At 42.1% G+C, this 273,755-nt stretch overlaps 9 protein-coding genes and 1 pseudogene across 12 annotated transcripts; 5 read left to right on the top strand and 5 right to left on the bottom strand.

Annotated features, from left to right (window-relative positions):
- The first annotated feature begins 6,408 nt into the window (after positions 1-6,408).
- On the top strand, positions 6,409-12,502 carry LOC139468169 (SPRY domain-containing SOCS box protein 3-like). Of its 2 annotated transcripts, none has more exons than XM_071249968.1 (5): positions 6,409-7,088; positions 10,097-10,155; positions 10,274-10,426; positions 10,588-10,737; positions 11,677-12,502. In XM_071249968.1, the coding sequence occupies exons 2-5, from the start codon at positions 10,152-10,154 to the stop codon at positions 12,060-12,062; spliced, it is 693 nt and encodes a 230-aa protein (XP_071106069.1). In that variant the 5' UTR covers positions 6,409-7,088; positions 10,097-10,151; the 3' UTR covers positions 12,063-12,502. The 2 variants fall into 2 exon arrangements, with proteins under 2 accessions (XP_071106069.1, XP_071106068.1); XM_071249967.1 differs by having other exon boundaries at positions 6,411-7,088; positions 10,271-10,426.
- Positions 12,503-17,752: 5,250 nt separating this feature from the next.
- Positions 17,753-30,159, bottom strand: LOC139469205 (L-threonine 3-dehydrogenase-like). The gene is made up of 5 exons (XM_071251338.1): positions 29,583-30,159; positions 28,115-28,265; positions 21,736-21,832; positions 21,403-21,571; positions 17,753-18,382 (listed from the first exon to the last, which is right to left on the bottom strand). The coding sequence occupies exons 1-5, from the start codon at positions 30,028-30,030 to the stop codon at positions 18,180-18,182; spliced, it is 1,068 nt and encodes a 355-aa protein (XP_071107439.1). The 5' UTR covers positions 30,031-30,159; the 3' UTR covers positions 17,753-18,179.
- Positions 30,160-48,129: 17,970 nt separating this feature from the next.
- On the bottom strand, positions 48,130-49,145 carry LOC139467639 (uncharacterized; annotated as a pseudogene).
- A 740-nt stretch (positions 49,146-49,885) lies between these two features.
- On the bottom strand, positions 49,886-51,658 carry LOC139467640 (uncharacterized). The gene is made up of 2 exons (XM_071249163.1): positions 50,860-51,658; positions 49,886-50,697 (listed from the first exon to the last, which is right to left on the bottom strand). Exons 1-2 carry the CDS (start codon positions 51,656-51,658, stop codon positions 49,886-49,888), a joined length of 1,611 nt encoding a protein of 536 aa, XP_071105264.1.
- Positions 51,659-62,930: 11,272 nt separating this feature from the next.
- Positions 62,931-63,602, top strand: LOC139467641 (putative proline-rich protein 21). The gene has a single exon (XM_071249164.1). It carries the CDS (start codon positions 62,931-62,933, stop codon positions 63,600-63,602), a length of 672 nt encoding a protein of 223 aa, XP_071105265.1.
- Positions 63,603-63,820: 218 nt separating this feature from the next.
- LOC139469206 (FMRFamide receptor-like) lies at positions 63,821-164,096 on the bottom strand. Of its 3 annotated transcripts, none has more exons than XM_071251339.1 (3): positions 163,603-164,096; positions 108,451-108,549; positions 63,821-66,026 (listed from the first exon to the last, which is right to left on the bottom strand). In XM_071251339.1, exon 3 carries the CDS (start codon positions 65,981-65,983, stop codon positions 64,832-64,834), a length of 1,152 nt encoding a protein of 383 aa, XP_071107440.1. In that variant the 5' UTR covers positions 65,984-66,026; positions 108,451-108,549; positions 163,603-164,096; the 3' UTR covers positions 63,821-64,831. The 3 variants fall into 3 exon arrangements, with proteins under 3 accessions (XP_071107440.1, XP_071107441.1, XP_071107442.1); XM_071251340.1 differs by lacking the exon at positions 163,603-164,096 and adding an exon at positions 161,606-161,657; XM_071251341.1 differs by lacking the exon at positions 108,451-108,549.
- Positions 164,097-175,524: 11,428 nt separating this feature from the next.
- On the bottom strand, positions 175,525-178,828 carry LOC139467642 (uncharacterized). Its single transcript, XM_071249166.1, has 2 exons — positions 178,689-178,828; positions 175,525-178,162 (listed from the first exon to the last, which is right to left on the bottom strand). Exons 1-2 carry the CDS (start codon positions 178,826-178,828, stop codon positions 175,525-175,527), a joined length of 2,778 nt encoding a protein of 925 aa, XP_071105267.1.
- A 3,038-nt stretch (positions 178,829-181,866) lies between these two features.
- LOC139467643 (putative zinc carboxypeptidase) lies at positions 181,867-182,250 on the top strand. Its single transcript, XM_071249167.1, has one exon. It carries the CDS (start codon positions 181,867-181,869, stop codon positions 182,248-182,250), a length of 384 nt encoding a protein of 127 aa, XP_071105268.1.
- Positions 182,251-183,104: 854 nt separating this feature from the next.
- Positions 183,105-184,355, top strand: LOC139467644 (DNA-directed RNA polymerase subunit beta''-like). Its single transcript, XM_071249168.1, has one exon. It carries the CDS (start codon positions 183,105-183,107, stop codon positions 184,353-184,355), a length of 1,251 nt encoding a protein of 416 aa, XP_071105269.1.
- Positions 184,356-256,377: 72,022 nt separating this feature from the next.
- On the top strand, positions 256,378-267,295 carry LOC139467645 (platelet binding protein GspB-like). Its single transcript, XM_071249169.1, has 6 exons — positions 256,378-256,526; positions 260,971-261,087; positions 261,282-263,941; positions 264,047-265,603; positions 266,715-266,761; positions 267,245-267,295. Exons 1-6 carry the CDS (start codon positions 256,378-256,380, stop codon positions 267,293-267,295), a joined length of 4,581 nt encoding a protein of 1,526 aa, XP_071105270.1.
- The last annotated feature ends 6,460 nt before the right edge of the window (positions 267,296-273,755 follow it).

Raw genomic sequence — 273,755 nt, forward strand, 5'->3', positions numbered from 1 at the left:
CCACTTTTAACAGTATCCCAGTTATATCACCATGAGTAACAATGTGTCTGTCACCCTTGTTTATTAATAATCATTTCAAATCTTCCATTTTAAGAGGCCATATCATACAAGTCACTCTGTTGTATCCTAGGGCAAGATCCTTGTCCCACTGTGATATGACTGAAACAGTTGAAAGGATGTCGTATGGCGTAGTGTACGCCATTCAAATTGCCATTAACAATTATGAGTTGTGTTCTCCCACGAGTTGTGATGCATACCATACCATTACACTTGCACCCACAAACTGATGACGTTGAGTAACGGAAGCGTCAGTAAAACGTTCATATAAATAATGAACAGATGGTAATCGCTTGTTCAAAACTGCCACACATCATTGTCATTGACCCAGGCTCCATATGCCACACACGGAAAAGTAGCTTTTCAAGGTGAAGGTAATCTGTGCTCGATATCCTGCATGGCCATCATCAGAGTTCAAAACTGTCTGGCATCGTCGTCTAATGGAATCAATCAGTTCCCGAATTGGGGAATGGGGAATGTTCCTGCAGTGCTTGTGCCAAATGTCGGGGGTTGTGGTTGTTGCTCGCATTCGTTGATCCAGTGCATCCCATAAATGTCCTATTTGGTTTAAATCTGGAGACCTGGAGGGCCATGGCAGGACCTGGATGGATGTTTTGGTCCTGAAAAGGTCTTGTCGTGTGAGGTCGGGCGTTCTCTGTTGGAAAATGACGTTTTTGCATAATGGGACGTGTGGCCGAAGAATCTAATCCGTGTAACGTTGAACCGTTAAAACCCATTGAACTTGCGCCAAGCCTATTCTACTAGTATAGGAGATGGCTGCCCACCTCAAAACTCTACCACCAACACATCTATCCACTTCCTGAATGTAGTTTCGCGCATAACGTCCCGCGCGATACCTGTAAGCTGGAAGCATAACACGTGACTCATCATAAAACCAAATTTGTATCAATCGCAGTTGTGGTCATATCTTGTGATCTTGACATCATCGACCCCTCGAGCTGGTCGTCTGGCGTGAATACTTTCAGCGCGTAAACGGTTCCTCACTGTCTGGGCTGATGTCCTACGCCATCCTGGTATTGTCGTAGTTGTAGGGGTGGCCGTGGTGGTTCGTTTACGTAAGTGACGTAGCCGTATGAATCTGCCCTGTGCTACGGTAGTGACACGTGGTCGACCGGATCTGTGAAGGTCACGTGTTGTCCAGTTTGTCTAATAACGGTTCCACAGTCTTGTAATGGTACTTGGTGCTACGTGGAAAACCTGGCTAAAGCCGAAGATGATTCACCTGTATGAAGTCGGCTTCTGCCAGTCGTTGTATGTTGTCACTGTTCACTTGCTATAAGATTGTGATGGCATGAATGAAACCCCAACAAGTGATGTCGGGTGTTTCGGCGCAAGGCTCTCACGTGGTTGTGTTTTTGCATTTTTTTATTCTTTTCACCAAATTTTTGCAGTACCTCATTTTCTCCCCAGAAATGATAAATTCAATTTTGTATGGATATCGGCAACTGTCTGTCAGATATTTACGATTTCACTACTTTTGCGTTTCTTTTTTTGAATGAATATTTACAATGTGCAAACAGATTTCCATAACTTATATATTAAAGCAAAAAGAAAGATGAAGTTAGAAGTTAAATCCTTATAGTAAAACCGTATTGTCTTGCACAGTTGGGGCACTGACGTCACACAATAAAAGTTTCATTATATAATTAGGAGTCACAGCTTGACTTGTCCGTCATTTGTAATTGAGGACTGGCGACAGCGTCAGGCCACCTGTCATGCAGTGCAAGTCTCCGCTTCATTATAGAATAGGTAAGCATAAATATCAATCAAGTAAAGTAAAAATTTGTTCATTTTCATTCAAATGAAAATGTATAATATTCAGTGCATGTATTGTCCATTGAGAACGCAGCATTTTATGTTCTAACGATAGCCGATCATTAGCGTATTTCTGTTGATGTAATTCTTATCATGTATATAAACAGCGTGTCGACCTGAGTTAGTTGTCACGCTCTTGGTCGACGCCTACCAGTGTCCGTGGGCTCTACATACTATAAGACTTATGTTTTATGTTCGATCCCATATTTCAGTCAGTCTGTGACCTTTTTACGCCATTACGTCCTACTACAGGTAGGATAAGTACGTGGCATCAGTAACCCGACCATGAGAGCTGTCCAAGTGAAACCTGGACTAATCTGTGCATGTTATACTGCCCCAGTCTTGTCTTGTGAACGTCAGATGCTGTCTCCACCAAGCTAGGCGTGCCTGTCGGTGACGTGGAAGCAGATTAGGCGTACCTCTGGACGTCGGTGCCGGTTGTGGTGCTCTCTCAACTGGTTTCGTAAGGTTCTGTCACCTTATTGGTCGCATCCCAGCAATGTGTCAGTTTGGTATCGATTCCGTAAATGCACAAATGACACGTGGACGACCGGTTTCATTTCTACCCGTCATTCAGAAAGGAATCGGTTCTGTTTTCAAAGTTGGAAAATGAACCCAAACTGCTGAATAATGACCCTTATCATTGAAAACTGAACCGGCTTATTTTCCTACTCTTATAGTGCCTTCGGGGTATTAATTCAACACTGAATAATGAACCTAGAATAACAACTGTGAAATCTAATCATGGCCTACATCACACTTCAACACTAGCATGTGGTCGTCCTACAATTCAGCGCTGAAAGAAATATCCATAATTAAACGTTGTTCATACTTTCTGCACTCATTCTTCTTTGCTACTTGGGGGCGTGATAGCACTTCTGCCAGTGGACTCTGCGAGTGACCCTTCCGTACAACAGATCATGTCATTCCCCACTGTTAATACTGACCCTTTAAGTACAACAGATCATTTCACACCCCACTGTTAAAAATGACCCTTCCGGACAACAGATCATGTCATTCCCCACTGTTAATACTGACTCCTTCCGTACAACAGATAATGTCATTCCCCACTGTTAATACTGACCCTTCGGTACAACAGATCATGTCTTTCCCCACTGTTAATACTGACCCCTTCCGTACAACAGATCATGTTATTCCCCACTGTTAATACTGACTCCTTCCGTACAACAGATAATGTCATTCCCCACTGTTAATACTGACCCTTCGGTACAACAGATCATGTCATTCCCCACTGTTAATACTGACCCTTCCGTAGAACAGATCATAACATTCTCAACGGTTAATACTTACCCTTCGGTACAACAGATCATGTCAATCTCCACTGTTAATACTGACCCTTACGTACAACAGACCATGTCATTCTCTATTGTTAATACTGACCTCCCTCCGTACAACAGATCATGTCATTCTCTACTGTTAATACTGACCCCTTCCGTAAAACAGATCATGTCATTCCCCACTATTAATACTGACCCTACCGTACAACAGATCATGTTATTCCTCACTGTTAACACTGACCCCTTCCGTACAACAGATCATGTCATTCCCCACTATTAATACTGACCCTTCCGTACAACAGATCATGTTATTCCTCACTGTTAATACTGACCCCTTTCGTTAAAGAGATCATGTCATTTCCCGCTGTTAATACTGACCCTTCCGTACAACAGATCATGTCATTCCCCACTGTTAATACTGACCCTTCCGTACAACAGATCATGTCATTCTCTATTGTTAATACTGACCCCTTTCGTACAACAGATCATGTCATTCTCCAATGTTAATACTGACCCCCCTCCGTACAACAGATCATGTCATTCCCCACTGTTAATACTGTCCCTTCCGTACAACAGATCATGTCATTCTCCGCTGTTAATTCTGCCCCCTTCAGTAAAACAGATCATGTTATTTCCACTGTTAACACTGATCCCATCCGTTTAAGAAATCATGTCATTCCCCACTGTTAATACTGACCCTTTCGGACAACAGATCGTGCCATTCCCCAGTGTTAATACTGACCCCTTGCGTACAACAGATCATGTCATTCTCCACTGTTAATGCTGACCCCTTCCGTACAAGAGATCATGTCACTCCCCACTGTTAAAACTGACCCTTCCGTACAACAGATCATGTCATTCTCCACTGTTAATACTGACCCCTTCCGTACCACACATCATGTCATCCCCCACTGTTAATACTGACCCCTTCCGTACAACAGATCATGTCGTTTCCACTGTTATAACTGACCCCTTCCATACAACAGACGATATCATTCTCCGCTGTTAATACTGACCCCTTCCGTACAACAGATCACATCATTCCCCAGTGTTAATACTGACCCTTCCGTACAACAGATCATGTCATTCCCCACTGTTAATACTGACCCCTTCTGTACCACAGATCATGTCATCCCCCACTGTTAATACTGACCCCTTCCGTACAACAGACCATGTCATTCTCCACTGTTAACACTGACCCCTTCCGTACCACACATCATGTCATCCCCCACTGTTAATACTGACCCCTTCCGTACAACAGATCATGTCGTTTCCACTGTTATAACTGACCCCTTCCATACAACAGACGATATCATTCTCCGCTGTTAATACTGACCCCTTCCGTACAACAGATCACATCATTCCCCAGTGTTAATACTGACCCTTCCGTACAACAGATCATGTCATTCCCCACTGTTAATACTGACCCCTTCTGTACCACAGATCATGTCATCCCCCACTGTTAATACTGACCCCTTCCGTACAACAGACCATGTCATTCTCCACTGTTAACACTGACCCCCCCCCCCCCTCGGTACAACAGATCATATCATTCTCCGCTGTTAATACTGACCCCTTCCGTACAACAGATCATGTTTTTCCCCACTGTTAATACTGACCCCTTCCGTACAACAGATCATGTCGTTTCCACTGTTATAACTGACCCCTTCCATACAACAGACGATATCATTCTCCGCTGTTAATACTGACCCCTTCCGTACAACAGATCACATCATTCCCCAGTGTTAATACTGACCCTTCCGTACAACAGATCATGTCATTCCCCACTGTTAATACTGACCCCTTCTGTACCACAGATCATGTCATCCCCCACTGTTAATACTGACCCCTTCCGTACAACAGACCATGTCATTCTCCACTGTTAACACTGACCCCCCCCCCCCCCCCCCCCCCCCCCCTCGGTACAACAGATCATATCATTCTCCGCTGTTAATACTGACCCCTTCCGTACAACAGATCATGTTTTTCCCCACTGTTAATACTGACCCCTTCCGTACAACAGACGATATCATTCTCCGTTGTTAATACTGACCCCTTCCGTACAACAGATCATGTTATTCTCCACTGTTAATACTGACCCTTCCGTACAACAGATCATGCCATCCTCTACTGTTAATACTGACCCCTTCCGTACAACAGATCATGCCATTCTCTACTGTTACTACTGACCCGTTCCGTACAATAGATCATGCCATCCTCTACTGTTACTACTGACCCGTTCCGTACAATAGATCATGTCGTTTTCAGTGTTAATACTGACCCCTTCCGTACAACAGACAATATCATTCTCCGCTGTTAATACTGACCCCTTCGGTACAACAGAGCATGTCATTCCCCACTGTTAATACTGACCTTTCCGTACCATAGATCATGTCATTCCCCAGTGTTAATACTGACCCCTTCCGTATCACAGATCATGTCATCCCCCACTGTTAATACTGACCCCTTCCGTACAACAGATCATGTCGTTTCCACTGTTAATACTGACCCCTTCCATACAACAGACGATATCATTCTCCGCTGTTAATACTGACCCCTTCCGTACAACAGATCACATCATTCCCCAGTGTTAATACTGACCCTTCCGTACAACAGGTCATGTCATTCCCCACTGTTAATACTGACCCTTCCGTACAACAGATCATGTCGTTTCCACTGTTAATACTGACCCCTTCCGTACAACAGACGAAATCATTCTCCGCTGTTAATACTGACCCCCCCCCCCCCCGGTACAACAGACATTGTCATTCTCCGCTGTTAATACTGACCCCCCCTCGGTACAACAGACCATGTCATTCTCCGCTGTTAATACTGACCCCCTTGTACTTCATTATGTACAGCAGTTGGGTATATGATAGACATGGAAACTTGATCTTTTCATTGCATCCTCCCTCCACATGGACTGCAGGCAACGACAACTGGCACGTGATCATGACAGTGTCTCTGACAAACCCACTGCCCTGCAATGGAGCTGAACTGTGGGAGCTGACCGACTTATTTCCGGTATTCAATACTGGATATCGTTCAAGGTCGAAAACATAATATTTACAGCGTGTGAGATTTGAGGAGGTGTGTTCCCCTCAGCCAATCAGGTCAACAGAAAGCAAAATACGCCACTCCCACTGTACTACGCTATTCCATCTTCCACCCTCACGTTGTAGTTGGAGGAAGACCACGCTCAGGACGCCTACTATAACATGTAAAATATCATCATTAAGTTCATTGTCAATACATTATTATCTGACTAACTGGTGATGAGATGTGTAAGACGACGCGAAGTCACACAGAGTGTAAATTAATGTAACTGCAGCAAACACATTTCGTTCAAGAATGCTGGCGATGTGGTCTGTCCTCCAGTGTATGTATCAAGTCGGTCACGTCATGTGTCTCTCTGAACACTGACACGTTTACCGCTATCACGTTGCATACTGAAGTCGGTATTAAGCTTTTATCTCTGGTATCCCGGCCATATCAACAGGCTGTTTATCCCACACGTGCCCAAATATTACCGTCTACATTCAAATAGCCTCCGATTCTTAAAGCTGAAATGCCAAACTGTTTTGTACAAAACGCACTCTCATTTGTTTGCAACGACATAAGTGTCACGAGGCAAGCGGGGTAAGATAAGCGTAGGGTGCACGTACTAAGCTGAAACATAGAGAGTTGCCGAATATCTGTGACACGGTGTTTACAGGGTGTACTACGACCTTATTATCAACTTGTTAACTCGATTCCCGCTCAAGCAGTCCACCTGAAACCAGCTGCGTCCAGTTTGTTGTTGACAGCACAAGAACGTGGGCTGTAGTCAGCTGGTCTCCTCGTCTTGTGATACTGCCCAAAACATCTATATTGCTGCTACCAGGAAGGCTACCACAGGTATGTAGACCTAGGGCGTCTTTAATAGGATGGAATTCTAAACTGGAAAGTAACGTTTCATATTATCTTGCTTTCTCCTGTTGTGATGTGATCATGTAAAACACGGCATAGGAACGACACAAGATACATGTTGTAATGAATCATGTTAAACTGGGCAGATGAACGACACAGGACACATGTTGTAATGAATCATGTTTACCTGGGCAGATGAACAACACAAGACACATGTTGTAATGAATCATGTTTACCTGGGCAGACGAACGACACAAGACACATGTTGTAATGAATCATGTTAAGCTGGGCAGACGAACGACACAAGACACATGTTGTAATGAATCATGTTTACCTGGGCAGACGAACAGCACAAGACACATGTTGTAATGAATCATGTTTACCTGGGCAGACGAACAACACAAGACACATGTTGTAATGAATCATGTTTACCTGGGCATATGAACTACACAGGACACATGTTGTAATGAATCATGTTTACCTGGGCAGATGAACTACACAAGACACATGTTGTAATGAATCATGTTTACCTGGGCAGATGAACTACACAGGACACATGTTGTAATGAATCATGTTTACCTGGGCAGATGAACTACACAGGACACATGTTGTAATGAATCATGTTTACCTGGGCAGACGAACAACACAAGACACTTGTTGTAATGAATCATGTTTACCTGGGCAGATGAACAACACAGGACACATGTTGTAATGAATCATGTTTACCTGGGCAGATGAACGACACTGGACACATGTTGTAATGAATCATGTTTACCTGGGCAGACGAACAACACAAGACACATGTTGTAATGAATCATGTTTACCTGGGCAGATGAACTACACAGGACACATGTTGTAATGAATCATGTTTACCTGGGCAGACGAACAACACAAGACACTTGTTGTAATGAATCATGTTTACCTGGGCATAGGAACGACACAAGACACATGTTGTAATGAATCATGTTTACCTGGGCAGATGAACGACACAGGACACACGTTGTAATGAATCATGTTAAACTGGGCAGATGAACGACACAAGACACAAGACACATGTTGTAATGAATCATGTTTACCTGGGCAGACGAACAGCACAAGACACATGTTGTAATGAATCATGTTTACCTGGGCAGACGAACGACACAAGACACATGTTGTAATGAATCATGTTAAGCTGGGCAGACGAACGACACAAGACACATGTTGTAATGAATCATGTTTACCTGGGCAGATGAACGACACAGGACACATGTTGTAATGAATCATGTTAAGCTGGGCAGACGAACAACACAGGACACATGTTGTAATGAATCATGTTTACCTGGGCAGACGAACAACACAAGACACATGTTGTAATGAATCATGTTTACCTGGGCAGATGAACAACACAGGACACATGTTGTAATGAATCATGTTTACCTGGGCAGACGAACAACACAGGACACTTGTTGTAATGAATCATGTTTACCTGGGCAGACGAACAACACAGGACACATGTTGTAATGAATCATGTTTACCTGGGCAGACGAACTACACAGGACACATGTTGTAATGAATCATGTTTACCTGGGCAGACGAACAACACAGGACACTTGTTGTAATGAATCATGTTTACCTGGGCAGACGAACAACACAGGACACATGTTGTAATGAATCATGTTTACCTGGGCAGACGAACTACACAGGACACATGTTGTAATGAATCATGTTTACCTGGGCAGACGAACAACACAGGACACATGTTGTAATGAATCATGTTTACCTGGGCAGATGAACAACACTGGAAACATGTTGTAATGAATCATGTTTACCTGGGCAGACGAACAACACAAGACACATGTTGTAATGAATCATGTTTACCTGGGCAGATGAACAACACAGGACACATGTTGTAATGAATCATGTTTACCTGGGCAGATGAACGACACAGGACACATGTTGTAATGAATCATGTTTACCTGGGCAGACGAACAACACAAGACACATGTTGTAATGAATCATGTTAAGCTGGGCAGACGAACAACACAAGACACATGTTGTAATGAATCATGTTTACCTGGGCAGACGAACAACACAGGACACATGTTGTAATGAATCATGTTTACCTGGGCAGATGAACGACACAGGACACATGTTGTAATGAATCATGTTTACCTGGGCAGACGAACGACACAAGATACATGTTGTAATGAATCATGTTAAGCGGGGCAGACGAACAACACAGGACACATGTTGTAATGGATCATGTTTACCTGGGCAGATGAACGACACAGGACACATGTTGTAATGAATCATGTTTACCTGGGCAGATGAACGACACAGGACACTTGTTGTAATGAATCATGTTTACCTGGGCAGACGAACAACACAAGACACATGTTGTAATGAATCATGTTTACCTGGGCAGACGGACAACACAGGACACATGTTGTAATGAATCATGTTTACCTGGGCAGATGAACGACACAGGACACATGTTGTAATGAATCATGTTTACCTGGGCAGATGAACGACACAGGACATATGTTGTAATGAATCATGTTTACCTGGGCAGATGAACTACACAGGACTCATGTTGTAATGAATCATGTTTACCTGGGCAGACGAACAACACAAGACACATGTTGTAATGAATCATGTTTACCTGGGCAGAGGAACTACACAAGACACTTGTTGTAATGAATCATGTTAAACTAGGCAGATGAACGACACTGGACACATGTTGTAATGAATCATGTTAAGCTGGGCAGATGAACGGCACAAGACACATGTTGTAATGAATCATGTTTACCTGGGCAGATGAACGACAAGACACAAAATACAAGACCGAAGACATGTGTTTTAATTTGATTATAAGAGGCACGGCAGACACACACATGTTGTGTTCTAATCATTTGGACCAGGGCGGTCAGAAGACCAACAAACAAAAGCTGTATTGATTATTGTACATCCACAGGCAACGAACGAGTATATGCACTGGTTTCCTTGCATTTCAGGTGACTTTGACGAACACATATCCGAAACTGGTGTAGAAGTGACTCCCATAGATACATGGGTAGGTACTTACTGACTGAATGTGTTTTGTAAACGTTATTGTCAGAGTGTTGTTATTATCAGACATGTTGCATCTTGTCATTTTATGATGATGGTGGTGTCGTCTGTTTGTGCAGCAGCAACTCTCTGGCCGGTATGTGTGCAGCGCGAGTATCTCAATGACAACTGGGTGTGGGACTATCACACCAAACCCCCCGAAGTCTTGCTGTCACCTGACCTTGAGGACGCCTACTTTCACACAGATCCGGTCGACCAGAGCACAGGAACAGCCGGTAAGCATAACAACAGCTCCCCCTAGATACACTCGCAGGAAGCTAACATCTATTTCAGTTTGAAGCAGTTTCGTGGTAGTGTCCCCCGTTGCCATGTTAAAGCTGTCTCTGTGTTGTACCTTGTGTTTTTTGGTATACATATACCGTTATTATTCCTACAGGCGTCCGCGGCAGCAAGGGTTTCCTAGATGGGGAACATTTCTGGGAGATCATTTTCCTGGAGCCGCCAGCAGGCACTTCCGTGATGGTGGGAGTCGGGACCAAGAAGGCCCTGCTTCACACCAACAACTACCAGTATGTGGATCTCATAGGTACGACTGCTTTCTATATGGACATACCTACTATTGTATGTGATGTTTTCCCTACCATGTTGTTCACAAACATACGTAACGAGGAACACATAAAACCAAATTACCCCGAGTGATAATACTACAGCGAATTATCCTGCAGGACATATATTAATTGACCTAAGTCAAAGAAATAAAACAAACTCAAAATTGATAGAAACCATCTGTTCGTCTGAGCTGAAGTTAACTTGTGACATTTCATGCAACGCTCATTGACTCGAAAAAAGGTATTTATTCTCCCGCTCGGAAATCCAGGCGCAGCCTGTCTTCTTCGTTGCGGAGTAGGAGGGATTTGTTCCGCTCAGAAATTTATTTCCCTTCAAGGCGGGATCTATGATTATCATAGTATTTTATCAAGATTACGTAAACCAATTAGATATGATTCTGATATGGAGGTGTGATAATAATATATTTTAGAATATACAAGAACATACTTTGACACATTCAATGATTATAGACAGATGTATTTCCCCTGTAAACAGAAGGGGCCGCCTCCGTGGTCTAGTGGTAAAGCGTCCGCCCGGAGGTGACGGTCCGGGGTGCGATCCCCGGCCGCGTCAAACAAAAGACGTTAAGAGATGGTACTTGTTGTTACCCTGTCTAGCACTCGACATTAAGGGGCTAAAACAAGGAATGGTCGGCTCGGAGTCAGTATAGTGTGTCTGAGTGGGGTATTTATGTTAAACTGCGGCATAGTATCTCAGTGAGCTAGCACTATAAATCGGCATCAGTCCGGACTAGTACAAGCAGACACACACACACACGCACGCACGCGCGCACGCGCGCGCGCTATTTTAGTGCAATTACCTTGGACGCGACGTTAAACTCCATTTCACCTCACCTTTAACAAAAGGAGAATGGCACATTTAACAATGTATGTATACTGTATACTTGCTTCTACAGGTATGGATGGGGAGAGCTGGGGCCTATCCCACAAAGGGAGGGTGTGGCACCGTGGTGTCCCACGAATGTACTGTGACCCAATATATGACCGCACTACTGTTATCGGATGCTATCTCAACCTATACAAAGGTACTCTCAGCTTCTACAAAAACGGCATGGACCTAGGGGTAGCTTTTAGCGGCCTTGACACTGTGAGAGAGCCCCTGTACCCACTTATCTCCTCCACAGCAACAGAGACTGAGCTTGGTCTGGGGGTGAGGTCATGCCGCTACCTCTCTCTACAAGAGAAGTGCTGTGCAATCATCAAGAACAATCTCGTGTGTGCGGACTCAGTTGAAAACCTGCCTCTGCCAAATGCGATCAAAAACCACATCCGGCAATTCTAACTTTTTTCTTATCACCAGGTAGAGTGTTTTAATGATGACGGGGGTGCCCTTGATGTCATGCTATAAATCATGTCAAGCGTGTGAATGTGCGTGATCAGGATTTTGTGTAGGTGCGTATGGGTGTACTTGAACATGTTCGTGTTGTTGTGCCTTGGCAGCTGCGTGATTACCTCAGATATGACCAATTTGTGGAGTGAATGTATACAGTTTACACATGACTGATCGTATCCGGTGACATTCAGGTTGTGTAAAGTGACATGATCCCGCCGTCATATAGCTGTAATATTGCTGCGGGCGGCTTTAAACAACAAACAAACAAAATATGATCCCAGTGTCAGATTGTTCATTATTTATTACTCATATATGACTGATTTTGTTATTACCTCATACCCTCGAGGATTATTTTTTTGCTGAGGTTTTGTAATAAATATTTACACACCTACGTGTTTGTTCGATCAGCTCGCTGACATGACAATGAAATGAAAAAAATCGTTTTAATTTGCAATATTGTCTGTAATATGGAGAACTGCCCACGCTCGAAGAGAAGAAGACACTGATGGTTCCTACTCGACACTAAACCTGGCTGTATTTGTGTAGCATCGATCCCGAACCATAATCCGGTTGTCTCAGCGTAGCACTGTACCCAACTCAAAACCTTGTTGTCTCAGCGTAGCATCGTATTCCGCCCATAACCTGATCGTCATAGTACCCGAACCTAGGGCTGGATATTTTATCGGAACACGGTACCCTAATCATGACTAGACTGTCTTAATGTACAATCGTATCCAAAGCCTGAAGTGGCTGTATCATTGTAGTAATATCGCCTACCACAGTGTAGCATAGTACTCGAACCATCCCCTGGCTGTCTTAGTACAGCATTGTTCCCGATCAGTTGCCTAGTAGTGTAGCCTTCTACTCAAACCATGTCCCGATTGCACCCGAATTATGATCTGGCGGTCTTAGTGTAGCAACATATCTGAAGTATGTCCTCATTTGCATATGCAAACATTGAACTCGCTGTCATTGTGCAGTACTAAGCCTGAAACGAGGCCCGACTATGTTATGATTGTGACCGAACTACGTGCTGGATATGTGACAAAACCCTTTCCATATTCATAAGAAATATATGCCAAGAAACGATTGTACGATTTCGACTGTATCATGAGCATGTGTTTATGAATCACTATCAAATAGTCGCGAAAAGGTGAGCCTATACCTCTCAACTGATGGCACCTGTCATAAACACATACAAAGGCAAGTCAATTGTTCACCTGAAATAAAAACCACGGAAACATATGGTACGAGTCAAAATAGGGAATTGCATCGGACATCATTTTGTCAGTGATGCGTCAGATTTGGAAATGTCCTCCACATGTCTACAATAAAACATTTTGAAAGCTTCACTGAGGCCTTTACTGTTGAAACCTTGATCAAACAACTTCTAAACAAGAGTTATCTGACGTTCTTTGAAATCTTGGTAGAATGCTCGATTATACCTCAAAAGTTGTGAAATGTAGACACCATGGTCTGGAGCTTCGGGAATATTGCTCGAAATAAAGGTTTCTAAAATTTAGCATTACCTTGTCCGGAAGAATGAAACTTGATGATAAAAAACCAAAGCAGATGACAATAAAACCGATCGCCCAAACGCATCACGGCAACGGCCATGGTAACCCGATGCACGTGAGTTCCGTGCAAATTGAAATGCACATGCGTTCCCCAATTTCTTGCCCTATAAAAATCCACCCAGATCGGATAACATTCATTTGTTGTTGAATTTCTACCACATGCCAAGATTGACAAGAAATCAGCGACACCAAGCCCTTTTGACGATTGCAAGCTGGACAAACCGCCTGGCAGGTAGCCAATGCATTTTAAAGTCCATGTAAGGGCTATATACAGGCTCCAGCAACGGTACCAGACCATAAACACTACATATGACCGACCACGTAGTGGAAGACCAAGGGTCACCACCCGACGTCAGGACCGTCAGATAGTGCGACAGCATCTTCAAGATAGCTTTGTTACTGCTGCGGAAACTACTCGACAGACACATGGTGACACACCAGCGACACATTAGTGCGGACACCGTGCGTCGACGATTGACGAGCAGACACCTCCACTGTCACAGGCCTCACCGAGGACATATTCTGACACCACGTCAACGCCGGGACCGTCTTCAGTGGGCACCACAGCACCAGCATTGGCGCTACCAGCAGGGGAGAAGAAGAAGGGGTGGTGGTGGGGGGTCCAAACATCATGGTGTGGGGTGGAATTGGTCTTGCACAGAGGGTCGGCCCTGTGGTCTTCCAGAACATCGGTCCAGAGAGAGGCAATGGTGTCACAGCAGCTCGGTACATCTTGAGACCACACTCCATACCTTATTTGGCACGTCGCCGCAACCACGTGTTTCAGCATTATAACGCCCGTTTGAGCACCTGTGGGACGAGATTCATAGACGGCTGAATGACGTCCGACCAAGGCCGACAACTGCAGCTGAACTGCGTCAAGCGTTCCTCAGAGTGTGGGCTCAAGTGCCTATGGCCTTCATCAACCGCCTCATCCATTCCATGTACCGAAGTTGCACGGCAGTCATCAAAGCTCATGGCGGACTCACGAGTTACTTTACCTTGATGATCAGTTTTGCCAAGTTTCATCTTTTTAATATGTCTCAAAGTATGTTTCCAGTGTTTGGACAAATAAGGTCATATATCTATCCATGGTGACGTTTCTTTTGCGGTTCAGTATACATAGATCTAAATATGAAACATATCAAGCGGTCTCAGTGGCCGCTTTTGTTTCTAGTTCAGATGGGTGAATCAGTGGAAGGGAATTGGCTATTTGATGGTTATTGGACGAAATCAGATCATCGATATATCTGAAGCTTAAGTTAAACTTTTTAACCAAATTACCTTGTTTTGACTTTGCCGATCTGAACAGAAATTCTGATTTATAAATACACATGCACAAAAGTTAACCGCCACCATATTCATAGTCTCTTGATTTCACGTGTGGGAATCAGAAATACGAAATATGATGATGTATGACTGAATTAGGCTTCCATAGTTTCATGAACCCAAATTTGTCCAGATACCACAAGGAAAGCGTGCTTTACGAGTTGCTGCAGTTCCCTTACCCTATAAATAGTGAAATTCAAGTTTCAGACACGTGGCTGCATTTTGCTCCTGTGTGAGATTCCCCACCCAATAGAGGTTGAAAATCAGCCATGTTGAGGAGAAAGTTAACGAACGCTGAAAGATGGCAAGTGATAGGCAAGAAAAATGCTTGCATGTCATGCAGGGCCATTGCAAGACAAATGGGTCGTCGTCATAGTGTTATCACTCGTTTGATTGTCAAACATGGTCAAACTAATGATGTCAATGACAGGCATAGGTCTGGTAGGCCTCGAAAGACCTCTAACAGAGAGGATAGACGTCTTTTCAGGATAGTCAGACGAAATCCATTTGCCACTTCAACAGATTTAAGACTGCAGTGGATTACCCATCAGAGACTCTCGACGATGACCGTAAGGCGTCGCCTCAGAGCGGCTGGTCATAACGCCAGAAGACCAGTAAAACGTCCTCAACTGACTGAGAGGCACATGCGGAATCGTCTGATATGGTGTCGTGCCCGTAGTCGATGGAACTTGGCCAACTGGAGAAGGATCCATTGGTCTGACGAGTGTCGAATGCTGCAAAGAACTGTTGATGGTCGAATACGTGTTTGGAGGCAACGTAACACTCGTTTTGCACGAAGGAACATCCAAAAGACCATAGCATGTGTCGGGGGGGGGGGGGGGGGTCTGTCATGATATGGGGTTGTGTTCCTTCGGCTGCAAACTTCCGCTGGTGACAATTCGTGGAAACCTGAATGGCCAACAATACCAAGGTGCCGTTCTTCGTCCAGTGGTAGTCCCTCATTTTGACAACCATCCTCTTCATACAAGACCTGTTTACATGGACGACAATGCTAGACCACACAGATCTCGGGAAGTTTGGGCTTATTTGCGTCAAGAAGCTATTGCCACTCTTCCTTGGCCGGCCTGTAGTCCGGATCTTAATCCGATTGAGCATCTCTGGGACATTCTTGGCCGGAAAATCAGACATCGTGATCCCCCAGTTCAAAGTCTCGCTGGACTTGAAGCCGCACTTCATGAAGAATGGATCCGTTTGCCTCAGAGAAGCATTCAACTTGTAATGAGTATGAGGCGTAGGGTTGAAGTTGTGGTCAATGTCCGTGGATCATACACACGTTACTGGCGTTTCTGTCTTGCAATAGAGGTATGTCTATGTGACACCTGATATGGTCTGCTGATATCATGACAGTTACATGACAAAAAAAGTTTTTCAATGTTTTCTAATCCTTCAATTTCTGTAAAATTCCTTTCTGCTCATATTCTTTTGGAACACAATATAAATTTGCTTTGGGACAACTTTTGCATCACATTAGGTTTACATATACGGCTTATAACAATCGTCCATCTCGTTATAATAGTCATCATTAAGTGCCAAAAGTAACAGCTCACAAATATGGTGGGTGGCGCTTAACTTGTACTAGTCCGGACTGATGCCGATTTATAGTGCTTGCTCACTGAGACACCATGCCGCAGTTGTAACCTGAATATCCCACTTAATACCGAGCGCCAGACAGGATAAAAACAAGTACCAGCTTTTAACGTCTTTTGGTATGACGCGGCCGGGGATCGAACCCCGGACCTCCGCTCTCCGGGCGGACGCTCTACCACTACACCACGGAGGCGGTCTGCACACCATAGAAACATATAGAAAAGTATGTACGTTAAGTGATGTTTCCAATGTGTACCAATAACTGGTACACTAACAAGCAGTCAAGTGTCTTTATTGTTATCACGATATGCTGCACATGATTTCCAAACTTTACACGCGAATCCTGCACGAGACAAATGGTGCATCCTGTTTCATGGCCAATGACATCACATGTGATGCGTTCATGAGCGTTGGTTCACACATCATACCAGTACGTTCGTTTGTGCGTCTAACCAATCTAATATCTCTTGTAAATGAGTAGTTCTTCATATATTAACCAACATGTATGGTATTCGCGTTTCTTTTTGCGGTGAATATAAATATGTTCCCGTGTTCTTTTCAGGTGAACAATACGTGTTTGTGACTACTACTCATAAATATGGAAACGGTTTTGTCGCTTGTATTTGTATGACCCGACTTGCGTCCATCTACTTGCCTGGTGCGGACGGGATGCCTATCGGAAAACACCGACTTTTCTGCCTGTGGGGCAAGAACGGAGCACGTGCTTCTTTCAAGTTATTCAACTGTCACATATACAGGATATTCTTGAAATAGGACCTTACATCTATATATATTGCTGCAGCCACGTATGTTTACCAATCGTATTGCCTCTTATGAAAGTAAACCCCTTATCTTGTGTATTTCAATAGACCATGTTGATTGTTCATAGATGTTGTGTGGTTATTTACCGATTTCACAATTTAGTTCTGTTTTGTACCAATTCTGGGTCTAGCTTCGTGTATCGATCTGGGAATCAACACATGTTGCACATGTCCTTCCCTACCGGTATCCACGCCGCTCATGCTGATGGCTTAGTCGGAATCGTACAATGGACTCTTCTTTCATAATACTTTTAGCAGAGATTGCTTATTATTATGGAAATGACTGTGACACTTTTATTGAAGGGAAATATGATATCGTTACAGATATCTGTAGGTTCTTTTGGCCGAGCGCAGCTGAGTCAGCTCGTTGCCTCGCCTGCAGATACCACTTCTTGCTTTTTTCTAAAACATTGACTTTGAACTCATCTCATTTCAGGGAAAGCAAAAAAAGTGTTAGTTTTAAATTATCGAAAAAAACATAAACTGTTTTTTCTCTCATCGGCTTTGTGCCAACTTTCCTCGCAATCTGCATCGAAGAATTCTGTCAGGTTCCTAACTATTATGAAAGTCACTCAACACATCTTAAAATAATTGTATTAATTTTTATCAGCAATAATTGATTTTTTTTTTTTGTTATCTAGGTTATTTCAATATGAAGTCAGCACAGGTGGTATTTCTCTTTCTTGTGAGACGGTAACGCCACGCAGTGAGACAGATTTGGCAACTCAGAATCAGTTGCTGGGGTCAATGACGATTTTGCACGCTTTACCACTAAACAGGGCCGTGAAGGCCTCTTCATATTTGGACATTGGAAATCTATGAGAGATAATCTTGTTGACATCGATCTTGCCGTCTGCAACTAAGTTCTCTATCTCGCCCCAGGTATGATAGATCATACGCCCGTGCACAGTCTTCAGTGTGAGCGACTTGAATACTGCAACCAAAAGTCACGTTCAGAATATCACAGGAAGGGCCGAACATTTGTTTATATGAGTGACTATTTTCGACCCTTTTATAAAATCCTTGACTGATTTTTTTCAATTTGTATTTCATTTAAGGAGTAACATTTGTACAGTGACAAAGTGCGCCGGGTGTTCCAAGTTATCAAAACCAAATGAGGTGCCCGTATAATAGCCTACATAAAATTCACCACGTACATATATTCCTGATGTGATCCTGCAGAACATTCTCCACGTGGAGCTATATATATAGTGACATTGCCTTCCTATATCTTGCAGTATATTCTCCTTGTGAAACCATACATAGTGGCATTGCCTACCTATATCCTGTAGTACACTCTCGAATTGGAGCTATATATAGTGGTATTACCTACCAATATCCTGTTGTACATTCTCCACGTGGAGCTATACATAGTGGCATTGCCTACCTATATCCTGTAGTACATTCTCCACGTGGAGCTATATATAGTGACATTGCCTACCTATATCCTGTAGTACACTCTCGACTTGGAGCTATATATAGTGGTATTACCTACCTATATCCTGTAGTACATTCTCCACGTGGAGCTATACATAATGGCATTGCCTACCTATATCCTGTAGTACACTCTCGACTTGGAGCTATATATGGTGGTATTACCTACCAATATCCTGTTGTACATTCTCCACGTGGAGCTATATATAGTGCTATTGCCTACCTATATCCCGTTGTACATTCTCCATGTGGAGCTATATATAGTGGCATTACCTACCTATATCCTGTAGTACATTGTCCATGTGGTGAGGTGAGGTGAAATTGGGTTTAACGTCGCGTCCAAGATTATTGCACTTCTATAGCGACGTGCATGCACGTGTATGTGTGGCTGCTTGTACTGGTCCGGACGAATGCCAATTTATAGTGCTAGCTCACTGAGATACCATGCCGCAGTTGAACATGTATACCCCACTCAGACACAGTATACTGACTCCGAGCCGACCAGTCCTTGTTTTAGCCCCTTTACGCCGAGCGCCAGACAGGGTAACAACAAGTACCATCTTTTAACGTCTTTTGGAATGACGCGACCGGGGATCGAACCCCGTACCTTCCGCTCTACGGGCGGATGCTCTACCACTAGATCACGGAGGCGGTCCTTCTCCACGTGGAGCTATATATAGTGGCATTACCTACCTATATCCTGTTGTACATTCTCCACGTGGAGCTATACATAGTGGCATTGCCTACCTATATCCTGTTGTACATTCTCCACGTGGAGCTATATATAGTGGCATTGCCTGCCTATATCCTGTAGTACATTCTCCACGTGGAGCTATAGATAGTTGTGTTGCCTGCCTATATCCTGTAGTACATTCTCCACGTGGAGCTATATATAGTGGCATTGCCTGGCTATATCCTGTAGTACATTCTCCACGTGGAGCTAAAGAGTGGTGGTGTTGCCTACCTTTATCCTGTTGTACATTCTCCACGTGGAGCTATATATAGTGCCATTGCCTACCTATATCCCGTTGTACATTCTCCATGTGGAGCTATATATAGTGGCATTACCTACCTATATCCTGTAGTACATTGTCCATGTGGTGAGGTGAGGTGAAATTGGGTTTAACGTCGCGTCCAAGATTATTGCACTTCTATAGCGACGTGCATGCACGTGTATGTGTGGCTGCTTGTACTGGTCCGGACGAATGCCAATTTATAGTGCTAGCTCACTGAGATACCATGCCGCAGTTGAACATGTATACCCCACTCAGACACAGTATACTGACTCCGAGCCGACCAGTCCTTGTTTTAGCCCCTTTACGCCGAGCGCCAGACAGGGTAACAACAAGTACCATCTTTTAACGTCTTTTGGTATGACGCGACCGGGGATCGAACCCCGTACCTTCCGCTCTACGGGCGGATGCTCTACCACTAGATCACGGAGGCGGTCCTTCTCCACGTGGAGCTATATATAGTGGTATTACCTACCTATATCCTGTTGTACATTCTCCACGTGGAGCTATACATAGTGGCATTGCCTGCCTATATCCTGTAGTACATTCTCCACGTGGAGCTATATATAGTTGTGTTGCCTGCCTATATCCTGTAGTACATTCTCCACGTGGAGCTATATATAGTGGCATTGCCTGGCTATATCCTGTAGTACATTCTCCACGTGGAGCTAAAGAGTGGTGGTGTTGCCTACCTTTATCCTGTTGTACATTCTCCACGTGGAGCTATATTTAGTGGCATTGCCTACCTATTTCCTGTAGTACATTCTCCACGTGGAGCTATATATAGTGGCATTGCCTACCTATATCCTCTAGTCCATTCTCCACATGGAGCTATATATAGTGGCATTGCCTACCTATATCCTCTAGTACATTCTCCACGTGGAGCTATATATAGTGGCATTACCTACCTATATCCTGTAGTACATTCTCTACGTGGAGCTAAAGATGGTGGTGTTGCCTACCTTTATCCTGTAGTACATTCTCCACGTGGAGCTATATATAGTGGCATTACCTCCCTTTATCCTGTAGTATATTCTCCACGTGGAGCTATATATAGTGGCATTACCTCCCTTTATCCTGTAGTATATTCTCCACGTGGAGCTATATAAAGTGGCATTACCTCCCTTTATCCTGTAGTACATTCTCCACGTGGAGCTATATATAGTGGCATTACCTCCCTTTATCCTGTAGTACATTCTCCACGTGGAGCTATGTATAGTGGCATTACCTACCTATATCCTGTTTTACATTCTCCACGTGGAGCTATATATAGTGGCATTACCTACCTATATCCTGTTGTAATTCTCCACGTGGAGCTATATATAGTGGCATTACCTACCTACATGTATATCCTGTTGTACATTCTCCACGTGGAGCTATATACAGTGACATTGCCTACCTATATCCTGTTGTACATTCTCCACGTGGAGCTATAGACAGTGTTATTGCCTACCTATATCCTGTAGTACATTCTCCACGTGGAGCTATAGATAGTTGTGTTGCCTACCTATATCCTGCAGTACATTCTCCACGTGGAGAGGCTGTTTGGGCAGACCAACCATCACAATACGACCGCCCTTCCTCAGCAGAGAGAAGCTGATGTTGACCATAGGTGGCGCCCCACTACATTCACACACTCGCCCTATGCCCAAGCCGTCAGTGAAGCTCTCTATAAACTGATAAAAGGATTACGCTAGTTCATAGAAATATATGTTGCACTTGTTATAACTGCAAACTAACTAATTAAATAGGAGTAAACTGCACACTGAATAATTTCAATGTATTATGTGTCATTGACGTTAAACACGTTCCAGTCAGTCCAGCTGTATAACGTGCTTACCTGTTTGATAGACTTGTTGAGGGTGTTGACGGTGACCTCGGCTCCCATCTTTTTAGCTAGTTCTAGTCTGGAGTCGTCAATATCAGCCCCAATCACCCTAATGATATAACGAATCATTAGTATAAGCAAACTATGAAACATAACATGAGGTACAGAGACAGAGTGCGATCGGATGCACTACCACATCAATCAACCAACCAACCAACCAACCAATCAATCAATCTTTATTTCTAAATACTGAGAAGGCATGAGTGAGTGAGTATGATTTTACGCCGCTTTGAGCACTAATCCAGCAATATCACGGTGGGGGACACCAGAAATGAGCTTCACACATTGTACCCACGTGGGGAATCCAACCCGAATCTTCGGCGTGACGAGCGAACGCATTAACCACTAGGTTACCCCACCGCCCCTGCGAAGGTCAGAGGCCTATAGTACATTATACAAAGTAGTTGAGGGTACATTTATACAATAGAATATATATCCATACCCATGAAAAGTTAAAATATATTATGTCGTTGAGTAGGTGCATGCTTACTAAGATTCATGGCATGGAAATGAACATTGACAGACTTTTAAGTGTGACAGTATTTTTACACAAGTGAAGATTCTTGCTTGAAAAAATTATCATTAATGAATTGGTTATTAATGTCCACATAAAATGGACAAATAAGTAAAAATGATATTCATCTTCTCAATTATTATAACTACACAGTTGACAGATTATGTTTTCTCTTTGAATGCTGCAGTGTCTACCTGCTTCAGTAAGGAGATCGTGCGAGCTGCATCTAAATCGGGCTAACGTCACTCGGAATTTCCTTCAATCTATTTCAAATACACAGTGCTCTTTACTTAGGTTTATTTTGATATTCAAATAGTGATGTAATTCATTGGACAAAAGTAGAGAAGATAACCATTTTTGGAAGTACATGCTTTTTAAAGTCTGTGAAAGGTCAATAATAAATCGCTCTGGCAGACACATTTTTTTCAGTCCACACAAAAATTTGAATTTGGCAAATTTAATAATGTTAACCATAATTTATTATCCTTTATATGTACCGTCTATGTACAATGGGTATCTCCCACATTCACCATCTATATTTGGAGTGCTAGGTTTAAGAGCGTGACGGTTCTTACAAGCTTATAACTGAATCTTTTCAATAGCATTTATATTTCTGAATCTCCACATTCCGGCTCCATACACTAAAATTGGGCTACTTTTAGTGTCAAAGATTTTGAAAAAATGTATTACATTAACAAGTTGCTAAAGGTTTTGAAAAATGTCACTTCTTAGCTTGTAAAGCAGCCTTATTAACATGCACAGAGCATGACAATATGTTAGTAAATCAACATCTGTGCAATTTTCCTTGATTTGCTCTGATAATTCATTTATAAAGAAAGAAAAGAGAAAAGTACTTAAAATACACGTTTGGCTAACACCCCTATTACAACCAAACGTATCTGAAACAGTATTGTTATTACACACACTTTTCATTGTGATAGATACAGCACAATGATTTCCCCATTTTGCGACTAAGTCCATGCGTTCTAACTAGCTCCCAGAGTTTATCTCTATGACAGAGTCAAATGCTTTCGCAAAATCTACAAATAAGGCATATAATTTGCCACCCTATGTTGTTAGATATCTTTGTATCATTGACAGTAAAATAGAAACGTTATCGTGCTATATTCTTGTCAAAACCCAGATTGTCTGCCCAAAGCATCACACTGTATTTATGATATATGTAAAAACTTTATTGAATACACTAAGAATCACAATTCCTCAAAAGTTATTTGTATCAGTCACAGTTACTTGATAGTGAAGCCGAAGCCGAATAATAAAGCCAAGTGACCAATTTACAGGAAAGTAATAATTCTCTAATATAAAATTGAAGATCAGTTTAAGATAAAGAACCAATATGTCTGATGAAGATTTTATGTTTTTGGAAATATCTTTATCCGCACCTGATGCCTTAGTATTCTTTAAGTGATTAATATTTCTTTCTTGGTGATTGGAGAATAGAAAAATGTCTGTCGTTAGAATGATTATCATCGAAATTAAACATCCCCAAATCGTCTTTGTTTCTATCATTAGGATTAGAGAATAATTCTTGAAAATGTAAGAAAATGTAAAAAAACCGATTTTAAGCTTGTTCTGAGGCTGAGATTTTTTACAGTAGACCAAAACTCCAGAATATCTCGTTTACGTTTGTAATATTCCTCTTTCTATTCCTACACATACCATGGTATTCGTTCCTGGCATACCTGCGAAACTTAGTCAAACATCTACATCGTTCTTTCTTCAGGAATTGGCATTCACTATCAAGCCATTACTGATGTGAGTTTTTGTTTGCAATTACTGTTTTCCATACATGAAGCAGCAGTACATAACGCAGCTGTGATATATCTAATACTATCATCAATGTTATCATATATTGTGTCAACTCCCTTTTCCAGTATATCTTTGACAGTGTTAGAAAATATGTTATCTCTACATTGGTCACCCTTATTCTCTATCCAAACACATTTGAATGAAGTGTTGCTGTTTGAAATGTGATAACTCGTTGAGTTTCACAATTCATGCGTCTCGAACGTTTCATTGATTGGTGCTGCAGAGGGCAGGACATTATTTTAGGGCGATAGTTACACTGGACGCCATCACTGTATGTGGGGAGGGTGATTGTACGAGGACGCTATTACTGTGTGTTGAGGAGAGTGATAGTAACACTGGACGCCATCACTGTGTGTTGAGGAGAGCGATAGTACGAGGACGCTATTACAGGGTGTGAGGAGAGTGATAGTAACACTGGACGCCATCAATGTGTGTGAGGAGGGTGATAGTAGGAGGACGCTATTACTGTGTGTTGAGGAGAGTGATAGTAACACTGGACGCCATCACTGTGTGTTGAGGAGAGTGATAGTAACACTGGATGCCATCACTGGGTGTGAGGGCGGCGATAGTAACACTGGACGCCATCACTGTGTGTGAGGAGGGTGATAGTAGGAGGACGCTATTACTGTGTGTTGAGGAGAGTGATAGTAACACTGGATGCCATCACTGGGTGTGAGGGCGGCGATAGTAACACTGGACGCCATAACTGTGTGTGAGGAGGGTGATAGTAGGAGGACGCTATTACTGTGTGTTGAGGAGAGTAATAGTAACACTGGACGCCATCACTGTGTGTGAGGAGGGTGATAGTAGGAGGACGCTATTACTGTGTGTTGAGGAGAGTAATAGTAACACTGGACGCCATCACTGGGTGTGAGGAGGGCGATAGTACGGGGACGCTATTATTGGGTGTGAGGAGAGTGATAGTAACACTGGACGCCATCAATGTGTGTTGAGGAGAGTGATAGTAGGAGGACGCTATTATTGGGTGTGAGGAGAGTGATAGTAACACTGGACGCCATCACTGGGTGTGAGGAGGGCGATAGTACGGGGACGCTATTATTGGGTGTGAGGAGAGTGATAGTAACACTGGACGCCATCACTGTGTGTGAGGAGGGTGATAGTAGGAGGACGCTATTACTGTGTGTTGAGGAGAGTGATAGTAACACTGGACGCCATCAATGTGTGTTGAGGAGAGTAATAGTAACGCTGGACGCCATCACTGGGTGTGAGGAGGGCGATAGTACGGGGACGCTATTATTGGGTGTGAGGAGAGTGATAGTAACACTGGACGCCATCACTGTGTGTGAGGAGGGTGATAGTAGGAGGACGCTATTACTGTGTGTTGAGGAGAGTGATAGTAACACTGGACGCCATCAATGTGTGTTGAGGAGAGCGATAGTAACACTGGACGCCATCACTGTGTGTTGAGGAGAGTAATAGTAACACTGGACGCCATCACTGAGTGTGAGGAGAGCGATAGTACGAGGACGCTATTATTGGGTGTGAGGAGAGTGATAGTAACACTGGACACCATCACTGGGTGTTGAGGAGGGCGTTAGTAACACCGAACACCATCACTGGGTGTGAGGAGAGTGATAGTAACACCGAACGCCATCACTGGGTGTTGAGGAGGGCGATAGTAACACCGAACGCCATCACTGGGTGTTGAGGAGGGCGATAGTAACACTGGACACCATCACTGGGTGTTGAGGAGGGCGATAGTAACACCGAACACCATCACTGGGTGTGAGGAGAGTGATAGTAACACCGAACGCCATCACTGGGTGTTGAGGAGGGCGATAGTAACACCGAACGCCATCACTGGGTGTTGAGAAGGGCGATAGTAACACTGGACACCATCACTGGGTGTTGAGGAGGGCGATAGTAACACCGAACACCATCACTGGGTGTGAGGAGAGTGATAGTAACACCGAACGCCATCACTGGGTGTTGAGGAGGGCGATAGTAACACCGAACGCCATCACTGGGTGTTGAGGAGGGGGATAGTAACACCGAACGCCATCACTGGGTGTGAGGAGAGTGACAGTAACACTGGACGCCATCACTGGTTGTGAGGAGAGTGATAGTAACACTGGACGCCATCACTGTGTGTTGAGGAGAGCAATAGTAACACTGGACGCCATCACTGTGTGTTGAGGAGAGCGATAGTAACACTGGACGCTATTACTGTGTGTTGAGGAGAGCGATGGTAGGAGGACGCTATTACAGGGTGTGAGGAGAGTGATAGTAACACCAGACGCCATCACAGGGTGTGAGGAGAGCGATAGTATGAGGACGCTATTGCAGGGTGTGAGGAGAGATAGTAACACCGGACGCCATCACTGGGTGTGAGGATAGCGATTGTACGAGGACGCTATTACAGGGTGTGAGGAGAGTGATAGTAACACCGAACGCCATCACTGGGTGTTGAGGAGGGGGATAGTAACACCGAACGCCATCACTGGGTGTGAGGAGAGTGACAGTAACACTGGACGCCATCACTGGTTGTGAGGAGAGTGATAGTAACACTGGACGCCATCACTGTGTGTTGAGGAGAGCAATAGTAACACTGGACGCCATCACTGTGTGTTGAGGAGAGCGATAGTAACACTGGACGCCATCACTGTGTGTTGAGGAGAGCAATAGTAACACTGGACGCCATCACTGTGTGTTGAGGAGAGCAATAGTAACACTGGACGCCATCACTGTGTGTTGAGGAGAGCGATTGTAACACTGGACGCCATTACTGTGTATGAGGAGGGTGATAGTAACACCGAACGCCATCACTGGGTGTGAGGAGGGTGATAGTACGAGGACGCTATTACTGTGTGTTGAGGAGAGCGATGGTAGGAGGACGCTATTACAGGGTGTGAGGAGAGTGATAGTAACACCGGACGCCATCACAGGGTGTGAGGAGAGCGATAGTATGAGGACGCTATTACAGGGTGTGAGGAGAGTGATAGTAACACCGGACGCCATCACAGGGTGTGAGGAGAGTGATAGTAACACCGGACGCCATCACTGGGTGTGAGGATAGCGATTGTACGAGGACGCTATTACAGGGTGTGAGGAGAGCAATAGTAACACTGGACGCCATCACTGTGTGTTGAGGAGAGCAATAGTAACACTGGACGCCATCACTGTGTGTTGAGGAGAGCGATTGTAACACTGGACGCCATTACTGTGTATGAGGAGGGTGATAGTAACACCGAACGCCATCACTGGGTGTGAGGAGGGTGATAGTACGAGGACGCTATTACTGTGTGTTGAGGAGAGCGATGGTAGGAGGACGCTATTACAGGGTGTGAGGAGAGTGATAGTAACACCGGACGCCATCACAGGGTGTGAGGAGAGCGATAGTATGAGGACGCTATTACAGGGTGTGAGGAGAGTGATAGTAGCACCGGACGCCATCACAGGGTGTGAGGAGAGCGATGGTAGGAGGACGCTATTACAGGGTGTGAGGAGAGTGATAGTAACACTGGACGCCATCACTGGGTGTGAGGATAGCGATTGTACGAGGACGCTATTACAGGGTGTGAGGAGAGCGATAGTACGAGGACGCTATTACAGGGTGTGAGGAGAGTGATAGTACGAGGACGCTATTACAGGGTGTGAGGAGAGTGATAGTACGAGGACGCTATTACAGGGTGTGAGGGGAGAGATAGTAACACCGGACGCCATCACTGAGTGTGAGGAGAGCGATAGTACGAGGACGCAATTACAGGGTGTGAGGAGAGCGATAGTACGAGGACGCCATCACTGGGTGTGAGGAGAGTGATAGTACGAGGACGCTATTACAGGGTGTGAGGGGAGTGATAGGAAGACCGGACGCCATCACTGAGTGTGAGGAGAGCGATAGTACGAGGACGCTATTACAGGGTGTGAGGAGAGTGATAGTACGAGGACGCTATTACAGGGTGTGAGGAGGGCCATGGTAACACTGGACGCCACTGTGTGTGAGGGGGCGATATGCGTTTATGTCACCTGTTAGCACCAAGAGCCTTGGCTGAAGCAATAGCAAGGAGTCCGACAGGCCCACAGCCAATGACGAGTACATCTTCTCCTTTCACCTCCAGCTTCTCTATTGCATTATGGGATACGCCTAAGGGTTCCAGCAGGGCGATCTCATCAGCAGCTGGTTTAAAGAAACAAAAAGACACCAAGTCACTTGACTGCTAAAATGTTTAGAAAACGGTTTCATGTCAATCAAAGGCTTTCCGGGAATCGAGTACTATTTGCTCTTCGTCTTTACACTTGCTAAATCAGTATTATACATGTTATTTTGTATCTGTATGTGACAGAATAAGTAAAACAGATTGTTTCAGGCACAATTTAGTATTGCAGTCAATAACCTTGAGTTGACTCCATTTCATATATTGATGTGAATTATACACAGCATCCTTACTATAACCCTGAATATATTACAATGATAGTTTGTATAAATTGACCAGAAAATTATGATACACTCAACAGCTAAAGAAACACAAGTTGCATTTAAATACTTGAAACCACAAGACATAAAAATATCCATACATTTTAATTTCTTTTTCTGACATGTCAAACAGTTGTGAGGGCGTGTGTTTGATTACCACATGAATGTTTACTATAAATCGTCACGCTCAAAAAGTACCCCTTGGTGTCATATCTGGTGACAGAGAATGCCATTTTGTAGAAACTCCATGGGAACTCTATCTGTGTGGGGCGAACCTGGCGTAAGACTTGGACCTGAGGCTGAACATTACTGATACACATTGACAACCTAGTCACGTGACATACTGACGTTCATCGGGAAATGAACGACAGTCAGCTTGGTAGTGTTCACCTAGGCGAGGTCACCCGCTACTGTCAATATTGCAAATTATATATTTTATCAACCATAATCTACACTGGCGTTTCTTTTGTTGTTCATTATATATTGACAATAGATTGATATCATTTGAGATTTCAGCTATATCGGCGGCATCCTTGGATTTTCTACCACCTGAGGGATGTGCTATGCTGGATCCATAACCAGAACTGTTCGGTGCTTTGGACCAGAAGTGTACTAGTTTCATCTTAACCTTCCCGGCCACTATATAGGCGTCCTGAGAGGTCAATGTTTTCTTAACATTTTCATAACACAGTCAAAGTGTCAATATAGTCAACAACATTTGATAGTATAAAAGAGTCATTTGACCCTTATTTGAATCTTATTTGAATGTTTAAAAACAATAGATCTATCTATTCTCGAGTTTAAGTTTATTCGATATTAAAAGACAACCACTAAAATATCTACATGATTTTGCCATTGAATAGAGTCTTCTTCTACTTCCAAACTAAGTTTGTCGATTAAACGAGATCATCTTTTACACGCATAGCGCTACAACAATCAAACGGATGATTTCTGCAAAAATCATTTTCGGACATTCACAAGATTAGAACAGACGGAGTTACCCCCCCTTGGACTACTCACGCAGATTTCTTTTCAAGACGTACAGGTAGCGGGCTGGCACAATCGTGTACTCAGAGCACCCCCCATGCTGGGTCTGTTTGCCGTGGCCGAACTGGCCCATATTCCTGCATATCGCCCTGTTGTCATACTTGCACTGGTGACATGACCCGCAGTAGTAGTGATTCTCCACTCCGACTTTGGCCCCAACTGTGAGCTGGGCTTCAGGTCCGCACTTGACCACAGTCCCTGCACACTCGTGACCTGGGACAAAGGGAATGGTGGCGATCACACGTGCCACGTCATTCCATTTGTACAGGTTGATGTCGGAGCCACAGATTGCCACAGAATCTACTTTGATGAGCACCTCATCTCCCGTTGGCTCGGGCACAGGAATGCTTTCATAGACATACGACTCTTCTTCGTTCTTCTTGACAAGTGCCTTCATGGTTTTAGGGATGTTGGAAGCCATGTTTCCGCTGGTGCAACTAGCAATGTGTTACTGGGCTGAGAGGAGAGCATGTACTGCCTTCGTGACAGACGGGTGGACGCTGGAAGATAAGAGTCGAAACCTCACCTGCTCAATGCCGAGCAAAGTAGAATAAGGTCGTTTCCTATGGTAGACTGAAAGGGACAAAATCGCTATAAATTATAAGAGGCGCCGTTTTACTCTTTATTCCCACTTTTGTTATATCAATACGCCATTTATTTATATAACAAGTTCGATTATTAAATGTCAATAGAAATGATGTAATTTTAGATATAATAAATGGAACAAGCGACACCGTAAAATGAACTATCGATATCACGAATAGGACTTTTAGACATCACTAAATTATTTTTAGACAAATTCGAAGCCTATCTATTGACATCTAAAACTTGTGGTAAAAGTAATTCACTTCTTGGTTCATGAAATTAATGAATGCTCCTTTAAAGTAGCAGTAAATAAGCTATACGTTAATATTGTCTGTCACGTTGTAACTCTGTAACTGGTAATTTATGCATTTTATTTCGTGAATTATTCGCGCTAGGTTTCAAAACTGTTTGCTATGCCATTTAACCCCCTAGTGCCCACAACCTGATCCAAGTGTCTAAACATAAAATACTTGTTTATGTTAATGCTTTCTGTTATATTTGAACATCTCAGGTGAAATGTTGGTGACATTTTGAAAAGTAACCGAGAAAACAAATGTAGCATTTGTGCTGCATAATCATATAATGAACTCAAACAAAGTGTTTTCTTCTATTAAACTATTACTATTCAATAACAAAATTCAATAATAATTCAACATTGCAGAGAACAAGACTGTAGCAAGTCAAAATCGCTCAAGATAAAATTCATCCACATCTATCCAAGTTTTGGACGGAATTGAAGACTGTCAGTGGTTGGATTGTTCAGATATGGAATGTAAGGAAGCATTAAGCATTCGATGAATGTGAAGCCACTGCATTTCGCAAACTTCCACCTCAGGTGAGTTGTATCCAAGACGTAATTTCTTCTAGGACGTAAGCTCATTTTGCGAAAAAAAGGCTTTCCAAAACATTTTATTGCAAAGTAAATTTAAGTTTTACTTCAATAAATTATTTAAAGATTATTTTACTGATAATTTAACACAAAATAACGTTTCTTTTAATTAAAAACAAACAAACAAATAAAACACTTGAGAGTTATCTCCCCTTTTCATTTCTTATGCTACATTGGGATTTAACGCCAAATTACAAAAGATCAAAATGCATTGACACCACACACTCATCACAACATGCTGTGTATATATCCAATGAAGATGAAGAAACGTATTGCGAAACGAGTTGTTTCCCGAAAGAATGTATACTACTCTGGCATTACACTGCTGAAGAGAAGCAAATCTTCTACAAGGAGGCCGCCATCTTTGATGATCTAGGGGATCGTCACATACTGAGTCGACAATTAGTATGAAACTACACGATGACTTGCGAAATGTAGAAATTTATGGTCATTGGGGGGAGACAACTCCTAAAGACTTACAGTATACATGTACATCCCCACTGGTTAAAGTGTTATGTAACATAAACGCCACAGTGGGCTCCAGAGGGCCAAGATGCTAAGATGACATTCTGCAAATAACCTTAGCTCTTCAGACTCCTAATCCTCACAGTCAAGGGAGCAGTTATTATCAAAATGTTGAAAAATGAAACTATATACAGACAACATTTTCAGTAACAGGACACTACATTATTGATATAGCGTACTACATCACGCCATCTGGAGTTATGTATATAAAAGATCATTCATGAAAAAAATGTATGTACATGTAGGTATTTGTTAATACTATTAACATGGGGTAAATGGACAAAGTTTTACAAATGTTTTATCAAGTTACATGCAACACATTAAGAATTGGAAATTGTGAAATAAGAAATTATTACAACTAACTGACCACGTTCCATTATCTTTAGACTGCCAAGGGTCAACCCGACAACGCATGTCAGACAGGACCGCATCTCTCATTGTGCTTGTCAGATAGAGTTAGGCAAACAAATGTAAGACGTTAATACCTTTATCTGTAGTTGCAGCTGTTTATCATCCACCCTTATCAAATCACAAGCACCACGTATACATTCGTTGTATACTGGCAACTGGTAAGCTATTATACTTACTGAACTTCACACATAAACACCTATATCAGCAATATCTCGGTCAAACTAAATTATACAGAAAGACGACATAAAAACTACAGCTATTTGTGCATTCCATGTGGGTTTTGAATCAGTGATTGTGCCCAGATATTTATGCCTGTCTACAACTTCTATTACCTCTTTATCAATACCAACTTGATTAAAACATGAGTTATTTCTTAAGTGCTGTGACCATTTCCTGTGTTACTATCGTCCGCCTCACATCCAGGCTGTATGGTATTGAAAGCGGATGCAAATTCGAAGAACACTATCCTTACATGCAATTTACCGTTATTTGTTGATGGCTTTAAATGTTATGCTAGAAATAGTATGTTTTAACTGATGTAAATATGTCACTATGTCCAACATAATGGGTGAGAGTCAAGATGAAGAAGTGTGCACAAATATTTTCATACAGACAGACTGCAGATGGAGTCTACCACACATGCCAAGTAAAATACCATTAGGTGTATTCTTCGAGATACGAAGATACGTTTACAGAAGGATATTTGAACATTTTCAATTTCTGTACGATGTTCACCAAACCTCAGCTCTATAACACAAGATCGCAACGACAACACTGTCAAATGTTTTAAAGGCGAAGTGGAATGACGGTTATCAATTATTCTTTTGATAGTATTTGATAGAAAACTGATTGATTGGTTTTTCTTTAGCTAAAAGACCACGACGGAATGTTTTGCTCCTCGACAACTTTGGAGAGAAAACCGTTCCCAAAAATTTATAAAAATTCACAGCTTCAATTTCTTTCTTTTTTGAAATACCATTCTTCGTAGCTTTTTAATCTCCAGTGTTGTCGAAACACAATAATTTCAGTTTTATTTAAATTTACTTCAATTCCACTGGATTTACAGACATTTTCAAGAACGTATGTTTTCTTTTGCTGCTGTAAAACACTGTTCGCAACAGAAAATACATCGTCTGCGTACAATAATGCAAATAGATTTGGTATCTCTAAACAAATAAATATGCCTTGACCACCATTTTGTTCCAACATCACTGGTAGTTGATTTGAAAAGATAATGATAATGGACTGAAAACACATCCCTTACCATAGAATGATCATCCTCTATATCTCCACAACACGCTTTTCGGTAACCCACACTAACCCCTGGAATCACTCTCGTAGTCCTCTCGATATCAAATTACCCGTCCTGCAAGGTAGGCAAGGGAATCCCGATCAGCTGTACCCAGGGTTTTCAATGTAGCGCCCAGCACCATCACAAGGCTATGGAATCAGTTTCAACAGCATGGGTCAACACGTGATCAGCCAAGGTGGGGACGACTGAAAATAGCAACCCCCGCCCAAGATCGCTACATCCGACTGCGCCACCTACGTTAAAGGACTAACACAGCCACCTCAACTGCTTCCGAAATACCCGGACTGCGCAGAATCTCTGACCAGATCGTACGAAAGCGTTTAAGAGCAGCAGGTCTACGAGCAAGACGTCCTGTTCGACGCGTCATATTGAGTCGACAACATCGCCAACAATGACTAGTATCGTCAACACAGGGTAGGCCTCAACTGCGATGGAGACATGTCAGGTTCAGCGACGAATCAAGATTTCTCCTCCGTCGAGGAGATGGAAGAGCGCGGGTCGTTACATTAGTTACGCCGGAAACTGCATACAGGAAGTGAACAGGTTTGGTGGGGGTAGCGTTATGATGTAGGCGAATATCTCTCATCATGGCAGGACAGGTTTGGTCCATATCCAGGGCAATCTTACTGCCCAACGATACATCAACGAAATTCTCCAACCACACGTCCTCCCAATTGTAACCAACGGCAACGGTGTTTTCAAGCAGGACAACGTTAGACCGCATACAGCAGAGCCTGTCTACAGAGCAACAACGTTGATGTTCTCCCCTGGCCCGCCAGATTCCCGGATGTGATCCCGATAGAGCACCTCTGGGAGGAATTGGGTAGATGGCTACGCCGACGTCATCTACAACCCCAGCAGTTGGCGTTTGCGTTGCAGGCCGAGTGGGCTACTATTCCGCAGGATGTGATTCGCATGCTCGTCTCTTCCATGGGCAGGAGATGTCAGGCCGCTATCGATTCCAAAGAGGGACATACGCGTTTTTCATAGTAGCTGACCTTCACCTTGGACTTTTCCTATGTACCGATAACTGAGATGACTACAATCGCCAAGTGTTCTCGCCACAACATTTTGGCTCAATACCTTGTACGGTTCCTCGTATAAATCTATTTTCCTACCTCACACAAATCTGGCTTTGCGTTTCTTTTTTTTTAAGACTATATTTATGATATATCAATTGTTTCACTGATAGATAAAACATAAATATTCCTCTAAATATGTCACCGATAATGAAACAACAAAAAGATTTTTAAAAATTGAATGTTATTTATCAATATTGAAAGAATCGGTGTAATCGGTGACAAATACTAATATTTGTTTTTTTGCCTTATATTTGATAAAACAAGACGCAAATTGTCAACTCATATCTTCATCAACCAAAGTTCTGTTCTGCTAGAGCAGCTGACTTCTAATTGACGTCATTTCTGCTGTCCCCCGCCGTGATATTGCTGGAATATTGCTAAAAGCGGCGTAAAACCATACTCACTCACTCTAACTGACGCAATATGCCATACATAATGGCTGCATTAACGTGAACGCAACGGAAAATAAATTCACAATAGTTTATTATTATATATTTAGTGAATATAAAACTTACATTCGTGTTTTGTTTGTTGTAAATTAGAGTGTCTGGCGAATTATTCTTATGTAACAGTTCTCTTAACTGAACAAAAAATAACAACGGGATTATACTCTTTCCATCTATATGCTCAGTTTTTTTGGTACCGCAAGTCAAGTCGAATTTTTTCTACAGCTACATGTATTTACCAAGAGTAAGAATCTACGTCTGTACTTCATAAGACATTAACGTATTCATCATTTCCGTTCGAATTAAAACAACTGAACAAAAAAAGCTGAGGATATAAGAACATTTATGATATCGCCTTAATACAATAATTTAACAATTTGTGTGTGTTCATGTCGTCTATAACACAGTATAATAAGCGACCACGTAGTTCTCATATGTTAATTATCTTAACAGACAACATTCAATTTTGAAATAAGGTACGGTGATACCCCGCCGATTCGTCTTGTCCACATGCAGACCCATGTGAAGATGTTTTCAGAACTGATGCTTACATCAGTCATGATTGTTCAATTGTGTCATCCGTAATAGTATAAAGGACAAATTATGCATTCTTATGTTAGTTATCTTGTTACATTAAAAGAACACCAAGATATTCAGATTAAATATTTTAATATTATTAACCTGGTTAGATTAGTTTTGATACCTATATATGGTTTTCGATATGAGTGAGTGAGTGAGTTAATGCTTTACGTCACATCGGCAATATTATTATTTCAGCAATTTCGTAACGATTTTCGATATGAATAGCACCTTATATTACAAAAAAGATAACACAATAACATGATGTCATAGATCCATATCTGAACAACAGTATTATTGATATATCATGTTCTTTCATTACCTCCTTCCAATGTCCCACCCGCCGCTGCTTTGAGGCAATTAACTAAGATGTACATTTGTGAAAACACTGGTCATAGTTCGTTCCACAAGAGGCTGTAATCTATCCAAGTAAGAGGTTGGACCTTGTCATAAAACGTTCTGATTCTAAGCAATGATGATAAAAACAATGTAATTATTGGACAGAGACAAGATAACTATTTTTACAAAATTTACATCAATGGGGACTACTAGTATTTAAATGGATAAAACAGTGCAAACTTTCATTCTGTCCTTAGTTTATTAATTAACTGTAACTGTGAAGTGTTCCGCCGTAGGCCTAACGGCCTTTCTACGAATAAATTACTTGTCTGTATGATACGAATATACATCAATATAAAAGGAATGATATGAAACTTTAGCTAACTAACTACTTCTCTACAATGTGATTGTAGTCGTCTGTGGGAATGTTGAGTATCTAGCCGGTGCCCACTAACTATAGTGATATAGTTAAAACAATGGTGCTGTGTCCAAATCTATATTTTGCACTCAACCCTCACACTCTCACATTCTTTTACACCCTGTAACACCCCACCTCTCTCTCTCTCTCTCTCTCTCTCTCTCTCTCTCTCTCTCTCTCTCTGTTATCGTCCCCGATTTATTATTATATATTATCTCGATCGCAGCATCTACCTGTATATTGGGGCATTAAAAGAAGCTGCTGCACAAAGTCAGACACCTTAAGTATCCGTACAAAATACAGTTATACGAGAAAACAGTTTTTGTCCACAATATGGAGTACACTCCGACAACAGACTTTTCAGAGAATACAGCACTGTGCTCTCTTACAGACGTGTCTGGTGCAGTCGTATTATAACTGATGTTATTTTCAAAATATTAAGGATATAATTACATCTAAAAAAACTGAGATGGGTACAAAGAGTAAATGATGGACAACCAGAGTGGATTTGTTTGCTATCAAATAGTGAGGCGAATTCGAAGTTATTATGGCTTGCAGATAGTTCATACATTAATGAAACTAGAACTCCATCATTAACAAAAAATGTTTTGAAAAGATGTGCTTAAAGCTTGGACAGACTTTATTGTGATAAGAAAAACTCAATACGTAACAGAAGCAGAACTGCAAGCTCAGTGTTTACAGAACAATGAATTGACAAGAAACCAATTATATATAGTATCTGGTGTGATAAAGGTGTTATTGTTGTTAACGATCTTACGCACCAGGAAGGTAGATTCTTGACTTCACCACAACATATTCTTTAGCAACCAATTTTTTAACTTACGAAGGTGTTAAACGGAATAAGGAATATGTTAAAGGAATATGCACATCAATTAAATCTAATAAAATTTAAGTATGTCTTATGTAACCCTGTATATCCTTTTTATCTTAGACACATTAACAATATCTTGGGAAGCAAACATTTGTACAATCACTTTCTAAATTCCGAATTTGTAAAATTACCTTGCAATACCAAATGAGAATAAATACTTGGTTGTCACTATATTGAAAGCGACTGGACAATTTTAAATATAATTTCAAATGAGTGCACCCAAAGTATTAATCTGAACTGGCTGCAGTGTATTAGAATAATACATAACATACTACCAGTTAGAAATTATTTATTTAAAACAGGATATATTGATTCACCTTTATGCCAATTCTGTCAAAAAGAAGATGGAAGTGTAGATCATTTATTCTGTAACTGAGAAATTGTTTCTAATATATGATTCTCCTAATACAAGTACCAAAACAATTTTAAATAAAAATATCATATTAGGCATAAAAGGTGAAAACAACAATCCTATTAATGCAATCATATTATTGGTTAAGAAAATTATTTATAGATGTAGCCATAACAAGAATATACCAAATGTTGAACACATAAAGAAAGAGATCATGAAATATTATGGCCTTACTAAATTTATTCATTTTTCTAGTGGAGAAAAAGTTCTTTTCCTTTTGGTCATCTCTTCACTTACTGTTTAAAGTTAAATAAAACCTGTTTCAACGATCCATAATGTTTCCAAATCAAATCAAAACCTATACTCGTTGTATATTGTGATGTACTTATTAGCTATCATTTTATTTGTACATGTTTATGAATATAGTATGCATCAATATATACACAGCTGGCTTGTATAGTTTTCCATGACAATTTCAGCAATATGTAATGATGCATAGTAAATGTATTTGTTTATATTAAGTCAAATATATTATGCGTACTGTAACAATAATGTAACATTTGTTGCTTGCCTGTACCTGAAAATATGGAAATAAAACAACACAAACAAAACTGCAATATTAGGAGCAGCTTCTATGTTGAAGACACGAGTGAGAGATAACTACAGACGTTCACCTTGGTACGATGATGTATGTCTCTGTAAAAAACATGAACGGTGCCATTATTTAAATGGGTTCAGAAAAACTAAAGATAATTCATACCTTATTAAGTATAACGAAGCTTGCAATATATACAGATCACTATGTAGAATCAAGAAGGACCAGTATGCACAATGTAAAAGGAGTGACCCAGAAAATGCATCAGCGGGAGACTCAAACGTTTCTGGGGTATGCGTATCAGAACGACCGCAACGCGCCGACTATTTCTCGTCGCTTTATTCTGAACAGATGGGTGTTCAGGTTGTCGTGGTGAGGTCGAGGACATAGTGACATGTCCAGGTTATGTGCAAGAACTGACAATTGACATATTAGATTTGCCGATCACCAGATATGAACTTTTTGAAAGCACCAGTGCCTTGAAAAATAATAAATCAGCGGGTCTTGACGACATTCTTAGTGAATATCTAAAATATTCGTCTGCTGTTACAATATCTTATTTAGAAATCATATTTAACAGCATTTATCAAAATGGTGTTTTCCCTGAAATCTGGGCTACTGGGATGAAGGGGGCGCCTCTGCTCCTGATAATTTTTGGGATATCAAAAGACACGAGGGTGAGATTTTATTTATCATCCAACATCATTCTTCCAACTTTTTCAATTTGTAGACAGTAATTAGCAGGGTCTTCAGTGTAAAAAGTACTGCTATCAGCTTCAGTAGCAGAGCCATTAGTGATGTCATTTGATTGTGACGTCATGTAACCAGTGACGTCACAATGGTCTGCAAAGCATTGTGATGTAATTTCATTGCAGCGATATCTACAGTGTACATATCGCTTAATCTAATCCAAGCGATATCGCCTGTGGGAACCAGTTTTAGATGATAAAATATCTTATTTAGAAATCATATTTAACAGCATTTATCAGAATGGTGTTTTCCCTGAAATCAGGGCTACTGGGATGAAGGGGGCGCCTCTGCTCCTGATAATTTTTGGGCTATAAGCCTCTTGAGTATCCTTAGTAAAGTTTTACATCTTTTTTAAACAAAAGACAACTGGTATATTTAGCTGTAACACTTGACAAAATATCTGAATGTCAGTCGGGGTTTCGAAAAGGTTATTAAACTATTGATAACTGTTTTGTTTTAAATTCAGCGTTATCTTTCACGTAAAGAAGGTAGACTTTAAGTAGCATTTATTGATTTCTCTAAAGCATTCGACTCCATTCAGCGTCATCTTCTATGGAAGCTTTTGTACAAAGCTGGTTTAAGTGCTAAAATGGGTAAAATGCTACAATCCTTCTATAGTAATGTAAAGGCTTGTGTTCGTTCAAACAACAGAGCATCTGTTGCATTTGATTGCTTAATGGGTGTCAGACAAGGCTGTTTGCTTAGTCCCTTTTTTGTTTTTTTATAAACGAATTGGTTACAGAAATGGAACAAAATTGTCGTCTTGGTTAGATCCGGAAGTTATTCATATTTTTCTATTTCTGATGACCTTACTGTCAACAACTTACAAATGAAGTTAAATATCTTGAATGATCACTGTTATAAATTGGAAATCAGTGATTCTATCGAAAACAAAAATGTTGGAGGTTTATCCCACCAATAAGGGGCTGAAATTTGGGGTTTAGAGACATAGAACCATTAGAAAAAGTTCAGTTGTATCCTTGTAAACGTCTTTAAATGTAAAATTATCTACTTCAAATAATGGGGTGTTCGGCGAGAGTGGAAGATATTCTATTCAGTCGCTTGCTGTTTTGGAATGTGTCAAATGTTGGCTGTTTACCCAAAACATTTTGCGGTTGTACGATGAGCAAGGTCACGTAAATTGTGTAACAAAACTTTAAACTGTTATCTTTAGATTAGGATTAGGTGATGTCTGGCACTTTTAAACCTATGGTAATGGAACCTTTTTTAAATATGTTACGTCAGCGGTTAAAAGACAACTTATTTTCAGGTTTGGTATACTGATTTTTCCGAAAGCCCCGAAATGGCTGATTATGCACGGTTCAAAACATCCATTTTATGTCAGAACTATTTAAGTAGTATTACTGAAAATACATTCAGGACCACATTGACTGTTTTCGGTTTAGTTCTCACAATTTAGAAATTGAACGTGGGCGACATTAATATTCCTCGTAAATTTAGAAAATGAAAAGTTTGTAACTTACACCATTTCGAAAATGAATATAACTTTTGGTTAATTTGTCTAAGGTACATACAATCTTAATTTTAGATCTTTCCAAATATTCTGACGTTTAATACACTACTGTCATCGCAAGAACCGATTATCAATATGAATACAGCAAAGTAGTTGTTTTAATGCAATGCTGTTAAAACTGATTTTGTTTAAAAAAATGCAAAGACACGTGTTGTATTTTATACAAAATTGCACCTAAATTGTATTTCGTTTGTACAGAAAAGCCCTTGGCCTACAAGTAGTGAAAATGTGAAGAGGAACGTGGATACAAATCCACGTTAACAACTTACAAACACACCGAAAACTCAGTTGCTGACATGGATTACCTTTCGTATATTTGGCTAACAAATCTTTGTATCCTCACAAAATATCTGTGATGTATCATATTCATTATTTTGGAAACAACATCTAGTGAAATACGTCTTGTTCTCTTCATAGTATTCTGTTGATGATAAACTTGTTAATTTACATGATAACGTGGCTCTAACAGCGGCTGACATTCAGAAACTTAAAACTGAGTTTCAGTATAATTTCAGTCACAGACCGTTGAAAGTTTGAAGCAAATGAAATGTGCTGTTTCTTACTCAAAATTGGACTATTTGCAAGATCTACTTTGCGCGGAGGTCTCACGCATTGAGCGTAGAACTATGCTGATTAAGCTAGCCAAGTCATCAGATTGGGAGGTTGGGAGACGGTCCGCCAATATGATTGTAATGATCTTGCTGATGATTCTGGAGATGATGTCTAGAGCGAAACCGGAGCTATCAAGAAAATGGCAAGAAGATATGCCCCCATACAAGTTTTCAAGACCTACAGCAACTGTCACACAAGCTGCGGTTGGGGGCGGGGCTTATCTCATGCAAAGTAAATACCTGGGCGAGTGACACAGGGGAAGCCATATTGTATGTTTGTTGTTTATCTGGCTTGACAAGGTTTTGGAAGAAAACACCTCTTGCTCCCTACTGTATAACCCTTCCCCATGCCTGACAGGATACATATATTTCAGTCTCCTTCATTTATAGCCAGAACATAGACTTGTACGTAAGAAATGTCTGTGATGTTGTTTGAAATTGCATTAGTTTAACTATTTGCGCACATATAAGTTGACGACGTTTCATATTTTGACATACAATGGGGAAGATGGTAAACATTTTGTCAAAAACGAGCAGAATTATTTTCTTTGAATTCAGGAGTAGGCATTCCACTGTTGGTGATTTACAATTGATGATTACTTGTTACCAGACGGCCCTTGCTGGGCTAGCAGACGACACACTATTCTAAGATGAATAAAGAGCTATTGAAATCTTACATATAAGCATGGGGACTACACATTTTATTATCACTTTTATAAAGTCTCTGCAACCATTTCAAAATAATACAGATTTAATAATATAAACTAAATTTAAATATGTGCATGTTGTAATATCCTCCAGAATTAAGAATTGTATTAACAATTCCAATGTTAGAAAGAATCTCCATATAACCCCATACTACTATCTATCATTAATATGAAATGATTATCAAACTGTTTTTTTGTAATAATCTGAAGGTATACTAAATGACAGTTATATCATAATTAAAAGGGTATTACTAATCCTAAACTGAACAAGTCATCTATATTATACATTACGAAACCTAGGAACATATTAAGTATTTAACATACTATCATGTCCTCATCAATATTGTGCAACCATTTCCGGAAACAGTGGAACATCAAGTACATCACAATGATATCTACTTGGGACACGATACACAAGCAAAACAAGAACACTTGTCACTACTTCCAGCTGAGGGATGAATCACCTTAAAGACTAGTCAAAGTGTCACATAGGCAAGAGCATTTCCATTCAATGCATGAACATGTTGCTCTTTCATGTTATATTTCAGAAAAGATGAGGATACATTTTTGCTGCTTTTAAATTTCATAGGAGTTAGATCAATATCTGAAGTTAAGTTTCCGAAGATAGCAAATAAACTTCTATCAGCCAATATCACATCTTGGAAGACTAAGTCTTCGTTTGTTCATTAGTTTTTACAGTTTAGAGGCAGGGATAATCTGCTTAATCCTATGACGCATTTTAGGTCAGCAGTCTCAACTCGAATTAATTTCGTGACAAATGTCAACAGTAACATTATTCGTGAAGAATATTTAATGTGGGACCAACAGCATGAGCAGCAGAGCAGAAGGGGTCGTTGTCGTCACGGGTACTACAGATATGTACCCCAGGTACCTTTCAATATACAGAATTGTACCTTAGCCAAAACCAGAGCCTTCAGCGAGTGTAGAGGGAATTATGAGCATAGGCTTGCAAAGTATTTATTTTTATATTCATGACAGATCAAAAGAAACTTTGATTTATTTTTGTAGTATCCCCCCAAAAAGTAGGATTCAACTGATTTGTTAAGATGACATAAAACTGAATTATATTTGCTGTTTACATATCAGAGTTTGCTCCATTGTTAAAAATATGCTTAAAGCCGCAGCAAGGCTACTCATTCTCTACATGCCAGGCACAATATAACTGGACATAGGGGACCTTCCCTTCGCTCATCAGTTAACAGTAATCATATATTATAGTCCCTTATTGCGAGGACAGGCTTGGCATGGATGGTAGGAGAACTGTAGGAGGCTGAGGGCATTAAGTTGATAAGACAGATAAAAGAGATCATTTTACAACTGAAAGCCCATATTCCCCAAAGTAGACATACATCACTGTGACTTGCAGTTCACACAGAAATATTATTCCAGATATGATTCTTAAATGCTTGCTACACGAACATGTAGCGGTAGAAACATCTGTACACAAGTTGCCCTTCAGGGGCCAAAGCATATCAGTTCCGCTCTTTTCAGAGACAGCTGGTGTTACTCGTTAACCAAGGATTGTCTCCGTGTATATGGTCTTCATATGACCACGTGAGATTTATCTATTGTGGCCTGATTAGCCAAAGTCTGTACAGTATATTGATGTGGTCGTCCCACTTTATAGGACAACATACTTAAAGAAACTGTTAAAAGGTATATGAGCTAAAATGGCGCTCCAGTTGTTTCTGGTCATACTGAGGTCAGTAAGACCCCAGCAAGGATATTCCTTACAGCACATGTCTCACATCGCCTTGAAGGTTACATAATGTCCTGACCTATATGTGTTGATGTTAGTCTCTGTGCGGGACGGAGACTACTGTTTCCATTCGACCACAATCAGTGAAACATAGTGATTCGTGGAACGACATAAAAAGGATAAGCAAGCTTTCATTATATTAATATATGTTGTATCGTTTATTTCTACAACTTGGAGTACATAAAACAATCCTGATAAACCAAATTGTTTGTACAGACTTGGGGGGCAGAAGTGAACGATCGCGTATGTGGTCGTGATCATTATCCTTTACTTGGAATTGACAATGTGAAGAAAACAACTGTTTGAGTATATAAACGATTATTGATACAAAGAATGTGCCTGCCTATTTGACATATAATGAATGTACATAATGTAGAATTTTAATATTGACGTATGCGTCTTCTTGGTGCCCGCTGTATGGGCGGATTGTTTGTAGATTTTAATCTCAGAATGTATATATTTGAGATCTGCTGCCACTGGTCCTGTAAGAACAAGAATGGTTTAACTGTCATATGGCGTAATAACGAATCAATGATACAGTTTCCAAGCCACATCCCGCTATGTCGATCATGTCTTCTAGATAACCTAGATAACACAACATTTCTGACACCTAGAATGTGTCTGGCTGTAAGCTTAAAACCGTGTACAGTGGCTAACCAAAACAGTTCCCGATTATACTTCATAAACACAGGATTTGTTGACGTGTCCCTTTTGATGCAGTAACGGTATTGTCCTATAAGCATGATGAGAGATATCTGCCAACATCATAGCGCTATCCCCACCAAAACTGTCCACTTCCTGTATGCAGTTTCCGGCGTAACGTCTGTAGACCCGTGCTCTTCCATCTTGATTCGTTGCTGAACCAGACATGTCTCCATCGCAGTTTAGGCCTACCCTGTGTTGACGACACCAATGCAGTCGATGTTGACGATGTTGTCGACTCAATATGACGCGTCGAACAGGACGTCTTGCTCGTAGACCTGCTGCTCCTAAACGGTTTCGTACGATCTGGTCAGAGATTCTGCGCAGATGCGGGTGAGGTGGCTGTGGTAGTCCTTAAACGTAGGTGGCGCAGTCTTGTATTGGACATAGGGATCTTGGGCGGGGGTGATTATTCTTAGTCGTCCCGACCTTGGCCGATCACACGATAACCCATGCTCTTGAAACCGATATTATAGCCTTGTAATAGTGCTAGGCGCTACATTGAAAACTCTGGCTACAGCTGAATCGGGATTCCCTGCATGCGGCCTATGACGTCGTTTTTTCTTTGCAATTCCGTTAATCTTGGCATGTTGTTGAACTGTCACTGTTCGATTGACGCAGATGCCAGACAATAAAAAATCCTGCACTTTAATACCGTCCCTAGTGCCGCTGCACGTGCAGTACGTGCAGCTCCATATTTTTTTGTTAATGGACTGGGTGCGTTTTCCCTACATATATGGTTTGCATTTCCTTGTTGTGATCATTTTGATCCGGGAAATTTGTCACTGACACTATAACACATTAAACCTCTTCATTTTGCACCTCTTGGTCCGCAAATTTTGCTTTTATGGCCCAAAATGTCCGAATTGCGTTTCTCTGTTTGAAGAGTATATATAACACAATCATTTACACCTGTTTCTTTGTTGTTAAACGCCACACTCAGTAATATTCAAACTATACGACGGCAATGTGTAAATAATCGAGTCTGGACTGACATCATGCGCATTGATCATTAACGACATCAATAGCTAAATTATGTTTGTTCTTAGTCTTTATGAGATGAGATGTTGATTCAGAGGCATTTCTGAGCATTGGAGAGCTGAAACTAGAATAGTAAACCTGTATTTTTCTCAAAATCTTTGCTTTAATGCTCTCAAGGTTCGGCTCGTGGTAAACGCGGGATGCCTAAAAGCACATGTACTCCTCGTGATACTTCTACGAATTATATTAATGCGACTGGTACTAATAATTTTTGACCTGTGAATCTATCTATTCCTGGAATATGTGTACCACAGCTAGAACGGTTAGCACATTGCGTTGAAACACAGTACGTTCCAAATTTCAATATTTCAATAATTTATTTAGTAAACATCACCATCTCCGTTTCTTCGTTCAGATGGAATATGTTACTAACAGAGATAATATTCTATCCAATTTGCTTTTTTAAACTTTCCATTTGGGAATATGCAGATTAGATGTGCAGATCACTATGAAGGGATCACTATCTAAATCATCGTCTTGGAACACCCTAGTAATATTAATGGTAATAGCACCTTAAGGTCCAAGGGAGAAAACACCCATCTCCCCAAATACATTTGGGTAAGTTTACCACCATTTACAATGAGGTCTGATTCATCTAAAACATTTTCAACAACTGTTCCCGCCGCTTCCGTGTCCGGTGGTGCGCGCACCTTCAAGAGGGCGTCGCCTCCGTTTTGTTTTCCCTGGGAGGAGCAGGAGGAGGAGGGGAAGGGGTAAAAAAAAACAGAAAAGCGGTCGTAAAAGGTGAACAAGATCGCCAGTGTTGGTGTGGGTGTGGTGGTTCTAAACATAGACAAGGCTGCGGTGGTGAAGGGAGGAGGGAGGGTGGTGGTGGTGGTAAAGGGAGGGAGGGAGGGAGCGAGGAGGAGGCGGGTTCACGGTTTGGGTTTGAGGGTCGTCAAAGCAAAGGATGAAAGTTGTCTTTTGGGTGAGATGGGTGGCCCTCAAAAGGGCCGTTGGAAAACAAACTTGAAACTGGAAATTGGAAACGGCAGGAAACGGTAGGAACAATGGAACACTGGAACACTGGAAAAACTGGAAACGATGGGACACTGGAAAAAACGGTGGAGCAGCATGTCCTCCCATGCGTTAGTCACTTTGCTCAGATGATCTATCTTCTTCATCCTCTACCTCCATCTCATCCTCGGACTGAAGGTGTCGTCGGCGCTTTGAAGCGTGTTTTCTTGAGAGGCTTCTGTCCCGTTTTCTTTTCTCTACACGAGGTGTGATGCCCGGAGTTGTGTGATGCATTCTTTTAGGTCGAGGACATCGACGTGCATGGCTTCTATGAGATGAGGCACTTGTGTCACGGGTGTCATGGATGTCGACGCGGACGGGACTGCTGGCGTTTTCTTTCGACTGGGTTCTGGGCAATCTGCAGCGAAATAGCCCACGACTTGGCAGTTGTAACAGGGGTCCTGAGGAGTCTCCTTTCGACTGGGTTCTGGGCAATCTGCAGCGAAATGACCCACGACTTGACAATTGTAACATGGGCCCTGCTTCTGCTTCTGCTTCTCTTGACTGCTTATCTTTGGACAGACATAGTGACGGTGGCCTTGAGCGTGACACTCGAGACGTCACTTCAGGACACTACAGGTAACTGTGACTGTTGGTCTGGCACTTCATACAACTGTATTGAGGTAACATGGTTGGTTTCATAGAATGCAGTGTGTGAGTGACTTCGCTCTCGTTTTTGTTTTTATAGGAGAGCCACTGACACCCTGCTTCCTGATTGGTTCCTTCCGGTGCCTGGCCTGCACCTCGGTTTTCCAAAACGGACCGACCCCTGTGTTTCTTTTCCATAGGAAATGGATTTTACCATGGGAGAGAAAGCACAACCCCGGTACGGCCAATCAGAGTCCAGCATGACCCGAGCGCGGCCTCTGATTGACAACCCACGAGGGTATGAACTTCTGTACACTTTGAAAAAAAGAAACTTATTATTATGTATTTTTCGTTCACTTCCCCATCAGGACAAAACACACACAAGTATTCGCAGGGGACTTTGGCGTGCTTCAGATGTTCTTTCCAGGGTTTGTCTGTGGCTTCCCATTGGCAGAGTGTCACACCGCAGCAATTACAGGTAACGCGATCACCTCGTCCTGAATAGGGTCTGGGTCATCTGTTTAGGCCACGTTTTAAAAGACCTCAGACGTTCTTGAAATGAATCATAGTGAGGATGAGAAGGATGACACAAGGTGTAAAAAGGAAAAGGTCCCTCCAGAATGTCACTGAGTCGCCATGTGTCGTCCATCAAGAAGGTGTCGTCCATAAAGAGTGGACGTTTTCTCGCTTCTTGTTCTCCCGCCTTTTCAGACACCCACTCGGAATCGGGGACAACATCCCGGGAGGATGACATGGCATTCATAGACCGTCTTTGCTTCATGATGACTGTGACTTCACTGAAAGAAGGTCTGAGGGTTCGCCTGATTTTATGAAAGTCTCCTCCCTACTTCCCTTCAACGGAAGGTCATGACCTCCACCTCCTCCTCCTTCACCTCATCACGTGGCGTCATCCTGTGTTTGGGTTGACTGACACACGGCATGATACATGACACATGATATGACACACGGTGAGTGTGGTGATGTGACCTGGAATGACTGACACCAGGCAGCTGATCTTTCAAGCATGACCTTTGTCATTTATCTATTTTTATTTTAATTTTACACTTTGGTGTGCACTGACATGACAGACGCACAGACAGACAGACAGACAACGTAGACGACATCTCAATTCAACCTCTACCCTCGGTTCGGCACTCTATTGGAGTTGAGATCAGTCAAGACACAAAGAGTCAGTTCAATCAATCACTGTTTAATAATGAAAAAAACCCAATCACAACCAGATACATTGGAAATACGAAAAGACAATGGAGGAGGGAGTGCTTTGCATGTCCCTACAACAACAACAACGCGACAACGTTTTCCTCTTTCCTCTTCAAGCTCTTCCGTCTTCAAGCTCTTCTATCTTCAAGCCCATAAGATGTGGTCCTCCATCAAACATGTGAGAGGCCCATCAGTAAAACAAGTACAGTCTATGGCCTCCCTGAAACAGACATGACACATCACTTGCCCGCTGTTGCAGCTTATGTATCTTAACATGTTGTTGTGTCTGCAAACACTACATTCACGTTGTAGGGGAGTGAGTTGAGCCATAAGGATCCTGGTCAACGTTGTCATCGTCGCAAACCATGGGCATACCCTAGCAGAAGACATCTTCCGGTGATGCTGGTGACCAATAAGCATCAAGCAGGGGGAGCGTATCCAGATCCATGGAAGGGAGGGTGGCCAGCTTGAGCGCTTCATGATCATCACTGTCACCCGTCGTCATCGTCACAGGTGCATTCGGTGAATAGGTTGGCTCCCGAGGGGTTTGTTCCCACCACTGTTCTAGCACGGACTGGGCTGAACTGACAACTGGGGTCCTGTCAATCGTAGGACAGAGTCAATCCTATGAATTGTCATATTCATCATCAACATCAACATCAACATCACATCAAGAATGACTGAGACAAAGAAGAGCATGGTACTTACAGTTGTTCTTGATGAGAGATCTTCAGAGATAATTTCTTCCGTGATCGTCTTTTTGCAGGTGTTGCAGGTGTTGCAGGTTTCAAAAAGGATGTCCCTTTCATTTCGGTGTCTGCCGCTGCTGCTGCTGTTGTTACTGGGGTGTTGGTGTTGGTGGGTGTTGCTGCTGCTGTGGTGACAACAGCTGCCGTGGTGGTGGTGGTTGATGCTGCTGCTGCTGCTGTTGGTTTGCTTGTTTTTTTTTCTGGGTCTTCTTTATAGTCTACTTTCTTGGGTTCAGTCAGTTTCCGCATCTTTGAACGTAACTTGACGTATGCGTCGTCAGCCATTATCTTGGCACACATCATGTCGTACACATCACCCCACAGGTCAGCAGTCATGTCACCATTCTCATCTCCCCTGCTTCTTTTACCACCCATGTCGCTCCGTGTCTTGGCATTCAACCATGTCGACATAATGTTGTCCGGATTTTCTGTTCGTTGTTTCTTTCCAAGTCTTCACAGATGTGCAACACTTGATGGTACTCTCTCCAAACACGTGTTTCTTCCGGATAAAACGTCAACAACCAACACAACGTGTGGAACATCAATCAGAGGGACGATGTTGTTGCTTGGTCCGTTCAGTGAAAAGTGATGACCGGAGAGCGTTGGGCGTATTAAAAGGCACTGAGGTCCTGCTTTCTGATTGGTCCATTCTGGTGTCTGGTCTGAGCTTCAATTTTTCCAAACTGGACCGACCCTTGTGTTTCTTTTCCATAGGGTTAGGCTTGTAGCGTGAGAGAGAAAGCACAACCTCGACCAATCAGAGCCCTGATGGGTCGACAACCCAGACTTCTGATTGGTCAGATTTCGATCCGTTTTATTCTGTAGGGGTCCATGTCGATTCAGTTTCGATCCGTTGTCATGAAAATTGTTATTTATAGAAAGTCATCTCTGTACCCAAAGGGGAGCGTGTCTACAGGCAGCCCTGTGGTTTCGTCGTAGACGAGATGTGGCTTGTCGTACACGGTACGATAGTCTTTTCGGGTGGTTCAGGTCACAACAGCGTTTTCGTGCCGAGGTCCTTTTTGAATGATCTGATGAAGGTAATCCAAACTGATTTTCTCCCCCTCTTTCCCAGGCCGTTGTCCCAGTATTAGTCCTTTCATGGTGTCAAAGTTGAGATGTTGTTGGTTTCGGTAATTCAAAGTGAACCCTCACACTTCCATCGTTCCATCAGGTCTGGGGTTCATTAACTCATAGCCATAGTTTTTGGGGCCTCCTGACACAAACGTCTTGATGGTGTTTCCATCCAGTTCATCTGTAAACTCACCCAACGAATGGCCCGGCTCTGGATTCGCGTCGTGGGGCCGATGAATGTAAATGACGCTGTCCGTGTCAAAGTACAAGACCCTGCGACCCACCAGAGCAAGGATCTCGTACAGCTTGAGACGTGCTTGGGCGGTGACCCACGCAGTAATGGCGACATTGAAATGAGAATGAGGGGTTTGGAGTTCTTTCTTCTGGGTATAGGTCACTTCCACCGTGTGTTCGTTGACAACGGTAACATCCTCGATGGTATTGCGTTCATTCCTCCACAAGGCAAGGTACTGTACAGGATCGTTCATATAGATGATCTGACTGTAGTCTAACCGTTGTCCAAACTTGCCCCAGAGCGAATTCAGTTGCATCTTGGCAATCGTGCGACGTCCTGGATTTTTTTCGATGCAGTCCTTGTCCAATCCAATGCCTTCTTTGTCGTAGATCTCCCGGATGTCAGCATCGTGATCCGTGCATCCCTCGGGGTATCCGCTGGCTTCAAGCTTCTCCTTGAAATGTCGATCAATGTAAGTGTCAAAGAGTCCCACTTGCTGGGTGTCGGGGTCATGCTGTGCAAAGGTGTCAAAATGCCAAACGTCGTAGATCTGAAGCACCTGGTAGTCATACTTCTTCACGGCTTCCTGGAGTTCTATGGTGGCGTACGTCCCCGCCCATGACCTCTCTTCATCCGTGTGCTTGCAGGGGGAGTCTGACCGGGTGTTGGCACACGTAAGGCACAAAGGACAGAGCAGTTTGCCACCCGATCCGTTTCACCTCAGGGTGTTGATTCAAGAGACTCAGGCGGTACGGTAGCGGGTGTCGGTATAACGGGCTCCCAACGACGTGCCCAGGACGGGATGAGGTTCCCCACGCTCGGTCTTGTGACAGGCCTGGCACCCATGCCAGAAACAGCCCAGGAATTCGTAGATGGTGCCTGTCGCTGGATCGTAGCCATCCACACTGTACCGATGTTGACCCTCTCCACACGTGAATTCTTTTTCACCTCCATTCCTGGCGTGCTGGAGGTGCAGATGGGGGTCCGTTTCCATCAGATAATGGGGCCAGTGCATACAGGCTTGGGAATAGTTTCTCTTGGGTTGGTAGCCTTGAGGTGGAAGAATGGCGATGGTATTGGGTTTCAGGTCGTGTTTTCGGAAGGATTTCATGGTGAACGCTGCAGCTGTTATCACTTCTACAAAGGGATCCATGTCCACCGAGTTGATGGCGTTCTGTCGGAAGTCAGCGCATCCCCGTCTCAAAATGTCCACATCGCTCTGACAGTAGGCTAAAAGTTCTCCTTGAAAGTCAAACAAGGCTCCTTCTTGCACTTTTTGGGTATGCCATTGGAGGAAGGCTGTGCGTTCCGCGAGAGACATGCCATCGGGATCGTACATGACGGCTGGTGGATAGGGACCTCTGTAGGTCTGGTTGGCTTCGGTATTGAAAAAGTGCGGAAAGTACCCTTTCTTCAGTTCTTTCAGCCCAAAGCTCTTTGGAAAGGCTTTCACGGGGTAAGGGATGAAATTTAAGCTGTCTTCGAAACACAGTCGTCTCAGGGTCATCTGCAAAATTTGTTGGCCATTTCGAATCTTGGTGGGGAGTGTCACCAGGAGGGGGGTCAGACCCTTCAGGATTAAGTGTAAATCATAGGATCGTGCATTGTGAGCCATCACATAAATGCGATCCTCCTTCTGGACTGTCGTGGTGGTGGCAGTGGTGTTCTTGTTCTTTGGCTACTTTGGCTTCTTTGGCTTCTTTGTTTTCTCCACTTCCATGGCCTCTTCCCCCTCCACCTCTTCCACCTCCTCCTGCTGGGGTGATGCATGTCATTGACGTTTGGAACAGTGATTTCTTGAGGGGGTTCCATCCCGTTTTCTTTTTTTCCCCAGGTGTACTGTTGTCCCCTTGCGTGTGCTGCCCTCCTCTTCCTCTTGGTCCTTGTTCTTCTTGGGTTTTTCAGCCAGCATGGTCAACCACATACACACATCATGTGGGGCCTCGAAACACGATCTCACGGCTGGGACCATACCCTTCTTCTCTCCATGGACAGTGTTCGCACAAGTCCTTGCTCACTTCACTGATGCATCGTCCACATCCCAACTGCACCAAGCACAAATATGCATGCGGTGACTGGAGATGTTGAGTGTAACACTGTTGATTGGGGAACCAACGTTGACATGACAAGCAAGGGACCCCGTGCTCTTCCGTTGGTCCGCAATAGCTAGAGTGGAGGCAGCGTTGGCAGCGGTATTGCTTGTTGCAGGGATGGTGATCGGGATGGTCGTAACGTTGGTCGCAGCATTCGCAGTAATGGTTAGACGCGTAAAAAGCGGGCATGGAAGTTATGACATCGTAGAGCTGATCATGATGATAATGCAGCACAGTGGCGTGGAGTGGAGCCTCATCACACCTGTCTCTGGTCCACCTCTGACTGTAGACTTTCAGTTGATAATTCAGGTGGGCCAAGGCGCGTCCCACGCGTGCGAGGTCGTCCAGGCCCTGACAGGGACCTTCAGGCAGGCCAAGGCGGCAAAACAAGTCCCGTGCCTGTATGCCTTGAACGTCGACGCGATCCGTTCTCGTCAGTCTTTTTCCCTGGGCGGACCATTCTTGGGTCAGAGGGTGGGGCTTCTGGGCATAATGCTGTGCCATCACCAGGGCCCGTGCCAAACAGGATTGATCTTCGTTCTTGATCCGCACAATGCCCTGTTTGTGTGTTAAAAAGGCTTCGAGTCCAATCACGTTTTTCATTTGATGACGGCCACTGCCTGATCCTAGCACGTCGGGATCTGCGACGTGTACTAAAGTCACAACCATGGTGGAATCGATGTTCAGGGCTTTGTTGGACTGTTGGACTTTTTCCATGGCATGCAAAATATCTAACCTATGGAGATCTTCAAAGCGACGAAAGGGAATCCGTATGGGAGTGTTCAAAGCGGGATGATCGATACCTAGACCAATACGATCTCCCTTCTGGCCTGACATCTGTTGATAAAAGTCAACGATCACTCTGTCAAATAAAGCTGGCAGTTCCATGGGAACGCGGTCCGGTGGTACGGTGTCCAAGTAGTCTGGGTTGAAAGTCAAACGATAGGTATGGTTAGCAGTTCCTAACCGCCTGGAGCGGGTGGTGTCTTTCCTCTCCAAACGATAGGGCGTACTTTGTTTGCTCGTCATGATAGCGGTGCGTGTCTGATGAACGTCTGTACTCTAAGATGGACTGAACGTCTGATTTATGGACAACCCTTCCTCAAAACAGGATCGACATCTGACCAATCCGAAGCCTGGATTGTCGGCCAATCAGAAGACAGCACCGACCAATCAGAAGACAGCACCCGAGCCGAGTTGTGCTTTCTCTCCCATGGTAAAATCCATTTCCTATGGAAAAGAAACACAAGGGTCGTGTCGTTTTGGAAAACCGAGGTGCAGGCCAGGCACCGGAACGGATCAATCAGTGCGCTGCGTTTTGGACCAACCAGGAAGCAGCGATTTTCGATCCGGCTCTTCTCCTATAAAACAAGAGTGGATTCGAGTGGGTCAGTGTCACTTGTAAAATTTATTTGATAAAATCAAGAATGCCTGAGACAAAGGAGAGTTGTACGACGACACGTGACGAGACGTGGTGACGGATAGTGTAGATACTCGTGGATGTTGGAGTAAGAGTATGGATGCTGAGGATGAGATGTCACCGCTCAGTAGCACGCCATCGCCCTATTATCTACGGTTTGAAAGAAGGCTCGCTTCGTTTGAGACGTGGCCAACGCAAATGAATCAGACTGCTGAAGAGATGGCCCATGTGGGGTTTGCCTACACAGGGGGTGCCGGTGGCGTGTACTGTTTCCAATGTGGCGTGCGGCTGAGACGATGGGGGCCCCACGACGATCCTTGGGTGGAACACCACAGGTGATCCCCACACTGTGACTACCTCAGACTAACCGGCCTGGTGAAACATAAAAAAGAAGCTACAGAATGGCGTAGCACGGCCGGATGCCTAGGAGGACGACGTTTCCAGTTTCCTGTGTTCCTGTTCAAGTTCCCAGTTCAAGTTCCCGTTCCAGTTCCCGTTCAAGTTCCCGTTTGTCTACTGCTGTTGTTGTGGATGGTTCAGTCTGTTTCCGCTTCCTGTTTCCAACAAGCTTTTCTTTGTTGGACCCACAAGTGGTGCCACGTAGGGCACCCCGATGACATACCCAGATGGTATACCCAGATGACAGCAAGTACCGCTTCGACGATCCTTGTCTTGTCATAAGCTTGGACATGATGATTCTTCTTGGACAGCAGCAGAAAAGTTTTCTTCTTTCCCAAAACGGTCCTTTTCACCCAAAAGACAACTTTCATCCTTTGCTTTGCCAACCCAACAATCCAAAACAAAGAACCCACACCCTCCCCTAGACCTCTTGGAGGTACACGCCTACGGGTGACACCACCATGGTACGTCTCAAAATACTATAATCAATATATATAAATAAAGACACACAGTACACCACGTGTGCATGGAGACACGAGTCAAACATCACGTGTGCATGAAAACACGTGTCACAGTACGTCTGTCGACCTACACGATTGTCAACACCTCGGTATCATAATGATAATGATCCTATGGATCAACGTCTGTTTGAGAGACACACACGCATGACACTACGTTTGAAACACGACGTTCACATCGCGACAAGAAGTACATCACGTGTGCAAACGTAACGTATGTGCATCGATCTTTCTCTATCCATTTCAATACTACATCAATGGTTGTAGTCACACACACACACACACACACACACACACACACACACACACACACACACACACACACACACATACACAGGACATCACGTTTTGCCTGGCAACACGCATGAAACACCACGTGTGCCTGGCAACACGAATGACAGTACACCTGTCAACCTACACGAGTGTCATCGCCTCGGTATCATTCATAATAATAATAATCATCCTATGGATCAACATCAACGTCTGTTTGAAGACATACACAGGACATCCCGATTTGCATGGGAGTGACACGAAGTACATCACGTAGGCAAATACCTACATCACGTTCATGTCTACCTTTGACGGTCCACCTTTAGCATTCAGACGACCGTCTACCTAAAAAAATACCAAGGCTACCCAAGAAAAAAACCCGGATCGAAATCTGACCAATCCGAAGCCTGAGTTGTCGACCAATCAGAGGCCGCGCTTGGGCTATGGTGGGCTCTGATTGGTCGAACCGAGGTTGTGCTTTCTCTCCCATGGTAAAATCCATTTCCTGTGGAATAGAAACACAGGGATCGGTCCGTTTTGGAAAACCGAGGTGCTGGCCAGGTACCAAAACGAACCAATCGGAGCTGCGGCCTGGGGAACCAACCAGGAAGCAGGGTGTCAGTGGCTCTCCTATAAAACAAGAGTGGATTCGAGTGAATCAGTGTCACTTGTAAAATGAGAGAAAATTATCAACAGCAACAACAACATGTCTGAAAACTGGGATCTGGAGCTCGTCTCAGTGGTGCACCCTTTGCCACTGTGCAAAGGGTGCAGCTCGGACTTGGAGAAGAAAGAAGCAGTAGCACCATTGCCATATCCATCGTTACCTCCATGGCAATGCGACAGGTGCCAAGGGTGTCTACCTGTGTACGCCCTTGGCACAAGGGCACGGGATGGGACATTTCAATGTCTTTATTGTAAGACCATCCTCAAGGACACCTACGTGCGGCGGTTAACGCACACAAGTAGGTGTCCTGAAAGACCAAAGATGAAAGCCCACCCGTGCCTTTGCAGCACACCCCCTTTGTGGGTGAAGAAGTAATATTCTTCAAAACGGCCCTTTTCAGGGCCACCCATCTCTCCCGAAAGAACGCTTTCATCCTTTGCTTTGACGACCCTCAAACCCACACCATGAACCCGTCTCCTCCTTTCCTCCCTCCCTCCCTCCCTTCACCACCACCACCACCCCCCTCCTCCCTTCACCACCGCCGCCTTGTCTATGTTCAGAACCACCACACCCACACCGACACTGGCGATCTTGTTCACCTTTTACGACCGCTTCTCTGGTTTTTTTACCCCTTCCCCTCCTCCTCCTGCTCCTACCCCGGAAAGGAAAACGGAGGCGACGCCCTCTTGGAGGTGCGCGCGCGACCGGAAAACGGAGGCGACGCCATCTTGGAGGCGCACGACACCGGAAACGGTTGAGACGCCATCTTGGAGGCGCACGACGCCGGAAACGGATGCGACGCAGGTCGCATGCGCAGGTCACATGACCGGATGTGACGTCACAGAGGTCACGTGATCCTCTCGACCAATCAGAAGCCAGGAGCGGTCCCAGTGCGCTGCCCCCAACTACTTCCATTCATATATATATCTGGATTGCTCACTAGTCTCTCCTGGCGGAAACTGACGTAAACCTTGTATTTAAAAATGCCCTCCGGCCATATTAATATCTCTCACAGGTAAGGTCTTGAAGCTTGGGATTTGATATGATATTGTTTAAGATTATCACCATGGGCTACCCAACTTTGAACATTCCAGTGCAAAATTGTAAAGAAAACAAGCGTTTTATAAATATTTTTTCCCCAAATAACTTCGGAGTTGGCCTTGTGTATGTATGATGGACAAGAGAACAGGTAATGGAGATGTCCTTGTGAGAAAAGGAGAGCAGACGTCCTTGTATGAGGTGTGATGGACATGAGAACAGGGAAAGGAGACGACCTTGTGTTGGTGTGATGGACAGGAAAACAGGGAAAGGAGACGACCTCGTGTTGGTGTGATGGACAGGAGAACAAGGAGAGGAGACGTCCTTGTGTCGGTGTGATGGACAGGAGAACAAGGAGAGGAGATGTCCTTGTGTCAGGTGTGATGGAAAGGAGAACAAGGAAAGGATACGTCCTTGTGTTGGTGTGATGGACAGGAGAACAAGGAGAGGAGACGTCCTTGTATCAGGTATGATGGACAGGAGAACAAGGAGAGGAGACGTCCTTGAGTCAGGTATGATGGACAGGAGAACAAGGAGAGGAGACGACCTTCTATCAGGTTTGATGGACAGAAGAACAAGGAGATGAGATATCCTTTTGTTGGTGTGATGGACAGGAGAACAAGGAGAGGGGACGTCCTTGTGTCGGTGTGACGGGCAGGAGAACAGGGAAAGGAGACGTCCTTGTTTTGGTGTGATGGACAGGAGAACAAGGAGAGGAGACGTTCTTGTGTTGGTGTAATGGACAGGAGAACAGGTAGAGGAGACGTCCTTGTATCAGGTGTGATGGACAGGAGAAGAAGAAGAAGAGATATCCTTTTGTTGGTGTGATGGACAGGAGAACAAGGAGAGGAGACGTCCTTGTATCAGGTATGATGGACAGGAGAACAGGGAAAGGAGGCGACGTTGTTTTGGTGTGATGGACAGGAAAACAGGGAAAGGAGACGACCTTGTGTCGGTGTGATTGACAGGAGAAAAAGGGGAGGAGACGTCCTTGTGTCAGGTATGAATGACAGGAGAACAAGGAGATGAGATGTCCTTGTGTTGGTGTGATTGACAGGAGAACAAGGAGATGAGATGTCCTTGTATCAGGTGTGATGGACAGGAAAACAAGGAAAGGAGACGTCCTTGTGTCGGTGTGACGGGCAGGAGAACAGGGAAAGGAGACGACCTTGTGTCGGTGTGATGGACTGGAGAACAAGGAAAGGAGACGTCCTTGTGTTGGTGTGATGGACAGGAGAACAAGGAGAGAAATCGTCATGGTGTTGGTTTGATGGACAGGAGAACAAGGAAAGGAGACGCCCTTGTGTTGGTGTGATGGACAGGAGAACAAGGAAAGGAGATGTCATTGTGTCAGGTGTGATGGACAGGAGAACAAGGAGAGGAATCGTCATGGTGTTGGAGTGATGGACAGGAGAACAGGTAAAGGAGACGTCCTTGTGTCGGTGTGATGGACAGGAGAACAAGGATAGGAGACGTCCTTGTATCAGGTTGGATGGACAGGAGAACAAGGAGAGGAGACGTCCTTATGTCGGTGTGATGGACAGGAGAACAGGGAGAGCAGGGTATGTGTAGTGAACACATGGAGAGAATCTAAATCCCTTTGTTACTGTATCATGCGCCTGTAAAATATCTATTATGTAGCCGAGGTACTGCTCGCAAGCTTCCATATCACAGGTGAAGTGAAAGATAAAAGGCGCCTGCACGATTTCTGTTATTATTGAAGAAATGAGGGAGAGGGAATGTCTTTATTCCGTCTCGTGTTTTTTTTTTGAACCAAATTCGAGGTGAAGTGTTTTTTTCAAACTTATAAACCGTCTAAATGCAAGAAATACCATAACGAATGATGAAACACAGGGATAGCTGACAGTCAAACAATAGCGCAGTGACTTTATAAAACCAATTCGATGACAGAACGAAATAGAGATCAAGTGCAGCATGCAGACAAGTGAAGTCAGTTAGTGTAAGATTGGACATACTTACATCATCGATCGCATAGTATGTGCCCAACACACTTTCTATGAAGCAAAAAAAAAGGTTTGCTGGGGGGCATGTACTTGAAAATATTTTTTTTTATTCTTTTTGTTTTTTTTGCCTCTCTCTAGTCTAGTGGCTCCCACAAAAGGCTATACGCACGAAGATTCGATCACACTGATCGATAAGTAGCATTTGTCGTTACATAATTCCACACTTTTGCTTAGGTTATAAATTTAATGTAAGAGCAGTGTAGTGCCATGCATATAGAATAGCAGCGGCATAGCACTATTAGCTTTATTTGGAAATGTTTTAATTCAGCAATATGCCTCTGTGTGTGTGTATGTGCGTGTCTATGTGCGCGTGTGTGAGTGCGTGCGTGGGTGCGTGCGTGCGTGCCTGCGTGCCTGCGAAGAAGCAGTATTGCGATTAAAGAAAACTCAAGATCTTTAATATCTACGCTGTGGATCTGGACTATCTATAACGTGCACCTTGAATATCCATGTTCTGCATTTTGAATATCTTCGGTGTGTATCTTGAATATCTACGTTGTGCATCTTGAATATCTACGTCGAAAATGTTTAATTTCTACGTTGGCCTGATAGAACATCTACGGTGTGCATCTCGAATATCTACATTGTGCATCTTGAATATCTATGATGTATATCTTGAATATCTACATGTACGTTGTATTTCTTGAATATCTACGTTGTGCATCTTGAATATCTATGATGTATATCTTGAATATCTACGTTGTATTTCTAGAATATCTACGACGTGCGTTGAATATCTATGATACACAATCAAGAATAATGCACATTTCATGCTGGTAGAAATTGTTTTTACTTTTTCAGATGATTCTTGCAAGGAAATTGCTTAGCATAGCCGTGGCCTCCGGGAAGCTGACCTTTCTTGTAGTTGACTAGAAGAAGCAGTAGGTCATCTGAAGATGAGAAGCGGATAACATATTGGGAGAGAAGGTCGCCGCCACAGCGGATACAGATAAAGATCGATGCTCCCGCTAAAGGGATGCATCGCCATATCTGAAAGAAAGTATACACAAAATTTGATTTGACCAAACAATTAAAAATGTTATCAAAACGTTAATAGGTTGAACTCCGTCAGCGTAACACGGCAAACGTAACATCCAAAAGACAACCATGATAACCGTGTCAAATACATAACCATCGAATAACCGTACATAGGTTATATGTGGCTGTATATATGCAAGGTATACGTGTGCGTGCGCGTGTGCGTGTGCGTGTGCGTGGTTTTGACAATTTAAGTCATTGTTTCCCGTAGGATACAGTTCGCCAGAATATGTTATTTACAATGAATCATTTGTTATGTGTTTTATCGCAACCATTGTTTGAGACAAATGATATAAAACAAATGATAAAAGTCAGGTTCTGACTTAAATTTTAATGCCGAGTCTAAATCACATCAACTTCTATATTATATTACTATTGTAAAGAGTATCACAAAGTATTATGCAGAGTGAACAAGTCTATATCAAAGGCTTCTGGGTTGGTTCCTGAGGAATATAGGCAAAGATTTAGGCATACGGATAACAGGGCTCGTTTGGATGAACGCAAGGTAGATCAGTCACACCAGGCTTCAGCCAGGGCAGATAATTCGGTTACCCATAAAAGTAATGTTAGGCAGTGTGGTTACTCTCTCTGGAATTGTCAGTGAAATTTAGGACACCTCCATCATGTAATTCAGGCCATGAAATGTTAGCTGCATCTGTTCAGTTCATTCCCTGGAAAAATAGCTATCCAATTGCAAGCTGCTACCAAACAGGATTCGGGTTTGTCGTCATGTGTCAGATATATATATAACCACAAGCCAGGTCATTTGACTTCGGATTGTCGTATACTCAAGGCCAAACTGTCACAAACCTCACCCCATGCTCAATGTCAATCTCTTATGTCATTATCACTGACGATGAATACTTATATGTGTGGCGTTCAGCGTATATTTTAAACGCTTTTGTGTCAGTCATTTGTGATGCATACGCATTCCGACCGACTATTCTGAGGACACAGGCGCACACCAGCTTTTGCTGTTAGAGGGCGTCAGTTTTGGAAATGTCAGGTTTAGTGAAAGTTGGTGTCAAGAAAACTTTTACCTGCTTGATGATACTGATTTTGCAGGGTCAAATATTTTGACTGATCCATGTGTTAGTAGTGAGCTAGAGAGAACTGAAATTCTCAAGGAATAAATTTGTGGTATATTTCCTTCATATGCTAGGACTCGTTCTCTGGCCAAGAAGAACTCCCAGGAGACCCCAAGAAGAATTGAGAGCTTCTTGGTTCTTCAATGGATAATTCTCTTCAGGCTACCTTTTCCTTATACTAGAGCAATGACCCTGTACTCTCTCGGACGAAGCTCATTTCCTTGAAGGATGACGATTATGAAATCCTAGTACTTGCTGAGGCTCCCAACGTCCCTGTTTGTTCCCACCTCCAAGACAGTTGTTTGATGACAAAAATGGAGACCCCTAGAAGTTTCTCCTCAAGATCAGATTGGGTTGCAGAGAGATGATTTTGGCCAACCATACCCCTATGATATTCTGGTGTGGGTGTGGATGTGTGGGTCGGGGCAAACACCTAATACATTACTCTACAATTGAGAAAGAAAACTCTTTCTTTATATTTGTCATTGCAACATTTTCAGTTGGATTGGAAACTACGATGCATCGCATTGAAATGTCATTGATAGCATTTCGCTGAATTTTGAAGAGCACAACCAGAGATCGATGAGGTTGAGTTGAAGAATTTTAACTTGAAATCAAACATATCAAGGGCTAATGCGGGTACTCTTTCTAGAGTCAGTTGATTGGATCAGTACACAGATGCACTTTTGCTAATTATACAGGTGGCATGCATTACTATTTTCTTTTAACAGAGTGTGTTAGGTAAACTTGAAGATATCCATTGTAAAGAAGGTTTTAATGCATTCAAACTTTCATCTGTTGAAGGGGGTACGGGTAGCCCAGTCGTCTAAGGCGCCGCGATTGGTTGTGCAGAATTGCTTCCTTTGGGCACGCCAGAAGCCTTTGATTGTGGATTCGAATCCCGGGTCGCCCCGTTTTTGTTTCTAGGTTTGTCAGCACCATACCCATGCTCGTGGGTTTCACCCAAGTGGCAAACATCTGAGACCTGCATCACTTCGGGCTTTCTCCCACATTAAGCTGACACGCCGTGGTATAACTGTAATACTGTTAAAAGCAGCATTAAACCAAACTCACTCACTTACTCTTCTGTTGAAGGGGAGGAGCGTTATGGAGTACCATGGTGGTTGTGAATTTATTTGTAGTAATTGTCAGTGGCAGCAGATGATTGCAGTGCTAGCAAAAGGTCGAGAGTTATCGCTCAGGAGTTTTAGTCACCAACATGATTCGAGAAGTTTCGGGATGGGTTTGAATGTTCGAGAAATTTCGGGATGGTAAAGCTGAGTGTACATGTATATAAAATCGACACGAGGGCGTCTTTCGAGGCCTTTGTCTACCTGACTAGCGTCTTACATACCTGCCAAGTGGGGAAAGAATACCTAGTTGTAAACATCGAAATCCCGGAAGCTTCCAACAATATTCCGGAAGTGCTGTGCGAGCATACTCCTAAGTTAACCTTTGCGTTTCGATTTTGAAAACCCTTCACAACAGTACATATACGAATGTACCACAGGTACATTTTGTGGAATACACGCAAATTTTGAGAAAATTTACCTTTATTTGACTTGTTTCCATAAAATTGTTGTTTGGGAGTCCGAGGGTTTGACTAAACCAAAGAAATCACCTCTGTTACTTTCAAATACTCCTCTCTTTTTATATATACATACCCTATAAATAGATTGGCGTGGTTGGTAGAAAAACATGACACACAATTTCATTATTGTATTTAGACTGCATAGTCAAAGAAAAGAGAAATCAATGTCTTGCTTGTAATGACGAGAATACTAATATTTATTAGTTCATAACCGATAGACAGGATTTAGAAGTCTGTCAAGAAAAAACAGTTTGCGTTACAATAACTCCAGCGAATATGAACAAAACATTCGAAAGGACAAATGAGTGACTTTCATAAGTCGTGACAACTATCAACATCGCGCTGTACTCACTGAGCGTGACAACTATCAACATCGCGCTGTACTCACTGAGCGTGACAACTATCAACATTGCGCTGTACTCACTGAGCGTGACAACTATCAACATCGCGCTGTACTCACTGAGCGTGACAACTATCAACATCGCGCTGTACTCACTGAGCGTGACAACTATCAACATCGCGCTGTACTTACTGAGCGTGACAACATGGGTTCTCATCGGTGACAATGGCGAAGGGTGGAACATATACGATCCACTAACCATGATGGCAGTACACCCCCTCCCCTCCCACCATGACAGTACACACCCTCCCCTCCCATCATGGCAGTACACCCCTCCCCACCCATCATAGCAGTACACCCCCTCCCTTCACATCATAGCAGTACACCCCTCCCCTCCCACCATGACAGTACACCCTCTCCCATCATGGCTGTACACCCCCTCCCTTAATATCATAGCAGTACAACCCCTCCCCTCCCACCATGACAGTACACCCCCTCCCATCACAGCAGTAAACCCCTCCCTTCCCTCCATCATGGCAGTACACCCCATCCCCAACCATCATAGCAGTACACCCCCTCCCCTCCCATCATGGCAGTACACCCCATCCCTCCATCATAGTAGTACACCCCCTCCCTTCCCATCTTTGCAGTACACCCCCTCCCTTCCCATCTTGGCAGTACATCCCCTCCCCTCCCATCTTGGCAGTACACCCCCTCCCTTCCCATCTTGGCAGTACATCCCCTCCCCTCCCATCTTGGCAGTACATCCCCTCCCCTCCCATCTAGGCAGTACACCCCCTCCCCCCATCATAGCAGTACACCCCCTCCCCTCCCACCATGACAGTACACCTCCTCCCTTCCCATCGTATCAGTACACCCTCTCCCTTCCCATCATGACGGTACACCCCTCCCCTACCATTATAGCCGTTCATCCCCTCCCCTCCCATCATAGCAGTACACCCCCCTCCCTTCCGATCATGGCAGTACACCCTCGACTCCCATCACAGCAGTACACCCTCTCCCCTCCCATCATACCAGTACATCCCCTCCCTTCCAAAGATGGCGGGCCATAACCTCCTATCATAGCAGTACACCCCCTCCCCTCCCATCTAGGCAGTACACACGCCCCCCCCCCCCCCAAATCATGACAGTCCACCCTCTCCCCTCCCATCTAGGCAGTACACCCCTTCCCCTCCCATTTAGGCAGTACACCCCCTCCCGTCCCATCATGGCGGTACACCCCTTCCCCTCCCATCTAGGTAGTACACCCCCTCCCGTCCCATCATGGCGGTACACCCCTCCCCTACCATTATAGCAGTTCATCCCCTCTCCGTCAAAGAGGTTGGGCTACTACATTCTCTCCAGAGATGGCAGAACACCCCAGGCGTCCCATGATAGTAGTACACAAACTTCCCTCCATAGATTCACTAGATGGCGGAGCACAACCTCCCTTCCTTTAGGTCCAAGTGACCAATGATAAAAACTGATACGTCCGCACAGACTACACAATTACACAATGGACATATTTATGCTAGCGTGTTTAGAGTAGACAATTTCATCACCGAGAGCACACCTAGGCTGGAATGTCGAATTTGAATATTTCCACTCTCTCATTTAATGAAAATATACCAGAAACATATCGCAAGTGTAAACCACAGTTTCTAAATACCCACTTCATTGACCACATTGTGGCAGTGTCCTACATCTGCAATACTGCTACAGATGCAGCTGCATGATAACACATTTGACACTATGTGGTTGTGCCAGATACAGGGTGACGCCACTTCGTGCCTTGTCCCTGCTCGCGTTACTCCCAGTGATATACTCTGGCGATCTAGGGGCAGGTCAATTGCAGGCTCACAGGGCCACAGAGATAAAACAAAATAAACAGATATATGTGGATAAGACACCAGAAACAACACCCTAAACATAATCATATGGCACTATTTACGTCGTGTTAGAACCTTAATCAAACAACATTCATTTCATAAACGGCGTGATAGATCTCACAATAAATTCTTTGAGACAGATGCAATACCTGTAAATATCCAAGGTGGCCACAAAAGCAAAAGAATAGTGATGTAATCTCCATAGGAAAGGAAATTAACGTGATACATATTGCTTGAGGAACGTTAAGGAGTCAGGCTGGGACTACCAACACACTGTTGTCCCACCACGGCTCGAAACTATATGCTTCCGTTGTGTCCTGTACACAGCCGCTGTACACTCCTCTCAAACAGTCGGGCATGGGCTGGCGGCACTCACTTTCACAGACTAACTCTATAGAATACCCATGCCCCAACTATTTGTCGTAGTATGTCTCCAAGGTTGTTTGCTCGTGGTTCAGGTCGTTGACGTTGGTCAGCTCGTAGCCGTTACTGGTGACTGCAGTTCTGCTGATGCTCATAGAACGAGAGTGTTTGTAAAGCTTGTGGAATATACGCAGCAGCACCTTGCGGAACTTTCGACCGAACGCAGTGTAGATGAGAAAGTTGACAGCAGAGTTCAGGACAAACAGAAAGTTGCTCACAGCCAGCCATTTATGAAACAGATGAACTTCAAAGATATCGAATTGCGCTAGGAGGCCTGGTGTCTGACAGAAAATAAACACCACAACTATCAACACCAGCACCAGACTAAGATTAGCCTCGTTATCCTCTTGGTTATTTGCGCCTGAGCGCCTTTGCTGCATCCTCATCAGTTCCTGTATGATGAATACATTGAGGATGAACAATACCCCAAGCGGCACCACATAGATGATGATACAGAACATGATGTAGCCGTACACTGTCTTGTAGGACCAAGTCTTCCCCAGATCCGTGTCCGCCAGGTAGAAGCAGGCTTTGCCGTGACTTTTCTCAGCCTCTGAACACTCTCTTGCGTGAGTAGCAAATATACGGGGGATGTTATAGCCGATGGAGACGATGACAATAACGATTATGACAACGAGCGCTTTTTTCTTCGTGCAGATTCGAGCCGCTCTGAATGGATGGCAGATGGCAATATATCGCTCCACCGATACTGACACCGTTACCCACACATTGACGGCCTGCAGCGACATCATGATGAAGTTGAGAGGAGTATGGATGGGCGGGTAGATCACCTCCCGGTAGTACACCAGAGACTCCGACTCCAGGTAGTTGGAGCAGGCGAAGGGCGTCAGAGCGATGACGGACATGAGCAGGATTCCGGTGTCGGATACTACAAGGGCCCGTAGATAGTAGATTGTAGGGGACTGCATTTCCCGCCTCCATAACACAACCATGGTAAGAATGTTCCCAACGATACCCGATAAGGCAACTAGGGGAAGCAGGATACCCCAGAATATAAACTGCCACAGGAACGGCTCCTGTGACCCTCCCTCGTCCTGGATGTACGACCCCCCGCCATAGGACAGATTGATCCTCAGGTTGATTTCACCCAGCGACATTGTGAAGGACGGGCTCACGTGCATGCAGCGGAGAGCATCCCTGTAGACAGCATGGTGGCGCCTTCACCTGAATAACACATAACATGACAGTGGTGAGATAGGAATATCACAAATATACAATGAATTGTCTAACATAAAGATATGCAATAAAGCACGACATTACCGTCGTGGTGCCGGGTGAAGCAGTCGGAGGTCTACCCGTGTTCTTCTTACAGTGGATCTGTACAAGCAGATCGGACAGGCTTGGAGTAACCCATCGTTTGTAAATTTAACCAGTGCTTGACAATATCGATCCTTAAATCAGATGATTAACCAATATATGTTCTGTCATACACATTCATGCTGACACAGATGGCCTGGCATGCACAACGCGCTCAGGTTGCTAAGGTCCGTGGCGGTGCGGTTAAGCTGGTTAAGGAGTAGGTACATGGGGGTGATTAATGACCGAATGGGGAAATATTTTCATTTATGAAGGCCTGTTTAATAAGATGAAGAATACCCACTGACACCAAATCCATACACTATGCAACACTAGCCACGGGCGACGAAATGTTGAATATCACATAACACTCTGAGGATACAATGATATCAAAGGTTCAGGTTTATATAGCGCCTATAAATCCGAGATATTTTGTAATTCAGAATTAATGCGTATCTCACGGACGGTCTACGGTGATGAAATGTGAGATGGTGTAAAGGCAGACAGTGATGAGATGTGAGATGGTCTAAAGGAGGATTGACTCTCGACAGTGATGAGATGTGAGATGAACTGAAGGAAGACGGACTCGCTTCTGCGATGAGATGTGAGATGGTCTAAGGGAGGGTGGACGCTCTACAGTGATGAGATGTGAGATGGTCTAAGGGAGGGTGGACGCTCTACAGTGATGAGATGTGAGATGGTCTAAGGGAGGGTGGACGCTCTACAGTGATAAGATGTGAGATGGTCTAAGGGAGGGTGGACGCTCTACAGTGATGAGATGTGAGATGGTCTAAGGGAGGGTGGACGCTCTACAGTGATGAGATGTGATATGGTCTAAGTGAGGGTGGACGCTCTACAGTGATGAGATGTGAGATGGTCTAAGGGAGGGTGGACGCTCTACAGTGATGAGATGTGAGATGGTCTAAGGGAGGGTGGACGCTCTACAGTGATGAGATGTGATATGGTCTAAGTGAGGGTGGACGCTCTACAGTGATGAGATGTGAGATGGTCTAAGGGAGGGTGGACGCTCTACAGTGATAAGATGTGAGATGGTCTAAGGGAGGGTGGACGCTCTACAGTGATGAGATGTGAGATGGTCTAAGTGAGGGTGGACGCTCTACAGTGATGAGATGTGAGATGGTCTAAGGGAGGGTGGACGCTCTACAGTGATGAGATGTGAGATGGTCTAAGGGAGGGTGGACGCTCTACAGTGATGAGATGTGAGATGGTCTAAGGGAGGGTGGACGCTCTACAGTGATGAGATGTGAGATGGTCTAAGGGAGGGTGGACGCTCTACAGTGATAAGATGTGAGATGGTCTAAGGTAGGGTGGACGCTCTACAGTGATGAGATGTGAGATGGTCTAAGTGAGGGTGGACGCTCTACAGTGATGAGATGTGAGATGGTCTAAGGGAGGGTGGACGCTCTACAGTCCTGAGATGAACTGAAGGAAGACGGACTCGCTTCTGCGATGAGATGTGAGATGGTCTAAGGGAGGGTGGACGCTCCACAGTGCTGATATGTGAGATGATCCGAAGGAAGACAGACACTCTACAGTGAGATGAGATGTGATATGATGTGATTTAACTCTGTGTGATGTGAGAATCAAGCTTTATGTGATGTTATAAATAAGCGTGATGTGGTGTGATAAATAAGCGTGATGTGATGTGATGTGAAGATCAAGCTGTATGTGATGTGATAAATAAGCGTGATGTGGTATGATAAATAAGCGTGATGTGATGTGAACATCAATCTTTATGTGATGTGATAAATAAGCGTGATGTGGTGTGATAAATATGCGTGATGTGATGTGATGTGATGTGAACATCAAGCTTTATGTGATGTGATAAATAAGCGTGATATGGAGTGATCAATAAGCGTGATGTGGAGTGATGTCAACATTTAGGGAACAAACAAGGACAAAACAAGATATCCATTTTAACCTGCGTCATGGTATCTCAGAAGGCTAGCACTGTCAACTCAGCATAAGACCGGACTAGTAGCCCAAATACATGCATGCACGTCGCTATAAAAGTGCAATAAACGTCATCGTGACGTTAAATCCCACTTCTGCTGACCTCAAACGTCGATCAAACTAACAGGTTTTCGACAATAGTTACTTTGCAATTACATACCCCTTCTACACTACTGTCTGCTGTAAACATGTGTGATACCCCTTCTACACTACTGTCTGCTGTAAACATATGTGATACCCCTTCTACACTACTGTCTGCTGTAAACATGTGTGATACCCCTTCTACACTACTGTCTGCTGTAAACATGTGTGATACCCCTTCTACACTACTGTCTTCTGTAAACGTGTGATATCCCTTCTACACTACTGTCTTCTGTAAACATGTGTGATACCCCTTTTGCACTACTGTCTTCTGTAAACATGTGTGATACCCCTTCTACACTACTGTCTTCTGTAAACATGTGTGATACCCCTTCTACACTACTGTCTTCTGTAAACATGTGTGATAACCCTTCTACACTACTGTCTTCTGTAAACATGTGTGATACCCCTTCTGCACTACTGTCTTCTGTAAACATGTGTGATACCCCTTCTACACTACTGTCTTCTGTAAACATGTGTGATATAATATAAGAAATAAACTGTACATGTCAAATAAATTTTCACTCCTTTACGGGGGCGCTTATAAGGATTGCTTGCATAATGGTTTCTAAATTGGCCAGAGCGCACTGAAGGGAACAGGGCTCTTAATACGTGCAACATTATTCATACGCAGTGAACTACAAGAATTCCGTGGTCCAAAACCTTATTTGACAACATTTTTAAACCATCCAGATTGCAGCACAGACTGCCATTTGTTTTACATTCACTAGTACTCATTGATCATAATGTACACATATCACTAGAATGTGCTTGCTTTACTATAAAAGGACCAATGAGTTGGATATTCTCCAGGGACCCCAGTGATATTATGATATTCTCAATCCATCCAGTATATTAATCTATATGATATCATTTATTTCATATTAATTCCTTCGTTACAAAATTCCCCGGAAGCCCGTCGATTTATCTTTGTCATATCCTTTTAACAGACACAAGTCACTCACAGGCCTCTTGCGACACAACGCTCTGTTCATCTTTGGGGTTCTGCGAGAAGCATTATGATCAGTGTCTCCAGTACGAACACCTTGAAGTGAACACGTGTGCGTATGTAGTACTGTCCATTGGGGACAAGTGATTGCCTTGAGAGTAGTCTGCTTTAGCAACCTCTGCTGTAAACGTGCTATCTCCGCAAAGTGACCAGTGGCTATCTATCTGCACGTGTATTTATAATGGGAATAATTGTGGATTGAGTCTATTTTGTGCCTACTACATGTTGCAAATGATAATGAATATACGATAGAAAGATCGGACATAGTTCCCATACTCAAACTCTGACGTCGGAAATGACTTTATTCCAGATAAATTGTGCTCAAACACTCATGTAACATCTCATTCCTCAAGTCATAATTGTAACAGTGGCTTGTTGCACTGGGATCCCAATACACATGAGCTAAACGTGTGGTCCCATTATTGACAATAACCAATCGCCTAAAGGCCCTTGTAGTCATGTCCAGACTGGGTTGAAATATTATTAATGCAATCAGAAAAACCAAAAGAGGTGAAGCAACCCGTTTAGCTATGTATAAATATTTACATTGACAATTGCTCGAGGCTTCAATTCACAGTTGTCGCCTCATTCGAGCTTCGGTCCGCCATCTTCTAAGATGGCTGCCGGCAGACTGACGTCTCGAAAGGAACAATTTACAAGAAAATACAGATAATATCACGCTTGGCTTGAAGTTACCAAGACGGCTGGGTGTTTACTAAATAGTACATTTGCCCATCAAGGAATGTTTCATGTGAAAATGGATGTACCTATAAGGATGTCTTAATTCATTAAAGTATTTTGACAAGGCGAGCGGACTGTGTAGCGCATACATGGATCGATTGAAGCACTGAACGTAATATGTTGTAATCAATCATGAATTGTTAATACAAAGATTACGGGAAAATGGCACTTCAAGCTAGTGGCATGTTTAATTCTGGCCTGTACTTTGATTTAGCATGTCTCTAGGAAAATAGTTTCATGAAACATTGATAGTTTGTACAACACTTCAATCACAATGCGACCTAATGCAAACGTGATTAATTATTCCACTGGTTCCAACAAGATAAATTATTCCTCCGCTCGTGCGTGCTAGGTGGGAGTGGCTAACGACATACACCGTCACACGTCACATTCAGGCCATACCGACGTCCCTCAGAACCTGACTGGCGGTAATCACACCGTCACACGCCACATCAGGCCATACCGACGTCCCTCAGTACCGCAATAACACCGTCACACGCCACATCAGGCCATACCAACGTCCTTCAGTACCGCAATCACACCGTCACACGTCACATCAGGCCATACCGACGTCCCTCAGTACCGCAATCACACCATCACACGTCACATCAGGCCATACCGACGTCCCTCAGTACCTCAATCACACCGTCACACGCCACATCAGGCCATACCAACGTCCTTCAGTACCGCAATCACACCGTCACACGTCACATCAGGCCATACCGACGTCCCTCAGTACCGCAATCACACCGTCACACGTCACATCAGGCCATACCGACGTCCCTCAGTACCGCAATCACACCGTCACACGTCACATCAGGCCATACCGACGTCCCTCAGTACCTCAGTACCTGACCGTTATCTGGCAGAACAAGTAAAACAAGGTCATGACGACGTCCCTCAAATTAAAAACCTGGTGGTATCGCCGTTAGACGTCATATAAGGTCATGACGCCGCCCCTCAGTGCGTGATTGGTGTCATACACCGTCACACATCACATGTGGCCATGACGACGCTCTTCAATACGTGACCCGCGTTATACACCGTCACACGTCATGTACCAGGCCTTGACGACACCCCTCGGCACGGTTGTGCTCCCATGAAGCCCAAGCTGTGTGGCGAGTTGATATTGACTGCTGTCACACTGTAACTTTACCTCGAAATATGACACTTTCACATATCGATCTTCGAATTGTTATCTGTTCATGGCTCACCTTTTTTTTAAACAGATGGGGTCATACTACGTGTAACATAACATGTATATGTTATACATCCATTTTTCAGCTGGTACTTGACGAATGTGAAGCGTCAGTTTGTCTCAGTGGAACTGGTTAGAAAACATGGCAAAAGTAAAAGCTTAATGGTCTCGACTTCATCCTTGATACGCTCTCCTCCAGTATGGGATCAAGTGTCTGCCCCAGTGTCATTCACCTTTATGCAACAGACTGAATGGCGAGTAGAGGTTCTGAGAGATTATGTTACTCACCACAAATTTATTATTAATCAGATTTCTGTTTCTTCATGGACATTATAGATAGTTTGATATATCTATCAAGGACGTTATTGAGACAGGTAATAAAATGTGCACCACCCAAAACACTGGTCCGTTTTGTTTCCTTCGTCAGAGCGTACTACTGAGTAGTGTCAGAGCCTTTCTCTGTCTGCTCTCGCCAGGAGCGGCCTCAACTTAAAATAACTTCTCATCATCAGGCTTTTCATGGCAGGCGCCTGTGCTGCCCTCAGTCGGTGGTAATTGGTCAGACTTTATTGTGGCCTCTGGTTCTCTGGCTTCATATGTTAAATCAGAGGAAAGTAATCTGCCATGAAAGTCAAATGATTTCCCCCCTTAAAATTCCCTGTCCTTAGGCCTGCTAGTTGACGTGATTGTTGGTAGATTCTGCTTTGACTTATCTGCACAGAGAAACATTCGTTTACGGGCACGTAACGACATACACCTACCGTCAGTAGTACTTCACAGAAGTAGTTGCTGACTTACCTGCCCAACTTTCCCGTCTATATCATCAATGTGACCTACCAACTGAATCGCTTGATGACATGGATGACTAGTGACTCTCCTAACTGATTGAACAACCGACAATGCCCTTTCTATAATCGTGTGTTGGTAATAGTCTACAGTACATGGCTGGGAGTGCGGTTATAAGTGTACATGGCTGGGAGTCTGGATAGTAGTGTTCATGGGTTGGAGTGTGGGTGGTATTGTACAATACATGGCCTGGAGTGTCGGTGGTAGTTTACATGGCCTGGAGTGTGGGTGGTATTGTACAATACATGGCCTGGAGTGTGGGTGGTATTGTACAATACATGGCCTGGAGTGTCGGTGGTATTGTACAATACATGGCCTGGAGTGTGGGTGGTATCGTACAATACATGGCCTGGAGTGTGGGTGGTATCGTACAATACATGGCCTGGAGTGTGGGTGGTATCGTACAATACATGGCCTGGAGTGTGGGTGGTATTGTACAATACATGGCCTGGAGTGTGGGTGGTATTGTACAATACATGGCCTGGAGTGTGGGTGGTATTGTACAATACATGGCCTGGAGTGTGGGTGGTATTGTACAATACATGGCCTGGAGTGTGGGTGATATTGTACAATACATGGCCTGGAGTGTGGGTGGTATTGTACAATACATGGCCTAGAGTGTGGGTGGTATTGTACAATACATGGCCTGGAGTGTGGGTGGTATTGTACAATACATGGCCTGGAGTGTGGGTGGTATTGTACAATACATGGCCTGGAGTGTGGGTGGTATCGTACAATACATGGCCTGGAGTGTGGGTGGTATCGTACAATACATGGCCTGGAGTGTGGGTGGTATCGTACAATACATGGCCTGGAGTGTGGGTGGTATTGTACAGTCCATAGAGGAGTGATGACTTGTATGTGTCTACACATCTCCCAGGTTATCTCCATGGATGAGTGATGACCTGTATGTGTCTTAACCTCTCCCAGGTTATCTCCATGGAGGAGTGATGACCTGTATGTGTCTTCACCTCTCCCAGGTTATCTCCATGGATGAGTGATGACCTGTATGTGTCTTCACGTCTCCCAGGTTATCTACATGGATGAGTGATGACCTGTATGTGTCTACACATCTCCCAGGTTATCTCCATGGATGAGTGATGACCTGTATGTGTCTTAACCTCTGCCAGGTTATCTCCATGGATGAGTGATGACTTGTATGTGTCTTAAACTCTCCCAGGTTATCTCCATGGAGGAGTGATGACATGTATGTTGCTACCCCCGTCTCAGGTTAACTACATGGATGAGTGATGACCTGTATGTGTCTTCACATCTCTCAGATTATCTCCATGGAGGAGTGATGACCTGTATGTGTCTTCACGTCTCCCAGGTTATCTCCATGGATGAGTGATGACCTGTATGTGTCTGCACCTCTCCCAGGTTATCTCCATGGAGGAGTGATGACCTGTATGTGTCTTAACCTCTGCCAGGTTATCTCCATGGAGGAGTGATGACCTGTATGTGTCTTCACCTCTCCCAGGTTATCTCCATGGAGGAGTGATGACCTGTATGTGTCTTCACGTCTCCCAGGTTATCTACATGGATGAGTGATGACCTGTATGTGTCTACACATCTCCCAGGTTATCTCCATGGATGAGTGATGACCTGTATGTGTCTTAACCTCTGCCAGGTTATCTCCATGGATGAGTGATGACTTGTATGTGTCTTAAACTCTCCCAGGTTATCTCCATGGAGGAGTGATGACATGTATGTTGCTACCCCCGTCTCAGGTTAACTACATGGATGAGTGATGACCTGTATGTGTCTTCACATCTCTCAGATTATTTCCATGGAGGAGTGATGACCTGTATGTGTCTTCACGTCTCCCAGGTTATCTCCATGGATGAGTGATGACCTGTATGTGTCTTAACCTCTCCCAGGTTATCTCCATGGAGCAGTGATGACCTGTATGTGTCTTAACCTCTGCCAGGTTATCTCCATGGAGGAGTGATGACCTGTATGTGTCTTCACCTCTCCCAGGTTATCTCCATGGAGGAGTGATGACATGTATGTGTCTACACATCTCCATAGGTTATCTCCATGGAGGAGTGATGACCTGTATGTGTCTGCACCTCTCCCAGGTTATCTCCATGGAGGAGTGATGACCTGTATGTGTCTTAACCTCTGCCAGGTTATCTCCATGGAGGAGTGATGACCTGTATGTATCTTAACCTCTCCCAGGTTATCTCCATGGAGGAGTGATGACCTATATGTGTCTACACATCTCCCAGGTTATCTCCATGGATGAGTGATGACCTGTATGTGTCTGCACGTCTCCCAGGTTATCTCCATGGAGGAGTGATGACCTGTATGTGTCTACACATCTCCCAGGTTATCTCCATGGATGAGTGATGACCTGTATGTGTCTACACCTCTCCTAGGTTATCTCCATGGAGGAGTGATGACCTGTATGTGTCTTCACCTCTCCCAGGTTATCTCCATGGAGGAGTGATGACATGTATGTGTCTACACATCTCCATAGGTTATCTCCATGGAGGAGTGATGACCTGTATGTGTCTGCACCTCTCCCAGGTTATCTCCATGGAGGAGTGATGACCTGTATGTGTCTTAACCTCTGCCAGGTTATCTCCATGGAGGAGTGATGACCTGTATGTATCTTAACCTCTCCCAGGTTATCTCCATGGAGGAGTGATGACCTATATGTGTCTACACATCTCCCAGGTTATCTCCATGGATGAGTGATGACCTGTATGTGTCTGCACGTCTCCCAGGTTATCTCCATGGAGGAGTGATGACCTGTATGTGTCTACACATCTCCCAGGTTATCTCCATGGATGAGTGATGACCTGTATGTGTCTACACCTCTCCTAGGTTATCTCCATGGAGGAGTGATGACCGGTATGTGTCTTCACCTCTCCCAGGTTATCTCCATGGAGAAGTGATGACCGGTATGTGTCTTCACCCGTCTCAGGTTATCTCCATGGAGGAGTGATGACCTGTATGTGTCTTCACGTCTCCCAGGTTATCTCCATTGATGAGTGATGACCTGTACGTGTCTACACATCTCCCAGGTTATCTCCATGGAGGAGTGATGACCTGTATGTGTCTTAACCTCTCCCAGGTTATCTCCATGGAGGAGTGATGACCTATATGTGTCTACACATCTCCCAGGTTATCTCCATGGATGAGTGATGACCTGTATGTGTCTTCACCTCTCCCAGGTTATCTCCATGGATGAGTGATGACCTGTATGTGTCTTCACCTCTCCCAGGTTATCTCCATGGATGAGTGATGACCTGTATGTGTTTACACATCTCCCAGGTTATCTCCATGGATGAGTGATGACCTGTATGTGTCTTAACCTCTGCCAGGTTATCTCCATGGATGAGTGATGACTTGTATGTGTCTTAAACTCTCCCAGGTTATCTCCATGGAGGAGTGATGACTTGTATGTGTCTTAAACTCTCCCAGGTTATCTCCATGGAGGAGTGATGACATGTATGTTGCTACCCCCGTCTCAGGTTAACTACATGGATGAGTGATGACTTGTATGTGTCTTCACATCTCTCAGATTATCTCCATGGAGGAGTAATGACCTGTATGTGTCTTCACGTCTTCCAGGTTATCTCCATGGATGAGTGATGACCTGTATGTGTCTGCACATCTCCCAGGTTATCTCCATGGAGGAGTGATGACCTGTATGTGTCTTAACCTCTGCCAGGTTATCTCCATGGAGGAGTGATGACCTGTATGTGTCTTCACCTCTCCCAATTTATCTCCATGGAGGAGTGATGACCTGTATGTGTCTACACATCTCCCAGGTTATCTCCATGGAGGAGTGATGACCTGTATGTGTCTGCACCTCTCCCAGGTTATCTCCATGGATGAGTGATGACCTGTATGTGTCTACACATCTCCCAGGTTATGTCCATGGAGGAGTTATGACCTGTATGTGTCTTCACGTCTCCCAGGTTATCTCCATTGATGAGTGATGACCTGTATGTGTCTACATATCTCCCATGTTATCTCCATGGATGAGTGATGACCTGTATGTGTCTTAACCTCTCCCAGGTTATCTCCATGGAGGAGTGATGACCGGTATGTGTCTTCACCCGTCTCAGGTTATCTCCATGGAGAAGTGATGACCGGTATGTGTCTTCACCCGTCTCAGGTTATCTCCATGGAGGAGTGATGACCTGTATGTGTCCATACGTCTCCCAGGTTATCTCCATTGATGAGTGATGGCCTGTATGTGTCTACACATCTCCCAGGTTATCTCCATGGATGAGTGATGACCTGTATGTGTCTTAACCTCTCCCAGGTTATCTCCATGGAGGAGTGATGACCGGTATGTGTCTTCACCCGTCTCAGGTTATCTCCATGGTGGAGTGATGACCTGTATGTGTCTTCACGTCTCCCTTTTTATTTCCATTGATGAGTGATGACCTGTATGTGTCTACACATCTCCCAGGTTTTCTCCATGGAGGAGTGATGACCTGTTTGTGTCTACACCTCTCCCAGGTTATCTCCATGGAGGAGTAATGACCTGTATGTGTATTCACCCGTCTCAGGTTATCTCCATGGAGGAGTGGTGACATGTATGTGTCTACACCTCTCCTAGGTTATCTCCATGGATGAGTGATGACTTGTATGTGTCTTACCCTCTCCCAGGTAATCTCCATGGAGAAGTGATGACCTGTATGTGTCTACACCTCTCCTAGGTTATCTCCATGGAGGAGTAATGACATGTATGTTTCTACACCCGTCTCAGGTTATCTCCATGGAGGAGTAATGACCTGTATGTGTCTTAACCTCTCCCAGGTTATCTCCACGGAGGAGTAATGACCTGTATGTGTCTTCACCTCTCCCAGGTTATCTCCACGGAGGTGTGATGACCTGTATGTGTCTTCACCTCTCTCGGGTTATTTCCAAGAATGAACGGTTGCATGTGTTCAGACAATTGCAGCTTTCCTCTTTGCACATGTATTGGGTCGCAGGCTAAACATCTCTCTCACACACCAATCGCACCGTTCTTGTTGCGTAATCGTGACTTGACATTATGTAGGAAGGAATGGAGGCCATAACTCTCGAAAATGAAAATTTACGGCACCAATTCTCGAACTCAGTCTTGACAAGTATCCCTTTCGTTCATGCAACTTCAGTAGTTCCTGAGAAAACTTGTCCCAATTGCACACGCTTTGCACCAAGTTGAAAAGCACGGAGCAAGGGCCATAACTCTGTAAAACAATAACAGACTGGACCAATTTTCAAACTCAGTCTTGACAAGTATCTCTTAGATAAACATACACAATTTCATTCATGCAACTTCAGTAGTTTCTAAGAAAACTTGTCCCCTTTCACGCAGAATGCACCGAGTTCCAAAGCACGAAGCGAGGGACATAACTCTGTAAAAAACACTAATTGACCGGGCCAATTTTCGAACTCATTTGAGATCATTACCAGTAACAATAGTGTGTAAAATGCCATTTCTCTAACTTAAATAGTTTTTGAGAAAGGTTGTCCCATTTGAGAAGCAGACGGAGGGACGGACGAACTCCGTTCCTATTTTCCCCGCTCCACTTCGTAGAGGGGAACAAAAATGTAAGACATATTTGTTACGACCTTACGTAAAGTAGATAGTTGGACAGGGTAATGTACGAGTTACCCCAACAACCCATCCAACCCAACCCTACCGTCAGTCTGTTGCAACACTGATATATCAGTATCTGTTATCAGTATTGAGATTATTATCACATCGTGTGTTCAAAGCGTCGATAGTAACAAGGGCCGGTAAATGAAGGGCTCCCTGTTGTCACATGTGTGTTGTTGGGAGATTACCAGGATATTCCTCGCTAGACTTTCCGGACGTGTGGCGGCTGTCGTTCGCCATTGTCGATTCAGTATGGTATCTATCAGGCGGCTTATCTGAATAGCCACAGACTAACGGCATTGTCAGATACTCCTGGTGAGGCTTAGCGGGAATCATAAGACAAAGGTCTTCATGTGGAAACCTGTTCCAGCCGTGACTCGCCCACCACATACCTTTGCTAAGATTCTCGTAAATGTTCAGGGCTAATATCTGTGAAATTGGAAATTGACAAATTCGAGAGGTCTAGTATCACTGCAATAGAGTCATATGAAATATTCTGACGAGGGGGACCGTGGACAAACGAATTAAATACAATTTTGTAGGATCATAAGCAAATAGGGATTTTGTAGATGTCATAATACTCTGGTAAATTCGTGGTGCGTGGAGAGGAATATGTGCTTGATACTGCAGTTGCTTTACTAGCCACAGACTATCTCTTGGCTAAAGGCAGGCGACATTACTCCTGGTGAATCTTAAGTTGTCGAGAAATTTCCATCCACTCATTCTCGATGCCAATCTCAGTTCCTTGTATGTATCAATGTGATATGTACAAATATTGATCCCTGGGCACGCATAGCTTGGCCTCCCCTTGAGAGGGGAATTTGGTGACTGGTTACAGCGACCCCCATAACACGCCATTCCTTGTCCACACACACAACATTCAACGGACAACCCAGGGTTTGCTTTGTCATATTCATAAATATCCAGTGCTGAACTATTGAGATGAAGCATGCGTGTGACGTGGCATTGTATTTATGTCACATTTGGCGGCGTTTACGTAATGTGTATACGTTGTATTTGTGAAATTACTCGAGTTGTAATAAAAACGGTATCTAACATGGAATAGGAATATGTTTATAACTCGCTTAAACGTAATACTATTGAAATTCAGTGTTGAAAGAAGACGTTGCTGGTAAACGGGGGGCGTATGAATACACCAGGTAGCTGATTACCATAGACTGTTCTCTCATGATGCAATACCGCAATACAGCAGTGGGAGTCGGGAAACTCTCAACTTAAACAATATTTGTTTGCGAGTCAAGTGAGAGTTCATAGGTAACTACTTATCATAGACTTGACCCATCAAAGTAATATAGGTCAATACTAGTTTTCAGATTCGTAATGTGTCAGTGTGTATGACGTTTTATGAAAAGTAGTAGCCTCAGTTGGGAGTAGATTATACGTCTAGGAACACATTATACGTTACAGAGTACAGTTGCGCAGTGCTACCGACTCCCCCATTGGAATAACTAGCTTATGCCCCAAATCGTAACTTCGGCACATGATGTTATGAAACACTGTTTAACGGGTGAGTAATAAATCAACATCAATGAAACATGGCGTTGTAGTTTGTCATGCATGGGGCCACGGGTGGCTAAGATAGTATAAAGGTGCCTCAGTTCTCTTAATATGTTTATCTGGTTTGTCAGCACTATACCCGTGCTCGTGGTTTTCATGAAAATGGTAAACGTCTGTGACCTGCACTCACTTCGGGCTTTCCTCCTTTATCAAGCAGACACCCCGTGATATCACAGGAATACTGTTCAAAACCGCTCTAATCCCAACTCACTCACTCCCTTATATCACATATAGGAACATGTAATGTGGCGATGTATCAATGTCATTCACACCAACATGTTTGTAACGTTGCGTTGTATTTATGCCATAAAGACTAACATCTGTGTCATGTGGCGGTGTATTTATGGCTTATATACCAACATCCATGTAACATGATGGCGTATTTATGTCCTATATATCATAATCTATGTAATAAGGCGGTATATTTATGTCATATAAACCAACATCCATGTAATGGGGCGGTGTATTTATGTCCTATATACCAACATCCATGTAACTTGGTGGTGTATTTATATCATATCTCTCTCTCTCTCTCTCTCTCTCTCTCTCTCTCTCTATATATATATATATATATATATACATATATATATACATATATATATATCTATATATATCTATATATATGTAACATGTATATATACCAATATATATGTAACATGGCGGTGTATTTATGTCCTCTATACCAACATCCATGTAACATGGCGGTGTATTTATATCATATATATATATATATATATATATATATATATATATATATATATATATATATATATATATACCAATATCTATATAACATGGCGGTGTATTTATGTCCTATATATATACCAACGCCCATGTAACATGGCGGTGTATTTATATCCTACATGTATATATATATATACAATATCTATGTAACATGGCGGTGTATTTATGTCCTATATATATACCAATATCTATGTAACATGGTGATGTATTTATGTCCTATTTACTAACATCTATGTAACATGCTGGTGTATTTATGTCACATATATACCAACATCTATGTAACATGGTAGTGTATTTATGTCACATATACCAACATGAATGTATCATGGCGATGTATTTATGTCCTATATACTAACACCTATGTAACAAAGCGGTGTATTTATGTCACATATATACCAACATTCATGTAACATGGCACATATATACCAACATTCATGTAACATGGCGGTGTATTTATATCCTATACATATATATATATATATACATATCTATGTAACATGGCGGTGTATTTATGTCCTATACATATACCAACGTCCATGTAACAAGGCGGTGTATTTATATCCTATATCTATGTAACATGGCGGTGTATTTATGTCCTATATACCAATATCTATGTAACATGGGGGTGTATTTATGTCCTATATACCAACATCTATGTAACATGCTGATGTATATATGTCCTATATACCAACATCTATATAACATACCGGTGTATTTATGTCCTATATACCAACATCTATATAACACGGCGGTGTATTTATGTCCTTTATACCAACATCTACGTAACATGGTAGTGTATTTGTGTCCTATTTATATACCAATATCTATGTAACATGGCGGTGTATTTATGTCCTATAGTAAGCATGTTTTTATTTTATCTTATATTTGTCAATAGCTGCCTTCAATTTCGTAGTTTTGTTACCAGAGACCAACAATAGTTAGTTTTTCTATTTATACCTGACATGTTCCTAAGAAATTGCCATTGATACTATCTGCAAGCTGACATGTAAGATTGATTAATACCGATTAAACCCGGGATGGCGCTACACAATACCAGTTTTCCGTTGGTATCGTTAGTTGCATAATCTAACACATATGTTAGGCAATATCAGTTTATTTAAGTTATATTGGACAATTTAATCTCTATATTTTTACGAATTGTTTTGATTATTACATGATACTTGTATTACTTTGCTGGGGAGATATAGAGCTAAATCTTGGACCAACGACATATGCAGACATCAAGGTAATCCATGTTATGTAATCTTAAAGACAAAACAGAGATAATTGCACCTGAGTTATCAAAACATGATGTGATATGTTTATAACGTGGCTGGATGCGAATTACCCGGCTTCCAAATACTATTTAGATGTGACAGACAAGGGAACTACATCTGTTAAAAACTGTCAATCTGCTGCAAGAGCTGATGATCTAGTACCAGTTGGTCTCGAGGCAGTTTGAAATTACAGTGTCCTCACAGCCAGCACGTGCCGAGCATGGAAGCAGGGATCATTTCAGTATGATAGAAGAATGTATTGGTAATGCTGTGACCTTAATATGGTCACGATAATTACAGTTGATTTTAATATTGATTATCTTTGAAATCATAAGGCAGATGTATTAAATTTGGAGGACACACATGTCCTATGGAAGATAATTACAAACATACGAGACTCACCCCCGATTCAAGCACATTAATCGATTTAATTTTGTGAAGTCTGGAGTCATTATAAGATCAAAAGATCAACCATGGATGAATAGTCAAATACGTTCCGATAGTGTGCGAAAGTGAACTCGACAACATAAGGTAGTTAAAAACTCTTAACGTACCAAGTCATTGGCACAGGTTTAGACAACACAGAAATCGGGTTATATCAATGAAAAGAAAATCAAAAGTTGATCACACAAGTCCATGAGACAACAGACTAGTTTACGGGGACGTACATGGTGGCATTGGTTTATGAATTACCTTGAGCGTAAGATGTTGGCTTCTTCTTTTTCACCAAAAAATGTTAATGACACTGTTTATGATAAAGACATTGAAATGGCCAGTTTTTTATAATTATTATTATTGCGAACAGGTACAGTTTAACAAACCTCTGCTTTGACGGAATATAATCTAAAACATGATCAAAATGGTCGGCAATAGTTTATTACCAGCTATTTAATTTTTCTATCCGAAATGTTGTATTGCCTGACATGTGGAAAGAAGCAAACGTGACATCTATTCACAAAAATGTGATTTTGATAATTGTACCAACTACAGATCAGTTGCTTTAACGACATGCTTAGCAAAGACATTCGAGTAGTGTGTCTTCAAATATGTCTTTAAGTTTCTCAGAGATAATGATATTTTGTCAAAATTGCAGTCGGGTTATATACCTAGAGATTTCACCAATGTCAACTCCTGTAACCATAATGTGATATAGTTACTGCTTTATATAATGGTAAGGACGTAATGTTCTGCGATGCCAATGGATTGGTTCGAAAGCTATTTATCCACTAGATTGCAGAGAGTAGTAAACTAGGTCAGGCATCTAACGCCAAACACTTGACAGCCGGTGTACCTCGTCGACCTGTATTTGTCCCTCTGCTTTTTCTTATTGATATAAACGACATTATCGATAGTACGCAATCCAATATAGGAATGTTTGCTGATGATACTTCACTCCATGAGGTAGTTGAGTCATAGAGAACTTCTGTCCATGAAAGTAAGAACTGGTAGTGAGTCAGCATCCCATGACAATTTAGCAGTAGTATTATTAAGATTTATTATTATACCTAGAGATTGCATGCAGACATTACAGCTGCCATACAGCTGATGACTATGCAATACCTATAGCTGACAGACAGCTGAACCCCTGCGTGTTATGCTATGGATTAACATTGTGTGCTAGCGATCAGTAACAATTGACTAATATATGATTAATTATCTGATTTCATACAATGCGCCCAACTACAATGCGACTTTGATCGCTTGAACACATTTACATTGTCACACTTTTGTATCTATTATATCGTTGATAAATGCACATGAATGATGAATAATATTGAATTATTGTGGTGGCGGTCAGATAGCAGAGGTCCCGTGTTGTAGTCACTGATGATAATATTGATTACACTGCATATGATATGTACATACATCACTGGCACCAACTCAATATCACCACACACACACACAGAGAGAGAGAGAGAGAGAGAGAGAGAGAGAGAGAGAGAGAGAGAGAGAGAGAGAGAGAGAGAGAGAGAGAGAGAGAGAGAGAGAGAGAGAGAGAGAGAGAGAGAGAGAGAGAGAGTTGAGTGCAAAATATAGAACATAGACTTGGGTGAGAAGTGGGAGAGGGCGTCATAGTGATAGAGTGGGCAAAATAATGGTAAACCGAATCAGATATTAACTTAGTTCCTGTAGCCCAAGTAGTTGCCCCCTTGGAACATTGCATTTGATTTTTCAGTTGTGGTTGTAAACTACTTTGAATCCGGAGCAAGTCGTTTAGTTAGCACTGTTCCACACCTTAATAAGCAATATCCAAAATAGAAGCGATCTAAATTCTTTCTCCGTCATTCCCGTAAGAATGTCCAACACGTCATGTTGTGAACACTATAGAATTTGATGGGCCCTCTGTCTCGTTGCATCCAACTCGATCAATCATCTAATGAAATGGAAGGTAATTATGGTTTGTGCAAATGTTGTCAGGGAAAATTAGACAGGAGATTGGTTTTTATTCTGTCAGGGAGCATTAGATACCCTTGCATGGTAGTGTAAGGTAGAGAAGACTGGAGATTGGTTTGTATTCTGTCGGGGAGCATAAGATACCCTTGCATGGTAATGTAAGGTAGATTAGACTGGTATATTGGATTGTATTCCGTCAGGGAGTATGATACACCCTTGCATGGTGATGTAAGGTAGAGAAGACTGGTATATTGGTTTGTATTCTGTCAGGGAGCATAAGATACTCCTACATGGTGATGTAAGGTAGAGAAGACTGGAGATTGGTTTGTATTCTGTCGGGGAGCATTAGATACCCTTGCATGGTGATGTAAGGTAGAGAAGACTGGAGATTGGTTTGTATTCTGTCGGGGAGCATAAGATACCCCTGCATGGTAATGTAAGGTAGATTAGACTGGTATATTGGATTGTATTCCGTCAGGGAGTATGATACACCCTTGCATGGTGGTGTAAGGTAGGGGAGACTGGTATATTGGTTTGTATTCTGTCAGGGAGCGTAAGACACCCTTGCATGGTAGTGTAAGGTAGAGAAGACTAGAGATTGGTTTGTATTCTGTCGGGGAGCATTAGATACCCTTGCATGGTGATGTAAGGTAGAGAAGGCTGGAGATTGGTTTGTATTCTGTCGGGGAGCATTAGATAACCCTGCATGGTGGTGTAAGGTAGGGAAGACTGGTATATTGGTTTGTATTCTGTCAGGGAGCATAAGACACCCTTGCATGGTAGTGTAAGGTAGAGAAGACTGGTATATTGGTTTGTATTCTGTCAGGGAGCATTAGACACCCTTGCATGGTAGTGTAAGGTAGAGCAGACTGGAGATTGGTTTGTATTCTGTCACGGAGCATTAGATACCCCTGCATGGTGGTGTAAGGTAGAGAAGACTAGAGATTGGTTTGTATTCTGTCAGGGAGCATAAGATACCCCTGCATAGTAATGTAAGGTAGAGAAGACTGGAGATTGGTTTGTATTCTGTCAGGGAGCATTAGATACCCTTGCATGGTGATGTAAGGTAGAGAAGAGGGTGTATTGGTTTGTATTCTGTCAGGGAGCATTATATACCCCTTCATGGTAATGGAATATAGAGAAGACTGGTATATTGGTTTGTATTCTGTCAGGGAGCATAAGATACTCCTGCATGGTGATGTAAGGAAGAGAAGATGGTGTATTGATTCGTATTCTGTCGGGGAGCATTAAATACCCCTGCATGGTAATGTAAGGTAGAGAAGACTGGAGACTGGTTTGTATTCTATCAGGGAGCATTAGATACCCCGGCATGATAATGTAAGGTAGAGAAGACTGGTACATTGGCTTGTATTCTGTCACGGAGCATAAGATACCCCTGCATGGTAATGCAAGGTAGAGAAGACTGGTATATTGGTTTGTATTCTGTCAGGGAGCATTAGATAACCCTGCATGGCGATGTAAGGTAGAGAAGAGGGTGTATTGGTTTGTATTCTATCAGGGAGCATTTGATAACCCTGCATAATGATGTAAGGTAGAGAAGACTGGTACATTGGTTTGTATTCTGTCAGGGAGCATAAGACACCCTTGCATGGTAGTGTAAGGTAGAGAAGACTAGAGATTGGTTTGTATTCTGTCACGGAGCATTAGATACCCCTGCATGGTGGTGTAAGGTAGAGAAGACTAGAGATTGGTTTGTATTCTGTCAGGGAGCATAAGATACCCCTGCATAGTAATGTAAGGTAGAGAAGACTGGAGATTGGTTTGTATTCTGTCAGGGAGCATTAGATACCCTTGCATGGTGATGTAAGGTAGAGAAGAGGGTGTATTGGTTTGTATTCTGTCAGGGAGCATTATATACCCCTTCATGGTAATGGAATATAGAGAAGACTGGTATATTGGTTTGTATTCTGTCAGGGAGCATAAGATACTCCTGCATGGTGATGTAAGGAAGAGAAGATGGTGTATTGATTCGTATTCTGTCGGGGAGCATTAAATACCCCTGCATGGTAATGTAAGGTAGAGAAGACTGGAGACTGGTTTGTATTCTATCAGGGAGCATTAGATACCCCGGCATGATAATGTAAGGTAGAGAAGACTGGTACATTGGCTTGTATTCTGTCACGGAGCATAAGATACCCCTGCATGGTAATGTAAGGTAGAGAATACTGGTATATTGGTTTGTATTCTGTCAGGGAGCATTAGATAACCCTGCATGGCGATGTAAGGTAGAGAAGAGGGTGTATTGGTTTGTATTCTATCAGGGAGCATTAGATAACCCTGCATAATGATGTAACGTAGAGAAGACTGGTACATTGGTTTGTATTCTATCAGGGAGCATTAGATACCCCTGCATGGTAATGGAAGGTAGAGAAGACTGGTATATTACACACACCCTCTAAGTTATCCTGTTACTCTGACTCTGCCCTTCCACACACCCTCAAAGTTATCCCGTTACGCTGACTCTGCCCTTCCACACACCCACAAAGTTATCCCGTTACGCTGACTCTGCCCTTCCACACACCCACAAAGTTATCCCGTTACGCTGACACTGCCCTTCCACACACCCACAAAGTTATCCCGTTACCCTGACTCTGCCCTTCCACACACTCTCAAAGTTATCCCGTTACGCTGACTCTGCCCTTCCACACACTCTCAAAGTTATCCCGTTACGCTGACTCTGCCCTTCCACACACTCTCAAAGTTATCCCGTTACCCTCACTCTGCCCTTCCACACACTCTCAAAGTTATCACGTTACGCTGACTCTGCCCTTCCACACACTCTCAAAGTTATCCCGTTACGCTGACTCTGCCCTTCCACACTCTCTCAAAGTTATCACGTTACGCTGACTCTGTCCTTCCACACACCCTCATAGTTATCCCGCTATGCTGACTCTGCCCTTCCACACACCCTCAAAGTTATCCCGTTACGCTGACTCTACCCTTCCACACACTCTCAAAGTTATCCCGCTGTGCTGACTCTGCCCTTCCACACACCCTCAAAGTTATCCCGTTACGCTGACTCTGTCCTTCCACACACCCTCAAAGTTATCCCGTTACGCTGACTCTGTCCTTCCACACACTCTCAAAGTTATCCCGTTACGCTGACTCTGTCCTTCCACACACTCTCAAAGTTATCCCGTTACGCTGACTCTGCCCTTCCACACACTCTCAAAGTTATCCCGTTACGCTAACTCCCCCCCCCCCCCCCCTCCCCCAACACACACACACACACACACACACACACCAAGCAATCAGTATGACCATATATTTCTTCATCGCTCAAACATGTGGTACATTTAGTCTATTTTGGTTTAACGGCCTTAACATCTGCCATTGTCATAAAAAAAAGTTGTAACTGAATTTTGACATTGTATTTCAGTTCACAGTAACATACTATTCTGGATTGTAAGATTCTGTATTCTGATAGTATTCGTGTTCACCTATGTCTCCACCAGATAGATATGTACAAAATATTTATGAAAAGTGGTCGTGGCCTTATTTTGATGTTATGAATAAATGACAAGCTGTACATCTGGCAGGATACATGCCGTGCCCTGCCCCCGTAAACCCACGCCCTGTGTAGGAGCCAGGCGTCATCCACAGTACTACTTCAGCACTGGCAAGTACAGGAGTGTCCTCATCCTGTCACGCCTGACTGAGTTACACACATGAATACACTTTCGCCGCAGGACCCAACTATCAATACTGTTGATTATCCTTTCCATACAAATGTACAGTCAACACTTACTCACTTACTCCCATTTCATCTCCAACATACAAGGCATTTTCAACTAACTCCCATGGCATCTCCAACTTACTCCCATGACATCTTCAACTTACTCCAATGTCATCTCCAACTAACTCCCATGTCATCTCCAACTAACTCCCATGTCATCTCCAACTAACTCCCATGTCATCTTCAACAAACTCCTATGTCATCTCCAACTTACTCCCATGTCATCTCCAACTTACTCAAATGACATCTCCAACTTACTCCCATGTCATCTCCAACTTACTCACTTGTCATCTCCAACTTACTCCCATGACATCTCCAGCTTACTCCCACAACATCTTTAACTTACTCCAATGGCATCTTCAACTAACTCCCATGTCATCTTCAACTTACTCCTATGTCATCTTCAACTAACTCCCATGTGATCTCCAACTAACTCACATGACATCTTCAACTAACTCCAATGTCTTCTCCAAATAACCCATGACATCTCTAACTTACTCACATGACATCTCCAAATTATTCCCATGTATTCTTCAACTAACTCCACTGGCATCTCCAACTTACTTCCATGTCATCTCCAACTTGCTCCTATGTCATCTCACACTTACACCCATGACATCTCCAACTTACTCCCATGCCATCTCCAACTTACTTTAATGGCATCTCCAACTTACTCCCATGTCACCTCCAACTTGCTCCCATGTCATCTCCAACTTACTCCCATGACATCTTCAACTTACTCCAATGGCATCTCCAACTTATTCCCATGTCATCTTCAACTAATTCCAATGACATCTTCAACTTACTCCAATGTCATATTCAACTAACTCCCATGTCATCTCCAACTTACTCCCATGTCTTCTCCAACTAACTCCCATGTCATCTCCAACTTACTCCCATGTCATCTCCAACTTACTCACATGACATCTCCAGCTTACTCCCATGTCATCTTCAACTAACTTCAATGACATCGTCAACTTACTCCAATGGCATCTTCAACTAACTCCCATGTCATCTCCAACTTACTCCCATGTCTTCTCCAACTAACTCCCATGGCATCTTCACTAACTCCAATGTCATCTCCAACTTACTCCCATGTCAACTCCAACTTACTCCCATGACACCTTCAACTTACTCACATGACATCTCAAATTTACTCCCATGACATCTCCAACTTACTCCAATGGCATCTTCAACTATATCCCATGTCATCTCCAACTAACTCCCATGTGATCTCCAACTTACTCCCATGTCATCTCCAACTTCCTCCCATGTCATCTACAAATTACTCCCATATCATCTTCAATTTACTCCCATGTCATCTTCATCTAACTCCCTAATCATCTCCAACTTACTCCCATGTCATCTCCAACTTCCTCACATGACATCTCCAACTTACTCTTATGTCAACTCCAACTTACTCACATGACATCTTCAACTAACTCCAATAGCATCTCCAACAAACTCTCATGTCATCTCCAACTTACTCCCATGACATCTCCAACTTACTCCCATGTCATCTCCAACTTCCTCCCATATCATCTTCAACTTACTCCCATGTCATCTTCAACTAACTCCCATATCATCTCCAACTTACTCCCATGACATCTCCAACTTACTCACATGACATCTCCAACTTACTCCCATGCCATCTCCAACTTACTCACATGACATCTCCAACTTATTCCCATATCATCTTCAACTAATTCCAATGACATCGTCAACTTACTCCAATGGCATCTTCAACTTACTCCAATGTCATCTCCAACTTACTCCCATGACATCTTCAACTTACTCCAATGGCATCTCCAACTTATTCCCATGTCATCTCCAACTAATGCACATGACATCTTCAACTAGCTCCCATGTCTTCTACAACTAAATCCCATGACATCTCCAAATTAGTCCCATGTCTTCTCCAACTAACTCCCATGGCATCTTCAACTTACTTCCATGGCATCTCCAAGTTAATATCATGGCATCTCCAACTAAATACTATTGCGTCTCAAACTAACTCCCATGTCATCTCCAACTTACTCCCATGTCATCTCCAACTTACTCCCATGTCATCTCAAACTTACTCCAATGACATCTCCAACTTACTCACATGACATCTCCAACTTATTCCCATGTCATCTTCAAATAATTCCAAAGACATCCTCAACTTACTTCCATGGCATCTCCAAGTTAATATCATGGCATCTCAAACTAAATACTATGGCGTCTCCAACTAACTCCCATGTCATCTCCAACTTACTCGTATGTCATCTCCAACTTACTCCAATGGCATTTTCAAATAACTCCCATGTCATCTCCAACTTACTCCCATGTCACCTCCAACTAACTCTCATGTTATCTCCAACTTACTCCAATGTCATCTTCAACTAACTTCAATGTCATCTCCAACTAGCTCCCATGTCATCTTCAACTAACTCCAAAATCATCTCCAACTTACTCCCATGTGATCTCCAACTTACTCACATGACATCTCCAACTTACTCCCATGTCAACTCAAACTTACTCATATGACATCTTAAACTAACTCCCATGTCATCTCCAACTTACTCCTATGTCATCTCCAACTTACTCCCATTTCAACTCCAACTTACTCACATGACATCTTCAAGTAACTCCCATGTCATCTCCAACTTACTCCCATGTCATCTTCAACTTACTCCCATGTCATCTTCAACTAACTCCAATGTCATCTCCAACTTACTCCAATGACATCTTCAACTTACTCCCGTGACATCTCCAACTTACTCCCATGTCATCAACAACTGACTCGTATGTCATCTCCAACTTACTCCAATGGAATCTTCAAATAACTCCCATGTCATCTCCAACTTAGTCCCATGTCATCTCCAACTTACTCACATGACATCTCCAACTTACTCCCATGTCAACTCCAGCTTACTTCCATGTTATCTCCAACTTACTCACAGGACATCTACAATTTACTCCCATGACATCTCCAACTTACTCCAATGTCATCTTCAACTATCTCCCATGTCATGTCCAACTTATTCCCATGTCTTCTCCAACTAACTCCCATGGCATCTTCAACTTACTTCCATGGCATCTCCAAGTTAATATCATGGCATATCCAACTAAATACTATGGCGTATCCAACTAACTCCCATGTCATCTCCAACTTACTCGTATGTCATCTCCAACTTACTCCAATGGCATCTTCAAATAACTCCCATGTCATCTCCAACTTACTCCTATGTCATCTCCAACTAACTCTCATGTCATCTCCAACTTACTCCAATGTCATCTTCAACTAACTCCCATATCATCTCTAACTAACTCCCATGTCATCTTCAACTAACTCCCATGTCATCTTCAACTAACTCCCATATCATCTCTAACTAACTGCCATGTGATCTTCAACTAACTCCCATATCATCTCCAACTTACTCCAATGTCATCTCCAACTTACTCACATGACATCTCCAACTTACTCCCATGTCATCTCCAACTAACTCCAATGTCATCTCCAACTTACTCACATGACATCTCCAACTTATTCCCATGTCATCTTCAACTAATTCCAATGACATCCTCAACTTACTCCAATGGCATCTTCAACTTACTCCCATGTCATCTCCAACTTACTTCCATGTCTTCTCCAACTAACTCCAATGTCATCTCCAACTTACTCCCATGTCTTCTCCAACTAACTCCATTGGCATCTTCAACTTACTTCCATGGCATCTCCAAGTTAATATCATGGCATCTCCAACTAAATACTATGGCGTCTCCAACTAACTCCCATGTCATCTCCAACTTACTCGTATGTCATCTCCAACTTACTCCAATGGCATCTTCAAATAACTCCCATGTCATCTCCAACTTACTCCTATGTCATCTCCAACTAACTCTCATGTTATCTCCAACTTACTCCAATATCATCTTCAACTAACTTCAATGTCATCTCCAACTAGCTCCCATGTCATCTTCAACTAACTCCCATATCATCTCCAACTTACTCCCATGTGATCTCCAACTTACTCACATGACATCTCCAACTTACTCCCATGTCATCTCCAACTTACTCCCATGTCATCTTCAACTTACTCCCATGTCATCTTCAACTAACTCCAATGTCATCTCCAACTTACTCCAATGACATCTTCAACTTACTCCCGTGATATCTCCAACTTACTCACATGACATCTCCAACTAACTCCAATGTCATCTCCAACTTACTCACATGACATCTCCAACTTATTCCCATGTCATCTTCAACTAATTCCAATGACATCCTCAACTTACTCCAATGGCATCTTCAACTTACTCCCATGTCATCTCCAACTTACTTCCATGTCTTCTCCAACTAACTCCAATGTCATCTCCAACTTACTCCCATGTCTTCTCCAACTAACTCCATTGGCATCTTCAACTTACTTCCATGGCATCTCCAAGTTAATATCATGGCATCTCCAACTAAACACTATGGCGTCTCCAACTAACTCCCATGTCATCTCCAACTTACTCGTATGTCATCTCCAACTTACTCCAATGGCATCTTCAAATAACTCCCATGTCATCTCCAACTTACTCCCATGTCACCTCCAACTAACTCTCATGTTATCTCCAACTTACTCCAATGTCATCTTCAACTAACTTCAATGTCATCTCCAACTAGCTCCCATGTCATCTTCAACTAACTCCAAAATCATCTCCAACTTACTCCCATGTGATCTCCAACTTACTCACATGACATCTCCAACTTACTCCCATGTCAACTCAAACTTACTCATATGACATCTTAAACTAACTCCCATGTCATCTCCAACTTACTCCTATGTCATCTCCAACTTACTCCCATTTCAACTCCAACTTACTCACATGACATCTTCAAGTAACTCCCATGTCATCTCCAACTTACTCCCATGTCATCTTCAACTTACTCCCATGTCATCTTCAACTAACTCCAATGTCATCTCCAACTTACTCCAATGACATCTTCAACTTACTCCCGTGACATCTCCAACTTACTCCCATGTCATCAACAACTGACTCGTATGTCATCTCCAACTTACTCCAATGGAATCTTCAAATAACTCCCATGTCATCTCCAACTTAGTCCCATGTCATCTCCAACTTACTCACATGACATCTCCAACTTACTCCCATGTCAACTCCAGCTTACTTCCATGTTATCTCCAACTTACTCACAGGACATCTACAATTTACTCCCATGACATCTCCAACTTACTCCAATGTCATCTTCAACTATCTCCCATGTCATGTCCAACTTATTCCCATGTCTTCTCCAACTAACTCCCATGGCATCTTCAACTTACTTCCATGGCATCTCCAAGTTAATATCATGGCATATCCAACTAAATACTATGGCGTATCCAACTAACTCCCATGTCATCTCCAACTTACTCGTATGTCATCTCCAACTTACTCCAATGGCATCTTCAAATAACTCCCATGTCATCTCCAACTTACTCCTATGTCATCTCCAACTAACTCTCATGTCATCTCCAACTTACTCCAATGTCATCTTCAACTAACTCCCATATCATCTCTAACTAACTCCCATGTCATCTTCAACTAACTCCCATGTCATCTTCAACTAACTCCCATATCATCTCTAACTAACTGCCATGTGATCTTCAACTAACTCCCATATCATCTCCAACTTACTCCAATGTCATCTCCAACTTTCTCACATGACATCTCCAACTTACTCCCATGTCATCTCCAACTAACTCCAATGTCATCTCCAACTTACTCACATGACATCTCCAACTTATTCCCATGTCATCTTCAACTAATTCCAATGACATCCTCAACTTACTCCAATGGCATCTTCAACTTACTCCCATGTCATCTCCAACTTACTTCCATGTCTTCTCCAACTAACTCCAATGTCATCTCCAACTTACTCCCATGTCTTCTCCAACTAACTCCATTGGCATCTTCAACTTACTTCCATGGCATCTCCAAGTTAATATCATGGCATCTCCAACTAAATACTATGGCGTCTCCAACTAACTCCCATGTCATCTCCAACTTACTCGTATGTCATCTCCAACTTACTCCAATGGCATCTTCAAATAACTCCCATGTCATCTCCAACTTACTCCTATGTCATCTCCAACTAACTCTCATGTTATCTCCAACTTACTCCAATATCATCTTCAACTAACTTCAATGTCATCTCCAACTAGCTCCCATGTCATCTTCAACTAACTCCCATATCATCTCCAACTTACTCCCATGTGATCTCCAACTTACTCACATGACATCTCCAACTTACTCCCATGTCATCTCCAACTTACTCCCATGTCATCTTCAACTTACTCCCATGTCATCTTCAACTAACTCCAATGTCATCTCCAACTTACTCCAATGACATCTTCAACTTACTCCCGTGATATCTCCAACTTCCTCACATGACATCTCCAACTAACTCCAATGTCATCTCCAACTTACTCACATGACATCTCCAACTTATTCCCATGTCATCTTCAACTAATTCCAATGACATCCTCAACTTACTCCAATGGCATCTTCAACTTACTCCCATGTCATCTCCAACTTACTTCCATGTCTTCTCCAACTAACTCCAATGTCATCTCCAACTTACTCCCATGTCTTCTCCAACTAACTCCATTGGCATCTTCAACTTACTTCCATGGCATCTCCAAGTTAATATCATGGCATCTCCAACTAAACACTATGGCGTCTCCAACTAACTCCCATGTCATCTCCAACTTACTCGTATGTCATCTCCAACTTACTCCAATGGCATCTTCAAATAACTCCCATGTCATCTCCAACTTACTCCTATGTCATCTCCAACTAACTCTCATGTTATCTCCAACTTACTCCAATATCATCTTCAACTAACTTCAATGTCATCTCCAACTAGCTCCCATGTCATCTTCAACTAACTCCCATATCATCTCCAACTTACTCCCATGTAATCTCCAACTTACTCACATGACATCTCCAACTTACTCCCATGTCATCTCCAACTTACTCCCATGTCATCTTCAACTTACTCCCATGTCATCTTCAACTAACTCCAATGTCATCTCCAACTTACTCCAATGACATCTTCAACTTACTCCCGTGATATCTCCAACTTACTCACATGTCATCAACAACTGACTCGTATGTCATCTCCAACTTACTCCAATGGCATCTTCAAATAACTCCCATGTCATCTCCAACTTAGTCCCATGTCATCTCCAACTTACTCACACGACATCTCCAACTAACTCCCATGTCAACTCCAGCTTACTCACATGACATCTTCACCTAACTCCAATAGCATCTCCAACTAACTCCCATGTCATCTCCAACTTACTCCCGTGACATCTCCAACTTACTCCAATGTCATCTCCAACTTACCCCAATGACATCTCCAACTTACTCACATGACATCTCCAACTTATTCCCATGTCATCTTCAACTAATTCCAATGACATCGTCAACTTACTCCAATGGCATCTTCAACTTACTCCGATGTCATTTCCAACTTACTCCCATGTCTTCTCCAACTAACTCCCATGGCATCTTCAACTTACTTCCATGGCATCTCCAAGTTAATATCATGGCATATCCAACTAAATACTATGGCGTCTCCAACTAACTCCCATGTCATCTCCAACTTACTCGTATGTCATCTCCAACTTACTCCAATGGCATCTTCAAATAACTCCCATGTCATCTCCAACTTACTCCTATGTCATCTCCAACTAACTCTCATGTCATCTCCAACTTACTCCAATGTCATCTTCAACTAACTCCCATGTCATCTCTAACTAACTCCCATGTCATCTTCAACTAACTCCCATGTTATCTTCAACTAACTCCCATATCATCTCTAACTAACTCCCATGTCATCTTCAACTAACTCCCATATCATCTCCAACTTACTCCAATGTCATCTCCAACTTACTCACATGACATCTCCAAATTACTCCCATGTCATCTCAAACTAACTCCAATGTAATCTCCAACTTACTCCCATGACATCTCCATCTTACTCACATGACATCTCCAACTTATTCCCATGTCATCTTCAATTAATTCCAATGACATCCTCAACTTACTCCAATGGCATCTTCAACTTACTCCCATGTCATCTCCAACTTACTCCCATGTCTTCTCCAACTAACTCCAATGTCATCTCCAACTTACTCCCATGTCTTCTCCAACTAACTCCAATGGCATCTTCAACTTACTTCCATGGCATCTCCAAGTTAATATCATGGCATCTCCAACTAAATACTATGGCGTCTCCAACTAACTCCCATGTCATCTCCAACTTACTCGTATGTCATCTCCAACTTACTCCAAAGGCATCTTCAAATAACTCCCATGTCATCTCCAACTTACTCCAATGTCATCTTCAACTAACTCCAATGTCATCTCCAACTAACTGCCATGTCATCTTCAACTAACACCCATATCATCTCCAACTTACTCCCATGTGATCTCCAACTTACTCACATGACATCTCCAACTTACTCATATGACATCTTAAACTAACTCCCATGTCATCTCCAATTTACTCCCATGACATCTCCAAATTACTCCCATGTCATAACCAACTTACTCCCATGTCATCTACAATTTACTCCCATGATATCTTCAAATTACTCCCATGTCAGCTCCTACTTACTCCCATGACATCTTCAACTTACTCCCATGTCATCTGCCAACTTACTCACATGACATCTCCAACTTACTCCCATGACATCTTCAACTTACTCCAATGGCATCACCAACTTATTCCCATGTCATCTCCAACTAATGCACGTGACATCTTCAACTAACTCCCATGTCTTCTACAACTAAATCCCATGACATCTCCAACTTACTCACATGACATCTCCAAATTATTCCCATGTCATCTTCAACTAACTTCAATGGCATCTCAAAATAACTCCCATGTCATCTCCAACTTACTCCCATGTCATCTCCAACTTACTCCCATGACATCTTCAACTTACTCCAATGGCATCTCCAACTTATTCCCATGTCATCTCCAACTAATGCACGTGACATCTTCAACTAACTCCCATGTCTTCTACAACTAAATCCCATGACATCTCCAACTTACTCACATGACATCTCCAAATTATTCCCATGTCATTTTCAACTAATTCCAATGACATCTTCAACTTACTCCAATGGCATCTTCAAATAACTCCCATGTCATCTCCAACTTACTCCTATGTCATCTCCAACTAACTCTTATGTCATCTCCAACTTACTCCAATGTCATTTTCAACTAACTCCCATGTCATCTCTAACTAACTCCCATGTCATCTTCAACTAACTCCCATGTCATCTTCAACTAACTCCCATATCATCTCTAACTTACTCCAATGTCATCTCCAACTTACTCACATGTTATCTCCAACTTACTCCCATGTCATCTCCAACTAACTCCAATGTCATCTCCAACTTACTCCCATGACATCTCCAACTTACTCACATGACATCTCCAACTTATTCCCATGTCATCTTCAACTAATTCCAATGACATCGTCAACTTACTCATATGACATCTTAAACTAACTCCCATGTCATCTCCAATTTACTCCCATGACATCTCCAAATTACTCCCATGTCATATCCAACTTACTCCCATGTCATGTACAATTTACTCCCATGTAATCTTCAACTTACTCCCATGTCAGCTCCTACTTACTCCCATGACATCTTCAACTTACTCCCATGTCATCTGCCAACTTACTCACATGACATCTCCAACTTACTCCCATGACATCTTCAACTTACTCCAATGGCATCTCCAACTTATTCCCATGTCATCTCCAACTAATGCACATGACATCTTCAACTAACTCCCATGTCTTCTACAACTAAATCCCATGACATCTCCAACTTACTCACATGACATCTCCAAATTATTCCCATGTCATCTTCAACTAACTTCAATGGCATCTCAAAATAACTCCCATGTCATCTCCAACTTACTCCCATGTCATCTCCAACTTACTCCCATGACATCTTCAACTTACTCCAATGGCATCTCCAACTTATTCCCATGTCATCTCCAACTAATGCACGTGACATCTTCAACTAACTCCCATGTCTTCTACAACTAAATCCCATGACATCTCCAACTTACTCACATGACATCTCCAAATTATTCCCATGTCATCTTCAACTAATTCCAATGACATCTTCAACTTACTCCAATGGCATCTTCAAATAACTCCCATGTCATCTCCAACTTACTCCTATGTCATCTCCAACTAACTCTTATGTCATCTCCAACTTACTCCAATGTCATTTTCAACTAACTCCCATGTCATCTCTAACTAACTCCCATGTCATCTTCAACTAACTCCCATGTCATCTTCAACTAACTCCCATATCATCTCTAACTTACTCCAATGTCATCTCCAACTTACTCACATGTTATCTCCAACTTACTCCCATGTCATCTCCAACTAACTCCAATGTCATCTCCAACTTATTCCCATGACATCTCCAACTTACTCACATGACATCTCCAACTTATTCCCATGTCATCTTCAACTTACTCCAATGACATCGTCAACTTACTCCAATGGCATCTTCAACTTACTCCCATGTCATCTCCAACTTACTTCCATGTCTTCTCCAACTAACTCCAATGGCATCTTCAACTTACTTCCATGGCATCTCCAAGTTAATATCATGGCATCTCCAACTAAATACTATGGCGTCTCCAACTAACTCCCATGTCATCTCCAACTTACTCGTATGTCATCTCCAACTTACTCCAATGGCATCTTCAAATAACTCCCATGTCATCTCCAACTTACTCCAATGTCATCTTCAACTAACTCCAATGTCATCTCCAACTAACTCCCATGTCATCTTCAACTAACTCCCATATCATCTCCAACTTACTCCCATGTGATCTCCAACTTACTCACATGACATCTCCAACTTACTCCTATGTCAACTCCAACTTACTCATATGACATCTTAAACTAACTCCCATGTCATCTCCAATTTACTCCCATGACATCTCCAAATTACTCCCATGTCATCTCCAACTTACTCCCATGTCATCTCCAATTTACTCCCATGACATCTTCAACTTACTCCCATGTCATCTGCCAACTTACTCACGTGACATCTTCAACTAACTTCAATGGCATCTCAAAATAACTCCCATGTCATCTCCAACTTACTCCCATGTCATCTCCAACTTACTCCCATGACATCTTCAACTTACTCCAATGGCATCTCCAACTTATTCCCATGTCATCTCCAACTAATGCACATGACATCTTCAACTAACTCCCATGTCTTCTACAACTAAATCCCATGACATCTCCAACTTACTCACATGACATCTCCAAATTATTCCCATGTCATCTTCAACTAACTCCCATGTTATCTCCAACTAACTCACATGACATCTTCAACTAACTCCCATGGCATCTGCAAGTTAATATCATGGTATCTCCAACTAAATGCTATGGCGTCTGCGACTTACTCCCATGTCATCTCCAACTTACTCCCATGTTATCTCCAACTAACTCACATGACATCTTCAACTAACTCCCATGGCATCTCCAAGTTAATACCATGGCATCTCCAACTCGATACTATGACATCTCCATGGGCCAACTTACTCCCGTGGCATCTCCAACTTGATACCATGACATCTCCAACTATCTCCCAAGGCATCTCCAACTTATTCCCATGAGATCTTCAACTATCTCCCATGACATCTCCAACTTACTCTCATGGCATCTTCAACTAACTCCCATAACATCTCCAACTGACTCCCTTGGCATCTGAAACTCTCTCCAACGACATCTCCAGCATACATGACATCTCGAACTTACTCATTTGCTATATTCCACCTGCAAACTTTGCACATCACACTCGCAAACAAGATACATACAACTAACATGACATATATCCAATCTACTCATGTGACATATCTAACTTACAAACATGACATATCGACATATAGTATCACATTTACACGAGGATAACATGACATACCGACATATAGTATCACACTTACGCGAGGATAATAATCCCTTAATCTGTCATCCTTAAAAAAATGGATGTTCACTGTTAAGTTGTTTTAGAAACATCGGCTAACTACAGTGTTTGGTTGAACCGCCCAGGTTATCATATACATGCAGTCAATTTTGTCTACAGAAACACATTAAGAAACCAAACCCTAGGTCCTGCTAGGTAACTTCATTTGCAGATTTAACAGATTGGTTTATCGCATCGATAATACTAGCCATCACTTGATCAAATATCTCAGCAACACACCAATCGAAGTAAGTGAACGGGTAGACTACTACATATGCATATGCACTAATATAAAAGATACCATGCTACGTGAACGTCGGTGTAGGTGCTGTTGCATAAGCGATCAGTTCTACATGGAATAACTTCCATCCGCAACAAACATTGCCAGTGTGAATGTATCATGGCAACAGTGTCCTTGTAAAACCTGTTCCATGGGAATAATTCAACAAGAGATAAATAATACAAAGGAAAATGTCACTACAGGAACAGACACTCATTGACATGTATATACTAAGTTAACTCACAACATCAGCAGGTGTGGCGCTTACTCCTACAGCAGGTCATACAATCCCTCCTCCTCACAATGGCTGTCAGCCTATAGTCAACATTCACTGCGAGAAACGGTAATTTTACTTGCAAACCTCTTTGATCAAAGGGATATTTACTGAAGCGAAATGATTATTTATTAATATACGTGATGCGTTGTGATCAAAGGCGAAGTTGATTGTGTATATACGGGGAGGATAATTTGCCTGTTGATAACTAAACAAAGGCGCCGTATTGTAACTGCAGACAGGCAGACCAGGTAATGAATCCGCCACGCGACCTGACACGCGTGCTTCCACACACCATCACTTCTATATGTGACATATCCCACTGGATCATCAAATGTTTCCAAATATCAATACCTATAGCTCGCTCACTTTGAGTCTTGCTCTGCAAAGTAACCCCCGCTCACCCTACCCCTAGTAGCATCAGGAATGTACTGACCTGTGTGACGTACAAAGCGATCGTAACTCCCATACCTTAAAATGGACTCACGACAGTCGTAGGGCTAAGGTTGTTTTGTGTGGCACGGCACCTTCATCACAACTTTATCATCCAAGGATAACACTACAGTAAGTCCCAGGAGGTAGTGAACTCACGTCATGCAGCATTCCAATCGAATGAACGTTGTTTGAGGTAATGTTCAAGTGGACGTTCAGCCTTCACGGCGTTTGAAGTGGGACATGTCAGGATGTAGAGATGTATACAATGGACCTATAATATGTTTGCTGTATGGTCACAGGCAATTACACGCCCATAAAATAATTGACAAAACCAGTCAGTTAAGCGGTGTGATTGATTACACGCACAAGGTGAGACATATGACTTTGATCTTTTTGGAAAGTAATTGAGATAGTTTGGAGTGAGGCGGTATATAGGACAGTGGTCAGGGGTATAGAGGGGGTGACCGAGAGCCATGGTCAGTGTTGTAGGTTTGGATGTGGTGGTTTTGGGGAACACATGTTTCTCAGAAGGTAAAGGGATGACTGAAAGCGGCGGGTAATTGTGCAGGTGTGGTTATACCACCACACCTCTTTGGCTTTCTTGTAAAAAATGCGGCACGTAAACAAAATAAACAGTGGATAGAGAAACTAATGAGAACCCCATGAGGGTTATCCCAAATATTTATATACTTTCTGACCTTCAAACTAGTGACCGAATCACGTGGCCACACGACTACAGACCGAATGCTTAATCTTTTATTGATATCACAGTCCGTCATCCCGCTAGCTTCCGGAAATTATCGGAAAATGACCAGCTGGGTGTTGGCGAGACAGTGCACGGTTCTCGCTTATAGCAGTAATTTCTACTTACATAAGAAGTCTAGCCCTCGCAACATCAAAGTCAACTGACATTTGAACAACTACACGAACACCAGAAAGAATTTAGGTTTGTGTGTTACTGGCATCATCTAGGTCCTCGAGAGATCGAGAGAGAGATACAGAATATGTAGATCAACACCAGCATGTCTCTAGACATAGAATATGTAGATCAACACCTACATGTCTCTAGACATAGAATATGTAGATCAACACCAGCACGTCTCTAGACATAGAATATGTAGATCAACACCAGCATGTCTCCAGACATAGAATATGTAGATCAACACCTACATGTCTCTAGACATAGAATATGTAGATCAACACCAGCACGTCTCTAGACATAGAATATGTAGATCAACACCAGCATGTCTCTAGACATAGAATATGTAGATCAACACCAACATGTCTCTAGACATAGAATATGTAGATCAACACCAGCATGTCTCTAGACATAGAATATGTAAATCAACACCTACATGTCTCTAGACATAGAATATGTAGATCAACATCAGCATGTCTCTAGACATAGAATATGCAGATCAACACCTACATGTCTCTAGACATAGAATATGTAGATCAACACCAGCACGTCTCTAGACAGAATATGTAGATCAACACCAGCATGTCTCCAGACATAGAATATGTAGATCAACACCAGCATGTCTCTAGATATAGAATATGTAGATCAACACCAGCATGTCTCTAGACATAGAATATGTAGATCAACACCAGCATGTCTCCAGACATAGAATATGTAAATCAACACCTAAGGAACAAGGCTGGTACAGCTGTATCTGGTCTGACTTCAGTTGACTAAGGAACAAGGATGTTACCGCTGCATCTGACCTGCTTTCAGTTGAGTAAGGAACAATACTGGTGCAGCTTTATCTGGCCTGCCTTCAGTTGACTAAGGAACAAGGCTGGTACAGCTTTATCTGGCCTGCCTTCAGTTGACTAAGGAACAAGGCTGGTACAGCTGTATCTGGCCTGCCTTCAGTTGACTAAGGAACAAGGCTGGTACAGCTGCATCAGGCCTGCCTTCAGTTGACTAAGGAACAAGACTGGTACAGCTCTATCTGGCCTGCCTTCAGGTGACTAAGGAACAATACTGGTACAGCTGTATCTGGCCTGCCTTCGGGTGACTAAGGAACAAGGCTGGTACAGCTGTATCTGGCCTGCCTTCGGGTGACTAAGGAACAAGGCTGGTACAGCTGTATCTGGCCTGCCTTCAGGTGACTAAGGAACAAGGCTGGTACAGCTGTGTCTGCCCTGTCTTCAGTTGACTAAGGAACAAGGTTGGTACAGTTGTTTCTGTCCTGCCTTCAGCTCATTGAGGAACAAGGATGGTACAGTTGTATCTGCTCGGCCTCAAGAAAGACGAGCTTAAAGCCAGGTATTGAGCTAGAACATAACACCGTCGGGAGGGTTATTGAGCTAGAACATAACACCCGTCGGGATGGTTATTGAGCTAGAACATAACACCGTCGGGAGGGTTATTGAGCTAGAACATAACACCCATCTGGCGGGTTATTGGGCTAGAACATAACACCCGTAGGGAGGGTTATTGAGCTAGAACATAACACCCGTCTGGCGGGTTATTTGGCTAGAACATAACACCCGTCGGGAGGGTTATTGGGCTAGATCATAACAGCCGCCGGGAGGGTTATTGAGCTTCAACATAGCACCCGTCTGGCGGGATATTTGGCTAGAACATAACACCCGTCGGGAGGGTTATTGAGCTAGAACATAACACCCGCCTGGCGGGTTATTGGGCTAGAACATAACAAGGCACCCGTCGGGCGGGTCATTGAGTTACAGCGTGGCACCCGTCGGGAGGGTTATTGAGCTAGAACATAACACCCGTCTGGCGGGTTATTGAGATAGAACATAACACCCGTCAGGATGGTTATTGAGCTGGAACATAACACCCGTCGGGAGGGTTATTGAGATAGAACATAACACCCATCGGGAGGGTTATTGAGATAGAACATAACACCCGTCGGGAGGGTTATTGAGCTAGAACATAACACCTGTCGGGAGGGTTATTGAGCTAGAACATAACACCCATCTGGCGGGTTATTGGGCTAGAACATAACACCCGTCGGGAGGGTTATTCAGATAGAACATAACACCTGTCGGGAGGGTTATTGAGCTGGAACATAACACCCGTCGGGAGGGTTATTGAGCTAGTACATAACACCCGTCGGGAGGGTTATTGAGCTGGAACATAACACCCATCTGGCGGGTTATTGGGCTAGAACATAACACCCGTCGGAAGGGTTATTGAGCTACAACATAACACCCGAATGGCGGGTTATTTAGCTAGAACAATACACCCGTCGGGAGGGTTACTGAGCTACAACATAACACCCGAATGGCGGGTTATTGGGCTAGAACATAACACCCGTCGGGAGGGTTATTGGGCTAAAACATAACACCCGTCTGGCGGGTTATTGGGCTAGAGCATAACACCCGTCGGGAGGGTTATTGGGCTAGATCACAACATCCGTCGGGAGGGTTATTGGGCTAGAACATAACACCCGCCTGGCGGGTTATTGGGCTAGAACATAACAAGGCACCCGTCGGGCGGGTCATTGAGTTACAGCGTGGCACCCGTCGGGAGGGTTATTGAGCTAGAACATAACACCCGTCTGGCGGGTTATTGAGCTAGAACATAACACCCGTCGGGAGGGTTATTGAGCTAGAACATAACACCAATCGGGAGGGTTATTGAGCTAGAACATAACACCCGTCGGGAGGGTTATTGAGATAGAACATAACACCCGTCGGGAGGGTTATTGAGCTGGAACATAACACCCATCTGGCGGGTTATTGAGCTAGAACATAACACCCGTCGGGAGGGTTATTGAGATAGAACATAACACCCGTCGGGAGGGTTATTGAGATAGAACATAACACCTGTCGTGAGGGTTATTGAGCTGGAACATAACACCCATCTGGCAGGTTATTGGGCTAGAACATAACACCCGTCGGGAGGGTTATTGAGATAGAACATAACACCTGTCGGGAGGGTTATTGAGCTAGAACATAACACCTGTCGGGAGGGTTATTGAGCTAGAACATAACACCTGTCGGGAGGGTTATTGAGCTGGAACATAACACCTGTCTGGCGGTTTATTAGGCTAGAACATGACACCCGTCTGGCGGGTCATTGGGCTAGATAATAACACCCGTCGGAAGGGTTATTGAGCTAGAACATAACACCCGAATGGCGGGTTATTTAGCTAGAACATAACACCTGTCGGGAGGGTTATTGAGCTACAACATAACACCCGTCGGGAGGGTTATTGAGCTAGAACATAACACCCGTCTGGCGGGTTATTGGGCTGGAACATAACACCCGTCGGGAGGGTTATTGAGCTAGAACATAACACCCGTCGGGAGGGTTATTGAGATAGAACATAACACCAATCGGGAGGGTTATTGAGCTAGAACATAACACCCGTTGGGAGGGTTATTGAGATAGAACATAACACCAATCGGGAGGGTTATTGAGCTAGAACATAACACCCGTCGGGAGGGTTATTGAGATAGAACATAACACCCGTCGGGAGGGTTATTGAGCTGGAACATAACACCCATCTGGCGGGTTATTGAGCTAGAACATAACACCCGTCGGGAGGGTTATTGAGATAGAACATAACACCCGTCGGGGGGGTTATTGAGCTAGAACATAACACCTGTCGTGAGGGTTATTGAGCTGGAACATAACACCTATCTGGCGGGTTATTGGGCTAGAACATAACACCCGTCGGGAGGGTTATTGAGATAGAACATAACACCCGTCGGGAGGGTTATTGAGCTAGAACATAACACCTGTCGGGAGGGTTATTGAGCTAGAACATAACACCTGTCGGGAGGGTTATTGAGCTGGAACATAACATCTGTCTGGCGGTTTATTAGGCTAGAACATGACACCCGTCTGGCGGGTCATTGGGCTAGATCATAACACCCGTCGGAAGGGTTATTGAGCTACAACATAACACCCGAATGGCGGGTTATTTAGCTAGAACATAACACCTGTCGGGAGGGTTATTGAGCTATAACATAACACCCGTCGGGAGGGTTATTGAGCTAGAACATAACACCCGTCTGGCGGGTTATTGGGCTAGAACATAACACCCGTCGGGAGGGTTACTGGGCTACAACATAACACCCGTCTGGCGGGTTATTGGGCTAGAGCATAACACCCGTCGGGAGGGTTATTGGGCAAGATCACAACATCCGGCGGGAGGGTTATTGGGCTAGAACATAACACCCGTCTGGCGGGTTATTGGGCTAGAACATAACACCCGTCGGGAGGGTTATTGAGCTACAACATAACACCCATATGGCGGGTTATTTGGCGAGAACATAACACCAATCGGGAGGGTTATTGAGCTGGAACATAACACCCGTCGGGAGGGCACCTGTCAGGCGGATTAATGAGCAACAACACGGTCCTCGCCGGGCATGTTATGCAGACACATCCCTGTCGCAAGGATTCTCATGACGCGTCTTGGACCCTGTCTGGTGGATTATGAAGACATCATTGCCCTTGTCGGATGGATTATCGACATACATCATGACACACCAGGACTCCTGTCCTGGATACAGTTATCCTTCCTCCTGTCATGTTAACAACCAGCAGAAATTATGTTGCCTCCTGCTGTCTTTGGTAACTACTGAGCGGACTATCTTGTCCTTGTATCTTGTATCTCTTTTGTATCAACGCTTATTTAAATTCTGTGTGGACTTATGTTTACTTAATAGATATGTTTACTTAGAATGAATAATTTATTACGACGTGTTCTCTGGTATGCAAATATCCGTCATTAAAGTCGCTGAATTGGTTTGATGACACAAAACAAACTGTATACAGTGCATGTCTGCGTATCACAACCATGATTCTATGGAAGAGATATATAGCGCCGTCACCGTACACCCTCCCTGTCACTGGTGGCAGCTGGTGTATCGATACAATGTTGATTCCAATCATATTACATATTGCAGGATCCTTTACGAGCGTGACAAGCGAGTGTTATTGCATTACTTACATTTGATGCCGTACCACCCAACTTCAACATCAATATTCCAGAATTTTACATAAGCCCAATTACACAACATATATGACACGGACATGGTGAGCGGAAATCCCTGCCGTACATTCACAAATCACACATATATGAGTGGAGTTCCAACTCCGATACAAATTAGGTGAGCGGAGCTGGTAGCCTATACATTCGGGTGCTTCCTGTCAGCAGCACATACTGGTCGCTCACTGTCGCCGACATTCCAGGCAGGGGCCAAACACGAAGCCAATCATTTTCTAGTCAAACATTAGAGTAAATCGCAGACATAAACATATCAATTGCTCGTCGTATGGATTCAGATAGAGAAGATGAATGGCTGGAGATGAAGCAGAAGATATTGAATACTGAAGGCGGAATACGACCAGAGTACAGCTGTGCCAACCTTCATTTCTCCATTATTGGCTGTAAAATGTTAATCGGTAGAATAACGGTTCATGTTCATCTACTACACCTGACTGTACCTGGCACACAGCATTATTCCCATCACGGTACATGTTCATCTACTACACCTGACTGTACCTGGCACACAGCAATATTCCCATCACGGTACATGTTCATCTACTACACCTGACTGTACCTGGCACACAGCAATATTCCCATCACGGTACATGTTCATCTACTGCACCTGACTGTACCTGGCACACAGCAATATTCCCATCACGGTACATGTTCATCTACTACACCTGACTGTACCTGGCACACAGCAATATTCCGATCACGGTACATGTTCATCTACTACACCTGACTGTACCTGGCACACAGCAATATTCCCATCACGGTACATGTTCATCTACTACACCTGACTGTACCTGGCACACAGCAATATTCCCATCACGGTACATGTTCATCTACTGCACCTGACTGTACCTGGCGAACAGCAATATTCCCATCACAGTACATGTTCATCTACTCCACCTGACTGTACCTGGCACACAGCAATATTCCCATCACGGTACATGTTCATCTACTACACCTGACTGTACCTGGCACACAGCAATATTTCCATCACGGTACATGTTCATCTACTACACCTGACTGTACCTGGCACACAGCAATATTCCCATCACAGTACATGTTCATATAATACACCTGACTGTACCTGGCACACAACAATATTCCCATCACGGTACATGTTCATCTACTACACCTGACTGTACCTGGCACACAGCAATATTCCCATCACAGTACATGTTCATCTACTACACCTGACTGTACCTGGCACACAGCAATATTCCCATCACGGTACATGTGCTTGGCACACAGCAATATTCCCATCACGGTACATGTGCCTGGCACACAGCAATATTCCCATCACGGTACATGTGCCTGGCACACAACAATATTCCCATCACGGTACATGTGCCTGGCACACAGCAATATTCCCATCACGGTACATGTGCCTGGCACACAGCAATATTCCCATCACGGTACATGTGCCTGGCACACAGCAATATTCCCATCACGGTACATGTGCCTGGCACACAACAATATTCCTATCACGGTACACGTTCATCTGTTACACCTGCCTCTACCTGGCACACATTAATATTCCCATCATGGTATGGTCAGGTCATCTGCATGTTAGACGCTCCATGGTAAAACGTGAGACTACATACAGGTGTATCATCAATTGATAAGTGTGTGGCAGGGCTACTGAAAATGTTATGTCAATTGAAGTGAAAGAGTGAAGTAGTAAGTGAAACAAATGAAGTAATTAGCAACAAGTACGAATACCGATCAATATGAAATCACAATGAGAACGACAGTATTATGTCTCCACTATTACACTACATACGTGGAAGAGTTTGCCCGACCCTTTACAAAACTTAAGTAGCATGTGAGTATCATTTAGGTAATTTTTTTATATTATATGACTCGACCGATTACAACACCCTCCATACCATTCTGCTTGGTGTCAGCTCGACCCTTGAAGTTAGCTTTCTCTGTCAGAAAGATATGATGCTAACATCCGTGTGTGTAAAACGTTTTGTATGTACTCACCTGTGAGCGTGTACCCGCACTCCTTCTACCCCAGATAGCTCTGCTCACTCACAATAATAATCCTCAATCGCAGTCAACCGATGCCGATTCAGACGAAATCTGTCAACAAAGTGCAGTTAATAACGTCGTATACTTGACCGATCTTCGCATCACTACATCCTACTACACTGCCTCCGCACACGGCCCCTGACACTCACCTGGTCGGCGCGACTGCGGCACAGCTGGGATGTTACATGTTTGACGACACTACCCAATTTAGGGTCGACCTAGACACCAATGTGGTGAGACTGTAACGCGGTGTTACCTAACATCTGACAGTGTGACTTATGTTCGCCAGGTCACATACATGAAAAGAGATTGTGTTTGTGTGATGACACTGTTTACAACATTGGAGAGAGTTTTGATGTCAGTTCCAAGTACCCCCTTAGATTGTTCTATCTATTTGTCTGTATGGTTCATTTTCCAGGGTCCAGGAAAGGGTAAGACACAACAGTAAATTGTTACAGTCGCGATAGACAAGCAGTTTCTAATAGTGGTAGCATCATACAGTGATTGTTACAGTCGCGATAGACAAGCAGTTTCTAATAGTGGTAGCATCATACAGTGATTGTTACAGTCGCGATAGACAAGCAGTTTCTAATAGTGGTAGCATCATACAGTGATTGTTACAGTCACGATAGAGCAGCAGTTTCTAATAGTGGTTGCAACATATAACGATTGTTACGGTTACGATACAAGCAGTTTCTAATAGTGGTAGCATCATACAGTGATTGTTACGGTCGCGATAGCGCAGCAGTTTCTAATAGTGGTTGCAACATATAACGATTGTTACGGTTACGATACAAGCAGTTTCTAATAGTGGTAGCATCATACAGTGATTGTTACGGTCGCGATAGCGCAGCAGTTTCTAATAGTGGTTGCAACATATAACGATTGTTACGGTTACGATACAAGCAGTTTCTAATAGTGGTAGCATCATACAGTGATTGTTACGGTCGCGATAGAGCAGCAGTTTCTAATAGTGGTTGCAACATATAACGATTGTTACGGTTACGATACAAGCATTTTCTAATAGTGGTAGCATCATACAGTGATTGTTACGGTCGCGATAGAGCAGCAGTTTCTAATAGTGGTAGCATCATACAGTGATTGTTACGGTCGCGATAGAGCAGCATTTTCTAATAGTGGTAGCATCATACAGTGATTGTTACGTTCGCGATAGAGCAGCAGTTTCTAATAGTGGTAGCATCATACAGTGATTGTTACGGTCGCGATAGAGCAGCAGTTTCTAATAGTGGTTGCAACATATAACGATTGTTACGGTTACGATACAAGCATTATCTAATAGTGGTAGCATCATACAGTGATTGTTACGGTCGCGATAGCGCAGTAGTTTCTAATAGTGGTTGCACCATATAACGATTGTTACGGTTACGATACAAGCAGTTTCTTATAGTGGTAGCATCATACAGTGATTGTTACAGTCGCGATAGAGCAGCAGTTTCTTATAATGGTAGCATCATACAGTGATTGTTACAGTCACGATAGAGCAGCAGTTTCTAATAGTGGTAGCATCATACAGTGATTGTTACAGTCGCGATAGAGCAGCAGTTTCTTATAGTGGTATCGTCATACAACGATTGTTACAGTCACGATAGAGCAGCAGTTTCTTATAGTGGTAGCGTCATACAACGATTGTTACAGTCACGATAGAGCAGCAGTTTCTTATAGTGGTAGCATCATACAGTGATTGTTACAGTCGCGATAAAGCAGCAGTTTCTAATAGTGGTAGCGTCATACAACGATTGTTACAGTCACGATAGAGCAGCAGTTTCTTATAGTTGTAGCATCATACAGTGATTGTTACAGTCGCGATAGAGCAGCAGTTTCTAATAGTGGTTGCAACATATAACGATTGTTACGGTTACGATACAAGCAGTTTCTAATAGTGGTAGCATCATACAGTGATTGTTACGGTCGCGATAGCGCAGCAGTTTCTAATAGTGGTTGCAACATATAACGATTGTTACGGTTACGATACAAGCAGTTTCTAATAGTGGTAGCATCATACAGTGATTGTTACGGTCGCGATAGCGCAGCAGTTTCTAATAGTGGTTGCAACATATAACGATTGTTACGGTTACGATACAAGCAGTTTCTAATAGTGGTAGCATCATACAGTGATTGTTACGGTCGCGATAGAGCAGCAGTTTCTAATAGTGGTTGCAACATATAACGATTGTTACGGTTACGATACAAGCATTTTCTAATAGTGGTAGCATCATACAGTGATTGTTACGGTCGTGATAGAGCAGCAGTTTCTAATAGTGGTAGCATCATACAGTGATTGTTACGGTCGCGATAGAGCAGCATTTTCTAATAGTGGTAGCATCATACAGTGATTGTTACGTTCGCGATAGAGCAGCAGTTTCTAATAGTGGTAGCATCATACAGTGATTGTTACGGTCGCGATAGAGCAGCAGTTTCTAATAGTGGTTGCAACATATAACGATTGTTACGGTTACGATACAAGCATTATCTAATAGTGGTAGCATCATACAGTGATTGTTACGGTCGCGATAGCGCAGTAGTTTCTAATAGTGGTTGCACCATATAACGATTGTTACGGTTACGATACAAGCAGTTTCTTATAGTGGTAGCATCATACAGTGATTGTTACAGTCGCGATAGAGCAGCAGTTTCTTATAATGGTAGCATCATACAGTGATTGTTACAGTCACGATAGAGCAGCAGTTTCTAATAGTGGTAGCATCATACAGTGATTGTTACAGTCGCGATAGAGCAGCAGTTTCTTATAGTGGTATCGTCATACAACGATTGTTACAGTCACGATAGAGCAGCAGTTTCTTATAGTGGTAGCGTCATACAACGATTGTTACAGTCACGATAGAGCAGCAGTTTCTTATAGTGGTAGCATCATACAGTGATTGTTACAGTCGCGATAAAGCAGCAGTTTCTAATAGTGGTAGCGTCATACAACGATTGTTACAGTCACGATAGAGCAGCAGTTTCTTATAGTTGTAGCATCATACAGTGATTGTTACAGTCGCGATAGAGCAGCAGTTTCTTATAGTGGTAGCGTCATACAACGATTGTTACAGTCACGATAGAGCAGCAGTTTCTAATAGTGGTAGCATCATACAGTGATTGTTACAGTCACGATAGAGCAGCAGTTTCTTATAATGGTAGCATCATACAGTGATTGTTACAGTCACGATAGAGCAGCAGTTTCTTATAGTGGTACCATCATACAGTGATTGTTACAGTCGCGATAGAGCAGCAGTTTCTTATAGTGGTATCGTCATACAACGATTGTTACAGTCACGATAGAGCAGCAGTTTCTTATAGTGGTATCGTCATACAACGATTGTTACAGTCACGATAGAGCAGCAGTTTCTTATAGTGGTAGCATCATACAGTGATTGTTACAGTCGCGATAAAGCAGCAGTTTCTAATAGTGGTAGCGTCATACAACGATTGTTACAGTCACGATAGAGCAGCAGTTTCTTATAGTGGTAGCATCATACAGTGATTGTTACAGTCGCGATAGAGCAGCAGTTTTTTATAGTGGTATCGTCATACAACGATTGTTACAGTCACGATAGAGCAGCAGTTTCTAATAGTGGTAGCATCATACAGGGATTGTTACAGTCGCGATAGAGCAGCAGTTTCTAATAGTGGTAGCGTCATACAACGATTGTTACAGTCACGATAGAGCAGCAGTATCTAATTGTGGTATCAGTATACAGTGATTGGCACAGTCACGATAGAATGATAGTGTCTAATAGTTATAGCATCATACAGCGCTTGTTACAGTCGCGATAGAGCAGCAGTTTCTAATAGTGGTGGCACCATATAACGATTGTTACGGTTACGATACAAGTAGTTTCTTATAGTGGTAGCATCATACAACGATTTGTACAGTCACGATAGAAAAGCAGTTTCTAATAGGGGTATCAGTATACAGTGATTGTTACAGTCACGATAGAACAGCAGTTTCTTGTAGTGTATTCAGTATACTGCGATTGTTACAGTCGCGATAGAGCAGCGGTGTCTAATAGTGGTATAAGTACAGAGTGATTGTTACAGTCACGATAGAGCAGCAGTTTCTAATAGTGGTTGCACCATATAACGATTGTTACGGTCACGATAGAGCAGCAGTTTCTAATAGTGGTAGCATCATACAGTGATTGTTACAGTCGCGATCTTGCAACAGCCTCTAATAGTGGTAGCATCATACAAGGACTGTTAAAGTCACGATATAGCAGCAGTTTCTAATAGTGGTATCAGTATACCGTGATTGTTACTGTCACGATAGAACAGCAGTTTCTTGTAGTGTATTCAGTATACAGCGATTGTTACAGTCGCGATAGAGCAGCAGTGTATAAGAGTAGTAGCGTCATATAACGATTGTAACAGTCACGATAGAGCAGCAGCATCTAATAGTGGTAGCATCATACCATTGTTTCAGTCACGATAAAACAGCAGTTTCTCATAGTGGTAGCATCATACCATTGTTTCAGTCACGATAAAACAGCAGTTTCTCATAGTGGTAGCATCATACCATTGTTACAGTCACGATAGAGCAGCAGGTTCCTGTAGTGTAATCAGTATACAGCGATTGTTACAGTCACGATAGTGCAGCAGTTTCTCATAGTGGTAGCATCATACCATTGTTACAGTCACGATAGAGCAGCAGTTTCTCATAGTGGTAGCATCATACCATTGTTTCAGTCACGATAGAACAGCAGTTTCCTGTAGTGTAATCAGTACACAGTGATTGTTACTGTCACGATAAAACAGCAGTTTGTGTGTGTGTGTGTGTGTGTGTGTGTGTGTGTGTGTGTGTGTGTGTGTGTGTGTGTGTGTGTGTGTGTGCACTGATTCCTCCGCGAATAGTCTGCAACTTGGAGATTCTGCCCCTTGTCAACATTTAGCATCCGACCAAGCAAGCACACAGTAGTAAATATTTTGATGTGCGTTGGGTGTGTAGTTAAATGGAAGGACCACGTCATGGGCTTAATTTCTCCAGGGAGTTCATCCTATTTCATAATGGAAAATGCTAGTCTCAGCTGACTGGTCCAGATAGGAATTATAACCACGGTTGCCCGCTACAACCTCGAACTAACTCCAGCCTCTTCTGTATTGCCGTGCGTCATGCCATAACTGCATGCGTGGCCGGGCCTGCAGGAGATGTGGGTGTGGCCAGGCACCGGCATAACTGGATCCCCCTTAATGATAATGCAGATTGGTTGTAGTTTGCTGTAGAAATGTAGCAAGGCTGTGGAAACGCATATGCCAGTAAGTGCCAATGACACGAGAGCTGTTCTTGCATTCGGCAGCCACTGACATTCACCTCGCACATGCCCATGCACCACCATAAGAGCGAGAGTGAGGGTCCACCGACAACGAAAAAGGGACCTCTCTTGACGGTGTATCCCACTCCTCATTCAACACATTAATCATTGTGCCGGGAATTAAACACCAAATTATTCCCGTTTTACAAATGCGACAGTGATGCACTGAGAAACATAAAAGAAAGTGACATACATATCTTAATGTGCATCACTGTCAAACCTACACTCAAGTGCAACGCATGTATTAATGTGTCGTCACTGTCAGTCCTACACTCAAGTTTCATACATGTCATGATGCGCCGTCACTGTCAAAGCTACACTCAAGTGTCAAACATCTCAGAATGTATCGTCACTGTCAAACCTACACTCAAGGGTCAAACATTTCAGAATGTATCGTCACTGCCAAAGTTACATTCTAGTGTCAAACATGTCAGAATGTATCGTCACTGCCAAACCTACACTCAAGTGTCAAACAAAACATGTCACAATGTATCGTCACTGTCAAACCTTCACTCAAGGGTCAAACATGTCAGAATGTATCGTCACTGCCAAAGCTACACTCAAGTGTCAAACAAAACATGTCAGAATGTATCGTCACTGTCAAACCTACACTCAAGGGTGAAACATGTCAGAATGTATCGTCACTGCCAAAGCTTCACTCAGGTGTCATGTCATAATGGGATGTTACTGACAGAGAAATAGTTAAAAAAAAGCACGGGCTGTATCGACATACGACGTCTCCGGTGAGGTTTGTAACCAGATGTATTTTACAATTGTCAATGATACATATCTCATGTTGATTACTTTATAACAGGAACTGAAATCATCAGGCAGCCCTCAATAGCAGCGAGATGTCTCCGCGTGTCAATCAAATTGTACATTTCAGTAAAGCTGCCAGTACTTTTATTGTCCTTCCAGTCATTCCAATCAAGCCTTAAACACACACAAAGACAACATGGTGACAAAACAATTATAATCCACATTTCGCACTGATCCCATGCTGAAGCTGTACAAATCAGACAGTAACGAAAGAATCCCCGTTATTAACTTCAACAACTGCCTTGGAAAACTAGAGCTTGAATGTTGTGCATGACAGACAAAATGCGAAACTGGCACTGTTTAGACGAATAAATAATGTAATTTAACACCACACTGTTAGATGAAATTGGTGTTCAATATCTAACACAATTAGCCAACATTAGCCACCTACCGAGAGAAAAATAATTGCAAATTTCTTGACTGATTTCTTCCTCAGCACAAACTGCAACACGTAGGAGAACACCTCGTGTCGTTGGATTATTTTGTGAATTTAGTTATATATGTGCAGTCGTGCAGAAAGTCAGGAGGGAAACTGTGGCATGGTCTGTAGTAGAAGTAGATCAGAAGGAAACTGTGGCATGGTCTGTGGTAGAAGTAGATCAGAAGGAAACCGTGGCACGGTCTGTGGTAGAAGTAGATCAGAAGGAAACTGTGGCATGGTCTGTGGTAGAAGTAGATCAGAAGGAAACCGTGGCACGGTCTGTGATATAAGTAGATCAGAAGGAAACTGTGGCATGGTCTGTGGTTGAAGTAGATCAGAAGGAAACCGTGGCACGGTCTGTGATATAAGTAGATCAGAAGGAAACTGTGGCATGGTCTGTAGTAGAAGAAGGTCAGGAGGGAAAGTGTGGCATGGTCTGTGGTAGAAGTAGATCAGAAGGAAACTGTGGCACGATCTGTGGTAGAAGGAGGTCACGAGGGAAACTGTGGCACAGTCTGTGGTAGAAGTAGATCAGAAGGAAACTGTGGGTCGGTCTGTGGTAGAAGGAGGTCAGTAGGGAAACTGTGGCACAGTCTGTGGTAGAGGTAGATCAGAAGGAAACTGTGGCATGATCTGTGGTAGAAGGAGTTCAGGAGGGAAACTGTTGTATGGTCTGTGGTAGAAGGAGTTCAGTAGGGAAACTGTGGCATGGTCTGTGGTAGAAGTAGTTCAGGAGGGAAACTGTGGCATGGTCTGTGGTAGAAGGAGGTCAGGAGGAAACTGTGGCATGGTCTGTGGTAGAAGTAGTTCAGGAGGGAAACTGTTGTATGGTCTGTGGTATAAGGAGGTCAGGAAGAAACTGTGGCATGGTCTGTGGTAGAAGGAGGCCTGGAGGAAACTGTGGCATGGTCTGTGGTAGAAGTAGATCAGAAGGAAACTGTGGCACGGTCTGTGGTAGAAGGAGGTCAGGAGGGAAAGTGTGGCATGGTCTGTGGTAGAAGTAGATCAGAAGGAAACTGTGGCACAGTCTGTGGTAGAAGGAGGTCACGAGGGAAACTGTGGCACGGTCTGTGGTAGAAGTAGATCAGAAGGAAACTGTGGCACGGTCTGTGGTAGAAGTAGATCAGAAGGAAACTGTGGGTCGGTCTGTGGTAGAAGGAGGTCAGTAGGGAAACTGTGGCACAGTCTGTGGTAGAGGTAGATTAGAAGGAAACTGTGGCATGGTCTGTGGTAGAAGGAGTTCAGGAGGGAAACTGTTGTATGGTCTGTGGTAGAAGGAGCTCAGGAGGGAAACTGTGGCATGGTCTGTGGTAGAAGTAGTTCAGGAGGGAAACTGTGGCATCGTCTGTGGTAGAAGGAGGTCAGGAGGAAACTGTGGCATGGTCTGTGGTAGAAGTAGTTCAGGAGGGAAACTGTTGTATGGTCTGTGGTAGAAGGAGGTCAGGAGGAAACTGTGGCATGGTCTGTGGTAGAAGGAGGCCTGGGGGAAACTGTGGCACGGTCTGTGGTAGAGGGAGGTCAGGAGGGAAACTGTGGCACGGTCTGTGGTAGAAGGAGGTCACGAGGGAAACTGTGGCACGGTCTGTGGTAGAAGGAGGTCACGAGTGAAACTGTGGCATGGCCTGTGGTAGAAGGTGGTCAGGAGGGAAACTGTGGCACGGTCTGTGGTAGAAGTAGGACAGACTGGTTCAGGCGGGGAGCTGTGACATGTTATGATAGATGTAGATAAAGACGCCTGTCTTCAAGGGTAAGCCATCGCATCCGTGATACGGGGAGTCTGATGTGTGTTTTAAACGAGATTGACATATGTTTATACCATCAGAGAAGAAATAAGATACTCAACTTTCTCAAACACATAATCATCACTCTTATTGGGAATAACTTCTGAGATCACTAGCCGTGTTAGTTTGATTGCACAAGACAAAGCTAGCCCCAACCTCCCATGGGCGCGACCAAGGGAGCATATTATACTATGATGGATGTAGAGATGGGCTTATGCGATCAGAAGGCTATTTCCATCTATTCTCAGAGGACCAGACATGATCTGAAATAGTTGTTTTTGTGACCGTGTCATCCTTTCCTACAGTCGTTGTCCCAAAAAGTGTGATTTAGGAAGATTAATCCAGCATTTGAAGTCTTAAGTCAGACAGGCTGTTGGTATCATAACTAACCGCACATGATGAAGCACAGGGGAGATAACCCTACGGACTTGATCATAAGAATGACTCTCCCGTGTGCATTTGCAGTTATATTTGTAGGATCATTGCAAGCCTTCAAAACATGGGTTTGTAACACAAATTAGGGCCGTGCTTTTGTGATCATATAACTCCTTCGCGCAACGCCGGGTGAAAATAGGCTTTAAAGTTGTTGACAAAGTCTTTGATAATGGTTTCTAGGGGAGAGTGAACATACCCATCATATCCGCTTCGTGCTGAGACAGAAATCAAACGATAATCACAACTGGGTTCCGGCACTTTGTCTCTTCATCGTATGTGTTACAGTTATGACTTAGTTCGGGGCATTGGACGCTAGCTGATGTTACCGGGGATTATATATGTGATTGACTGCGTGTTCCCATGTTATAGCTTCAATTATAGATGAGAACTTCGTCAATTTGTACTACAAGCTATATTGCAACATATATATTAACGTTGGAGCAATGAAGTGTCTTGAAAATTTCTTATTTCATCAAACGTTTAATGTTTAGACTTCCCTGGATTAATATTCTCACAACAACTTCATAAATGTATGAAAAATGCTAATGAGTGACACTAATTGACTTCAGACATGAAGACATCATGTGATGTTAAGATGAAGGATATCGTACCCTTCGATTTAGCAGCATATAGCTATACTACCTGGGAGGTGGTAGGCATACGGCTGACATGGAGTGGTTATCGGTTTATATCTGCAATGAATGAAGATGGAAAACATTTTGGCCGACATCTTCACCCCATTTCTCACTCAGACTGCATGGAGAATGCATGCCTTATTAATGTGAGTTAAAACACTAAAAGGCGTGTTAGACACGTTGAAAACTGTATGCCCCTGGTGATAACTTGTAGTAGGGATCAACAGGTTGTGTTTCCTTGGCATCGGGGTGCATTAGAGTACAAATAGAGGAAATATTCAAAACTTACATTTGTCTGGTAAACAACTACGGCATTGACTGTTCCTTACGCTTGAACAACAGTCTATCAATCATCGCACGTGTCACGTCATACACGTAACGTAACGAGCTGAAGCTTCTTGAGCGATACCCTATGGGACTTAATGACACTTTATAAACCTGTTGTATGATATGCACCCACTTCTTCTGCATCCACTGCTTCTACACCCACTACTTCCACACCCACTGCTTCTCATGCTTCTACACCCACTGCTTCTTGGCGTTGACTGGACTATGGTATTCTGGGATTGCACGTCACAAGAAAGCATGTTCCATCTCGTAAATTCAGGCTCACGGTAGCCGTGGTGCAGGAGGAAAGCTCTAGAGAACAGACGGTGGCACTCAGTTGTGTCATAACTATTACAGTGACGTTATCTCTAACCATGTACTGGCTTGAAAAATTAGTATGTTTCAAAACATACTTGGGGAAAGACAACACGTGCACACTAACTATGCGTGCATACAGTGTAGCTATTTATGAATTTCACATTTTACATCTTGCTATTTGTTTACTTAAGATTAATACCCTAAAACTGCAGGTTAGTGAATGAGTGAGTTGGTTTAACGTCGTGTCAGCTTGATGTGTGAGAAGCCCCAAGTAGTACAAGTCTTAGACGTATACCACTTCAGTGAAAACCATAAAGGGGGTGCTGTCAAACCTAGAGGTGAGGTGAACCGGGGTTTAACGTCGCGTCCAAGGCTGTTGCACTTATAGCGACATGCATGCATGTGTGTGTGTGTGTGTGTGTGTGTGTGTGTGTGTGTGTGTGCTTGTACTAGTCCTGTCTAATGCCGATTTTATTGTGCTAGCCCACTGAGATACCATGCCGCACTGTCACATGACTACACCACAGACACTCCGAGCCGACCAGTACTTGTTTAACCCCTTAATGCCGACCACCAGGCAGGATAACAACAAGTACTATCTTTTAACGTCATTTGGTGTGACGCGACCTTCCCACTCCGGGCGGTCACTCTCCCTTTAGACCACGGAGGCTGTCTGACAAACCTAGATGCATAAACTGTATGATGCAGGTATGTTTATCATGGTGAAAAATGCAATCTTGTTGAAATTGGGTTTTGTGGGAACAGTTCAATGATGACACCTTCAGTGAAACCATGACGAGTGTCCACTACAACAAAACCATACCATCTGCACCACTTATCATCTATGTATGCAAGATGACACCACTCCAACTGTCAGCAACGTCCTTACTGACGAGTGTCCACCACAACACAACCATACCATCTGTGCCAACTGTCATCTATGTATGCAAACTGACACCACTCCAACTGTCAGCAACGGCCTAATTGACGAGTGTCCATCTCCACGTAATCATACCATCTGTGCCAACTGTCATCTATGTATGCAAGATGACACCACTCCAACTGTCAGCAACGGCCTAATGGACGAATGTCCATCTCCACGTAATCTTACCATCTGTGCCAACTGTCATCTATGTATGCAAGATGACACCACTCCAACTGTCAGCAACGGCCTAATGGACGAGTGTCCATCTCCACGTAATCTTACCATCTGTGCCAACTGTCATCTATGTATGCAAGATGACACCACTCCAACTGTCAGCAACGGCCTAATGGACGAATGTCCATCTCCACGTAATCTTACCATCTGTGCCAACTGTCATCTATGTATGCAAGATGACACCACTCCAACTGTCAGCAACGGCCTAATTGACGAGTGTCCATCTCCACGTAATCACACCATCTGTGCCAACTGTCATCTATGTATGCAAGATGACAACACTCCAACTGTCAGCAACGGCCTAATTGACGAGTGTCCATCTCCACGTAATCATACCATCTGTGCCAACTGTCATCTATGTATGCAAGATGACAACACTCCAACTGTCAGCAACGGCCTAATTGACGAATGTCCATCTCCACGTAATCATACCATTTGTGCCAACTGTCATCTAAGCATGCAAGGTGACACCACGCCAACTGTCAGCAACGGCCTAACTGACGAGTGTCCACAACAACACAACCATACCATCTGTGACAACTGTCATCTATGCATGCAAGCTGACACGACCCCAACTGTCAGCAACGGCCTAATGGACGAGTGTCCATCTCCTTGCAATCTTACCACTGTACATAAGGGACACATGTCAGAGAGTGTGCATGTTATTGATGTATACCCTGATAGATTTAAGCACGATTGCAGGAGATATATGTCCTTACATTCGACCATTTGGTAAGATAAATGAAGCAATCCCATGAGGCAGGAACTGCAGAAATGAGCGTCGCTTTCTCCCCAAATAATCGAATTAGTTTTTTGATGTATGATGGCGGGCAGGGCAATCACTCCGGACGTAGCAGCCTAGTCCCTTGCACATGCCCACCACAAGGAAAGTGATCGAACTATTTACTGCGCTGATCACTAACTTAATGACAGCGTTTAGAGCAAGGCTTTCAGCACTTCCGTTGCGGATAGAATAATTTGATGCTGGAGACGTCCATGGTGCTGACTAGGTTTTACACGGAGAGGCAGAAGAGAGGGTGCAGGGAGGGAGTATGGGGTGGGTGTTCCTTCATTCAATGCCCTAATTCCCGCACACTTGATATATTGATGACACTGATGGACGCTGAACTCAGACTATCAAGGGCATCGGGTTACAGAAAGGAGCCTCGATGCACTTTTCACTCAGTGCATACTAGGTACAGCATGACATAGAGGTTGTAAACACAATCATCTGAGAGGATGACAGCAATGGATTATATCACATGAACTTCAATAAGACATAACAATATGTGTGATCGTTTCCTATTCCAATCTTATGATTTATGTTTAATGGTTGTGCATTATCCATTCAGCTGAAACTTGTGAGAGATGAGCCCCTAAGAAATACCATGAAGACACTAGGGAGGCCTGTACTCCTGTACTGTAGACACCAGAGGGCCACTTTGTCTGGTGCTCCCAGTCCTGTACTGTAGGCACAAGAGGGCAACTGTGTCTGGTGCACCCAACCCTGTACTGTAGACACAAGAGGGCAACTGTGTCTGGTGCACCCAGCCCTGTACTGTAGACACAAGAGGGCAACTGTGTCTGGTGTTCCCAGTCCTGTACTGTAGACACAAGAGGGCAACTGTGTCTGGTGCTCCCAGTCCTGTACTGTAGACACAAGAGGGCAACTGTGTCTGGTGCTCCCAGTCCTGTACTGTAGACACAAGAGGGCAACTGTGTCTGGTGCTCCCAGTCCTCTACTGTAGACACAAGAGGGCAACTGTGTCTGGTGCTCCCAGTCCTGTACTGTAGACACAAGAGGGCAACTGTGTCTGGTGCTCCCAGTCCTCTACTGTAGACACTAAAGGGGCCGATGTACCTCTTTATCCCAGCAATACACTATATACACGATACACAGAAGCACTATGCATGAAGTGGACCCAGGTGTGTGGCTGGGCAACTACCATATGAGGACTGTAATTAATTTGTTCTTAAACAATCTAATGCCATTATCTTACGTCCCCTAAGTCTTATGCCCTGGAAGTGATAAAGACTTTTGACAGTTGTTGAGGATAAGTAGTCGCACTGGAATTACCTGCTATTTATAAGTAATGAATTTAAATGCAGATACATTCATCAGCCGCGTTCATTTCGCTTGAACTCTTTCAACCAGTTGTCTGTTCTTGTGTTGATCGTTACAGACATGTCTGAAGTATCAAAACTTCCGTTAACTGACACCTGAGACAATTTATCATTCCCTTACTGTAATGATATATGTTGTATCCTCAAAGTTAAACTGAATAAGTAATGCACTTTTGGACGATATTAACACAATTAATTTATGTCACTTTCGATTGTTTGTATCAAGCATGATTTACATGTCACAGTTTCTCATCATCCGCGAACGAGCCTGTCAGCGACCTACTGACTTCAATGTATTAGTAGTTCCCTGCTTGACAGGGCTCTGCCAACTATGCTGAAATCCTAGCACAAATAAGTTTGATTAAATGTTAACCAGGAAAAATCCAATAGGACCTAATAGGATTAGTGTGTAGAGAGGGATCGGGCAGGAGATATCGACATATGGTCAGCTGTCCACTGTGCAGACTAGATATATTGATAACAATAGTAATTGACCGACCTACTAGTAATCAGGTCGTGAGGGAAGACCTTAGGTGTAGAACGATGACTGGTACATGATAAACAACACTGCTTGGCCAAGTAGAATCTGAACGTCACCCTGCCGGCGGGGTCTAGGATATAGGATTTACGACCATATTAAACTGGATGGCATCACTAATGCGCTTGATAATTCCATTGCGTGAGCCTGATTTCATTTTGAAATCGTCTATTGTTGTATAATCCCTGAGCAAATACCCTGCTTCGTGGGAATATCTGGCGGGGGATGACTGGATCACTGGATTGCGGGCTCCATACATGACATGAACAAGTAGAGGAGACAGCGAGTCAGCAGCTGTTAGCCGATCACACTTTTTACACTATAATGTCAAGAGACATAACATGCTGCCTTCAAAAAGACGAGCCTGACCAGAACATTGTTTTAAAAATGTATGTGATCCTATCTCGTTGCATAATACCACATAAAGCCGGTCTTTACCAAAGCCCTGGCGTCTCTCACCGTCTCCTCCACGTAAAAACATAAACGTGCAAGGAAGCTAGATCACGAGAAAACATGTACCGACAGCAACATTTAAGTTTTCGAGCACACGGGATCTAAAGGGACTAAATGTTAACATAATACATCGAGCAGGACACCGGGGATTAGTAGGGACCAACTGTTAACATTACAATACGTCGAGCTGGACACCGGGGATCCGTATAGAGACAAAATGTTAACATTACAATACGTCGAGCTGGACACCGGGGATCCGTATAGAGACAAAATGTTAACATTATAATACGTCGAGCAGGACACCGGGGATTAGTAGGGACCAAATGTTAACATTACAATACGTCGAGCTAGACACCGGGGATCCATATAGAGACAAAATGTTTAATGTTACAATACGTCGAGCTGGACACCGGGGATCCGTATAGAGACAAAATGTTTAACGTTACAATGGTCGAGCTGAACACCGTAAATCCATATAGAGACAAAATGTTAACATTACAATACGTCGAGCTGGACACCGGAGATCTGTATAGAGACAAAATGTTAACATTATAATACGTCGAGCAGGACACCGGAGATTAGTAGGGACCAAATGTTAACGTAACAGCGCGCCTAGCAGAAAACCGAGGATCCGTAGGAACAGAATGTTAACGTTACAATACGTCGAGCAGAACACCGGGGATCCGTAGGGACTGAATGTTAACGTTACAATGAGCAGAACACTGGGGGTTAATAGGAACCAAATATTAACGTGACGCTATTGTTGACATGTCCATTACACTAACAGACATCTTGTACAAGGCATTCATATACACTCTTCAAAAAAGAAACGCCCAGGTAAATGTTTAGTAAATTTCTTGTCGATAAAGTCGATATATCTAATCTAATATCATAGATACAAATATGAAATTTTGGAGCTCGATAGTCACATGTTGTCGTTGTACAAAGGCATTGAAAACTGTTCATTGTCATGTCACATAAGGCCACAAGGTTGCGCGGAACTCGGTTATCTCGTGTGACCGCCCTTTGCAGCAATCACGGCTCTGCATCACCTCGACACTGACCGGATAAGTGTAAGGATTCTGTCCTGTGGAATTCTGCAACATTCTGCTTGTGCAACGTTGGCCAGTTGTGGGAGTGTCTGCGACACGTCGATCGAGTTCATCCCAGAGGTGTTCGATTGGGTTGAGATCTTGATATCAGGCAAGTCGTTGATGTTGGCATTATGAAGGGAGTCTACCGTGACACGAGTTGTGTGCGGCGGAGCGTTGTCCTGCTGAAACAGCTCCCTCTGGCAGTAAATAATTGGATGAAGGTGAGGTTTTAGAATTAGATTCTTGTAGCGATTTGCTGTCACATTTCCTTGAACCACAAACCAAGTCAGATCTCGTGGTGTAGGATATGGTCCCGACACCATGACACTATCGCCACCGAAATTGTCGAATTCACGTACAAAATGTGGGGCAAAACTCTCATTTCGACGACGATAACGACGTTGTCTTCCATCTCTCCGGTGAAGAAGACTCCAGTTTCTCAAATTCCAAGGCTGTAAGGTATGGCACCAACGCAAGCGCTGCTGTCGATGGATCTGTTGCAAAACAGGGACGATAACTGGTCTTCTGGGTCGGATTCTAGCCTCTCGAAGATGGCTCCTGTCAGTCTGGTCCGATATCCTCCTCAAACCAGGGATGCTTCCTGCAGTTTCCGTAGCTGCACAATCGAATGTAGCGATCCTGTGCAGTGATGGTAACTCTTGGTCGGACGGTTCTCGGACAGTCTGCAGTGGAATTGAACTGTGTTTATTGGTCACAAAGGCGGCAAATGGTGCTGTGGCGGACGTTGAAGTGGCGTACAACAGATTCCCCTCTTTGGATACGTCCTATGGCGATGTTCCGATCGGCAGCGCTGAGTCTCGGCATTTTCGAAATTGAAAAATGTTGACAATTGAATGACAAATTATTGGCTTATGCATGCCTTTCTATAGTCACTACTACGAGTTACGAATGCTATAACTAGCACGTGTATTTTGTTTTACTGTTTTCCTGCATGACATTTTTTAACAAGTGTGAAAACTATGCTGCTTAAGACATTACAAATCGAGGATGGCTGCGTTTTGACGTACCGTTTGTCGAATATCACGCTAACGACATTTTCCAATAACATATATCCAATTTATATACCGGATTTTTTGTCTAGTCAGGTTGAATGAACTACATACTGCCTGTGCGTTTCTTTTTTTGAAGAATGTATATCACATCTTCCAAGTGAGTCTCATTGTGTAATGTGCAGGGATGAATATTATCGTATTTTCAACATTAACTTTAGAACAGATTCCCAACGGTCCTGTCTTTTTAAAACAAAACTGAAACTGTGTCGAAATACAGTCGTAAAGCAATGCTTCTCATGTTTATCGTCTAGCTGAAAGTTCGTCGTCTCTTGGCTAATTATGATTTAGACAAATGGGAGCCAGCCTGCCGTCCTGGATATGCGTTTATCAGCCAGACAGTGCACGGCACATAGCAGCATAGGGGGAAATGAATGCATGGACTGATTTTAAGGGATACTCACATGGGGCTTTCAATCAAATGCTTAGTGTGGATTTCCCACTAATGATGTTGAGAAGGTTTATCTTAATGAACTGTTATCCCGTCAGCTACAGTTACTGACGAAGATATTCCAGGGTAAAAAGGGAGGGTGTGTCTCCTCCAAGGAGGAGAAGCCACCAGAAATACGTCTTGTCATCATCACAAACACAAATGTCGAAGGTTTGCCAAACAAACCATCAGCGTTTGTAATTAAAGTAAGTGCTTCAAAATAGGTTCAAATCTAAGAATGACAATTGAACAAATTTCTGCACATATGGATTGTAATGGCAATCGATATAAACACCTGACAAGACTACAAACGTCCCTGAACCCCTCGACACAACATCATGACTGCAACAGATCACCAGAAAATGCATGTGCAGCTAACTGTGAACATGTACCGCAACTCCCTTGATATTAACATGTGGTCTATACACAAAGTTAGTGCGCTGCAATACATTATAGAATGTTGTGTTTTTGTTGTGACTCTTCAGTCTGTCTGTTAACGAGCGTAGTTTATGTTCACAAAGTGTCATGTTATGTAACTATTTATCACTTGAGGAAACGAAATTGGTTAGTGATTAATTTCCGGCAGAAATAAATCAACGTTTTTTCCTTGAGGAGAGCTTCTGCGAGTGCACAGGACAGGTTATAAGGAAATGGCATGGTGCTGGGATGGCCTTTGTCTTAACAAACAATCTCCTGCAGATAAATGTAGCGAATTAAAACAAACGGGTACTTGAGGTTGGCGCACACGAACTGTCGTACTCCCTGCGGGGAGATGTTCAATAAACGTTTATAGTGTGACCCAATCACAAGACAAGAATAGTCAAAACAGGGAATGGCTTCCGGAGAAGGTTATCACGTGGTTAAAAACAGGCGTTGAGATAATTACGAATTGTCAGATATCATTCTCTCTTTATTTGATGTTTTGCTTATGGACGCAATATGGGCCGAGTAGCCTATTACGCCTGAGGCTTGTTCCATATCTCGCAATTTGTGGACGGAAACAGGATATGGGGGCTTTAAAAGGGTTGTATTTTGATGAACGTCGATTGCTTCACATTTTATATCACAACAAATAACACTGTCTATACAGGGTTTCTTTCATCTCATAAATTCCACACATTGACTGAAGTGATTTAGAAACGACAGTGTTAGAAACTCCTTCTATGCAATGAGGTTTATTTTCACACTTTCAACGTGCTTTTCTCCAGTTAAGTCATCTCCTTGAAATCAAGGATTGAGAAGGGCGGAAAAAACTTCAGATTAAAATGAAATTATTCGATAAATATTCTTCATCTTGAATTAAGAAAACATCAATAAACATGTACATAAATAACTATTTTTAGAATCCGATGGAGTTCACTGCTATAACGTCAATTGGTGATACACCATTGTTAAAACAACATTGTGTTGTGTTTCCAGAAGGAAACAAAGTAACGTTCTCACCCAAAGATCTCTTTAAGATCCCTGAATACAACTTCCATACGCGAGATCCTTGATCGCAACTTCCCATCACATAGATCCCTGATCACCACTTCCCATCACAGAGATCCCTGATCACCACTTCCCATCACAGAGATCCCTGATCACAACCTCCCATCACAGAGATCCTAGATCACAACTTCCCATCACAGAGATCCCTGATCACCACTTCCCATCACAGAGATCCCTGATCACCACTTCCCATCACAGAGATCCCTGATCACCACTTCCCATCACATAGATCCCTGATCACAACCTCCCATCACAGAGATCCCTGATCACAACTTCCCATCACATAGATCCCTGATCACCACTTCCCATCACAGAGATCCCTGATCACCACTTCCCATCACAGAGATCCCTGATCACCACTTCCCATCACAGAGATCCCTGATCACCACTTCCCATCACAGAGATCCCTGATCACAACTTCCCATCACATAGATCCCTGATCACCACTTCCCATCACAGAGATCCCTGATCACCACTTCCCATCACATAGATCCCTGATCACAACCTCCCATCACAGAGATCCCTGATCACAACTTCCCATCACATAGATCCCTGATCACCACTTCCCATCACAGAGATCCCTGATCACCACTTCCCATCACAGAGATCCCTGATCACCACTTCCCATCACAGAGATCCCTGATCACCACTTCCCATCACAGAGATCCCTGATCACAACTTCCCATCACATAGATCCCTGATCACCACTTCCCATCACAGAGATCCCTGATCACCACTTCCCATCACAGAGATCCCTGATCACAGCTTCCCATCACATAGATCCCTGATCACCACTTCCCATCACAGAGATCCCTGATCACCACTTCCCATCACAGAGATCCCTGAACACAACTTCCCATCACATAGATCCCTGATCACCACTTCCCATCACATAGATCCCTGATCACCACTTCCCATCACAGAGATCCCTGATCACCACTTCCCATCACAGAGATCCCTGATCACCACTTCCCATCACAGAGATCCCTGATCACCACTTCCCATCACATAGATCCCTGATCACCACTTCCCATCACAGAGATCCCTGATCACCACTTCCCATCACAGAGATCCCTGATCACCACTTCCCATCACAGAGATCCCTGATCACCACTTCCCATCACAGAGATCCCTAATCACAACTTCCCATCACAGAGATCCCTGATCACCACTTCCCATCACAGAGATCCCTGATTACCACTTCCCATCACATAGATCCCTGATTACCACTTCCCATCACAGAGATCCCTGATTACCACTTCCCATCACAGAGATCCCTGATCACCACTTCCCATCACAGAGATCCCTGATTACCACTTCCCATCATAGAGATCCCTGATCACCACTTCCCATCACAGAGATCCCTGATTACCACTTCCCATCACAGAGATCCCTGATTACCACTTCCCATCACAGAGATCCCTGATCACCACTTCCCATCACAGAGATCCCGGATTATAACTTCCCATCACAGAGATCCCTGATCACCACTTCCCATCTCCAAAATCCCCGATCACAGTTTCCCATCTCCGAGATCCCCAGTCATAGTTTCCCATCTCCGAGATCCATGATCACAACTTCCCGTCTCCGGGATACCCTATCACAACTTCTCGTCTTCGCGATACCTGATCACAACTTCTTGTCTCCGAGATCCCTAATCACAACTTCCTGTCTCCGGGATACATGATCACAACTTCCTGTCTCCGGGATACCCGACCACAACTTCTCGTCTTCGAGATACCTGATCACAACTTCTTGTCTCCGAGATCCCTGATCACAACTTCCTGTCTCCGAGATACCTGATCACAACTTTCCGCCTCCGAGATCCCCGATCACAGTTTCCCATCTCGAAGATCCCCGATCACAGTTTCCCATCTCGAAGATCCCCGATCACAGTTTCCCATCTCGAAGATCCCTGATCACAGTTTCCCATCTCGAAGATCCCCGATCACAGTTTCCCATCTCGAAGATCCCTGATCACAGTGTCCCATCTCAGTGATCACTTTGATGTTAAATCACAATCCTTCATCTCTGAGATATCAGATCACTATTTTTGAGATTCCATTACATAATACTTCATCTTTGAGATGTCTGATCATGACACCCAATCTCCTCGACATATAACATTATATCATCTCACCGATGATCATCCACAATTCTGCATGGTCTAGTAGATCCATGTCCACAAGTTTTTCATACGACCTCATAATTCATTATGACCATCAACAGTGTTGAAAGGAACTAAGAAAGCATTTACGACACAGTCAGTCGACATGCAAACCTCATTAGTATCCTGTTTTGATAACCCTAATGCCTGATAACTTAAGAGGATAAATATTAGCGATTGCATGTCAGTTCCTGCGTGTTAAGCTAAGAATCGACAGTGAATGAATGGTCTAACAATGAGCACGGTGCGTCAGCGCTTGGAGGTGACACATGTTCAAGTGACAGGTCATTTCGCCCACCGTCTTTCCACAATCTAGGATCATCGGGCACTAAACATATGTGAGTCGCGGTCAGATAAACGTGCAACATTCAGAATATTTATTTATTCATGTAACTTATGAGCCAGCGACAACTGCAGACATGTATTTAAGATGAAACATACCACGATAGAAATTTGTAACATTGGGCGGGACATACCACGACAGAGATATTTAACATTGGCGGGACATACCCGGACAGAGATATGTTATATTGGGCGAAACATACCACGACAGAGATATGTAATATTGAGCGAAGCATACCACGACAGAGATATGTAATATTAAGTGAAACACACCATGATAGAGATAAGTAATATTGGGCAAAACATACGACGTCAGAGATATGTAATATCAAGAGAAACATACCATGATAGAGATATGTAATATTGGGCAAAACATACCACGACAGAGATATGTAACATTGGGCGAAACATACCACGTCAGAGATATGTATTATTGGGCGAAACATTCCAGGACAGACATATGTAATACTGGGCGAAACATTCCAGGTCAGAGATATTTAATATTGGGGGAAGCATACCACGACAGAGATATTTAACATTGGGCGAAACATACCACGACAGAGATATGTAACATTGGGCGAAACATACCACGATAGTGATATGTAACATTGGGCGAAACATTCCAGGTCAGAGATATTTAATATTGGGGGAAGCATACCACGACAGAGATATGTAACATTGGGCGAAACATACCACGATAGAGATATGTAACATTGGGCGAAACATACCAGGTCAGAGATATTTAATATTGGGGGAAACACCACGACAGAGATATGTTATATTGAGAGAAAAATACCACGACAGAGATATGTAACATTGGGCGAAACATACCACGTCATAGATATGTAATATTGGGCGAAACATACCACGACAGAGATATGTGATATTTGGCTAAACATACCACGACAGAGATATGTAATATTGGGCGAAGCATACCACGACAGAGATATGTAATATTAAGTGAAACATACCATGATAGAGATAAGTAATATTGGGCAAAACATACAACGATAGTGATATGTAATATTAAGCGAAACATACCATGATAGACATATGTAATACTGGGCGAAACATTCCAGGTCAGAGATACGTAATATTGGGCTAAGCATACCACGACAGAGATATGATATATTGGGCGAAACATACAACGATAGTGATATGTAATATTAAGCGAAACATACCATGATAGAGATATGTAATATTGGGCGAAACATACCACGATAGAGATATGTAATATTGAGCGAAGCATACCACGACAGAGATATGTAATATTAAGTGAAACACACCATGATAGAGATAAGTAATATTGGGCAAAACATACCACGATAGAGATATGTAATATTGAGCAAAACATACCATGACAGAGATATGTAACATTGGGCAAAACATACCACGACAGAGATATGATATATTGGGCGAAACATACAACGATAGTGATATGTAATATTGGGCGAAACATACGACGTCAGAGATATGTAATATCAAGAGAAACATACCATGATAGAGATATGTAATATTGGGCAAAACATACCACGACAGAGATATGTAACATTGGGCGAAACATACCACGTCAGAGATATGTATTATTGGGCGAAACATTCCAGGACAGACATATGTAATACTGGGCGAAACATTCCAGGTCAGAGATATTTAATATTGGGGGAAGCATACCACGACAGAGATATGTAACATTGGGCGAAACATACCACGACAGAGATATGTAACATTGGGCGAAACATACCAGGTCAGAGATATTTAATATTGGGGGAAGCATACCACGACAGAGATATGTTATATTGAGAGAAAAATACCACGACAGAGATATGTAACATTGGGCGAAACATACCACGTCAAAGATATGTAATATTGGGCGAAACATACCACGACAGAGATATGTGATATTTGGCTAAACATACCACGACAGAGATATGTAATATTGGGCGAAGCATACCACGACAGAGATATGTAATATTAAGTGAAACATACCATGATAGAGATAAGTAATATTGGGCAAAACATACCACGATAGAGATATGTAATATTGGGCTAAGCATACCACGACAGAGATATGATATATTGGGCGAAACATACAACGATAGTGATATGTAATATTAAGCGAAACATACCATGATAGACATATGTAATACTGGGCGAAACATTCCAGGTCAGAGATACGTAATATTGGGCTAAGCATACCACGACAGAGATATGATATATTTAGCGAAACATACAACGATAGTGATATGTAATATCAAGCGAAACATACCATGATAGACATATGTAATACTGGGCGAAACATTCCAGGTCAGCGATACGTAATATTGGGCGAAGCATACCACGACAGAGATATAATATATTTAGCGAAACATACCACGATAGAGATATGTAATATCAAGCGAAACATACCATGATAGAGATATGTAATATTGGGCGAAACATTCCAGGACAGACATATGTAATACTGGGCGAAACATTCCAGGTCAGAGATATTTAATATTGGGGGAAACACCACGACAGAGATATGATATATTGAGAGAAAAATACCACGACAGAGATATGTAACATTTGGCGAAACATACCAAGTCATAGATATGTAATATTGGGCGAAACATACCACGACAGAGATGTGTAATATTGGGCGTACCATACCACGACAGAGATATGATATATTTAGCGAAACATACCACGATAGAGATATGTAATATTAAGCGAAACATACCATGATAGAGATATGTAATATTGGGCGAAACATACTACGACAGAAATATGTAATATTGAGCGAAACATACGACGTCAGAGATATGTAATATTGAGCGAACATACTATGATAAAGATACGTAATATTTGGCGAAACATAATATGTCAGTGATATGTAATATTGGGCGAAACATACCACAGCAGAGATATGTAATATTGAGCGAAAGATACCACAGCAGAGATATGTAATTTTGAGCGAAACATACTACGTCAGAGACATGTAATATTGAGCGAAACATACTACGTCAGAGATATGTAATATTGAGCGAAACATACCATGATAGGGATATGTAATTTGGGCGAAACATATCACGACAGAGATATGTAATATTGAGCGAAACATACTACGTCAGAGATATGTAATATTGGGCGAAACATACTACGTCAGAGATATGTAATATTGGGCGAAACATTCCATGATAGATATATGGAATCTCTTGCGAAACATACTGTGACATATGCGGAGACGCATACCATGACAGAGCTTTATAATCTCAAGTGGCACATTCTTTGATGGAAATATGTAGGCTGGACAAAGTATGTAACCTGCAGATGTAGAGTGACGCAGGTTATAAGACAGCTAGGATCTGCTAGTTTATGACTGACACAGCTTGATGCGGAGTCTGGACTGGACTCGCACAATCGTCCGTGCCATGTGATGGTTATATCATGCAATATTTGTCAGAGCGCATCGTTATACGCCTAAAAAGCTTGTTTACGATGATAATAAGCATATTCTGGACCACTAAACAAACACGATATATATTCAACTAAGATCATAAGATCAAAGAGAATGGTGTGACATGCCTCAACAGGCATGTCGGTGTCGGGTCTCTTCTGAGTGGTAAAGACGGGCTTACACATCAAGTCTTTAATCATTTTAGGAACCCAATCCAGTCATTGTTCCACTTGATATCTACCTTTTAATTCTTTATTTGATCGCGGTGAATTTCCAAAAGATTGGAGTATAGGACGTAGAAAAAGGTGATGCTATACATCCTGACAATAACAAACAAATTCTGATTGAGAAATGTCTTTGGTAAAATGTTCAAATCAATTCTAGAACTGAGGATACGAAATTGGATTGAAGTTAACAACATGTTACATGAAGCGCAAGCTGGTTTCAGGATTGCTTTTCTAAAACTGTTCAATTCTTTGTACTACAATCTCTTTGTCAGAAATATCTCTAAGATCTAACAATAGATTCTAGATTATATTCTTGTTTTATTGATTTCATTAAAGCTATTAGTTATCAAATGTTCTACGTAACAGAGGTATTCATGGTTAGATGTTTGCTATTGTTACACCTATGTATTAAAATATCAACGCATGTTTGCGCGCGGAAAATATAACAAAACAAGTCTATTTAATAAATTGATCATGGAATGAAGAACCGTAGGTTTAGAGGTATATTGGTGAAAGAACGTTGGGATGAATCATGTTACTACTGGTCGCTTTTGGTGTCCCTTTGATTGTGACAGTGTAATTGAAGGTGATTGTGTAATTAATGATTGATTGTGTATTTGATGGTGACAGTGTAATTAATGATTGATAATGTAATTAATGATTGATAGTGTAATTATTGATTGATAGTGTAATTATTGATTGATAGTGTAATTAATGATTGATAGGGTAATCAATTATTGATAGTTTATTTAATGGACAGTGTAATTGATGGTGATAGTGTAATTACTGATTGATAGTGTAATTACTGATTGATAGTGTAATTGATGATTGATATTGTATTTGATGGTGATAGTGTAATTGATGATTGATGGTGTAATTAATGATTGATAGTGTAATTAATGATTGATACTGTAATTGATGATTGATAGTGTAATAAATGATTGATAGTGTAACTGAAGATTGATAGTGTAATTAATGGTTGATAGTGTAATTAATGATTAATAGTGTAATTGATGATTGATAGTGTAATTTATGATTGATAGTGTAATTGATGATCGCAGGGTAATTGATGATTGACAGTGTAATTGATAATTGAAAATGTAATTAATTATTGATAGTGAAATTGATGATTGATAGTGTATTTGATGGTGATAGTGTAATTGAAGATAGAAAGTAATTAATGATTGATAGTGTAATTAATAATTTATAGTGTAATTGATGATTGATAGTGTAATTGATGATTGTGACTCGAAACAAAATAAGGTGATTTTGAATCACACTATAACAAATAGGCCTTGAAGGAAATTTGGATAACACAAAGGTAACAGTTTCTAGAAGTGGTGGTTACTTATGAAATTCAGAAACAATGGTTTCATAAAGGTTCAAAAATTGAGGTTATTTATTATTTTCTCAGTTAAGATTACTATTATTTAAAACTGGTTATCACAAGATTGTGGCGATTTGAATAGTTTCATGTCTTTATCTTAACGAGGCTGCGGTGATTCTGAACTTCAAGACTTTCAGAAATAGAAAATGAGTGCAATTTCCTGTTCAGTTGTCTATATTACAAACAATAAATAAAATAATGCATCTCTAAATATTATTATGTACAATCATCCTTTCACGAATTTATCAGTGTGAATCTATCACTAAGGAACCTATAATAATAAAAAAAAATGTCTTTATATTTGAAACGAAATCTTCCAATGAAAGTTTGACTGTTTGTACATATTTAGTGTATGTGCACATTTTGTGACATCAAGCATATAAATAAACTCCAAAATAAGATCACATACATATTAAGTATACCTACGTATATAGCCAAACCCATATGTAAGAAGTCATTGGTTATTATAGTCAGCATTGATACAATTAGTACCACTTCACTGACTGCATCGAGTCACGTCCACAGATCAAGTGACACTGATAGGCCATAAACTTACACAATGCCTTTTGAACCTAACTATGGCATTGCCCATTCACAACAACCAGGATTAATGCCTGCGTAATTTAAAATAAGTGTGATCGAGCTAAATGAACATTTTGCAAGTGTATTGTAACTAGTTAACATTAAAACCGCTCTCAAATATAATAAGACATTAGCCAAGCAATGCGTGTCCTGTGTTATAATGTGGCGCGACACAGCAACCCCAACGACTAGACACCGCATGGGTTTATTATAAAACATTGCGCCCCCCCCCCCCCCCCCCCCCCCACACACACACACACACACACACGTAGATACATTACATTACCCCCCGGACTAGACACATGTATGAGTGTTGATTAAAGAAGTTCTGAGTCTCCCATAGAAGGAATTGTATAGTAGTGAAATCTTTTGCCCTGGACATTCCATGATGTCACAGAGGTATATCCACAACAACTTGAGTCAACTTAACCAATTGTTTCGTTGTGACTAGTCAGTAAAATAAGCAGGGGTCTGTGATCTTGGAAAATGGACAGACTGAGGAAATATATGATGACATATGCATGATGATATATACATGATGACATATACTGGCGAGTATTAACTGACTGAACTGACATGTGGCTAGTCGGACGCAAATGCATACTGCATGGATTTAACTGCCTGGGGTGTACTAGTGAACAGTCCCACGGTGCCTAACGGTGCCTCAATTGTTATGTTAGAAATGGTCCATCGACCGAAGAGGGGTTCATTGCTGCATCATTTGCTACCATGGTCGTCATTCACGACTGCAACGTGTCATGTTTTATTGCCACAGACACACTATACATGTTAAAGGTTTAGCAATTCAACAGGATAACTTTTGACGCTTATTTTATTGCCTGCTCAGCTTATGACTGTTATAATTCATTAATCACTATGTGTTTGTCAGTGGCTATTCTGGCCTTGTGCCAGACCTCGTTTAGACCCTTGATAACGTTATGCCTTGCAAATATATCGGACAGTCTTAGTGAAGTGCTGAGTAGGTTCCATGTTCCAACTTGACTCGGTGTGAGGGCTTGGCTGGTGGTGGTAACATTATATAACGTAGCCAGGCAATTCCACGTACTGTCTCATTATATGACGTTCGATGTACCGTACAATAAACCAATGTCACGTTTACTGTATTCACTATTTTGTATCACGCACTGGGTATGATGTCATAGAGCGCTGAGGGATATAGCATGAACACCAATCAGCACAGTAGGACATAACGCAAGCAATAGTTAGCACAGCAGGATATAACATGATCCCCAGTCAGTACAGTAGGATATAACATGTTTGTCAGTCAACACAAACGGATGTAACAATTTATCATATAATGGGTAGGTTTTTCGGCAGGATAAAACCAACGGATAAAAACGATATCCGCTGGGGTCATATGCGGATAGAGATGCAAATATCAAAGGTCAAGTAGGGACTACTTTCAGTGTTTATAAACAAACATGGCGTCGCCCTTGCCATTCGGCGATCGAGTCAGAATTAACCATCGGGAATCTGGATAAACTAAAGGGATAATTCTATCATTATCAAAAGAACAGTCTAATATACTGAAAATCAGTGTCTAACTGTGACGTAGCTAAGGCATTTTTATAAGTTTTGGCAACTTTGGAGATAAAAATTTCGAAACAATTTTGCGAGGGCACCAGGTCTAGCCAAGCGGGATCAGTAGCCATATCTGTGCTTGAAATCTTTTCCACAAATTAAAATGGTTGGATTTGGAAGAAATATTTTTGAATTGTTACCTTGTTTCGTTTTGTCGCTGTGTGTACGTCTGACTGCACTTAACGTTATGACAGGACAGACCGACTGTCAACAACGTACGTCTGACCGTGGCCGTGACGTCTCATTGACTAGGGTTAGAGTAGCTTCCCTTTGACAAAGGGCAGTTACTCGAGCGGACAGACCGGTGGGTTGCCGCGAAAGGCAAGTAAAAACAATTGTTGTTTTGTGTATATGTTGCTCCGCCACTGTATAAGAAACAAATTTTAGTTGGAATAATATTGGCTACTGTCACTGTCCGACTGACGCATCACTTACCCTGTGACGTAATAAATATTAATGAGCGCATTCCAGGAAAACTCGCAATGTTTAGATAATGTTTGTGAGTGAGGGGAAGCGATTTTCAAGCACAAAATTGAAGAATGACATTATATGATATAGAGGTTATCATGCTTGTATGTTTAGGGATGGTAAATATCCTGTATTAGGAATAAACACTACGTATTTAGCTCGCCAAGGCTCGCTAAATACAATGTTTATTCCTAATGCAGGATATGTATCATTCCCAAACACACTTGCGTGATAACCTCTATATTCTCAGTCAGCACAGGATATAACATAAGCACCGAACAGCCCAGCAGGATATGACATTATTCCCAGTCAGCATAGAAGGACATAACATGATCCCCAGTCAGCACAGACGGATGTAACATGATCCCCAGTCAGCACAGAAGGATATATCATGAGCACCAATCTGCACAGAAGGATATATCATGAGTACCAATCAGCACAGAAGGATATATCATGAGCACCAATCAGCACAGAAGGATATATTATGACAACCAATCAGCACAGAAGCATATATCATGAGAACCAATCAGCACAGAAGGATATATCATGAGAACCAATCAGCACAGAAGGATATATTATGAGAAATAATCAGCACAGAAGCATATATCATGAGAACCAATCAGCACAGAAGGATATATCATGAGCACCAATCAGCACAGAAGGATATATTATGACAACCAATCAGCACAGAAGCATATATCATGAGAACCAATCAGCACAGAAGGATATATCATGAGAACCAATCAGCACAGAAGGATACACCATGAGCACAGTTGTATGAGAGCTTGATACTTATCTGCTAAAAAACAGACATTCTGGTATGTCTATCTCAACTTTAATAAGGTTGTAACTGAACTTGTATGTCGAGATGTGCGTTTGAAACTATTACTAGTTAAAAATAATTTCTTTTATCAAATTACTTGGAAGACATACATTCATTATGAGCAATCATCACAGCTGAGGGATCGCAGGTTAAACACAGCAATTTACTCTGGGAGACTCCACATACCTAATATGTGGGTCACCTGTGTATTAGGTGATATTAATATCGGATCCCTCTATACACAACTGGATTGACAAGGCAATCCTTCACTCTTGGACGGTTGACCGAGGCGCTTGATCGACCCGTCCCCTCTGCAAGCAGCCGGTTTGTACATGATATGCCAGCATATACCGCATGATGTATATGTACGTGTTTGCCAACCAGACAACAAAAAGGGAACGACGACAGTACGTGTATGATGACATGAGCCTGTAACTAAACCGATATAAGGTAGCCATGGTGCGACTGAGGTCACCGACAGTTGTTATACATAACCTCAGTCTGTTTAGCTTCTGAATGGCGATGCACGGGAAGACCAAAATGTTGATTGGTGTTGCAGGATTGAGTGGTTATAGGATCAGTTATATTGGGTAGGGTGGTGTCTTTACTTCCCAAGTATTGCAATATTCTGAGCCGAAACGAAATTATGCTGCCACGTCATGACAAAAACTGGAAATGGAGTGACTTGTTTGCAGTTTATCTGACTTATTGTCACTTAATGACCAAACTTAAAATACAATAACCCATCGAAAGCGTCAAAAGTCAGTAGATAGTCACACTCGTAGACAACTGCTCAGCAGATACCCACACATACACATACCAAACATCTTCGCTGTGTTGGTTACTGTAAAACACCGGGTGGAGGAAATCACGAGTGATGTTCAGTTTGAACTTGCACAATACGAGACATGTCTTTATATGACCAAGCGTGCTAAGACAAGCCATTGTAAACAACACTACAGCCATTTGAATAATGACAGCTAGCACAATTATAAGAACTACATATGATCATATGGAGACATTCACAGTAATTTACGTAAACATATTTTGCACACGTTAATGGCAAAACTAATTGGAACCAAAACTGGTTCCTGCCTACCTGCCAGCCTGCCTGCCTGCATGTATGTCTCTGTATGTCTCTCTGTATGTCTCTCTGTATGTATGTATGATTCAATACTGTGTTGATTAGAATTGTTTAATGATTTTATGAAGTGTTTAAGAGATACTGCAAAGATATTGGAATTGGTCTTGTCAAAGTTGGCCTTGTACAACAAATTATTTTATTTCTTGAGAGCACATCCCGCTTCTAAATCGATACCAGAGGAATAAAGGTCTCGGTTATTTATGTGATAGTAGTCTCCTTACAACTTTATGTAAATGTAAGCTGCGATACATCACTTAGTGCATGTACGAAATGTAACCTTTGAGAAAAAGAAAATGACTATCACTTCCTGTTAAATAAGCAGGGAAATATTGATCCTGAATGTTATCATATAGAACCATTCTTCCATAAATTAGCAATGTTCAACCACCAAGGAATCTGTTCATATACTTGCATCAAAAAAAGAAATGCACCCATGGAATTACAAATGTAAACACAGAAATCTTTGTAAAATATGCGTATAGACTGCATCATAAAGAGAAAATACGTATAGACTGCATCATAAAGAGAATAAAAGTATATACTGCATCATAAAGATGATATATGTATATACTGCATCATGTGTGTAGAACGATGCATGTGCCTAGTACCGCTATGGAGAGTGCAGAACGATGCATGTGCCAAGTACCGCTGTGGAGCTTGTAGAAGGATGCATGTGACAAGTGCCGCTATGGGGTGTGTAGAACAATGGATGTGACAAGTACCGCTGTGGAGTGTGTAGAATGATGCATGTGACGAGTACCGCTATGGAGTATGTAGAACGATGCATGTGACAAGTACCGCTATGGAGTATGTACAACGATGCATGTGAAAAGTGCCGCTATGGAGTGTGTAGAACGTTGGATGTGACAAGTACCGCTATGGAGTGTGTAGAATGATGCATGTGACGAGTACCGCTGTGGAGTGTGTAGAACGATGGATGTTACAAGTACCGCTGTGGAGTGTGTAGAATGATGCATGTGACGAGTACCGCTGTGGAGTGTGTAGAATAATGCATGTGACAAGTACCGCTATGGAGTGTGTAGAACGATGCATGTGACAAGTGCCGCTATGGAGTGTGTAGAACGATGGATGTGACAAGTACTGCTGTGGAGTGTGTAGAACGATGCATGTGACAAGTGTCGCTATGGAGTGTGTAGAACGATGCATGTGACAAGTGCCGCTATGGAGTGTGTAGAACGATGCATATGACAAGTGCCGCTATGGAGTGTGTAGAACGATGCATGTGACAAGTGCCGCTATGGAGTGTGTAGAACGATGCATATGACAAGTGCCGCTATGGAGTGTGTAGAATGATGCATGTGACAAGTACTGCTGTGGAGTGTGTAGAACGATGCATATGACAAGTGCCGCTATGGAGTGTGTAGAACGATGCATGTGACAAGTACCGCTGTGGAGTGTGTAGAACGATGCATATGACAAGTGCCGCTATGGAGTGTGTAGAATGATGCATGTGACAAGTACTGCTGTGGAGTGTGTAGAACGATGCATATGACAAGTGCCGCTATGGAGTGTGTAGAACGATGCATGTGACAAGTACCGCTGTGGAGTGTGTAGAACGATGCATATGACAAGTGCCGCTATGGAGTGTGTAGAACGATGCATGTGACAAGTACCGCTGTGGAGTGTGTAGAACGATGCATGTGACAAGTGCCGCTATGGAGTGTGTAGAACGATGCATGTGACAAGTACCGCTGTGGAGTGTGTAGAACGATGCATGTGACAAGTGCCGCTATGGAGTGTGTAGAACGATGCATATGACAAGTACCGCTTTGGAGAGTGTAGAGCAATGAATGCGACAAGTACCGCTATGGAGTGTGTAGAACGATGCATGTGACAAGTACCGCGTTGGAGAGTGTAGAGCGATGCATATGACAAGTGCCGCTATGGAGTGTGTAGAACGATGCATGTGACAAGTACCGCTTTGGAGAGTGTAGAGCAATGAATGCGACAAGTACCGCTATGGAGTGTGTAGAACGATGCATGTGACAAGTACCGCGTTGGAGAGTGTAGAGCGATGCATATGACAAGTGCCGCTATGGAGTGTGTAGAACGATGCATGTGACAAGTACCCGCGTTGGAGAGTGTAGAGCGATGCATATGACAAGTGCCGCTATGGAGTGTGTAGAACGATGCATGTGACAAGTACCGCTTTGGAGAGTGTAGAGCAATGAATGCGACAAGTACCGCTATGGAGTGTGTAGAACGATGCATGTGACAAGTACCCGCGTTGGAGAGTGTAGAGCGATGCATATGACAAGTGCCGCTATGGAGTGTGTAGAACGATGCATATGACAAGTACCGCTTTGGAGAGTGTAGAGCAATGAATGCGACAAGTACCGCTATGGAGTGTGTAGAACGATGCATGTGACAAGTACCGCGTTGGAGAGTGTAGAGCAATGAATGCGACAAGTACCGCTATGGAGCGTGGAGAGCAATGAATGTGGCTAGCTCTTGGGCCACCATGGTACAACCAGTGGCACCCGTCACAAACACGTTACCCTAATAAGTCTGATTATACATTATCGTATTTAAGACACGCTCTCGACGCGGAGTATCAAGTGAGCAACAGTTATCCATGAAAATGATTGCAGTCGAATAATGACTCTCATATCGGTTATCTGATAAATGTAAATGTATGTCAATTTAATGATGATAATGTATGGACAACAGATTGCCTGCAGTGATACCGACGGTGCTTGTTCTTTTGTTCAGGTGGAAAGTCGGTCAGGCGGACATTTCCCAAGAACTGCTCGTCCACATACATGTGGTGACGGAGATTTGTAGCAACGGTGCAGTCGGGCAAATGACCAGCTGACACCAGGAACACGTGGCCAGACCGCACATGGGGCAATCAGAGATCGATACATGGTCCCTTAAACAACTCCACCAGGGACAATGGGTCACATAGAAAATGCCATACAAAGTACTCTACATAATACAAGGCATATTGATATACCAATAGAAATGCATATATCATCAGCTCTGTGTATGGCTGGTAGAGTCTGGACAGAATATGTGATGGCAAGATAAAGATACATAATAATATATGGTTCGCCTAACTGGTGAGTTTAGCAATATGCCGGTTTACGACGGATGGCAGACAATACGCCAGGACGTAGCTAGATTCACTTCATCTTTCAGTTCAGGTGCGCTAAAACTGATAATTGCTTATATGAATACAACGAAGGTTGTCCACACACACACCGAATGCTGCTTTAGGTGCATTACGTGAGTCTAGAGACCAGTAATCAAAGTAATCAACATCTTGTCAAATCACTTTAGCACAAGTCTTCATAAGTGACTACCACTCGCTCAGATCACTGACTGATATGCAGTACAGAGCATTGATGAAGGGAGATAAGGGAGACAAATCGCCCCAGCTGGGCTGCTTCTCCAACTAGCATCCCTGGTATACTGCACAAGTGTCTTTGTCAAACACAACTTAAGATTTGCAGTGCCATCCGAATGTGATCAAACGCTTTTATTTAGTAAAGTTGGAATGTCAATCAATATGTTTGAACCGACACATTGTGAACTAAAGGACATTCTTCAGACTGTTCAAAAATACATATAGTGCCTTTGACGGCGTTAAGAACATAGCAGACCTGTTAGAAATGTGTATTAACTGTTTCTTTAGGTACAGTTTATAGTCTAATCATAGGCGGGCGCTGTAATACAATTCAGCCGGTCGACCGTTGTGTAGAGCTTATCGAGATCAAAGCTGGTTGATTTGTCAACGGATTTCAAATTAAGAAGACAATAGTTCAATCTCAGATGTTAATGCGTGACTGAGCGATACATCACAGCAAGACTGTGCATTATCTGTCGGACAGTCCATGATAAAGTCCAGAAATGGATGGTCACTCTCTGCACAGTGGTCGCAAGAAATGAGGATCACATGAAACTAGGTAAGTTTACTATGCAGGTTTGTTAATTAATTCATTCGCAAGGTTTCGAAGATATCGTATGTATGTTTGCATAATGTCGTACGTCAAAGTTTAATGACTCACACTGACGTATATATCATATTTAACCTTATGCATATCATACGATAAAATCCTCCAGACTGTTATTATCGATATCAGTGAATTCATAATAAAAACAATGACATTTGCCCGGGGTTGTTATGCTACCCTGTCAGGAGTATAAACAGTTCAACGTCACACATGATGATTCTCAATTTACCACGTGTATCGGAACCAACGTTGAGACAGCCCACCCGACGTGATCAGCTTGCAATAGAGGCTTGTGTGTAGTTGCACGCCAGTGAGTTGCACACAGTCGGAGATGTCACTGGTAATATTAATACAGCTGGCAATAGTTATCCCAAGGATTATAACCCTTTCCGACTATTACAATAATCCTCATTTCAAAATGTAATACGTTGTGGAATATGTGTTATAACATAATATATCAGGAATATCACTCCATGACGAGGGAGAACATGATCACCCTGCGACGATGACAAACATCAATACTGCACCAATCTAAATATAACCCCCTTGCCAATGTCTACTCCGTTCACGTCTTAAACATCCCCTTGTCTATGCAGATCCCCTTTAAGGAACATGTCTTCTACCAGTATCCTAAAATGTTTCCTCATGGCCGCATACCATCTACCCATGTCAAACATATCCACCATCTACACACGTACCATCTACTATTGTCAAATCTGTGCACCATCTACACACGTACCATCTACCCATGTCAAGTATGTCCACCATCAATACACGTACCATCTACCCATGTCAACTCTGTCCTCCATCTACACACGTACCATCTAATATTGTCAAATCTGTCCACCATCTACACACGTACCATCTACCCATGTCAACCCTCTGCAGCATCTACACACGTACCATCTACCTATGTCAAGTATGTCCACCATCAATACACGTACCATCTACCCATGTCAACCCTGTCCTCCATCTACACACGTACCATCTACTATTATCAAATCTGTCCACCATCTACACACGTACCATCTACCCATGTCAACCCTGTGCACCATCTACACACGTACCATCTACCCATGTCAACCCTGTGCACCATCTACACACGTATCATCTACCCATGTCAAGCATGTCCACCATCTACACACGTACCATCTACCCATGTCAATCCTGTCCACCATCTACACACGTACCATCTACCCATGTCAACCCTGTGCACCATCTACACAGGTACCATCTACCCAAGTCAATCCTGTCGACCATCTACACACGAACCATCTACCCATGTCAAACATGTCCACCATCTACACACGTACCATCTAACCATGTCAACCCTGTGCACAATATACACACGTACCATCTTCCCAAGTCAAACATATCCACCATCTACACACGTACCATTTACCCATGTCAAACATGTCCACTATCAACACATGTACCATCTAGCCATGTCAAGCATGTTCACTATCTACACACGTACCATCTAGCCATGTCAAGTATGTCCACCATCTACACACGTATCATCTACCTATGTCCACCCTGCCCACCATCAACACGCGTAATATCTACTCATGTCAAGCATGTCCACTATCTGAAAAAGGTACCATCTACCCATGTCAACCCTGTGCACCATCTACACACGTACCATCTGCCCATGTCAATCCTGTCCACCATCTACACAGGTACCATCTACCAATGTCAAGTATGTCCACCATCTACACACGTACCATCTACCTATGTCAAGTATGTCCACCATCTACACACGTACCATCTACCTATGTCCACCCTGTCCACCATCAACACGCGTAACATCTACTTATGTCAAGCATGTCCACTATCTGAAAAGGTACCATCTACCCATGTCAACCCTGTGCACCATCTACACAGGTACCATCTACCCATGTCAATCCTGTCTACCATCTACACACGTACCATCTAGCTATGTCAAATATATCCACCATCTACACAGGTACCATCTTCCCATGTCAAACCTGTGCACCATCTACACACGTACCATCTACCCATGTCAAGTATGTCCACCATCTACACACGTACCATCTACCCATGTCCACCATCTACACACGTACCATCTACCATTGTCAATCCTATCCACCATCTACACAGGTACCATCTTCCCATGTCAAGCATGTCCACCATCTACACACGTACCATCTAGCCATGTTAAGTATGTCCACCATCAACACACGTACCATCTATTCCTGTTATAACTGTCCACCATTTAGACACATGCCATCTATCTATATCAAGACGTACCATATATCCATGTCAAACCTGCCCATCATCTTAACATCAACAACCCACCTGTGTCAAAACTGTTCACCGTCTGAACACGTATCATCTTCTCCGCGTCAAACTTTTCCACCATCTAAACATATACCATCCACCAGGGGCAAATCTGTCCACTATCTAACCACGTACCATCTGCCCATGTCAAAGTGTCCATCAACTAAACATGTTTTATGAATATGATTATGATTAAAATAAAACAAATGCTGCAAAAAGGGTTTGGATGATCCTGGCACAATCGGGATGGTTAGGCTCATCATCAGCTCAGGGCCCTTGCCCCCTCTACAAGAACAGCGTATGCGACTTCTCCCAGGAAGTGCTGCCTAGTCAAACCCACCCAGAACGTTTAGGAGAAATTGAAGATTCCCCAACACTGCAGCCTTATGCATTACCCAGATTGTCAAAAGGGCTGTATTCCTGGTAGCAAACCCGGGTACTCTCCCAATGTCAGTCAACAGATTAGGAGGTACCAAACCTAAGGCACTGAGAACAATGGGGTGTCGGACAACTTTGTACTTGAGATACAAGCATGACATTTCGAAATCGAGGTCTGTATATTTGCCCTGTTTTTCCTCAATCCTGTCATTCACATTAGTGTCAAAATGGACAGAAAATTCAATAAAATATATGATTTCATTGGATTTATCAAAAAGAACAAGGTCAGGTTTGTTGGCCTGGATTCGCCTGAGGCTGTATACGGGCCTATCCCGAAGAATTTTGTATTTATCATTTTCCATGATACCCCCTACATATTCTGGGTCGTGCCATGGATGGACCTCTGTGTCAAAACCTCAAGACGGAAATAATATGATCGAGCTACACCATCAGGTCGCTTAAGAAACTGTTTGTGCCAAAGCTGGGCATCCACTGACAATGTGTTGGACAGACTCATAAAATTCATTACATAATCTACATTCCATATTTACATTTTGATGCAAAATCACACATTGACGGTTTCGAGTGGGAAGTGACTGGTCCTGAGCAGCAATCAGAAAACCTTCTGTTTCACTTTTTAGGCCAGACGACTTCATCCAAGCCTTGGACTCCGCAGGATTGCTGATCTTCTCAACACACTTCAGATAAACTCGATACAGTGGTCGTTCATTCACAAGAGGATCATCAGACAAATAAGTGTGTGAAAAAGTGCACAAAACAATTCTATCATGAAGAGCCTCCACTTTAATCAAACCACGCCCTCCTATTACACTTGGTGAATATAAACGATTGAGGGAATTATTATCATTAAAATAAAAAATGCAGCCAAGGGTTTGGGTGATCCCGGTACAGTCTACACTGGGGGAGATGTAGGTGGTCGAGTATACACTAGCTTACTCTAAGGTGACAGTGGACACACGCTTACTCTATCTTTTGAACGTAGCTACTTAAGGTGACAGTGGGATACACGCTTACTCTAAGGTGACAGTGGGACACACGCTTACTCTATCTCTTGAACGTAGCTACTTAAGGTGACAGTGGGATACACGCTTACTCTAAAGTGACAGTGGGACACACGCTTACTCTATCTCTTGAACGTAGCTGCTCAAGGTGACAGTGGGACACACGCTTACTCGAAGGTGACAGTGGGACCCACGCTTACTCTATCTCTTGAACGTAGCTGCTCAAGGTGACAGTGGTATACACGCTTATTCTATCTCTTGAACGTAGCTACTCAAGGTGACAGTGGGATACACGCTTACTCGATCTCTTGAACGTAGCTACTTAAGGTGACAGTGGGACACACGCTTACTCGATCTCTTGAACGTAGCTACTTAAGGTGACAGTGGGACACACGCTTACTCTAAGGTGACAGTGGGACACACGCTTACTCGATCTCTTGAACATAGCTACTCAAGGTGACAGTGGTATACACGCTTACTCTATCTCTTGAACGTAGCTGCTCAAGGTGACAGTGGGATACACGCTTACTCTATCTCTTGAACGTAGCTACTCAAGGTGACAGTGGGATACACGCTTATTCTATCTCTTGAACATAGCTACTCAAGGTGACAGTGGTATACACGCTTACTCTATCTCTTGAACGTAGCTGCTCAAGGTGACAGTGGGATACACGCTTACTCTATCTCTTGAACGTAGCTACTCAAGGTGACAGTGGGATACACGCTTACTCTATCTCTTGAACATAGCTACTCAAGGTGACAGTGGGATACACGCTTACTCTAAGGTGAGAGTGGGACACATGCTTACTCTATCTCTTCAACGTAGCTGCTCAAGGTGACAGTGGGACCCACGCTTACTCTAAGGTGACAGTGGGACCCACGCTTACTCTATCTCATGAACGTAGCTGCTAAAGGTGACAGTGGGACACACGCTTACTCTCTAATTCATTCGTGGAGTACTTATAAAAGATTCTAGATTTATATACATAAATGTGAGTGTATGTTACGTGCTTTGATACCGAATGCAACACAGCCGCTACCCAAGGCCAACTGGGTCAACCACATGTTGCCTCAACAACAAGTAAAAGTTGTGGGACAGGTGCGAAACAAGAATACTTTCAGCGATTCAATATATTTCTTTTCATGTTTTGAAATTTGCCCGTCAGTCTTTGTAAATTATCGTGTTTTTAATACACATATCGATAACTAACGCATGATCTACGCTTCCCCCCCCCCCCCCCCCCCCCCCCCCCCCCCCCCACCACCACCACCACCATCGAAGGCCTAACTTGACCTAGCTGGATTTAGCAGCCACTGAACAGGAAGGTGTGTCTATCCCCTCGCACAGGCCTAGCTCCTGCCAACAGCGAGTCAGAGGTAGAGGTCGCAACAATATACGACATACGGTCTGTTGGGAGAAAGGGCGTTCTGAAACCGGAAATGATGAAATATGTGTGCAACACTTAGTCAGGGATATATAAATGACACTTGAAAATCACAATCTGTCTGTCTGTCTATATGTACATACTGTCTATAAATATGTACATACATATACATATTAGTCCAAAACATGTATTACTATAACAAAGCGAGATCCAGTCACATTAGCATTAACAAATGCCACATTCCGTATATCCGAAGATAATACTTGAGACATAAAAACTTTGTCCTGGTAGTGCGGTTTAGCGGAAGCCCCGCGTGGACGTCTTAATTTCACATGCTATGAAATGTGTATGTGATAACACTGCCGATACTTTTAGAGTTTCGGGTGAAGGAAAATGTAACTCCCAGATGGCGCGGGTATCTGAGACGTCTCCGGCCACATCAAGGGACCCATTGCCGAGAGTAGAGCACGGCTGCACATATAACACATTTGCTTAAAGCATAGCGATATGACTCAAGAGTCACATAATACGTTATGATGGCGGCTGAAAATTCGATAACTGTGCCAATCAAATCTACCTTAAGCAGATATCTGTTTGAAAACTTCAAACCCCTACTGACTGCACGCTGCTAAAATAATCAAATAAGATATTGATTCCTCCATATTTTTACTTTTATAACACTGCATCTACTCGCACATGCTGTCCGTTGGGTAGCGAGTGACCACGTACAGCTGTAGATATAGTGATCATCTAAATACTCCCGGCACTGTTGTATACATCACCGAACACACCACCATATAGACAGGAACGACCTGTGGAATAGGTAACGACATATGTTCCTGTACCGACGCACTGACAATACACCCTTAACAGTTTGCATGTATAAAGTACAGTACTTCAAAGATACCTTTAAACCAGAAACACAACCAGGCAACATATTTCTGCAGGCATCAAAGTATTCTCTATTATAACAATGAACAAAATTAGCTCCCGAACTGTCATCAAGTATCTCTGAAAGTGCAAATTCCAACAGCCATCCATGCGGACATGGTGTTATCATTCAAGGGGATGATACTCCTTCCTTTGCTATTGTTAAGAGGTGGGCACGGGTTTTTAAGAGAGGAAGAGGGAGGCTCAAAGACGATGATCCAAGATAAGGCAGGCCTTCAGTTGCCACCAATAAGGAAAATGTTGCTAAAAACTCCGATATGATTAAGGATGATCTACGACTCGCATAGGCACCTCTCGTGAGAAAGAGTTTAGAACATTCTGAGGAATGAACTGGTCATAACAAAGTTTTCAGCTAGCTGGGCCCCAAGTCTTCTGACTCCTGAATTTGATGAGCCATTTGTAACCATGGATGAGTCGTTCAACACAACCAGCCAGAGACCATAAACATCAATAAAAGCAGTGGAAACATTCTAACGTAAACTCGAATAAGGAAACGTATGTTCCATCAGGTGGCAAGGGAATGGCTATATTTTTCTGGTATTCCAAAGGAATCCTACTGATGGACTACCTCCCGAAAGGTCAGACCATTAAAGACCACTTTTATGTTTTTACGTCGTAGAAAACTCATTGAACATCCTCAATATTCACGCTGTCAGATTTCCAGACTGTCATGCAAGCATTATGCAAATGATGATGAGTAATTCCTGCTGAGGAGGCCGTTTTAATCCACCGGGAGGGTTCCAGGCACTCCATCATCGTTGACAGAAGTCTGTGGACCTCGGGCGTTTTACACCACCAGGAGGGGTCCAGGCACTCCATCATCGTTGACAGGCGTTTTACACCACCAGGAGGACCTCGGGCGTTTTACACCACCAGCAGGGGTCCAGGCACTCCATCATCGTTGACAGAAGTCTGTGGACCTCGGGCGTTTTACACCACCAGGAGGACCTCGGACGTTTTACACCACCAGGAGGGGTCCAGGCACTCCATCATCGTTGACAGAAGTCTGTGGACGTCGGACGTTTTACACCACCAGCAGGGGTCCAGGCACTCCATCATCGTTGACAGAAGTGTGTGTACTTCGGACGTTTTACTGACGTGTGATGTGACTGTGTCACTGACATTTGATGTGACTGTTACTGGCGTGTGATGTGACTGTTACTAACGTGTGATGTGACCGTGATACTAACGTGTGATGTGACTGCGTCACTAACGTGTGATGTGTCCGTGTCACTGACGTGTGATGTGACCGTGATACTGACGTGTGATGTGACCGTGATACTGACGTGTGATGTGACTGTGTTATTGACGTGTGATGTGACCGTGTCACTGACTTATGATGTGACTGTGTCACTAACATGTGATGTGGCCGTGATACTGACGCGTGATGTGCCCGTGATACTGACGTGTGATGTGACTGTGTCACTGACGAGTGATGTGGACGTGATACTGACGTGTGATGTGGCTATGATACTGACGTGCGATGTGACCGTGTCACTGACTTATGATGTGGCTGTGTCACTGACGTGTGATGTGACTGTGTCACTAACATATGATGTGGCCGTGATACTGACGTGTGATGTGGCCGTGATACTGACGCGTGATGAGACTGTGTCACTGACGCGTGATGTGACCGTGTCACTGACGTGTGATGTGACCGTGATACTGACGTGTGATGTGACTGTGTCACTGACGTGTGATGTGGCCGTGATACTGACGTGTGATGTGACTGTGTCACTGACGTGTGATGTGACTGTGTCACTGACGTGTGACTGTGCCCGTGATACTAACGTGTGATGTGACTGTGTCACTAACATGTGAAGTGACTGTGTCACTAACATGTGATGTGGCCGTGATACTGACGCGTGATGTGCCCGTGATACTAACGTGTGATGTGACTGTGTTACTGACGTGTGATGTGACTGTGTCACTGACGTGTGATGTGCCCGTGATACTAACGTGTGATGTGACTGTGTTACTGACATGTGATGTGACTGTGTCACTGACGTGTGATGTGGCCGTGATACTGACGTGTGATGTGACTGTGTCACTGACGTGTGTGATGTGACTGTGTTACTGACGTGTGATGTGACCGTGTCACTGACGTGTGATGTGACTGTGTTACTGACGTGTGTGATGTGACTGTGTCACTGACTTGTCTCATGTTATATGGACGATGCTGCTTTCGAACATCTTAGAGCCTGGTTTTTGTGTATGTACAGAAAGGCTGAAATGGCCCAAATATTCCGGTCAAACAAAGCCTATGATATGCAACTACCATCGTGGACACAACCTGTAATATGTAACTACTACCGTGGACACAACCTGTAATATGTAACTACTACCGTGGACACAACCTGTGATATGTAACTACTACCGTGGACACAACCTGTGATATGCGACTTCAACCGTGGACACAACCTGCGATATGTAACTACTACCGTGGACACAACCTGTGATATTCGACTACTACCGTGGACACAACCTGTGATATGCGACTTCAACCGTGGACACAACCTGTGATATGCGACTACTACCGTGGACATAACCTGTGATATGTAACTACTACCGTGGACACTACCTGTAATATGTAACTACTACCAATGTACACAACCTGTGATATGCGAAATCAACCGTGGACACAACCTGTGATTTGCGACTACTACTGTGGACACAACCTGTGATATGTAACTACTACCGTGGACACAACCTGTGATTTGCGACTACTACTGTGGACACAACCTGTGATATGTAACTACTACCGTGGACACAACCTTTGATATGAGACTCCTACCGTAGACACAACCTGTAATATGTAACTACTACCGTGGACACAACCTGTGATATGAGACTACTACCATGGACACTACCTCTGATATGCGATTACCACCGTGGACAAAACCTGTGACATTCAACTACTACCATGTACACAACCTGTGATATGCGACTACTACTGTTGACATAACCTGTGATATGCGACTACTACCATGGACATAACCTGTGATATGCGACTGATACTGTTGACACAACCTGTAAAATGTAACTACTACCGTGGACACAACCTGTGATATGCGACTACTACCAAGGACACAACCTGTAATATGTAACTACTACCGTGGACACACCCTGTAAAATGTAACTACTACCGTGGACACAACCTGTGATATGTAACTACTACCGTGGACACAACCTGTGATATGTAACTACTACCGTGGACACAACCTGTAATATGTAACTACTACCGTGGACACAACCTGGGATATGTAACTACTACCATGGACACACCCTGTAAAATGTAACTACTACCGTGGACACAACCTGTAAAATGTAACTACTACCATGGACACAACCTGTGATATGTAACTACTACCGTGGACACAACCTGTGATATGCGACTACTACCATGGACACAACCTTTGATATGCGACTACTACCGTGGACACAACCTGGGATATGCAACTACTACCATGGACACAACCTGTGATATGTAACTACTACCGTGGACACAACCTGGGATATGCAACTACTACCGTGGACACACCCTGTAAAATGTAACTACTACCGTGGACACACCCTGTAAAATGTAACTACTACCGTGGACACAACCTGTGATATGCAACTACTACCATGGACACAACCTGTGATATGCGACTACTACCGTGGACACAACCTGTGATATGCGACTACTACCGTGGACACAACCTTTGATATGCGACTACTACCGTGGACACAACCTGTGATATGCGACTACTACCGTGGACACAACCTGTGATATGCGACTACTACCGTGGACACAACCTGTGATATGCGACTACTACCGTGGACACAACCTGTGATATGCGACTACTACCGTGGACACAACCTGTGATATGCGACTACTACCGTGGACACAACCTTTGATATGCGATTACTACCGTGGACACAACCTGTGATATCCGATAGCAAGTGCAAATACTGTCAGCTTACCAGTCACGTGTCTGACCCCTTTCCCCACAAGCTCCACCCTGCATATGACGCTCCACAGTTCTTATGATCCACGACTTTCACCTCGTATCGAGACCGCTCCTGCTTATATCACCCTTGTTACCGAGGCCTAACAATGTTCGCTTCACTGACTGGCTGAACTTTGTTTCTGGATAAAGTTTCCATGTAAAACAAACAAATGCATGGTGTTTTGAACACGTACTTCTGCTGTCGAATTAGGCGGACCCGTCATTACCAGGACAAACTAATGTAAGTGTTCCGGAGCGTATTGCACCTACACGATAATGTATGTGGTCCGCAACTCCTTGCCACTACACAATAATGTAAGCGTTCCGGAGCCCATTGCCACTACACAATAATGTATGTGGTCCGCAACTCCTTGCCACTACACAATAATGTAAGTGTTCCGGAGCTCATTGCACCTACACGATAATGTATGTGGTCCGCAACTCCTTGCCACTACACAATAATGTAAGTGTTCCGGAGCTCATTGCACCTACACGATAATGTATGTGGTCCGCAACTCCTTGCCACTACACAATAATGTAAGTGTTCCGGAGCTCATTGCACCTACACGATAATGTATGTGGTCCTCAACTCCTTGCCACTACACAATAATGTAAGTGTTCCGGAGCTCATTGCACCTACACGATAATGTATGTGGTCCGCAACTCCTTGCCACTACACAATAATGTAAGTGTTCCAGAGCCCATTGCCACTACACAACAATGTAAGTGGTCCGGAGATCACTGCCACTACACAATAATGTAAGTGTTCCGGAGATCACTGCCACTACACAATAATGTAAGTGTTCCGGAGATTACTGCCTCTACACAATAATGTAAGTGTTCCGGTGCCCATTGCTACTACACAAGTATGTAAGTTTTCCGGTGCCTATTACCACTACACAAAAATGTAAGTGTTCTGGAGCCCATTGCCACTACACAATAATGTAAGTGGTCCGGAGCCCATTGCTACTACACAATAATGTAAGTGGTCCGGGGCCCATTGCCACTACACAATAATGTAAGTGGTCCGGGGCCCATTGCTACTACATAACAATGTAAGTGGTCCGGAGCCCATTGCCACTACACAATAATGTAAGTGTCCTGGAGCCCATTGCAACTACACAATAATCTAAGTGGTCCGGGGCCCATTGCCACTACACAATAATGTAAGTGGTCCGGAGCCTATTGCAACTCTACAATAATATAAGTGGTCCGTAGCCCTATTTATACTACACAACAATGTCAGTGTTCCGGAGCCCATTGCCACTACACAATGATGTAAGTGTTCCGGAGCCCATTGCTACTACACAATGATGTAAGTGTTCCGGAGCCCATTGCTACTACACAATAATGTAAGTGTTCCGGAGCCCATTGTCACTACACAATAATGTAAGTGGTCCGCAACTCCTTGCCACTACACAATAATGTAAGTGTTCCGGAGCCCATTGCTACTACACAATAATGTAAGTGGTCCGGGGTCAATTGCCACTGCACAATAATGTAAGTGGTCCGGAGATCACTGCCACTACACAATAATGTAAGTGGTCCGGAGATCACTGCCACTACAAGATAATGTAAGTGGTCCGGAGATCACTGCCACTACACAATAATGTAAGTGGTCCGGTGCCCATTGCTACTACACAATAATACAAGTGTTCCGGAGCCCATTGCCACTACACAATAATGTAAGTGGTCCAGGGCCCATTGCTACTACACAATAATGTATGTGTTCCGGAGCCCATTGCTACTACACAATAATGTAAGTGTTCCGGGGCGATTTGCCACTACACAATAATGTAAGTGTTCCGGAGCCCATTGCTACTACACAATAATGTAAGTGTTCCGGAGCCCCTTGCTACTACACAATAATGTAAGTGTTCCGGAGCCCATTGCTACTACACAATAATGTAAGTGGTCCGGAGCCAATTGCCACTACACAATAATGTAAGTGGTCCGGGGCCCATTGCCACTACACAATAATGTAAGTGGTCCGGAGCCCATTGCTACTACACAATAATGTAAGTAGTCCGGAGCCCATTGCTACTACACAATAATGTATGTGTTCCGGAGCCCATTGCTACTACACAATAATGTAAGTGTTCCGGAGCCCATTGCTACTACACAATAATGTAAGTGGTCCGGGGCGATTTGCCACTACACTATAATGTAAGTGTTCCGGAGCCCATTGCTACTACACAATAATGTAAGTGGTCCGGGGCGATTTGCCACTACACTATAATGTAAGTGTTCCGGAGCCCATTGCCACTACACATTAATGTAAGTAGTCCGGGGCCCATTGTCACTACACAATAATGTAAGTGTTCCGGAGCCCATTGCCACTACACAATAATGTAAGTGTTCCGGAGCCCATTGCCACTACACAATAATGTAAGTGTTCCGGAGCCCATTGCTACTACACAATGATGTAAGTGTTCCGGAGCCCATTGCTACTACACAATAATGTAAGTGTTCCGGAGCCCATTGTCACTACACAATAATGTAAGTGGTCCGCAACTCCTTGCCACTACACAATAATGTAAGTGTTCCGGAGCCCATTGCTACTACACAATAATGTAAGTGGTCCGGGGTCAATTGCCACTGCACAATAATGTAAGTGGTCCGGAGATCACTGCCACTACACAATAATGTAAGTGGTCCGGAGATCACTGCCACTACAAGATAATGTAAGTGGTCCGGAGATCACTGCCACTACACAATAATGTAAGTGGTCCGGTGCCCATTGCTACTACACAATAATACAAGTGTTCCGGAGCCCATTGCCACTACACAATAATGTAAGTGGTCCAGGGCCCATTGCTACTACACAATAATGTATGTGTTCCGGAGCCCATTGCTACTACACAATAATGTAAGTGTTCCGGGGCGATTTGCCACTACACAATAATGTAAGTGTTCCGGAGCCCATTGCTACTACACAATAATGTAAGTGTTCCGGAGCCCCTTGCTACTACACAATAATGTAAGTGTTCCGGAGCCCCTTGCTACTACACAATAATGTAAGTGGTCCGGAGCCAATTGCCACTACACAATAATGTAAGTGGTCCGGGGCCCATTGCCACTACACAATAATGTAAGTGGTCCGGAGCCCATTGCTACTACACAATAATGTAAGTAGTCCGGAGCCCATTGCTACTACACAATAATGTATGTGTTCCGGAGCCCATTGCTACTACACAATAATGTAAGTGTTCCGGAGCCCATTGCTACTACACAATAATGTAAGTGGTCCGGGGCGATTTGCCACTACACTATAATGTAAGTGTTCCGGAGCCCATTGCTACTACACAATAATGTAAGTGGTCCGGGGCGATTTGCCACTACACTATAATGTAAGTGTTCCGGAGCCCATTGCCACTACACATTAATGTAAGTAGTCCGGGGCCCATTGTCACTACACAATAATGTAAGTGTTCCGGAGCCCATTGCCACTACACAATAATGTAAGTGTTCCGGAGCCCATTGCCACTACACAATAATGTAAGTGTTCCGGAGCCCATTGCTACTACACAATGATGTAAGTGTTCCGGAGCCCATTGCTACTACACAATAATGTAAGTGTTCCGGAGCCCATTGTCACTACACAATAATGTAAGTGGTCCGCAACTCCTTGCCACTACACAATAATGTAAGTGTTCCGGAGCCCATTGCTACTACACAATAATGTAAGTGGTCCGGGGTCAATTGCCACTGCACAATAATGTAAGTGGTCCGGAGATCACTGCCACTACACAATAATGTAAGTGGTCCGGAGATCACTGCCACTACAAGATAATGTAAGTGGTCCGGAGATCACTGCCACTACACAATAATGTAAGTGGTCCGGTGCCCATTGCTACTACACAATAATACAAGTGTTCCGGAGCCCATTGCCACTACACAATAATGTAAGTGGTCCAGGGCCCATTGCTACTACACAATAATGTATGTGTTCCGGAGCCCATTGCTACTACACAATAATGTAAGTGTTCCGGGGCGATTTGCCACTACACAATAATGTAAGTGTTCCGGAGCCCATTGCTACTACACAATAATGTAAGTGTTCCGGAGCCCCTTGCTACTACACAATAATGTAAGTGTTCCGGAGCCCATTGCTACTACACAATAATGTAAGTGGTCCGGAGCCAATTGCCACTACACAATAATGTAAGTGGTCCGGGGCCCATTGCCACTACACAATAATGTAAGTGGTCCGGAGCCCATTGCTACTACACAATAATGTAAGTAGTCCGGAGCCCATTGCTACTACACAATAATGTATGTGTTCCGGAGCCCATTGCTACTACACAATAATGTAAGTGTTCCGGAGCCCATTGCTACTACACAATAATGTAAGTGGTCCGGGGCGATTTGCCACTACACTATAATGTAAGTGTTCCGGAGCCCATTGCTACTACACAATAATGTAAGTGGTCCGGGGCGATTTGCCACTACACTATAATGTAAGTGTTCCGGAGCCCATTGCCACTACACATTAATGTAAGTAGTCCGGGGCCCATTGTCACTACACAATAATGTAAGTGTTCCGGAGCCCATTGCCACTACACAATAATGTAAGTGTTCCGGAGCCCATTGCCACTACACAATAATGTAAGTGTTCCGGAGCCCATTGCCACTACACATTAATGTAAGTAGTCCGGGGCCCATTGTCACTACACAATAATGTAAGTGTTCCGGAGCCCATTGCCACTACAAGATAATGTAAGTGGTCCGGAGCTCATCACCACTGCAAAATGATGTAAGTGGTCCATTCTGTTAACCACATAATCCTTACAGTGTTCCCTACCACACTTTTCTGTTACAAAAAACCACCCGACAAATTATTAAATACCATGTCATTCATGCATACTCGCGAATTCGACGTCTGACACCTTGACGTTTTCAGTTCGCGCCTTTTCGGCTTATTCCTCGCCACTCGGTATCTTGTAGATTACGGAATGGGATGAGTGTGCCGAATAGCATCGGGATCAATTCGTAAAAAAGTGTCCGTAGACTAAAGTCACGAGACACCATGCCTACCCGTAACCTACGTAAGAGTCCGTCAACTATTCGACCCTTTTCATTCAGTTCCGTAACGTCAAAGGCATCACTTGGTAAATTTGCACTTCGTTTCACGTAGCTCAGTCGGTTAGATGTCGGGCTAACAATCCGTAGGTCGCGAGTTCGCGTCCGACGGATTCCCACAAAAACTGGTCGCTTGTCTTTGAGTCATGTGACCTACGGCAGAGATCGTTGTGGTGCTGTATTCTAAAGGTGCTCCCAGATGCTGGGTGCATGTCGTTGGATGATGCGTGTGTCACTGATGGATTCTGTGTGTAAGTGGAGATCAGATCCTGGGTGCAGGTCGTTGGATGATGTGTGTATCGCTGATGGATGCTGTGTGTTAGTCGAAAGCGGCATTTGGGAGCATATCTTTGGATGATGAATTGTGTGTACATGTTGATGTTGGATGCTGGGTGTATGTCGATAGCAGAACCTGGGTGTAAATTGATAGCTTAAGTTGGGTGTATGTCGATAGCTGAAGTTATCAGTGTTGCTGATGGATAATGATGTGTCGGTTTATGGATGCTGCTGATTGCATATCACTGACAGATGATGCGGGTCCTGGTTGCTGTGGTTGGTGGGCAAATCAGGATGTCGCTAGCATCATTGCAGGATGTAGAAACTTTGAGCATTGAGAAACCACTCAGCTCAGGTAAGGCGCCAAGGACAACAAACTGGGGAAATAGACGGATCTTATCCAAATCGTGTAGTAGCCAATCACTGCGGATTCAACACCGTGTGAGGGGGGTTGGGAGGGGTCATGCTATGTATATTTTCCAACAGTGCGTTGCTGAACACGCTGGGAGCTGGCGTTTGCATGAATACGTTCATGAAAACATTTTGGAGATGGCGTTCAAATTCGGCATATGATTACATCAGTCTGGAACCACGACATATTTTCTTAATATTACACATATATAATATATTACACATAACACACACAATTCATGTGTGGAACATACCACGGTCGTCTTAAACAAACAGATCTAGAAGCCTACAAAGAACATGCCTTCCGCAATAGGGATACTGTATTGTTGTTGAGCCCTGTCCAATCAGTATGTATAATGGTGAGGCATGTTCCGCAATAGGGATACTGTATTGTTGTTGAGCCCTGTCCAATCAGTATGTATAATGGTGAGGCATTTTCCGCAATAGGGATACTGTATTGTTGTTGAGCCCTGTCCAATCAGTATGTATAATGGTGAGGCATTTTCCGCAATAGGGATACTGTATTGTTGTTGAGCCCTGTCCAATCAGTATGTATAATGGTGAGGCATGTTCCGCAATAGGGATACTGTGTTGTTGTTGAGCCCTGTCCAATCAGTATGTATAATGGTGAGGCATGTTCCGCAATAGGGATACTGTATTGTTGTTGAGCCCTGTCCAATCAGTATGTATAATGGTGAGGCATTTTCCGCAATAGGGATACTGTATTGTTGTTGAGCCCTGTCCAATCAGTATGTATAATGGTGAGGCATTTTCCGCAATAGGGATACTGTATTGTTGTTGAGCCCTGTCCAATCAGTATGTATAATGGTGAGGCATTTTCCGCAATAGGGATACTGTATTGTTGTTGAGCCCTGTCCAATCAGTATGTATAATGGTGAGGCATGTTTTGTGGCATACGTATTAATTTGGGCCAAACGAAATGCATGCACCTCTGGGTCAGTAGGACAAAGGAGCAGTCTTCATCATTATAGATCACACCTGGAGTAATGAGACAAAAGATGATGTTTGGGCCCCAGGTTTATTTATCATACAAGAAATATACTAAGAAAGAAAAAGGAAACGCCATAATCGGGCAACTAATAATGGTGTACTCCAGTTCTATAGAACATGTATAGGGACAGTGATAGGGACCGTGATAGGGACCGAGAGCTCGGGCGTAGCCTGGTTACAATTGAAAGGTTGAGAACAAACAGTATGGTCATAATTTTATTTGTTTGTTGTTTTTTGTTTAACTCCGCTCTCAGTAATATTCCAGCTATATGACGGCGGTCTGTAAATAATTGAGTCTGGACCAGACAATCCAGTGATTAATATCATGAGCATCGATCCACGCTCTTGGGATCGATAACATGCATCAACCAAGTCAGCGAGCCTAACCACCCGATCCCGTTAGTCGCCTCTTACGACAAGCACAGTCGCCTTTTACGGCGAGCATGGGTTGCTGAAGACCGATTCTACCCCGGATCGTCACGTGTGGTCATAGGTAAACATACTTATCCTATATATGTGGGTAAGCAGTAAATCTAATGCCTATTATCAGGTGGTAGAACGGTTGATGCTAAAGTCTGTATAATGATGTGATGGTTGATACTAACCACATCCTAGCGGTATATCGGCAAATTTTAGCTATTTATTAAGTCTATGTATAACGGACAGTCCGAGACACGATGTTACATTTGATTGCGTAACACCTGGTTGTGGAGCCGGCTCACTCCCGACGGAGTTGTAGGATGGCTGTTGACGGCAGGCTGTGAAGTTCTTTGTCTCCTCATCAACACAGTGGCTCCCTCTCATCAGCAGGTGGTGTGCCAGATGTGAGCAACTTTGGTACTTCTTATAGCAAAATATAGTTAGCCGTAGAAATGACGATGTAAGATACAGGTCATGTTGGCTTATATATATAACTTGTAAGTTAATTCTAGTATCTTGAAATTTCAAGAAGAAATGGCCCTAAAAGGCTTCCGTAGGCATACATAACAGTACACCAACTCTCACCGTGAATTATTTATCACGATCCTCAGAGCATCTATGCGGACGTCATATGATATGTTTAAATTGTTGAATTAGTAATATTTGAACTCTCTGTAAAGATATCTGACATTACTTTCAAAACTTGATATTAAGGCACAGAGTGGAGCTGAAGGCAAAAACTGTGAATTGAAGCAATTACAGGAGAGAGATATCGGAACAGATTTCACTGAGTGAACCTGCCGCCCTGACCGCCGCCAGATCCGTGCACAAAGTAGTCAATATTCAATCACCGGCGGCTGTGGGTGGATGACAAATATTGAGGGGTGTCAACACGTACACTGTGGCATGGAGGTCACGGCATTGGCGAGGGACGTGTTCTTTTGGTAGAGTAAGGATGGGGATACTGTAGAGGCACGATATTGGAGGGAGGTATTCTTTATATAGCTTTTACTCCAATGTACCCGGGTTGGCAGAGCGTTGTCTGTCAAGTCAACGTCGGTTAGAGTCTCTAAAGGCAGAGGTGTCAAAAACTTAATATCTTACAATACACAGCTAATGCAAGTTCGGTTGACGTGACAAGAGTGAGTGAGTGGTGCACCCACTCCACCCAACCCCACATCCAACTGCTGTAGACGTAGCTAGTGTCTCCCGATTTACCACATTCTCCCGTCCCCCAAAGAGCACCTTTTAAGATTCATTAAGCGTCATCAATTACAGTCATTATCAATATGTCTTACCTTGCATTGCTCATGCGGGGATTTCACACCTGTACCTTTTCCAGTGTGTATTTTTCCAAAGGAGTTGGATCGCCATAAATTATACTTGCCCCTACCTAGCACAACAAGTAGTTCTGTTAAACCTTATCATTAATACGAGGGCCCTTTATCAGTCGTCGTGAACCAAGCCGAGTAGATTGTACCGTCAACACATACCGGCTTATCGAAAACCTTGGTTACTTGTACATGTCAATCTATGTTGCCGACCCCGACTGCCGTGTCTCTGCAGTGCGGATAGGGTACCCTTGGTTTGCAGCAACACAGAGTACTTAATGAACAGGATAACATATACAGAATACATCAAATTGATTATAAGTGTAATTCCGTCTCGTGTAATTTATTAACATGTTTACTGATGCTAGAAACAGTTTATCAGTGTTCCTGTTACGGAGAATGTACATCGATTTGAGACTGAAACTGTATGATGATGTGAGATGATGCAATATGGCTGAGAGCAGCTGTATGGCTGGGGGTGAGGGGAGGGGGGGGGGGGGGGGGGTGAGGCAAGGAGGCAGGGTGTTGCAACGCCTTCACGTTACCCCGCAATATGACCCCCTTACTGGGAAATGGGTCGCCCCATGTCAGCAGATATTGGGACAAGTAACCCGAGCTCCGTTCAGGCCATAGTGTTTCTTACTCTTGCTGACTGGGACGCTTCGTATTTCCTTATTGCTATTGCAAGCGGGAGAACATACGCCATTTACAATAAACACTTGGCAACATCTATGTGAAATATCCGTATAGAGTAGAGACTGGTATTACAGAGACTGGGGCAAGTGTCGTGATGGGACAATGCTTGATAAATCATAGTCTCATGACAGATTAGAATCGTTCTTGCGACGTTCTATGAAAATTCACGTCAGTTTTCCTGAATGAGTCATACTTGAACAGAATTTTACAATGGTTTAAGGTTTGCAAACAAAATATAATGTCGCATTTTTTTGGTGAAAACGTTCAGACTAGTTCTATCATAGTTCTACTCACAACATCACTGCCCCACAACGAAGAGTCCGCCCTAGCTGCACGCGTTATTCAGATCATCCCGTACCTATTACATTTTGAGTAGAAACGTTTTGACATTCTAGTTTGTTTATCAGAATTGCCGCATTATAATTGTTTTGTTTACTGCTATGTGTTAATGTTATGTGTTACGTTCCTCGGGGTGTAAAAACACGAGGGCATCACTCGTAAATACCATGCATGTTATGTCTCCTTCACTATCGTTTTAAATTTCATATCCAACTATGTTACAAACGCATTTTACTTTCTTATATTAAGCATGAACGAAAGCGTGACTAATCTTGTATTGCTAGCAGCGAACACGGTACACGTCAGTTAGGAAATTTGTCTGTAATCCAATGTACAAGGAGGGGTCTTGTTTTGAATGTTTGCCCTGTTAATCTGACAGTGAGACAAAATAGAATGTAAAGTCCAGCGTACAACCTGCCAAGATTTCCACTCGTGGTACACTGATACATAACACTACTTTTATAACAATCCTACATTTGCAAAGAACTGTCTATGAAAGTAATTTAATCGGCCAAGTATAAAAATAATGCAACTAAAAGCAGAGCACTAATAACAAGTATCATTCAGCGCTCTGTAACAACGTGTGATAGCTTGCAAATCACCATGTCCGTAAACTCGGGGAATCGACAGGCATCAGACTGGACTATCATATTACAATGAATAATTAACAATAACGTTCGATCGCAGAATGGAACTAGACTGACGCCTGTATGGGATGTCTTGAACCAATGTCTGTAACTGAAAGGAGGTTAGCTTCGTGTGCCCGTGTCCCGTGTGTGTGAACGTGGGGCATCTTATCCAGTCATCCTGTCAGGAACATATTACACGTTATCATGAGATGTAGTCCTGTCAAACACTGTAAACCATTACTGGTTATGAGTATGAACTCTGATCTCAGGGAGTGAGGGGTGCGACAGGTGAAATCTTACCTTCAACTTCTGTCGTAGCTCAGTGTAGTAGTCTTATTCAGAGTTCTGTTCTTGTCTTCACTTGTCACATTCACGGCTGACAGACACGGTCACATATACGTGTCAGGACTGTTTGTCACGAGGAGCAACCAGTCACTCTACCATCCCAGCTTGTACAACACATCCACACATCCTTCTCCCATTGCGCCACGCTTCGTGGAGCAGTTCAACTGTGCTCCTCCGCCGGCGTCTTCATTCAGTGTTCACAAAGTTAGTTCCCGAGGCAGTGTGAGCAAACTTTACTCTCTCACAAATAGCCAGCGCAACGCCTGTGTCCAGTTATCAGAAACAAGAGCTGTTTAATTCCTACAGCACGAGTCGCTATTGTTCCCTGACTAAACTCTGTATGACAAGTGGTCCCCGTGCCTCTCCCAGCACACTTATACCTGTGTATATCGATCCCGAGCGACCCTGACTCGAGTCTGTACAGCAACACTGCAACACGGACTCGCGTGTGTACCGTTGGCCAAAGCAATGGCACAGCGCGGGAAACAGAGTGCAGTCACCATGGGATGCCAATGGTTAGCCAGATTTCTGGGCGTGATGCAAGTTAACAGTTGGTTAACTTATCAAGTTGTGAAATGACACGGTATAATCATGAATAAGTCTGGATCTACTATAATCAGCGGTCGTTGACCGATACTTGAACAAACGTTTTCAATTGATATCCTCCTGTGAGATTTATTACGATTAACTAAAACCAAACAACTTCAGCAAATAACTGAATGGTCGGTTTCCCATCACACTGTTAGGAAGCACGTGTGATATTTTATCCATGTTGCCTTAGGGTGGTAATTTACTGTCAATTAAGGCTGAAGCAGAAATCTGGCAGCTGCCTTCTCGGTGAAAGGTAATGACTACAGTTAAGAATTCAGTATTTATTATACGTGCACGGCGTTGTATACACTTCAAACAACCCGAGCTACAACTTCCCCCATCACCCCTCCCTTGCCATCGCTAGCTTGTTACTCAGATTCAATTACAGCGTCTCTTCCAGGGCATGATGAAGTAATACAGCTGCCACATACACTAAAGCAAATCACAACAACCCATGCTTTTTGAAAGAAGCGCTAACGGGATCGGGTGGTCAGACTCGATGACTTGGTTGATGAATGTCATCGTATCCTAATTGCGTAGATCGATGCTCAAGAAGTCAATAACTGGATTGTCTGGTCGAGACTCGATTATTTACAGACCGCCGTCATATAGTTGGAATATAACTGATTTCGGCGTTAAACAACATACGTTTAAACATGAAGAAAATACCCAATGAAAACACTCCTGATATCACATTAGTCAATATATGTCTTGGCGGCACGGGCAACGCTTTGCGTGTTGTGGAGTTTTATCAGACAATAATAATGAGTACCAACAAAGAAATCATGAAACGTTTAACCAATCGTTTTGTATATTCTTTAGCATATATTCCATTTAAAACTATATGAGTTGAAATCCTCGGTCAAATTAAAGTAAACAAATTAGTTAACCGATGTAGTGAACAAGGGTTACATAGAATGACATTACATAGTAACTGATATCCGATGTGGAGAACAAGGGTTACACAAAATGACATTAGATAGTTAACCAGTGTAGAGAACATGAGTTACCCCCCGTATTACACTGTTGAGGGCTGTAAGTCATAAATAGTCACAAATACAAGGGAATTATATAGTGCGAGATGGAGTGATATGTAGGGACTTATACAGTGACAGTGATGTAAGGCAATTGTTAATCCATGTTGATGCCTTAGACATTACAAAGTTCCCCAGTGTTGGAAAACAATAGATTCTGATAATTAAATTACATATTTAATATCACACTGACATGTTTCTGGCTAAAACAGAGGATTTGAATCATCCCCGAGTATGAGCGCCTTTCATAGGGAGAGAACACAGTTTATGTCACTTTAAAGGAGAAAGTTATAATTTAGCGTAATTTATTTCCGCACACACTTTTTATCAAACTTCGATTTATATTTGTTTCGACCTTTTCTGAATACAACACACACATAACCAGTTGATAGAAGACACAACTGAATGTTTGCTTCATCGGCGAGTGTATCTTCCTTATTTTACTCAGTATATCTATCTACGTGCATCACAATTTGTTCTCTTCATCAAACAGAACATATTTTCAGATGAACGCTGCCGAAGTATTTACAGAAGCATTTTACCATTTGACGTATTTCGATTACAGTGGAACCATTAATGTAAACGTGACAATCATTATCGATATTCGGAAATAACATGGAATGCTTTTGCTGTTCTTTTGGAATTCCCTTGGCCCTTGGGTGTGTCACACATAAAATTACCACAGAACTCAAACGGAATTTTAACGATCTATATACATAATAAAATAAAATTCAAACACTTTCCTCAATATTCCACGCTCATACACTCGATTACTCCCACACTGCCCACACTGCCAACACAGCTTGCTCACTCTCTCGTCATCTCTCATACGGCTTCAATACTTCTCAATCATCACCCCCGTTACTATCGTACTCCTACTTCCCATCTATGATCAAGTTCTGTAGCAATTATTGCAACACATTTACAGTTGACGTGTATACACCGATTCACGTCTCTTGAATCACAGTCCACCTCCAGATGTCACATATTCGTCTGTCACACAACCGTCACTTTCTGATTGTAAGCATCCCGTACACCCTGACCGCGCCGAGCTACGCCCTCGCGTCGCTTGACCGCGAGCTGCGTCCATACGTCTTGCTACGAGTCCCGTGCCGGTCCATGCTACGAGTCCCGTGCCGGTCCATGCTACGAGTCCCGTGCCGGTCCATGCTACGAGTCCCGTGTCGGTCTACGCTTCGAGTCCCGGACACTACACAACCAAAGACATTATTTACAGTGTCTGATACCATTCATGTAACAACCAGGAAATGGGTTTACATATATGGGTATGACATACTGCATATATTCACAAATTATTCAAGATGACATAATACGTACAATCAATATAAGCAATATAATCAATAAAAGTATAATACTCACGCCACCGAAGCTAGGGACATCATATCCAACCTGGTCAACGTTTTTTCAGAATAAAGATACAAATTGCCGAAATGTCATGTTACATGTACAAATCAAGCAAAACATGCAAGCCTGTCCACTCACTTCAACCAGCTCACATAACTTCATTCTACTTCGCTATAACCACCAGGCAGCTACTTCCGAGCGAGGGTGTTTTGCCAGATAAGGAGGTATTTTTTGGAATCGACTTGTACTGTGTTCTTTATTTGTAGTGAAGAATGTTCCCTATATAATCACATCAATCCCTGTTTATATGCACCCTGTTTGTCCCCAGGAGTAAAATACCCCACGGTAAATACACCCACGTGGGCAAAGGGTAAAACGTACTTCTGTTTATATTCACTAGTATACTGGGGGTAGTTCATTATAATATAAATATATGAGCTCTTTTGAGTCAAGACAATAGAGAGGTTTGGACGTTGTGCAACGTGTGGTACAGGCGTTTGCTTTGCAACAAGGTCGTCCTTTCTGAAAGAACGATTAATCTGGATGAAGGAAAATGCAGAAGCTGGAGGAACGGTATTGTTTTAAAAACATTATAATGTGTCAAGCCGTATTTCAAGTAATCTGCCTACAAATGGAGCCAAATTTGCGGTTTTTTATCAGAAGTTAGAGAAACCTTGACCACTGGACATCGCGTTACAGTAGCTGTATACTTCTTGGCCACAACAGTTGAGTACCGAACTATCGGTAACTTGTTTGTAATAGTCAGGTCACAATGTCTATTTACGTCCATGACGTCTGCGAAGCCATGTATCAGCAAATGTTCAATGAACTTGTCAGATTTGCACGTGGTAAAGCCTTGGGGGAGATATTGATGGTTTTAGAGTGAGTGAGTGAGTATGTTTTTACTCCATTTTCAAATTATTCCTGCAAAGTCACAACGGGGGACCCCAGAAATGGGCTTGGTTGTATAGCCAAATGGAACTTTCCGAACTATACAGGAGCAATTGATACTACACATGTTCCCATTATTGTGCCAAACTATTGCCATGCTGACTTTGTGAACGGAAATAAAAGGGTGGTGCTCCATCATTATGCAGGCTATGTGTGATGATAATTACCGATACGCAGCCTACCCGTTGTGCTCCCGGCTCCTGAAAACATTTGCGAATAGGGGACAGCATACAGCAGAACAGTCGTACTTCAACTACCGTCTTTAAGTGCTCGTATGACGATTGAAAACATATTAGGATTGTTTAAAGGGAGATGGAGGCGTTACCTCAAGAGGGTTGACGTTTATTTCGCATCAACCCATGTGGCTGTAGCTGTCGCACTATACAACCTGTGCGAAAACAAAGATCAGCCCTTCCTACCAGACTGGCATGCTGCATTCTAAGATGTATACACAGTCCAACCAGGAACCACAGACGACGTAGGGATCCTACATGCAAGTGGCACCGACATCAGAGATGCACTGAACCTTTAGTTGTGCAAGGTCTGCAATTAAAGGAGAACATAGACAACACATGGACAATTTAATTGAAATTTAAGCTGAAATGACATGTTGTGCTTTGACAACAACTATGTAACTATGAACAAATCCTCTGGAGCGAAGTTTTCATATTTCTAAATAGACAAGGGTGTTGCAAGATAGGGTTTCCGGTAGGCCAAAGGTCAAAATACGTTTATATGCACATAATATCCCCCTTGGGTACATTTACCCCTAGGGTAAACACATTTGTCCTACCAAATATGCCAATATGGGTGAAATACCCCAGAGTTAAATGAATGCATAACAGGGGGGTTAAACATCACTTTATCACAAATTGAGCTCAGAATGCACAGATATTAACGTAATGTTAAATGTATGTCTTTGGGCAATTTCTATTGGTCATGCTAGAATAGGTACACATATATATGTATAATGTGTTGTCAACGTAGTGATATGTTACAACGTAACTTGCACTTAAGATTTAATTCATATAAGCGCCGTCAAATCGAAAGGTTGTACATAACTACATATATATTAAACCCACATCGCGTGCTTATCCTGAATAAATAGCCCCTGGCTGTAGAGGGGCGAATGGATATACACCATACTGCATATAAAATACCATTGCAGAATGTAGGAGCAGGTCGTGTGGGGCCTATACCTAATACAGCGGGGGACAAACCGTACTCACGGGAAAGAAAACAGAGATCCCAAATACCAGAAACGGACCGAATGAGTGTGAAACAAGCTGAAGACAGCTGTCACTCTTCCTAAAATATTGATGTGTTTAAATCAGTTCATTTGTTCATGTTAAGGACTAAACGATTTGAGTAATATTTAACACTATAGAAATAGACATATATCTGCCCTCCGCTCATCTTTCCATCTTTCTCTCATTATTTCTTAATATAAAATGTGCAACAGGTCATTTTAATTTGTGCCTGATTAATTTCATATAAAATAAAACATTTCTAAAATAATTACAAGATAATTATATTGTTTGTATTATGAGAAAAGAATTATTCAAATGCCATGACAGGGACATCGAGACTACAGAAATCCATTTCACACTTTAATATGCAACTGATCGTCATACATGATTCGTGAGCCATGAGAGGTTGACAAGCCCACGAGTGTGGGCTATCAAGAAAAACAATGACAGAACTTCATTATACACAAGGACATTCAGATGCTGTGGACTGCGACGATGCAGCTGTCATGCGTTAATATAAATGTGGTATGGCTGAGGGATGTGCCTTATAATAGAATTAATAGTGCGGATCGAAACAGATAGCTATGTAAATAACATATAATGTTGTTGCTTAAAGCAACGTTTGTCGGATATTGAACTACTCCACTAAACATCTCAGACCTACAATCTCCCTGCGGGCTCTAATTGAGGGAATAGCTTGTCTCTTGCGACACATAGCTGAAGCTTTAAGAGATTGCTGGACATATTCCAGAACCATGTTGAAGAACAGGTAATCAGATTGTTGTGTGGGGAGAGTAAATGTATGACAGCCAGCCAGTGGCACGTGGCATATAACACGAACACACACGCAGAGAGAGAGAGAGAGAGAGAGAGAGAGAGAGAGAGAGAGAGAGAGTGAGAGAGAGAGAGAGAGAGAGAGAGAGAGAGACTAATACCTTCTTACTTTTACAAAAGGACAGATCAAGTAAGATTTTTTAACATATTCTTAGTGCGGTAGAATTCTGAACATTCAAGGAAGTAATAGAAAATCCCCTGTTTCAATGGTACAGATAGTGCATTTACCATTGTGTATCCTTACATCTCTTCTTTAGTTGTGCGCCGTACGAAACATAACTTCATTTCATTGGATTATGAATAGGGTATGGTGACAGGTGTTTGCGTATCCTGCCCAACCGGTGACACACGTCGCAAACACATGCAAGACATAATTTATGTCAATGATGCGTCAAAATATTGAAATGTCTCCACATGCCTACCATACTACCTTTTGAAAGAGCGTGGTCGATTGAACCTCAAAAGAGGTGAAATGTAGACACCAAAGGCTGGAACTGATGGAATATTGCTCGACATAAAGGGACAGTTGACAATTGGGAAGTTGAAGTCACCTCTTTTGTCGTACAGTCTTGTGGAGAGTATTTTGTCGTTTTGAATCTTTAGTCATAGATCTAAGTATGAAACAAGGTAAGGCAGTTTCGCTGGTCTCTTATATGTCTAGTTCATAAATCAGAGAAAAGGAATTGGCTATTTGAACAGTATGGAACGACATCAGATCATAGATATACCTGAAGCTCAAGTTAAACTTCTTTCTTTGATTTTGCCAATCCGAGCAGAAATTCCGATTCATGGGTATAAGAAAACAAGTCAGCAAGAAGGGTAGCACAACTGGTGCTCATGGGCATGCTTGCTTCTTGCCCAAATGTCTCATACCAAAATTTCAAACAGATCTTGTCAAGTGTTATCCAGAGCAACACTTCAATTATTTTTTTTCAGATGACCTTTGTTTCCAATTTTGCCAATATACACTGTACGAAATTAACGCTATACTGTGGAAGTACGTTCAATGTTTCCATGTTATAATATAGTAACAAAAACAGATAAGATTTGCAGATGGAGTGCCAGAGCGCTGTAGCATTCTAGCCATGTCATTACCTCAGCCAGGTGGTAAAGTACAGATTTCTAGCAATGACTGTATACCCCAGGTGGTGAAGTACAGATTTCTAGCAATGACTGTATACCCCAGGTGATGAAGTACAGATTTCTAGCAATGACTGTATACCCCAGGTGGTGAAGTACAGATTTCTAGCAATGACTGTATACCCAAGGTGTTGAAGTACAGACTTTGATACAGTTCTTCTGCCTGGCAGATACGAGAAAGGCGATACAATTCTCTCGACAGACCCTGGAGAGTATGATAACTCTTCTGGTAGACACAAAGGTATGATGCAATTCTCCTAACAAACCCAAGAACACGATATAATTATCCTGTGAAAATAAATACAAGGGAACGATACACGTCGCGTGGCAGATACTGGACCGCGGCACAGTACTGATAGAGAGGTGTAAGTTCAGCTCTACCCACAGAATTTGTCACCCAGACTCTATAGAATAAATTGAATAAGGAATTCAAGTCCAAATCAAGTCTAAAATGATTTGGCAAGTCTACATTGTCTCTGCTCTAGGATTATTCTGGGCTCCATTTGGATTATATTTATTTGTAGATATACGTTTTTAAATGAAATAACTTTATTTTTGGGACTAGACGTCAGTCTACCACAGAATGTAAATGACGAAAACAGTCTCATGATAGATGTCCGGTGTAATGCGTACAGCAATACAATAACGGGTATATAAAGTCATGCGTATGCAGAATCACTAATTCTATTACGTGGAACAAAGGATCGCCTCACCATGCGCACACTAGCACAGACATACCATGAACTCCATCACCAGAGGTAATGTCTCTACTAGTGATGCAAGCGGACTGTCAATCACCTACATGATGTACAAGCGACGTGGCAGCAGTGTGTCCTGCTGGGCAGCACCACATACTGACCAAAGGTGAAATAGGTATCAGTGATCCCAAGCTTAATGTTTTGTATGACTTTTTGTATTGGTATAAAAGGATAAGCGTTCCTGAAATCTGCAATAAATTATAGAAATTGTATTTCCTTTCAGCAATTATGTTTAGCAAGCAGTCGCACTACTTCTGTTAGTTGTCCCTTACAGTTTGTTCTCTTTACATTTAGGAGAAAGAACGTCAGACATAAACAGGGCCGTACCTACTATAGAGTGCTGGTAATATCATCACGTAATCGACTATGTAATATAGCCTGTGCATTCTCCCGTGTGTAGACCCGAACTGAAATGTCACTCCGGAGGCGTAATTAGACGTGCTGATTTCACAGGAGATTCAAGTTCTCCTGCCACAATTACATACGTCACATAAATACCCATCGAGTAGGGGGCAGTTAGCCGTGAAATAAACACCCATTCCCCGAAGCAGTGTTTATCATGTAGATTCCTGCCTCATTGGAGTCCTCTCTTTGAACATGGTGCATTAACTGCTATCGCAGCTCTCACGCGCTAATCTACGCTCAGTAAGCAGTTTTCGATCTGTCAAATACGTAATGCAAATTAAAACCATTTTATAAATCACTTTGTGTATTAATTGACGCCATATACTTGCAGAAGACAGAAAAGAACGTTATTAACATTCAGACGCTACACAACAGAAGAAGATAAAAATTGCATTTTCAAGTTGCTGACAGGGAAAATATATAATGCATACATGACATATACATCTGTAACTAATAAGTGGGCAATCGACATACAGGACTTCTAGGTTATGGTAATTATATTGCTGTTGACGGTATCCATGATATCACTTCCTTTTGATACAGGCATTGCAGTCACAAGAGTCAAGAGTCGTGTCATCAAGCATACTCTAGAGCGTAAAAGAAAAGCGTGAATATCTGAGTATGCTAATCCTTGCATAGATATTCATATGTTCCTGACATGTTCAGTGTTTAATATAGCATATTTCACGAAATCATAACAATGAAACTAAATATCCAGAAGACTCAGTTAAAACGTCTGTCTTTGCACATAGCACATCCATGTTCTCCATTTACCCTACCCCATTTAACATTTTTTCCAACATCATCTAAATAATTAAGTACATGTAGGATCCTTGGCTTTTGCGAGTCTATAATATTTGGCAAGTCTAGATTACATCAGGGAAATGAAGACAGTCTAGTCTCTGGGCTTCTGTTTATCATATTTTATAAATTTAATTTAAGAAAACCACTTTGTGTTTTTGCTGTAAAACAGTACATTTCAGAGACTGGATGTTAGCCTACTTCTACAGCACTCAAAGTCAACATGGAAATTGCCTGTGCAAACAGACGCTGATATGTTGGCATTCTACTGTCAGGGGTAATGGCAAACGCCACAGTGTATGTGTTGTTGAACCAGTCCTTGCTGGAAGAATATACGACTAAGAATATATATATCAATTTGTATTCCCTATATCTTGGTAAATTCACACAAGGAATTAACCACATGACAATAATGAGTATCTGACATTGGACACCCAATTCGTTTTACCATTGTCATCAAGAGCTAGCAGTTGGTGAAGATATCTTTGCGATCCCTTCTTCCGTAATTTTAACCAATATTTTGTCATTCAAAATTGACATAATACATGAATAGGATAGCTTGCAGTTTCACCTGAAATAGCTTTATTGGAAGCATATTTTCCAAACATTAAAAAGCGTTTTTAAAGTAAGAAGAATGTACTTTTTCAATAGCGTCCCATATTTCTGCTCCGTATAACAATATTGACGCAATTTCTACGTCAAATATAGCACAAGCTGTAGAAAAAGATAAATAGGATGTATAAAAAGGATGTATATTTTGCTTTTAAAATGATAAATAGGTATAATTGCTTTTGATGAGCTCATTAATGAAAAAAAACAAAGCTGGACTTAATATACATCCCTGGCGTACACGACTAAATAATAAGCTCTGTGTTCTACCTGATTGTGTTTTACCGATAAATACATATTGTTTTAGAACTAGAAACAATTTATCATGCCATACTTTGGTAAAAACTAAGTAAAACATGTTTTCTTTATCTACAAAATCAATCTACAAATGCACTATAAAAGCGGCCCCCTAGGTTTACATACACATTTGGAATATAAAACTTGCAATATAAATAAATTATCATCCGTTAAATAGATTTACCAGCTGTCAGAGCTTGTAATGCACACCTCTTTCTTTGATAGTTCACCTGATAAAAGGTCATCTGTAAATGGTAACTCGTTACAATCTTCACATGAATGGGAATTTACAAGCTGCGTTACATAACAATCAAACGGTTAGGCTTCCAAGTTATTAAATTGGGGGTTAAGCAGATCTTTAAACTAAGTGCACTAGATATCTGGTGACAAGGAGTAACTAGAAGTATTACCTTGTATCGACTTTTTTAATGTTTACAGTCTCCATGTTTAGCTGCCACCATATATCATCACACAGTTTAGCATCGTATGCACTCTTCGTTTTGTACAGCTCTTCGTGTGCTCAGATTTCGCATTAAAATAAAGGAGTAGCTTGACATCACATGTATATTTCCTATATGTGCTCTGCAACCTATACTTTATAGACATCAGATTAGAACAGTCTATATCAATCCAGGGCGGTTGTTGCTTATCGTGCTTTGTAGCAACTGTAACATTTGCTCCGGCATTGAATAAGATATCACTACATTTTCCTACAACATCAATATTATCTACTAATAATATCGAAAATTCATTGAATATTTCCTTACTAGGATGCTGCAAAAATAGCATAGATACGAAGTGATCTTATCTTCAGGGAGTCTGTATATAACTGTAGGATTTATTAACAAATGAGTAGTTTCAGGCTTCTTATTGGGTTGACAGGCTGAAGGCAGGATGTTCTTCAGAGTACATAGGATTGGCAAATGGTCTGACTCAGTTTGCTGAAGAACCGACATGTCTATTACTTTTGTAAAAATATGAGTAGATAAAATAGTCAACAACGCTGCATCCAGAATACGATACACAAGTCAAACTGCCTATAATGTCTGATTTAAATCTTCTTTTAACGATGTGGATGCCAAGTATCTTACACATATCTAGTAAATCTAAGCCATTGTTGTTTATGACTTTATCAAAAGATAGTCGAGGACAAGAGAAGTTATCGGTTGTATGGTCCTTGTGAAGAGGTAAATAATCGCAATGAGAATTTATTATATAATGTACATGATTTCCAGTCCTGGCATCGAAATCTCCACATAAAATAAATTCGCATGAATCGCCATAATCAAGGAGAATATTTAACGTTTCCACATGAGTAATAAAATAACTAAAAAATGAACAAAATATGCTCAGGTATCAATGACAATATACAAACTAGCTCCAGAATATAACTACTGAAAGATCAATTGTGTTAAACATAAACATTGTCAGGATGAAAAGTTGATGTTTTGAAATAAGTTGAAGAGATGTTAAAAGTTGCTTTTAACATTGTCTTATCAACGATGGTTCTTGAAATAGTCCATAGAGCAAAGTGAAGCCATCGTGTGTTTCAGCCAAAGGCATAATCAACATTAATCAACACTGTATGTGAATGTCAAACAAATAGCACATGTCAGAGCAAATAAATGTTGAATGCTATAACAGCATATCTTTGAAAACAATCACTTTTGCCTGAAACAGAGTCCATTCATAATTCATAGAAGTATAGAAAGCAATTGTATGTAAACACTGGAGAGATAATGCATGGTGCCAGGGGACGTTCTGCGTCGAACTGTATCAGCCAGCCAATCAGCGCAAGAACTACTTTTTTTCTTTTGCAAAAAGACATGCGTCAATATATCTTCAACCCATGGGACCGGGAGCATGAGTATGAGAGCTTGGGACCGGGAGCATGGGTGATGAGAGCATGGGGTCGAGAGAGAGGGGGTTGGAGCAGGGGACTGGGAGCATGGGGATGAGAGCGTGGGACCGGGAGCATTGGGATGAGAGCTTGGGGCCGAATGCATGGGAATGAGAGCTTGGGACCGAGAGCATGGGGATGAGAGCTTGGGACCGAGAGCATGGGCGATGAGAGCATGGGGTCGAGAGAGGGGCTTGGAGCAGGGGACTTGGAGCATGGGGATGAGAGCTTGGGACCGAGAGCATGGGGATGAGAGCTTGGGACCGAGAGCATGGAGATGAGATCTTGGGACAGGGAGCATGGGTGATGAGAGCATAGGGTCGGGAGAGAGGGGCTTGGAGCAGGGGACTGGGAGGATGGGGATAAGAGCTTGGGACCGGGAGCTTTGGGATGAGAGCTTGGGGCCGAGAGCATGGGGATGAGAGCTTAGGACCGGGAGCTAGGGGATGAGAGCTTGGGACCGGGAGCATGGGGATGAGAGCCTGGGACCGAGAGCATAGGGATGAGAGCTTGGGACCGGGAGCATGGGGATGAGAGCTTGGGAGCGAGAGCATGGGTGATGGGAGCATGGGGTCGAGAGAGAGGGGGTTGGAGCAGGGACTTGGAGCATTGGGATGAGAGCTTGGGACCGGGAGAATGGGGATGAGAGCTTGGGACCGAGAGCATAGGGATGAGATCTTGGGACCGGGAGCTTTGGGGATGAGAGCTTGGGACCGAAAGCATGGGGATGAGAGCTTGGGATCGGGAGCATCGGGATGATATCTTGGGACCAGGAGCATGGGGATGAGAGCTTGGGACCGGGAGAGAGGGGGTTTGAGCAGGGGACTGAGAGCATAGGGATGAGAGCCTGGGACCGGGAGCATGGTGATGAGATCTTGGGACCGGGAGCACGAGGATGAGAGTTTGGGAGCGAGAGCATGGGTGATGAGAGCATGGGGTCGAGAGAGAGGGGTTTGGAGCAGGGGACTGGGAGCATTGGGATGAGAGCTTGGGACCGGGAGCATGGGGATGAGATCTTGGGACCGAGAGCATGGGGATGAGAGCTCGGGACCGAGAGCATCGGGATGAGATCTTGGGACCGGGAGCATGGGGATGAGAGCTTGGGACCGGGAGCATCGGGATGAGAGCTTAGGACCGAGAGCATCGGGATGAGAGATTGGGACAAGGAGCATGGGTGATGAGAGCTTGGGACCGGGATCATTGGGATGAGAGCTTGGGGCCGAAAGCATGGGGATGAGAGCTTGGGACCGGGAGCATGGGGATGAGAGCTTGGGACAGGGAGCATCGGGATGAGAGCTTGGGACCGGGAGCATGGGTGATGAGAGCATGGGGTCGAGAGAGAGGGGGTTTGAGCAGGGGACTGAGAGCATGGGGATGAGAGCTTGGGACCGAAAGCATGGGGATGAGCGCTCGCGGCCGGGAGCATGGGATGAGAGCTTGGGACCGGGAGCATGGGAGATGAGAGCATGGGATCGAGAGAGAGGGGGTGGGAGCTTGGGACCTGGAGCATGGGTATGAGAGCTTTGGACAGAAAGCATGGGTATGAGAGCTTGGGACCGAGAGAGGAGGGGAGGCGGGGGAGCTTGGGACCGGGAGCAGGAGATTCGAAAAGGGAAGGTGGGAGCAAGGGACTGGGAACAGGGGCCTTGGTGCAGGAGACTGGGAACAGGGCGGTGGGAACAGGGGACTGGGTGCATGTGACTGGGGACAGGGTGGTGGGAAAAGGGGGCTGAGAACAGTGGGTTGGGAGCAGGGGGTTGGGAGCAGGAGACTCGGAACAGGGTGGTGGGAACAGGGGGGCTGGGTGAAGGTGGCTGGGAGCAGTGGGGTGGGAGCAGGTAACTGGGAGCAGAGGACTGGGAGCAGTTGGTTGGGAGCAGGGGGCTGGGAGCAGGAGACTTGGAGCAGAAGACTGGGAACAGAGGGCTGGGAACAGGGGGCTGGGAGCAGAGGACTGGGAGCAGTTGGGTGGGAACAGGGTGCTGGGAGCAAGGGGCTGGAAACAGGGGTCTGGGAGCAGTTGGGTGGGAGCAGGGGGGCTGGGAACAAGGTGCTGGGAGCAGGTGGCTGGGAACAGGGGTCTGGGAGCAGGTTGCTGGGAGCAGGGTACTTGGAGCAGAGGACTGGGAGCAGTGGGGTGGGAACAGGGAGCTGGGAACAGGGGGCTGGAAACAGGGGCAGGGAATAGTTGTGTGGGAGCAGGGGGCTGGGAACAGGGGGCTGGGAGCAGGTTGCTGGGAGCAGGTTGCTGGGAGCAGGATACTTGGAGCAGAGGACTGGGAGCAGTGGGTGGGAGCATGGGGCTGGGAACAGGGGGCTGGAAACAGGGGCTGGGAATAGTGGTGTGGGAGCAGGGGGCTGGGAACAGGGGTTGGGTGCAGTTGGGTCGGAGCAGGGAGCTGGGAACAGGGGCTGGGAGCAGGTGGCTGGGAGCAGGGTGCTGGGAACAGGGTGCTGGGAGCAGGGTGCTTGGAACAGGGTGCTGGGAACAGGGGCCTGGGAACAGGTGATTGGGAGCAGGGTGCTGGGAACAGGTGATTGGGAGCAGGGTGCTGGGTGCGGGAGACCGGGAACAGGTTGCTGGGAACAGTGGAGTGGGTAATGTTCAGTACCGTTCAACTTAGCCTATTTTACCCCGAACAGCCAAATTGGTTGTTTTAGTGCCAACATCTAGAAAGAACCCACATGCCTTATTCTTTACTGTGTCAATACACACTACAGCTGTGGGTGTTATCTTATCGTCGTACAACCCCCTTCTCCTGTCTAACAACTGGCTGTCTAACAAATGGGAGATAACCACAGATTGCCCTTGGGATTAAGAGTCCTGCCCGGAGGGGGCTTATGATTAGAAGGGATACGCCGAATGTTTGCTGTAGGTTATCTCCCATTATCTCCTATCTGTAAATGTCACTTAACACCTCCTTACGTAGCCGGATCTTACGTATGTTCATGTGCGTGGGTCACTGACCTTGCACCACGTGGTATAATTCCTTTACTTACAAATCCTGAGTGACATGGTCAATCTGAGAGACCGACCCAGATCATCGAGAGGAGCGGACGGATTGTGCGCATAATCGTGGGGTCCGTTACGCGCCCGCCGCTTCACCGCAAGGACGACGTCGAATCGCCGTCCGACTTCTTGCCGGAAAGTAGGTGACAGGGCGGGTCTCCGCACCGGGGACATTGGCCACTCTCTCCCAGTGTGCGTGTCACGTGATTACTACCAACATGTACCTTTTCGACCATTCTTTTCGTGTGCTGGAATAGATTTTACTATTTTGTCTCTCCTCGGGATCACCTAATCCAAGTATAATATAAACGTAACGTTTAAAACACGTTTGACATAACTATGCTTAGAAGTGTTTTTGAATGTGATAGTGACTCCAAAAGATGTTACAGATCAATTAGCATACGATTTACTGGGTTATTCTTTGCCATAACTCATGATAGATCAATAACCACAGATGCTGCTTGGGTATTCATTGATTTGTACGTCATTGTCAAGATCACAATGACATTTAAATTTGGTTTGACTGTATGTGTAGGAGAAAGGTCTGACAAGTGTCGTTGAACAGTAAATGGTTATGAGAGTAAAATGTAAGCTGGTTAAAGTGAATGGATAGGCTTTGCTTGATTTGTACATGTCACCATCATGCATTTTGGGCAATCTTTATCTTAATTATGGGCAGTCGTTGAAGACTGCGTTGAAGAAACGTTGACCAGGTTGGGCTGCGTGTCTTGTTTAGACCCTGGTGTTTGAGTGATGTCCCTAGCTTTTGTGGAGTGCGTGTTATACTTTTATTGATTAATTGGTTGTAAGTATTACGTCATATTGAATAATATGTGAATAGATCCAGTATGGCATTTTGAATTTGTAATTTAACTCATTGTGTATATATTGTGAATCTGTCTCAGTCTGTACCTCACAAAGTACGACTTATGAGCTCGCTTAAGCGCCAGTATATTTATTATTAATGTAATACGTCCTGTCAAATGGTATGTTAACATCACTTTAAACGTGTACACTACGACATGTAGTTTCATGTCAATATAACTGTACCTCTTAGCTAGCTACGTCTACCTGCAGTAAGTTGACAAAGGTTATTTGAACAAAATGAGGGTCAGCTCCATTACGTATGCAAACCGGTTCTAGTTTGGTACATATAGGTACTTGAATGGTATCAATAACTGTAAGTAATGGACCGCCTCCGTGGTCTAGTGGTAGAGGGTCCGCCCGTAGAGCGGAAGGTCCGGGGTGCGATCCCCGGCCGCGTCATACAAAAAGACGTTAAATGTCTGGCGCTCGGCATTAAGGTGCTAAAACAAAGACTGGTCGCCTCGGAGTCAGTATACTGTGTCTGAATGGGGTATTCACATTAAACTGCCGTATGGTATCTCAGTGGGCTAGCACTATAAATCGGCTCGTAACAAGACGTGAGGACGTAGCTGGCGGCCAAGGCACTGGGGATGGTGACCATCTAAGAGATATATTTGACATATTGGCATTGTGCTTGAATATTGTCATATTATGTTTATTATGCATGTTTATGATCGGATAGTGAAATAGATCATCATTGGGAAAGTAGGAGTAAGATAGTAAGGTATATTGGAGGAGTGAGATGGTTGAGCAACACTGAGACAGTACAAGGGATATGTGTATGAGTTGAGTGGGTAGTGTGACAGTGGAGAGTACACGAATGTGGACTATTTTGGATATTGTTGGAATTATAGTATTTGTGTTATGTCTATAAATCAGTAAAATCCCCTTCTGTGTTATGTGGTCATTTTATATGTGACAGTCAAAACACATTACAGATCAATAACCAAAGATCTTGCTGGGGGTGTTCCTTGTCATGTATGCCGTGACAGATCATGGTCAAGTATTGTTACCCTGGCATACCGCTCGCCGTTACATCGACAACAACATTTTCTGTCATCTGTGAATTGAAGGTAAAACATTGATTCGTCTGTTAACATGGTGTAACATCACTGGCGCACATCCCGTCCCCGGTGTTGCCTTGTCCACCCCAATCTTTGCCATCTATAGTAAGCTGTTAGGGTCATACTCTTCACAGGAAGCTTGCTTTCAGGTGGGATGCACCGAGCCGTTTGTTTTCGATAGATGTTGAAATTCGCCTTCCTGTAGTTATTGTACAGAACTCTCCATTGATAACAGGAGCAGATTTGAATCAATTTCGTAGTGCAATTAATGTAATGAGACGAGCTTGTCTAGGTGTCGTTGTTTCAGGCTTGGCAAGCACAGGTTTAAATTTAATTGTGCTTAGATGTTGCGTTCAGATGAAACGACACGGTATTGTAACTATACTCCTCAACAATAGCTGCATTCAAATAATTATTTCCTTAATCTTTTGTCTGTGGTATTTTTATTTTTCATATCCCCGTGTTTGATAACGCCAGTTCTTGATACCTTTTGAAATTACGAGTCGGGGTGAGGCTTTACACAAGCTAAGGCGGCACAATTGTTAAATAATGACCGTGACATTCTTCAATGTATTACATTGAAACTACAGTCGATATTAACAGGTGTGTACGTCCAAACGGGCCACTAAGATTGTGGAGAGAACAATGTGTATGTGTACGTCCAAACGGGCCACTAAGATGGTGGAGAGAACAATGTGTATGTGTACGTACAAACTGGCCACTAGGATGATGGAGAGAACAATGTGTATGTGTACGTCCAAACGGGCCACTAAGATGGTGGAGAGAACAATGTGTATGTGTACGTCCAAACTGGCCACTAGGATGATGGAGAGAACAATGTGTATGTGTACGTCCAAACGGGCCACTAAGATTGTGGAGAGAACAATGTGTATGTGTACGACCAAACGGGCCACTATGATGATGTAGAGAACAATGTGTATGTGTACGACCAAACGGGCCACTAAGATGGTGGAGAGAACAATGTGTATGTGTACGTCCAAACGGGCCACTATGATGATGTAGAGAACAATGTGTATGTGTACGTACAAACTGGCCACTAGGATGATGGAGAGAACAATGTGTATGTGTACGTCCAAACTGGCAACTAGGATGATGGAGAGAACAATGTGTATGTGTACGTCCAAACTGGCAACTAGGATGGTGAAGAGTACAGTGTACGTCCAGGTGTACACGGTGTATTCTAACCTCAAGACGGTGTAAGCTAACCTTAATACAGCGAAAAGAGAGCGCAAATATATTATATAACAGTTTTTCATCCATAAACTTGGGCACTATTTAGGGACTGGTCATGTATTATACGGATTGTGTGGGGGTATGAAAACATGTACGGTAGCCTCAATGCTGTGTATAATTACCTTAACACAGTGTACTGTAGCCTCAATGCGGTGTATAATTACCTTAACACGGTGTACGGTAGCCTCAATGCTGTGTACAGTTACCTCAACACGGTGTACTGTAGCCTCAATGCTGTGTATAATTACCTCAACACGGTGTACGGTAGCCGCAATACTGTGTACAGTTACCTCAACACGGTGTACGGTAGCCTCATTGCTGTGTATAGTTACCTCAACACGGTGTACGGTAGCCTCAATGCTGTGTATAGTTACCTCAACATGGTGTACGGTAGCCTCATTGCTGTGTACAGTTACCTCAACACAGTGTACGGTAGCCTCAATACTGTGTACAGTTACGTCAACACAGTGTAGGTAGCCTCAATACTGTGTACAGTTACCTCAACACGGTGTATGGTAGCTGAAATACTGTGTACAGTTCCCTCAACACTGTGTACGGTTGCCTCAATGCTGTGTACAATTACCTCAACACGGTGTAGTGTAGCCGCAATGCTGTGTACAGTTACCTCAACACGGTGTAGTGTAGCCGCAATGCTGTGTACAGTTACCACGACACGGTGTACAGTAACATCAAACATATGGTAACATACGGCAACACTAAGACGGCATATTACAACATCAACACACAGTATATTACAACATCAACACACAGTATATTACAACATCAACACACAGTATATTACAACATCAAGCGGGAATACAACAACGACAAGGCATACGGAAACATTAAGAGAGAGTGAGTGTGTATCGTTCTACGCCGCTTTAGCAATATTCCAGCAATATCACGGTGGGGGGACACCAGAAATGGATGGGCTTCACACATTGTACCCATGTCGGGAATCAAACGCGGGTCTTCGCCGTGAAAAGCGAACGCTTTAACCACTAGGTTACAACGTCAACAAGGCATACCGCAATATCAAGACGATATACAACATCAAGACGGCATACGTCAACAGCAAGTAGGTATATGTTAACATCAAGACGGTACATGGCAAAATCAAGACAGTATACGTTAACATCAAGACGGTATACGTCAACAGCTAGACGGTATACAACATCAAGGCGGTATACGTCGACATCAAGACAGTATACGGCAACATCAAGACGGTATACGTCTACATCAAGATGGTATACACAATCAGACGGTATACAAAATCAATACGGTATACGGCAACATTGAACATTAAACAGTATGCGCAAACATCAAGATGCTATACATCAAGACGGTTTACAGCAACATCAAGACGGTATACAGCAACATCAAGACGGTACACGGCAACATCAAGACGGTATGCGTCAACATCAAGACGGTATACGACAACATCAAGACGGTATCCGTGAACATCAAGACGGTATACGGCAACATAACGACGGTATACGGCAACATCAAGACGGTATACAACATCAAGACGGTATACGTCAACATCAAGACGGTATACAGCAACATCAAGACGGTATACGGCAACATCAAGACGGTATACAGCAACATCAAGACGGTATACGTCAACATCAAGACGGTATACAACATCAAGACGGTATACAGCAACATCAAGACGGTATACGGCAACATCAAGACGGTATACGGCAACATCAAGACGGTATACGGCAACATCAAGACGGTATACAGCAACATCAAGACGGTATACAGCAACATCAAGACGGTATACGGCAACATCAAGACGGTATACGGCAACATCAAGACGGTATACGTCAACATCAAGACGGTATACAGCAACATCAAGACGGTATACAGCAACATCAAGACGGTATACAACATCAAGACGGTATACAGCAACATCAAGACGGTATACAGCAACATCAAGACGGTATACGGCAACATCGAGACGGTATACGGCAACATCAAGACGGTATACGGCAATATTAATACGATATACGACAACGTCAAGACGGTTTTTGCTAACATTAAGACGGTATACGTCAGCATTAAGGCGGTATTCGGCAACACGAAGACAGTATACAACATCAAGACGGTATACGGCAACATCAAGACGGTATACGGCAATATTAATACGATATACGACAACGTCAAGACGGTTTTTGCTAACATTAAGACGGTATACGTCAGCATTAAGGCGGTATTCGGCAACACGAAGACAGTATACAACATCAAGACGGTATACGGCAACATCAAGACGGTATACGGCAATATTAATACGATATACGACAACGTCAAGACTGTTTTTGCTAACATTAAGACGGTATACGTCAGCATTAAGGCGGTATTCGGCAACACGAAGACAGTATACAATATGAAGACGGTATACGTCAACATTAAGACGGAGTGCAGAAGCATTAGCAGCTTGCATGGTAGTTTCAGTACACTTTATGTGAGTAAGTCACACAGTGTACGATACATTGGCCACAGGAAGTTGAAAAACAGGTGTCGCATGACGTATAGGGGAATGCATTATAAGACCAGCCATCCCAAGTCTATCTGATACAGACAAACCTTGAGCCTTGTAAACAACTTGGTGGATTAATCAAGGCACGAGAACAGTGCCACTTGATCCCTCACGCGCAGTACAGTTATATGTAGAGGACGTTATCTATAGTGTGCTACCGCCCTCTGCACTTATCTCCACTGATATATACCCCCACCGTGGTAGAAGCCATATGCTACTGCTGAAATGTTACGCCGTTGTGTGCAGGCAATGATGAGGAAGGGAAGACGGCAATGTGATGGCACACATCTACATACATTATAAAGTAGCACTTTGCGAGGAGCCAATTTAGGAGGATTTAGGTTATTTTATAGGCGAGATGTTTCTTTAACATGCAAAGGACTGTGGTAGTTCAGGCGTCTGGTCAAGAGAGCATCATTACGATTGTTCCTCTACGTGTGGAGTGGTGCTTAATATGATGCATTTGACGCACCCTGATGTGTTGATACTGTAGTGGTATAACAGTTACTATGATAGATGGGTATGTCGATGTCAAAGTATGTGTAATCATATATTTATCCTTGCATCCTAAGGCGGTTTTACCTGGCGAAAACGGCACCATAATTTTAAATATTTCACTTCAGTTAATATGTCATGAATAAAGATTAAAAATTTAGTGTGATGCATATGCTAAGGTTATCTCCCTTTTTCTTTATGTATTTATCTGAACCTCAAATAGTTTCCTTTGACATTTACCTACCGCCATGTACATCTTTAAATACTTAATAAGAGTGTATCTATCTACAAACACGCGCGCGCACTCACACCGGTACGCAAGCACGCACGCACACACTCACACGCACGCACAGAGAGTTGCTGCAGTGGAATCGCAGTTTAAGATACCGATAAACACCTAAACACGTATGCGGCTTTCGAACACAAAACTAATATCTGCCCCAGGATTATATTATGTTCTAGATTATAAAGCAATCCTGTTAGTTGGGAAAATATTCTGATCGTTACATTATCTGGACCATTCTGCTTGTCCCCTCACTGTAGCCCATCACCTGTAATGATGTTGTATACATCTCTATGCACAACATCCAGGTTACCATGGTCGGTTTCGTGTTTCTAACATGCACAAATATATAAGACACTAAAAACGTCCTATCATTACACACACGTGGCGTCCGTCCTTCCTACCTTGGCCTGGGTCAGGAGCCACGCTGAATGGACGTGCCAATAAGCGTGATGCCTGCACGAGCAGGATAGACTATAAAATGTCTTGTTTTTACATGCCTTATGTCGACGTCTTGGGTTATTATCGGCAGCAAGAAGAAATATTTAATTTGCCGTGAAAATACACATTTTGCATGTCGACGATGGGTACTGAAAACAATTTACTGTTGTTTGCGTGGATGAAAAAAACTATCTACAGATCCCATATGGCAACATCGTGTAAGTAATTGTTCACTATAATCGAGATATGTGTTTATCGAGGTACCCAATACAACTGCTAACTCTAGCGACCACAGGATACATGCTTGTGTGAGATCAAACTTCATATCCAGCAAAGCAGGTGTCCTCTTCTCAAATGACATCGTGCATAGGGAGATCATGCACTATTGTGCCCTGTTCCTGCAGAACACTACGCTGGGTCTTTATGCTGGGTCAGTATTCAACAGTGTGTCCTGTCACTGCGCTGGGTCATTATGCTAAAGGAGGCACGATTGGACCGTCTACGACGACCTGATAAGATGCATGTGCGGTTCGAGTGGGTTTGAATCTAAGATTCATCCTTCTTTTCACGCACTCAGTATGCTGTGTACAGTATCGTGTCATAGCTTGTAATATCATACAGCGCAAGGTAGATATTACTTTCAGTATTATTATTGTCACATGTCATACTCTAATAGGACCGTGTTTGGTCAGAATACAATATTGTGTTATATATTACATAAACTGATATATACACTCCTATCACCTAGAGTTAGGATGCACATGAAATATTTGTCAGATACTAATACGCATCACGAGTCCAGCAGGGGTGCCGATGTTTTGATTCCATACACTACTTCAAAAGCACAAGGCTGCGAGCCAAAAAGCCAAAATAGACGCTGCAGATAAGATAGTCGTGGCCTTGAAAGAGTTACGATGTCATAAATACCATGGAAAGTAGATGTAGCTAACACATGTAAGTTTCTATCACAAAAGTCGCACCCCATGTGGGATTTACACAAGTAGCAGCTCCTTACACCCAATGTGGGGATCTCAATAGCTGTAGGTAGTAGTCACACCCCATGTGGGGATCTCTATAGCTTAGGTGGTCACACCCCATGTGGGGAGCTCTATAGCTGTAGGCAGTAGTCACACCCCATGGGGGAATCTCTATAGCTGTAGGTCAGTACACCCCGAGTGCGGAGCTCTATAGCTGTAGGTCAGTTCACCACGAGTGCAGAGCTCTGTGGCTGCAGGTAGTAGTCACACCCCATGTGGGGATCTCTATAGCTGTAGGTCAGAACAACCCAAGTGCAGAACTCTATAGCTGTAGGTCAGTACACCCCATGTGGGGATCTCTATAGCTGTAGGTGAGTACACCCCATGTGGGGATCTCTATAGCTGTGGGTAGTAGTCACATCCCATGTGGGGATCTCTATATCTGTAGGTCAGAACAGCCCAAGTGCAGAACTCTGTGGCTGTAGGTAGTAGTCACATCCCATGTGGGGATCTCTATAGCTGTAAATAGTCACACCCCATGTGGGGATCTCTATAGCTGTAGGTCAGAACACCCCGAGTGCAGAACTCTATAGCTGTAGGTCAGAACACCCCATGTGAGGATCTCTATAGCTGTAGGTCAGTTCACCCCATGTGGGGATCTATATAGCTGTAGGTAGTAGTCACACCCCATGTGGGGATCTCTATAGCTGTAGGTCAGTACAGCCCATATGGGGATCTCTATAGCTGTAGGTAGTTGTCACACCCCATGTGGGGATCCCTATAGCTGTATGCAGTAGTCACACCACATGTGGGGATCTCTATAGCTTAGGTAGTCACACCCAATGTGGGGATCTCTATAGCTGCAGGTAGTAGTCACACCCCATGTTGGGATCTCTATAGCTGTTGGTAGTCACACCCCATGTGGGGATCTCTATAGCTGTAAGTAGTAGTCACACCCCATGTGGGGATCTCTATAGCTGTAGGTAGTCACACCCAACGTGGGGATCTCTATATAGCTGTAGGTTGTCACACCCAACGTGGGGATCTCTATAGCTGTAGGTAGTAGTCACACCACATGTGGAGAGCTCTATTGCTGTAGGTAGTCACACCCCGAGTGCGTAACTCTATAGCTGTAAGTCAGAACAACCCGAGTGCCGAACCTATGGCTGTAGGTAGTAGTCACACCCAATGTGGGGATCTCTATAGACGTAAGTAGTAGTCACACACCTTTTTCGGAGCTCTATAGCTGTAGGTCAGTACACCCCGAGTGAGGATCTCTATAGCTGTAGGTAGTAGTCACACCCCATGTGGGGATCTCTATAGCTGTAGATAGTAGCCACACCCCATGTGGGGATCTCTATAGCTGTAGGTCAGAACACCCCATGTGGAAATCTCTATGTCTGTAGGTCAGTACATCCCGAGTACGGAGCTCTATATCTGTAGGTAGTAGTCACACCCAACGTTGGGAACTCCATAGATGTAGGTCAGAACAACCCAAGTGCAGATCTCTATAGCTGTAGGTCAGAACACCCCATGTGGGAATCTCTATAGCTGTAGGTCAGTACACCCCATGTGGGGATCTCTACAGCTGTATGTAGTAGTCACACCCCATGTGGGGATCTCTATAACTGTAGGTAAACACACCCCATGTTGGGATCTATATAGCTGTAGGTAGTCGTCACACACAATGTGGGGATCTCTATAGCTGTAGGTAGTAGTCACACCCCATGTGGGGATCTCTATAGCTATAGGTAGTAGTCACACCGTTTGTGGGGATCTCTATAGCTTAGGTAGTCACACCCCATGTGGGGATCTCTATAGCTGTAGGTAGTAGTCACACCCCATGTGGGGATCTCTATAGCGGTAGGTAGAAGTCACACCCAATGTACGGATCTCTATAGCTGTAGGCAGTCACACCCCATATGGTGATCTCTGTAGCTGTAGGTAGTAGTCCAACCCCGTGTGGGGATCTCTATTGCTGTATGTAGTCACACCCCGAGTGCAGAACTCTATAGCTGTAGGTCAGAACAACCCGAGTGCAGAACTCTATGGCTGTAGGTAATAGCCACACCCCATGTGGGGATCTCTATAGCTGTAGGTATTCACACCTCATGTAGGGATCTCTGTAGCTGTAGGTCAGAACAACCCAAGTGCATAACTCTATTGCTGTAGGTAGTAGTCACACACCATGTGGGGATCTCTATAGCTGTAGGTCAGTAAACCCCGAGTGCAGAGCTCTATGGCTGTAGGTAGTAGTCACAACCAATGTGGGGATCACTATAGCTGTAGGTCAGAACAACCCGAGTGCAGAACTCTATAGCTGTGGGTCAGAACACCCCAAGTGGGGATCTCTATAGCTGTAGGTCAGTACACCCCATGTGGGGATCTCTATAGCTGTAGGTAGTAGTCACACCCAATGTTGGGATCTCTATAGCTGTAGGTAGTAGTCACATCGCATGTGGGGATCTCTATAGCTGTAGGTAGTGGTCACACCCAATGTGCAGAACTCTATAGCTGTAGGTCAGTACACCCCTTGTGCGGATCTCTATAACTGTAGGTAGTAGTCACACACCATGTGGGGATCTCTATAGCTGTAGGTAGTAGTCACACCCCATGTGGGGATCTCTATAACTGTAGGTAGTAGTCACACCCCATGTGGGGATCTCTATAGCTGTAGGTAGTAGTCACACCCCATGTGGGGATCTCTATAGCTGTAGGTAGTAGTCACACCCCATGTGGGGATCTCTATAGCTGTAGGTAGTAGTCACATCGCATGTGGGGATCTCTATAGCTGTAGGTAGTGGTCACACCCAATGTGCAGAACTCTATAGCTGTAGGTCAGTACACCCCTTGTGCGGATCTCTATAACTGTAGGTAGTAGTCACACACCATGTGGGGATCTCTATAGCTGTAGGTAGTAGTCACACCCCATGTGGGGATCTCTATAACTGTAGGTAGTAGTCACACCCCATGTGGGGATCTCTATAGCTGTAGGTAGTAGTCACACCCCATGTGGGGATCTCTATAGCTGTAGGTAGTAGTCACACCCCATGTGGGGATCTCTATAGCTGTAGGTAGTAGTCACACCCCATGTGGGGATCTCTATAGCTGTAGGTAGTAGTCACACACCGTGTGGGGATCTCTAGAGCTGTAGGTCAGTACACGCCATGTGGGGATCTCTATAGCTGTAGGTAGTTGTCACACCCATTGTGGGGATCACTATAGACGTAAGTAGTAGTCACACACCTTTTTCGGAGATCTATAGCTGTAGGTCAGTACACCCCGAATGCGGATCTCTATAGTTGTAGGTAGTAGTCACACCCCATATGGGGATCTCTATAGCTGTAGATAGTAGTCACACCCCATGTGGGGATCTCTATAGCTGTAGGTCAGTACACCCCGAGTGCAGAGCTCTATGGCTGTAGGTAGTAGTCACGACCCATGTGGGGATCTGTATAGCGGTAGGTAGTAGTCACACCCCATGTGGGGATATCTATAGCTGTAGGTCAGAACAACCCGAGTGCAGAACTCTATAGCTGTAGGTAGTAGTCACACACCATGTGGGGATATCTATAGCTGTAGGTCAGTACACCCCGAGTGCAGAGCTCTATAGGTGGAGGTCAGTACACCCCGAGTGCAGAGCTCTATAGCTGCAGGTGGTAGTCACACCCCATGTGGGGAACTCTATAGCTGTAGGTCAGAACAAACCTAGTGCAGAACTCTATAGCTGTAGGTAGTAGTCACACCATATGTGGGGATCTCTATGTCTGTAGGTCAGTACATCCCGAGTACGGAGCTCTATAACTGTAGGTCAGTACACCCCATGTGGGGATCTCTATAGCTGTATGTAGTAGTCACACCCCATGTGGGGATCTCTATAGCTGTAGGTAAACACACCCCATGTTGGGATCTATATAGCTGTAGGTAGTAGTCACCCCCCATGTTGGGATCTCTATACCGGTAGTAGTCACACCCCGAGTGCAGAGCTCTATGGCTGTAGGTAGTAGTCACACCTCATGTGGGGATCTCTATAGCAGTAGGTCAGAACAACCCCAGTGCAGAACTCTATAGCTGTAGGTCAGAACACCCCATGTGGGGATCTCTATAGCTGTAGGTAGTAGTCACACACCATGTGGGGATCTCTATAGCTGTAGGTCAGAACAACCCGAGTGCAGATTTCTATAGCTGTAGGTCAGATCTTCCCATGTGGGGATCTCTATAGCTGTAGGTCAATACACCCCATGTGGGGATCTCTATAGCTGTAGGTAGTAGTCACACCCAATGTGGGGATATGCAGCTGTAGGTCAGAACAACCCGAGTGCAGAACTCTATAGCTGTAGGTCAGTACACCCCGAGTGCGGAACTCCATAGCTGTAGGTAGTAGTCACACCCCATGTGTGGATCTCTATAGCTGTAGGTCAATACACCCCATGTGGGGATCTCTATAGCTGTAGGTAGTAGTCACACCCCATATGGGGATCTCTATAGCTGGAGGTCAGAACACCCCGAGTGCGGAACTTTATAGCTGTAGGTAGTAGTCACACCCCATGTGGGGATCTCTATAGCTGTAGGTAGTAGTCACACCCCATGTGGGGATCTCTATAGCTCTAGGTAGTAGTCACACCCCATGTGGGGATCTCTATAGCTGTAGGTAGTAGTCACACCCCATGTGGGGATCTCTATAGCTGTAGGTAGTAGTCACACCCCATGTGGGGATCTCTATAGCTGTAGGTAGTGGTCACACCCCATGTGGGGATCTCTATAGCTGTAGGTAGTAGTCACACACCATGTGGGGATCTCTATAGCTGTAGGTAGTAGTCACACCCCATGTGGGGATCTCTATAACTGTAGGTAGTAGTCACACACCATGTGGGGATCTCTATAGCTGTAGGTAGTAGTCACACCCCATGTGGGGATCTCTATAGCTGTAGGTAGTAGTCACACCCCATGTGGGGATCTCTATAACTGTAGGTAGTAGTCACACCCCATGTGGGGATCTCTATAGCTGTAGGTAGTAGTCACACCCCATGTGGGGATCTCTATAGCTGTATGTAGTAGTCACACCCCATGTGGGGATCTCTATAACTGTAGGTAGTAGTCACACCCCATGTGGGGATCTCTATAGCTGTAGGTAGTAGTCACACCCCATGTGGGGATCTCTATAGTTGTAGGTCAGTACACCCCGAGTGCAGAGCTCTTTGGCTGTAGGTGGTAGTCACACCTCATGGGGGGATCTCTATAGCTGTAGGTGGTAGTCACACCTCATGGGGGGATCTCTATAGCTGTAGGTAGTAGTCACACCCCATGTGGGGATCTCTATAGCTGTAGGTAGTAGTCACACCTCATGGGGGGATCTCTATAGTTGTAGGTCAGTACACCCCGAGTGCAGAGCTCTTTGGCTGTAGGTAGTAGTCACACCCCATGTGGGGATCTCTATAACTGTAGGTAGTAGTCACACCCCATGTGGGGATCTCTATAACTGTAGGTAGTAGTCACACCCCATGTGGGGATCTCTATAACTGTAGGTAGTAGTCACACCCCATGTGGGGATCTCTATAACTGTAGGTAGTAGTCACACCCCATGTGGGGATCTCTATAACTGTAGGTAGTAGTCACACCCCATGTGGGGATCTCTATAGCTGTAGGTAGTAGTCACACACCATGTGGGGATCTCTATAGCTGTAGGTCAGAACAACCCGAGTGCAGATTTCTATAGCTGTAGGTCAGATCTTCCCATGTGGGGATCTCTATAGCTGTAGGTCAATACACCCCATGTGGGGATCTCTATAGCTGTAGGTAGTAGTCACACCCAATGTGGGGATATGCAGCTGTAGGTCAGAACAACCCGAGTGCAGAACTCTATAGCTGTAGGTCAGTACACCCCGAGTGCGGAACTCCATAGCTGTAGGTAGTAGTCACACCCCATGTGTGGATCTCTATAGCTGTAGGTCAATACACCCCATGTGGGGATCTCTATAGCTGTAGGTAGTAGTCACACCCCATATGGGGATCTCTATAGCTGGAGGTCAGAACACCCCGAGTGCGGAACTTTATAGCTGTAGGTAGTAGTCACACCCCATGTGGGGTTCTCTATAGCTGTAGGTAGTAGTCACACCCCATGTGGGGATCTCTATAGCTCTAGGTAGTAGTCACACCCCATGTGGGGATCTCTATAGCTGTAGGTAGTAGTCACACCCCATGTGGGGATCTCTATAGCTGTAGGTAGTAGTCACACCCCATGTGGGGATCTCTATAGCTGTAGGTAGTGGTCACACCCAATGTGCAGAACTCTATAGCTGTAGGTAGTAGTCACACACCATGTGGGGATCTCTATAGCTGTAGGTAGTAGTCACACCCCATGTGGGGATCTCTATAACTGTAGGTAGTAGTCACACACCATGTGGGGATCTCTATAGCTGTAGGTAGTAGTCACACCCCATGTGGGGATCTCTATAGCTGTAGGTAGTAGTCACACCCCATGTGGGGATCTCTATAACTGTAGGTAGTAGTCACACCCCATGTGGGGATCTCTATAGCTGTAGGTAGTAGTCACACCCCATGTGGGGATCTCTATAGCTGTATGTAGTAGTCACACCCCATGTGGGGATCTCTATAACTGTAGGTAGTAGTCACACCCCATGTGGGGATCTCTATAGCTGTAGGTAGTAGTCACACCCCATGTGGGGATCTCTATAGTTGTAGGTCAGTACACCCCGAGTGCAGAGCTCTTTGGCTGTAGGTGGTAGTCACACCTCATGGGGGGATCTCTATAGCTGTAGGTGGTAGTCACACCTCATGGGGGGATCTCTATAGCTGTAGGTAGTAGTCACACCCCATGTGGGGATCTCTATAGCTGTAGGTAGTAGTCACACCTCATGGGGGGATCTCTATAGTTGTAGGTCAGTACACCCCGAGTGCAGAGCTCTTTGGCTGTAGGTAGTAGTCACACCCCATGTGGGGATCTCTATAACTGTAGGTAGTAGTCACACCCCATGTGGGGATCTCTATAACTGTAGGTAGTAGTCACACCCCATGTGGGGATCTCTATAGCTGTAGGTAGTGGTCACACCCAATGTGCAGAACTCTATAGCTGTAGGTCAGTACACCCCTTGTGCGGATCTCTATAACTGTAGGTAGTAGTCACACACCATGTGGGGATCTCTATAGCTGTAGGTAGTAGTCACACCCCATGTGGGGATCTCTATAGCTGTAGGTAGTAGTCACACCCCATGTGGGGATCTCTATAACTGTAGGTAGTAGTCACACCCCATGTGGGGATCTCTATAGCTGTAGGTAGTAGTCACACCCCATGTGGGGATCTCTATAGCTGTATGTAGTAGTCACACCCCATGTGGGGATCTCTATAACTGTAGGTAGTAGTCACACCCCATGTGGGGATCTCTATAGCTGTAGGTAGTAGTCACACCCCATGTGGGGATCTCTATAGTTGTAGGTCAGTACACCCCGAGTGCAGAGCTCTTTGGCTGTAGGTGGTAGTCACACCTCATGGGGGGATCTCTATAGCTGTAGGTCAGAACAACCCCAGTGCAGAACTCTATGGCTGTAGGTCAGAACACCCCATGTGGGGATCTCTATAGCTGTAGGTAGTAGTCACACCCCATGTGTGGATCTCTATAGCTGTAGGTCAATACACCCCATGTGGGGATCTCTATAGCTGTAGGTAGTAGTCACACACCATATGGGGATCTCTATAGCTGTAGGTCAGAACAACCCGAGTGCCGAACTCTATGGCTGTAGGTATTAGTCACACCCCATGTGGGCATCTCTATAGCTGTAGGTAGTAACACCCCATGTGGGGATCTCTATAGCTGTAGGTAGTAGTCACACCCCATGCGGGGATCTCTATAGCTGTAGGTCAGTACACCTCGAGTGCAGAGCTCTTTGGCTGTAGGTGGTAGTCACACCTCATGGGGGGATCTCTATAGCTGTAGGTCAGAACAACCCCAGTGCAGAACTCTATGGCTGTAGGTCAGAACACCCCATGTGGGGATCTCTATAGCTGTAGGTAGTAGTCACACCCCATGCGGGGATCTCTATAGCTGTAGGTCAGTACACCCCGAGTGCGGAACTCTATAGCTGTAGTTCAGAACACTCCGAATGCGGAGCTCTATAGCTGTAGGTCAGTACACCCCGAGTGTGGAGCTCTGATGCTACAGGTATGCTACACCCTTGTCCGTTGCATGTGCGTTTCGAGATTAAAATAGAAAACGTGAAGAAAACAATTGGAAGCATATATTACAAATAAGACAAATGTCAGATATGATTTCAATTAAAACGCAAGCTCTATATTCAGCAAAGTTAAATTCGATACAGATATGTATTGTTTTGCGCCACGAGTATATATCACTGTTAATGAACTGCACATCTAACACTCACACCCACAACTCGACAAGTATTGTATAATCATAATCATAATCACCATGTACAGCCATCATGCGCTAACGTGTACGTGTACAGCCATCATGCTCTAACGTGTACGTGTACAGCCATCATGCTCTAACGTGTACGTGTACAGCCATCATGCGCTAACGTGTACGTGTACAGCCATCATGCACTAACGTGTACGTGTACAGCCATCATGCGCTAACGTGTACGTGTACAGCCATCATGCTCTAACGTGTACGTGTACAGCCATCATGCGCTAACGTGTACGTGTACAGCCATCATGCACTAACGTGTACGTGTACAGCCATCATGCGCTAACGTGTACGTGTACAGCCATCATGCACTAACGTGTACGTGTACAGCCATCATGCGCTAACGTGTACGTGTACAGCCATCATGCTCTAACGTGTACGTGTACAGCCATCATGCTCTAACGTGTACGTGTACAGCCATCATGCGCTAACGTGTACGTGTACAGCCATCACGCGCTAACGTGTACGTGTACAGCCATCATGCGCTAACGTGTACGTGTACAGCCATCATGCACTAACGTGTACGTGTACAGCCATCATGCTCTAACGTGTACGTGTACAGCCATCATGCGCTAACGTGTACGTGTACAGCCATCATGCGCTAACGTGTACTTGTACAGCCATCATGCGCTAACGTGTACGTGTACAGCCATCATGCTCTAACGTGTACGTGTACAGCCATCATGCTCTAACGTGTACGTGTACAGCCATCATGCTCTAACGTGTACGTGTACAGCCATCATGCGCTAACGTGTACGTGTACAGCCATCATGCGCTAACGTGTACGTGTACAGCCATCATGCGCTAACGTGTACGTGTACAGCCATCATGCGCTAACGTGTACGTGTACAGCCATCACGCGCTAACGTGTACGTGTACAGCCATCATGCGCTAACGTGTACGTGTACAGCCATCATGCTCTAACGTGTACGTGTACAGCCATCATGCGCTAACGTGTACGTGTACAGCCATCATGCTCTAATGTGTACGTGTACAGCCATCATGCGCTAACGTGTACGTGTACAGCCATCATGCGCTAACGTGTACGTGTACAGCCATCATGCGCTAACGTGTACGTGTACAGCCATCACGCGCTAACGTGTACGTGTACAGCCATCATGCGTTAACGTGTACGTGTACAGCCATCATGCTCTAACGTGTACGTGTACAGCCATCATGCGCTAACGTGTACGTGTACAGCCATCATGCTCTAACGGGTACGTGTACAGCCATCATGCGCTAACGTGTACGTGTACAGCCATCATGCGCTAACGTGTACGTGTACAGCCATCATGCGCTAACGTGTACGTGTACAGCCATCATGCGCTAACGTGTACGTGTACAGCCATCATGCGCTAACGTTTACGTGTACAGCCATCATGCGCTAACGTGTACGTGTACAGCCATCATGCGCTAACGTGTACGTGTACAGCCATCATGCTCTAACGTGTACGTGTACAGCCATCATGCGCTAACGTGTACGTGTACAGCCATCATGCTCTAACGTGTACGTGTACAGCCATCATGCGCTAACGTGTACGTGTACAGCCATCACGCGCTAACGTGTACGTGTACAGCCATCATGCGCTAACGTGTACGTGTACAGCCATCATGCGCTAACGTGTACGTGTACAGCCATCATGCTCTAACGTGTACGTGTACAGCCATCATGCGCTAACGTGTACGTGTACAGCCATCATGCGCTAACGTGTACGTGTACAGCCATCATGCGCTAACGTGTACGTGTACAGCCATCATGCTCTAACGTGTACGTGTACAGCCATCATGCGCTAACGTGTTCGTATTTAGCCACCATGCGCTACGTTTACGTGTACAGCCATCATGCGCTAACGTGTACGTGTACAGCCATCATGCGCTAACGTGTACGTGTACAGCCATCATGCTCTAACGTGTACGAGTACAGCCATCATGCGCTAACGTGTACGTGTACAGCCATCATGCGCTAACGTGTACGTGTACAGCCATCATGCGCTAACGTGTACGTGTACAGCCATCATGCGCTAACGTGACAGATTGTTTCAGTCATAGAAATTCTCAAAAACAATTAATTAGTTGTCGATTGCTAAGTATAGCAGTGATTACATCTTGCTCTATGACAAGCATAGTAAGTAGATAGCAGTGATTACTTCTTGCTCTATGACAAGCAGAGTAAGTAGATAGCAGTAATTACTTCTTGCTCTATGACAAGCAAAGTAAGTATATAGCAGTGATTACTACTTGCTCTATGACAAGCATAGTAAGTAGATAGCAGTAATTACTTCTTGCTCTATGACAAGCAAAGTAAGTATATAGCAGTGATTACTTCTTGCTCTATGACAAGCATAGTAAGTAGATAGCAGTAATTACTTCTTGCTCTATGACAAGCATAGTAAGTAGATAACAGTAATTACTTCTTGCTCTATGACAAGCAAAGTAAGTATATAGCAGTGATTACTTCTTGCTCTATGACAAGCATAGTAAGTAGATAGCAGTAATTACTTCTTGCTCTATGACAAGCAAAGTAAGTAGATAGCCATGATTACTTCTTACTCTATGACAAGCATAGTAAGTAGATAGCCATGATTACGTCTTGCTGTATGACAAGCATAGTAAGTAGATAGCCATGATTACGTCTTGCTCTATGACAAGCGTTATAAGTAGAGAGCAGTGGTTACTTCTTGCCTTATGACAAGCATAGTAAGTAGATAGCAGTAATTACTTCTTTCTCTATGACAAGCATAGTAAGTAGATAGCCATGATTACGTCTTGCTGTATGACAAGCATAGTAAGTTGATAGCAGTGATTACTTCTTGCTCTATGACAAGCATAGTAAGTAGATAGCCATGATTACTTCTTACTCTATGACAAGCATTGTAAGTAGATAGCAGTAATTACTTCTTGCTCTATGACAAGCATAGTAAGTAGATAGCCATGATTACGTCTTGCTGTATGACAAGCATAGTAAGTTGATAGCAGTGATTACTTCTTGCTCTATGACAAGCATAGTAAGTAGATAGCAGTGATTACTTCTTACTCTATGACAAGCATAGTAAGTAGATAGCAGTGCTTACTTCTTGCCCTATGACAAGCATGGTAAGAAGATAGCAGTGATTACTTCTTGCTGTATGACAAGCATAGTAAGTAGATAGCCATGATTACTTCTTGCTCTATGACAAGCAGAGTAAGTAGATAGCCATGATTACTTCTTGCTCTATGACAAGCATAGTAAGTAGATAGCCATGATTACTTCTTGCTCTATGACAAGCAAAGTAAGTAGAGAGTAGTGATTATATCGAGAGTATACTGACTACACTATATCGAGAGTATACTGACTATACTGTATCGGAAGTATACCGACTATACTATATCGAGAGTATACTGACTATACTATATCGGGAGTATACTTACTATACTGTATCGGGAGTATACTTACTATACTGTATCGGGAGTATACTGACTTTACTGTATCGGGAGTATACTGACTATACTATATCGAGAGTATACTGACTATACTATATCGGGAGTATACTTACTATACTGTATCGGGAGTATACTTACTATACTGTATCGGGAGTATACTGACTATATTGTATCGCGAGTACACTGACTATACTGTACAGGGTCTAATCTGACTTCACTGTCAGCGTGAGTGGAGGTTGGGGGGCACAACATCATCGCTGCCCCGATGTCATATGGGAAGGAGGTATCTAGAAATCAATCAATAAACTGATCTAGTGGTGATTACCGTGATCCCAAGATCAACATTGAGTGATTGATAAACTCGCCGCTTATGCCTACACAGTTTGCAACTGAGACAATACTACAGGGTCCCGGAATTAAACTGTGATCGCAGTCGATCAATTGAGAATGTCTTCCCATGTTAGATCCAGCATTGTAAGATTGTGTTTCTTTTCCTTTTTCGGTCAAAGACATATTCAAATTGTTTTCTCTGTGAACGCAAAGTACTGTGAGATTTAAATGTTCATCCCGAAGCGGACTTTTGGGTATAAAGGGAAAAAAATATTTTAGTTTGAATAACGAATGCTGGTTCAGGTCAAATTAAGCGTATTAAAAGTTTTAAACTGAAACCTATATCTTGATTGATACGCACCTTAAACACGGGATTAAAAATGTATTTTGCAGCTAATTGAAGCTTGTTGTATAAATCATATAGCATGTAGCATAGTATTTTACTTATCACACTATTGCCACTAACTATAACGTCATATGCATTATGACGACACAAATACTGCTGCTGTGCGTCGCCTAGGATAACGTTGAAGTGTTAATTACACCTGAAGAGCCGTTGAACGGCTGAATATCTTGTGCGCATAAAGGAATTTTGACAAGCACAACTGTCTTGCAGTTTGTATACTAGTATTTAAGAAATCACCTACACATACATGTACATGTCCCACTGGGCGTTATAATGATATTTGCCAACATGCACACATTGGTTGAATACAGTGTTTGTACATGGAAGGAGCAACGGCTAGACAATGTCTGCGGTTAAGTCGGACTCGTGGGCAACAGAAACTGTGTACGATAACATTCTTCTGGCAAATCAACTATAATTAACGGATATCTACAACAGTTACTGCTAGTAATGAAAATGTGCACATTACAAATGCACCAAATCTAATCGTATAACCATTCTGGCATACATTGATAAACAAGCCCTGCTCTTATTTGGTAAAATGTGTCGATCTAGCTGTGACTTCTATTTCAAACAACTATTCATTGGCAGACTTGGGCAAAACAAATGTCAACAGGAGTTTGACATTTGATGTTATAAATCTCCCTGTTTCAACATGTTCATAAATACGATTTGATTTTTTCCATGTCTTGTATGATTACATAGCTAATTGTAATGTTCCCAGTAAATGTAAATGGACTAGTCTTGTGAATCAAAAGATAAGACATGTAGATTCTGGCAACTTTCTCTACGCTTTCCTTCCAAGTTTTATGTTCTATCTAATATGGTCAAAATGGGATGTTCTAAGATATATTGTCATTGCGGAACTGAAGCACATGACATAGACAAACACATTTTTATGGCATGTACTATCAATGTGCAAGAAAGAAATGAAATGTTCGAAAATATCTTTGATATCACAAAGCGAATTACTTTGTTGACCTTTGATCGAATGATGATGATGTTATCATGTCTTTCCTCTTAGGTGGACTTCCTGATTTGCATGAAAAAACTTGAGCTTCATACATGGGGCGAAACAAAATTACTAGTCTCTCATTATGTTGATAAGTGGCAGCATTTGTTCATACCCCTTCACTATGACATGTAACTACACCGTTTAGTTTTCATTTATATTCATGTATCTATCTCATATAATATATGTGTAACATGTGAAGGATGAAAACTGTGTTTTGACCTGTTAGAGCGGTAATCTTCAATTGTAACATGTGAAGGATGAAATATTTGTTTTGATCTGTTAGTATAGAAACATTCACTTGTAACATGTGAAGGATGAAATATTTGTTTTGATCTGTTAGTATAGAAACATTCACTTGTAAGAAGGGCGTGATGTTAATAATTTTCCTTCTCACATAACGTCAGTGTCAGATATGGAATAAGCTTTTATACCGTCAGTGATGTTCACAAACTAATGTCTAGTGCCTACAACAGTTTAAAGTTGGCATAAGCTTCATGTAGCTTTAGTTAAGATCAACAGCCAATGTCTGATGCCATCAAGCAGTTTATAAATGACATAACTTCTTCATTAATCTCGCCGTTAGTCGACACGTTTGCCACAGGTTTCAAAGCTGCGGGTTGTGAGAGACAGATTACAGATCGATCAGAGACAAATATGTAAGAATACGTAATTCCAATTAATACTGTTTCCACCCCTGCCCAAGATCACTGCATCTGACTGCACCACCTACGTGAAAAGACGACCACAGCCACCTCAACCGCATCCCAAATACCCGGACTGCGCAGAATCTCCGACCAGACCGTACGAGCAGCAGGTCTACGAGCAAAATGTCCTGTTCAACGCGTCATATTGAGTCGACAACATCGTCAACAACGACTGCATTTGTATCGTCGACACAGGGTATGGCCTCAACTGCGATGGATAGATGTCTGGTTCAGCGACGAATCAAGACTTCTCCCCAGTCAAAATGATGGAAGAGCACGGGTCTACAGACGTCGGCAACGGTATATTCAACCTGGACAACGCTCGACCGCGTACATGCACGGTTCACAAGAGCATATCTACACAACAACGTTGATGTTATCTCCTGGTCATCCCGATCCCTGGATTTTAACCCGTTAGAGCAACGCAGAGGTGAATTGGATACGCCAGCGTCAACCACAACCCCAGACGTTGCAGCAGTTGGCTTTTGCGTTGTAGGCCGAGTGGGCTACCATTCCCCAGGATGTGATTCGCTCATCTCTTCCATGGGCAGGAGATGTCCGACCGCTCTCGATTCCTACGGGGGACATGCGCGTTATTAATGGTAGCTGACCTTCACCTTGGACTTTTCCTATATACTGATAACTGAGATGACTACAATCGCCATGTGTTCTCGCCACAACATTTTGGCTCAATACCTTGTACGGTTCCTCGTATAAATATATTTTCCTACCTCACACAAATCTGGCTTTGCGTTTCTTTTTTTTAAAGAGTATATTTCAATTTTCCTTACAGCTGTTTCTGAAAGCTTTTCTTTGCATATCATAGTTAAGCATTGTATGTTATAATGAGTATAACTGTATGGAGAGGTTTTACCATAAGCATGTATTGCTTGTTAACATTTTCAGTAAATTGTAAAAATTAAAATACATGTACCAGACATCCCTGCACACATTACATGGTCAGTGTAACAGGATGGTGTACATGTGTATATAGTATGTGCACATATTACATTGTCAGTTTAACAGGATGGTGTACATGTGTGTATATAGTATGTGCATATATTACATAATCAGTTTAACAGGATGGCGTACATGTGTGTATATAGTATGTGCATATATTACATAATCAGTTTAACAGGATGGCGTACATGTGTGTATATTGTATGTGCACATATTACATGGTCAGTGTAACAGGATGGCGTACATGTGTGTATATTGTATGTGCACATATTACACGGTCAGTGTAACAGGACGGTGTACATGTGTGTATATTGTATGTGCACATATTACACGGTCAGTGTAACAGGACGGTGTACATGAGTGTATATTGTATGTGCACATATTACACGGTCAGTGTAACAGGACGGTGTACATATATATTTGTATATGCTTCTAGACTATAGTATTACCAACATGCTACAGCAGTTTGTTTACAGACGGGCAATATGCAAGTCATAGAAAAATGACTTTTTAGAGAGCATAGAGAGAGTGAGTTAATGCATCACATATAGACATCTTGTACACAACTCTTGAATGAGACTTCCCCAACTAGTCGGAAGTACTCCAGGCAGTATGCAATGAATGTAATCACGAATCGATGCAGAAGTATACAAATCGCCATCGCACACATAGAAGTATGTTTATCTGTAGAGGCCGTATTGGTGTACGTGACTGTTATACTCATTACTGAAAACAATTCTCACTTATTTATTATATATATTGAACCCTTTCACGACACCCGTTTGCTTTTTGGGCGAGAACGGACTATTCATATTTACGACACGGTTTCAGCTAGATAATCGAGGCACCAACAGAGATCACAAGCTCAGAATAAAGAGCAATAAAATATGTTTGCGAATAATTTCTCCGACTCGCAATATAACATCCGGTGGCGAGAACTTGTTGAAGTTGACAGAAGACTTGGTATGTGATATAGATAGAAATTTCCCTTCACTTCGATTGCTCCATTTCTTCGGTGAATATTGAATACCAAGAGCAACATAAATCGAAGGAACAGTTCCCTGATTGAACTATGCCAACAATATTAAACATTGGGCTTGGCACGAGGCGCCGAGAAACATCACGTTCAATAATATAGCCGTCTGACCTGAAGAAGCCCACCCCTGGAAATTACACGGCAGATGACACTAGGGTTTTACAATATTCTAAAAGTTAGCGAATGCTACTGAAAGGAAAAGGTCGCGATTGAAACTGATACAGCAATCTGTACGGGGAATCAATAATAATTAACAATGTGTTCCCTTAAACCGTCTTATAAGAAACACTCAGATGAATATGGTTACTGGCCTGATATGCAAGTGTCCTGTCAGTGTTAGGAATAAGGGTGATATGTATCAAGTATAAGTGTCCTGTCAGTGTTGGGAATAAGGGTGATATGTATATGGCGTAAGTGTACTGTCAGAGTCAGGAATAAGGGTGATATAAGTGTCATGTCAGTGTTAGGAATAAATGTGATATGTATCTGGATAAATGTCATGTCGGTGTATCTGGCTTAAGTGTCAGTGTTAGACATAGGAGTGATATGTTTTTAGTATAGGTTTCCTGCCAGTGTTAGAAGTAGGAGTGACATGTGTCACGTATATGTTTCCTGTCAGTGTTAGAGATTGGACTGATATGTATCAAGTGTAAGTGTGCTGTCAGTGTTAGACATAGGAGTGATATGTTTCTAGTATATAAGTGTCCATTCAGTGTTAAACATAGGAGTGATATGTTTCTAGTATAGGTTTCCTGTCAGTGTTAGACATAGGAGTGATAGGTATCAGGTATATAGTTTCCGGTCAGTCTAAGACATAGTAGTGATATGTATCAAGTAGAAGTTTCCTGGCAGTGTTAGACATAGGAATGATATGTTTCTAGTATAAGTGTCCATTCAGTGTTAGACATAGCAGTGATATGTTTCTAGTATAAGTTTCCTGTCAGTGTTAGACATAGGAGTGATAGGTATCAAGTATATAGTTTCCGGTCAGTCTAAGACATAGTAGTGATATGTATCAAGTAGAAGTTTCCTGGCAGTGTTAGACATAGGAATGATATGTTTCTAGTATAAGTGTCCATTCAGTGTTAGACATAGCAGTGATATGTTTCTAGTATAAGTTTCCTGTCAGTCTTAGTCATAGAAGAGACATGTGTGAAGTATAAGTTTCCTGTAAGTCTGCGAAATAGGAGTGATATGTATCAAGGATAAGTTTCCTGTCAGTCTTAGACATAGGAGTGATATGTATCAAGTAGAAGTTTCCTTTCAGTCTTAGACATAGTAGTGATGTGTATCAAGTATAAGTTTCCTGTCAGTGTTAGACATAGGAGTGATATGTTTCTAGTATATATGTCCTGTCCTGTTAGATATAGGAGTTATATGTTTCTTGCATAAGAGGCCTGTCAGTCTTAGACAGAGGACTGACATCTTTCTAGTATATGTGCCCTGTCCCGTTAGATTTAGGAGTGATATGTTTGTAGTATGACTGTCCTGTCAGTGTTAGACATAGGAGTGATATGTTCCTAGTATAACTGCCCTGTCAGTGTTAGACATAGGAGTGAAATATTTCTAGTATAAGTGTCCTGTTAGTGTAAGAAATAGGAGTGATATGTATAAAGTATAAGTATCCTGTCACTGTTAGGCATAGGAGTGATATGTTTTTTTGTATAAGTGTCCTGTCAGTGTAAGACATAGGAGTGATATGTTTCTAGTATAACTGTTCTGTCAGTGTTAGAGATAGGAGTGATATGTTTCTTGCATAAGTGTCCTGTCAGTGTTAGACATATGAGTGATATGTTTCTAGTATACGTTTCCTGTCAGTTGTTAGACATAGGAGTGATATGTATCTAGTATAAGTGATATGTATCTAGTATAAGTGTCCTGTCAGTGTTAGACATAGGAGTGATATGTTTCTAGTATAAATGCCCTGTCATTGTTAGAGATTGGAGTGATATGTATCTAGTATAAGTGTCATGTCAGTGTTAGAGATAGGAGTGATATGTTTCTAGTATAAGTGTCCAGTCAGTGTTAGAAATAGAAGTGATATGTATCTTGGTTAATGAACATCGAAAAGAGAAGGGGACTTAACACACAACCCTGACGTACTCCTCCTGGACACGGAAATATTTCAGAAAATGAATGTTTAAACTTAACGCTAGCCTTAAAAGCTGTATAAAAAGACTGTATATCTTTAATCGCCCAAGGTTATGGTAAAATTAATTGGGTCTTTAGGTGGGGTTGAAAAAAATAACACAGCTCATAATTTTGTGTATATAAAAAAAGAACTCAGCCTCAATAAATAGTTTAGACTACAATATGGCCATCCTCATTAATGCAGAGTATTTCGTAAGTAAAGCCATATTCATAATAATAATTCTTTCAAATTTTCAGATGTTGACTGTGGTGGAAAATGACTATTAAGCATCATATACCCTTACATGGAAACTGACGAGCAAACGAGCAAAAGAAACGTTACCAATCAACAGTGTTTGTTCCTAAAAACAGAACAGGAAGATACTTGTCTGGTCAAAAGACATGAATTAACAACATCATTACAAGTTACGCCATGAGAATCAAGTTGGCCTAAAATGTACCCTATTGCGGTTTGAGTTGCATCAGTTGTGAAGATGAAGGGTTTGTTTTGGTCGGCATATGCAAGGATTGGGACTGTTATAAGAGCTTTTCGATTGCCTGTTGGCAATTGTTGGACCATTCGAGTGAGAGAGTTAGTTAAAATGTAAAGTCACATCGGCAGTAGTATTATACCTCGGCCATATAGTGACTTTCAAAGGTCAGACACAATAAATAAATTTTAACTATAAAAGCCTGTCAACAATGGACAGAAAAATAACTAGACTTATCCTAGCATGGAACCATAAAATACATCACTTTACATAACAATACATACAAAAACGGTTAAGTCACCATACTATGAACTTTTGGGACAATACCTCTGATACCTGCACGGTCACCCATGGGACAACTGCTGGCGATGATACAGAATATAGCCATCAATTATAATGACAAATATACTACGTTTTAAAACTGTGGTAGGAATAAAAGTAACAGACTTGAATGATGTGGTCCTACATATCCTCTCCAGGGCACAATCATTTTACACTACTTCAGCCCTCTTTGAAAATACAGATAATAACAATCTAAGTTACAAATTAAACACTAACAATATTAATAACTATCTACGCAATTCAAAATTTATCAATAAGTTCTCATTCTTTCAACAACAAAAATATAATTAAATGAGAACTAATATTTGTGAAAAGTAACCTTAAGAGATGATGATTTGAAATATTTATCCTTTGTGACGGAAAAATCAACACAGTCAAGCAGGATATGCTAGACGGTGATTCCTTCATCACAAAACGGATACAAAACGGAGGATCCTCACCTTTCAATAAATATCAATGTGTATATCATGAATGGAAAATATGACATCGTCTCAGTATGACCTCTTCAAATTTGGACTGACAACTTAAGTAGGTGTAACCAATAGTTGGTTTTATTGCATGTAATTTGTTTATACCTGCTTGGGTGTCCCACTTCTTCTACATTAGATCTCTGATGTAACATCTAATGACAGGTATATAATCACTGTATGGGAGAAGAAGTGGTGTTACAGATTTGTTGAGAGCGACTTTAGCTGCGGCATCAGCTAAGGTGTTACCAACGGTCCCAACATGGCTGGGTAACCACCTTCAGATTGTGAACACTAGATTTTGATTCTTTACCTTTTGTCGTTTGCACCATAATCCAAACAATTGACATAGGTGTTCTGGAGTTTATTTTGGAAACATTGTTCCACCAAGAGTGGCGTTTATTTTGTTTAAACGTGCGACGAGCTTTTCCTTTTTTATATTTTTAATTTATTTAAGTTATGGACAGTTGGTTGTTGGTGGAAATAATTATCTGCCTTTTTCCCAGATTCCTGATCATCAACATAACTAAAACACTCAGGTCTGAGTTTATTTGTGCATAATGTTTGAAATAAAGACCAGTAAGCTTTTGTGAAATTCCATCTCGTTGAAGGTGGAATATCAAATGGATCTATTGGTGAAAGGATAGTTGGTAAATGGTCACTTCCACAAATTCGAATTCGTCAAGTAGGTTGGAATCAGTAGAGACAAGTGACAAGTGCCAGTGGCAGGATGTAGATGTTTGAGTCATCGTTAAAGATACAGAGGTCATTATTAGATATGAAGTCCTCATCTTACCTTTAGTATAAGTTTTTGTACCAACACAGATTTGCTTGTAAATTAGTTTCAATTATAACAGGGCTGTGGATAATATCCCGCCTCACAATGATTGAAGTTCCCCCATTAGCCTTATCATGGAGGGGAGAAGAAGAATGACACCCATTGAACTGATGTAAGTTAAAATTGTCTGTCTGCTTTCGATAGGTTTCCTTTAGACAGAATGCTGAAGGTTTAAAATCCTGGAGTAACAGCTGCAATTAATTAAAATTAGTCCTCAGTCCTCTACAATTCATTTGTAGAATATAAGAAGAAACTTTCTCTTCGAAGGATTAACTGGGGATCCTTACCTTCCATTTGACAAGACATGTGTCCTCTGATGGCTGTTGTCGGACACATCCATGTCTTCTAAGGATCCAAACTTATTAAACAGTTGGATATGGCTGTCCCCTTTCTGCCACATTGATATTCTTTGCATGATTCTGGTAAAGGTTTGATTTTGCTTTTTGCAATTTGTTTCACATTTGTTTCTTATTTGGAAGGTTGAGCTAAATTAGGTGATTGTTTCTGAGATGAAAACGAATCCATATCACAAGATGCTTGTGACTAAGTGATTATTTAAGATGTAGAGATTGTTTATGAGCTAGAGGTCTCTTGAAGAGGCCTCGCCTGCAATGCCGTGGCCATACTTTTGGCAAGTGTAACACGTCAAGGGATTTGGAATAATTGTATCCACTCTTAAGTTGCAATAACCAGCTTTAAGTGATGCACTGGAAGACAAAATGTAAGACATTATTCTTTTTAGCTGTGAAACAGCAGTAACTCCTTGTCACAATATCAGTTTCAGTCATGTCTGAAAGGCAAAGTCTGATATCCCAGACAATGTCTTTGCTGCTATTCAATGTCCTGTACGGAGAATTTGAGATTGCATTTGTTTTCTGCATTTGATTAGTAGAGGACCAGATCGTAGTTTTTTAACATCCTTTGCGTCGCCAGACAAAACTTCAATGCCCTTTGCTATGGCAAAGGATTCAGTTTAAGAGGACCACCATCTGGAGCAGACATCAGGAGAAATCATGACCAGTAATCAGGATTGATAAGAGATGTAGAAGAATCCTCATCCTCAGAAGAGAACGAATCATCAGTTTCATGTGAACGTGTTCTGAGTGGGGGTGCCATGGTAGTATTGAATATGATTCGCCCTCCTACCTCGCCACCCACACTGGAGTGTCCACATGGACGATGCCTCAAGACTGTGGATCTCCAACAGACGGCACCAAGAATACTAGGAGGGTATACTCAAGCAGAAACATCTTAAAAAGACCGTACTAGATTAGCCAATGAGACTTTAGATAAAATTCTTTAAAAGTTTATGTCTTAAATAAATTTGTGGCAAGACAGTTCTTCATGAGTAAAATGAAGCATTTTCAATAAAACATGCATGACCAACCAATTTATAGAATGGGGCCGATCCTACCATCCGTCTAGGCGAAATAAGTGTCTAAGTGGTGTATTGGGTAAAGGGACGCTATTCCTGCAACCAGTGCCCTCAATAACAAGACTCCCATCCTCTGCCGACACAAGGACGTAACCCACGGCAAACAGGTTGCCCAATTTGGTCGCCTCTTACGACCAGCAGTGGGGTGCTGGGGACACATTCTACCCCGGGTCCCCACGGTGGTGGGACCATTCGAAAGACGCACCTTTTTCAGGAGGTTGTATAGAGGGGAGGCGTCACCTGTTTCTCTTTTTTGAAAATGTAAGGGAGTGTGTCCATTTTCTGACCAATCTAAGGCAAAAACTGATCTTTGTGATTGGAGAAATGCATTTTACTGGGACATTTAGACTAGAAGTAGGCATCCCCATGGGCACCAATTGTGCTCCCCTTCTTAAGGATCTGTTTCTTTATACATATGAATCGGAATTTCTGTTCGGATTGGTAAAGTCAAAACAAGCTAATTTGGCCAAGACGTTTAACTTAAGCTTCAGGTATATTGATGATCTGATAAAAGTGATATCGTTCAATAACAATCAAACAGCCAATTCCCTTCCACTGATTTACCCTGCTGAACTAGAAATAAAGGAGACCAGTGAGACCGCCTCGTCTGTTTCATATTAAGATCTATGCATAAAGATTCAGGGTGACAAAACATTCTCTGCAAGACTGTTTGACAAGAGGGATTACTTTTCCCTTCACGTGGAGCAATATTCCAGCAGCTCCAGCCTTTGGTGTTTACATTTCACAACTTTTGAGATACAATCGAGCATGCTCTTTCTACCAAGATTTCAAAGAGTGCCATACGACTCTTGCACAGAAGTTTTTGATCAACGTTACAACATTTAAGGCCTCAGTACAGCTTTTAAAAAGTTTTATGGTAGACATGTGGAAGATATTTCCAAACTTGCCGCATCAGTGATGATATCCGATGCAAATCCCTATTGTGACTTGTATAATATGTTCCCGTGTTTATTCAGATGAATAATTGACTTGCCTTTGCATGACGGGTGCCACCGGTTGGGCAGGATACGCTTACCTTTTCGCGAACACCTGGTGTCATTACTATTTGATAGTGATTTATAAACACATGCACATGATATAGTCGGAATCGTGCAATCGATGCCGTTTTATGCACAAAAAATTCTATTGGATATGAAAGGGTTCCATGACGTTCAGGGGTATTGTTATGGTGCCAAGGCCGCCGCCTTACCAACGACGTCGACGATGAAGTATCACCTGTCTCCCGTCCATCAAGTATGCCTATAACGGACGATCAGCCTGGTGACAACCTAAATTCCTTGCAACGTGGCCATGCGTTGCTTCTCGGTGTATCATACCGTTAATCTTAGCATGTTATTTGTCATGTCCAACGGTTTGTGTGTGAATGAACATTACATCGCTCCTTTTGTATCCATATCTTTGTAGGCTGGCATGCTGCAAGTGCAGTAAAAGTTTCACTTCAAACTCAAGTTCCACTGATCTGGGTAATGTAGCATGTGCATTACTCAGCAAATTGTTTTAGTTGTATTTGGGCGATTGATTCTCAACCATTTTGTAACACTATTCGGGGTTAAGACGCAACGGGTCCCATTTTCGGTTTGATAACGTTTCTTCTTTTCGTCACTTTACATCAAAAGTTATGCTACTTATGTTCATCATCCACGTTCTTAGTAATTGAAAAGTACATTCCTCCAGTAGATGTGAATACAACATGTCGAGTTCACTGGGTTTGGCTACACATGGTGTTGTACAAATTGGTCATTTATTTATACAATGCTTTATTTTTCTGTTATTTTCATTGTTTTATTTCAAAATCAACTACATCTGTACAGTTATTATGTTTTAGTGAAACGTGAGAAAATTTCAACATTCTTTCCATAGGTTGAAATTGAAATGTACCAGAAGAAAAAAATCTCCCTTAAGCCCCCTTAAAATGAAAAAATAACAAAAAAAATACAACAGGCCTCTATCCCAAAATCCCGGAATACACAGTAAAATACACTGTGTAGTGTTGGGACGTTAAAAAAGAAATACTGGTAAAATGTGGTAAAAAATGGTATTTAAGGAATATGGAGACTACATTTCGTCCACAGTTTCGCCTTTGTGTCGAATGGTTGGTGTTAGTTTTGAAAGAATGTATTTGTCTTGATTTGATTAACAGACGATGAACGTACTGAACCCTGTTATGCTATAGATAGCGGGGTCAGTCGATAGGAGTTTACCGGATATCCATACTGAGTTTTCTCTTCCATTTGCCGAAGATGTCTTAACTTAATGAATCCACGAAAACTTACTTTAGGAGAACAGGACTATTCACTTCCATTCCAAAACACTGAGCCAACCTTGTCTTCTTCAAAGTAGTTCAGCCCATACAGATACTACATCGGCCATAGTACAGTGTTATAATCACAACTACTCTGATGGCGTTGTAAATGAAAGAGAGGGGTTTAAGGAGTGGTTATAGGTAGAGTAAGTGGAATGTCAGGTTGAGCTGCGGAGACCAGTATGGATAGGTGCAGAACGCTATATACATACATCAAAGCATGCCCTGATTGACACCAGGTGTCGTTGCTTCCATATTTCAGTCTAGTTAGCCATTATTGACAATAATGAAGGAAACTAATCAACGTGGCCAACACACTTATATAAATAAACAACATATCATGTAACACAGTGTCTGAAGGTGTCAATGTATATATATAGCAGTTTCAACTGGTTTGAAATTAAATAAAATTAAATTCTTCACTATATTGCAGTGCATGATTTGTTGTAACTTCCTCATTACGGCTAACATCGTGTTATGATATCCACTTTGCAGCTGATAACAACATCATGAGTAATAACTTCATTACAGCTAGCAATATCAGATGCTGTGACTTCCCCTCAGCAGCTGATAACATCTGTTCTGACTTCTCCATTCCAGCTAACGATGTCATGTTATCATAACACCTGTGCAACTGATAACACCTGTGCATTAAAACTTTCCCATTAACAGCTGATGCCATCATGTTATAACTTTCCCATAAACAGCTGATAACACCATGTGTTATAACTTCCCATAGACACCTGACACCATCATGTGGTATAACTTCCCCATAGACACCTGACACCATCATGTGTTATAACTTCCCATAGACACCTGACACCATCATGTGGTATAACTTCCCCATAGACACCTGACACCATCATGTGTTATAACTTCCCATAGACACCTGACACCATCATGTGTTATAACTTCCCCATGGACACCTGACACCATCATGTCGTATAACTTCACCAAAGACACCTGACACCATCATGTGTTAGAACATTCCCATAGACACCTGACACCATCATGTGTTATAACTTTCCCACAGACACCTGACACCTGGAGGCTTTATACAACATGTTACTCAATGCTTCTTTATTAGTGGTAGTCATGGCTCAAGGGATTGGTATGCAGATAGTGGGGGGCGTGGTAAAAGCGTCTGATAATGGGCGAAGCGAATTCTAACACTGCAAGTTCACATGTACAATTGTACTGATGGCGGCGCGAGATGGCATAAGGTGGACACAATTGCTCATCCCCAGCCGTACATTTCGCAGTCGATGTAGTCTACACGGTACAAAACACAGTTCACGTCATTGACATCACACAATCCACGTAATCTATACCACACAGTCAACGTGTCTCTATGCCTGCTGTAGTCCTCCACCCCATGCCTGCTGTAGTCCTCCACCCTTATGCCTGATGTAGTCCTCCACCCCCATGCCTGCTGCAGTCCTCCACACCATGTCTGCTGTAGTCCTCTACCCCCATACCTGCTGTAGTCCTCCACCCCCATGCCGCACGTAGTCCTCCAACCCCATGCCTGCAGTAGTCCTCAACTCCCATGCCTGCTGTAGTCCTCCACCCCATGCCTGCTGTAGTGTTCCACCCCATGCCTGCTGTAGTCCTCCACCCCATTCCTGTTGTAATGTTCCACTCCTATTCCTGCTATACTCCTCCACCCTTATGCCTCATGTAGTCCTCCACCCCCATGCCTACTGTAGTCCTCCACCCTTATGCCGCATGTAGTCCTCCAACCCCATGCCTGCTGTAGTCCTCCACCCCATTCCTGTTGTAATGTTCCACTCCTATTCCTGCTATACTCCTCCACCCTTATGCCTCATGTAGTCCTCCACCCCATGCCTGTTGTAGTCCTCCACCCCTATGCCTCATGTAGTCCTCCACCCCATGCCTGCTGTAGTCCTCCACCCTTATGCCTCATGTAGTCCTCCACAACCATGCTTCCTGTACTGCTCCACCCACATGCCTGCGATAGTTCTCCACTCCTACGCCTGTTGTAGTCCCCCACTCCATGCCTCATGAAGTCCTCCGCCCCAATGTAGTCCTATGCCTGCTGTAGTGTTCCACCCCTATACCTCCTGTACTCCTCCGACCCCATGCCTCCTGTAGTCCTCCACCGTCATGCCTGCCATGCCTACAACGGGATCATGAATTATGTAAAGTCAAATATTTCATGAAAACAATCTGTGTAACGTGATTGTCGCTGTGACAATGACATCACAGTGACATTAAACAGATTAATCTAGATATTGGGAAGAGGATGTCGGAATATAATGTAGGTGTCTTTTTTGTTTTTGAAGTGTATCTACAGTTGTCTTGTGCCTGTGGCATGACGTCTGAGTCTGATAGTTTTGGAGACTGACAGCATGTAGCCAGGGCCTACTGCGTGATTAATTCAAACCTGATATCTCCTGTCTGAAACTGGTACTAACGGTTGATCTATCGATCTGACATGTTAATAATTCAAGAATCATCGAAGAATCGTGACCTTCAAGTATTATTTTTGTGCAGCACATTGAGCAACTTTGACCGTGCATTGAGCTGTATAACAAGTTGTTGTCCTGCTACCCTTTGTTAGAGCGGCTTGGTCAGATGGAGGTGCAATGTCACAATCACAAACTGTTGTCTTTATTTTCCATTTTCATGTTGCCACATACACACCACTGTATCATTTAAGTCTGAAATTATGTTAATGTGCTAGTTATTGACGAAGAAAAAAAACTAAAATCTAAATGTCATATTTCGTGTGTGACAAATCACACGTGACCTGCTCCATACCGACATGATTTTGATGCCGTTGAGATTGAGGACACAGGTGACGCAGCAACTTCATGCCCTTTCCTCGTGGCATGTTAGGAAAGAGTATCAGTGTGGATTTGTTCGTACCGGCGAGACAAGAGCGAACATAAGTTGTCAATCAGTGATGTAGATGACAGCCAGAACAGATAATTGTTTGCCACTGCTTCCTCGTTCTGATCTTTGGTTGATTGTCCAGCAGGTGTCCAGCACCTCGTTGAATAGGTCGGTATTGTATGACTGACAATAAACACAAACAAGGGCCCCTAGAGGTCGCCCGATAACGCCGCGTGCTGGATGATTGCAGTCAATTACTTGAGTAAAGCCTGGTGGTTAGGAGAATAATCGCTTCTATTAAGTCCAAGTGGGGCAGAGAGCCTTCCTATTATGCTGAAGGGGAATTATAGCAATTGGATGTTTGGTGGAGTTTACATGTCCGTCACTTTGGAGTTCCAGATAATGACCGGAGCCTCTCCTGGGCTTCTGATATAGCTGCCTCAGTCTTCGGTCAATAAACCCTATGATACATTTCGTATTCTTTTTTCATGTTTGAACAGTACACCAAATAGTTTATAAAGCCAAATACCGGAAGCAGTTATAACATTCCAGGTTGAAATCAACCTGTAACACTGCATGGTCACAGACACAGATGATATTGTCAGATGTTGGTGAGAATGTGTTCTACAGGTTGGACAGAGTACATAGCCGAGTTAAGACGTGTAATTTTAAACTAGATATGCCAAATAGATAAGACCATCAGTTATACCAACGATCGGTGCGGTTAAATAGTTATGCCAAGTACAAACGAGTCGTTTCGAAAAGATTCGTCGTAACCAAGACATGAACGGATTTACGTAAAAAACCAAGTGAATGCCTTGTAAACAACACGATTGTGTAGCTAGCACTTATAATATAGTTATTAATATGGGAATATTGGACACTATTTTACAAAAAATTATGACGATACATGTTAGGGATTGTGTGTAGAGAGCAATTACATAAACTATGAAATAAGGAAATATTACAAACCAACCGGACACGTCCCGGTATCTAAGGGTCAAATTGATAACGCGATTTTGACACAGTCCAGGGCAAGATCTCTTGTTATGCTGGTTAGATAGAGTTAGGCAAACACAGTTAAGACATTAACCATCTTCATCCTTATTTACCGCTATGATCATCATCTAAACATATGGATGACAGTATCCCATATACATTACCTAGTCTTTCTTCATACTGAACTTCCATCGTGAGTGACTGAATACGTATGGTTTTATGCCGTTTTTTTTGCAATATTCCAGCAATATCTCGGATGGGAACACCAGAAATCGGCTTCACACATTGTACCCATGTGCGGAATCGGACCCGGGTCTTCGGCGTGACGTGATGGTAGGCTACCCCACCGCCCTTCAATCGTGAACTACCTTGTCACAGATGCCTCGGTTACTAAGTCCTCTTACTCCTCAAGGTAAGCAAAGATATTGTGCGAATGCCTACTCTTGTAATGTACACTATACATTGTGTGAATGCCTACTCTTGTAATGTACACTATACATTGTGTGAATGCCTACTCTTGTAATGTATATTTTATATTGTGTGCATGCCTACTCGCGTAATGCACACTTTATATTAATATTGTGTTAATGCGTACTCTTGTAATGTACACATATATTGTGTGAATGCCTATTCTGTTAATGTATACTGCATAATGTGTGAATGCCTACTCTTGTAATCTTCACTGTATATTGTTGGAATGCCTACTTTGTAATAAAGACTATATATTGTGTGAATGCCTACTCTTGTAATGTACACTATATATTGTGTGAATGCCTAGTCTGTTAATGTATACTGCATAATGTGTGAATGCCTACTCTTGTAATGTACACTATACATTGTATGAATGCCTACTCTTGTTATACAGAATATATATTGTGTGAATGCCTAGTCTGTAAATGTATACTATACATTGTGTGAATGCCTACTCTTGTAACGTACACAATATATTGTGTGTAATGTCCACTTTATATTGTGTGAATGCCTACTCTGTAAATGTACACTACATATTGTGTGAATGCCTACTCTTATAATGTAGAGTGTATATGCGTAAATGCCTACATTGGGTAGTGTACACTATATATTGCGTGAATGCCTAATCTGTTAGTGTATACTGCATATTGTGTGAATGCCTACTCTTATAATGTAAAGTGTATATTGTGTGAATGCCTACTCTTGCAATGTGTAATGCGTATTCTGTGGATGTCTGCTCTTATAATGTACAATGTATATTGTGTGAATGCATACTCTGTTGTTTTATACTGCATATTGTGTGAATGCCTAATCTTGTAATGTACACTATATATTGTATGAATGCCTGCTCTTATCATATACACTAAATATTGTGTTTATGCGTACTCTTGTAATGTAATATATTCTGTGAATGCCTACTCTGTTATTGTATGCCGAATATTGTGTGAGTGCCTAGTCTTGTAATGTAGACTTTATTTTGTTGGAATGCCTACTCTTAAAATGTACACTAAATATTGTGTTTATGTGTACTCTTGTAATGTAATATATTCAGTGAGTGCCTACTCTGTTATTGTATTCCGCATATTGAGTGAATGCCTACTCTTGTAATGTAGACTATATATTGTCTGAATGCCTACTCTTGAAATGTACACTTAATGTTGTGTTTATGCATACTCTTGTAATGTAATATATTCTGTGAATGCCTACTCTGTTATTGTATACCGCATATTGTGTGAATGCCTACTCTTGTAATCTACACTATATATTGTGTGTATGTCTAGTCTTGTAATAAAGACTATGTATTGTGTGAATGTCTACTCTTGTAATACAGAATGTATATTGTGTGAATGCCTACTCTGTTTATGCATAATGCATACTGTGTGAATGCCTACCCGTGTAACGTACACAATATATTGTATGTATGTCCGCTCTTGTAATGTGGACTATACATTGTGTGAATGCCTTGTCTGTTAATGTTAGTATGCATTGTCTGAATGCCTACTCTTGTAATGTACACTATATATTGTATGAATGCCTGCTCTTATCATATACACTAAATATTGTGTTTATGCGTACTCTTGTAATGTAATATATTCTGTGAATGCCTACTCTGTTATTGTATGCCGAATATTGTGTGAGTGCCTAGTCTTGTAATGTAGACTTTATTTTGTTGGAATGCCTACTCTTAAAATGTACACTAAATATTGTGTTTATGTGTACTTTTGTAATGTAATATATTCAGTGAGTGCCTACTCTGTTATTGTATACCGCATATTGAGTGAATGCCTACTCTTGTAATGTAGACTATATATTGTCTGAATGCCTACTCTTGAAATGTACACTTAATGTTGTGTGTATGTCTAGTCTTGTAATAAAGACTATATATTGTGTGAATGTCTACTCTTGTAATACAGAATGTATATTGTGTGAATGCCTACTCTGTTTATGCATAATGCATACTGTGTGAATGCCTACTCTTGTAACGTACACAATATATTGTATGTATGTCCGCTCTTGTAATGTGAACTATACATTGTGTGAATGCCTTGTCTGTAAATGTTAGTATGCATTGTCTGAATGCCTACTCTTGTAATGTACACTATATATTATGTGAATGCCTACTCTTGTAATGTACACTGTATAGTGTGTGAATGCCCACTCTTGTAATGTACACTATATATTGTGCGAATGCCTACTCTTGTAATGTACACTGTATAATATGTGGATGCCTACTCTCGTAATGTACAGTATACATTGTGTAAATGCCTACTTGTGTTATGTACACTATATATTGTGAATGCCTACACTTGTAATGTACACTATATATTGTGTGAATGCCTACACTTGTAATGCAGACTATATATGTTGTGAATGCCTACACTTGGAATGTAGACTATATATTGCGTGAATGCCTACTCTTGTAATGGAATATATTCTGTGAATGCCTACTTTTGTAATGTAATATATTCTGTGAATGCCTACTCTTTTATTGTATACCGCATATTGTGTGAATGCCCACTCTTGTAATGCTCACTATATATAGTGTGAATGCCTACTCTTGTAATGCACACTATATTTTGTGAATGCCTACTCTTGTAATGCACACTATATAGTGTGTGAATGCCTACTCTTGTAATGCAAACTATATATTGTGTGAATGCCTACTCTTGTAATGTACACTATATATTGTGTGAATACCCACTCTTGTAATGTATAGTGTATATTGTGTGAATGCCTACTCTTGCAATGTACACTATATATTGTGTGAATGCCTACTCTTGTAATGCACACTATATATTGTGTGAATGCCTACTCTTGTAATGTACACTATATATTGTGTGAATGCCTACTCTTGTAATGCAAACTATATATTGTGTGAATGCATACTCTTGTAAAGTACACTATATATTGTGTTAATGCCTACTCTTGTAATGCACACTATATATTGTGTGAATGCCTACTCTTGTAATGCACACTATATATTGTGTGAATACCCACTCTTGTAATGTACATTATATATTGTGTGAATGCCTACTCTTGCAATGCACACTATATATTGTGTGAATGCCTACTCTTGTAATGCACACTATGTATTGTGTGAATGCCTTCTCTTGCTTGTAATGTATTTAGATAGAACGTGTCAATGTGTTGAAAGCGCAGACTGCAGATTATGATCGTATTATGTATAATTTTATGTTAATCATTATTATCTGGTCGATTCCAACGTAAAGTGTACACTAAAGAATTTCAGGTGTCCAAATAGGATTGCTTGTAAGTTTATTCTTTCACTCACGTAAAGTGAACATGTTAACCTTTAATGAAAATCAATTACCACTACTAATTTCTAAATTTGACGCCACGATTCGTTAATCAAGTTGTCAGTGCATTTCTCCAAATTACTTACAAATACAAACGCCATGTTTTGTATATTCTATGAATGTTTGCATAATATTTGGTGCATATAAATTTTCAAATTTACAATATGTTAAAAAAAGTGTAAACCCATGTCATAGTGTCCATCGTTTTAAAGGCTTTGTTTTAAGAAAATGAAGCAATTTTGGCTTTCCTGTTCTGTACACGAGGTTGCGTCCCTGAGTATGCTTTTCACTATCAAATCATTGCTGCAGATCTATCGTATGCATCTTGAAGATATAAAATGCAAATTTCTTTAAAAGATAAGGGTTCGAATATTCAACTAAACCTCAATTTATAAGAATGATATGAAATGGTAGTCGAACTTAACAGATTTTGCACCTTTCTTTCATAAACATCTTGACGTCAAACTTTATCATGTACAGAAGAGAACGACATCCAATAGTTTTGTCATTTTACATTCAAATGCAATGCAGTCAGAAGCTTTGTTTACAGGAATCAGACAAAAAAAACACTACTAACATGCATCAGACGTTCTGCTAACTTTAGATTATTATTGTATTCATTTTCAAAACATGAAAAAGTACTTACAAAGCCACACGATGCACTTCATTCTCTTGCAGGAAGGGTTCCGAAAACGACACGTGACAAATGTTTCCTCTCCAAAACAATAGATGACACAATTGATCCATCTTCGAGCGAATGGTTCAATGGTATTCGTAGGCAACATTTAGGGCATCAAAGCTTAGTACAGAGTAATATGTCGGTATCTCCGAATTCATCGTGCTGACAATGTCGAGGCCTGGCACACGTGTAGCTAGTGCCCCCCTAAGAATGTGTACAATGTTATGACAAGCGTCTAAGAATGTGTACAATATTATGACAAGCGTCTAAGAATGTGTACACTGTTATGACGAGTGACTAAGAACGTGTTCAGTGTTATGACGAGTGACTAAAAATGTGTACACTGCTATGACGAGAGACAAAGAATCTGTACAGTGTTATGACGAGCGACTAAGAGTGTGCACGTTATGACGAGTGACTAAGAAGTAGCCACCATGTCCGGAGATACTTTGTGCCTCTAGATCCATAGTATAATAATAGTGTACCACTGTGTCACTACATACTAAGTGGGACAATAGTGTGCCACCCTGTCACTAGCTACTTTGCGAACAAATAGTGTTCCACCATGTCACTAGATACAATGCGTAACAGTAGTGTGTCACTAGATACTTTGTGTAACAGTAGCGTGTCACTAGATACTGTGTGTAAAAATTGTGTGTTACTAGATACTTTGTGTAACAGTAGTGTGTTACTAGATACTGTGTGTAGCAGTAGTGTGTTACTAGATGCTTTGGGTAACAATAGCTTGTCACTAGATACTGTGTGTAACAGTAGTGTGTTACTAGATACTGTGTGTAACAGTAGTGTGCCGCTAGATACATTGTGTAACAGTAGTGTGCCTCTAGATACATTGTGTAACAGTAATGTACCATCCTGTCACTAGATACATTGTGTAATGGTATTGTACCACCCTGCCACTGGATACATTGTGCAGTTATAGTGTGCCACTAGATATATTGTGTAGCAGTAGTGTGCCACTAGATATATTGTGTAACAGTAGTGTGCCAATAGATACATTGTGTAGCAGTAGTGTGCCACTAGATATATTGTGTAGCAGTAGTTTGCCACTAGATATATTGTGTAGCAGTAGTGTGCCACTAGATATATTGTGTAGCAGTAGTGTGCCACTAGATACATTGTGTAGCAGTAGTGTGCCACTAGATACATTGTGTAACAGTAGTGTGCCACTACATACATTGTGTAGCAGTAGTGTGCCTCTAGATACATTGTGTAACAGTAATGTACCATCCTGTCACTAGATACATTGTGTAACAGTAGTATGCCACTAGATACATTGTGTAACAGTAATGTACCATCCTGTCACTAGATATATTGTGTAACAGTAGTGTGCCCCTAGATACATTGTGTAACAGTAATGTACCATCCTGTCACTAGATACACTGTGTAACAGTAGTGTGCCTCTAGATACATTGTGTAACAGTAATGTACCATCCTGTCACTAGATACACTGTGTAACAGTAGTGTGCCACTAGATACATTGTGTAACAGTAATGTACCATCCTGTCACTAGTTACACTGTGTAACAGTAGTGTGCCTCTAGATACATTGTGTAACAGTAATGTACCATCCTGTCACTAGTTACACTGTGTAACAGTAGTGTGCCTCTAGATACATTGTGTAACAGTAGTGTACCATCCTGTCACTAGTTACACTGTGTAACAGTAGTGTGCCACTAGATACATTGTGTAACAGTAATGTACCATCCTGTCACTAGATACATTGTGTAACAGTAGTGTGCCACTAGATACATTGTGTAACAGTAATGTACCATCCTGCCACTAGTTACACTGTGTAACAGTAGTGTTCCTCTAGATACATTGTGTAACAGTAATGTACCATCCTGTCACTAGATACATTGTGTAACAGTAGTGTGCCTCTAGATACATTGTGTAACAGTAATGTACCATCCTGTCACTAGATACATTGTGTAACAGTAGTGTGCCACCCTGCTACTGGATACATCCTGTGACAGTAGTGTACCATCCTACCACTAGATACATTTTTGAAGATATGTTTACCGACCTGTTCCGAGAAACAGAGTGGCATAGTTGTTTGTCCATGCACAGTTGTCCAACATCTGCAGCCGTCTTATTAACGTCTCAATGTCAGTGTTTTGGTGATGAAGCTGACCACCTAAGTATGTCTTGTGATCACCTGTGCCTAAGAAAACACGTGACCCCCGCTCATCTGCACACAACACATCCTCCACCTGTACCATGTTTCCGAGCAGGAAGTGATCGAGGAAATGTGTTTCTTGCCCAGCAGGTTATAGTTGCAGCAGTTTCATCGGAAATTTATTGTTCTCCACCCTCACTGTTTGCCACCGGGAACCGTTATGTTCCCATTGTTCACAACCAATGTGTCTGAGGGCGAATTTGATCTCAGCAAACTGGATTTAGTTTCAGTTGATAAAACTGGCTTATAACTGTTGGTGGTTTCGGCCAATGCAATAAAATGTTTTAAAAAAACTCAATCACTCACTCACTCGAAAAGAGTGAGCGTATCCTGCCTGAAAAACATACGGGAATATATTGTTTCTTAAAAGTAAAATAGTCAAGTTTGGAACCACATAAGTGCACATATTACAGAACGAATTTGTCCAAGCCTGCAATAAGGAATGGTTTCCGGTGATATGACATTATATACTACTTTGCGATCCAGCTGCCAGGGTTGATAGTGACCTAAAGTATCTGTATCTAGAATTGTGCAATTGTGCTTTTTAAAACGGGTCTCAAAATATTATTTGTTTAACGAAATGATGAGAAATTCATTTCGAAAGTTAAACTTAATGATTGATAGTGCAACCTCTAGTGTTCATATCGTGACACTAGGGGTTACATTTGCAGCTGCTAGTGTTCATTTGCCCAAAATGGTATAATATCTCTCTATATAGTTATAAAATCGTGTTTTTTCATTCATTTCAAAAGTTAACAATAAGGGTTGATACTATAATTTTGCTATAGTGACGCTTGTGGTTATATATGCAACTGCTACTGTTCATTTGCCCAAATTGATCTTATTTTGAAAGCTGTACAATTATGTCTTTAAAAACCTGTTTGAGAAAAAAATGTTCATATGGTGACATGTGCAACTGGTAGTGTTTGTTTAATGCTCAACCTACGCAATACGAGATCTAGACAGAAAGGCCAAATAATATTGAACAAAAACCAATAAAGATATTCAGAAATATCGGATTGAATATATTTTGCGTAAGCCAAGGGCTGAGCTTACTTATCATACTTATGGTCACAAAATGACAAAATCCCTCACATATTATTCGCCTCAGCCATCTTTATGGAAATACGTACTATTTTGCTAGCCCTATTTCACATAAACTGAGGGCCAAAAGAAACGTTACCAACATTAACTGATTTGCCGCTTGGAAACAAAGATGCCATCCTGTTCAAAAACAGTAAAGAATCTCACGAAAAACAGCCTTCATGTTCTCTGTCGTTCTTTGCACGTGCTTTGCGGATTTTGGGACATATTGGTGTTTTTCAGCAATTTTTTAAAACATTCTTTCCCAAATTATCGTGCAATTTCCGGGTATAAATTACGCACGGATCTGTTCCCTATCATTGGTTGCGATGATTAACACCAACGAACATGCCAAGACTGACTGCTGTCCAGAGGGAGAGAGCCATAGGTATGCTGCAGATGGAAGCGACACAGAGAGAGGTTGCCATTAACATGACCATTACCGACAAACTGGCAGAACCGCAGACAGATCACGGAGTGGCAGACCAAAGGTCACGACCCCGCAGGATCACCGCTTTTTTGACGGGTACTTTTTCTGAGGAACAGATTTCTCACTGTGACGTCATCAGCTGCCAACAGCTTAGGACACCCGGTCAGCAGACAAACAGTGACCAGACGACTACGACACTATGGTCTCCGGGCTTATCGCCCTTACAAGGGCATGACCTTGACCCGTCAACATCGACGTGCCAGATTGACGTGGTGCAGGCAAACCCAGCGATGGCAACAAAGGGAATGGTGGCAAGTGCTGTTTAGTGACGAGAGTAGGTTCCAACTCTTCAAACCTGATGGGCAGACGCGAGTTTATCGACGACATGGTGAACTGTCACCGTCGAAGGCAATCTGAGAGCACAACGCTACATTGACAATATCTTACGGCCAGTGGTTCTTCCTTTCATCCAGCGTCAACAACGGACGGTGTTCCAACAAGATAACGCCACAACCCATAAAGCCCGTATTACTAGAGACTTCCTCAACGCCAACAACGTGACTGTCCTGCCGTGGCCAGCTCGATCACCAGATCTGTCACCCATAGAACATCTCTGGGACCAGTTGTGGCGTCGTCTTCGGAAACGCCAACATCCTTCCTTCACGAGACAAGTGTTGATCGTTGCCCTCCGTGAGGAATGGAATCGGATACCTGCAATCGATGTGAGGACGCTTGTCTACTCAGTTCGACGCCGCATTCTAAAGATGCATTGCCGCTCATGGAGGTCATATCCCGTACTGAACGGTCTGGGCCGTTGTCACCTTAAAGTTGTAACCAATGTTGTTGATCGGATACTGGACGAATGACCCCTCGTCAAGAAATGTCCCTGTTGGAGGTCAAGGACTTTGTTGTTGAATTTGTAAATTCGCATTTTACTGTTCTGAATGATGAATTTCTAAAACACAATTGTTATTGCTGCTTCAAATTGTGTTAGTCATATTTTATCCTAGAAATATCGTTGGTAACGTTTCTTTTGGCCGTCAGTTTAGGTGTTCCCTCAAACATTTTCACTGATGTCTCAACTATTTAACAAGATACAGTAACGCCCCCCTGCGAAGCATAACATATTCAAAGAAACACTCTTATGATATCATTACTTATTCCTTACACATATATGTTCAAAAAGTTATTTCGTAAGCATTATGTAACTCGTGACCTTGGCCTTAGGTCGTTGATGTAACGTTTTCAGTGTATTCCTCATTGGTAGTTAGAGTGTGTGCATTGAATAAGAATTTTAGTAACCATAATCATTAAGTTAGAGAAGTTATCACCTTTACACAACTGCAGCATTTAATGTTGGTAAAGGTGACCTACTTTTCATATCAACGATATTTTTCTCTATGATAAATTAACTCACAAATTTCTTCAATTTAGTTACATAAAAGTCCCTTAATTGCCAAACTGAAACTTTTAGTGACGTTGGCCTTGGGTCCTCATGTGCCAAAATTCAATGAATCCCCTGGGTTACACATATGGTAACCAATGTTTTAATGCTAGGATGCTTTGCATGAAGAAGCTATTGCAAAAACTGAACGGCAACCGGGCGAGTCAGGAGCGGACACATTTATTGAAAAAAATAAAGCAGCTCATTTTCACGGAACTGCTTATTTCATTACATGTACAAGCACACATACTTTTATATTATCTTTGTACACCCGAAACCCCATACCGTCATCCAACCCCAACCCCTCTAACTCTGTCATCCCCCCCCCCCCTCCCCCCAACCACCCCAAACCCCGAATCCCCCGCCCTACACCGCGCACCCCCGCGTACCTATAGACACTTTTATGCCAAAACGTCACCCAGGATCCTCCTCTTTCTGCAACGGTTAGTGTGAATAGTTATACTAAGGGTTGATCTTGCATAGACTATTGACAACGTCAATCCTTCGTGTAACTTTGAAGATATGAATACTAGGGGTTGCAGTTGCAACCCTTATTGTTCATCGTTACATTAAAGTTAGGTGGACATTAGGGGTTGTAGCAGTGCATGCTGGATTATACAAAAGACTGGAGCTGCTGGAATATTGCTTCCATTCTTGACAGTTTGCCCTGAACCTTTTTTTGTAACAAATGCCCCGTGGGTTCGTTTCCTTTTTTTGTCGTGTGAGACAGTGGTGTACAAAAACGAAAAATCAAGTGTTTTCACAGAATTGAACGTGGTTCTTTTCTAAGACTGCGAATATGCATGCAAATCTGTGAGTTTTTGAGAATTCATATGGTATTAATTCCACTTGTATCAAACACTTTCTGTGAAACCACCTTCCTTGATTGTATTAAGGATTATAGTTAAACTTAAAGAGAGATTTAATGGTACATTTGCTTTATCCAGCAATATATCTCTTTGTACGGATTTGATTAACTATTAAGTTGGTATAAATATGTTTATGAGTGAAGTTTATAATAGCTTACTAGCTGCTCGTATGTCAAAGACAACTGGCAACATGATGGTTGATGAAAACATATACACAAACTGGCTTCTTTAAAATAGGGTTCTAACACCAGGCGGTACAAGGGGTAATGAATACGATAAAAGTAAGGTGACTGTCTTACCTAGAAACATCTGTGATGTTAGGCTCTGGCATATAATCAAGGGCGAATACAACCTACTATTTGGAGATTGGTGATGTTCACTGATGATTCTATCTTGTAACGAGTTATAGATTTGGTAACTTGGGCATTTGGAATGAAAAAAACCGATCTTGGACCATTTGTCATTTCCAATAGAATAGTACAGGAATGTTGAAATGTCATGATAGCGAAACCAAAAAGGAAGATAAAAATGTGAAGGGTCTGAAATGAAAGGACAGTGGCCATGGCATCTCAGCCTTTGACCCTAATGTTATGAAGGAGAATGAGAGTGGAGATTGGTCTCAGTCCCCGAAAGGTATACAGTTGTATATATAAGCAAGAGTTAACAGTTGTCAAAGGATTAATATCGGGAGACTGGTGAGGCTACTGGCGTACACAGTACCCTTTGCCTAATATAGAAACATAAAAAAATATGCATTATTTAATGTGGACACCACGTAGAAAAGCTTATAGGGCGGGGATGAAATATTTGTAACCAATTTCTTGCATGAGCTATGCATGAGCTAGATGGAATGACGTTATCCCTTATCATTTGTAATTACTTGATTTGGAGATACTTATACTTATACTTTCCGTCTCTTACCTTTCATCGTGAAGTGTCCATGAAAGGCTCGCTTGAAGTCATCAGTGACATTTTCAGTGGGCTCCCACGAGGGTTCTGAGTAACCGACCCACTTCACTAAATAGTAAAGTTTACTCTGTTGCATGCGTTGATGCAGTAGCTTTTCAACGACGTTCGAAAACCATATCTGTGGTCACACCGATTCTGGGATTATTGATCGTTGTTTCAGAGTGTTCCCCTGTTTGTGACTTGGTCATGTCATCTTTCAAGCCATTCCGCAGATTGTCACTTACATTTGGTACCTGTGTCTCAAAGTTGTTGGTGGTCTGAGAGAGTGTAGGGTTGTTGAAAATAGTTCTGTCCTCTGATTGTGAAGTAGCCATTTCGTCTTCCAAGATGTCCTGCTGATCATCAGGGTCAATATTTACTTGTGTAGCAGGTCGACTTTGGACATTAACTGACTCATAAAAGTGTTTTAACCTGTTTGTATGAGTGTGTGATGGTAGCCCTTTCAAAGTTTCTCTATTGCGCAGCTGATAAGTGTATTTAGAATACTTTCTGCTTTTGAGATATGGATATAAGTAATGACTTTTTTTTCATTGCGACTGGATTTATTGGATATGCCTTCATGTCATAATGTTGTTTCATTTTCAAATTTCAAATTTTCTGAAGCCACTCTTTTTGCAAGTCTCAGGTTATCCAACAACTGTGCAACATGATCAACTGCATTCTTACCTAAAGAATGTCTAGCTAAAATTGCTGTGTTGAAGGAAATGTGCATTTCCTTGCCAAAGAGTAAATGAAATAGAGAGAACCTTGTAGATTGTACCTGTGGTGTCATGAGGAAAGTCATCCTTATCCCAGAGATCAAACTAGGCCAGTTTGAATGATCTGTATCACACTATGTGCGAATGGATGGTAGGATGGTACTATTTGTGCGTTCACAGGCTGAATTTGACATCGGGCGGTAGCTACTCGTAAAATGACGGTGACCTGAAAGATTTCACACAAAGCACTAACAAGCTCAGATGTGAAGTTACGCTCTTTGTCAGAGATAGTGGACCTTGGAGCACCATAACGGCAAAATATCTCCTGATGTAAAACAAGGGCCACTTCTGAGTCTTCTTGGGGATTTAAGAGGGAATGCCTTAGACCACGACTGTGGGAATCTAGAACAAGAAGAATGTGTTTGTATGCATCGGGCGTGTCTCCGTCAACAGTCCAAGAGTCAATGTGATATCATTGAAATGTTTCAGTAATGTGTAGTGGATGCAGGGTCGCCTTGTTGGAATGCCATGAAACTTTGGAGACTTGGCATTTCTGTCACGACTTGATGTAACCATAAACATTCTGATACATCCCAGTACAATAGTATTTTAGTCAGAGAGCACCATACACTCTGTCAGCTCCAAGGTGACCATCAACTGCTTGAGAATCATGGTATGAGAGAAGAGCATCACAGTGGAGACTCTTGGGAAGGGGTAACTGATAAATCAGTTTATCAGTTGCCTCCATCTTGCGAGCACAAGGCTAATAGAAATGGTAAAGTACACCATTAACATTTCATATTCATGAACTGTGTTTTGGAATCTTTGCCTCTAGTTGTCATCTTGTGGTAGGGAACCAAGGAGATTGATAGTGCCTACTGTTTAGCAGTAGTAGAAGCAGTCAAGAGCAAACACATTCACCTGACCAGCAAACCCTTCAAAATTAGCACAGGACATAAGGCATTGGTCTAGTTACAGAGAATCAAACAACTACCAGTCGCCTTCATAGGTGGACTCTTGAATTGCAAGAGTACACCTATGCCATTGTTCACAGACCTGGGAACGCTCACACCAATGCTGATGTCTACATAGGCCCTGGCTGTCAATGACAACCTTCATAGATTTCCCCCATATAGAACAGCTCGTTGCTTACCCATGTCATCTGACTTGACTAAAACATAACCAATTGCAGATCTTGACGCATATGTGGTGAAGATGAAACGTTGCTTCATATCAGGATAGACCAAAAACAGGAGCCTGAACAAAGGCTATGTTTCAATTAATCAAATGCATTTTGGCAATCCTTAAATCTATGGAAGGAAGTATCTTTTTGAAAAAAAGCATTGAGTGGTGTTGCCAGTTTCGAATAACCTTTGATAAATATTCTCTAATTAGTGCACAATCCAAGAAAGCTGCAAAGGTGATGGATGTTCTTTGGAGGGGGAAATCTACGAATGGCTTCTGTTTGGAAACGATGTGACTTCAGCACGAGAAAGGTTACATTTAACTGGTTATAATTTTAGATTTTCTCACCACAAGCGATCAAAAAACCGCTCGTAAATGGGAAAGGTGCTCTTCAAAAGTCTTGCTGAAGATCAAAATGTCGTCCACATATATCAGGGCATGTTTCCATGTGAATCCATGCAGGGTTGTTTCCATTACAATCTGGAATGTGGAGGGAGCATTACGTAACCCAAAAGACATGAAACGTCAAATGTACAGGTCGCTTTGTGTAACAAAGGATGCTTTTTAAGCATTGTCTGAATGAATGAATGAATGAATGAATGAATGATGTTTATTCTCGTAAATCACGGCAGTAATACAGAGATGTAATTGGATACAGGAATTAGATACAATAGGAGAAAACATGTCAGTGGAACATTTCCATACATGATCTTATATAACTTGCCAGTTTTAATATAATTGGCTTATAAGTAATGGACATCAAATGAGAGGATTTTACGCCAGAAGGATACATACAGTAGTATTGAGGCAAAAACATGTTTCTAATTTCTGAGAGTTTTGGACATTCTAATAAAAAGTTCATTTCATCGCATATCAATTTTTTACACAATGTGCATTTTCTTTCCTCTCTCATAATATTATACCATCTTCCTGTTTCAATGGGTAATCTTTGATTTGCTGTTCTAAAACGAGCAAGAGATATGCGTAAGGTGATTGGTAGTTCTAGTAAATAAGGTTCTAGGGATGGTAACTCTTTAAACATGTTATAATAGTAACCTTTAGATGAATTTTCCTTTGATTCTCGCTATCTTTGCAGAAAATTATCAATGAGAACATGTTTCACCGAATCTATAGGTATTTGCCACAACCCAGATGCCAAGTCAAGCGTGAAAGATATTTCAGCATGGGAATCAATCACCAATTGCATCAAATGCATCCCCCAGGCGAGGCAGAGGATATGAAGTAAAAACTAATATTATACAAAGATCTGTTATCTATCCCTTCAGAGGCTTGTGATGGTACGGGATGGAGCAATCAATTGTAATGACAAATATACTTCTTTTTAAAACTGTGGTAGGAATAAAAGTACTTGAATGATGTGGTCTTACATATCCTCTCCGGGGGACAATAATTTTACACTGCTTCAGCCCCCTTTGAAGATACAGCCACTTACAATCTAAGTTACAAATAAAACACTCCCAATATTATAAAAGAATCACTGTCAACACGATTCAAAATTTATCAATAAGTTCTATTTCTTTCAAAAAGCATATAATTGAATAAGAAAATATACTAAAGAGAAGATGATTTGAAATATTTATCCTTTGTGATGGAAAAATCAACACAGTCAAGCAGGATATGCTTGACGGTGATTTCTTCATCACAAGGAATACAAAACGGAGGATCCTCACCTTTCAATAAGTAACCATGTGTCTAGCGTAAATTGAAAATACGACATCGTCTCAGAATGACCTCTTCATATCTGGACTGACAACCTAAGTAGGTGTAACCAATAGTTGGTTTTATTGCATGTAATTTGTTTATACAAACTTAGGTGTTCCACTTCTTCTGCATTAGATCAGGACAGTGGAGCCTTGCCTTCAGACATTTAGCTCTCAGATATTTAAAATGTGGTAATAAAGTAAGGCGGTGATACAAACATTATTAAAAAACACACCAAAAACTTCCTTTCACAACTTCAATTGAAGTGCCCGCTAAGTCTGGTTTATATTTTCAACAAGAATGAATACTATTCGTTTTAGATTTAGAAAACTTAAAGCCATTCCTCTCTGCCCAATCATTGATTTTCTAAAGACAAAGTTGCAACTGTCTCTCAATCGTGTGCATATTTTTACTTTGACATGATACATTAAAATCGACAAATTATGAATCATCAACTAATACTGATAATACGCTACCTTGTGGGACATCCTGATTTTGATAGTAAACATCAGACATGGTGTACCCCACATGTCCCTGGACATTTCTATCCGTTAAAAACTGTGATATAAAATAAGGCAAACGCCCTCTCAATCCAATCTCATGAAGATCTTTTAACATTTCATGTTTCCAGGCTATTAGATACAGTGTGTTGTTTATGAATGATAGCATTTTGAAACAAATGTTTCCGTTCAAACCAAATGGTCAATTGTACTTCTATTTTTCCTAAAGCCACATTAGATATTAGTAATAAGATTATTGATTTCTAAGTACTATATTAATATATTATTGAAATTGTTTTCCATGGTCTCACAAACAGTAAGCTCCTTTGGCCAATAGTTGGAAGAATCAGTAAGATCCCGGATAGGTTTAGGTATCGGTATGATAACAGCATTTCGCCAAGATGAAGGAAAATTTCCCGCTGTCCAGATACAAATATTCAACAAAGTTTCTAAGCATGAATCAGGTAAATGTTTGAGTAACTGATTTAATGGATATCATCAGCACCAGTAGCAGTATCATGAGCTTGCCCCAAACTTTGCAAGCTTGTTTACAATCATTATTAAATCATGGTTTTTCGTATATGTGGATTTGTAGAGGTATACATTCATCAGCAATCTCTTTAAAAACGTAAGAAAAACCCTGCACAGGATCATCAACATCACTAAAACACTCAGGTCTGAGTTTATTTGTGCATGGTGTCTTAAATAAAGACCAGTAAGCTTTTGTAAAATTCCATCTCGTTGAAGGTGGAATATCAGATGGATCTATTGGTGAAAGGATATATTGGGAAATGGTCACTTCCACAAAGGTCATTGTGGACAGACTATTCGAATTCGTTAACAAGGTGGGAACCAGTTAGAGACAAATCTAAAGAAGAGTATGTGCCAGTGGCAAGATGCAGATCTAGATAGGTGTTTGCGTCCTCATTAAAGACACATAGGTCATTATTAGATATAAATGTGGCCATTTAAGTCACCAATAAACACGTTGGGCTTGGGGAGTTGATCATGAACAGTTAAAAGATCAGACTGCAGGTGGGTTGAAGAAGGCAGAATATATAGTGCACAATGTAAATGCAAGGTACAAAGTTAGTTGTACTGAAGCGGTTTGTAAATTAGTTTTAATTACAACAGGGCTATGGATAATATCCTGCCTCACAATGATTGAAGTTCCTCCAGTAGCCTTATCACAAAGAGAGGAAATAGAATGATACGCATTGAACTGACGTTAAAATTGTCTGTCTGATTTAGATAGGTTTCTTGTAGACAGAAAGCTGAAGGTTTAAAATCCTGGACTAATAGCTGCAATTCATTAAAATTAATCTTTAGTCCTCTACAATTCCACTGTAGAATACGCAAAGAAACTATCTCTTCAGAGGGATCTACCCCTTATCTTCCATGAGGGTGACAAGATATGTGTCCTCTGATTGCTATTGTCGGACACTTCCATGTCTTCTATGATCCAAAACTTATTAAACAGTTGGATCTGGTTGTCCCCTTTGAGGGTCTGCCGCTTTGATATTTTAGATGATTCTGGTCTCGGTTTGATTTTGTTTTTTGCAATTTGTTTCATATTTGTTACTTATAAGGGTGGTTGAGCTAAATAAGGTGATTGTTTCTGGGATGAAGACGAATCCGTATCACAAGACGCCTGTGACTTAGTGATTATTTAAGATGTAGAGATTGTTTGTGAGCTAGAGGTCTCTTGTGGAGGCCTCATCTTGACTGTAGAGAGCAAGGTTGGAACAGATGTCTTAGCCCACGTGTAGTCGGTCTGGCAACCTACTGAATAACAAGGAACATGTTTGGTCTTGGATACCTAAAGAGAAGCAGAAACAACAGAAGCAAAAGTCATTCATGGTTGTTCCTTAGCAAGAATAACCTCTTTTTCTTCATTAAAGGAGATATTATGTGTAAGATTTACTCGCGAAATTTTGGATTGCAGTTTCCATGTAGGCTTTCCTTTGAAGAAGAGGGATGGTTGTCATATCAGTTGACACAGACAGGAGGGATTGTCACAGAGATGACTGTCTATACAAGTGCAGTAAAAGTTTCACTTCAAACTCAAGTTCCACTGATCTGGGTAACGTTGCACGTGCATTGCTCAGTAAACTGTTTTTGTTTGTGTTTGGGCGATTGATTTTCAACCATTTTGTATCCCTATTCGGAGCTAGGACCCAACGTGTCCAATTTTCAGTTTGATAACGTTTCTTCTTTTCGTCACTTTACATCAAAAGTTATGCTACTTATGTTCATCATCCACATTCTTAGTAATTGAAAAGTACATTCCTCCAGTAGATGTGAGTACAACATGTCGAGCTCACTAGGTTTGGCTACACATGTTGTTGTAAAATTGTTTTTTTATGTTATAAAAAGCTTTATTATATTGCTATTATGATTCTTCTGTTTCAAAATTATGGGAACAGTGATGTGTTGTATTGTGGTTATGTCCACCGTTACGGTGACAAGGATGTGTTATATCATGGTTATGTCGACCATTATGGAAACAGTGATGTGTTGTGGTGTTTTTATGTCCATCGTCACGGTGACAGTGATGTGTTACTTGTGATTATGTCCACCGTCATGGTGACAGTGATTTGTTGTATCATGGTTATGTCCACCGATATGGGGACAGTAATGTGTTGTATCATAGTTATGTCCACCGTTATGGGGACAGTAATGTGTTGTATCATGGTTATGTCCACCGTTATGGGGAGAGTGATGTGTTATATCATGGTTATGTCCACCGTTATAGGGACAGTAATATGTTATGTTGTGGTTATGTCCACCGTTACGGGGACAGTGATGTGTTGTTTCATAGTTATGTCCACCGTTATTGGGACAGGCATGTGTTATATCATGGTTATGTTCCTTGTTACGGGGACAGTGATGTGTTGTGTCATGGTTATGTTCCCCGTTATGGGGACAGTGATGTGTTGTGTTGTGGTCATGTCCTTCATCAGGGTGACAATGATGTGTTGTATCATGGTTATGTCCACCGTTATGGGAATAGTGGTGTGTCATTTGTTGTTATGTCCATCGTCACGGTCGCAGTGATGTGTTGCATCATAGTTATGTCCACCATTATGGGAACAGTCATATGTTGTGTTGTGGTTATGTCAACCGTGATGGTGACAGTCATGTGTTGTATCATGGCTATGTCCACCGTTATGGGAACAGTAATGTGTTGTGTTTTGGGTATGTCCACCGTTATGAGGACAGTGATGTGTTGTGTTGTGGTTATGTTCAACGTTACAGTGAGAGTGATGTGTTGTATCAAGGTTATGTCCACCGTTACGGTGACAGTGATGTGTTGTATCAAGGTTATGTCCAGCGTTATGGGGACAGTAATGTGTTGTATCATAGTTATGTTCACCGTTATGGGGACAGTGATGTGTTGTATCATGGTTATGTCCACAGTCACGGTGACAGTCATGTGTTGTATCATGGATATGTCCACCGTTATGGGGACAGTGATGTGTTGTATCATGGTTATGTCCACAGTCACGGTGACAGTCATGTGTTGTATCAAGGATATGTCCACCGTTATGGGGACAGTGATGTGTTGTGTTATGGGTAGGGCCGCCGTTATGAGGACAGTGATGTGTTGTGTTTTGGATATGTTCAACGTTACAGTGACAGTGATGTGTTATATCATGGTTATGTTCCTCGTTATGGGGACAGTGATGTGTTATATCATGTTCTTTTCCTCGTTATGGGGACAGTGATGTGTTATATCATGGTTATGATCCCCGTTATGGGGACAGTAATATGTTGTGTTGTGGTTATGTCCACCGTTACGGTGACAATGATGTGTTGTGCCATGGTTGTGTTCCCCGTTATGGGGACAGTGATGTGTTGTGTCGTGCTTATGTCCATTGTTACTGGGACAGTAATGTGTTGTGTCATGGTTATGTCCACCGTTATGGGAACAGTGATGGGTTGTGTTGTCGTTATGTTCAACGTTACAGTGACAGCGATGTGTTATATCATGGTTATGTCCACCGTTATGGGGACAGTAATATGTTGTGTTGTGGTCATGTCCACCGTTATGGGAACAGTGATGTGTTGCATCATGGTTATTTCTACCGTTACGGTGACAGTGATGTGTTGTATCATGGTTATGTCCTCCGTTACGGTGACAGTGATGTGTTGTATCATAGTTATGTCCACCGCTATGGGGACAGTAATATGTTGTGTTGTGGTTATGTCCACCGTTACGGGGACAGTGATGTGTTGTGTCATGGCTATGCTCCCCGTTATGGGGACAGTAATATGTTGTGTCGTGGTTATGTCCATTGTTACGGGGGCAGTGATGTGTTGTGTCATGGCTATGTTTACCGTTATGGGGACAGTGATGTGTTGTGTCATAGTTATGTCTACCGTTATGGTGACAATGATGTGTTGTGTCATGGTTATGTCCATCGTCACGGTGACAGCGATGTGTTGTATCATGGTTATCTCCACCGTTATGGGAACAGTGATGTGTTGTATCATGGTTATGCCTACCGTTATGAAGACAATGATGTGTTGTGTCGTTGTTATGTCCACCCTTACGGTGACAGTGATATGATGTATCCTCGTTATGTCTACCGTTATGGGAACAGTGATGTGTTTTGTTGTGGTCATGTCCATCGTCAGGGTGACAGTGATGTGTTGTATCATGGTTATGTCCACCGTTATGGGGACAGTAATACGAGGGGTGTTCAATAAAGATTTCCTCTAAACCACTTAGGGTTATCATATTAGGTTGAAATTTCACATGTGTAATGATACATGTATATATGGGTTATGTCTGTATTTGCAGCACCGAACTATTAATCTTACCACTTTTACAGGTGTTATGATCGAGTAGGGTGTGACAATGGAGTCAGTAGAATACCGAGCAGTGATTAGGTTTATATATTTGAAAGGTCGCACACCAAAAGAAACTTTCGATGAAATGAAAGCAACTTATGGGGAAGATGCCATAATATGACGTTGTTAAACACTAGCATCGCCAGTTCAAGTGTGGTCGGACATATGTGGAAACAGCTGCCATTCCTGGTCGCCCCCATTCAGCCATTGATGAGGACACTATCCATCAAGTGGAGACCGCCATTTTGGCAGACCGACGTATAACTGTCCGTCAGTTAGCACAAGATGTCAAGATCAGTGTAGGGTCTGTGGAAAAAATCATCCATGACAATTTGAACATGCATAAGGTGTCTGCACGATGGATTTCCAGGTTGCTCACACCTTTCCCAAAGCAGGAACGAGTCAATTGCTCAAATGATCTTTTGGACATGTGCCAAAAAAAACAGGCAAACTTTCTTGACAGACTTATGACACAGGATGAAACATGGGTCCATCACTATGATCCTGATACTAAAGTTCAGTCGATGCAATGGAAGCATGTGGAGTCACCACCCCCAAAGAAGGCACGTGTCCAACCCTCTGCAGGCAAGGTCATGCTCACGGTGTTTTGGGACCAGCACGGAGTAGTGATGATAGATTTCTTGGCAAAGGGTACCACAATCACACGAGCTTATTATGCTTCACTGCTGCGAAAATTGCGGGACGCTATCAAGCTTAAGAGGCGTGGCATGCTGACCAAGGGTGTCCGTCTCCTGCAAGACAATGCTCCATTACACAACTCTAATGTTGCCCAGACAGAAGGCGGTCCTGTGGCTATGAAATCCTTCCACATCCTCCTTACTCTCCTGACCTTGCACCATCTGACTTCCACCTCTTTCCAACCATGAAGTCATTTTTGAAGGGAAAACGTTTCACAGATGATGAAACACTGATTTCTGAAGTCAAGTCCTGGTTTGAGTGAGTGAGTGAGTGAGTGAATGGGGTTTAACGCCGCTTTTAACAGTATTCCAGTTATATCGCGGCGTGTCAGCTTAATGTGGGAGGAAAGCCCCAAGTGATGCAGGTATCGGACGTTTACCACTTCGGTGAAACCCACGAGCACGGGTATGGTGCTGACAAACCTAGAAATATAATCGGGGCGAACCGGGATTCGAACCCACAATCATAGGTTTCTGGCGTGCCCAAGGGACGCAACTCTGCACAGCGAATCGCTGCGCCTTAGACGCCTGGGCCACCCGTGCCCCCTCCTGGCTTGAGACGCAAAATAAGGGCTTTTACAAGCAAGGTCTCCATAGTTGCATAAAACGATGGGAGAAGTATGTAACTCTTGGTGGTTCCTATGTGGAGAAAGACTAATACCTATGCCAAGTTTCATTCCACTAGGCCCATCGGAAGTTGGTCAGGGAAAATCTTTAATGAACAACCCTCGTATGTTGTGTTGTGGTTATGTCCACCGTTACGGGGACAGTGATGAGTTGTGTCATGGCTATGTTCACTGTTATGGAGACAGTGATGTATTGTGTCATGGTTATGTCCACCGTTATGGGGACAGTGATTTGGCATTGGTTGTTATGTCCACCGTTATGGTGACAATGATGTGTTATTTGTTGTTATGTCCACCGTTATGGGAGCAGTGATGTGCTGTATCATGGTTATGTCCACCGTTACGGTGACAGTGATGTGTTGTGTTGTGGTTATGTCCATCGTCACGGTTGCAGTGATGTGATGTTTGTGGTTATGTCCACTGTCACGGTGAGAGTGATGTGTTGTATCATTGTTATGTTCCTCGTTATGGGGACAGTGAATATGATAATTGTGGTTATGTCCACCGTTACGGTGACGGTGATGTGTTATATCATGGTTATGTTCCTCCTTATGGGGACAGTGATGTGTTATGTCATGGTTATGTTCCTCGTTATCGGGACAGTGATGTGTTATATCACGTTTATGTTCTTCGTTATCGGGACAGTGATGTGTTATAGATGTTGCTCGTTATGGGTATAGTGATGTGTTGTGTTGTGGTTATGTCCACCGTTACGTTGACAGTGATATATTGTATCATGGTTATGTCCACCGTTATTGGGACAGGCATGTGTTATATCATGGTTACGTTCCTTGTTACGGTGACAGTGATGTGTTGTATCATTGTTATGTCCATCGTCACGGTGACAGTGATATATTGTATCATGGTTATGTCCACCGTTATTGGGACAGGCATGTGTTATATCATGGTTATGTTCCTCGTTACGGTGACAGGGATGTGTTGTATCATTGTTATGTCCACCGTTATGGGGACAGTGATATGTTGTGTTGTGGTTATATCCACCGTCACGGTGACAGTGGTGTGTTGTATCATGATTTATGTTCTCAGTCCTGGGGACACTGATGTGTTGTGTCATGGTTATGTTCCCCGTTACGGTGAAAGTGATGTGTTATATCATGGTTTTGTTCCCCGTTCTGGGGACAGTGAAGTGTTGTGTCATGGTTATGTTCCCCGTTTAGGTGACAGTGATGTGTTATATCATGGTTTTGTTCCCCGTTCTGAGGACAGTGAAGTGTTGTGTCATGGTTATGTTCCCCGTTACGGTGACAGTGATGTGTTATATCATGGTTTATGTTCCCCGTTATGGGGATACTGATGTGTTATGTCATGGTTATGTACCTCGTTATAGGGACAGTGATGTGTGGTAGCATGGTTATGTTCCTCGTTATGGGGACAGGCATGTGATGTGTTGTGGTTATGTCCACCGTCACTGTGACAGTGATATATTGTATCATGGTTATGTTCCCCGTTATTGGGACAGTGATGTGTTATGTCATGGTTTTGTTCCCCGTTCTGGGGACAGTGAAGTGTTGTGTCATGGTTATGTTCCCCGTTCTGGGGACACCGATATATTGTGCCATGATTATGTTCCCTGTTCTTGGGACAGTGATGTGTTGTATCATGGTTCTGTCCATCGTTGTTATAACTGTGATGTTTCATGGTTCGTAATTATGACAGCATTTTGTTGTGTTAAGATGACTGCGATGTGGCCATACACACGATGGTTCATTCGCGTCTGTGGTTGGAGTTAACGATCGTTGTTACACCCTGATTTATGTATAGCTGAGAAAGCATTAGAAAGTGAGCGTGTGCCTGTCCATTTGTGCCTTGTGAGTTCCGTGCAGGAAGAACATTAATATCAATTATCGCGCTTATAAAAGAACTTGTTAGTGGCTCTTGTTAGGTTCATCAAAGGGGAGGTCCGCTGAACGCTTGGCCACTCTCCACTTATACCCCAAGCCAATGTTCGTAACAGGAGCCTCAGTCTGTTATCGTTTATTCGCTTACATGGCGGGCATCGTGTGTAAGCCAACACATGGCAGTCATTATTTTCATAGCAATAAACACGATATACCGTCTGTCACAGCGTTTGATGTCAATAGCCTCACTCAACACCTTCATTTACCTGATTATGATAAGAGTAATAAATGAGTTTATTTGAGGGCTTACTGGAAATGTGGAGTTCATAATCATGTCTACAGATATGTTACGTTGGCAAATTCTGGCCATAGACAACATGTGTGTTACTATTTCTGCATACTACTGCGTCTTTATCGTTTCTGCAACATCCTAATCCTCCTCATCAACATCCTCCTTATCATCAACATCATCGTTGTCGCAGACGTCTTTATCACAATCATCGACGTCGTCATCATCATCATCATCATCATCATCATCACCATTGCGTCTTCAATATATTGTCATCGTAAGCAGAGGAAGTTATCATTATAACAGTGGAGGTACTGAGTAAGTGATAATATCCACTGCTTCGTGTTCCTTTCTGACTGCAAACACAATGAACGGGACAAAAACTAGATTTAACTGTCATCGGATAAGGCAATACAGATATGAAACAATAATATCTGTTAGAAACATACATTTTTATATTTAAAACCGTCCTTCACTCAGGGTGCAAGTTACATAAATTGTGCATCACTTCATGGATTCGTTTACGTAAGTGGTGTTTGCTCGGTAAACAATAATATGTGGGGCCTGGAGCCTGTGCCCAAGCCTGAGTACCTACTTGTCTCTGAACGATGGTATAGAAAGAGGGGATGATGACACTCTAGTGTCATGTCTCAACTAGTATACAGGGGGGACTTGTAAAAGCTGTCTCGCTTAATACACAGTTCGAGAGTAAAGATATAGTGGGCACGTTGTTTACCTTGATGACAAGGTAACAAAATAGAGATCGCTGTTTTCCTTGATATACACGCTTGCGAGGTATCAAACATAGATCGCTATTTCTCTTTGATATACACGCTTGCGAGGTATCAAACATAGATCGCTATTTCTCTTTGATATACACGCTTGCGAGGTATCAAACATAGATCGCTATTTCTCTTTGATATACACATTAATCAAGCATCAGAAATTGATAGCTGTTTCTCATGATATACACAGTTACTAGGTATCAAACATAGATCACTGTTTCTCATGGAATACACGGTTACTAGATATAAAAATAGATGACAGTTTCTCTTGATTTACTCGGTTACTAGGTATCAGAAATCGATCGCTGTCTCCATGATATACACAGTTACTAAGTATTAAAAATCGATTACTGTTTCCCTTGATATACACAGTTCCTAAGTATCAAAAATAGATGGCTGTTTCCCTTGATATACACGGTTACTGGGTATCAAACATAGATTGCTATTTCCCTTCGATATACACATTTATTAAGTATCAGAAATTGATCATTGTTTCTCGTGATATACACAGTTACTAGATATCCAAAATAGATCACTGTTTCTCTTGGTATACACGGTTACTAGGTTTCAAAAATAGATCGCTGTTTCCCTTGGTATACACAGTTACTAAGTATCAGAAATTGATCTGTTTCTCATGATATACACAGTTACTAGGTACAAAAACATAGATCGCTGTTTCTCATGGAAAACATGGTCACTAGATATATAAAACAGTTACTAAGTATCAGAAATTGATCGCTGTTTCTCATGATATACACGGTTACTGGGTTTAAAAAATAGATCGCTGTTTCCCTTGATATACAAGGTTACTAGGTTTTAGAAATCGATCCCTGTTTCCCTTGATATTCACAGTAACTGGGTATCTTATGTAGATCGCTGTTTCCCTTGACATACACAGTTACTGGGTATCTAAAGTAGATCGCTGTTTCTCATGATATATCGCTTCTTTCCTTGATATACACAGTTACTAGATATCAAAGATAGATCGCAGTTTATCTTGGTATACAAGGTTACTAGGTTTCAGCAATCGATCGCTTTTCCCTTGATATACACGATTCTTAAGTTTCAGAAATCGATCGCTGTTTTCCTTGATATTCACAGTTACGGGGTATCTAAAGTAGATCGCTGTTTCCCTTGATTTTCACAGTTACGGGGTATCTAAAGTATATCGCTGTTTCCCTAGATATTGAAAGTTACAAAATATCTAAAGTAGATCGCTGTTTCTCATGATATACACAGTTACTAGGTTTCAGAAATCGAGCGCTGTTTCCCTTGATATACACAGTTACGGGGTATCTAAAGTGGATCGCTGTTTCCCTTGATATTCACATTTACTGGGTATCTAAAGTAGATCGCTGTTTCCCTTGATATTCACAGTTACGGGGTATCTAAAGAAGTTCGCTTTTTCCCTTGATATGCACAGTTACTAGGTATCTAAAGTAGATTGCTGTTTCCCTTGATATACACAGTTACGGGGTATGTAAAGTAGATCGCTGTTTCCCTTGATATTCACAGTTACTGGGTATCTAAATCAGATCGCTGTTTCCCTAAATATACACAGTTAACGGGTATCTAAAGTAGATCGCTGTTTCCCTTGATATACACGGTTACTAGGTTTCAGAAATTGATCGCTGTTTTCCTTAATATACACAGTTACTGGGTATCTAAAACAGATCGCTGTTTCCCTTGATATACACGGTTACCAGGTATCAGCAATACATGTATGTTTCCCTTGATAAACATCCTTAAATATCAAAAGCCACAAGTTGACAAACTGATCTTTGAGTGTTTCAAGAAAGAATACCTATAGTTTTAAAGATATGGTCTAGACAAACACACCACAATGAACAGAGTGAAAGTCAAACTTGTTGCGATGAAAACATGAAAAAAAAATCATATTTTTAAAAGTCTAAATAGCGAAAGGAAAAACTTCAGCCCTTGACTGATGTACCAAGTATGGATGAAAAATATTGAAAAACGTTTTAGTTCTGCTCCGGAAACGACACCTACCTCCGGACTTAAGTCTAACTTGTTTCTAATAGTAGCGCAACATACGTTCGTTGTGTGTCATTCCAGATTGTGTTACTTTCAAAGATGGTTCAATAATCACTGTGGGCCATTATTTCTGTATTTACTTGATTTCATTCATTGTTTGTATATGCCGGAGCGTCTATGGGCTATTTGAATTCTGGAAATTCAGCGTACAGTGGCCAATAAGTTCAATGGTTCCATGTCATTAGAAGGCTGTGGGAGATGTGCCAACAAACCCAAAATGTTAACGATCGACACCCGTTCAGGGCGTCCAAGATCAACGACAACAGGATCGGTTAACCAGAAACCACGCTCTACGAAATCGAGCTCAAACGGCGAATCACGTACTTTCATCAGGCCACTGGAGTCCGAGTTACGGGTGGTCAGACGATCAGAAATCGTCTTCATGCAGCTAATTCCATGCCCGACGGCCACGTTTTGTGGCGCCCCTTACAATTCGCCATATTGCCAAAAGACGGCAATGGTGTACACAACGTCAAAAATGGGGTAACCGTCGCTGGTCACGAGTCATGCTTTCATATGAGTCTCGATTCACTTTGCACTTACGTACATGACAGATTACGCGGTGGATCGGTTACCATATTGTGCAAGGATGGTCGCTGGACCGTACTATCGGAACAGCATACTCACACACCCTGTTGTCCCGTTTCAAGGCATTTGGGTCCACGTGCCATGGCCAGCGCTTAGTCCCTGCCTTTCCCCAACTGAACACATCTGAGACATGATAGAGAGACGTGTGCGTCAACGTCATAGGCCGCCCGCCACCTTGGCTGAACCTGGCCATGCATGCACTGCAAGACGGGTTAAACTCCCTCAAATCGAGATTGGGAGATCCATACTCAGTATGCCTCGCCGAGTGAATGAATGTTTGACAAATCGTGGTGGTATTACGCACTGCTGATCCAAAAACGTCAACTTTGAAATTTCTCATTACGTCCTTCAGAATCGTTGGCGCTTATAACATCTACTGCCACACTTCAGTACCGATTGTAATGTGTTTCCAATTTCTTCATTATTATCAGGCAACTATTACTAGAAACTAATATCTCCTTCAGTTTTGGAATTTTAAGTTATTTCCATGTATCTCTTACTCTTTTATAGATTATATCTGGAGGACGTTGTAAACGATGATATGCACAATTAACAAATTGACGTCGTTATCGCTCTTGATGTACACAGTTACTAGAGAACAAATATATAGAGGTCTTAGAGGAAAAAAGAGGTGCCGCCTCCCTATATCTACACGGGTACTAAGCAATTAAGTAGAGGTAGTTGTCTCCCTTGATACACGCAGTTATTGGGTAACAAATAGAAGTCGCTGTCGCTCTTGACATACGTAGTTGCTGGGTAACAGATATATAGAGGGCGCAGTGTCGGTAACAAAAAGAGGATGTTGTCGCCTTTGATATACGTAGCTGCTAGGTAGAAAATATTTCGAGGGCTTCCTCTTGACTGATATAAACAATTGCTAGGGAACAAAAGAGACCCTTCTCTCCCTCGAAACACGTAGATACTAGGTAACAAATAAATAAAGCATCCTCTCTTCTCCACTGACACACAGCCGACAGGGCCTTAATGAAATACGGAGAATGATCAGAAAGAGACGGAGATTAAAAGTGGAAGAGAGTGTGAGAATTAGGAAGGATTACTGTCTCGAATCAGGGGTATAAGCTACTGTCGCGGCCATTATAAACCTGCCCGTCGGACAAACTTCGTGTTTCGCGTTCACACACTTCTGAACGCATGCAGGTTTCCAAGAGCAGGCGCCTCCAGCTGTTGTCAGGGAGATTATAGGGGGGATTCAGTGTGGGGGACATTATCCTTCTATGCGGAGACAGAACATATACCAACACATTCAAAGAGTATTCCCCCAAATGTAATGAAACAGTCCCAGTAAGTGTTAAACACGTCTATCAGCTAACAGGGAGGAATCCAGGTATTATCACAGTACAGTCGTTAATGTTATGTCCTTCGTCGTGTATATAAGTATCTACTAGCCCGACCTCCTACATTTCACCATGGAACACACCTAGAATACGCTTTGAATGCTGCAGCGTAGCCATCATGTGCAGTGCTGACACGCAGTGTTTAGGTTGAGAAGGCTTGAGTTACTGACTCAGTGCATATTATTTGGGGTTTGATTATGTTGCAGCTGGTTTCAGTAACGTGCAGACCTATATACGTCATACTGTTCCAGTAGCCACAAACCTCGGACACTATCGTGTGGAGCACCCACATATTGAAATGAGTTAGTCTGTAGATATTCCATGTAAAGTGCTGGTCAATACCACTACATATGTACGATCGAGCGCCCGTCCCAGACACACAATACATGATGCAACAGTTTACCCCATGTCCCCTCAGGGTGCATATCTGCAATGGCATACACTGGCGATCTCTTCTTATCGCCATCAGTCATGAAATCAAACATCTCTCTTCTTTTCCAATTACTGGTTCGCCCGTCATAGCTGCAGAATGTAGTCCGTCTTTGAGAGTGGTATTTATATGTTATTTGTGTCTGGGAAAAGGCCACAGAGTGATTACTGGGGAATAACATCCCCTAATCTTATATAAGATGAAATCAATTGGTGGATATTTCTACATGTGATCGGTCTGCAATGCTAGATAACCCTTGATAGATTTCCGATATTTCAACACACCGTGTGAAAGTAGTTATAGTATTGATAATAACATTATGTGGGAAATAATTAAGCCCAAAACATGTTTCCCTAACCACTATATATGAAACTGAAGGAAGCATTTAACGTTTAAAGAAATAATATACAAGCAGGGCTTGTTAAACTCCCCTTCTCTTAATAATTGGAACTAATTGTAGGAAGCTTTTGCTAAAACTGCAATCAGCATGGTTCGTGAGTTGTATATGACACGGGGGAATTGGCGGTATCGATGTAAGGAACAATTTCGTCTACAGAATACCAGACAGGAGCGCCACCGGGACCACGTTTAAATAAGATGGATGAATCTTTGAAGAGTTGACTGGTATCAACTTACTTGATTCTTCCCCTAAAGATAGGAGTGTGTTAGTTTCTGATGATTGGTCGTATTACGGAGAGGTAGCCGTTTATGACGTCAACCACCTTGGTCCTGGGCCGACATATACGATGCGTTTGTGGTCAGATCAAACGCAACTCACAGACATCGTCAAAAGCAACAATAGAGAAACAATAGACTGTCGGTGATCATACGCTGGAGAAACAGCATACCGTCGGTGATCATACGCTAGAGAAACAGCATACCGTCGGTGATCATGCGTGGAGAAACAGCATACCGTCGGTTATCATACGTGATCACCGAAATTACACTGTTCCCCTAGTGTGTGATCACCGAGAATAGATTGTTTTCCAGTGTGTGATCATCGAGAATATATTGTTCCCCTAGTGTGTGATCTTCGACAATATATTGTTGTTCCCCCAGTGTGTGATAACCGAGAGTACATTGTTCCCCCAGTGTGTGATCACCGAGAATACACTGTTCCCCCAGTGTGTGATCATCATAATATATTGTTCCCCCAGTGTGTGATCACCGAGAGTATACTGTTCCCCAAATGTGTGTGAACAACGAGAATACATTGTTTCCCCAATGTGTGAATACCTAGAATTATTTGTTTCCCCAGTGTGTGAACACCGAGAATACATTGTTTCCCCAATGTGTGAACACCTAGAATACATTGTTTCCCCAGTGTGTGAACACCGAGAATACATTGTTCCCCCAGTGCGTGAACACCGAGAATACATTGTTTCCCCAGTGCGTGAACACCGAGAATACATTGCTCCCCCAGTGCGTGAACACCGAGAATACATTGTTCCCCCAGTGCGTGAACACCGAGAATACATTGTTTCCACAGTGCGTGAACACCGAGAATACATTGTTCCCCCAGTGCGTGAACACCGAGAATACATTGTTCCCCCAGTGCGTGAACACCGAGAATACATTGTTCCCCCAGTGCGTGAACACCGAGAATACATTGATTCCCCAGTGTGTCAACACCGAGAATATATTGTTTCCCTTAGTGTGTGATCACCGCGAGTACATTGTTCCCCTAGTGTGTGAACGCCGCGAATACAATGTTTCCCCAATGTGTGATCACCGATAATACATTGTTTCGCCAGTGTGTGAATCGAGAATATATTGTTTCCCCAGTGTGTGATCACCGAGAATACACTGTTCCCCCAGTGTGTGATCACCATAATATATTGTTGTTTCCCCAGTGTGTGATCACCGAGAGTACATTGCTCCCCCAGTGTGTGATCACCGAGAGTACATTGTTCCCCCAGTGTGTGATCACCGAGAGTACATTGTTCCCCCAGTGTGTGATCACCGAGAATACATTGTTTCCTCAGTGTGTGATCATAGAGAATACATTGTTTCCCCAGTGTGTGATCACCGAGAGTATATTGTTCCCTCAGTGTGTGATCACCGAGAGTACATTGCTCCCCTAGTGTGTGATCACCGAGAGTATATTGTTTCCCCAGTGTGTGATCACCGAGAGTACATTGTTCCCCCAGTGTGTGATCACCGAGAGTACATTGTTCCCCCAGTGTGTGATCACCGAGAATACATTGTTTCCCCAGTGTGTGATCACCGAGAATATATTGTTTCCCCTAGTGTGTGATCACCGAGAGTACATTGTTTCCCTAGTATGTGAACACCGAGAATACATTGTTTCCCCCGTGTGTGAACACCGAGAATACATTGTTTCCCCAGTGTGTGATCACCCAGAATACATTGTTTCCCCAGTGTGTGATCACTGCAAGTACATTGTTCCCCCAGTGTGTGAACACCGAGAGTACACTGTTCCCCAAGTGTGTGATCACCGAGAGTTTACTGTTCCCCAAATGTGTGTGATCACCCAGAATACATTGTTTCCCCAGGTGTGTGATCATCGAGAATATATTGTTCCCCCAGTGTGTGATCCCCGAGAGTACATTGTTCCCCCAGTGTGTGATCACCGAGAGTATACTGTTTCCTACAGTGTGTGATCACCCAGAGTATATTGTTCCCCTAGTGTGTGATCGCGGAGCATACATTGATCCCCAGTGTGTGAACACCGAAGAATACACTGCTCCCCCAGTGTGTGATCACCGAGAGTATATTGTTTCCCCAGTGTGTGATCACCGATAGTACGTTGTTCCCCTAGTGTGTGAACACCGAAGAATACACTGCTCCCCCAGTGTGTGATCACCGAGAGTATACTGTTCCCCTAGTTTGTGATCACCGAAAATATATTGTTCTCTCCGGTGTGTAATCGCCTGGAGTAAAGAGTGCTCAAATATATACCAAAGGGTGCTCACATAAACAACGTCAAAGAGTATTCAAATATTCACCAGAGTGTGCTCACATACAAAACGTCAAAGAGGACTCAAAATATACTCCAGAATGTGCTCACATACACAACGTCAAAGAGTGCTCAAGTATACACCAAAGTTTGCTCACATATACAACGTCAAAGAGTGCTCAAATATACATCAAAGTGTGCTCACATATACAGCGTCAAAGAGTACTCAAATATACACCAGAATGTGCTCACATACACAACGTCAAAGAGTACTCAAATATACACCAAGGTTTGTTCACATACACAACGTCAAAGAGTACTCAAAATATACACCAAAGTGTGTTCACATATGCAACGTCAAAGAGTGCTCAAATATACACCAAAGTGTGCTCACATATACAGCGTCAAAGAGTACTCAAATATACACCAGAATGTGCTCACAAACACAACGTCAAAGAGTACTCAAAATATACACAAACGTGGGCTCACATATACAACGTCAAAGAGTACTCAGATATACACGTATATACACCAAAGTGTGCTCAAAACACAGCGTCAAAGAGTGCTCAAATATACAACAAAGTGTGCTCACAAACACATCGTCAAAGAGTACTCAAATATACGCAAGCGTGGGCTCATATACACAACGTCAAAGAGTGCTCAGATATTCAGTAAAGTGTGCTCACATACACGGGGTCAAAGAGTGCTCAAATATACACCAAAGTGTGCTCAAAACACAGCGTCAAAGAATACTCAAATATACACAAGCGTGGGCTCACATACACAACGTCTTAGAGTGTTCGGATATACACGTATATACACCAAAGTGTGCTCAAAACACAGCGTCAAAGAATGCTCAAATATACACCAAAGTGTGCTCACAAACACAATGTCACAGAGTACTCAAATATACGCAAGCGTGGGCTCATATACACAACGTCAAAGGGTACTCAGATATACACCAAAGTGTGCTCACATATACAGTGTCAAAGAGTACTCAAATATACACCAGAATGTGCTCACATATACAACGTCAAAGAGTGCTCAAAATATACACCAAAGTGTCTTCACATATACAACGTCAAAGATTACTCAAAATATACACCAAAGTGTGCTCACATATACAACGTCAAAGAGTGCTCCAATATACACCAAAGTGTGCTCATATATACATCGTCAAAGAATGCTCAAATATACAACAATGTGTGCTCACATATACAGCGTCAAAGAGTGCTCAAATATACACCAAAGTGTGCTCACATAAACAACGTCAAAAAGTACTCAAAATATACACCAAAGTGAGCTCACATATACAACGTCAAAGAGTGCTCAAATATACACCAAGGTTTGCTCACATACACAACGTCAAAGAGTACTCAAATATACACCAGAATGTGCTCACATAAACACCATCAAAGAGTACTCAAAATATACACCAGCGTGGGCTCATATTCTCTGCGTCAAAGAGTGCTCATATATACACGTGTATACACCAAACAGTGCTCATATACACGTATATACACCAAAGTGTGCTCATATACACGTATATACACCAAAGTGTGCTCATATACACAAAGTCAAAGAGTACTCAAATATACACCAAAGTGTGCTCAAAAACACAGCGTCAAAGGGTACTCAAATATACACAAGCGTGGGCTCACATATACAACGTCAAAGAGTACTCATATATACACGTATATACACCAAAGTGTGCTCAAAACACAGCGTCAAAGAATGCTCAAATATACACCAAAGTGTGCTCACAAACACAACGTCAAAGAGTACTCAAATATACGCAAGCGTGGGCTCATATACACAACGTCAAAGAGTGCTCATATATACACGTGTAAACACCAAAGTGTGCTCATATACACGTATATACACCAAAGTGTGCTCATATACACAAAGTCAAAGAGTACTCAAATACACACCAAAGTGTGCTCACAAACACAACTTCAAAGAGTACTCAAATATACGGAAGCGTGGGCTCATATACACAACGTCAAAGGGTGCTCAGATATACACCAAAGTGTGCTCAAAACACAGCGTCAAAGAATGCTCAAATATACACCAAAGTGTGCTCACAAACACAACGTCAAAGAGTACTCAAATATACGCAAGCGTGGGCTCATATACACAACGTCAAAGGGTGCTCAGATATACACCAAAGTGTGCTCACAGACACGGTGTCAAAGTGTGCTCAAATATACACCAAAGTGTACTCACAAACAAAGCATCAAAGAGTACTTAAATATACACTAGAGTGTGGTCGCATACGCAGCGTCAAAGTGTACTCAAATATACACCAGAGTGGGCTCATATACACAACGTCAAAGGGCGCTCAGATATACACCAAAGTGTGATCACATACACGGCGTCAAAGAGGACTCAAATATATACCAAAGTGTGCTCACATACACAGCATCAGGGTGACAGCAACATTGTCCGAGCCTACTGACATCAAAAGTGAACTTGGGGCGTCCACCTGCGACAGGACTATTTCAGAACTGTTACATACCATTTGACACTTGCTACTAATATGTTCTACAGGTCGTTTGCAACTCGATCTGATTTCGACGAAAAAGACAACGCATTTTTGGGGGTTCACCTATATGGATATGAAAGGTAGAGTTAAAGCCGCCTTGTTCAAAGCTAGAAATGAAAATTTGCAAATCCTTAGTTCACATCAGAGTGTCAAAACCCCCTCTAGAAGAATGTATTTTTACATATTTAGGACTTTCTTTCTCCCTCTCCTGCCTTTTGCTACCTCCCTGTTCCTCAAGGTACTCGAGTTTTGCCGGTTTTGTGGTCTTTTGGAGAATTGACTTTTCAGCTGAGACAATAATTGCTGAAGTGAGACCTTGGCAAAAAAGATCAGGATTATCCAAGACTTCATGTGATATAGTACGGTACATATAGTACATTTTAGATTATACTCAGGTTATGGAAAAGTTTAACCTGTTAACTGAAAATAACACAAAACAAATTCAACTGTTTAAAGATTTTTTTATGCAAAGTGTATATATTACCTATTATCAATGTGAATTTCTGAAACTCCACATGTCAAATGTCACAATATTATAACATTATGTTATCCATTACAATTTGTCTTAACTATGCAGTGAATATAGAAATATCCACACGATGATCGATATGATTGTTGTATGGGCTGGAGATCTGGAGACGTGACTTAAAACCTATTATCAACAGAATAAATAGAGTATCTTTGTCTATAACAATCGCCTGCGTGAACACTGTCTGTTTTCATATCGCCACATTTAACACAACCTTATACCTTGTTATACATAGTCTAAATAATGATTTAATCATTGCCAAGACCGTTTAATAATATACTCTCCAAACAAAGTGAAGGATATTGGAAAATAAATAATGTGTGATGCCACCACGATTGGTCAAACATTCGCTCATACGGTTGTGCATGGTCCGAATCATTCTTTAATAACAATTTGAGGGAGTCTTGACCACTTCTCTTGCAGCGCCTGGCCCACATGTCGGGTGGCCTTTGACGTTGGCGTAGACGTCTCCCGATCATGTCCCAGACGTTCCCTGTTCGTGTGGGTGGGGAGATGTTCAGGACGCATGGCTGGTCATTGCAGTGTGGCTGCTGTTGGCTGACTTCACGCTACTTCTAAACGTTTATCTGGAAGTTAGCGAACTGTGAACTACATTTTATGGAACGTCTTTCACAACTGTTAATTGTGCTTGCAAAAGCCCTTCATTCGATATATAAAACGAATAGGTGAAACTTTAGCTTCAAATACTTGAGTGCTATCTACAAGAGGTTGTACTTATGATAGACCAGTTGAGCGTGTTATCACATATCTTATGTTCAACAGTAGTCAGGCGGTAGGTGATGAAAACTCCGACGAGGCGGATCTAATGCGAGGAAGAATGACTTGCCCACATGAGTCACCCCGATCTGCTGGCGTCGATCAGAAGGCACTGATTTAGAAACAAGCATGTAGTTTCATAACACGTTCTAGCACAAAAAAAGCCTACTTTGAAATTTACGGATGACAGAATTATGTCGTGCAAATGTATTTGTATATTTTTACAAAACGATATATTCGAGTAGTTTTCCGCAAGGACCGTTTCCAAATCAGTAAGTAAGACCACCCATCAAGAACAGTCTACGTTCACACATACATGTATCATCAATAAGATGGTCCGACTGGTTGATAGGCACAGGTCAAAGATGTCGTTCTCTCGCAGTTGAGTCTTAAGGGGCGGGCCATAAGATATTTAGGGGGGAGGTGTGGGTAGTAGAGTCTTGGGGTTTTCTTCCTCATTTTAAAGGCCGGGATTTTTTTCTTCAAACAGTGAGCTGAGACTCATTACGGCACTCATTTCAAATTCAACATATGGAAAGAATATCATTTCTTTCTCACTGTTCACTAAAACAGTACAGATGTATGTGATTTTAAAACAGAACAATGAAAATAACAGTATGATAAAGCATTTTGCCTATAACCCCCGACCCCAAGGAGTAACGCATGAATATGCCACAAGGAGTTTTGGCTGTAACCGAAAGACAGTCACCATGCTGATGGCCCAGTCCTTCTGTCAGTTAGCTGGCAGTGTACAGAAGACAGTGTCGGTACTATATGAGAGCTTACAGACCACTCGAAAACAGAGAACTGGTAGAACAGAAACTGAGTAAAGAGTCATGTTCACAGGAGAGAGCAGATTCCAGGTTCAATATGTGGAACCATTTGGAGGAGGTGTCATTATGGTGAATGAGGCATTTTGGGGATTTTGGATGGAGACATCAATGGGCAGCATCACATTCCTGTTCAACAAGATAACACAAAGCCCCATACAACGTTTTGCCTTTGCCAGCACGATCAAGAACACTTGTAGGATCATTTTGACTGATAAATTAGAGCACGGCCAGTTGGTCCATTTAACGAGGATCAGTTAGCACAGGCCCTCCGAAAAGAATGGAGTCGAATCCCATTTCTTTCAGACGTCTCAAACCTTCTGCCTGTCGTTCAGTTGAGGTGTGCATTGTTACTGGTGGTGGGCATATACGGTATACGGAAACAAACAATAGTAGTTGGTAACAATATTCTGCTCGTCAGTTTGTGTTATTGCAATGAACGATTTTTATTTTTATATATATATATTTTATGTTTATGTTGTATTTTTTCAAGTCAATAACTTTGTCCAAGGATACAACACATGATATAGTCTCTTGAAATAATTATTAATAAATAAGGGCTGCAGACGTACTGATTATCATCCTCATGTCTCGATGTCAAAGATTATGGCTTTGCACACGAAATACTCTGTATCGATGAGGATGGCCATTTTGCAGTCGTGAACTTTTTGTATTGAGGGTGGGATTTTTGTCAAGCTTTTGGAGGCTGAGTTTCTTTTATTTACACAAAAGCAAGAGCCTGTCCCGATCCCCACCCCTAGACATTGTCTATCCCAAGATTTATTTGTGAGCATGAACTGTCTCTGACAAGCAAAGGAGGAATGATTGGACGTGTATGCTACGAAATAGCGGTATCGACTTTGGCATTATCGACTATGGCTTTATGAAGGTTTCGGTACTGGTGTTAACACCATTGCTAAGCATGTGATATTGTATGTTGCTTGATAAAACTACCTTTATCTGAACCAACAGTCCGCTCAAGTCAAATAAAAAGGTTGTCAACCTGCCTTCGCTTAATATCATTCAACATTCAAAATAGACGTTTTCTAATTTCGTCCTCCCTTCTCTACCAAACGCGTTGAGACTCCTCTAGTTCCTACTCTTAACCAATCGTGGACAAAGCAGCACCATTTGTAACTTCTCTGCAAGGTAAAGGACATAAGCACCATTCGCAGGCGGCTGCTTATCCCTGCCTTAAAGAATCATTGAGAGCGATTATCGTGAAATACGTCGGGTCTTAGTTACTTCTTCGCTCTGTCAATGTCAGAGTCTTAAAACCCTCGTGAAAGATGATAGCAGAAGGATCAAATCTACCACTTCATGGAAAAAAACCGTCTATCTCGTGCTGTTAAATGTAATAGCAAATTCTGTGTTGTGTTCAGGTTTCTCAGTTTATGAGTTGAATAGTTTGGTAGGTAACGCAGTGCAACCCCTATTGGGCAAGCACGCTAGCTGCCAATAATGTGATTTTTTTTCTGTACATAACAGAAAGGTTGTCTATATGACTATCCAATAATAAAAACAGACAATTGCTAACGCTGTGACACGGGCTGTTACAGTGGTCTGGAGATAGCATACAGATTACATTAGTGTGAACAGTATTACATTTTAGATTTGCTTAAATATTATGATTTAAATTACATTAAACAATAATGTCATACAGAAAGGAATGGTGGATATGTATGAACATTTTCAGTGTAAACTCTCCCAGCTTCGAATTGAAGGGCTAATGTATAACTCATGCATCCTACAAAGCAGGCCTTCATACTATATTCAAATATGTTTGACATAAGTACAAAATAACTATTGAAATTTTAAGTGTTTTGTTTATGATTAAACAAAACATAGCACGTTGTAATATTCCATGTTTTGTGGTTGATCAGTTTTTGTATACTTGGTCCTCCGGATAATGTTGATGTAAGTAAATGTCTTCTTGCTGTGTTTAAAACATATTTATTTCACATAATATGTTAACCTCGATCAGTAAACAAAATGTTTTAGCAAAGACTTATGTTAATACTGATTCAGATGTCCTACAATTTCATCAGTTATAACATACAGTCACGGGAAGTTGATGAGGTAATTATTTTGTATATGTTGTCGACTAAAAGTAAGAAATATCAGATACATGCGTTTTAAAACAATAGTTTTCACTTACATAACATTTTGGAATCTGGAAGAGGCTGACATAAATTCATGAACTGATTTCAATATTTCTTAATAAATCTTGGCTGTAACATTCACATTTCCTCAAAGAATAAAGTTTAGTTCAAAACATTTGGTATAGAATACATGTTTCTTCTGATACCATTGTAGTTTGTACAAGTAAAACATCAAAGTATAGTAGTAGGCAAGGATTCCAGAGTTTGATTCAATCGAAAATTAAGGATTGTGTACAGTTTGCTTTTCAGCTATTTAGAGTCAATATTTCTCAGGTTGTAGTCATTAGTTTCTGATAGTTCGGGACGGACGAGGTCACAACGATAACTTGGTGAAAGGTTACTGGTTATTCTGTCGAAAAGAAGTTGATTTGGCTTAATGTCTTATTTCTTTAAGAGGCATAAAAGGTTGTTTCTGTATATCTTTTGCAATGGCTTGTACCACGAACCGCGCCACATATACTGCAAAATGCACATGTGTTTAGTTTTTCAAGCATCAGTGACTGCTCCTACGAACAGTTATGCCAGCAGTAGTAAAACCTTGGCAGTATAAATGACATGTACATAATAAGTAATGTTTTCCTATTTAAACATAATGTAAAAATACTGAGACATTTCATCAAAGGACTTTTTAAACTATTTCACAGATGTGCTCTTCCCAAAGCAATCGTGTTGGAGAATAGTTCCTTTATGTTTGTGAGAATGAACTTTCTTGGTTATTGTGCCATTCATTTAAAGCTCTGGTTTAGGATTAAGAGTTACTTAATGGGCGAACCGGATAGATTCAGTCTTGTTTGCACTAAATATTACTTGGCAGTTGTCCGACCAAATATAAATGCTACTACAATCAGTGTTTAAGTAGTTAGCAGCAGTGTCCGGATCTTCCACTATAACATATATTGACGAATCATCTGCAAATATCTGATATTACTGTCAGTACCATGAACAATTACATTGACGTAATATCTGCAAAACATATGATATTACTGTCAGTACCATGAACAATTACATTGACATAATATCTGCAAAACATATGATATTACTGTCAGTACCACGAACAATTACATTGACGTATCTTCTGCAAACCATATGATATTACTGTCAGTACCATGAACAATTACATTGACGTATCTTCTGCAGAACATATGATATTACTGTCAGTACCTTGAACAATTGCATTGACGTAATATCTGCAAAACATATGATATTACTGCCAGGATCTGCAACAATTACATATATTGACGTACCATTTGCAGAACATATGATATTACTGTCCGTACCATGAACAATTACATTGACGTGATATCTGGAAAACATATGATATTACTGTCAATACCATGAACAATTAATTCACATATCATCTGCAAAACATGTGATATTACTGTCAGTACCTTGAACGATTACATTGACGTAGTATCTGCAGGACATATGATATTACTGTCAGTACCTTGAACAATTGCATTGACGTTATATCTGCAAAACATATATTACTGCCAGGATCTGCAACAGTTACATATATTGACGTATCATTTGCAGAACATATATGGTATTACTGTCAAGTACCATTAACAATTACATTGACGTATCTTCTGAAAAACATGATATTACCGTCAGTACCATGAACAATTAATTCACGTATCATCTGCAAAACATATGATATCACTGTCAGTACCTTGAACAATTGCATTGACGTAATATCTGCAAAACATATGATATTACTGCCAGGATCTGCAACAGTTACATATATTGACGTATCATTTGCAGAACATATGATATTACTGTCAAGTACCATTAACAATTACATTGACGTATCTTCTGAAAAACATGATATTACTGTCAGTACCATGAACAATTAATTCACGTATCATCTGCAAAACATATGATATTACTGTCAGTACCTTGAACAATTACATTGACGTAATATCTGCAAAACATATGATATTACCTTCAGTACCATGAACAATTACATTGACGTATCTTCTGCAGAACCCTGTCTGGTAGCGACTGCCTCCGTGGTCTAGTGGTAGAGCGTCCGCCCGGAGAGGGGAAGGTTCGGGGTTCGATCCCCGGCCGCGTCATACCAAAAGACGTTAAAAGATAGTACTTGTTGTTACCCTGTCGCTCGGCATAAGGGGCTAAAACAAGGACTGCTCGACTCGGAGTCAGTATACTGTGTCTGAGTGGGGTATTCATGTTTAACTGTGGCATGGTAGCTATGTCAGTGGGCTAGCACAATAAATCCGCATCACTTCGGATTAGTACAAGCAGACACATGCACGTCGCCATATAAGTGCAATAATCCTGGACGCGACCTTAAACCCCATTTCACCCCACCTGTCTGGTAGCATTTGACATGTGCAAAATGAGTTTTGTGTCAGTTTCTTCATTTGATCATATATGCAGAACATTGACAACATCCGACCCTTTGTTGCACACAACCCGTTTGCCGTAAGTGCTCATAATTTATTTATCCCCACATTCAAATGAAATAATTTGATGAAGATTCGCTATTCGGCCACTCCCGGAATAACACGAGTTGGTCTGCGGCAGAGGTACTATGCTTCGCCACATGGAACTCTGGGAAGGAAAGTGGGCTTGACGGAAACAGTCGAACGAGACATTTCGTGTTATTTTCCGTTCAATCAAGGGGAACTATTCTAAATTGACTCCATCTTGATCCATTATTCTGAACATGCTTCAGACAAAGAAGACGCAAATATGACCTGACACTGTGTGCTGGAGTGTTTACATATATTGAATGTGACGTTTCTCACACGTAGGCTACATATAGTGACGCAATACACATGATTCTGACGTCACAGAGAGACTGCGCCCAGCAACTACGTACGCCACTGTGTCAAGCGTTCTTCAAGTTAGTTCGTCAATATTGGTCTACATCAGACGCAAATGAGCGAATTTACCACAACCACTTTTGCCTGACCATGGACGTCAGGTAAGTGAGTTTGCCCATCGTGGGGTCGGCAGTATCACGAACAGTTTTCGTTTGTGTGACATCGTACTCCGCAAAGGTGTGTGTCGTTGATCATGCAATCAACCACGTGTTTACCTAGCCGTGACCAGTCACAAATCAGATCTTAACACATGAGGGTAGAGCAAACTGTAATTACTTTTGATGCCGAGTTTAATGTTTTATCGAGAGGTGTTAACAGGGTTTTTTTGTGGGGCCGAGCTAGGCCTAACATCATGTCATGTCAACACGCCCGAAGTTCTGTCGCTTAGATTTCTAATTGATATGAGTTAATGAGTTGATGTGCTTTCAGTGTTAAACGTTGCGTGTTTCCACTGCTAATGTTAGTAAACTGCAGCAACTGCAAGCCATGTAATGGAGTGCTTACAGAGTAGCTCGACATCACGATGATACCGAAACCAACGTGAATCGATGTCTTGGAGAGTGAAATGGCGTCACTCTGGGACAAACACAGCAGAGGAAAAAACAGCGGTCTTTTTGTGTGTCTGCAGTTGGCCTAATGCTTTGGTGCTAAATGCCCAAGGTTGAGCATTTGGTGTACATGTGTTTATGAAAAACGTATCAAAGATTGCTCATTCCTGTGTCGGAAGTAAATCATGATTCCTAGCTACAGATTTGTATTCAAGTAAGGCTCCACAAAATGTTTCAGGTAAATCTACCAACCCATTGTTTCACTTGTGACCAAAACCTGGAATCTAAATTCAAATCAAAACAAGGCATGTGGTTTTCATGTTGAACCAGACCAGTTGCTGTATATTATCAGACAATTTATGTTAACCTTTAATAGGACAGTAAGCCATGATAGTTTGTTCCCTAACTAGGCTAGAACTTCTGCATGGAGTGAGTGAGTGAGAATGATTTTACGCCGCTTCTAGCAATATTCCAGCAATATCACAGCGGGGGGACACCAGAAATGGGCTTCACACATTGTACCAATGTGGGGAATCGAACCGGGTCTTCAGCATGACGAGCTAACGCTTTAACCATTAGGCTACCCGACCGCCCCACTTCTGCATGGAAGTATTGGTACACAATATTATGCCCCGTCACAGAACACAGAAAACTTCAGAAAAGACATGCTGGGGATTTGGTGCCTCACTCTGGCAGTGTAGGTTCGAATCCTGGACGGGACTCAACCCCAAAAAGTATGAGAATCTGTACTTTACTAAGAAAGTGTTGTCCCAAATGTAACATTTGTTACATTTGACCACTTTCTAAATGGCGTTGTGACTTTATAGCTTTCAGCCATGGGAGCCGTGCCAATTTACACTTGTCAGAGGGGTACACAAAGCACATGATCTAGACTACCATTTGCCGGATTTTCATTTTTGCGGAAGCCTCAGTGGCTGAGTGGGTTAGATCGCTGACTTTGTGTGCAGGCGATTAGATGCCTCACTCTGGCAGTGTTGGTTCAAATCCCAGACCGAAAAGTATGAGAATCTGTTCTTTACTAAGAAAGTGTTATCCCAAGTGTAACATTTGTTATATTTGACCACTTTCTAAATGGAATTGTGAATTCACAGTACATAATGTTAGGGATAAGACCGAATTTGGGGAATATTGTTTTTTGTCAGTTTGCAGACGACAATAGCAGTTCTTATTCATTTTGAAGATTAAAAAATATGAGTGCGATACCAAAATATGTAATTTGTATAACAGAAGCTGTGCGCGTGATCTCTTAGCACCTGTTGTTAAGTGAGTGAGTGAGTGAGTTGGGTTTAACGCTGCTTTTAACAGTATTCCAGTTATATTGCAATGTCAGCTTAATGTGGGAGGAAAGCCCAAAGTGATGCAGGTCTCAGACGTTTACCACTTGGGTGACACCCAATCACAGATATAGTGCTGAAACATAATCGGGGCGAACTGGGATTCAAACCAAACCAACAATCATAGGTTTCTGACGTGCCCAAGGGACGCATCTCTGCACAGCAAATTGCTGCGCCTTAGACGACTGGGACACCTGTGCCCCCACATGTTGTTAAGATCATGGAGATAACTGGTACATTAAGTCGATGGGGAAGTCATATTTCCACTGTTTTGATTCCATATCGTTGGGTTATAACACAAATCAAATGAATCCTATTCCATGGACAGTAATAAGTGCATTTGCTCATAGTTTCACAAAAATTAAGTTATTGGTACAGTCAATTTGGTAAAGGGAATATGTCAGAAATAACATGAAAAAAATTGGAGATATTCATAACAGGTCGGTAACCAGTACCTATCCTTTCACTATGTGAATAAAATATATGTGAATAAAAAAAACAAATATTTTTCCTATCACACATTGAACAATTTATCCTGGTATCTTTTAAAGTGTATTCAGGTAATTTTCCCCTATCTTTCGATTGTTTTAAGTCCATGGGACCTAGATACAATTCTGCTTATCAATGGCATGTTGTCTGTCCACTCTCATTTGACTTCTCAGACACAATAAGACTGTGAAACATGGATACAACACAATGACAGATTAGTTCATGTAACTCATAAGAAATCACCATCCTGTGAGGTTATGAAAAAATATAATGTTTCCAAGCTCGTGAAAAACAAAAAAATCATTTGCTGCGCATGCTGGATATTATAAAAAATACTCAGGATCTGAAAAAACAATCATAAGGAATCTTTTTCTGCAACAACACAATGTCAAAAAATCTGAAAGATACCATGGGATTTACATTTGTTCATGTCAGTAAAATAAGGAAAGATACTTTAAATAAAATCTTTTACAGTCTTTAAGAAATGTTATGAATATGTAAATAACATTTATGCAACTTGGATTTGTTCATGGAAATGGAAATGACAAATTTAGGTATGGTTTAGAATTTAAATAATATTCTTGAATTGTGAAAAATTATTTTGTCATCTTCCGGAGGCAAGGTAGTTCAGTGACTTATATAGTCAGTGAACTACCTTGCCTCGGAAGATGTACCAACGTTTGGGACCTATTCCGACCCAGAATCTTTATTAATAGGCACTGTTATCTGCACTCAACTTTGGCCATTATTGATAATGATTCACAAATACAATATCTTACAAGGCAAAGACTGCTTTACCAAATGTTGTAATAAAATGAATGTTTTGTTTCTGTAACAATGAAATAATATTACATGGTTATCCTGCTGTCCTCTCTCATCAAGCATACCACATAATCTTTTTATCTGGTATTTCTAGTGAGGTGAATAGAAATGGGTTTTGTGGTCGTGTTCAGAATTATTGCACTTATTTAGTGACATGCATGTATATGTGCATCCATGCGTGCATGTATGCTTGTACTAGTCCAGACTAATGGCGATTTTATAATGCTAGCCCACTGAGATACCAAGCCGCAGTTTAACATGAATACCTCATTCAGACACAGTATATTGATTATAAGCCGACCAGTCCTTACTTTAGTCCCTTAATGCTGAGCACCAGGCAGGGTAACAACAAGTACCATCTTTTGAAATCTTTTGGTATGGCCTGGTGGAGCAGATGCTTTACCACTAGACCACGGAGGCGGTCTTCTAGTTATATGCTTCTGGGTTTCTATAGCTGACAGTTTGTGTATATGTGATCCTTGCAATGATGTCTTTAACAATTTAATAGATTTCTGATCTTATTTTAAACATGTATCATTATGAAATTTGATATGCAGTAAGTATGTAGTATGACCAATAACACAATTTATATTTGCTAAATATTTTGCGATACCGTTAAATATTACAACTTCAACCTGACTGCAGTAGATGCTAATAGTGCCGTGGCTATCATATTGAACATCCTCTTGTAATTCTAGCCTTCTATATACCCAGTTATGCATGCATCAGTGTGTAATGTAATGAACAGGCTGTAAGAATATACTGGCTTCAAACATTTAATTTCTTTAATTCTTCTTCTTTTTCTAGCCTACTGATCCTAATTTGGCCCTGAGCATCATTTTCAGTAGATTTTAGTGTTATTATCTGGACCATAATGAGCTCCAACATGAAGAGTTTAACTGTCAGTTTTGGCTGCATTTGAAATACAATTACCATAATAACCATAATAAGAACCCGGTGTGATTAGAAAGTTGACTGAGGGGTGACAATTAATATCATACCCAACAAGTTAAATTTGTTTCAAGAGATCAAGGAGCAGTGAACAAACTTAGTACAAACGTTGACAAAACCAAAGGGATTTCCAATAAGCACATAATCGGTACAAGGCAATTACACTCCTTCTGCATTGTTGTTTTCTGTAAAACAAAAGATCTGTAATATGCTGAAGAAAATATTGACAATCATGTAAAATTCGGTCTTAGTATGGGGTCCTTATGAAGATTACTTTCAGTTTTAGTCTTGAAGTAGGTGAGGCGGCGCTATTGGAGCCTTGATAAAGCCTTAATACTATATTTCAGCATTAATACTTCAGACCTCATGTTCTCTAACAGAACCAGCTGTAGTAGCCAGGCTGCAACAGAGGACACAGTTCTTGGAACAGAGGCAGAAGCTAGCCCTGGAATAGAAATAACAGCTGAATTAGTAGCTTTGCTCCCGTCAGCAGACAGGTACAGTTTTAGTCTGTAATTTGTTTGTCAAATAAATATGTTGTCTGTTAGGATCTTGAAAGTGTAAACATTTAAAAGTCAAAACACACTCATTCTTAATATGTTGACATGACAATTAAGATGCCCACTTTCTTATTCATTGACAAGTTTATAAGTTATCATTCAATGCCAAAGATATATATCTTTCTTTTCAGACTATCACCTCACTCTGTGGGTGTTGACTTTCAAAGTGTGGAGACACCTGCTCCTAAACCATCAGCAAGTGAGGGCATCAACTTTGCCACAACAGCATCAGCAAGTGAGGGCAACAACTATGCCACAACACCATCAGCAAGTGAGAGCACCAACCTTTCCCCAACACCATCAGCAAGTGAGGACAACAACTTTTGCCCAACACCATCAGCTAGTGAGGGCATCAACTTTGCCCCAACACCATCAGCAAGTGAGAGCACCAACTTTTCTCAAACACAATCAGTGAGTGAGGGCAACAACTTTACCCTACCACCATCAGCAAGTGAGGGCATCAACTTTGCCCCAACACAATCAGCAAGTGAGGGCATCAACTTTGCCCCAACACAATCAGTGAGTGAGGGTAACAACTTTACCCTAACACCATCAGCAAATGAGGGCAACAACTTTACTCCAACACCATCAGCAAGTGAGGGCAACAACTTTACTCCAACACCATCAGGAAGTGAGAGTGACAACTTTGCCCCAACACTATTAGCAACCAAGAGCAAACTATGTGTTGCTGCGACAAAAGCATGTGAGAACACCACAAACAACACTGCACCTAAAGCAGCTTTAAGAATTAAACTTGTTGCCAAACGAAAAGCATCTGCCTGCAACACAAATGTCTTTTCAAAAAAATCATGTGACAGTAATACACATGAAGTTTCACACAATTCAACAGTTAAGAAATGTATTGCCATCAAAAGAAAAGCAGTTATGGACAGTAGGTGTGCTAAATTTCCAACCGAAACTGACAGTTGTGAGAGCATCACATATGATGCCCCAACAGAATTGGGAAATGAGAACCTTGCATATGGCCCTACGCAATCAGCAAGTGAGGGCAACAATTATGTCCCAACACCTTCAGCAGGTCAGAGCATTACATATGCCCCTACACCATCAGGAAGTGAGAGCAACAACTTTGCCCCTACACCATCAGGAAGTGAGAGCAACAACTTTACCACAACAGCATCAGCAAGTGAGGGCAACAACTTTGCCACAACACCATCAGCAAGTGAGAGCACCAACTTTTCCCCAACACCATCAGCAAGTGAGGACAACAACTTTTCCCCAACACCATCAGCTAGTGAGGGCATTAACTTTGCCCCAATACCATCAGCACGTGAGAGCAATAACTTTTCCCAAACACAATCAGTGAGTGAGGGCAACAACTTTACCCTACCACCATCAGCAAGTGAGGGCATTAACTTTGCCCCAATACCATCAGCACGTGAGAGCAATAACTTTTCCCAAACACAATCAGTGAGTGAGGGCAACAACTTTACCCTACCACCATCAGCAAGTGAGGGCATCAACTTTGCCCCAACACAATCAGCAAGTGAGGGCATCAACTTTGCCCCAACACAATCAGTGAGTGAGGGCAACAACTTTACCCTAACACCATCAGCAAATGAGGGCAACAACTTTACCCTAACACCATCAGCAAATGAGGGCAACAACTTTACTCCAACACCATCAGGAAGTGAGAGTGACAACTTTGCGCCAACACTATTAGCAACCAAGAGCAAACTATGTGTTGCTGCGACAAAAGCATGTGAGAACACCACAAACAACACTGCACCTAAAGCAGCTTTAAGAATTAAACTTGTTGCCAAACGAAAAGCATCTGCCTGCAACACAAATGTCTTTTCAAAAAAATCATGTGACAGTAATACACATGAAGTTTCACACAATTCAACAGTTAAGAAATGTATTGCCATCAAAAGAAAAGCAGTTATGGACAGTAGGTGTGCTAAATTTCCAACCGAAACTGACAGTTGTGAGAGCATCACATATGATGCCCCAACAGAATTGGGAAATGAGAACCTTGCATATGGCCCTACGCAATCAGCAAGTGAGGGCAACAATTATGTCCCAACACCTTCAGCAGGTCAGAGCATTACATATGCCCCTACACCATCAGGAAGTGAGAGCAACAACTTTGCCCCTACACCATCAGGAAGTGAGAGCAACAACTTAACCACAACAGCATCAGGGAATGAGGGCAACAATTATGTCCCAACACCTTCAGCAAGTCAGAGCATTACATATGCCCCTACACCATCAGGAAGTGAGGGCATTAACTTTGCCCCAACACCATCAGCAAGTGAGAGGGACAACTGCACACAAACACTGTTAGCAACCAAGAGCATACTATGTGTTGCTGCAGCAAAAGCATGTGAGAACACCACACAAGACACAGCGCCAAAAACAGCTTTCAGAACTATACTTGTTGCCAAACGAAAAGCAACTGGCCACACCACAAATGTCATTTCAATAACATCGTGTGACAATAATACACATGAAGCTTCACCAAAATCAACAGTCAAGAAAAGTATTGCCATCAAAAGAAAAGCAGTTATGGACAGTAGGTGTGCTAAATTTCCAACTGAAAGCGACAGCTGTGATAGCATCACATATGATGCCCCAACATCATCAGCGAGCAAGGACAAAGACTTTGCCCCACCAAAATCAGCAAGTGAGGGAAACAACTTTGTCCCAACACAATCAGCAAGGGAGGGTAACAACTTTGCCACAACACCATCACCAAATAAGGGCAACAACTTTGCCCAGACACCATCAGCAAGTGAGGGCAAGAACTTTGCCCCAACACCATCAGCAAGTGAGGGCAACAGCTTTGCCACAACACCATCAGCAAGTGAGGGCAACAACTTCATCCCTACACCATCAGTAAGTGAGGGCAACAACTTTGCCACAACACCATCAGTAAGTGAGGGCAACAACTTCATCCCTACACCATCAGTAAGTGAGGGCAACAACTTTGCCACAACACCATCAGTAAGTGAGGGCAACAACTTCATCCTTACACCATCAGCAAGGAAGGGCAACAACTTTGCCCCAACACCATCAGTAAGTGAGGGCAACAACTTTGCCCCAACACCATCAGCAAGGAAGGGCAACAACTTTGCCCCAACACCATCAGTAAGTGAGGGCAACAATTTTACCCCAACACTATCAGTGAGTGAGGGCAACAATTTTACCCCAACACCATCAGCAAGTGAGGGCAACAGCTTTACCCCAACACAATTAGCAAGTGAAGGCAACAACATTGTTCCAACACCATCCGCAAGTGAGGGCAACAGCTTTGCCCCAACACAATCAGCAAGTAAGGGCAACTGCTTTGCCACTACACAATCAGCAAAATTAGTCATCAGAACCATACATGTTGACAAGCGAAAAGCCGCTGAGACCACAACACTTGCCACCTCACAAATAGTAAATGAGAGTACAAGTCGTGGAGTCACAATAAAAGCAGTTGACCGTTGCACACACGCCAGTTCACCAAAAACAAAAGTGAACCTGGTAAATGAAGGCATATCAAAACCAGCTGCTATCTCAAGAATAGCTGTCAAAACAAAGTGTTTTCTCAACCCTAGGTTCACCACAACAGTCAGCAAAGGCTTCACATGTGCTTCATCACCATGTTCCGGTGACAGTGCAACATATGACCCTTCACCAGTTTCAAGTGAGAGCAACAACCATGACAATACACCATCAGCAACTGAGAGCGTCGACTATGAAAGTAACAACACTGAACAGGACAGTGCGCCAAATGTACAAGCAGTTAAACTTACTACACTTGCCAGCTCACATAGAGGGCTTGTCAGTTACAGAAGTGTTGCCTTACCAAAAGCAGCTGTCAGAGACATGTGTATGACTTCACCAAATGCAGCTGTCAATTGTATGACTGATCCATCAAGAGCAGTTGTAAGCTACACAAATTTTGCCTCACTAAAAAAAGCAGTCAGGCACACATGCGTCACCACAGAAATGATAACAATGCAAGCAGCAGAGCAAAAAACAAGTGACAGCTCCAAGCATGCATACTCACCAACTGCATATGACAGCATTAAACAGGGAGCAATAACAAAACTAGGTGTCTATTGTACTGCTAAAAGAAGAGAAAGAGCTCTTGGCACCATTCATACCATCTCACCAAAAGCATCTGTAAGCACAACTCATGCTGCCTCACCAGAAACAGCTGTTAGACAGACATGTGCCACCTCAAAAGAGTCAGCTGTCAGCACTGCATTTAACACCTCACCAGAAGCAGCTGCAGTTACCACATGTCCCACCTCGCAAAAAGCAGCTGTAATCACCACATGTTCTGCCTCACCAAAAGCAGCTGTCATCACCACATGTTCTGCCTCACCAAAAGCAGCTGTCAGAACCACCTATGCTGCCTCACCAAAAGCAGATGTCAGCAGCTCTTATTCTGAAAAAACAGCAAGTGACAGCATTGCAGAAGAGGAACTGTCCAAGGGTAATGGTTATAATGTAGACTTATATTGAAAGGACAGATATAGAGATAGAAACAAAGGCAATGGTAGAAACAGTTGGGGTTGTAGTAGTAAAAATATGAAACTGATGTGAAGTGACTTTGGTTGAATCAGGGTTTTGACTTAAAGATGCATTTTAACCTTCTGGGTTATTAAAGGGCAGACATGCAGTTCAAGGTGAAACTGTGTTTTATTGAAGGGCAGACATGCAGTTCAAGGTGAAACTGTGTTTTATTGAAGGGCAGACATGCAGTTCAAGGTGAAACTGTGTTTTATTTTGAGGTGGGTTTGAAAAGGGATCAGGTTTTCTGGGAGAAGAATATTTTTTTTGTTAAAGAACTGTATGGGTGAAGGAGAAAAACAAGGTTTATAGTTAATGTAACATATGGGTGATGTGGAATATGGTCAAAATCGGAAGGATATCTTTTCATTTTGATGTGAATATATATAGATGTGATGTTCCAGTCTATATCATAAGGGGGAATTGTGTTATAGTATTACAGAGCATAATATTGAAAGTGCCATGTTGGGTGTTTGATTTCATATTAGTTATATTACAAAACTGTTAAGAAATGTAAGGGAAAAACTTTTTAGTTAAAAGCTTTTAATTATAGCCGAGTCAGAAAATCACAAAAATTTAAAACATTGTGACCTTTTTCCCAGATAAATGTTTCATGCTCAACAACCCGTAATTGTTCACACTTAACCTGAGAGGTAAGCACAATGAATATTTCACCAGTACTCCAGGCAGTGTGTGGCTTTATTCCCATGTACAAACATTTTAACATTTTAACATTCATGACACATTTCTCAAAACACTAGGGATGCCAGGTTAGAATTATTCCCCAGCAGCCAATGCTGTTGGTAAGAGGCAATTTATTGGATTGGGTGGTCAGGCTCAGTGACTTGGTTGATAGCATGTTAACATACCTCAAAGGCATGGATCATTGTTCATAATATCAGTCACTGTATTTTCCGTTCCTGATTTGATTATTTACTGACAGTCGTCAAATAGCTGGAATATTGCAGACATCACACATTTCACAAATATCCAATGAAAGGAGGGCTTTACTAATGTCCAAATCATTCTTACAGGGGTTTCTGCAAGTAAAAAGACAAGCATTCCCAATTGGATTCGCCGGGTATGTATCCTCCAGTTTTATGTGACTGACTTTTTAACCCTGCTTATGTTGTTAACATTCTGTATCTGAGGTAAGCATCCCATTGATCTACTGTAAGAAGGTAAGCCAATAAAGATGGAGACCGACAACTAAACTATTTTACTCTTCCTAATGTGTCACCTGTTTTGGAAAAAAGTTGTTCTCTGGTAATACTAGCTTAGAATAGGTTGGGGACCTCTGCTTGTCAAGCTCAGTGACTTGATTGATTGCCTGTTATCTTATGCTGACAGTGTGGGATTTTGCTCAGAATATCGATCACTGGATTGTCTGGTCCATGAATCTAGCTTAAGTATTGTTGAGTATGGTGTTAAACAACAATATCACCATGTTTTTTACCTAAGGATTAGATGCAGTCTGAATAATGATGGCACATTATATAACAAGCTGTTTACAAGTTTTAAAGCAGATACCGGTAGTGTAGAAATATTGTGTTCTATTTTTTAGGCACTGTCAAGAATCTTGCGCCCATTTAGATCCTGCTTTGGACACAAGTAAATTCCATGATAAACATATCGTCATGGTAGCAGCACAACAATAACCAAGTCAAGCCATGTGTGTTGGGTAAGTGAAGACTATACAGGTGTGTTGACCATGAATTCCTGAAATATAAGTTTAAATCTGTTGGAGGAAGGGTTTAGGTGTAGGACAAGTGTGTGATGAGAGGGCTGAGGTGTAGGAAAGTTGAATAAATGAAGAGTTGGGTGACTTTTATTTTACGAAAATGTTCGATGTTTTTTCATTATGACAAAAAGTACCTGTATCTTCTCTGTCATTACTATTAATATAATATTAATAAATGATTATTGAATGAAACCAACATTATTTTAATGACAAATGTTTCCAGTACATTAAATATGTCATTGCTATTAATATCATATAAACTAATAATTATTCAATATCAGAACATTATTTATATGATAAGTGTTACATGTAATTTATATATGTCATTGCTATGAATATATTAATAATTAATGATAACTGAATGTAACTAACGTTATTTATATGACAAATGGTAGATGTAATTTATATATGTCATTGCTATTCATATAATATATACTAATAATTATTTAATATAACCAACATTATTTAAATGACAAATGGTACTGGTACTTTATTCATGTCATTGTTCTTAATATTATATACATTAATAATTATTCAATATAACCAACATCATTTATATGACAAATGGTACCTGTACTTTATATAAGTCATTGCTATTTATATTATATAAACTTAGGATTATTCAACATAACCAACATTATTTATATGACAAATGTTATATGTAATTTATAAATGTCATTGTTATTAATATTATATACTTTAATAATTATTCAATATAACCAACATAATTTATATGACAATTGTTACATGTACTTTATGGTTGTCATTGCTATTAATATTATATACATTAATAATTATTCAATATAACCAACATAATTTATATGACAATTGTTACATGTACTTTATTTATGTCATTGCTATGAATATATTATAAACTAATAATTATTAAGTATAACCAACATATTTTATATGACAAATGGTACTTGTACTTTATTTATGTCATTGCTATGAATATAATATAAACTAAAAATTATTAAGTATAACCAACATAATTTATATGACAAATGGTACTTGTACTTTATATAAGTCATTGCTATTTATATTATATAAACTTATAATTATTCAACATAACCAACATTATTCATATGACAAATGTTATATGTTATTTATATATGTCATTGTTATTAATCTTATATACATTTATAAATATTCAATATCACCAACATAATTTAGATGACAAATGGTACTTGTACTTTATATAAGTCATTGCTATTTATATTATATAAACTTATAATTATTCAACATAACCGACATTATTTATATGACAAATGTTATATGTAATTTATATATATCATTGTTATTAATCTTATATACATTTATAATTATTCAATATAACCAACATAATTTATATGACAAATGGTACCTGCACTTTATTTATATCATTGTAATTTATATTATATACATTAATAATTATTCAATATAACCAACATTATTTAAATGACAAATAGTAATGGTACTTTATATATGTCATTGCTATGAATATAATATAAACTCATAATTATTAAGTATAACCAACATAATTTATATGACAAATGGTACTTGTACTTTATTTATGTCATTGCTATGAATGTAATCTAAACTCATAATTATTAAGTGTAACCAACATAATTTATGTGACAAATGGTACTTGTACTTTATATATGTCATTGCTATGAATATATTATAAACTAATAATTATTAAGTATAACCAACATGATTTATATGACAAATGGTACTTGTACTTTATATAAGTCATTGCTATTTATATTATATAAACTTATAATTATTCAACATAACCAACATTATTCATATGACAAATGTTATATGTAATTTATATATGTCATTGTTATTAATCTCATATACATTTATAATTATTCAATATAACCAACATAATTTATATGACAAATGGTACTTGTACTTTATATAAGTCATTGCTATTTATATTATATAAACTTATAATTATTCAACATAACCAACATTATTCATATGACAAATGTTATATGTAATTTATATATGTCATTGTTATTAATCTCATATACATTTATAATTATTCAACATAACCAACATTATTCATATGACAAATGTTATATGTAATTTATATATGTCATTGTTATTAATCTTATATACATTTATAATTATTCAATATAACCAACATAATTCATATGACAAATGTTACTTGTACTTTATATAAGTCATTGCTATTTATATTATATAATCTTATAATTATTCAACATAACCGACATTATTTATATGACAAATGTTATATGTAATTTATATATATCATTGTTATTAATCTTATATACATTTATAATTATTCAATATAACCAACATAATTTATATGACAAATGGTACTTGTACTTTATATAAGTCATTGCTATTTTTATTTTATAAACTTATAATTATTCAACATAACCGACATTATTTATATGAATAATATGTTATATGTAATTTATATATGTCATTGTTATTAATCTCATATACATTTATAATTATTCAATATAACCAACATAATTTATATGAGAAATGGTACTTGTACTTTATATAAGTCATTGCTATTTATATTATATAAACTTATAATTATTCAACATAACCGACATTATTTATATGACAAATGTTATATGTAATTTATATATATCATTGTTATCAATCGTATATACATTTATAATTATTCAATATAACCAACATAATTCATATGACAAATGGTACTTGTACTTTATATAAGTCATTGCTATTTATATTATATAAACTTATAATTATTCAACATAACCGACATTATTTATATGACAAATGTTATATGTAATTTATATATATCATTGTTATTTATCTTATATACATTAATAATTATTCAATATAACCAACATAATTTATATGACAAATGGTACTTGTACTTTATATAAGTCATTGCTATTTATATTATATAAACTTATAATTATTCAACATAACCGACATTATTTATATGACAAATGTTATATGTAATTTATATATATCATTGTTATTAATCTCATATACATTTATAATTATTCAATATAACCAACATAATTTATATGACAAATGGTACTTGTACTTTATATAAGTCATTGCTATTTATATTATATAAACTTATAATTATTCAACATAACCAACATTATTTATATGACAAATGTTATATGTAATTTATATATATCATTATTAATCTTATATACATTTATAATTATTCAATATAACCAACATAATTCATATGACAAATGGTACTTGTACTTTATATAAAACATTGCTATTTTTATTATATAATCTTATAATTTTTCAACATAACCAACATTATTTATATATGACAAATGTTATATGTAATTTATGTATGTCATTGTTATTAATATTATGTACATTAATAATTATTCAATATAACCAACATAATTTATATGACAATTGTTACATGTACTTTTTGTTTGTCATTGCTATTAATATTATATACATTTATAATTATTCAGTGTAACCAACATTATTTATATGACAAATGGTACTTATACTTTATATATGTCATTGCTATGAATATATTATAAACTAATAATTATTAAGTATAACCAACATAATTTATATGACAAATGGTACTTGTACTTTATATATGTCATTGCTATGAATATATTATAAACTAATTATTATTAAGTATAACCAACATAATTTATATGACAAATGGTACCTGCACTTTATTTATATCATTGTAATTAATATTATATACATTAATAATTATTCAATATAACCAACATTATTTATCCTTCATGCTGCTTTTGAATAAGCATAATAATTAAATGCCTTCTTCATTATAAGAAGAGGACAATGTCTCTGAAATGTAATAAGCAACTTTCAAATTAATGCCATACATTATGGTGTCTGTTTATATTTTATAACGTGTCAAATTTGGTTGTGCATTTCTAAGCATACTTCAGAAGAAGCTACATTTACTAGATGTATTTGGCACACTTTATACTTAAGTGATAAATAATTATAAAACATGCATTTCTACACATACTCTATATATAGTCCAATCATCTTATACCAGTCTGATATGAAACTGTTTCAATTTGCGGAGATTCTCTACAAAGCATGTAATTTATTCAGAGTTTTATTGAGTCGGAGTCTAATTGATCACCAAACCTTGTCCAACGGGTTTCAGAGGCAATACAGCAGGCCCAAAATACCCGCTCTGTCAAGGACAACTTATCTACACCCAACACAACCTTGTGGCAATACAAACCCTGACATACTTGCTCTGGGAAGGGCAAGCGGTCCACACCTGACCTGACCTTGGTTTCATTGAGGCAATATTTTGGCCTGCACCACATGCCTGTTTATCTGCACCCTCCAAAATGCTTTGGACCATACACAATCTTATGGTCACAATTTTCTTGATGTAGTCAACACACCTGTATTGTCTTTCTTACCTCTTCACACATATTTACGCTATAAATATCTTTGTGTTTCTTTGAATTCTTTATATTTCTATTATTCCTCAAGCTTTATTTCTCTATTCCATTTCTAATGTAAAAAGTGCTGTCTATCATTTGAATGTAAAATGGTGCTTTGTTAATTGTTTAAAATGTTTGTTACAGATATATTTTCTTAATCCATTTTTGTGCCTGTTCCTAAACCACTGTACAATTATACATTGACATTAATTTCCCATACATTTCTTATTTAAATGTACTTCATAAATAAATGGCTAAAAACAGACTTCTTGTTTTGTTGAGTGTGAGAGTATTCTTTGTTCTCCACTGGCAACTGAAGACACACTTAATTGTTTTAGTTACTCTTTCGTCTTGGTGTACAAATGAGCGAGTGAATGTTGTTAAAGCTGCACTCATCAGTTTTCCAGCAATATCATGGCAGCCTGTAAATATTTCAGTCTGGATCCACATGATCAGGGTAATAGGACAATAAGCCAAGCTGTGACTAACAGGGTACAGTTTTGTTTATTTTTCTCCATTGCACTATTGCAGAACAGATAAACTGGCTGCACCACATACTATACTGAAAATGGAAACAAAAAGACATGATCTTAGCAATGTTAGTTTACTCATCATATGAAATATGATAAATACTACAGTAAACAGGCTGTCATTTAATGATTTTCTAATAGATCCCCATTCGAAATCAGTGTTGCACTTAATATGCTTACACAAAGTGTATGTGTCAAGTTCTTACAACAAATGCAATATGATTGACTTCTAATCCAAAGGCACTTGCCTTCAAATACCAGGTTTACTTTGGAATTTGCAACAATATATTTACTTATCGAGTTGGATGCAGGACCGGTAAGGATTTTATCTAATGGCAGACAAATATCTGTACCCTCTCAATGAGTAAGTTGCATGATTAAAAATTAACTACACGTTTCAAGGCTAGTGGTTTAGGAAGGGAATCATGTTGCAGTTTTCGTGCAATTACGATTCATGGACATTATGGCAGGGTTGTCAGCGAGCTGTGTTTCAAATTGGGAATCGATTAGGACAATACTATGGAACAGTCGTAGCTCTCGACAAGTCACAATCAAAATCATTTCTAGGGAGCAGCAGAGCTGCGTGTTACTGCATCTTTTAGGACGATTGATAAAGACCAGTTTGTTGATACTGCACATAAACTAGCCAAATGTCAACATTAAGATGGTGTGAGACCACACACATACATCAAATGAACACAAAATAGTAAACAATTGGGTTGGTTGATCTTCAACCAACACATAGAACATATCAGCAAAATTTTGTCATGTATGATGCTGACAAACCAACAATCCTTGTTTTTTCAAACCTTGCAAAATATGGAAAAAACATTGAATCTATGTAGTACATGCCAAGGAGCTGGTTGTGTCTTACTTTAATGCTACATTAACATGTTAGGCTTAAAAAAAATAAAAGAATTGCTTCTCAGGCAATGGATTTTGAAAATATAGTGTGAGTGGGTGGTGTTTTTTTGGTTGTTCAAACTACTAGTTGTGTACAATCAACCTGGGAAGGAGCTCCCTACATAAATGTATTCCTTGATGAGTAAAATACTGGAATACAGTAATTGATTGTTTATTTGTTTAATGCCGCAATTTGTTTAACGGCGGTCTGTGAATAATCAAGGTTGGACCAGACCACACAATTGGGATTGATGACATGCATCAACCAAGTCAGCGAGCCTGACCACCAGATCCCGTTAGTCACCTTTTACGACAAGCATAGTCACCTTTTACGGCAAGCATGGGTTGCTGAAGACCTATTCTACCCCGGAATCTTCACCGGTCTACAGTAATTGATTTCTGTGGGACTACCAGTGTGTGCATAATACATGCATACAATAAGCTTTGATTGCATTTCACAATGCGAAGTGAGTGAGTGAGTGA

Source organism: Haliotis cracherodii, unplaced genomic scaffold (genome assembly GCF_022045235.1).
Source record: "Haliotis cracherodii isolate W230 unplaced genomic scaffold, xgHalCrac1.p SCAF_2, whole genome shotgun sequence".
NCBI lineage: Eukaryota > Metazoa > Mollusca > Gastropoda > Lepetellida > Haliotidae > Haliotis > Haliotis cracherodii.

What these genes read in the sequence shown, in the direction of transcription:
- LOC139467640 (XM_071249163.1), bottom strand. Translation starts at nt 51,658, where the DNA reads ATGGCTCACAATGCACGATCCTATGATTTACACTTAATCCTGAAGGGT. An exon ending in GGCCTGTCACAAGACCGAGC is followed by an intron (nt 50,698 to 50,859) that starts GTGGGGAACCTC and finishes ACACCCGGTCAG; the next exon opens with ACTCCCCCTGCAAGCACACG.
- LOC139467642 (XM_071249166.1), bottom strand. Translation starts at nt 178,828, where the DNA reads ATGGTCGAAAAGGTACATGTTGGTAGTAATCACGTGACACGCACACTG. An exon ending in GATTCGACGTCGTCCTTGCG is followed by an intron (nt 178,163 to 178,688) that starts GTGAAGCGGCGG and finishes CACTGTTCCCAG; the next exon opens with CAACCTGTTCCCGGTCTCCC.
- LOC139467641 (XM_071249164.1), top strand. Translation starts at nt 62,931, where the DNA reads ATGACAGTACACCCTCTCCCATCATGGCTGTACACCCCCTCCCTTAAT.
- LOC139469205 (XM_071251338.1), bottom strand. Translation starts at nt 30,030, where the DNA reads ATGGCTTCCAACATCCCTAAAACCATGAAGGCACTTGTCAAGAAGAAC. An exon ending in CGTCTTGAAAAGAAATCTGC is followed by an intron (nt 28,266 to 29,582) that starts GTGAGTAGTCCA and finishes TCTTTAAACCAG; the next exon opens with CTGCTGATGAGATCGCCCTG. An exon ending in TCAACAAGTCTATCAAACAG is followed by an intron (nt 21,572 to 21,735) that starts GTAAGCACGTTA and finishes TCCTTTTATCAG; the next exon opens with TTTATAGAGAGCTTCACTGA.
- LOC139468169 (XM_071249967.1), top strand. An exon ending in CCAGAGCACAGGAACAGCCG is followed by an intron (nt 10,427 to 10,587) that starts GTAAGCATAACA and finishes TTATTCCTACAG; the next exon opens with GCGTCCGCGGCAGCAAGGGT. An exon ending in CCAGTATGTGGATCTCATAG is followed by an intron (nt 10,738 to 11,676) that starts GTACGACTGCTT and finishes TTGCTTCTACAG; the next exon opens with GTATGGATGGGGAGAGCTGG.
- LOC139467644 (XM_071249168.1), top strand. Translation starts at nt 183,105, where the DNA reads ATGCTATACATCAAGACGGTTTACAGCAACATCAAGACGGTATACAGC.
- LOC139467643 (XM_071249167.1), top strand. Translation starts at nt 181,867, where the DNA reads ATGTACGGTAGCCTCAATGCTGTGTATAATTACCTTAACACAGTGTAC.
- LOC139469206 (XM_071251341.1), bottom strand. Translation starts at nt 65,983, where the DNA reads ATGCACGTGAGCCCGTCCTTCACAATGTCGCTGGGTGAAATCAACCTG.
- LOC139467645 (XM_071249169.1), top strand. Translation starts at nt 256,378, where the DNA reads ATGATTCTGACGTCACAGAGAGACTGCGCCCAGCAACTACGTACGCCA. An exon ending in TTGCTCCCGTCAGCAGACAG is followed by an intron (nt 261,088 to 261,281) that starts GTACAGTTTTAG and finishes CTTTCTTTTCAG; the next exon opens with ACTATCACCTCACTCTGTGG. An exon ending in TTCCCAATTGGATTCGCCGG is followed by an intron (nt 266,762 to 267,244) that starts GTATGTATCCTC and finishes TCTATTTTTTAG; the next exon opens with GCACTGTCAAGAATCTTGCG.